The 288358-nt window shown below is 41.1% G+C and overlaps 6 protein-coding genes and 1 long non-coding RNA gene across 11 annotated transcripts in view; 5 read left to right on the forward strand and 2 right to left on the reverse strand.

Moving 5' to 3' along the window:
- Window positions 1–457: 457 nt before the first annotated feature.
- rttn (rotatin) lies at window positions 458–31636 on the reverse strand. Its single transcript, XM_058059403.2, has 48 exons — window positions 31449–31636; window positions 31055–31242; window positions 30710–30983; window positions 30550–30640; window positions 30370–30484; window positions 29936–30098; window positions 29129–29291; window positions 28832–29022; window positions 28616–28731; window positions 27644–27799; window positions 27362–27574; window positions 26416–26528; window positions 26221–26347; window positions 25940–26065; window positions 25106–25222; window positions 24448–24587; window positions 22676–22847; window positions 21686–21785; window positions 20555–20640; window positions 20062–20179; window positions 18780–18876; window positions 18629–18694; window positions 18358–18543; window positions 17372–17614; window positions 16120–16276; window positions 14275–14441; window positions 13968–14187; window positions 12931–13059; window positions 12404–12514; window positions 12152–12310; window positions 11313–11390; window positions 10750–10951; window positions 9744–9850; window positions 9582–9669; window positions 9304–9505; window positions 9142–9232; window positions 8914–9064; window positions 8694–8831; window positions 7756–7937; window positions 7574–7679; window positions 7379–7476; window positions 6532–6609; window positions 5270–5396; window positions 2844–3037; window positions 2489–2762; window positions 1329–1432; window positions 1034–1103; window positions 458–956 (listed from the first exon to the last, which is right to left on the reverse strand). Exons 1-48 carry the CDS (start codon window positions 31477–31479, stop codon window positions 877–879), a joined length of 6705 nt encoding a protein of 2234 aa, XP_057915386.2. The 5' UTR covers window positions 31480–31636; the 3' UTR covers window positions 458–876.
- A 2994-nt stretch (window positions 31637–34630) lies between these two features.
- On the forward strand, window positions 34631–41911 carry socs6a (suppressor of cytokine signaling 6a). The gene is made up of 3 exons (XM_058060681.2): window positions 34631–34827; window positions 35452–35526; window positions 36406–41911. Exon 3 carries the CDS (start codon window positions 36533–36535, stop codon window positions 38132–38134), a length of 1602 nt encoding a protein of 533 aa, XP_057916664.1. The 5' UTR covers window positions 34631–34827; window positions 35452–35526; window positions 36406–36532; the 3' UTR covers window positions 38135–41911.
- A 55883-nt stretch (window positions 41912–97794) lies between these two features.
- On the forward strand, window positions 97795–177442 carry LOC144894412 (uncharacterized). Of its 2 annotated transcripts, XR_013627371.1 has the most exons (7): window positions 97795–97989; window positions 98274–98341; window positions 118053–118137; window positions 118254–118352; window positions 118627–118752; window positions 174661–174737; window positions 176696–177442. It is a non-coding gene; the product is annotated as an uncharacterized LOC144894412 (long non-coding RNA). The 2 variants fall into 2 exon arrangements; XR_013627370.1 differs by lacking the exon at window positions 176696–177442 and having other exon boundaries at window positions 174661–175136.
- Window positions 172970–177684, reverse strand: cbln2b (cerebellin 2b precursor). The gene is made up of 4 exons (XM_058060688.2): window positions 177366–177684; window positions 176683–177187; window positions 175792–175911; window positions 172970–175719 (listed from the first exon to the last, which is right to left on the reverse strand). The coding sequence occupies exons 2-4, from the start codon at window positions 176971–176973 to the stop codon at window positions 175522–175524; spliced, it is 609 nt and encodes a 202-aa protein (XP_057916671.2). The 5' UTR covers window positions 176974–177187; window positions 177366–177684; the 3' UTR covers window positions 172970–175521.
- Window positions 177685–181219: 3535 nt separating this feature from the next.
- Window positions 181220–199273, forward strand: fbxo15 (F-box protein 15). 2 transcript variants are annotated; one of them, XR_009120641.2, is made up of 11 exons: window positions 181220–181485; window positions 181827–181931; window positions 182745–182975; window positions 185398–185592; window positions 185662–185791; window positions 186842–186924; window positions 187337–187482; window positions 188003–188127; window positions 188424–188594; window positions 198052–198160; window positions 199097–199273. XR_009120641.2 is itself a non-coding variant. In XM_058060684.2 (9 exons), exons 1-9 carry the CDS (start codon window positions 181424–181426, stop codon window positions 188688–188690), a joined length of 1344 nt encoding a protein of 447 aa, XP_057916667.2. In that variant the 5' UTR covers window positions 181220–181423; the 3' UTR covers window positions 188691–189495. The 2 variants fall into 2 exon arrangements, 1 of the variants encoding a protein (XP_057916667.2); XM_058060684.2 differs by lacking the exons at window positions 198052–198160; window positions 199097–199273 and having other exon boundaries at window positions 188424–189495.
- An 18-nt stretch (window positions 199274–199291) lies between these two features.
- Window positions 199292–202670, forward strand: LOC131108792 (uncharacterized). Its single transcript, XM_058060115.2, has 3 exons — window positions 199292–199357; window positions 200591–200812; window positions 201609–202670. Exons 2-3 carry the CDS (start codon window positions 200756–200758, stop codon window positions 202296–202298), a joined length of 747 nt encoding a protein of 248 aa, XP_057916098.2. The 5' UTR covers window positions 199292–199357; window positions 200591–200755; the 3' UTR covers window positions 202299–202670.
- A 30400-nt stretch (window positions 202671–233070) lies between these two features.
- The window catches only part of neto1l (neuropilin (NRP) and tolloid (TLL)-like 1, like), a 66419-nt gene continuing 11131 nt past the window's right edge, over window positions 233071–288358 (forward strand). For all 3 annotated transcript variants that reach the window (XM_078790581.1, XM_058060790.2, XM_058060791.2), the window contains exons 1-9: window positions 233071–233517; window positions 233588–233673; window positions 234054–234110; window positions 235893–236027; window positions 236103–236351; window positions 278188–278229; window positions 278316–278443; window positions 284869–284951; window positions 285763–285908. In XM_078790581.1, coding sequence (XP_078646707.1) covers window positions 233646–233673; window positions 234054–234110; window positions 235893–236027; window positions 236103–236351; window positions 278188–278229; window positions 278316–278443; window positions 284869–284951; window positions 285763–285908 — 868 coding nt within the window. In that variant the 5' untranslated portion in view covers window positions 233071–233517; window positions 233588–233645. The remainder of the gene's footprint in view (window positions 233518–233587; window positions 233674–234053; window positions 234111–235892; window positions 236028–236102; window positions 236352–278187; window positions 278230–278315; window positions 278444–284868; window positions 284952–285762; window positions 285909–288358) is intronic.

The raw sequence follows: 288358 nt of genomic DNA on the forward strand, positions 1-288358 counted from the left end.
TACTGGAATTTGGACCATATGTGCGATCGCCATGACAACCACACATACGTACTGTACTGTACCGGATAGAATGTTTTGTTAATTCTGGCAAAACATAAGGGAAAAAAGTGTGACTTAATAGTCGGGAAAATATGCTAATATCGTCATTTATTTTCATATTATTTTTTTATATTATTTTTTATTTTCATATTATTTTTATACCTGACTGATGTGACCCGCTTTTACTCTGTTTATTGCTTTTATTCAACTAAATTTTTCTGTAAAGTGTCTGAGTATTTTGAAAAGTGCTATACAAATAAAGTGTATTATTATATATTTTTATATTATATATATTTTTTTATATTATATATTTTTTTAATATATATTTTTGTGTATTTTTTTTAATTTTATTTGATTATATTTTAATTTAGTTTTCCTTTCCTTTCTAAAATGAAACTAAAACTTAAATGGCACGTTGAGGCCACACCAAAAGCCAGGGTCGATCCTTTTTCGTGCCCTGCCTACGTCTATCCACAAAAACCCAGAACTGTAAACCCAAATCCACATCTAGCCGTCATCCTCTCCAGCTAAATAAACAGCAAATGTGCGGTGAAAACATTGAAAATTATGAAAAACCACTTCTAAAAATGGGCATCAAGATTATTTCCATACAAGTCGGGTTCCTCCAAATACAGATTTTACCTTTTTATGGCCGTGTGAGTAAATACAAGACGAACCGAGGCAAAGCAAATGACGAAAAAACGGCTTTGCAATAAACTCTCCTTGTGACTCCTTTTTGTTGTGGCAAAAAATAATAATTTGAATTTAATAAGAAAATATTTAGCCAAAAATTGCTCCAACAGGCATATAAATATAGAAAAGTGTCTAAAATGACAATCATGTGTTTATCAGCAGGCAGAGGCTTTCAAGGCACTTCAACAAGTAGGAGCTTTTGGGATCCTGCTTGTTCTCGGCATCTGTGGCGTACAAATAAAATGATGAATATATATTTACATTTAAAAAAAAAACGCAAATGAATTTGCGATTAACCTACCCTTCTTAGACATGCGGTGCGCTTCTTCGATTCGCAGTCGAAGAGAAGGACACTTCAAGGATGTCTTGGCCTTGGAGGGCCAAATAAGAAAGTTAAGAAAGGCCAGGAGAGTTTTTATAATGAGGATTTGAGAATCCGGAGATAAAAGACGCTGGTCAGCGGCATAATAAAGCTTTCTCAAAGATTTGTTTTGGCTTACAGGGGAGAGGGAGATGCACCTCCTGCTTTTATTTGCGCATGGAGATAAACCCCATCCTGTGTGTGTGTGTGTGTGTGTGTGTGTGTGTGTGTGTACCCGTTGATTGTTATGGAGCAACGCCCAAAGTGCAGATGCTCCCATGCAGCGCATCTCCATCTCTTTACTTTCCAGACAGCAGAACAAGACGGTCAGAGCTTTGTCTGAAAGAAAAGACCAAAGACATGAATAAATACATCCACGTACGTGCGGCGGAGGGGAAATCTTACAAAGCGTACCGTAGCATGTCTCTCTTTTTGCAACGCACTAACAGGAGCTTCATTAAGGAGCTTGTAAAATGCAACTCCAAAATAACCCACCATGGGGCCAAAGACAGTTGCATGACTAGGAATTTGATAACGAAGGTGAGAAACACGATTGAATTCCATCTAGCATGTGTTTGTTATTCATATTTATATTAAGTTGTTTGCCCCGTGTACTACTATAATTATTCTCTATAAAATGTATTATGGATTAGCTGGATTTATATCATTGCCTACGGGAAAAATCAGCTTGGTTTTCATTCGTTTCGGTTTTTGTCAGTTAAATGTACTTTGTAAAAAACAAAATGATTTTTAATTTAATTTAATTTAATTTAATTTAATTTAATTTAATTTAATTTAATTTAATTTAATTTATTTTATCTTAATTTATTTTATCTTAATTTATTTTATCTTATTGTATTGTATTGTATTGTATTGTATTGTATTGTATTGTATTGTATTGTATTGTATTGTATTGTATTGTATTGTATTGTATTGTATTGTATTGTATTTTAATTTAATTTAATTTAATTTAATTTAATTTAATTTAATTTAATGTTTTTCATTTGTTTCGGATTTTGTCAGTTATATGTACTTTTTAAAAAAACAAAGATTTTTTAATTTAATTTAATTTATTTTAATGTATTTTATTTTAATGTATTTTAATGTATTTTATTTTAATGTATTTTAATGTAATGTAATGTAATGTTTTTCATTTGTTTCGGATTTTGTCAGTTAAATGCACTTTTTTAAAAAACTATGATTTTTTAATTTAATTTAATGTATTTTAATGTATTTTATTTTAATGTAATGTATTTTATTTTAATGTAATGTATTTTATTTTAATGTAATGTAATGTAATGTAATGTAATGTAATGTAATGTAATGTAATGTAATGTAATGTAATGTAATTTAATTTAATTTAATTTAATTTAATTTAATTTTCAGTGCTGGTACCGTTGGCGATGATGTGAGTCTTGTTGCCGGGGCAGAAGCAGAGGTTGTGCAGGACGAGGAGGGCGTGGCGTCGATGCGGCGCCAGAACGGCCAGCACCTCCAGCGCTCCGCTGGTCCTGAGGATACTCTGCTGGCCGTCCTCTGAAAAGGACAGACTGACCAGAAGCCGGAGCCACAGACCCATGAGGCCGCCCGGACCGCCGCCCACGGCTGCTGCCTTGGCACCGCCCACCTTGGGCACCGGCACTGACGTGAAGGTTTGGAGAAAGTTGTTCTGGGGGAGGAAATCAACGACAATGGTGGCACCAATGACGTACAAACCGTACAACGAGATGGAGTCATTTATCGAATTTACCTTCTGCAAGACGCCCCTGCAGTCCCGGGACATGACCAAGTTGGCCAGCAGGGAGAAGGACAGCTTATGGATGGCACCACCGTCAGCAGCGACCACCGAGGCCAACCTCATGATGGACTGCATCAGCGATCCGCCGGACATACCTTTCGGTCCTGGGGCGACACCTGGCCCGCCACCACAAACAGAACTGCATGCTGGGACAGCAGAAAAAAACAGAACCGTCATAAGAGCAGCCTGGAGGAGCGGTGAATCAACAAGTGAGTAAACAGCGCCTCCGCTGGTAGCAGCCAAGTAGCGCACTCCACTTCAGGGAAGGTTCTCGTTTCTTTCAGGTTTCTCCGTTTATCTTAACGCTAACTAAAAGCACCACAAATGCTGAATAATCAGAAAAACACGGGCGTCGGGCTGCACGGCTGTCTGCCCGTCACACCAAAACACCTCCGCATGGCCGCACGCCGTCTGGAGGTGTGTCGTAAATAAAGAACAAGCGGACACGACCGCACGAAGACAAAACATTGACTGAGCGATGGTTAAACATTCTAACAGAACTTTTGAATAACGTAAAAGGTCTTTCATGTTAACTACATTAGTTTAGGCCGGAGGTGCCCAAACTGTGGCCCTGGGTCTATTTGGGACACAGAGCCTTTCTGTCCAAAACATTTTTTCTTTTTAGTTTTTTAGAATTTTTTTTTTAGCATTATATATTGAACTCTAATAGTATTAATATTTAATAATATTAAATCTAAAAAAAACGTTTAAGTCATAAGTCATCTAGGTCACATAAAAATATAATTATAAATAAATATTTAAAAACAATGTTAAGAGAATAAAGTCAAAATATGATGGCAATAAAATGATTAAAATAAAGTAAAAGTAAGTTCACGATTGAAAAATTATTAACAACAGCAGAAATGGATAAAACAACAGCTGTAATTTTACCGAAATAAAGTCAAAATATAAAGAGAAAAAAAGTCATTATCCAATGAGAAAAAAATGTCAGATTAACTCGCAATATTGAGTAAATTTTAGTAGCACAGACTGTAAATATTAAAGAAAATATATAATATATTTATAAAATATATGTATTAAATTGTAACACGAGAAAGTTACATTATTATGGGAATAAAGTCATCAGAAAATTTAGATTATTGAAAAGATTATTGAATATTTTTTTTTACCTATATCACAAAGCTGAGATATAGTTATTTTGTTGAATTATATAAAACATCTAAAATATCTCTATGTGCTTTAAAAAGTTTGGGCGCCCCTGGTTTAGGCTATGGCTAACATGATTGTAATAAAGGTCCATTTGGAAAAGTAACACCAAAAAAAACAAAGCGATTTTACTTTACTTACTTAACTTAACTGATGCTGAGTGGTCCAGGTCCAGTCAACATATATGTATGCTAATGTTAGCCTGCGGCCATCTTAATACCAGTCAAGGAAGATCTGCTTATTTAGAAGGTTTCAAACTGTATTGGGAGGAAAATCGCCCAAAATGAGATGACAGAGACGATAGAGTCTCTAAAAAGTCATCATGCCTACTAGTATTTTTTCCATCAGTCATATGTAGGTGTTGTGCAACTCTGTGCTCTGTGAGTGAGTATCGGGTACGGCATTAAGCATGGATTATTATCTTCTTCACCTAAAAACAATACGTGCCAAAGTATCCTCAACGTGACTTCAACAAAGCCTCAGATGAAAGACTTGAGATAAAACGTTCACGGTAGTCTCTGGAGACAAAATGGTAGCCGGGGGGAGGATGGTGTAACATTAAGCCTAACTGCACGCAGCCGCGACACAAAGTGCCTGTTGGGTTAACCTTTAGGGAGACGGCAGCGCCTGACTTCACCGCTTCTGCTGCCTCAGAGCTCCATCCTTGTAGGGTGGGGGGGTGGGGTTGGGGGGTCTACGATGCCAGCCTCCGCTGAGGAAGCAGTGCCAATCAAATAGAAAAAGAGACCAAAAACGGGGGCTCACGAGTCTTTGCAAATAAAAGTTCCTTCCCCTCACAGACAAAAGCGATTTCCATCGCAGGAGTTCAGCCCTCGCGAACACATCAAAGGAACCGCGAGCTGTTTATCAAAGTAACATTTCCCAGTTTCCTCCCCGTGAATCTCGCCTTTTCTTCTCCTCAAAAACTCCTTTTTTCGTACAAGCCTCTCGGCATTCTGACTCCCAATTAAACCAGAATACTAATTACTGAAGCAGAACAGAGACTTAAAAAAAAAAAAGTGTGTGAAAACTGCTGCTGCACATGCAGCTAACACGGCCTCGCTAAGACGCTCGTCACACTGCCGCCATTGTGGCCTCGCACTGTAACACACAATGCCCGCCGCTCACCAGGCTGGACAATGGGCGCATTGGATTGGACAAGCATGGCGAGGCACAGACGACGCTCACAACAGAAGGAAACACATAAAAACCTGCGGGGCAGTCGGCCGTGTAGACGCAGAGGAGCTCCAGCACCGCCTCCATGACGGGGTCGTCCAAAAGGAGCCACGGCCAAAGCGAGTGAATCACCAGTGTGAGGCGCGCATCTCTGGCCGCCGACTACACAAACACACAAAGGATTAATACATTCCATCTTAAGGCTGGTTCTTCTCCTCGGCGTCGCTATCAGGGACACGTCAATAAACTCACGACTTAAAATTTTTTCAATTTGATACATTTGGTGACGGCCTATAAAGCGGCTGCCCCGCCCCTCTAGACAGTATTCCCGTAAGTCATACGTAAATGTTGCGCAACTCTGATTGTGCTATGTGAGTGTACGAATCAAGAAGGATTTCAATGTGATGAAAAACGTGAAAAAATCTGCTCCCACAAAAGGGACAGGGATAAGTAGGCGGTGTAGTGTAGTGGTCTCATCCCGAAAAACGTTCTCCTCCCAGTCTCTCCCTCTTTTGCAACGCCCCAACCACATGGAATTGTCTTTTTTTTAATTACTATTTTAGTTTCATGATTTCATCTTGTTATTAGTGACCTCACAGCTAGGAGACCAGGGTTCAATTCCCACCCTCGGCCATCTCTGTGTGGAGTGTGCATGTTCTCCCCGTGGATGCGTGGGTTTTCTCCGGGTACTCCGGTTTCCTCCCACATTCCAAAAACATGCTAGTTAATTAGCGACTCCAAATAGTCCATAGGTATGAATGTGAGTGTGAATGGTTGTTTGTCTATATGTGCCCTGTAATTGGCTGGCGACCAGTCAGTGTATTTTACGTGTACTGCCTACAGCGAAGAAACGAAGGTGTTGGTTTTCGGCATTGCGATGATCCAAAAATATCGTAAAGCCATTCAACCAATGGGGTGCTGCCTTGGGGGGGAGGGTTTCCGGGTCATGTGCTTGTTGTAAGACAGTTGATTCCACTTATCGTCCTGTCTCGTTCTGAATCACATCTTCGTATCATGTCGGGGTCACCAAATGCGGATCACAAATAACGATTTTTTTCTCACAGAAGCTATTTACGTCGGGTGTCCTAATACTTTTCCTCCACAGATGAATCATAGGGACTAAGGCACTATATTGCATGAGAACCACTATTTAGTCTAAACTAAGTAACCACCGCCGCTATTAAGTTGGGGGGGGGGGCCTCATTGACAAGCATTCCAGCGCGTTGGTACTCGGAGGGCTCATTTGACACCAATTAGCAGCTGGGAATTAAAAGGCAAAACAGACGCAGAGGCTTACTTTGCATTCGCCGTTGCGGTAGAAAGCACTTCGCAGGATCTCCACGGTCAGCTTGAGTTCCTTTAAGTGGCTCTCGTCCTGATGATGCGGAAAAACAAGACAAAGTTAAATGAAGCACTCGTGTGGGCACACACACACCACATTTGCTAATTAAATGGATGCCTCGCTGGAAGGCAGTAAAAGTATTTGCTTTCTCCCAGCAAGTTCCAATGTACAAACTATAGCGCCCTCAATATAACATGATCTTGGTCTCTCAAATGCAGTCTTGCCAGAGCTTTTCTTTCTGGCACTCACACACATCTGTCTACATGAAAAAAAGCATATCAAAAGGTCAGACAAGTTAGATAAATAATGGTAATTAATTGAGTAGCTAAGAAAGATGATAGGGGCCGCATGGCTCAGATGGTTGAGTGGTCGTCTCCCAACCTGAAGGTCGCGGGTTCGATGCTCCAACCTCCGGTGATCATGCCGAAGTAAGAAACTGAACTGAAATGTGCTAACAATGCCCTTTAACTAAGTATTTTTAAAAGAGAGGGGTTGTCATATATTCAGAGTTGTCTTATATTTGTGTCAATACAGTACAGTGACATTTAAGTGTATTATTAATGCATTAATGTATTATCAGATGCAGACATCTTCTTATGAATGCCAATAAATTTGCAAGATGTTTAAGTTAAATCCACAATTTTGTATTCATTTATTAATGTATTACTTTTTAATTCATTCATTTTAATTGATTAATAGATTTTGCAAACTTTCTGGATGCCTAAAACAATCAAAATCAACAAAACACTTGCAAATACTAAATATAGCTGTTCCATACGACAACAAGAAAAGAACTGAAAACCTTTTTGCGTTGCGAAGGCTTTCCAGGTCGCAGGGATTCCAGCTGCAGCTGAGTGTGAATCTGCTTCATTTGCTCCACGCAGCTGTCAATCAGACCAGCTGGAGTGCACACGTACAAAAAAAGGCACAGTGTAATATATGCTGTTAGGTAGTACTATACGATGTACACAGTACGGTACAGGTCAAGACATGCTACCTTCAGCAGCGTGGTTCTGCGCTGCGGAGCTGCTGGCGAGTAGAGTCATCAGAGCTCTGGCTGTCAGCTTTTTCAGCGGGTCCTGAACGCACCTGCTTTCAAAACTCTGATATTAAAAATAGAAGAGAATTAACATGACAGGTGTTGTTTTGGATGCTGCGTTAAATGACCTTGAACGTCACCTGCGTCAACACTTCACAGAGCTGGCTGGCTGACGGACCACTCAGCACGTCCGAGTTGAAGGTCGTGACCTCTCCCTCCCGCCTTTTCGTCTCCTCGGCGAAAATGATGGCGAGGAAGTGTAAAGCCACTTTGTGCAGAAGAGGATCTCCTAGCTTTTCATTCAGACACAACGAAAGTGTTTCTGCACACAAGAGAACAAGGAGGATGCTTTTTAATAAATGACACAGTCGATAAATGACAAATCCAGTGGTGAAATACTTTCTCTAACTTGGTACTGCGTTCAACAAAGTAGCATATTTTTTACTGGATTTGTTGGAAATCCCTGCTATCAGGAGTGTGGGGGCGGTTTAAAGACACCATGTGAGGCAAACATGGGAGAGAAGATAGACTAGGATCTGTATCAGGACCGTGTCTAGACACCAAGCCTATTATTGCTGTTTCATGGTTGAATATGGCCCGTTATTAGTCAAAACATATGCAGATTTATGCAAATGTGACATATTTTCTACACAAAGTATGCATTTTCATGCATAAAAATGGCTAAATGGAGTAAAATACAAAAGGCTTCCAAAAGACGCATTCAAAGACACAATAATTATAATTAGTCAGGAGACACACAAGCACCAGACTGCACCTAAACAATCAAATTTATTGCAGGTTTGAATGACCTCACAACAAGCCCTGATGGCACTTCCTGTCCACCCCCCGCTTAGAGCCGTAATGGATAATGAATGAAGGGTAATGGAATTGTTAAGGTGACTATAGGGGTGTTATTTCATGTCAAGAGGGCTCTAATAATATTCTAAATGGTATTCAAAACATTGTAAACAGATAGAAGGGCGGATGGAATCCTTCTAACCTCCATGCCAGATAATGAGGTATGATTCCAACATTGGTATTTCCGTAATATTTAACCACAATGTTGTGAAAACAATACCTGTGAACATCCGCCAGCGTCTTCCCAGTGCAGCAGAGACAGATGGGTACACCGAGGAACTGTCCCGACTCACCAAAGTAGCCAGGAGCGTAAACACGTCCACCCAGCACGCAGTGATAGCATCGCGTGTACCTCCATCTGGGGAGGGAGAGCATCTGATCATCAAAACCAAGACCGGATGGATATAATATAAAGTGTTAGCTATAAGGGATTATCGCACCTAATCCTGCGACGTCCAGTGTGAGCGCTGCCACCGGGGTGGACAGGAATTGTTTCAGGAAGTCCAACTGGCCAATCAGGTCTGGGCTCAGCGAGACGCACAAGCGCAGCAGCTTGGAGAAGCCGGACTGGAACTGAAGGAGCGTGACAAGCTAGGCGAACACGAGATGGAGAAAAGAGTTGAACGTGCGAATTAGGAGCAATCTACCAGAATCCGCCGCTGTGTCACCTGACTTTTGATGTCTTCTCTCTCTCCGGGAAGGACGTAGGGTGCCTTCAGTTCACGGAGATATTTCTCAACGGGCCCAATTGCCACCAAGCTGCAGGAAGAAGACATTTGAATGCAACATGAACCGTTGCATTGAACTCATCGTGGGCTTTTTTATGGGACCTCGCCAGCGCTGGCAGAAGCTGGTTCTGTCGGATGGCCGTCAGGGTGAAATCTGGCAGGATGGAGAGCAGGTTCATCAGCAGTCCGCAGTGGGCCACCAGCAGGTCAGGGGTAACCATGACGACAGGCTGCGTGGACGAGGGCTGGCCTTGTTGGGAGTTGTGCGTGGCTATGGAGCCGATGGTGTCCGTGTCGCTCTGACCTAAAAGGCATCACCGAACATAAAATACTCATAAAATACTTTGTTACATATTTCAATTTCATAGATGTTGTGGTACCTTGTGCTGTTAGCCTGTTAGCAGGAGAATCTTCTGCAAAGCTCATAGGGGACGCAGCTCTGGACGTCTGAGACGCCGAATCTCTTATCTGCCATAAACAACATGGATTTTACTTCAAGGTGCTTCTTTTGTGTGCGGGCCCGTGTGGAAAGCCAAGCTAACCACAGTGCTTGACGTGGACATGGAGCTGGATGGTCGGCTGGAGCTGGCAGTCGGCGCGGCGGCAGCTGCTGCGGCGCTTCTCCAAAACTGCAGAGAATTGTCTGAAACTGGACGTAAAGATGACACAAACGTTGACTTGTAAATGTGAAACATTTGACATGTTAAGCAGGTTTTCACCTCACATTTAAATTTTTAACATTATTAGAGCCCTCTAGACCTGAATAACACCCCTACAATCACATTTAAATCAATATTACCCAATATAGTAGACATAGTCAGTGAAAATAAGACATATAAAACATAAATAAGACTCGTCCTGCTATGTCTTGCTCGAAATGGTGCGAGGGGAGCTGAGAAGGGACCACACAGGAAGTGATGTCAGGGGTTGAGTTTTGCCAATTTGTGCTTCAAATTTCAGGCCTTCACTCTAATTTTTTCTAAAATCTATTAATTAATAAATCATGCTGTTTCATAATGAATACAGCCTATTATTAGTCCAGATGTTATGATTTTTTTTTAAACCTAGATTAAGCAAGTAAAAGTACATAAAATACATTCAGAAGATGCAGTCAAATATGTTGTGTTATGTAGTATTCTACACCGGTCACTAGGTGTCAGTAACGTTACTGTAATGTTCAATGAGACACACAAGCACCAGACTTGCTGGTTTGAATGATCTCACAATAGGCACAATTACAACATGACATCACTTCCTGTCCCATAGCACTGGAACACACATGAAAACGAGTCATACGTATTTATGTCTTCCAATTCATTGGGAAATAGGAGTGTAAAGGTGACTATAGGGGTGTTATGTCGTGTCTAGAGGGCTCTAATCATGTTATTAGCCATATTTAGGAGATCACAAGCAGGTTTTCTATACCATAACTACAAAATATTTATATAACATTTATAAATAAGGAAACCTACATTGCGGGAATTGGAAGCAATGACTTTTATGAAGTAATAAAAAGCATTAGAATGTCAAAGAGATATGTGCACCTACCAGCAGAAGTACTCTCCCGAGGCCCAACCTGCCCGGCGTCACCAGTACCAGGTCTCTGCAGGTGAAAGGCGTACCTGCCTCTGTAACAAGTGGAGGCAGACACGGCCAAGTGCTGGAAATACTGGCAGTGGTAAAGAAGAGCCTGGAGAGCAGGAAGGCCCACCAGCGACACGCCAGACACCTCATCATGGACACGAGGGTGCTGGAAAAGACATGAGCACAATATTCTATTTAAAAATTGTCTAACATGTAAGAAACATTCATTTATTTCATTTATTTTTGTACCCCAGATAAACACCCCCTGTAAGGGGAATATTTATTCAGAAGCTCTAATTTTACTGGGAGTGCTGGGGGGCCTGAGAACCCAGTTGAGTTTCAATTTCAGCTTATTCCCAAAGCTCTGAACCCTGCGGGGCTCAACAAGAGTGTGAATGGAGGCTAGTAATAAAAGGTTTGAGCAGAGAAAAAAGGAAAGGGGGTAAAAAAAAAAAATCAGAGGCACCAGGAGAGTAAACAGTTCATGGTCCATAAAATCTTTTTAACTAGCTGGCAGAGCTACTGACCTGCCAGTGGGAGTCCTCGGCCTCCTCTGCATTGGCAGGCATGGGCATCACCAGCAGGTTCTGCAGGATAAACGCAGCCTGGACACACAAATACACGCAGAAGAGGGGGGATTTTAGCATGTAGGACTGAATCAGCAACAGCGCCCTCTGCCTGCTTTTTTCAGCTAATACACCACTCTTCTACCACACCCACCCACAATACTTCCGGATTTGCAGTGAAATATAATTTCTAAAAATAGAATTTAACAAAAAAAATATATATATACGTATATACACACATTTACCTGAATAAAGTCAAATTATTTTTGCAAAACTTTACTAAATAATGTAAATAAAAATAACATCATTTTGGTAGCTTTAAGTAGAAATATTTAAGTCAGAATATTATGAGAAACAAACAAAACAATAATAATGTATAGAAAATAAGGCTGGAGAGATTATGGGAATAAAGTCAAACTATTAAAGGAATTAACATTGTCATATTCTGAGAAGAAAATTTAAATTGTGATTTAAAAAATACAACAGCAGAAATGGACAAAGAATGGCTGTCATTTTAAGAGAAAAGTCACAATTTTATGTCATATTTTTACAAAAATTTATGTAGCATGGAGCTCAAATATATTTATATATAAATTGTTTTTTAATTAAACTTGTATTATTATTATTATTGTTGTTAGAAACAAACAAAAAACAAAATAAAGTAAAAGTAAATTAGGTGATAAAATTATAAAAGTATCATGAAATACTTGGTTCATACTAATAATAGGCCTGTCATGTAATGGTCCAAATGATTGACATACAGTAGTTGGCTCATATGTGTAAAAGTTAAAGCAGCGCACCTCCCTCCGGACCATGCTGCTCTCGTGTTGATCGAGCAGGATGTTGAGCAAGGTGCCCCACAGGCCTCCGCTGATGTTCTGGCAGCTGGCGCACAGAGCCTGGCACCCGCTCGCCACCGAGGACAGAGCGGCGCCTAAACCCAAGCTGGCAAACCTCACCTGGGTGGGACGACAAGGAATTACAAACCGTATTCAATGCGGCCATCCAAAGTAATGATGGTTGTGTGAGGATCTGTCATGCGCTTTCCATACCTCTTGATCCCTGTCCACCCAGAGCGGGATAAGCCAGGCCAAGCTCAGCTGAGAGGCGTTGGTTTCCTCCACGTTGCCCTCGTTCCCCAAAGACCACATGGAAACGATGTCCTAGTCCAGACAAAAGAGAAACATTGGCTTGCCTTGTGTAAATGTTTTAATCATGTGCAGTCTTGTTCCCTGTTGAATATCAATAACTGAGCTCGTGTTGCTCCTGCAGCTTAACCAAGGTCAAATAACAAGCACTGTCAAGATCAGCGTAAAGCTTAAATATTTATACATTTAACAGCACCGTGCAGAAGTCTTGCCTCAGTTTTTATACATTTCTGACCTACTGGAAGAAGTTAATAAAAAAAATTAATCTATGCAATCATTGAGTACATGACACTTGGGCTTAAAGTTCGTCTATGATGCAAAATGTTTCATAACAGTCATAGGTTTTCTATCTATTATCTTCCCGCTGACTCCTTTACTTATTTACTCGCTCACGATGCCTCACTTGTTTAAATTGTCGCACCACCCCTTACCTTCTCCTTGCTCTCAGCCATCATCTCATGCGACAAGTGAAGCAAGCATATGAGGGCATTCTTGGTCACGCCTTTCCCCATGAAGGACATGGAGTTGCCCCCCCATTGCACATAAAACGAGGAGATCACCTGTGCGGTAGACAGCATTTTGTAAGTCAGATGCACATTGCACGCGTCTGTGTTTGAACATTTCAAGACCAAAAAGAACACATGATGCTCAGATGGAGGTTAGCGTATGCACGTCACCGATCCAAAAGCCGAGACTACTCTGCTGCTCTGATGTGCCATCAGAACGTGGGACTGCGCGGAAGAGCAAGATGAAGAGCGAACAGCTTGAGGGGGGGTCCGTGCACGCTTTAGGGCCCTTCAGAGCCAGGAGGAACGTGCAGAAAGGTGTGTCCAACAATGGAGGGAGCGAGGAGGAGAGGTTTGCGATGGCGGGGGAGACCACCTCCACTCTTGTGTGATCTTAATTCAAGTTTAAGCACGAAAAAAAGCCGCCGTGTTAACATGATAGTTAATTCCGCAGGGGGGCGGGGGGGGATGTTATTCTGAAAGACAAAAGGCTCAGACGCATCGCTGCTGTGCAAGCGGGTCCGCTCCATGTTATCATTTAAATGGGCTGTGGAACAACTGAACAGATGGAGCGGGCAGGCTTGATTAATCTCATCAGTATCTCTGCAATGTGCCATATCTAATCATTGAGATTTTTTTTTTAACTATTTCAAATCCCATGAATATCTTGGTTTTAATGAGCTCCTCTGAAAGCACAGTTTCTTACTCATTCAGCTCTGTAAATGTTCTAATCTCTGATGCGGGAGACAAGCTGGTCATGCAGCACGCAAACACACACTGCAGAGACCTTCCATTTACGCTGCAGTCACAACATTAGGTACGGCTGCACGATGCTTATCACAAAAAGCAGATCCCTGCTTATCGCTTTGGTTCTCTTGCAACACAATACCGGTTTAAGCCCTGTAAAGTATATGCCTCCCACGCAGTATCCTCGGAAAGGAAGGATTGTCGTTCCCACACACCTCCAAAAGGCCGCTGAGGTACTTGGCACAAAGGGAGGCGGGCGACAGCTCAGGGCAGTGCGAGCTCCAGCCAGGCTGGGCTGTCAGACTGACCATGCCCCGCAGAGTCCTCTCCAGGCTGGGAAGGCCATAGAAACGCGGGGCATCAGACACCCGCAGGCTCTCCAGCAAGCGCAGTGCCAGCTGGCTCTTGAAGGGCCCCGCTAATGCCAAACATAGCCTGGAAAGACAAGACGGGAGAAGAGCAGCGTGAGCAAGAAAGCGGGAGATATGATGCAAGGGAGAATGTTTTTGTGGCCGTCTTTACCTGTCAGAGGTGTGTGTCAGGTAATGGAGCATGTTTTTAAAGAGGCAGGACAGCTCCCTCTGCAGTTTCTGGCTGACGTGGTTCTTCACTTCCTCAGGCTCCTCCTGGTGCTGCCCTGCGTTTGTGCTCTCCACACCAGGAAGCAAATTAAGCAGGAACATGGTTTCCTAAAAGGAATAATGAGAAAATAAATGCACAGGTAGAATATTTGGTCCATCTCTTGACCTGCTGGTAGAACCACAGGCAAAGTCCATCTTCAAAATGTCAACTATGAACGTAAAAGGGTGAAGATGTTAAGGAATTATTCTAAAATGCACCATGCATCCTGACTAAAATAGTGACAAAGTGTGTCTGCATTGAGCTTTGTCGCCTCCACAGCCTCCACGCACGTTCCTGTTTCAGCACCACCCTGAAAATTTGTGGATATTTGTTCAAAAAAGTAAAATAGCCACATCTCATTCCCCCCCAAGTCTGTGATAATTTAGAAACCTAGTTTCTGTTGCTCATATTTATGGGCGTCTGGAACAGATTAAGTGGATTTCTATTCTTTCCAATGTGATTACGAGATCAGATCAAATGGACCCGGCATTTTTTTCTGCGTGCAGATTGGACACCGTTGGTTGGCTCGCTTATTGTTTATTGTGAAAGTTAGCTTAGCAGGTGTGAAAAATAAAAATGTATTTTCTTTCTTTTTGTTAAGCTGCTGACATTATCTGGCACACATCCCAGCTCATTTCCGCTACAGCTACTGTATATCAAAAATAAAAAATGTGTAATCGTCATTGACACTGTTAGAGCTGTATGTAGTACATGTAATGGAACAATAAAAATACCGAAAATACTTCAAGATTGATGCAAGAAGAAAGAAACCATAATATTTTTGAACAGATCTGTAAGAATTTTTTTTCATATTTTTTTTTGTTTGTTACAAAAATGTATAAAGTGATCTAAATACACAGGGTTTGCAAGGAACAAATAAAAAACGTTTTAAAAAAAGGATTTATTTCTAGTTCCTTGCGTGTTGCATAATAATGCATTATTAGTGCTAGTATTTTACATTTTTCAATAAATAATGAATGCTAACAACACCGTTTGGTTGGTGCAGGAGAACTATGAAGGTGCACAATTTGGTGTTGAGCCAAATCAGGATCGCTCAGCCTTGGCAGAGCGCTAATTGCACTTTGCAGCGGTGTAGAACAGCACTGCATGGTAATTAGAGATGTTTTGAATATTCACTCCTTCTCATGCGGCTAAATACGCTACCCGTGATTACAAATGTGCGCATTCCTGCACCACTCCAATGAAGAAAATGAAATAGTTCCATGAAAAATGTGTATTATTATTATTATTATTATCACGGCCAAGGCTGGAGATCACGGATGAAAGTGTCAAGCGAGTGTACATTGGACCGAGCCTCCTATCGAGAAAGTGATGATGAGTAGTACGGTCTCGTAGGTTGCTAACATACGTGTGAGGAGCACCAGATGTTGTTGTGTAATTACAGAAAAGTCAGAGTGGCGCATCTCGCCACAACATTCAATCTGAGTCTGCGGTGGGTGCCAAGAGGGGAGGGGCTTATTGTTTACAGACAAACACAAAAATGAGAAGACTTGCAATGCCTCCATGCCCGCATCCCCTCCAGGCACAAATATGAATCCAACTTGGAAGCTGTGCTGTTATTGTGATTTTACGAGGGAGTAATATGTTTAGAGTTGGATTTATTTTTGCTGTGATTACAACTATATCGCCATCTGTGTTGGCGAGAAGAGTCCTAACCGGATTATCATAACAGAGATGCACACGCGTTAATAAGACACATATTGCTGCTTGGCTCTGGTGTTCTACCTCGTTGAGAAGCAGCTCCAGCATCCAGCGTAGGTCCTTGTCCTCCGGGTCAGACGCAGAGTGCTCGCGCGTGTGTTTGAAGTAGGCGTTCAGAAATGCAACGACGTACGCCAGCAGCCGCTCGTCCTCCACAGAGGCTGGATGCACCTGGAGAAACCTGGTCACCATCAGAGAGAGCAGTGAGAAGTATGCCGTTTCATCTTCAAGGAAACAAAGAATATATTTATTTGTTTCATTACGACCAATTAAAAACAAACACACAATAAAACCAGGAATGAGAATTAGCTCTCCTTGAAATTGTGTCAAAGTTGCGTGCTAATTTGTCGCATTTCCCCTCCTTGGAGTGCTTTATTAGCCGTATCGGAGTGCCGGGAAGCGATGGAGGGAAAAAAAAGAAATTACCCCGCTGCACCCGGTGAGCCGTGAAAACATTTAATTTACAGCAAGCGCTGTCCCACACAGTTCTGCAGAGTTGCAGAAGCGGGTGGAGATAATGGCAGCTATAAAAGCCGCCCGTTAATTAGCTTAATTCATTCACCTAAACAAGACATACTGAACACTAGGTGGATAAAAGTGTGAAAACACACCGATTCATCAACTCATTAACTAATCAAGGGTTGCACTAAACTTCTTAGTTCCTCCTGAATTCACATTCTTACTTGCCTAAAAGCTCCCGCTTCCAAAAAAACAAAAACAAAGGCCATTTCCTGTGGATGAACATAGACTACATCGTCATCCCTGTGAACGCAAACCATCAAGGTATGAACTGTACCAATGTTATTGATGACTTTAGACTTCCCCAGGGACACAAGGGACATTTTTGTCTGTTTGGGGGTTTTGGGACCCCCTCAAGTTGGAGGAGATATTTCTGTGAATTCCAACTCAGTTTAACTCTGAGGTTGTTAGTTGCTCATTAATAGCATGTTTTGCTCAATTCCTTAAGTGTGAAGTGCCACAGTATTTGTTATGATTTAAAACTATTTTGAACTTTTTTTATTCAATGTGTCAGAGTGCTTTTTCAATACTACATGACAATGATCCAAGGGTGACACCCATGAAGTCATTAATTTAATTGAATGCCTATGGTCTATATGTGCCCTGTGATTGGCTGCCGACCAGTCCGGGGTGTCCCCGCCCCTCGCCCGAAGACAGCTGGGATAGGCTCAAGCACCCCCGCGACCCTCGTGAGGAAAAAGCGGTAGAAAATGAATGAATGAATGAATGCCTATGAAGTCTCTATTTGCGTTTGTACCTGCTCACAGCAGCCTGCCAGCCGAGCGAGTGCAGCGTTTCTCTGCATCCGTACGTCGGCGAGTGAGGGAGAGCGAGTGTGTCAACCATCATGTAGAGGTTGAGCCTGGAGAGGGCGGAGATCACCGAACTGTGCCCCGCTGCCATCACCACAGCCTGGACGCAATCGTGAAGGGCGCTGGGAAGGTGGGTCGCTCGCAGCGATGCAACCTGGGCCTCTGGCAGCTTCAGGTCAGGGTGGAATCTGTGCGAGTGTTGCAGAGTGTCAATGTTTAATAAACACATGCTTTGACTTTGGAGCACAGAGCGTTTCACAGTGCAGGGCAAGACTCCACACTGGGGAATTTAGTGGCGAACACAGCAGCTTGAGAACAATAAAGAAACATGTCATAAAACATCTATTAACTGTACATTTAATGTAATTAAGTTTATTTTCTCATACTGTACTTTATAGCAGCCAAAGCATTTCTTGTGTCCACTCTTGTTCCATATGTGGTTCTATGGTTATCGCTACACTTTTGCTCATAAACGGTCACTGCATGATTGAACAGTAATTTCTAATGGTTTTTGATGTTTATAGTGTATAATGTGTAACTACTCAGGTAACCTGCGGCCTGCAACTGGCAAGGCAGAAGAACTCCAAGCATACCTGATGCCACTTTTTTTTTTTTTAAATAGTATGAATAGTATACAATAAACCTGTTTAGGCACCAGTTGCAGATTTTTCTCATGTTAAATATGCGCCTCGGCTAACTAACTGTTGCCCTAAATGTTGGGTGATGGTATGAAATTTAGCAATCAGGCTACTTTAGAGCGTGTTAGAGACATGCTCATCTGTTTCAATTAGGTCCCATTACTTGGGAATGAAGACAAATGAAACCCAAGACAGCAGTCTTTTCCTAAGCATATGTTTCTGTGGCTTGAGAGGACTTATTGTGTACAACGGAATACAAACATTGTATTTCTTAACCGATGAAGAGTGTTTACTCAGGGTTGATGTCCGAGTTGAGCTCCTCAAGCAGGTTGTCGATGCCACAGTGCCACGCGACGTTCCAAGCCACTTGAAGAGCTTGGCGAGCGGGGGCCAGGGTCAGTAGATCAGACGAGGGGGCCAGGACGCAGCAGTACGGGCTGACTGCGTGGTGGCTCGCCGCCTGGAACGGGATGTTGTACCTGGAGGAGAAGTTAAAATAAAAACTGTGAGCAAAGCAGATAAAACCAAGAGAATAATGGCGGCGATCTGAACGTTAAAGTTTACCTGCGCACGACTAATAACGGGAGGGAGAAGGTTGGAAGGCTGCCATCGCTCTGGGATTTATCCGACCTGATATGCCGATATAAATCAAAAAAATTTGACGCAAAGGATCTGAGTGGGTGCACACGATGGATAGATGTTCATTATCACTCACCATATTTCCATGCTGCTTATTTCATCAAAGAGCAACAAACTCATCAAGACGGCAGCCTCGTTCACGCTGTTACTGTTCGCCTTCAGGATCAGGGATGCTGTCATGGTGGAAAAAAGATTTGAAAAATCAAATCTAAAAATGTTAATCTTTTCAAGCAATGTATCATGTCATTAGGGAAATATTTTAAAATGCAATCCATCGCTCAAGGAGCACAATATTAGATACATGTGTCCACCATAATGACATTTATGACAGTATTCACCTCAATATACTTTGCCCTAAACCCAAACATTCTGGGTGGGTCATGGACAATAAATAAAAAAATGACAGTAAAATCTTAAAATCAAATTGTCTGACAGTCTGACGTCTATTTTTTTTAATTAAAAAAATACAGATATCTTCATATTATTACTGACATGTATTTACTATTATAGTATTGGTGGTGATCTGAAATGCACATGTATTTTTGCTATGAAAAGATGACATGTATGTACTGTGATTTGTGGACTATTTTTGAATCCGAATAAAACTCCCGAAATCCCAAAATTGGAGTTACGAGCTTTTCTTCCTGTCACTCACACAGAAAAGAGAAATATGAATAGAAATTGAATCTTAGCGACATTGAAAATATGACTTCTCTTTTTTGGCTTTGATGTTTTTGTCTTTAAAAATAGTTTTCCAAAATGGATGTGGGGGGGGGGGGGAATAGGAGGGTCCCTTATTTTCAGGGTGTACCAATTCATGTATTCCAGCAGGGTCCGGAGCTGCCCACGGCGTGTTTATTACTAGCCCGTGGCAATTTGTAGAAATAAACTTAAACACTGAAAAAACAGCAAAAAGGCAAAATGCAAAGACAAAAGCTGACCTGTTGATATTAATAATTAATAACACAGCTTTTTATAAAGTTAGAAAAATATATAAAGCAGCCCCCCTGTATCTTCTGTGGAAATATTTTGGACCACCCTGATATGTGCTAAACAGGTGGCACCAAACGACCTCTCCAAAGATAAGGTACAAGAGCTTTTCTTCCTGTCACTCACACAAAAATGACAATCATTGTCAAGGCAGATTTTTTTTATGTACAGTACCTCTTCTGTTGGCTCTCACGTGACGCACAGCCGTCTAATAAAGTGTTGTGCGAGTGTTGTCACAACACGGCTGAAAGCTACGCATCAGTAAACGGCTTTGTATATCTTATGCAAATGTGCCCCCGAGCTCCACCGCACACGTGCAGAAATGTGCAAGCTCATTGCTTAATGAGCCGTCTCGCAAAATAGTGCACCTCGAAGCAGAGTGACGAGCAGGACGCCGCGCTGCGCCAGGCTGCTCCTCAGAGACGGATCGGCGTACACCAGCTTCCTCAGGATACACACACACGGCTCCAGCATGCAATCCCAGCTCTGGAATAAAACGCACATGGAGCTCAATTTGCAAGAGTTGCCTCACATACACTGGGACAAATAGCACCTGCAGACAGGTCATTCTACGTCTGCTTCAATATGGCCGAAAAATGGCCCGGGTGCAGCGTCTGATTCAAAAGGGATGACCGCCAGGCGCCGGAGGGCAAAAATCACAGCCGAGCGGAGGCCTGTCTGACACTGTTAACACAGGCCATTTCATTCTTCTATCATCCACGCCTCAGTGGGTCTCCTCCACATCCACTGGCAACATATGAACTCATGTGTGCGCATCGACGGGGTCGTGTTGAGGCAATTATTATTGACGGCACGCACCGGCGTGGAATTCCTTCCGCTTGGCTTCGGGTAGCTTTTTACCTTGTTGCCGTTGACGCTGCCGATCAGGAAAGAAATGGCTTGGTCCGTTATGCCGAGATTCTTCAGCACCGGATGCAATGTTGTGTCTGCAGAGAAGGAAGCAAATTGGTTTTAATTAGGAGTGAACGATAATTGTACGATATAAGGGAATTATGGCGTCATCAATCTCCTAACATAATAACAATATCTCAGATGCGGCGAGGTTACCCGTACCTGCCCGTTAACTTATCGGCCTGTCCTAACTTGAAAACGAACATTCACTTTCCAATTGTACCAAATGCTTCGCGACACGGCGTTTGAAAAGTGCAGAAACCTCCGTGGCGTCACACCAGCTGCTCGGAACATGTGTCCGAATACAGTGCACTTTGCTGGGCCATAGTCGGTGGCTCCTTCCAGTCTGGAGTCTGGTTCTCCTGATCGTAGTGATAATGTAGTAGTAATGTCGTTTATCGATGTCATATCAGTCTTGAGAAGCAGAAATTTATCGGTATCAGTTTGAAAAAAAAAAAAAAGGTTATCATGCCCCGGCACCCAAAGCACTTTGAGTACATTGAGGGTAGAAAAACCCAACATAAATGACAATCCAACTACCGTCTTAACACACTACCAGTTATTTAGCTACAGCACAGCTTTAAAAACATACCTAGCGGGCAGGATAAGCTAAACTAATAATACAAGCTAGCAAAAGCCCAGCAAGTAAGTTACAGTTAATCAGGTTCACCGAGCTCCCGATCTCTGACAACTATATTATTTTGATAGTTACTTTTACACGGTATGATTCTACCGTTTTCATACAATACCTTTAGAAATCTCCGTTCAAGCTTGCAGTTATAGTCGGATCCCCTCATAACTGTTGCCAACTGCACTCTGCTGCATTGTTTTTCACTTCAACGCGGTGATGAGAGCGCGAGAGAGTGTGTCGTGAAACCAATTTAAGAAGAAGTAAGCAAGGGAAAAGCAAGCAGTCAGCACTTTTTCTGGAGAAACATAAAATGCTTTCTCTGGTCTGACAGCGCTCGGTAGCATTAGGTAGGAAATGCAGATGTAAAGTCAAAGATATACTGAAGCGTACGGAGGGGTTTTTTGTTTTGGCTTTTTTTGTTGTTTTTTTTTAAACTCGAGACTGCCAACCTTGCAGAACCACAGACAGCTGCTCAGCAGAGGATCTTCTCAGCGCCATGTCCACGGTGTCCGAGGACAGCATCCTGAAGAGTTTCTCCACCGATTCCACCTTATTAACGGGAAACACAGACGACACACGTTGTAAGGGTGTGGGATGCATTTGATTATCGTTCAATATCACCTGCTTTGTTTCAACAAAGCTACACTGGAGTGAGGGACTACTTCAATAATGAAAAGGTAAGTACTATGAGAGTAATTAATGCTTCATGAGAGTCACTACATTGGTTTAATTATGAAACCTGAATGTACGCCTCATAATCATTCATTCATTCATTCATTCATTTTCTACCGCTTATCCTCACAAAGGTCGCAGGGGTGCTGGAGCCTATCCCAGCTGTCTTCGGGTGAAAGGCGGTGTACACCCTGGACTGGTGGCCAGCCAATCACAGGGCACATATAGACAAACAACCATTCACACTAACATTCATACCTATGGGCAATTTGGAGTCACTAATTAACCTAGCGGGGCGGCACGTGGTTAGCATGCTGGCCTCGAGGGTTCAATTCCACCCTTGGCCATCACCTGGAATTTGCATGTTCTCCCCGTGCATGCGTGGGTTTTCTCCCACATTCCTAAAACATGCTAGGTTAATTTAGCGACTCCAAATTGTCCATAGGTATGAATGTGAGTGTGAATGGTTGTTTGTCTATATGTGCCCTATGATTGGCTGACCACCAGTCCAGGGTGTACCTCGCCTCTCGCCCGAAGACAGTACCCCCCGTGACCCTTGTGAGGAAAAAGCAGCAGAAAATGAATGAATGAATAATTAACCTAGCATGTTTTTGGAATGTGGGAGGAAAACGGAGTACCGGAGAAAACCCACGCATGCACATTCAAACTCCACACAGGGATGGCCGACGGTGGAATCAAACTCAGGTCTCCTAGCTGTGTGGCCTGCGCGCTAACCACTCGGTTATTCGTGTTGTTTGTAATTATACCTTGAGTACAGACTTTCTGCTGGTGTCCAGCGCCACCTCCACCGGGTGCCTGATGCAGTAGAGACCGGGAAGAGAGGAGGTCACCTCCGGCCCCAGCTGTGGTCTGATCCCGTCGGCGTCGTAATCTCCGCTTAAGTGAGGCAGGATGTGTTGCACTGCTGCTATTCTCACCCTGTTTTTACAATGAGCACAAGACCTAATTAAAAACCCACTCAGGAAAAAAAAAAACATCTTCTCTCTGCAAAAGCACATAAATCAACTTTAGTGGCGGTGGAAAAAAAGCCCTTTATCTTCATTATGACCGTACACAAGACGCCTCAGAAGCAAAATATTCCAAACATAATCGCTAACAAAAGCGTCAAGCGGAGCAGACAAATCTGTTATGTGTTCAAAATTCAGCGGAGCTCATCGACTGGCCGGCTGTGAATTTCCATTTCCATCAATATTCATAGACTGGGACTGAGTAGCTGTTTTACACGGACCTCGCAGAGCATTTAAATGACTTGATGAGTCGATGGGCAGACAGCAACAGACAGTAATCATGTGTCCATCACAAACGTCTCAAGAGCTTGTCTGCTTGATCAACTTGCAGTCGCGCCTCCAAAGTTGAACACAACCGTTCCGCGAAGCCGCTTAATGTCTAAATTGGTCTAATTTCAAACGTCTCCCACGGGAAATCATGGAAAGTGATTTCATTTGTTCCAGGCGCCAACTGTCGCCCTCGTAAAACCTCCATTAACTACACGATTTAGCTAACATTTTAACATTACTAAATTACTACACAAGCATAAAAAGAAGTTAACCACTGACCAGTGGAACTTCGGTTAGCACGGTTTTTGATTTATGACAAAATTTGGCGCACATTTTTTGGTTAGCGTACATATGGTGCTCATCTTGTTGTGTTATTAATATACTTTTTTTTTTAAATAACAAAACATCCTTGTTTGCTTGCGAATACAACAGGAAGCAGAGGTCATTTGCTAACTAAAAGTTACACCACCAGACTTTTTTGCAGTTTACATGCATATGCATAATCTGTTTTTATTCATGTTTTAACTGTGTATTAACAAATGAATGTTGTATTTTAATGTATCTTTTACTCTGTTTACTTGCTTTTATTCAACTCCATTCTTCTGTAAAGTGTCTTTGAGTATTTTGAAAAGCGGTATACAAATAAAATGTATTATTATCATTACTATAAAACAATTGCAAATAGATGAATATTGAGGAATGAAAGAGATACTTGAACCTTGAAGGTTGCTTTTACCTTGATTAATATCACACTCACATTCATACCTATGGACAATTTGGAGTCATCAATTAACCTAGCATGTTTTTTGGAATGTGGGAGGAAACCGGAGTACCCGGAGAAAACCCACGTGTGCACGGGGAGAACATGCAAACTCCACACAGAGATGGCCGAGGGTGGGAATTGAACCCTAGTCTCCTAGCTGTGAGGTCTGCGTGCTAACCACTAGACCGCCGTGCCGCCAAAGCATTTATATATTTATTAATTTCTTTTCCTCCCAAACTCGGGGAAAACACATCTCCTGGGTAATCATGAAAACAACTACAAAAACCGTAATTCTGTGGTTATCGTCACATTTTCCTTTGTGGAAGTTTGAACTTTTCAGTCAAATTATTCTGTAAATGTTGACGAAACTCAAAATTTGAGGCGTTATAGGTTCCACTGTGAATGGCTTAGCAGAAGAAACACATCATTAGACGACACACACAAGTGCAGGGAGGCATCATTAGAAAAGTTGACTCACGCGGGCTGTCTCGTGAAAAGAAGCCTGAGCGCGGCTTTTAACTTGGCCGTGCATGGAAAGGTGTCGTCTCTCGCAACCTCCGACATGTCACTTAGCAGCAGGACACAGCTTCCCAGTGACTCCTCCATGCTCGCATAAACCTGTCACACACACACACACACACACACGCGTGTTTAAGCATCCTTGGCAGACTATGACGTGAACAACAGGGAATTCCAGGGTAAGAGAAATGTGCATTACGGCGCCTATTGTTTGCTTCTTCTTGCATATTTCTGAATGGCCTTCAATTAAATCACACTTGACAACCTCGTCACGAGCTCATGCATATTTATGAAGAATTTTCTGGCTTTCTGCTGCCTGAAACGGAACAATTAATAACAGCATGTTTCCTCCTACCTGCCAACCTGAAAAGGAAACAATAAAACAGGACTATGTAAATGAGACAATAAGTAAATATTGCTCTCTGGCAGCTCAATAAACAGCCTTTGTTGGTCCACCAGAGCTTCATTTGCACTTTTGATCACAGTAATTTGGATTACAGGGTAAACATCCAGCACCACTCCCTTCCTACGCCTCGCCCCCACCAGCCCCGTTAATATCAGCTAATAAATTCAGACCGCGATAGCGATTTGCGAGCAGTACGGCAGCACAACACCACCTGTAATACGGCGATGACCCGGGAAAGTGCAGCGCTGAATCTGTCCCAGGTTGACGCTGTCATCATCAATCGTCCCTTGAGCAGGAATAGCAGGATATCCTTGGCGGCGGCATTCACCTGTAGATCACAGGTTAAGTGCTGAATTGACATTTAGCGCAGTGGATAAAGACAGCAGGTAATGCAAGTGACAGACTCTGAAACGTCCTACGCTACGCCGTGCTGGCACTTTAACAGCCTTAATATAATATTAGAGAGCTTTACAAGCCCTGCGGTGGTCGTAACTGCTAGGCGGGCCTTTTGTTTAATTACTATTATTCCTCACAACCCGGACCTAAACTAACATCTCTAAAAGCGACGGCTGGCGAGAGTCAATTTGCATGAATGACCTTGCCCCGGGATCCTTCAAGTGGCTGCAATTTACGCTTTTCTTTATTTAATAAAAGCATCACTGGGGGATATTGCTAAAAAGAAATGAATTAACACCATTTCGCTGTAACGTCTACACTCAGCTAGCTTTGGTTGTCATCAAAACAACAGCACCCATCATTTGGGACTGGTCACTCGGCATCGGTAACGTTATGAGATGTGACCTCAGATTACATGACCTTTCACATTGCATGGAGACCGGCTGATGATGCGGAAAAAAACTTTTTCCTCTCATTTTGTGTGGAAGTGGTAGATTTTGGCTTCTTGTTCCTTCTTCTTTAGTCCATTTGAAACTTTGTAACATTTAGAATAAATATATAAACATGTTTTCTGTGCTGTAACTACAAAAATATTCTGTATATTGGATCTGGAACCAATTCCGTACATTGCATTGAAAAGTTCCCCCACCTTCTCTGCAGAATCCTGGAGGCCAAAGGCGCTTATTTCATACAGCACCCAGTGGTGTAGGAGGAAGTTAACGCTGCTACAGGCTCCTGATTGTTGTTGCGTCACATTCTGAATGCCGAGGCACTCCTGAGGGGGGGGGGGGTGTATAATCACATTAAATAAAAGCATTTATTATTTATTATCACACATGTTCTGTGCATGGAAGAGTGCCCCCCTTTTGTTATTGTTCCAGCCGTGAACTCGCGCTCTCATTTAAACACTGGCAGCTGTCACGCTCTGACCTTGACCGCATTCAGCACGCATGTGTAGGTTTCCATCTTGACGGGCAGCAAAGGATGCGACAGCAGCTTGAGGAGGAGCTTCTGGCTCTCCGTCCGGAGGACAGGACTGGGCTCGTCAAACTTCCACCTGACGACGTCAGTTCAAACCGTTGTTAACGGGATGCGGAAGAATCGGTGATCGTTTTTTTGACTCACAAGTAAGAGCAGACACGAACGCATTCCTTGACGATGGGTAGGTGTTGGTGGAATGGAAGGCCGTTTATTGCCTTCTCTGCCAGCTCCAGCAGCTCCGGCCAATTCTTCTCCCCCTAAATGAACGAATACACGACATGAGGATGAGTCCGCTTGGATCAGGGTCACTTTTTGACAGGACACCTCGAAACTGATTCATTAACTAATCAGGGACGAGACTGGAGTCCATAAAGGCTCCATTAAGAATAGGGCCTGTTGTTTGTAAAAAAAATATTTATTTTTATGTATATATTATTATTGATATTATTATTTTATTTATTTGTATTTATTTATTTATAAATAAAAAATATGTATTTTTATTTAAGCAAATTGGCATATAATTTAATGCCTAAATTCAGCATTTTCTCATATTAAGTGGCTAAATTGAGTAAAATACAAACATATTTCTTATTTTCTCCTATTATGTCAAGTGTAAAAGTGACTATAGGGGTGTTATTTCATATCTAGAAGGCTCTAATGTCAAAACTGTACTTAGATGGTCACAAATAAGTTTTGTATGCTCTACAAAAAGATGCCATTTATTATTAATAAATCCAAAATCCAAAATCCTACTTGGCAGAAATTAGTCGGGTCTGGCGCCAACTGAGTGCTAGAGTGTAGAGACGAGTGAAAAATGTCATATGGCTCAAAAATAGACACCATTTTGGACTTGCTGTTGCTAGTTTGTCCCTGAGGGTGTATGAAGTGTAACTAATCAACTGGAAGATGGAAAATGCTAATTTGATCGTCTGGACACGCTGAGAAGTGTTTTGTGTTGTTGTTGCCCATCGTGTAAACCATGTGTATTCACACGGTGGGTGGGTGGGAGGGGGTAAATAATGTTCCAGGACCTCTTGACAAATGGAGGTTGTCTTATACTTTTAAGGTAAATATGACCTGCAACTCGTACCTCAGCCTGGGCCTCCTTGAGGAAGCCGCACGTGGATTCCATCCAGAGAGCGGCGCAGGTCACCCTCTTGTAGATCTCGTGATGGTCGGAGTTCACCTGCTCCAAGTAGGCCACTGCGGCCTCCTGCATGCTGGGCACCGCCATCGCCAGCGTCTTGTCCAGGCATAGGTGAAAAATAGCCATTGCTGCATTCTCAGGGAGATTGCTACTGGCCTGTGTGATGACTTTTGTTAGTATTAACAAGTAACAAAGTGTGCGAAGCTGTCCAGTTGTCTTGCACACCTTTTCCAGAGGGAGTATGGTCTGGAGGAGTTTCATGGTCAGTATGGCCGAGCTTGTGTAAGCGACTCTGTGGTGAGCTTGAGAAGCGTTGATCTCATCCTGGTGGTAGCGCAGCACATCCGCTAGGAGGCTCATGCATGTTTGCAGCTTCTCCTTCTGAAACACACAAATGCTGTTCCATCACATGAACGCTCCACACACACACACACAACAGTGCACAGATAGTTAGTGTGTGTGTGTGAGAGGGGGGGTGAGATCCAAGGAAAATATTTGCTTGATTCCGGCGTAAGAAATTGAATCTAAAGGCGGATTTGAGGGCTATTTTTGGACGAGATACAGATCCACCTTATATCACAATGAATAAAACTGGAGCAATCTACTCTCAGTATTCTCAGCCACTTTATACTGTGAAGCAGTGGTTCGTTAATACCAGCAGGGGGCAGTAAGTGCCCTGTTTATTGTTTGCAAGGCAGCTCAGATGGGAGCGCTCTCAGAGGACCCACCCCCCCCTTCCAAAAAAACCTGCTCTCCACATAAATATGACAAAACAAGCCACAAGATGTGGTTTGGCGTGTATTAAACAGCAGGGGCCCCTCAGGGGCCACCGTGCTTGACAACTTTACAGTGTGAGCCCACCTACAGAGGAACATTTCAAATAAATTAATAACAAAAGTATATGCACACAATATCTACAACCAGCAGGCAGGGCTGGAAATCTTGCAGAAATGATATTTAATGTCTCCTTCAGCCTGGAAGTCAGGGCTCATTGTAACAAAATTGCGTTTTTTTTTTTTGTAACCTTCTAAAATTCATTCTGCATAATCAAATGCATCTTGCCTGCCGAGCACCGTATGCCGTGTGACTGTGGCAAATCGCCATGAGGCGAAACCAAGTACCCCCGCCCCCACCCCCCCAATGAAGTGTATCCATTCATCTGCATAAGAGGCTGTCACGAGCAGTGGTTTGACTTGCCAGCTCCATCCCCACCAGGCTGCAGTCGTCCCACACCAGTTCACAAACGCTGTCCCCGAGCAGGAGGACGGTGTCGAACAGCAGCTCCACAACGCGACAGAACACGTGCGAACCCTCTGAGAAATATGAGAGGGAAAAGAGAGAGAGAAAGAGAGAATTCTCAACAAAGCCACTCATGGAATATACACACACACACACACACACACACTCTCTTACCTGTCTTAAGCAGCGGGGTGGCGTGCTCCATGGTGGCAACTGTGAACTGAGCCAAAGTGAGCTGCTGCACCCGCATCTCCGCGGCGTCCTCCGCATCCAGGTCGGGTAGCACCAAGTGGGCCGTGTCTGCGGGAGACTGAGGTGTTTGCCTGGCTGCTTGGACTGCTGCTGCGCTTCTGTGTGAACTGCCGCTGGATGAGAAGGAAAAGGCAAGTATAAGGATGAGACCTATGAGATGTGAGTGGGTGATAAAAGCCGACACGGCATCAGTAGAATTTTTATGGCCAACACACGTACCTGTTGGAAGCTGCATCTCCATCTTGGCCGTCCCCCCTGAGTCTCTGGCCTGTTCCGCCAACTACAGATGGTCGAGGAGAACACGCTGCGGCTGGAGAAGAAGCCTGAGAGCGCTGGGTTCTCCGCACTTCTTGGGAGTAGGAAGAGTTCTGGGACACTGGATCTAAATAGCCAAAGCCAAAACAAAACCACATTGACTGTACACATTACTGACACCCAGCGACCAGTGTAGAATACCAAATCATCACATCTTTGAATATGTCTTCCGAATGCCTTATATTTGTATTTAAATTAAAAAATAATGATGAGAAAGACCATCTGGCACACCTGGTACTCTCTGCAGTTGAGTGTATAAATGCTCCTGGTTACTATATTAGTAAAAAAAAATATTTTTAAAAATTAATTATAAAGAAGAAAATTCAAATTATATAAAATTAAATAAAATTAGATCAAATTAAATAAAATTAAATAAATTAAATAAAATTAAATAAAATTAAAAAAATTATATGATTACTTATAATAATTATGATTTGAATTACAAATTAGAATAACAAATATGTTATTGCTACATTTAATAACAAAAATTTTACCCATTCCAGCCATTTTCTAGCATCGCTTACAGTAGAAAGTTTGAGACAAGTTAGCCAATTATTTTTCCTCATCATCGTTGTTCAAAAATATTCTACTTTTCCCACACAGGGCTAATAATTAGCATTCACACCCAATCTCTGAAAGAAGATTTCTTTCACTTGAACATTAGAAACGTACGCCTGCAAAAGAAAGCAAACTGCCGTGACGGTAACTCACAAGCAGCACCGCCTTGCTTTGCCGAGTGGAAGCTGGGATCTCGATGAAAGCGCAGCCTCTGCTTCAGCCCCACGCAAAGCTGCCTCAGGCAGGAGAGCGCCTGCATGTGGAGGGAACTCGCCTCACCTTCGCCCGACCCCAGCCTCAGCAGGGACAGAAGCGTCTGAAGACAGGAGAAGACGCCCTCAGAGAAGGCATAAATAATGACTGATTTAGGATATGCGCGGGATACATTAGTTGGATGTATGGTATTGCGTGTTGTCAGAGTGTTTAAGCGGCGGTGCACTATTGCACTTTAGAAAGAAGGCCAAAGTTCTGACATGGGCAGCTATTCATTTAAAACGCGCTTGGTATTGTACTTGTGGTGGTGGTGCTACTTGGGAATGGGCCAGTGTTTTTTTGTTCGACTCCGAGCAAGCGTTTAGAGCGCGCACCTTTGCAATATTGGGCCTCTGCAGGAAGATCTCAGCAGGGAAGTCCTGCATAATGACATCACACAGTATCTCGCACGTGCTCCGTACCAGGTTGGGGTTGCTGCTCCTTAGAGAACTTTTGCAAAAGAATTCAATAAAACAAGAGTCATTAAAAGGTGCGCTTCCAGAACATTCTCTCACCTCTCATTGGAGGTCAGGATGTGTCTGTCGGTGTTTGTCAAGGTCAGCCACGGAAACACGGAAAACTTCAAGCACTGCACAGCCGTGTGCACTGTATGCGGAACAAATGGATGAGTAACAAGGTGGGTATTTTCATGAAAACTATCAAGTATATCAGTGCCTGCTATCTTCAGAGGAGGTGTGTCGCCACGGCTGTGCTGGTTCTTCTGGAAATACCCTCGATGAGGAAGATGACCATCGCATGGTAAATCTGTCGGCGGCGTAACACGCGCCACATTGAGCGTAGCGCGGCTGGGGATGAGCTCGGGAAGCTGGAACAGTTGATCCAGAGTTGCATCGATGACACCTCGTAGTCTCGGCTCCACATTCGGAGATAGTTGCGTGAGGAAATCCTCCGCTCTGACATCTCTCAGCATCTGTGCTGCACTTGGATGCTACGATAAAATAACACAACAAATGAAACCGTATCGACATTAAAATATCAGCTTTGATATTTGTCCTCTACCTTGGATAAGGTCAAAAGCAGCTCCAGGACTTCTTCCTGCATGGGCACCTCTGGGAAATTGAACCATTCCAGGAGATGCACAAACAGCATCCGCTCTTGGACAATGTCAGAGATGGAAATCAGGGAGTGCTTCAACTTGCAAATGATGCTCTTCAATGCGCGAACTCTTATCTCCACTATGGAGTGGCCTGTTGGTCAGAGAAAAAAATATTCAGCTGAAAAGAAATATTATGCTTGTGCATAATATTTTTAGACCAGAGAAGAACACCACTCCACAAGGATACTCAAAGTTAATTTAGACTGTATACAAGAACCATAATAAAGACACTTTTAAATAATTATCGGTTAAGTCAACCCACCATGCAACGCTATGGAGCTAACACTTTAGCCTTACCTATCTTCTTGATAATGCCAGATAATTCCATATCCCATGGATGCTGCGTCCCTAGTTGCTAAAAGCCAAGAGTTATCCGGACACAGAAAAGACCGAGCTAAGTTTTGTTTTCCGGTCCGTTGCCTGTGCCACATTAACGGCGTCTCTCCCGGGTTTGTTTTCAACAGCCGCGCCAGCGTCACTCCACTTCCGGGATATGAGCTGGTTGCGTTCAGGGGCATGTAAAAGTGTCGGAGAAAAAACTTAAACACGTCACTTTTATAATAATTTAAACATCGCTTGAAATATGAACACGTTCTCCGTTGTTTGAGTGGTTCTTTTGTATACCTTTGAAGAATAATTCACGCTTTTAAGCAAAATGCAATTATTTATTGAACACTTATTCATTTTGGTGTGGAATGTGGTTGTTCACATGTTCTTGTATCACAAGATACTAAAATGGTGAGGTGTCTTGTAGTTTCCATGTCTGAAAACGTAAGTCCCGTGTTTTGAAGGCTTTTTTTCTTGATTAAAAAAAATCCTGTCTCATTAAATAACTTTTACAAACTGTGCAGGCAATGCTTTAAGTATGTTTTTAGTATATTTAACTGTTATTCACTTGTAAATATAAAACAGACCATGTATAATTAAACTAAATCCGTATTTATAAATGAAATATTTTCATAGTTAGAGCAAGGAAAATCCGTTTACGGCCTTTTAAGATTTTTAACATTATTAGAGCCCTGTAGACATAACATAGCACCCCTATAGTCAACCTTGTACTTATATTACCCAATAAAGTAGACATCATAACAGAAAATAAGACATTCATTCATTCATTCATCCAGGGATACCCTGTAGTTTGCCTACCCTTTAAGGCAAAATTTATTTATGTTATTGTTCATTCATTCATTCATTTTCTACCGCTTATCCTCACAAGGTTTGCATGGGTGCTGGAGCCTATCCCAGCTGTCTTCGGGCAAGAGGCGGGGTACACCCTGGACTGGTGGCCAGCCAATCACAGGGCACGGCCTACACGTCTGACTTATGGTGTCATCTTACAAACAACATTTACCTCATCACACAGCAACTTAACACCCAAAAGGTACCATCAATTCATTAATTTTTGCTAGGGGTCGATTATATGCTTCACATACATTTTTGTTATGTAGAGCAGCATAATAAAAACATTCATTCATTCATTTTCTACCGCTTATCCTCACGAGGGTCGTGAGGGGTGCTGGAGCCTATCCCAGCTGTCTTTAAGCGAGAGGCGGGGTACACCCTGGACTGGTGGCCAGCCAATCACAGAGCACATATAGACAAACAACCATTCACACTCACATTCATACCTATGGACAATTTGGAGTCGCTAATTAACCTAGCATGTTTTTGGAATGTGGGAGGAGAAAACCCATGCATGTACGGGGAGAACATGGCAGAGGGTGGAATTGAACTCGCGTCTCCTAACTGTGTGGCCTGCTCGCTATCATCACACTTTTCCTCTTTGCCGTTACTGGTACCCTCTTTGTGTTAAAAACCCCATCCATGGTTGTGCCTGCAGACAGCTGCATGTTTTAGCGCGCGGCACCCAATACCTAGCAGAGTAAACTTTGTTTGTCAGGTGTAATTTGCCTTGTAGAAACACGGCGTCGTGGTGTTATGGCATCCTCGGTGCATCATCTCCGAGCTGCCACCCCTCCTCATCCTTCCCCACGACCACTTTCCCCTGGTGTGCCAGCAGCGCATCAAGACAAGGCAGCCTGATCAACCCTAATAAGGCCCAGTAATTAGAGTCCTTGCAGAGAGCCTGTCTGCCCATATATCTGCCCCGAGCAGGTTGGGGGAAAAGCCTGCCATACGCTTGACAGTGTGGAAAAAAAACAATGTGATGCTCAGCGGGAACCAAATTAGCCTGGCAGTGGTAAACACCATCCCCTTTAAAAACAATATTGACACTAATTAGGTAACCGAGTTCTTCCTTTGCTCGATCAACTTGAGAGTGATCTTTTTCCCAATACAAACCCCGGCGATTGGGATACAACGTCCTCATAAACCACAAATAAGAAAAGTTTACTCGTTAGAGTGAATGTTTTAGAGTAATTAACAAAGTCAAAACCACCATGGTCAGCTCTGTTTTCTTCACAAAGAAGCAACATGTTGGACATTTAGGCCTTGCGTCACAATTAAAATGAAAAGTAAAGTTATTAAAAAGTCGGAATTATATTGTTTGTGCAAGCTCTTTCAAACAAAACATAATTATAATTATGTTTTGTTTGAAAGGTAATCTTTCTCCACGAGGACCACATACAAAAACATACAAAGATGGCGGGCACCAACTTGATATATTGTTTTTTTTAAAAAATATTTTGTAAACAAGCTACAAAACAAACAGTTCCATATATTTAAAGCGGGGTTGTCCAAAGTGTGGCCCGGGGCCACTTGCACCCCATAGCGTTTTTTTTTCATTGGCCCATATCAAGTTCAAAAAAGGTAACAAGGAACACACAAAAAAAGTAAACAAAAATGTAAACACTTGCAGATTTCTGCAGAAGCCAATTTTACAAGAATAAAGCCAAAATATCATCATTTTATTAGCATAAATTGAAACATTGTACCTGTTTTAATATTATGAGAAACAAACAAAACAATGAATAACGTTGACATAATTTGGAAAATGAGGCAGCGAAAACAGTTATAATGTTATGAGAATAAATTTATGGGAATAAAGTCTTAATTGTGAGTAAAGAATTGACACAAAGACATTTAAAATAGGAAGAACGTTTTCAAAGAATGGAAACAAAAGTAGGAATTTCACAAGAATGTGTTTTATTGAGAAAAATGTGGTTTTTAATTCATTTATATCAGTACATTGGTTACCACAAAACGTCTGAGAACATTAAGTTGTAAATACTGTAGCAATCGTTCATATATATGTGTGATTTGTTATTTTGCTGATTATTTTGGTGTTTTTTCCCCCAAAATGGGCCTTAAAAACAGTATGGTCGTCTTATATGCGGCTCAATATGTAATTAATCACATGAACATTTTTTTCATTTTACGTTGAGTGTTATTAATTTTGACAACCATATTTTTTCACATAATCTGCGCAAAACATATACTTTATTGTTAATTTTTTGTGAAATTGTTTCCAAATGTAATGGAGCGTCTGTGTGATGCGTTCACTGCCAGCCACAACTCAACAGGCAACAAAGGAAGAGGCCGTGAGCTACTCAAGTGTGCTAACCTCGTCAGTCACAAAGGTGTCACCTTATTGTGTCATTGTATTTGGGCATATATCGCACCGGCGTCTTTCTTCTTTTTTTTAAACAAAGTACCACCCCGGAGATGGTAAATGCGGACGCTTTTCCCGGTCACTCGGAGGCAGAATAACGGCAAGGTAACGTTACATATTGGCGACATTAGGAAAACTAGCTCATTGCCTTAGGTATCACTAGCAGCGCGCTAACGTTAGCCAAGCTAGGTGTAGTTAGCCGACAAATATGGAAAAGAGAGCATTTTGCGAAGCTTTATTAAGACAAACTCCGGTTTATTCATCATTAACGGGAGGTCAGGGTAAATAACTTGTGCTTATTCAAGGCGGAGTTATTTAAAAATGTACGCCGACAGTGGGAGCAAACATGCTAGCTCTGTAGCTGTCATGCTAGTTAGTGTCGTATGATGTGTTGTATTGACAGGTTATCTTCAACATTGTTTTCCCTTTATGTTTTGTTACGTTGCTATATAAAACTGTGACTATTTTTACAACTACGCCACTCACACAGATGTAACTAAGCTTAGGGTATGCCTCTTAAATGCGTAGGCCAGGCTAGGCTAGGCTAGGCTATCTTCGGACAAAACCTTATGGCTACTTCAATAATAAGCACAGTCAAGGGGTTTGGTTGTACAAACTATGCTCTACTGTGTTGCGTTATTAACCTGTTGTGGTAATAAAATGCTCTAAGAAACATGAAGTGTTTCAACAATGATAACAATATCTCCTTTGTTTTTGTTTTTTTTATAGCATCAAATGAAAGGTGGCCGAAGTGGAACTTGACCCATCCAGGCAAGCCAAGGAAACATTTTCCTGCTCATAATGGTGAGTAATCAATCAGGTGATACGTAGGAAGCTCTTATTTTGCATAGTATAGACTTTAGTTAGCTGTGGCATTTAATAGCTATAAAGTTAATCTTGTATATAGATATATGGATCTGGGTGCATGTATGTTTAAAGTATAAGTGGGGGATATTTAATACCCTTATTAAAAGGACCGCCGTGCACTCCACAACCACCTCATAATAGAATAAAGACAATGTATTTCATCTAAACCACTCTCGACCCACACGCTTGCGTGCAACAATGCGGCGTTCACATTGTAACAGACATGGATTGTTCTGTGTGTTTCGCAACATGCTGTCTGTGAGGAAACAACGCTAATGTTATCACTTCCCGACACATCACTAATATGTTGCGTGCACAAACGAGTCGCAACCTATGCACTAAAAATATCGAGTGTAATTCTCACTGTTGCCGTAATTGTCTCAAATGAATATAAGTCTGTTTCCACATGTTGGAAGCTTTGTGTATTATGTGCAAAGCATATGGCCACTGGATTATTATTCCTGAAGTATCCATCTGTGTGCAATATGTATCTGTGTCTCATCAGATTACATTAGATTCAGGCTATTTCCATACAAAACGCAGATATTTTCCAAAATGCACATTTCCCCCACTCTGTTGTTGGAAAAAATAAAAATTAAACTTCCAAAACACATTCACCTGTCATGGCCATATTGGTCAATCAGAAGTCTGTACAAACCAAGCACAAAAGTGTGTAGTATTTGGGTGGGGCCTAACTATTGATGTTGAGCGAATGCTGGATGGTATCAGAATGCATGGAAAAAAATGTAACCGCCCGGCCATTCATTTTTACTGTAAGAAACTTTCATTGTGTGCATTTCTTTTTCCACTTTGAAGGGTTTGGGGGCTCCAGTGTATGCATGACTTGTGTGCGACCTGATGAGAGGATACTGCGGATAGTACTTTCATCAGGAAAAAAGGAGATACATCTCAGGCCCCCCACTTTGGAGGAGGGCCCGCCAGAATGAAGAAGATAAGCCTTAAGACCATTCGGAAGTCCCTGAGCATAAAGGGCAAAGAGGAGGGCGACTTTGTCATGCTCCAGCAGCCCCCGGTCGCCACGGAGTTCTCGAAGGACGAGTCACTGTTTGGTGGCTGCTACACCAAAGACCTCTCTGTGTGTGACCTGGGTGGCGAGGAGGACAAAGGTGGCCAGAATAAAAGCCGCTCAAAGAGCGAGAGCCTTATGGGGTCGCTGAAGAGGAGGCTGTCCGCCAAGCAGAAGACCAAGGGCAAAGCCGGCTCCTCCGCCATCGGCTCGGCGGACGACGAGGACTCCTTCTCCTCCTCTTCTGTGCCCATTAGCTTCAATGAGGTGAAAGCCCAGAGGCCGCTGAGATCTGGGTCGCTACGGAGTCACCACTACAGCCCCTCGCCGTGGCCTCTGCGGCCAGTCAACTCTGACGACGGCTGCATTAAGATGGAGGTCAAAGTTAAAGCCATGGTTCACTCCCCTAGCCCCAGCCCCAACTTAAATGGCGTCCGAAAGGAATTTAGCGATTTTCAGATGGATGGACTCTTTCAGGACCAAGCAGAATCCTTAAAACAGTCCCAAAATGGCGAGCTGCATCTAAATATTGATGATAATGATGTGCCTGTGGTGCTGGGGTTGACGCCCCAGGACTACATCCAATACACAATGCCTTTAGATGAGGGAATGTACCCAGAAGGGTCCCACTCCTTCTGTTTGGACAGCTCGTCTCCCATGGAGGTGGTGGCTGAGGCTGACAACGGGTCCCCCCTGATGGACCAGGGACACGAGGAACACGAGATGGTTGGCGCTTTGCCTCCAGATATTTTTATGGAAACCTCAGTTAATAGTCTTCTCATCGGTTCTGCTGGCGTCATGCTCCAAAGCTCGAGAGGAGAGGTCCCGCCTCCTCTCTCGCCCCTCCTGCCTCCGATGACCAGTAACGGACACATCCCCAGGACTTTTTCAGGCTTCAGCTCTTCAGACAGCCAGGTCGCTGAGAGAGTTCGACACCACCTCAACTTTGACCCCAATTCGGCCCCAGGTGTCAGCCGAGTGTACGACTCGGTCCAAAGCAGCGGGCCGATGGTGGTGACCAGCCTGACCGAGGAGCTGAAGAAGCTGGCGAGGCAGGGCTGGTACTGGGGCCCCATCACGCGCTGGGAGGCTGAGGAAAAGCTGATCAATTTAGCCGACGGCTCGTTTTTGGTCAGAGACAGCTCGGACGACAGGTACCTGCTCAGCCTGAGTTTCAGGTCACAGGGCAAAACACTTCACACCCGCATCGAACACTCAAATGGACGCTTCAGCTTTTACGAGCAGCCGGACGTGGAGGGACACACGTCCATCGTGGACCTGATTGAACATTCTATTAAAGACTCTGAGAACGGTGCTTTTTGTTACTCCAGGTCTCGCTTACCAGGGTCCGCAACCTACCCCGTCAGACTAACTAACCCCGTCTCCCGGTTTATGCAAGTGCGCTCCCTTCAGTACCTTTGTCGCTTTGTCATTCGACAGTACACCAGGATAGACCTGATCCAGAAACTGCCCTTACCCAACAAGATGAAAGATTACCTGCAGGAGAAGCACTACTGAGGACACGCAACAGTGGTGGCAATTTTGCACTTTTGTGTTTTATTGAGTGTACACCAGGTTTACACACTAGGAGCGCCCAGAGGTGATTGGTTCTGTGCGGAGGGTCCGGTCCAGAGGTCAACACAACACAACACACAAACCCTCACAATGAAGTGCTGACATGAGTTATACATGACAGGTGGTCCTCTGGTTAGTGCTTCTGTTCTTAGACTGTCACGTAAGTCGCATCTTGTACCTAAATTACATCACTCCCATTGTACACACAACACATAGTCATATAAAATATCCTATAGAAAGATTAAATACAAGAATGAAATGAAACCATCATTAAAAGAAAACAATTCAGGGAGGCTAGTTCATATAGTTGACACTGCATACTAATTCTGGTCTTCCAGACAACAACAGACCTCTGCACTACATAGTCATCACTGTCACTTCCCAAGTAGCAGATGCTATAACCTGCTCAAGGATACGATTAGACCTGCAACCAAGTCGATTTAATCGAGTAATCGGTCAGGCCTTTGACAGACCAAATCAATATGAACCAAACACAAACAGTTGGTGGTTTGGTCTGTACTAGCTCATCAAATAGGCAAACCTGTGTTTTAATGAATAAGGAATTTAAAAAAAAAACTGATATTTAAGATATTTAACGATGAAGTGAATATCTAAATAGTTGATTAATTGAATAATCAATTAATCATCCATTAGTTGCTGCATCTTGAATCGCCGCATGTCCTGTAACTAGTTCTCGAGTCGAGTGTTTACGGACCGTGTTTTTAATGAATTTATAACAGTAACAGCAAAACTCCGTAACCTGAGGACCACCTGTACATTGAATTTCCAGGATGGAGAAACAAAAAAAATTCCCTTTCTACATTATAGATTGATATATTGTGAAATTAAGATCCGGTTATTGCTTTCAGATGGAGCAGTTGTGAGCATCTTTTGTTAAAAAGAGAAGAGAGTTTGACATCGGCCTGCATTGGTTGTGTTCAACAGATGATTGGCAAATGCCATGTATTTGCTGTAGGTATTTCCCATCATGAACTAATCTGCTACCGGTGACATGTGACACGGACCAGAGAAAGCACAAAGCTGTACAAGAATAGACTTGAAGATGTGAAGAGTCCTCACAAAAACAAAACATTCATTGTCTGTTAGGAGTGTGACATGTCCGAGTAGCCACGGTGGTCCAGAATGTAAGCTCTTCTTTCAACAAGAAGCTTTAAATATTACAGTATATGCAAGTCAAACGGTACTGATGATGCTGGACTTTCTTTTATTTTTTTAATGTCGTGCTGTTTTTGGAAACGGCAATGTTTTTCACAGTGTGAGCTACAATTCATTATTTGGGATTCACTTTGAAAATAAAGTCTCAGACCACACGGATGCAAGCGTAAGCCCGAGTAGGTCTAATTCTGATGTCGAAATTTGGTCTTTTAGACCAGTGCTTCTCAACTGGTTGCCCTTCAGTTACCAACTTCACTTGAACTACTCGCATATCTTATTTTATTTTTTTATATTTCTCATCAAATCATCACAAAATTCATTTTTTTCAAATGAAATTAATTTCCCTTCATAGTCAGTTCCCCCTCCATTTTTTTCATGTTCTTGTTCTTGTCTGTTCTGACTTTACTGCCATAATATATTCACTGTATTATCATTTTTTCAACCTAAATTTCCCCAAATTTTCTCATCATTTGACAACTTTAGAAAATAATTTTTTTCTTTAATATTTCAACTTCAACCGTTTCATAATATTACTTTCTTCCCACAAATATTTTTTTTCCTCACAATATTTTTGTGATTTTTTGCTGCCGTGGGCCCCACTTTGGACACCCCCGATTCAAAGGTGACGCAACACTGCCTCTCTCTTTACGTCCGCTCTTCTCCAACAGATCTGCAACCCACCAGTTGAGAATCACTGCTCTTTACTAAAGACCTTTAGATATTAGCTTTTAATTGGTACAAATGAGCATAACACGCTGATTTAAAAAAAAAAAGGACTATTATATCATAAAAGCTTCACAACAGCCAGAGTGAAGACCTTTTGCGTACGTCGTGTTTTGAAGGCTACAACGGTCGACCTCATTGAGTGTAGATTTCACAGAAGGTGAAAAGTTTTGTTACGTGAACCTGAATCTGTTTGTTGCGACGGCAGTATTTTTTTACCCTTCACCCTGTGGACCCTGATCCAATGAATGCCTTGTAAAGGATTTGGGGAAGCCAGCGATTTGGGCGCCACGTCAAGGTCTCGGCTTATGACGACTCCATTCCAGCTGCTCGGCGTCGTTAGCAACCAGAAAGGAACGAGGGTTTCGTGTCATCCTGTAGTTTCTCTAGAGGAAAAGGGAAAAGCACATACTTCACTACACAAGTGCTTTATACGGATACCTTGACAGGGAATTGTTGTTTTCACATTAGGTATGCGCATCTCTTTTGACACTAGCGTCCTTAAAAGTATTTGGAGACAGACTTTGGTGGACTGTGAGCGCGGAGTTGTAGTTAGCAGGAAATGTTGGTGTCTGAGGAAGTTAACCAGGAGTTGAATAGTGTTGCATGTTAAAAGCCTTTTTGAAAGCTCGGAGTTGCGTGGGATTGAAGGATCTAGGCTATGCTAAACTGTGTACCGGGGTGCTTTTTTTCCGCCAACACCGTTTTTTGGGGGGGGAATCTATGACTTTCAGCGTCATTTTGGAATGTGCTTGTTTGAATTAGAATATTGGAAGAATTTTTCTTGGTTTTGCACTCAGATACTCTGGTTTTACACCCGGCCAAGAACCGTCCCGTTGCATGGTGGTCGTTTTTGTTGTTCTGTATTTTGTTTGTGTGCGACAAAGAGGGCGAGACACCAGCATCCTGTCCACTTGGGGGGCACATGAATGTGAACGAAAGACTTTTTTTTAAAAATTGAAGCAGAAACCCTTATTCATAAAGTGTCGATGCTGTGATTTTTTTTTTTTTTTTTTGTCCATGACTTCCATGTGTGATTGGCCGTTCCGCACTTAATAAGCGTCACCACTTTTCCGTGCGTCTCCATGAATGAAGGCGATTGTTTCCGACGTTTCTTTTGGAAATGCCCTCCCCTTTCCTTGTTCTGTTGACCTCTCTCATGTGAATATATTGGTACAAGACGTTCTTTGTCGTGTGTTCTACACATTTGTGCTGCTTACAGAAATGATTGCCTTTCTCGCGTTAAACACCGGGGAACTAGAATGTCGCCAATTTCCATGTACACACACACACACACACACACACACACATTGACTTGTGTTGTCATCTTGGGAGTCTCAGAGCAACACCTTTTGTTAACCGTAGTTCAGTGGAAAAGAGCATTAGTAGTGATTAGTCAACATTCTAGAATTACTAGTTGAAAGCAGTTTACATTGGTTGTCCACTTTCCAAAGTAGACGGCCTTTTGTAATGTTTTTTTTTTGTTGTTTTTTGTTAATCAGCAGTGATTTATTGCACATTTTGGATACAGTTTAAGAGTTTTTGTATCTGCCTACTATAAATTATAAATAAACTATATTCTAAAAAGTATTTCTTTGTTTGCCAGTACTTCATTTTCATTGTCCTACATTGACTTCTTTAAAAAAAACAAACAAACTGTCACTAACAACTGGTTAGTTAAGCCCAAGTTAATCATATTAGGTCCTAAAGCTGTGGTGCAGCCTGCGGCACATTCTAAAAATACTAATTTAACAAGAACAGCAAAGTCAAAATACAGAAACATTCTGTATAAATCCTAACATTAGGGTAAAATATTATTTTAGTCGCATAAAGTTGAAATATGAAGACTTTTCTATGTAATTGTTTTGGAAAATTAAGTTATTTTTGTATCATTTTCTGCATGTAACAATCTTATTGTCTATAAAATTTTGTATTGACATTTGTGTGTCTGGAATGGATGAATTGGATTTACATTACTTTCTAAGGGAAAGTTTGCTTTGGTTAGAGTCCGTTTTGGTTTAAGGTAAAATTAAGTTATTTTTGCATCATTTTCTGCATGTAAAAATATCATTATTGTCTATAAAATTTTGTGTTTACATTTGTGTATCAGGAATGGATGAATTGGATTTACATTACTTTCTAAGGGAAAGTTTGCTTTGGTTAGAGTCCGTTTTGGTTTAAGTCGGGCCTTCTGGAAACGATGAATGACATAACCAAGGCAGCTTTATATTGCTTTTGTACAACTTTTTTGGCTATTTTTTTTCCTCAACTTGTCAAAAAGTAAACTTGGTTCCCAGGCAAGATTAGGTGGGGCGGCGGGGATTTCGGCTTTGTTGTGAAAACAGACGTTAGCTTGTCGTACTGCTTTTCCTGATCGTGAGACATTAGTCGCCGCCGACAATGTTTGTTTTCTTTCCTTGACAAAATTACTGACTTGTGAGAAAATTCCTTCCCCGAGGGTGCTCCTCGGTTTTGAAAGAGTTTACTCAGGAGAATCCATCCATCGCACGTCTGCCGCCTCAGATTAATGATCCGTCCCTGCCATCTGGTGCGCCGCGTGGCGCGTCCATTTTTCACCTCCAAACTGGGGATGATGTTGACAGCTTGAATTACCCGGGAAACATATATATCGCTTTAAATGGTCATGCCAGGAAAACATGGGTGGGCCTGGGCGGTAATGATGAAGGCAGTGTTACCTGCTGGCAACAGATGTCTTTGACTGAAATGTTTGAGATGCTCAACACACACACACAGAGCTCAGACACACTTCCTCTCTATTTATCATGCATTAGGAGTCTCTAAAGCCCAATTAGCCTTGTTAGACAAGGGACCGCCTTCTTCAGCATCAGGTCCCTACTGAAACAGCCACCCATCCTGGTGATTATTGGGTTCCTACGGGGGTATGTTGGATTTATGGTATGTTGCTGAGGGTTTCTATGGGGCGCTATCACAGTCTTTCCATTACTTTCTTATTGTCTCTAAATATATTTCCATCTTCCCATGTTAAAAATGTGTATTTTCTGTCAAAGAGCTGATGAAATCGTGATTTATTCGTATTTTAATCGTATTTAGCTGATGTTTACGAACTCTACTGAATGATGTAGAAATATATTCACTAACTGAGGATCGAACCAACAACCAGCAGGCTGGGAGATGACCGCTTCTCCACCTGAGTCGTGCCGCCTTGTGCAGAACAAGCAGACAGTTGTAGTATTTACTGGAATGTTAAGTGTGAAATGAATTTTCACCACTAGGGGGCGACAATGGACCCAGGCTCTTTGTTTTTCAATGGGAAAAAATGCAGCACAAAATACTGAAATATGGAAAATGTGGGGCAAGTCCTGATATATAGCATATGAGCACTAAGAACTAGTATCGATAATAGCTCTTATTTACCATGAATTGATCGTCCGCATTGTAATATTAATAATATTTATTTATTAACGCGCCCGTCTTCACCAAGTCAAAGAATCCCTCAAACAAAATGGATCCCATAGTGAAGACTAAGAGGTTCTGTAGGAGCCACATGCCTAATTACCTCAAAATGGCGATTCCAGATGGCCTCAACCGCGGGTTGTCAGGGCGATTTGGCGGCGGGGGGAGAAAAAAAAAAAAAAAAACACACGCTGGCAAGTTTGAGGTGTGATTGAAAATCTGTCAAGGCGCTTCTTGAGTCTCTGAAGGACATCACATGGACGGCCATGTTTCAATACGTTGTTAACTTCTTCTCATTAAGACCCGCCCACCAATAAGAGAAACGCCTGAGGAGCAAACCTACCTAAAGAGTACTCATCAGTTCTTTAGTAACTACGGTATTTTTGTCTACCTATTGTATTGGGATGTATATGCTTCCTTGATTATTCCGATTATTCCGTTACCTGCTAGTGGTGATGGCGGGAGCGGTGGCTCTAAGAATAATCTGAGAGTGACAGTGCAGCATCTCGTCTCCGTCGTGCGTCCATCCATCACACCAGCAGCGAGCGCGGCAGGGCTTGGCGGTCAAAGGGCGCAGGGACGGGCTCGGGGAACAGGTGGCCGGCATCGGAAAATGGACATGGGATCATTCGGAATTGGAAACCTGCCTCATATTTCTCCATCAAGTACCCGGGTAATCAGGAGGGATGTTTCTTTTCTTAGTGATTCATGTTTTATATTTAATACAGAGTAGTGTTTCAACCTGAGGCTGTTGTCATTCTTGCTGCTTATTGTTGTCTTTGCTGTTAGAAAGCATGAAATCCTCGTCATGCAAGTGAAGTGGCCACGCGTCTTGTTCACGCCACGTGACAAGTGAGGCTCAAAGATCTCATCTCCTTAGTCGCAGCTTGAGGGGAAAGGCTGCATTTGATCCAGTCGCTCAGATGTACGCTAATTATTGCTGCTTCACATCACTGACTGATAGTCATCAAAAGCCAAATAAATATTTACAGCCCTGTTGCTTGCTGGGAATAAATCAGGAATCAACGCCAGTGCCAGAGTTTGCGGTGTGGAAGGTGGTTAGAATGACCAGACACGTACACACACTGACACAAATTAATGGGAATCAGGGGTGGCCAAAGTGTGGCACAGGGGCCGCAGGTTTTTTTTAATCTTTAGAATGACAGCAAAAATGTAAAAAAATATATAAAATTTTTGCAGCATTATGTTGAAATATTAAAGTTTTTTTTATAAGTTGAAATCTTTGGAAAATACTAATAATAGGCATTTTGTTTACCTATATCATAAAGCTAAGATGCACTATTTTATTGAAATATCTATATTTACATTTATTCATTCACTCATTTTCTACCGCTTATCCTCAAGATGGTTGCGGAGGGTGCTGGAGCCTATCCCAGCTGTCTTCAGGCAAAAGTCGGGGTACACACTGGACTGGTCACCAGCCAGCCAATCACAGGGCACATATAGACAAACAACCATTCACACTCACATTCATACCTATGGACAATTTGGATTCGTTAATTAACCTAGCATGTTTTTGGAATCCCGGAGAAAACCCACGCATGCACGGGGAGAACATACAAACTCCACATAGAGATGCCCGAGGGTGGAATCGAACTCGAGTTTTCTAGCTGTGAGGCCTGTGCGCTAACCACTTAAATATCCAAATAGTATCCTTTCATTCCCATTATGTGTCCGAGTGCCTTAACAGAGCATTCCATTGTGTTTGGGCGAGCTTGTTAGCGGATGCTGATTCGGGGCCCAAGCGGAGCACCTCACCGCTCCCATCAGCTAATCCGACTGACATGGTCTCCAGCCAGCCGTCCCGACGTCAGTCTGTCCCTTCTCCTTTGAGCCAAAGGCTCTTGCGGAGGGAGGTCCTTCAGTCCCATTAGTCCCATTTGTCCCGAATCTGTCCCATCAATGGAATTCTCCACTTAGTGGTGCTTACAGTAGCACAACACAGCAGATTCATAATTCAGCATTTAATGGATGACTCGTTCTCCTGTAATGCCGGGCTCCCCAATTGTTTCCAGTTGGTGAATAATGTAGAATGGATGTGTAAGAGTGGTCGTAGAATAGTAATGACGACAGGGACCGCCAACAAGCGCAAGTGAAATAATTCTGTTTGATTTCCGCACAATCATTAGAAATTTATGGCGGGATTTGTTCAGATGAAATTATTTATTCCTACAAAGTGTCAGGTCCTATGATGACATCATTGTTTGTTTAATACGGAAATTATTGACTCATGTGGCATTTTTATGTATGCCGTTATTGCTTTCTAGTAACGCCTCGTCAAATATTAATTATTAATTCAAATGTGGAGCCCCGCCTAGCCAAACACTTTTTCCTCTGATTTCCTCAACATTTGTAATAAAAACGGGCGTAACACATACTTTTAATTACCGCGACAAAGCAGGCTAACAAGCTAAATAGTCTATGAGGTATACATGCAGGGGGGGGCATTTGAGGGGCCACGCCACATTGTAGAAAATAAAAATAATCAAAATTGGACATTCAAAAAAAAATATAAAAAAAACTACAAAATATTAATATTGCTTTAACTTTTTTTTCAAAAATAAAAATATTAAAATAAATATGAAAAGTACAATAAATTATACAAATATTTTTAGAAATACACATGTTTAAAAAATTAAATACACAGAATAAACAATATTGGCAAAAAAAAACTAAAAAAATTAAAAAAATTGGGAAAAACTAAGCAAAAGACATAATGTAAAATGGAAAATCTAAAATGTGGATATTCTTAATAACATAAAACTATATGCAATGTTTTTACAAAATTTTTAAATTTAAAATGAATAAAAAAAATTACAAATCAATTATAAAATAAGTTTTTTTCACAAAGTGTTGACAAAACAGTTGAAAAGAATAAAGGTGGCGTTAGTGGTGGAAGGTGACCAAATTGCGGCTCAAGGGCCATTTGCCATTATTGACATTATTATTATTGTTGTACAAATCAAATTAGACAGTAAAAAAAGCAAAAATTGGCAAAAATATAAAGAGCAAAAGGGCAGAATAACAAGAAAAAATGCTAATAATTGATAACACAAAGTATAAATGTGGACACCGCCGGCATAGTGACAACAGAGAAGCAGTGGGTGGGGTGGGGGGGTTTACACATACTGTAAAGGTCTTCAAGGTCGCTGTTTTGCTCGGGTTGTCTGCTTTTAAAATAACAAATGAACTTAGGCGCCATCTTGAAGCCCGCTGTGTTTCTTTAGCGAGGCTCCAAAGGTCAAAGCAATCTTTTCCTGAATCAAACCCAAAGCACTCGTGATGGCGAGCATGATGAGCAAATTGAGTGCTTCTGAAAAGGGCGACGCCGCGTTTCCCGGTCACGCCGGAGCCCAACTGAGAGGTCCGAGGTGTCTTTGCGGTGCGGGATGTAATCTGTCAACAGAGAAGTGGAAAAAAAAAAACATTTTTATTTACAACCGATTTTAGTGCTTTTGGTTACTTTACATATATTTTTTTTAATTCTAAACATCTAGTAAGGCTGTGTTTTCCTACATGACCCATAGATGTCCTTGTTGAGCAAGTTTCAACCTCACACTGACATACTAGTGTATCCTTTTCCCTCCAATGGAAACACAACCTGAGCACAGGAGAGTTTTAATGCAATTTTCCCCAGTAATCCCCACTCATGTGTCACTCTAACAAACAAACGTCTCACCGCAATCTCCACCTTTTAAAGAATCAAAACGATTCACGTAACTCGCCAAGGTACCATCATCTGGCATCATTATCTCATCCCCAGGTTGCTTTGTTGAATTTCAATTCCTGGACAGGTTTAAAGCCATGGCTGCTGTATCGTCCGTTGCATCCGATGCTGCAAAACGCCAGCACATCACGATGCACATTTCATTTGACGCGTCTAAACCCGCTTTAAGGAGAAATTTGCAAAAAAAAGACAAAAAAGGCGCTGCTGCAGTGCCTAGATGTGGAAGGAGCGAGGAGACGAGCAATGTGGAGCAGACGTGGGAGGGATTCAAAAGTACATAGTGAAGAAATAAAAGGTGTAAAATAAAGAATGAAATCATTCCTATACCTGCATCACAGGGCTCTTCCTTTGCTTGCTTGTAGCCTTGGAACTGTTTGCCCCCCCCCCCCCCCCCAGCTCCTCAGCGCTTATGTACTTTCTTACAAACATGCTTATGTGATTTTTTTGCACAGCTTGTCATGTATTTGTGCTCATAATTAATTTTTTTTAAATGTGGAGTTTAATGAGTTTTTATCAGGGTCTGCTATGTAGTGTTAAAACAAGAATTATTCTCATAATTCTGACTTTATTCCCATAATATTTTGACTTTATTTTTGTAATATTATAACATATTATGACTTTTTAAAAAATAATTTCAACTTAATTATGATAGTTATAGAATGGTGGCACTTTGGACCCCTTATTTTTAAATTTATAGATTTTTAAACCTAATTCATACATGTAATATTTACATAGTTAGCGCATAGACAACCTGTTTACGACCTTCTAAAAATGAGTTTTAACATTAGAGGCCCCTGGAGATGCAATAACACCCCTATATCGCCTGTGCATTCATATTAGTCAATATAGTCGACAAAATAAGACTCACACCATACTCTGCATTGATTTACTTACTTAATTAGTTTCCATATAGTACTTAGTATAGTACTACTTAGTGCACGCTAGTTCCGTGTGTCCTGAGGTGTTTTTTTTATTGTTTAACAGGTCTTTATTTGGTTGTTGGTGCCATACCGACCCCTTAAGCAAGTGTTTAACTATGGATGTTGATCTTGTTGCATTCCTAGCTTGGCTCTTGCGCCATTATTTACACTCGGGAGCAGCTGCGTTGAGCAACCCCTTGGCGACGCGGAGCGATCGGAGACCCCTGCGGAGATACGGAGGAGAGGCGGCGGAAAAGACGGTATAAAGGTTTCTGTATGCAGAGAGATGAGCACTGAAGATTGAATTTTTCTATATTTATTTGAATATCATATACTATTTAATTTCAGCAGCTATTCTTTAAGATTATTTACATTTGAATACAACTTTGCATTCATATTTGGCTTTGACTTTGTGGAACAAAATATTAAGGTATGTATTGCATATCAATATTCAACGTTTCTGCCCACTATTAACCCTATCATTAGTGATTATCTATTAAATATCATTTATTTGTAGTTAGTCTAGACTTTGGCTGTCCCCGCCCTCTATTGTCATATGCTTTATTATCGCTTTCCTATGGCAAATGATAACCATAACAATAACCATAACATAGGCCTTCTTGTCCAATTTAGACGATGACAAAGCTGCCCGGTAAGATACACTGTGGCCATCTACCGCCACGCATATAGAGATATCATTTCCCACGTTTGATCCAGCTCTTGTCTGTGCATCATCTTGTAGCTGCTGATTTGATACACTTCTCCCCTCACAATAGCGCATTCAAACCTGCAGCTCATTATTTAAATCCAGCTGTCGCTTTACGGAAAAAAAAAACCCCATAAAAACCCGCCTAAACTCCAGCTACTCCTCCAAGACGTGCAAAGAGCCTTTTCATTGTTCATTGTGCACCGCTCACAGCCCCCCCGCTCCACCCACCCCACCCGATGTGAATAACGTAATGTAGCAGAAAGTGCGGCGCTGAAAGGTGGTAGTTACGGAAACTGATAAAAAGAAGAATGACGTCCTCGTCTGCAGCCAGGAAAGGAATATGCTGCCGCAGGTTTGAAATGGAGGTGTATTAGCACGATGCAAGGCGCCTATAAATATCATCTTAATCCTTTCAGGGCTGACTGCGTCTCAGCGGGAATGTGCAACTGGTGCGACTGAAGCACGGAGCTTATGGTGGCTAAATATGCTAAAGATGCGTCAGGTGTTGTCTTCTCCACAAAGATGATGTTTTTGCCTGTACTGACTGGGGTGTCCCGACCTTTGACCTTGAGAAATGGAAGGGTGCAAGGGCCAATTTGATATTTTGTAAGTCTACACCTTAGATTTGTGATATACTTAAGTGAAAAGTAGTAGTATTAATAACAACTTATCAGCATAATATTTTATTATTTACTACATTACAACTTTTTTGTCTTATTTGATTTCATTTTTATGACATTAACGCAGATTTTTGGTATTATTTTTCTTGTGAAATTATATTTTTAGAATGTGCCGCAGGCTGTAAATGGCCCTTTGGACCCTTTATTTCTTAATTTATTGATTTTTTTAGAGCAATATACGGCTGCACGGTGGTTGAGTGGTTAGCCAGCAGGCCTCACAGCTAGGCAACCCCCGTGAGGAAGTGGTAGAATGGTAGAAAATGAATGAATGAATGAAGCGCAGTAGACCTGCTAAATATGATTAGAGCCCCCCGGACTTGATATAACACCCCTATAGTCACCTTTGCTCTCATATTATTCAATATAGAAGTATATAATAAGAAAAAATAAGACCATTTCTGGATCTGCACGGCGGAAAAGTGGTTAGCATGCAGACCTCGAGTTCAATCCCACCCTCGGCCATCTCTGTGTGGAGTTTGCATGTTCTCCCCGTGCATGCTTGGGTTTTCTCCCACATTCCAAAAACATGCTAGGTTAATTTAGCGACTCCAAATTATCCATTGGCATGAATGTGAGTGTGAATGGTTGTTTGTCAATATATGTGCCCTGTGATTGGCTGGCCGCCAGTCCAGGGTGTACCCCGCCTCTCGCCCAAAGACAGCTGGGATAGGCTCCAGCATCCCCCGTGACCCTCATGAGGAAAAAGCGGTAGAAAATGAATGAATGAATATCTACTTTATTGGGTAATATAAGTATAAGGTTGACTATAGGGGTGCTATTTTATGTCTACAGCGCTCTAATAATGTTAAAAATCATCGCGGGTAGAAAATGGATGAATGAATGAACATCTTATTTTCTGTTATGATGTCTACTTTATTGGGCAATATAAGTATAAGGTTGACTATAGGGGTGCTATTTTATGTCTACAGTGCTCTAATAATGTTAAAAATCATAGCGGGTAGAAAATGGATGAATGAATGAACATCTTATTTTCTGTTATGATGTCTACTTTATTGGGTAACATAAGTATGAGGTTCACTATAGGGGTGCTATTTTGTCTACAACGCTCTAATAATGTTGAAAATCATAGCGGGTAGAAAACGGATGAATCAATCAACATCTTATTTTCTGTTATGATGTCTACTTTATTGGGTAATATAAGTATAAGGTTGACTATAGGGGTGCTATTTTATGTCTACAACACTCTAATAATGTTAAAAATCATAGCGGGTAGAAAATGGATGAATGAATGAACATCTTATTTTCTGTTATGATGTCTACTTTATTGGGTAATATAAGTACAAGGTTGACTATAGGGGTGCTATTGTATGTCTGCAGCGCTCTAATAATGTTAAAAATCATAGCGGGTAGAAAATGGATGAATGAACGAACATCTTATTTTCTGTTATGATGTCTACTTTAGTGGGTAATATAAGTATAAGGTTGACTATAGGGGTGCTATTTTATGTCTACAGCGCTCTAATAATGTTAAAAATCATAGCGGGTAGAAAATGGATGAATGAATTAACATCTTTTCTGTTATGATGTCTACTTTATTGGGTAATATAAGTATAAGGTTGACTATAGGGGTGCTATTTTATGTCTACAAGGCTCTAATAATGTTAAAAATCATAGCGGGTAGAAAATGGATGAATGAATGAACATCTTATTTTCTGTTATGATGTCTACTTTATTGGGTAATATAAGTATGAGGTTCACTATAGGGGTGCTATTTTATGTCTACAACGCTCTAATAATGTTAAAAATCACGAACAAATGAATGCTAATCTCCAGCACCCCTCACAGTAGAAAATGAATGAATGAATGAAGTCGATGAATGTATTTTAAAAAGCCGCGATTGAGCGAAGCGTCATAATTTGAAGCGTGACGCGGCGAGGGATTACCGTAAAGATCCCCAACAAGATGGCGGAAACATGCAGTATTTCATCCCTAAGTCCAACATAGGCATCGTAAAGACGGATAATAGCTTGATGATTGTGAACGGCAAACATTTGGACATGTTTGCGTCTGACCCGTGAAGCGGCGTACATCAGTGGCGAGCGAGTGGCGCACACATCCAAAGTATTCTCCGCGGCGCCAGCTGGTGCAGCACTTGCGCCTGCTTGATCCTTTGGCAGACTCCCCGGTTCTGTTGAAAGATTATTTTTAGGATATTAGAACACGGGGATGTGACGTTGCCCACAGTAATGCCGGGTGGATGTGTCATCTCGCTTCTGCAAGTTGTCGCTTCTCATCAGTTTTGCCTAAAATGTTTGCAGTGTCGCACACGGGCTTTGTTGCTTGTGTGTCTCCCTCTGTGTGTGTGTGTTGTGGATTCATTAGGACTCCTGAGGCAAGCAGGTAGGTGGCCAATATAAACAAGTTCATGATGAAACTTCTCTGCAAGACAACCCGGCTTTTTGTTTCATTTCTTTGGTGTCAACATTGGAAATTTTTATTATTATTTTTTGCATATCATGCATCATCAGCACAAATCAAGGTGGCATGCCTCTCTGAAAGGTGTCACATGACAACGTATTTGAATGCTCCCTCGTTGAGCCAAAAGACTACTAATAAACCAGGTAGAGTGAAGTACAAGGGCAAGTACAATGAGTCATTTTTGATTGGTAACATACCTGTATGCTGCACGGTGGTCGAGTGGTTATCCCGCAGACCTCACAGCTAGGAAACCCGAGTTTAATTCCACGCTCGGCCATCTCTGTGTGGAGTTTGCATGTTCTCCCGGTGCATGCGTGGATTCCAAAAACATTCCAAAAACATGCTAGGTTAATTTAGCGACTCCAAATTGTCCATAGGTATGAATGTGAGTGTGAATGGTTGTTTGTCTATATGTGTCCTGTGATTGGTTGGCCGCCATGAATGAATGAACATCTTATTTTCTGTTATGATGTCTACTTTATTGGGTAATGTAAGTATAAGGTGGACTATAGGGGTGCTAGTTTATGTCTGCAGCGCTCTAATAATGTTAAAAATCATAGCGGGTAGAAAACGGATGAATGAATGAACATCTTTTCTGTTATGATGTCTACTTTATTGGGTAATATAAGTAAAAGGTTGACTATAGGGGTGCTATTTTATGTCCACAGCGCTCTAATAATGTTAAAAATCATAGCGGGTGGAAAATGGATGAATGAATGAACATCTTTTCTGTTATGATGTCTACTTTATTGGGTAATATAAGTAAAAGGTTGACTATAGGGGTGCTATTGTATGTCTACAGCGCTCTAATAATGTTAAAAATCATAGCGGGTAGAAAACGGATGAATGAACGAACATCTTATTTTCTGTTATGATGTCTACTTTATTGGGTAATATAAGTACAAGGTTGACTATAGGGGTGCTATTTTATGTCCGCAGCGCTCTAATAATGTTAAAAATCATAGCGGGTGGAAAATGGATGAATGAATGAACATCTTTTCTGTTATGATGTCTACTTTATTGGGTAATATAAGTAAAAGGTTGACTATAGGGGTGCTATTGTATGTCTACAGCGCTCTAATAATGTTAAAAATCATAGCGGGTAGAAAACGGATGAATGAACGAACATCTTATTTTCTGTTATGATGTCTACTTTAGTGGGTAATATAAGTATAAGGTTGACTATAGGGGTGCTATTTTATGTCTACAGCGCTCTAATAATGTTAAAAATCATAGCGGGTAGAAAATGGATGAATGAATGAACATCTTTTCTGTTATGATGTCTACTTTATTGGGTAATATAAGTATAAGGTTGACTATAGGGGTGCTATTTTATGTCCACAGCGCTCTAATAATGTTAAAAATCATAGCGGGTAGAAAATGGATGAATGAATGAACATCTTATTTTCTGTTATGATGTCTACTTTATTGGGTAATATAAGTATAAGGTTGACTATAGGGGTGCTATTTTATGTTTACAGCGCTCTAATAATGTTAAAAATCATAGCGGGTAGAAAATGGATGAATGAATGAACATCTTATTTTCTGTTATGATGTCTACTTTATTGGGTAATATAAGTATAAGATTGACTATAGGGGTGCTATTTTATGTCTACAGCGCTCTAATAATGTTAAAAATCATAGCGGGTAGAGAATGGATGAATGAATGAACAAATGAATACTAATCAGTGGAGGTTTTTTGTCATTCATTTAGACGAACAAAGATGGCGTAATTTTGCGAGAAACCACAATTCCTTCCTAAAATAGACAAAGATGGATGAGCCGAATGCTCGTTTTTTTGAATTTTCGCCTGGTTTTAACCGCCGTCGGGAAAGTAAGGGCGTGTTAGAGACGCCATCATAGCTCATAACGCGACTCCACGTGTTTCTCTTTTCATCCAAATGTTCTCTTGTGAATGCCGGGTGTCGGCGAAGCACGTGGCAGTGTGTCTTTTTAGCATGCACGCGTTTCGAGAAAGCGTTCAGCGATGAAGACAGTCTATTGTCTCCGTCCGTCTTTCCCTCACATGCGCGTCTGTTGTTTGCCTCCTCCGTGCGTTCCTCTTTCCCTTTTATACTTTTTTGCTTTGGAATTCTTTCCCCCGCCGCGGTATTATTGTGGCACCTCCTTCACGTTACTCAGTGTCACCGTCTTGACTTGCCTTCCCTTTGTTAATCGGCGGTAAACAACATGGCTGTCTGGGGAGCCGCGCGTGGTGCCGGGACATATATTTAAATATAACAGCAGCGGCGCCGCCTGATTAAGGATGATACCGCTCACACGACGACGACGCATGCTGATAAAAGGTGCGCCGGTACGGCGGTGACATGTGACAGCGTCGCACGCGGCTAATTGATGCTGCGTGTGACGATCACGGCGACGCCATTGTTTGCATGCGTGTTGCGTCGGTGTTAATCTGTTGGAGTGTCGTTGAAGGCGGCGGACGTGCGGTCGCCAAACTCATCGACTGAGACGTTTTTTTTGTCAACAGGTTGAATTTGCAACAATTAATCCATGATTATCCAGTTAATCACACAAACTATATCAGCTTTGACTTTGGAAAACACAATCAACGTTTTTTTTCTTTTATAAGACATAAATAAGTACCGATTTTTCTGAATGGCGTACTTCCTTCTTATCAAAGTAACATCACTGCCACCTAGTGGCCAGTGTACGATACAACATATTACGTCTTTGAATGCATCTTCTGAATGCCTTCCATTTGTATTTAGCTTCATTTACTCATCATTTAGGCCACTAATTTGTAAAATTTGCTCATATATGCATATTTTATTTTATTAATATTTGATTAAATTAAATATTTGACATTTTTTCCTTGTAATGTTATGACTTTAGTCCCATAATATGTTGACTTTATGATCATATTATAATTTTTTAATTTTAGTTATTTTTAGTTTGGTTTATTTTTATAGTTTTACTTAGTTTTTCTACAATTGCAACATTATCTTTTTGATATTTGGGGTTTCTTACAATGTCTTCAGAAAATAATATCTTTATTCTTTAATATTATTGAATTATATTTTACATGTAATTGATTTATTATGATTTTTAAATTTAAATAATTATGTTTTTTTCCTCATAATAGTATGTTATTATTCTCTTTTTTTAAAATATTTGACCTTTTATACTCCTAATGATGTTATTTTTCCTCATCATATTATTCTCGTAAGATGAAGACTTTTTTTCCTAATATTTTGTTGTAAGATTAAAATTTTTCCTCGTTTAATTGTGTTTCCAGAATGTGCCGTGAACCAATAAACAAACAGCCACGGACTTGGGACACCCCTGGCCTGGGGCCTAATCGATGACTTGATTAATCGAAACTAGCTTGAGATTAATCGACTCAGAAAAGAGTTAGTTAGTTCATCCCGATGTCCTGATGTTTTGGTTTGGTCTGGTGTTGAAATTGAACCCAAGCATGTGTGCTTTGTGGTCCCAACGTTTTAACCCATAAAATACGGGAATATTTAAATACGGGAATATTTAAATACAGGAATATTTAATGGCCGCAATTCTCAGCACAGCTGCAGACCGTCGTCGGGTCCGTTCCTCGGGGAACCGCCAAGCTGTTCCTCCGACTCTCTTGGAGAGACACGCCGTGCCGTTTTGCCGAATCCGGCTTCCTCCCGCCCATAAATACCCGGCACTCGACATGTTCCGTGCACAAAAGGGACCCTCCTGGGGGCCGCTGGAGTGTTTGGCTTTCAATTAGCTTCTTTGCCCTGCATCTCCTGCAGCTTTGCTGTTTGCTTCTGCTCCATTGTTGCCTTCACGGTGAAAAGCTATTGTTTTGGTTGTCATCACAAACTATTATTCCTTCATAAATTGTTCTGTTTCAACGTTTAAAACGGCTTGTTAGCAGTCAACAATATGCATATTTAAGCACATTTTACTTTTTTTGGCTTAAATTATGCATTTTCTAGTATAAAAAATGGTTAAATTACATAAAACACACATATTAAGCATTCATAAGATGCATTCAAAGACATGATATGTAGTATTCCACACTGGTCACTAGGTGGCAGTAATGTTCCTGTAATGTTCAGTAAGACACACTAGCACCAGACTTGAATGATCTCACGGTAATACACTGGCTACTATACCCACGTCCACTCACTTCCTGTTCATCGCCCACTTAGCTCCACTAGCATCGGAACACATTTACAACAACACACACAATCCCAAATCTTATTTATATCTATTATTTTGCGTAATAGGAGCGTAAAGGCGACTATAGGGGTGTTATTTCATTTCTGGAGGGCTCTAATAATGTTAAAAAAAATTATTTAGAAGGTGGTAAACATGTTTTCTATGCTCTAACTATGAGAATAGTGCATTTATAAATAAGAAATCCTATTTGGCGGAACACAATTAACCTTGATAAACGAGGGACGAGTCTATAGGAGGGAGTCCAGGTTCTGTTTCGGTTCTAAGCTGTGATTGGTTGACTTTTCCGATGCGTCATTTGACAAAATTTAAGCATCACAGATTCAGTTGTTGACTGTGCTTCATGCACGTGAGCGACCGGTAGAAAAGCTCAAACTCATGTTTGCATATATATATATATATATATATATTTACATATATATATACTAATTGGTCATGTACAGTGGGGAAAAAAAGGCAAAATGTGAAGTAGAAAGTCCTTCTTCCCAGCTTTCGCCTCGTGTCAAACCTTGACCCACCAAAGCTCCGTTATTTTCCAGCATGTAAAAGCCTTTTGCTGTTTATTTACTTGCAAGTACGAGGCATCGTGCCAACCTCGGCTCTGCTGTCCTCTACAATTACGAGTAGGAAAGATGCGGCTCTGGCCCCAAGGATTTTCTTTGGATCTCTGAAGAAAGAAAACGGACAGATGTCATTTGTATTACAGGAAATCCACCCTGGATGTTTTGCTCTTAGAGAAGGGCTAACTAACCATGTCAGAGCAGACATTTTTCCACTACATCATACAACCTGATCTTGACCCCAAATGTACTGTAACACCCCCTTTCGTGTTTCTCAGGATTTGGGTGTGTTTGGATGGGAAAGGTACAGAGTTAGTATTACTCCTGTACTGTAACACTATACTCATAGTGTACTTCCATGGGTGTGACGATAATGTTAATGTTAATGTTAATAGCCACCATGGAGTTCATGGATTTTATGAATCAACTTGTTCAAAACATTTGTGGATTTTTAGTCTTGTTTTTACGATTTTATTTTTCTGGATACAGTACAAATTTGGGAATTTTTGGTAAAAATTTAAGATTTTTGCTTTCGGCATGGAAATTAATTCATAAATAAATTGTGTATAATACAAATTCATGGTCCAAATTTATTTTTATTTTTTTTACTTCATAAATAAATTGCACAAAATTCTGGATTTTTGGTTAAAAACGTGATTTTTAACATTATTAGAGCGCCGTAGACATAAAATAGCACCCCTATACGCAACCTTATACTTATATTACCCAATAAAGTAGACATCATAACAGAACATTTTCATTTTTTTCCCTCCACAAATAGGCAGTTTTTTTTCTGCAGAAAAATAATATAAAAATAAATGAGATATTGTATACACTACAAATTCATGTACTGGTATTTTTGGTGGGAAAAAAAATAAAAGTCCTTACCAAAATAAGCTGTTTTTTCAGCAGAAATAAATGTATAAATAAATCACAAAAAAATTAATACCGGCATATTTGTGGATTTTTTTTTATGTTTTTTTTTTTTTTTAATAGGCTGGGTTTTTTCCCCACAGAAAACAAATTCATAAATAGGTACAAATTAGAACAAATTCATGGATTTTTGCTAAAAAACAAACAAACAAACAAACAAAAATTTTTTTTTGCAGAAAAGTAATTCATGAATTGCACAGCAGCCGCTTTTATTGCAAATGTTGATCTGAAATCGAAGGAGAACATCAACACCAAGCTAGCCTGAAGGTTCTGAGGGGTAGGAATGAGGAATGTGTTAAAAATACACATTTTTACGGACACTTCAATGACACGCCGATAGGCTCGACCGTATTCCATAATTCCGTGCAGGCGAGTTCTCCCCCATCACCTGCTCCCCCCCGGCCCCCGGCCCCCGGCCCCCGTGCCCTTTGAGCACTGCTCAGTCAGTAAGTAGGCCTCCTACCTTTGAGGAGTCGGCTCTGTGGGCCCTCCTGCTGAGCCCATCTGTGAGCCGAGCCCCCTTCATCGACCCCTCCGCTCACATTAGGCGTGCCCTGGAATCACGCCGCTCCCTCTCTACTCCTTCTTTGTATGTCAGAGATCCTCCAGAGCCTCCAGTGTCTGTCACACACGCAGAAGAGCCTTGTCACACAAAGAACCTGTGTGGGTTCTTTCCACTGCACTTAATTACCTCCAGTATATTTCAGCTGGGGCTGCTGGTGTTTGCAGAGGCGCTTTACTATATGCTCTTTATAAACTCCTTTTTTCCACTTTTGGCTCAGCGTCTTTTCCTTGACAACCATTCATTTTTCATCTTTACGTCTTTTCATGTGCTTCTACCACTCTCCTATCCTTGCCACCTCCAATATCTTGACACCTAGTCTGACACACACTCAAGCAGCGAGTTCACTGAAGAAATATGAAAAAGAAACTGCATAATATATAAGAGACAACTTCTATTTCAAATACTCCTCCACTTTACCGACTTTGCCGCGCACACGCGCCGCCGGGACGCCGCCTCGCCGTCAATGAAGTAATCAGCCAGGGGGGTTTTCGGGAGCGGACCCCTTAGTCGCACACTTGAATATTAATTTGTCATCTTAGCCAGACATTTCGGACATTTGTATGCGCGTGATTTTGGAGAAATTGGATTTCATCAAGCTTTGGAACATTTCAAAGCCAGTCGGGGGGGGGGGGGGGTGTTAAAACTGCGCCTCAACGAGCTAAAGTGACCAAACTGTGGTCAGCGATCTCTCCTAGCGTCACTGTATCACGTAAAAAATGTCTAAATGAAGTATAATACAAATATAAGACACATTCAAATACACTACAATCATATGTAGTACTCTACACTGGTCACCAGGTATCAGTAACGTGACTGTAATGACACACAAGCACCAGATTTGATCGCAGGAACAGACATTTATTGCAGGTTTAAATGTCTCTTATGCTAGCTTATATGACTGTAAAAGCGACAATGGAGTGTTATTTCATCTCCAGATGGTGCTAATTATGCTAATTATGTAAAAAATACTCATTTAGAAGCTAGTAAACAGGTTTTCTATGCTAAAAAAAAAAAATCCACTTTGATAATTAACCGCGATAAGCATTGGCGTCCCTCAGGGCTCCATACTAGAGCCACTGCTGTTTCCGTATCATGTTGAGAACAATCTTTTCCATATAAATTGGACATTTTCCATTCTAATTTACCCGCCAAAAAATGATATTTTTGTTATGAATTATTGGACAACAGCAATCAGATGTGAACATAATTGAAGTCGCTCCATCTCTTCTTCTTAATATGCTATTCTGTGATAAATCGCGGCGAGGCATCTTCTTGCTCATGAATTCTCATCTATTTGACAGCTGCACGGTAACATATTGACACGGCGCCGCATATTTGTATTCCGAATAAAAAAGTGTTGTTGAGGCGCAGGACAACTATTTTTTATTGCAAAGGTGGAATTCCTGAAGAAAGATCTTAGCATGGCTACGTTCCCCCATCCGTTCTTCTCCACCTTTGCACATCATTCTCCCTTCCACAGGCTTCCCTCACTTCAGCAAGGTGCAAAGTTCACCTAATTAGCGTCAAACCCAGCTGAGATCCCCCCCCACACACACAGTATTGCTTTCACTATAATCTGCTACAGGGATAAAAAAAGCCACTATAACACATTCCATGGCTGACAGAGCCAGCACCCATTGGCTCCCACCCTGTTCCCCTTTTTTTCCCCCTGTCCTCCTCCCTGTGGATGTCACGGTGACTGTCACTTTTCCACGCACCTTTCTCTCCGCCGAGCTTGGCTCGCCGCTTTATTTGCTCGCTCTCCTCTCGCCTTTGCCTTTGCGATGCACATAGCAACGGCAAGATAACACCCAGACATTCAAGACACCCAATTTATGGGGGCTCCCACTCTCGTAATTCACTTCACGTTCATAGAAAAGAGAAATTAGATTTGATCTGTTGCACAAAGTCATTGCAGGTGTCCATCGCCGTTGCCTTGAATTTGCGCCTTCACTCTATCATGGTCAAATTTCGGTGAAAAATATGTAAAAGTTTTGAACTAATAATTGGTTGTATTCAACCGGGTTGATTTATTAGTTTATATATTTTTATCATAAAAATGGTGATTGAAGCTGTGGAAATCATAGCACAAAGTGGAGACGGATTAGTAAGGTGCACAAATGAGGACTTCTTGTTGTTGGAGAATAGAACTTCAGGCGGACAAGAAGTCCAAATTCATCTCCGCGGGTTCGAAATACATTTTTGTGGGTTAAAAAGATATTTCATTCATTCATTCATTCATTTTCTACCGCTTATCCTCACAAGGGTCGTGGGGGTGCTGGAGATTAGCATTCATTCATTCATCCGTTTTGTACCCGCTATGATTTTTTACATTATTAGAGCGCTGTAGACATAAAATAGCACCCCTATAGTCAACCTTATGCTTATATTACCCAATAAACTAGACATTATAACAGAAAATAAGATGTTCATTCATTCATCCGTTTTGTACCCGCTATGATTTTTAACATTATTAGAGTGTTGTAGACATAAAATAGCACCCCTATAGTCAACCTTATACTTATATTACCCAATAAACTAGACATCATAACAGAAAATAAGATGTTCATTCATTCATCCGTTTTGTACCCGCTATGATTTTTAACATTATTAGAGCGTTGTAGACATAAAATAGCACCCCTATAGTCAACCTTATACTTATATTACCCAATAAACTAGACATCATAACAAAAATAAGATGTTCATTCATTCATCCGTTTTCTACCCGCTATGATTTTTAGCATTATTAGAGCGCTGTAGACATAAAATAGCACCCCTATAGTCAACCTGATACTTATATTACCCAATAAAGCAGACATCATAACAGAAAATAAGATGTTCATTCATTCATCTGTTTTGTACCCGCTATGATTTTTAGCATTATTAGAGCGCTGTAGACATAAAATAGCACCCCTATAGTCAACCTTATACTTATATTACCCAATAAAGTAAACATCATAACAGAAAATAAGATGTTCATTCATTCATCCGTTTTCTACCCGCTATGATTTTTAGCATTATTAGAGCGCTGTAGACATAAAATAGCACCCCTATAGTCAACCTTATACTTATATTACCCAATAAACTAGACATTATAACAGAAAATAAGATGTTCATTCATTCATCCGTTTTGTACCCGCTATGATTTTTAACATTATTAGAGCGTTGTAGACATAAAATAGCACCCCTATAGTCAACCTTATACTTATATTACCCAATAAAGCAGACATCAATGTTCATTCATTCATTAATTTTCTACCGCTTATCCTCACGAGGGTCGCTGGGGTTGCTGGAGCCTATCCCAGCTGTCTTCTTGGGGCGAGAGGCGGGGTACATCCTGGACTGGTGGCCAGCCAATCACAGGGCACATATAGACAAACAACCATTCACACTCACATTCATACTTATGGACAATTTGGAGTCGCTAATTAACCTAGCATGTTTTTGGAATGTGGGAGGAAACCGGAATACCCGGAGATGCACGGGAAGAACATGCAAACTCCACACAAAGATGGCCGAGGGTGGAATATTTGTTCCATATTTCTAATAAATGTGCTTTTGAAGGACAGCAGCACCTTGGTGACTCTTCTCAATCAGTCAGTCTGCGTTCATATAAATCTGCTTTTTGCCATCTGCATGCCTTCTTATGATGCATTATTTATTCCCAAATCCATGTTGCTTGGCGCTCAAGGACGTATGGTAGCTTCCGCATCTCTGTGCTCGCCTCCGAGGTGACTTCTCGGGTGAGTTTGGTCCCCCCCTTCCCCCCCATCCATCCATCCACGCATCCGTCGGATTGACAGCTTCTGAGGCAACCCCGGCATAAATGACTCTGACACGCCAGAGTTCCACCCCAGCTGGATTCAATCAATCTCACTTTAACAATTCTCCATCGCTGGCTAATACGGACACAGAGGGGAGGGCAGGGCCGCCATAATGTTATCAGATCTCTTCCGAGGGGTCGGCTGATCCGTCTGCTGCTGAATAGAACGGGAAGCGGAATTCCATGTTGAGGGGGTTGAAGGCGCTTTTTGTGAAGACCACAACCAATGTGTCTGTTCACAGGCTGATAAAGAACTAACGTGTCCGAAAGCACGTCGTGTGATCCCGATATGGGGGGAGTCACAAGTCAATTCCTCCACAAGCCCCCTCCGTGGAGTGCAAGTGAACTTTCATTATTGCAGATTCAGCCCCCCCCATCCACCCCACAATAACTTCACACATGAGACAGAATGATTGATACTCTTCATCATACCCGCCTCCCTCCCCTACCTGGATAATTCGATTCCCAACAACTGAAGCTGGGTCACCACATCCCAGCAAACATCCGACACGCTATCCGCCCGCAATGAAAGCAAATGAAGGGTTAAAAAAAGTTATTATTATTTTTTTCATAGCAAACACAATGACTTGTTTATCACTGTTAATTAGCTCCAATTGAACTTCCACAAACTAGAATTCCTAAATGGAATACTTCTGGAGAAAACCTGTTTACAACCTTCCAAATACAGCTTTAAACATTGTTAGAGCCCTCTCTACATGAAATAACACCCCTATAGTCACCTTTACACTATTGTTCCCCAATATAGGAGTAAATATATGGTACATCTGGTGCTTGTGTGTCTCACCCAACATTACCGTAACATTACTGCCACTTAGTGACCAGTGTAGAGTACTACACATCATCTCAATGTCTTTGAATGTGTCTTTTTATGCTTGATACTGCTTAATTTGGGGTAAAATAATACAAGGAAATTACTATACTGTTGTAGTTACAGCATAGAAAACCTTATAAATACAGTTTATTTTTATATTAGAGCCCTCTGGATATGAAATAACACCCCTATAGTCACTTTTACGATACTATTCCCCAATATAGGAGTAAATATATGGTACATCTGGTGCTTGTGCGTCTCACCCAACATTACGGTAACATTACTGCCACTTAGTGACCAGTGTAGAATACTACACATCATCTCAATGTCTTTGAATGTGTCTTTTTATGCTTGATAATGCTTAATTTGAGGTAAAAAAAAACATGGAAATTACTGTACTGTTGTAGTTACAGCATAGAAAACCTTATAAATACAGTTTTTTTTACATTAGAGCCCTCTGTATATGAAGTAACACCCCTATAGTCACCTTTACACTATTATTTCCCAATATAGGAGTAAATATATGGTACATCTGGTGCTTGTGTGTCTCACCCAACATTACGGTAACATTACTGCCACTTAGTGACCAGTGTAGAGTACTACACATCATCTCAATGTCTTTGAATGTGTCTTTTTATGCTTGATAATGCTTAATTTGAGGTAAAAAAAAATACATGGAAATTACTGTACTGTTGTAGTTACAGCATAGAAAACCTTATAAATACAGTTTATTTTTATATTAGAGCCCTCTGTATATGAAATAACACCCCTATAGTCACTTTTACGATACTATTCCCCAATATAGGAGTAAATATATGGTACATCTGGTGCTTGTGTGTCTCACCCAACATTACGGTAACATTACTGCCACTTAGTGACCAGTGTAGAATACTACACATCATCTCAATGTCTTTGAATGTGTCTTTTTATGCTTGATAATGCTTAATTTGAGGTAAAATAATACAAGGAAATTACTATACTGTTGTAGTTACAGCATAGAAAACCTTATAAATACAGGTTTTTTAACATTAGAGCCCTCTGGATATGAAATAACACCCCTATAGTCACTTTTACGATACTATTCCCCAATATAGGAGTAAATATATGGTACATCTGGTGCTTGTGTGTCTCACCCAACATTACAGTAACATTACTGCCACTTAGTGACCAGTGTAGAATACTACACATCATCTCAATGTCTTTGAATGTGTCTTTTTATGCTTGATAATGCTTAATTTGAGGTAAAATAATACAAGGAAATTACTATACTGTTGTAGTTACAGCATAGAAAACCTTATAAATACAGGTTTTTTAACATTAGAGCCCTCTGGATATGAAATAACACCCCTATAGTCACTTTTACGATACTATTCCCCAATATAGGAGTAAATATATGGTACATCTGGTGCTTGTGTGTCTCACCCAACATTACAGTAACATTACTGCCACTTAGTGACCAGTGTAGAATACTACACATCATCTCAATGTCTTTGAATGTGTCTTTTTATGCTTGATAATGCTTAATTTGGGGTAAAACAAAACATGGAAATTACTGTACTGTTGTAGTTACAGCATACAACATGCGTGGGTTTTCTCCCCCCCCCCCCCCCCCCCCGTCTCAATCAGGAAAAATGCAGATCAGCCCATCAGCTATGGAAGGTCTGATGGTCGGAGGTGGAGCAAAACAAGCGCTCCACGCCGGTGTTGACGGGTTGCTAGCAGACCCTGAAGAGTGTGTGCACTTGAACACGGCCTGTAGATTTATCACATCAAAGCTGCAGCCAATTGCTCCATAATTCAGCGGAGAAATAGCGCCAAGGCTGCACAAAAAGGTGAGCGCTGGGAAAAAGCGCTGTCTTCATTTGTAGGAGAAGATGTAGCGTTTATTGCACAGGATTATTACGTCCGCCAAGGTTACGTCTTGGTCTCCATGGGCGTCTCTTAGTTTGTTAGCAAGGTTACGCAAAACCTGCAACGCAGAGGAAATGACAGCTGGAATCACCTTGTAGGCGGTATAAGGCGGTGTTGGCATCGTAATGACGTGATGGTGGATCACGCGTGGATCCGCACTCGCACTCAACCTGTTTTGCTCTCTTTTGGAGATTTGTTTTTCCTCCGAAAGTAAAGTTGCTTTGGCGTAGCATCCTTTTGGTCAGTGGTCTTGCTAACCAACAAGATGGCAACACTGCAAGCGACTGGACTGTGATTGGTTGGCGACCAGTTCAGGGTGGGATAGGCTGGGATGGCTGGGATAGGTCACGGACCGAACCACTGACTGTTTGTGTTTGCTTCTTGGTGATTGGTTGGTCCAGCGCTATGTCGTTATGCTAAGAAGCATTTGTACATTACTTTGGTGAATAATAATAATGCAAAATGTACTTCACAAATAATCTTTCTTATTGTAACATTAGGACTTTATTCTCAGAATTTTTGGACTTTCCAACCTAATTAAAATAAAAAAAATATTCTTGTAATTCTGATTTTATTCCCATAATAACCTGACTTCTCAACCTAATTTGAAACATAAAACATTTTTTCCGTAATGACTTTCTGTAATTTATTTTTCAATTTCTGTGATTTTTTTTTTGCTCCTAAAATGATGTAATGTTTCCTCATAATTAATTTTTGTTTATATTTATTTTAATTTTCGGAAAATTGCCACTTTTTGTTGTTAGAAAAAAATACAAACTTACTGAACTGACCTCATATTATTACAACTATAAAAAAGTATTTTTTTGTCTTTCATATTTCAAATTTACACTACAAAAATTATGTTCTTTTTCCTGATAATATTCCAAATTTACACTACAAAAATGATGTTATTTTTCCTGATAATATTCCAAATTTACACTACTAAAATACAGTTATTTTTTCTGATATTCCAACATTTCGGCCTGTAAAATTTGGCCTTTTCTTTTTAAATTACATTTTTCTCTTAACATTTTTGTATAATAACAGATCATTGTTGGAGTAGTTTTTCTTGCTCAATGATATTTTATAATGGAAACAACAACAATGCCGTAGACAACAACGACAATGCCATAGACAACAACAATGCCGTAGACAACAACAACAATGCCTTAGACAACAACAACAATGCCATAGACAACAACAACAATGCCTTAGACAACAACAACAATGCCTTAGACAACAACAACGCCATAGACAACAACAACAATGCCATAGACAACAACAATGCCATAGACAACAACTACAATGCCGTAGACAACAACAACAGTGCCATAGACAACAACAATGCCATAGACAACAACTACAATGCCGTAGACAACAAGAACAATGCCGTAGACAACAACAATGCCGTAGACAACAACTACAATGCCGTAGACAACAACAACAATGCCTTAGACAACAACAACAATGCCTTAGACAACAACAACAATGCCTTAGACAACAACAACAATGCCGTAGACAACAACAACAATGCCGTAGACAACAACAACAATGCCGTAGACAACAACAACAATGCCATAGACAACAACTACAATGTCGTAGACAACAACTACAATGCCGTAGACAACAAGAACAATGCCGTAGACAACAACAATGCCGTAGACAACAACTACAATGCCGTAGACAACAACAACAATGCCTTAGACAACAACAACAATGCCTTAGACAACAACAACAATGCCTTAGACAACAACAACAATGCCGTAGACAACAACAACAATGCCATAGACAACAACAATGCCTTAGACAACAACAACAATGCCTTAGACAACAACAACAATGCCGTAGACAACAACAACAATGCCGTAGACAACAACTACAATGCCGTAGACAACAACTACAATGCCGTAGACAACAACTACAATGCCGTAGACAACAACAACAATGCCGTAGACAACAACAACAATGCCGTAGACAACAACAACAATGCCTTAGACAACAACAACAATGCCGTAGACAACAACAACAATGCCATAGACAACAACAATGCCTTAGACAACAACAACAATGCCTTAGACAACAACAACAATGCCGTAGACAACAACTACAATGCCGTAGACAACAACAACAATGCCGTAGACAACAACAACAATGCCATAGACAACAACAATGCCTTAGACAACAACAATGCCTTAGACAACAACAACAATGCCGTAGACAACAACTACAATGCCGTAGACAACAACTACAATGCCGTAGACAACAACAACAATGCCGTAGACAACAACAACAATGCCGTAGACAACAACAACAATGCCGTAGACAACAACAACAATGCCTTAGACAACAACAACACTGCCGTAGACAACAACAACAATGCCATAGACAACAACAATGCCGTAGACAACAACAACAATGCCTTAGACAACAACAACAATGCTGTAGACAACAAGGAGCATACGTGAAAGTCTAGACTTTCTGTCTCTGCATTGGCACGGCCTTTTCTATTTGGGAAAAGTTTTCTGTCTGCCGCCAAGACGATTCCCAGGTTGCATTGCACGAAGGGCTTCGCTCGGCAAGCTGGGAAAACTCCAAAGACCAGCCTGAGAATCCAACATCTGGCTTAGCGTCCTTATCTCCCCGTCTGTATTCATCCTGCGAGGAGACTTTTTTCCCCCGGCGCTTCCTCGCTTCCCGCCTCTCCCCTCACTCGGTGACACGACCCGACGTGATTGATTGTTGGGCGAGCGAGGGTAACTATCATCTGATGGAGTCGCTCATAAACGCCAATCAGTGCACGGCAGGGAGGCTGGAGTGTGAGAAGACATGACGTCAGAAGAGATGACCTGATTAGAGCAATTTAGGATGGGAGGGATGGTCTCCGCCTACCTCGCCGGTAGAATGTTTGTTTTTTATTTCAATTCATGAAGACGGGACGAGCGCAGGAAGGGCGGAGGCAGCGGAATCACCTCAGTCTGACACCGTGAGGTTGAACAAAAATGAAAAATACATCATTCATTTTCCCACATTTAGGAATGCAGGCTGTGCTTTGGATCGATTTTGCTCCTTTTTTGTGTGCTCCCCACAATAATAACTTTTTTTTTTTTTAAGTGATGTTGCAGCAAGTCAGCAAACGCCCACCTGGTGTTTTCCTACCTCGCCTTTCAAAGGATGCACTTGAATAACAATAGGAGAGCAAGGGTCCACATTAAATGGATGGAAACCCCTCCCTTCCTAATATGATTTATGACTCCACGGGAAAATGGCGGGTAATGATTCAGCAAGTTGATCAAGTGTTGGGACGATGGCGTGTGATCCAGACATATTGCGGCGGGATGGAGAAGAGACAGCAAAGCGGATCAATGGCCGCACGTTGGGCTTTGTGGCATTTTAGCGTCCGTACGTTCACTACATCACCGCCACAGCGGACTCAGTCGAACCTGGGGGGCTGTTGAGGGCGTCTCCATCTCACATTGGGGGGGAGTAATTTCTGTTCATTCTTCTTCTTCTTCTTCTTATTATTATTATTAATAGTAGTAATAGTAATATGATTAAAATGCCATTCATTTGTGCTTTCGGTAATGGTTGTATTAGTTATACTTTGTATAGTAGTTATATATTTACTTATTAATTTTAAAAAAATTATGAATGAATTAGTTTTATTTAGCACCAACTTTTTCCAAAATGTGTTTATTTTTCATAATTTTTTTTGTCTGTCTACATGTCTGCTAATCTTTTCATCTTGTTACAAGCTGTAAAAAAGTGTAAAAATAAGTTAACCAGTGCTATTCAGGATTTATATGAAACCTATCTACAAATCATTATCATTCATAATAAATCATGTAATAATAAAATGAGAGAAAATATAATAATCATCAATATTTTGGTCTTAAAAAAAGACTATAAAGTTGCATTTCAATGTTCATTATGTATATACTTATATAAATAATATATAAAATAAAATAATATTTATATAAAATAATATAACAAATACAATTATATGATATGACATGTAATACAAATCATCATTATTCAGTACCCAAAAAGCAACACAAAACTTTTTAGTATTATTTACAATTTTTGTACTATATATATATATCTACATCTATCAAAATATAAAGTCATATACAATAAAATAATCATAAAATAATATATTTAAAATGCAAACATACACTTGATGATATACAACACAGAAATAACCATCAATATTGAGTCTTTTATTATTTTTAAAATTTATTACAGTTTAAAATGTTACATATACATATATGGCAATAATAATAATAATATTAATATAAAATAAGCATAAAATAATATAAAAAAATTCAACAAAATACACATAATAATGATATATAATTTCAACATTACAGTCATCAATATTCAGTCTTTGAGTACATCCAGTGCAATACCATTTTGTAACCTGAGGGGGCGCCCAACCTGGGTCACATTTCAATATGGCTGACAATTCACCAGGCTTGGCCAGCAGGAAGAAGTGTAAATAATTAAGCAGCGACTCGGTCGCGAGGCGTTGTAGCTACAAAATGAGCAATTACTTCCTTCCTCCTGGGACGGGGGTGGGTGGGGGGGGAATTAAGGTAGGGGGTCAAAGGGGAAGACTAGCATCAAATCCCCCCCATTACTGATTTATCATACCCGACTTGAGATGATATGAGCCGTGTGTTGCCATTGCCCACGGCGGCCATGGGCGGCCATGGGCGGCAATGGGCGGCCATGGGCGGCCATGGGCGGCAATGGGCGTCCATCATACAACTAACGTTCTCCATCATGCGGCCGTGTGTTCTTTGCTGATTATGACCTCGGCTGTCTTTCATTTTTCATTCTCTCGGGGGATGAACTCCTTTAAGAGGCTCCTTTAAGTGAGCTCTCCTCACAAGGTAAACAAGCACCCGTGTTGCTACACGCAGGAGGCATCCATCTTCATCCCAGGGTGAATGCGGGGCCTCTGGGTGTGGGGGGCTGGTGAACGCCCACGCTGACCTGGCACTGACCTGGCACTGACCTGGCTTTCTCCGAGCTTAAAGGTCAGAAGATGGCAGAGTAGTGAACATAAGACAATACAACATGCTATTATTAAAGCATCACTGAAGGCTTTTTACTTGATGGAAAGGAAAAACTAGGAATAAATGAAATCCTTGAACATGCAAAAGGATCTGTTCTTATGGTAAGATTTTTTTTACTGTTTAATATTTTAAGTATAACATTTTTTTGAGAAACCATTTTTATTAACAAAACCTTTTAACTCGACACATAGCTGCCATGTTGCTAAAGTATCCTTGAACATGGTAAAGGATCTGCTCCTGTAAAAATATTAGATTTTTTCTGTTTAAATTTTTTCATTGCAAATTTTCAAAATATGTAGAAAAAATATATTGTTATCATAGCACAAAGCAACCAGGTTTCTGCAGTATCCTTGAAAAAGTTCAAGTATCTGCTCTTGTAGTTTTTAAATATATTTTTATTGCTTAAAATTTTTTATTTAACATAAAAAATATTTTTAGTAACAAAATTTTACATGTCGCATACTGTAGCTACCAGGTTGCTACAGTATCCTTGAGCATGTTAAAGGATCTGCATTTATGAAAATATTTTTACTGTTTTAAAATGTTAAATGCCCTAAATTTTGAGAAACCATTTTTAGGAACAAAACTTTTTAACAGTACACTTAGCTACCACATTGCTACCATATCCTTGAGCATGTTAAAGGATCTGCATTTATTAAAATATTTTTTACCATTTTAAAATGTTAAATGCCCTAAATTTTGACAAACCATTTTTAGTAACAAAACTTTTTAACAGTACACTTAGCTACCACATTGCTACCATATCCTTGAGCATGTTAAAGGATCTGCATTTATGAAAATATTTTTTACTGTTTTAAAATGTTAAATGCCCTAAATTTTGACAAACCCTTTTTAGTAACAAAACTTTTTAACAGTACACTTAGCTACCACATTGCTACCATATCCTTGAGCATGTTAAAGGATCTGGATTTATAAAAATATTTTTTACTGTTTTAAAATGTTAAATGCCCTAAATTTTGACAAACCATTTTTAGTAACAAAACTTTTTAAAAGTACACTTAGCTACCATGTTGCTACCATATCCTTGGGCATGTTAAAGGATCGGCATTTATGAAAATATTTTTTACTGTTTTGAAATGTTAAATGCCCTAAATTTTGACAAAACATTTTTAGTAACAAAACTTTTTAACAGTACACTTAGCTACCACATTGCTACCATATCCTTGGGCATGTTAAAGGATCTGGATTCATAAAAATATTTTTTACTGTTTTAAAATGTTAAATGCCCTAAATTTTGACAAACCATTTTTAGTAACAAAACTTTTTAACAGTACACTTAGCTACCACATTGCTACCATATCCTTGAGCATGTTAAAGGATCAGCATTTATGAAAATATTTTTTACCGTTTTAAAATGTTAAATGCCCTAAATTTTGACAAACCATTTTTAGTAACAAAAGTTTTTAACAGTACACTTAGCTACCACATTGCTACCATATCCTTGGGCATGTTAAAGGATCTGGATTCATAAAAATATTTTTTACTGTTTTAAAATGTTAAATGCCCTAAATTTTGACAAACCATTTTTAGTAACAAAACTTTTTAACAGTACACTTAGCTACCATGTTGCTACCATATCCTTGAGCATGTTAAAGGGTCTGGATTTATAAAAATATTTTTTACTGTTTTAAAATGTTAAATGCCCTAAATTTTGACAAACCATTTTTAGTAACAAAACTTTTTAACAGTACACTTAGCTACCACATTGCTACCATATCCTTGGGCATGTTAAAGGATCTGGATTCATAAAAATATTTTTTACTGTTTTGAAATGTTAAATGCCCTAAATTTTGACAAACCATTTTTAGTAACAAAACTTTTTAACAGTACACTTAGCTACCACATTGCTACCATATCCTTGAGCATGTTAAAGGATCGGCATTTATGAAAATATTTTTTACCGTTTTAAAATGTTAAATGCCCTAAATTTTGAGAAACCATTTTTAGTAACAAAACTTTTTAACAGTACACTTAGCTACCAAATTGCTACCATATCCTTGGGCATGTTAAAGGATCGGCATTTATAAAAATATTTTTTACTGTTTTAAAATGTTAAATGCCCTAAATTTTGACAAACCCTTTTTAGTAACAAAACTTTTTAACAGTACACTTAGCTACCAAATTGCTACCATATCCTTGAGCATGTTAAAGGATCTGGATTTATAAAAATATTTTTTACTGTTTTAAAATGTTAAATGCCCTAAATTTTGACAAACCATTTTTAGTAACAAAACTTTTTAACAGTACACTTAGCTACCGCGTTGCTACCATATCCTTGAGCATGTTAAAGGATCGGCATTTATGAAAATATTTTTTACCATTTTAAAATGTTAAATGCCCTAAATTTTGACAAACCATTTTTAGTAACAAAACTTTTTAACAGTACACTTAGCTACCACATTGCTACCATATCCTTGAGCATGTTAAAGGATCGGCATTTATGAAAATATTTTTTACCGTTTTAAAATGTTAAATGCCCTAAATTTTGAGAAACCATTTTTAGTAACAAAACTTTTTAACAGTACACTTAGCTACCATGTTGCTACCATATCCTTGGGCATGTTAAAGGATCTGGATTTATAAAAATATTTTTTACTGTTTTAAAATGTTAAATGCCCTAAATTTTGACAAACCATTTTTAGTAACAAAACTTTTTAACAGTACACTTAGCTACCACATTGCTACCATATCCTTGAGCATGTTAAAGGATCGGCATTTATGAAAATATTTTTTACCGTTTTAAAATGTTAAATGCCCTAAATTTTGACAACCCATTTTTAGTAACAAAACTTTTTAACAGTACACTTAGCTACCACATTGCTACCATATCCTTGGGCATGTTAAAGGATCTGGATTTATAAAAATATTTTTTACCGTTTTAAAATGTTAAATGCCCTAAATTTTGACAAACCATTTTTAGTAACAAAACTTTTTAACAGTACACTTAGCTACCAAATTGCTACCATATCCTTGAGCATGTTAAAGGATCTGCATTTATTAAAATATTTTTTACTGTTTTAAAATGTTAAATGCCCTAAATTTTGACAAACCATTTTTAGTAACAAAACTTTTTAACAGTACACTTAGCTACCAAATTGCTACCATATCCTTGAGCATGTTAAAGGATCTGCATTTATTAAAATATTTTTTACTGTTTTAAAATGTTAAATGCCCTAAATTTTGACAAACCATTTTTAGTAACAAAACTTTTTAACAGTACACTTAGCTACCATGTTGCTACCATATCCTTGGGCATGTTAAAGGATCTGGATTTATAAAAATATTTTTTACTGTTTTAAAATGTTAAATGCCCTAAATTTTGACAAACCATTTTTAGTAACAAAACTTTTTAACAGTACACTTAGCTACCATGTTGCTACCATATCCTTGGGCATGTTAAAGGATCTGGATTTATAAAAATATTTTTTACTGTTTTAAAATGTTAAATGCCCTAAATTTTGACAAACCATTTTTAGTAACAAAACTTTTTAACAGTACACTTAGCTACCAAATTGCTACCATATCCTTGAGCATGTTAAAGGATCTGGATTTATAAAAATATTTTTTACTGTTTTAAAATGTTAAATGCCCTAAATTTTGACAAACCATTTTTAGTAACAAAACTTTTTAACAGTACACTTAGCTACCAAATTGCTACCATATCCTTGAGCATGTTAAAGGATCTGCATTTATAAAAATATTTTTTACTGTTTTAAAATGTTAAATGCCCTAAATTTTGAGAAACCATTTTTAGTAACAAAACTTTTTAACAGTACACTTAGCTACCAAATTGCTACCATATCCTTGAGCATGTTAAAGGATCTGCATTTATAAAAATATTTTTTACTGTTTTAAAATGTTAAATGCCCTAAATTTTGAGAAACCATTTTTAGTAACAAAACTTTTTAACAGTAAACTTAGCTACCAAATTGCTACCATATCCTTGAGCATGTTAAAGGATCTGGATTTATAAAAATATTTTTTACTGTTTTAAAATGTTAAATGCCCTAAATTTTGACAAACCATTTTTAGTAACAAAACTTTTTAACAGTAAACTTAGCTACCAAATTGCTACCATATCCTTGAGCATGTTAAAGGATCTGGATTTATAAAAATATTTTTTACTGTTTTAAAATGTTAAATGCCCTAAATTTTGACAAACCATTTTTAGTAACAAAACTTTTTAAAAGTACACTTAGCTACCACATTGCTACCATATCCTTGGGCATGTTAAAGGATCTGGATTCATAAAAATATTTTTTACTGTTTTGAAATGTTAAATGCCCTAAATTTTGACAAACCATTTTTAGTAACAAAACTTTTTTACAGTACACTTAGCTACCACATTGCTACCATATCCTTGAGCATGTTAAAGGATTAGCATTTATGAAAATATTTTTTACCGTTTTAAAATGTTAAATGCCCTAAATTTTGAGAAACCATTTTTAGTAACAAAACATTTTAACAGTACACTTAGCTACCATGTTGCTACCATATCCTTGAGCATGTTAAAGGATCTGCTCCTTTTGTTTGCTCATTAAAAAAAAAAATCAGTAAAGCCATTTTTGCGATGCCCACACAGCCAAAACGCTTCATTAATGTTCCCATGAATAGATGGGAAAAGGTTATGCTGACATCTAGCGCCATTTAATCCTTGTTAGTCTGGCAAATCTTGTCAAATCTTGCATATTTCTTTAATAGGCTTAAGAAAAAGTGAGTCCTCGCTCTCCAAATTCCATCCTCCCTTCAATTCACCTCAGGTGTTTTGCTTGAGGAAGCGACAACAATCTGCTCCCTTAATCGGGAGCAAATCTCGTTTTCGATAATTAGCTGACAAAAGGAGAGAAAGCTCATTTTCCTACGAGGCCTGCTGTAAAAAAAAAAAAAAAATCAATATCGCAGACGTGTAATAGCGTTTGGCGCTATCAAGGGGGACGTTAACGCCGTATTAAAAACATGTCAGGTCCATCTCATATTCCTTGAATCCATATCGTCTGTTAGGATGCCGGCTAACTTAGCGTATACTTTTGCCTCCTTGCTAATATTTACTTAACCTCATACAACATGTGGCTCCGCAACTGCCACTCGCTCGCTCCACTCGTCTTGTTCCGGTCCCTCCGCAGCACGAGGACGCGTCTTGTAAAGATGACAGTGCTGAGAGCAGATAAGACTCTCGTGATGACAGAAACCCCGCGGATTTGCTGCGTGACACGTACTGATTAACGCCGTCGTCGGCCTTGCCGTACACATCCGTCGGCGGTGATAAAGAACTCATTAAAAATGGTAAAACCGGTCAGTAATCGGACATATAAGAGATATACTGTACCTGGCGGGGTGCTGGAGTGAGGGCGGCCATACCCTGGGACACCCTATATCAGGGGTCTCAAACTCAATTTACCTGAATAAAGACAATAAATCAATCAATCAGTAATAAATAAGTAAAATAATAATAAAACAGCAAATAAGAAAAACGTAAGAAACCACATACAGTTGGTAGAGAAATTATTTTTTTCAGATTCAAATGTACAGTATTAACAGTTATTTAACCTTTAATATGAACATTAATGAAACTTAATAATTTCACCCAATTAGCATGTTAGCATTGTACTCAGTTGCATCTGGGATCAGCGTCGTAACTTTAACAACATGTTTGATAAGATGCTTTATCCTGACGTGTATTTTATTTTTTTATTATTTATTATTATTTATTTGTACCCAGCGTCATAAGCCTTTAGCTTCATTGCTAATCGAAAGCAAAACAGGGCGGGGTAACAGTATGGGCGGGGCAAAATCATGTTAATTGTGTCCGGTGTGCACGCAGCTTTAAGCTGTCATTTCAACAATTAAACTTTGGTATCAAGGTGGGGGCCTCAAACTAGCGTTTCGCGGGCCAAATGCGGCCCGCGGGCCGCGAGTTTGAGACCCTTGCCCTATATGGTCCACGGTTGGGATCGGTACACGCTAAATTATAGTTTGGTAGCGATAGAGTCAGTCTCCATGTCTCCATAACAAGTCCTCCACATGCTTATCACCTCATTGAAATAGCCTTGGGTGTCTAGGCATGTGAGTCTGACCATCATTATCTCCATCCGCAATATTGATCATATCAATAATCCCCATATATTGTTTATATGACTGAGCGGTTGATACGGTTGAGTCCGATCACCGGGTCTCACAAGCTTGGGAATAATGAGCATCCAAACGAGGGGAGGAGACAGCAGATAAACTGCTCTCATTAATTCCATTTGTTTGTGTAAAAAGGTGAGCCGGCGCGACCTTTCCGCCGCACGCAGCGCGGCTCCGTCGCTCGCACTCATTATGCAACAGCCGATACCATCCAGGCCGACACCTGTCTCCTCGGGGAGCAATTAAACAATAAATTAATCCTCCTAAACTTTGTAAACTTCTGTGAGGAGTAAAAATACACTAAAAGGTTGAGGAGGGAAAAGTAGCACTTAAAAAAAAAAGGTAATAAGACTAGAGGACGTTTGAAGAAGCCATAAAAGAAGCACATAAAAGCTGCAATTAGCCGTAATCGTCTGAACTTCAATTAAGGAAAAAGAAGCACCGTATTTAGAATTTATCCGCCATTCATTTAGGAAAAATGTCCGGAATATAACAATAGATTCTCAATACAAGAAAGATCCTTTTTTTACTCCTTGGACCAATCCAGGTTGCTGCATTTTGGCCCTTTTAGATTTATTTTTTTTTTATTTTATAAATATTAAAAAATATTGACCGAGACGATGAGTGAACTTTATATGAGAAACTAGATTTTAATAATCTGCTACTGCTTTTTTTCATAATAACCATCATGTGCATGCATCCTGACTGCAAAATACATTGATGGCGCCCCCTACAGGTGGTGCGCTGTATACTCTGGAAGTTACGCTCACATGCTTAAACAGTAGTCCCTCGTCAGTACGCGTTTTCACTCATTATACATTCACTCCTCAGTCATACACTAGTGGTGGTTATCTACATCTGTAGACACAGCTGCCCTGGGGGTAGTCTGATGCAAAACGTGACCGCCAATTTTCGTCTACGGCCTCGTCGACCACCAGTATTCCATCCTGGTCACTAGGTGTCACTAATGTTACCTTGATGAAGCAAACAGGAAGTTCTGTACAGGAAATGATGTAAAAAAACAACCAAAGCTATCCTGTGTGAGTCTACGCTATGTCTTATTTTCTCTTATTATGTTACAATATTAGGTAATAAGTATAAAAGTGACTATAGGGGTGCTATTTCATGTTTGGAGGTCTCTAACAATGTTAAAAACGGTGTTTAAAAGGATACAATATTGGATACACACACGAGTGGTGGTTAACTACATGTGTAGACACAGCTGCACTGGGGTAGTCTGATGGAAACATGGCCGCCAATTCACGCCTACGACCTCGTCGATAACCACTAAACTCTGACCACCAGTATTCCATCCTGGTCACTCGGTGTCACTAATGTTACCTTGATGAGGCAAATGCTACAACAGGAAGTAATAAGTATAAAAGTGACTATAGGGGTGCTATGTCATGTTTGGAGGGCTCTAATAATAACTAATAATAATAACTAAATAAAAACTACATCTGTAGACACAGCTGCCCTGGAGTAGCCTTGTCGAGCACCACCAAACACTGACCACCACTGGGTGGACAGAGCAAGAATCGAACCTCCAACCTTTTGGTTTCCTGCTCTACCTCCTGATCCAAAATATATGCAAATTTAAGCAGGTTTTAAATATTTTTTTCACTAAATTAAGTATTTCAAGCATAAAATGCTTGTCTAAATGCAGTAAAATACAAATACTGTACTGTATAAGGCATTAAGAAGACATGTTCAAAGACATTGTGATACATGTAGTATTCTACCCTGGTCACTAGGGGTCACTAAATGCTACAACTGGAAGTTCTGTATTGAAAATGAAGTAAAAAAACAACCAATGCTATTCTGTATGAGTCTATACTATGTCTTATTTTCTCTTATTATGTTAGAATATTGGGTAATAAGTGTAAAAGTGACTATAGGGGTGCTATTTCATGTCTAGAGGGCTCTAATAATGTTAAAAATGGTGTTTAAAAGGCCGTAAACAACACGCTAGCTATGAAAGTATCCTATTTATGAATCCCGCGGTAAACGAGGGATGTTTGTGGATGTTTGTTGGTGTTGGTCGTAAGGAAGTAGTATCGTGACGTGGCTGTCAAAAAGAGAACGACTTCATCTGACTGAAGTGTTGATAAAAGACACGTGAAAAAGACAAGAAGAATAGAGAAGGCTTCTAAAGAGGAGAATCATCATGTCGATATTCTGGGATTTCACCTGGGGGTTCCACCGCTGTTGTGTTGTTCACTATCGACTCCTTGTGTGTGTGTGTGTGTGTGTGTGTGTGTGTGTGTGTCTGAGTTTAGACTTGTATGTTTACCCCACAAACACATCCAGCTCATAATTGGGAAATGCAAGGGATGAAATATTGTTTGTGTGCCCTAAATGTATTGAGTGTGTATTCATGTGTGTGTTTCATCAACATTTCCACCTTCCGTGTTGTTCCAAATGTCTCTGTGCTCCAAATTACAAAAAAAGTATGAAGAGTATGAAGCCTTTTTTTTTGTTTTTATTTACTGCAAAATGTCTAATTAACTACTTCCAAACACTGCATGCTTTTATTATTAATATATGTCAATGCAACAGAAAGTAAACAAAATAATTATCCAAAATAGATAATAAACCAAAGGACTTCTTCCGCTTATCCTCACAAGGGTCACAGGGGGTGCTGGAGCCTATCCCAGTTGTCTTCAGGCGAGAGGCCAGCCAGCCAATCACAGGGCACATATAGACAAACAACCATTCACACTCACATTCATACCTATGGACAATTTGGAGTCGCTAATTAACCTAGCATGTTTTTGGAATGTGGGAGGAAACCGGAGTACCCGGAGAACATGCACACTCCACATGGAGATGGCCGAGGGTGGAATTGAACGCGGGTCTCCTTGCTGTGAGGACTGTACGCTAACCACTCGGTTATATTTGTAAATAAATTATTTTGATGCAAAAAAAAAAACAAATGCGGCAAAATCCAGCACCATGGATAGCGACAGTGACACACATATTATTCATTCATTCATTTTCTACCGCTTATCCTCATGAGGATCGCGGGGGTGGAGCCTATCCCAGCTGTCTTTGGGCGAGAGGCGGGGTACACCCTGGACTGGTGGCCAGCCAATCACAGGGCACATATAGACAAACAACCATTCACACTCACATTCATACCTATGGACAATTTGGAGTCGCTAATTAACCTAGCATGTTTTTGGAATGTGGGAGGAAACCGGAGTACCCGGAGAACATGCACACTCCACATGGAGATGGCCGAGGGTGGGATTGAACTCGAGGTCTGCATGCTAACCACTTGACCACCATGCAGCCTCAGAAATTGTCTAATTTTCGATTGTTATGTCTTCTATATTGAGTAATAGGAGTGCAAAGGTGAATATAGGGGTGTTATTTCAAGTCCGGGGGGCTCACACAGAGATGGCCGAGGGTGGAATTGAACTCGGGTCTCCTAGCTGTGAGGTCTGCGCGACAACGGTAATAAAATAAGGAAAACATCCATCCATCCATCCATCCGCTTATCAGGCCACCTCCTCCAGTTCTACCGGGGGGAGGGGGGAGGGGCATCGAGGTGTCCCTCCTGAAAAATAATAGACTAATAATTCTGACCTATAAACATTGTCAGAATGTCGTATTCTCATGTTTATAGGTGCAGATTCTGGAAGATCTAGAAAGCTTTTAGTGCAGGTTATTGCGTGTAGCTGCTCTACAGGAGTCCACAACCCAATGAGCATAGTAGTAGGTCCATTTTAGTGAATGAATTGATGAAAAATTGTGATATAGCGAGGGAGCGATGATGGAATTATAATGTTGAGAGGGACGACCGAATCGTCAAATCATCAGTGACTCGGGACTTGAGCCTGATGACGTGAAAATACGCGATATTTTCGGTGAATGTGGATTACATTTGGATTTGGAATGTGATGTTTTTCTTTTTGTCACTTATGAAAAAAAACGCATTAATTGAATTGTCAAATGTAATATTATGTTACATTGTTAAAATGGCATTTTATCCGGGAGACACTAAACAGTACTTATGACTTGTCAGCACTCAAATATTTCAAACGTATGACTCGACTCCGAGGCTCGACTCGACTCGTCTTGTCTTGACTTGAGACTAAAGACTTAAGACTTGCAAAACACAGATCGCTATCAAGCTGCGGTGTCATAATTAAAAGCGACTCCTTTCTTTTGGCTGCTTAAAACGAGCCTCTTATGTCCTGGTTTCAGTTTTATTTTTAGCCAGTTTCAAGAAAAGTCACGCGGAAAAGAAAGAGTACATAGCAGTCACATTGCAAATGAGGCCCGATTGGCTCCTATGTAATCATAAAAAGGTGAAGCAGAGTGCATATCACCACAGGGGGTATTCCCGTGTTTGAATTGGGTTTCCACACCTGAAAAGTGTCCTGGTCTCGGTCTAATGAGGGATCACATTGAAGCATGCCTGCAAGTGTGAATATCAAACGTATTTCTTTGAGATCTTCATTGTGGACCGTGCTTTCGGTAAAAGGATCCTTGCTGTATTTTCAGCCATGATAATGATTCCAGGGTACTGGTTTTTTATCTGGTTCCCAAACATAAACTGACTGGGTGCCGGTTTTGGATCGCGATGGGCGGTTCTCATGTGTTATGTTGGCGTTTTCACCGGAAAACCACTGGTTTAACGCCTTTGGCCTCGTAAACCACCACCAAACTATGACCACCAGTATTCCATCCTGGTCACTACATCTCACTAATGTTACCTTGATGAGGCAAATGCTACAACAGGAAGTTCTGTACAGGAAATGACGGAAAAAAACAACCAATGCTATCCTGTGTGAGTCTATACTACGCCTTATTTTCTCTTATTATGTTACAATATTAGGTAATAAGTGTAAAAGTGACTATAGGGTTGCTATTTCATGTTTGGAGGGCTCTAATAATGTTATAAACTGTGTTTAAACGGATACAATATTGGATACACACTAGTGGTGGTTAACTACATGTGTAGACACAGCTGCCTGTGCCTACGGCCTCCTCGACCACCACCACATACTGACCACCAGTATTCCATCCTGGTCACTAGGTGTCACTAATGTTACCTTGATGAGGCAAATGCTACAACGGGAAGTTCTGTACAGGAAATGACGTAAAAAATGCTATCTTGTGTGAGTCTATACTATGTCTTATTTTCTCTTATTATGTTACAATATTAGGTAATAAGTGTAAAAGTGACTATGGGGTTGCTATTTCATGTTTGGAGGGCTCTAATAATGTTATAAACGGTGTTTAAACGGATACAATATTGGATACACACTAGTGGTGGTTAACTACATGTGTAGACACAGCTGCCTGTGCCTACGGCCTCGTCGACCACCACCACATACTGACCACCAGTATTCCATCCTGGTCACTAGGTGTCACTAATGTTACCTTGATGAGGCAAATGCTACAACGGGAAGTTCTGTACAGGAAATGACGTAAAAAATGCTATCTTGTGTGAGTCTATACTATGTCTTATTTTCTCTTATTATGTTACAATATTAGGTAATAAGTGTAAAAGTGACTATAGGGGTGCTATTTCATGTTTGGAGGACTCTAATAAGGTTAAAAACTGTGTTTAAAAGGATACAATATTGGATACACACACTAGTGGTGGTTAACTATATGTGTAGACACAGCTGCCTGTGCCTACCGCCTCGCCGACCACCACCAAACAGTGACCACCACTGTTGTGCATGTTTGGGTGTTAAGTTGCTGTGTGATGAGGTAAATATTGTTTGTAAGACGACACCATGAGTCAGACGTGCAGGCCTCACGGCTAGGAGACCCCAGTTCGATTCCACCCGCTGCCATTTCTGTGTGGAGTTTGCATGTTCTCCCCTGTGCACATGTGGGTTTTCTCCGGGTACTCCGGTTTCCTCCCATATTCCAAAAACATGCTAGGTTAATTAGCGACTCCAAATTGTCCATAGGTATGAATGTGAGTGTGAATGGTTGTTTGTCTATATGTGCCTTGTGATTGGCTGGCCACCAGTCTAGCGTGTACCCAGTACTCTCGCCCAAAGACAGCTGGGATAGGCTCCAGCACCCCCGAGAATGAATGAATGAATGAAAAACTCCAGTTTAAGTTTGAGATGAAGGTTAGTGATCGTATTTAAGCCAAGAGTGAAGGCTTTGCTGGCCGTGACCGGACACCACTGGTAGAACCCCTCGGGATGTCCAGACCGGACTTTTCCAGGAAACATATCCAACAGATCTCTGGGTTCAAACCGGTAGACTCTTTGATGTGTGCCTTTAAATCAATGCCAGGACATCAAACCCAGCTTTTCTGTACTCACTGTTAAAAAACGTAGTGACACTGTTCGAACGTTTAATGAGTGAGTACAAACGACATTTGTTTGAGGCCGGGAAGATATTACACGGTAAAAGGCCAGGCTATGTAGGGGAGAGATAAAGATGGCATTTGGAATTGTGCCTGGGGGGTCCTTATCCAGCAATGGCGGGACCCTGAGGGCTTGCAGGGCCTGAAACATCCTCCCATGGATGATGTGCTCCCAGGTGGGAGAAAGCGAATGGGGTTGTTTTTAAAGCAGCAGATATTCCTACCTGCACCTGAGGAACACACCGCAGCATACAGTACTACAAAGACTCAAGTACTACAATATTGGATGGGCTCCTACTTCAGACAGCTAAAAGTATTACCTGGAGACCTCAGGGTAACTGTGTCTTCTGACCTGCCACCATCATAGGCTCAAGACCTTTAAAGACTTTTTTCATTTGGAAGGACAACAGTCCAATGTGGCTTTTGCAATTTTATATATATATATATATATATTTTTTTTTTTTACAGATTTTATTCATATTGCATTTTTAAAATTATTATGTCAATTAATCATATTCATTTGTTTATTTCTATTTATAGATTTTATCATGTCAATTACTGGAATTTTACTGACATTTTAGTCATCTATTACAGATGATATTTAATCCAATTAGTTCATTAGGAAATAAAAAGTGTGAGTTACTGTTCCTAGGTTGCACCGTGAGTGAGCGTTGCGTGTGACAGCAATCACCATCCTGTAATTGCTAGTTGCAGTTCTTAGGTAGCACCGTGAGTGAGAGGTGCGTGTGACAGCAATCATCATCTTTTTAAGTGTTACGTTACAGTTCTTAGGTTGCACCGTGAGTGAGAGGTGCGTGTGACAGCAATCACCATCCTGTAATTGCTAGTTGCAGTTCTTAGGTAGCACTGTGAGTGAGAGGTGCGTGTGACAGCAATCATCATCTTTTTAAGTGTTACGTTACAGTTCTTAGGTTGCACCGTGAGTGAGAGGTGCGTGTGACAGCAATCATCATCTTTTTAAGTGTTAACTTACAGTTCTTAGGTTGCACCGTGAGTGAGAGGTCTTGACAGCAATCACCATCCTGTAATTGCTAGTTACAGTTCTTAGGTTGCACCGTGAGTGAGAAGTGCGTTGACAGCAATCACCATCCTGTAATTGCTAGTTGCAGTTCTTCGGTAGCACCGTGAGTGAGAGGTGCGTGTGACAGCAATCATCATCTTTTTAAGTGTTACGTTACTGTTCTTAGGTTGCACCGTGAGTGAGAGTTGTGTGTGACAGCAATCACCATCCTTTAAGTGTTAAGTTACACTTCTTAGGTTGCACCTTGAGTGAGAGGTCTTGACAACAATCACCCTGTAAATGCGAGTTACTGTTCCTATGTTGCACCGTGAGTGAGAGGTGCGTGTGACAGCAATCACCATCCTTTAAGTGTTAAGTTACAGTTCTTAGGTTGCACCATGAGTGAGACGTGCATTGACAGCAATCACCATCCTGTAAGTGCTAATTACTGTTTGTTGACTGCACCGTGAGTGAGAGGTGCGTGTGACAGCAATCACCATCCTTTAAGTGTTAAGTTACAGTACTTGGGTTGCACCGTGAGTAAGAGCTATATCGACAGCAGTCACCATCCTTTTGCTTTTATGTTAGAGCTCTTCAGTTGCACCGTGAGTAAGAGCTATATCGACAGCAATCACCATCCTGTAATTGCTAGTTACAGTTCTTAGGTTGCACCGTGAGTGAGAGGTGCATTGACAGCAATCACCATCCTGTAAGTGCTAATTACTGTTCGTTGGTTGCACCGTGAGTGAGAGGTGCGTGTGACAGCAATCACCATCCTTTAAGTGCTAAGTTACAGTACTTAGGTTGCACCGTGAGTAAGAGCTATATTGACAGCAGTCACCATCCTTTTGCTTTTATGTTAGAGCTCTTTAGTTGCACCGTGAGCAAGAGCGATATTGACAGCAATCACCATCCTGTCTCTGTTGTGTTGTGGTAGAGTTACCGTGTTGTGCTGTCGGTGAGAGCCGTACCATCCTGACGCTGCAAAGTTACACTTGTGTGGTTGCACCGTGAGTGAGATATCATAGTGAATGCAACCTGTGGCTGCAATTTGCAAATGTAGTTGTATTGCTTGTGAAAACAAACGTGTGTTTACTCAGGTATGTTTGCACGCATGTTTGAAGGATTACATAAACATATTCACCAAAACAATGTAAAGGAATTCCCCTCTAATATGAAGCATTCCGCAGACTAGCTAAGAAGTGTTCCGGAAGGTTGGGAAGGGAGTGAGTGTGGGAGGGACGGTTCCTGAGCTGGCTCCTGGCATTTTTCCTGCAATCTGTTCTAAGAGTGAGTTTACATTTTGATTTAATAAGGCCCAAAGGCATGGCCCCAAACAAGAATCAATCATGGTGGGCTCTGGCCAGCGGAAAAATCCCGATGGAACGTGATGACTTGCTGGGATTGGTGCTACTCCGAGTAACTCGGTAACACACTCCCTTCCACACACACACACACAGTCGTGGTACAGTTGTGTCAGGCCATATCTGTCGTAAAAGAGACACTTTTCATATATCCAAGAATCAAAGACGTTGTCTCGCCGTGTTATTGTTCGCCGCCACGGCGCCGAAGCCGGAGCTGTCTCGCTTAAATAAAATATAGCCCTTCTTGCCATGTGAATGAATGCAAATGTATTTAAAGCGTCGCCTGGAGACATCACAGCCTGCAGGGCCGTACTTTCTTTCTCTGTGTTCCACTTCTCATTACCTGGCTCCCTTGATATGGCCCCAAAGCCTCCTGATGGAACATTCATAATTGATTCCGATTCCAGTCCCTCATTACCAACAAGTGACTCTATCTCTCTGTGTGTGTGTGTGTGCGTGTGCACGCGCTCAGTTCCACGGGGCAAAGTCCTTTGGAGTGTGAGTTTTAGCTTCTCTTCTTTCACCCCCGTCTGACTCCCTCCGTGGGTGTGTGAGTGCCTCGTGGACACGCGCTCACGAAACCAAACGTCGGCATCCTTTGTTGTGCACCGGAACAGGAGCAGCGAGAGGATGCCAAACGGTAATGATATTAATACTGACGTAGATGGCAATTGAACTTGAACAAAAACTGATTCAAAAAAAAAAAATCGGCCGTAAATCGTCCAATTAACAGCTCCATTCAATTAACCAAGTGTGTGTGTGTGTGGGGGGCTACACATGCAAATAGCAATCAGTGTCTCTAATGAGCGTTGTGTTAAAAAACATTGGAATTAACAGCTGTGGTTGTCAGTAGCTACACTGAACACATCATGAGCTTTGTTTACCTCTGCATGCGCTTTAACATGTTTGTTGTGTTCTTCCTTCTAAGTAAAAGTCAATAACAATTAGTGTCTCTAATGAGGGTTGTGTTAAAATAACATTGGAATTAACAGCTGTAGTTGTCAGTAGCTACACTGAACGCATCATGAGCTTTGTCTACCTCTGCATGCGCTTTAACATTTTTGTTGTGTTCTTCCTTCAAAGTAAAAGTCAATAACAATCAGTGTCTCTAATGAGGGTTGTGTTAAAAAACATTGGGATTAACAGCTGTGGTTGTCAGTAGCTACACTGAACGCATCATGAGCTTTGTTTACCTCTGCATGCGCTTTAACATTTTTGTTGTGTGCTTCCTTCAAAGTAAAGGTCAATAACAATCAGTGTCTCTAATGAGGTTTGTGTTATAAAAACATTGGAATTAACAGTTGTGGTTGTCAGTAGCTACACTGAACGCATCATGAGCTTTGTCTACCTCTGCATGCGCTTTAACATTTTTGTTGTGTTCTTCTTTCAAAGTAAAAGTCAATAACAATCAGTGTCTCTAATGAGGGTTGTGTTAAAAAACATTGGAATTAACAGCTGTGGTTGTCAGTAGCTACACTGAACGCATCATGAGCTTTGTCTACCTCTGCATGCGCTTTAACATTTTTGTTGTGTGCTTCCTTCAAAGTAAAAGTCAATAACAATCAGTGTCTCTAATGAGGGTTGTCTTAAAAACATTGGAATTAACAGCTGTGGTTGTCAGGAGCTACACTGAACGCATCATGAGCTATGTTTACCTCTGCATGCGCTTCAACGTGTTTGTTGTGTGCTTCCTTCAAAGTAAAAGTCAATAACAATCAGTGTCTCTAATGAGCGTTATGTTGAAAAACATTGGGATTAACAGCTGTGGTTGTCAGTAGCTCCACTGAACGCATCATGAGCTTTGTCTACCTCTGCATGCACTTTAACGTGTTTGTTGTGTTCTTTCTTCAAAGTAAAAGTCATGTTAAATGCTTAATTATCAATTTCATTCATCATTTAAATGTATTTTACATGGTTTTATGCGTGTAAAAGTATGATTAGTCCCTAAAAAAGATGATTTGTGTTAATATTTTGGGTGCCGGGAACAAAAAAATTGGATTTATAGTCCTTCATTTATCCCAGTTTAACTAAACTTGTGTGTTGAATTGTAATATTTTCATAGTTAGAGAAACCACTCATATTACCCAATATAGAAGACACAATGAAAAATATATGACATATTAAGCATAAATAATATAGATTCATACATACAGTAGTGCCTGCTGTGGCTGTTGGCTCATTGATGTAAGATTACTGACACCTAGTGACCAGTGTAGAGTATTACACATCATCACAATGGCTTTGAATCCATTCTCTGGATGCTTAATATTTGTATTTTCGTTCATTTAGCCATTTTTATGCTTAAAATGCTTCATTTTTCTATTTTCTCCCGCCTCGGTGAAGGCAGGGACTTTTTTTTTAGCAAGCCTTGCGTCCCTGACCTTGTCATATTTACCAAATGGTATTTGTGACTATCCCCATGGTTGCTAAAGAGATGGATAGATTGACAAGGAAGCAATCACAACCATGAGTGCTCGTAACACAGGGCAGACATGCTTGGTCCTCCATGGCGGGGGGGGCAAGGTCGAAATCACCACTTTTGCAGGTACAAAGATATATTTTTAATAAAATCTGCACCCGCTCCTTTTTTTGCATCCGTGTGAATGTCAATGAGGTGTTTGGTGTGTCTATTCCTTCGACGCTGGGAGGGCCGCAACAGGATGGGGGTGAGGAGGACGGCTGTGGCGGTGGCGGTAATGGCTCCCGGTCTTGTCAGCCTTGGTACAACAAAGCAAGCCACTCCGGGGATAAATACCTGCGTGACAAATAAATGTGTCGGCGAAGGGGCATTCATCGCGGGCCGAGTGTGACGTGTGTCCTTATGACAAAGGAGAGAGACATTTGTCAGTCTGTTCCGCAGATGGTCCCACAGAGCTGCCGATTTATGGCCTCTTGGAAGTGACTGCTGGATAAAAAAAAAAAAAAACACATATCGTCTGATGAAAACACAGCTTTTTCATTGACTATTTTGTGATGTCACTGTGGGAAAAATGTGACGATGACCATAGAGCTGTAAACGATGCACACCTCTCAGTCATGGATGCGTCGTTACGAGTACGCGAGTCATTATTTCATAATAATGTACATAAAATTCTAAAAATTTGACCTTGAAACAGAGTACCATAAATGAGTACATGTTGGCAGGCCTCTCACGCAACCCCCGACAGTTCACCGAGCCCCACTATTTGAAAAGCACTGATTTAGACCAAAAAAGCACGTAAAATTCCACCTATATTTTTACAAATAGGCCGTATTTGACCTTGAAACAGAGTACCATAAATTAGTACATGTTGGCAGGCCTCTCACACAACCCCCCCCCCCGACAGTTCACTGAGCCCCACTATTTGAAAAGCACTGATTTAGACCAAAAAAAGCACGTAAAATTCCACCTGTCTTTTTACGAATAGGCCGTATTTGACCTTGAAACAGAGTACCATAAATTAGTACATGTTGGCAGGCCGCTCACACAACCCCTGACAGTTCACTGAGCCCCACTATTTGAGAAGCACTGATTTAGACCAAAAAAGCACATACAATTGTGCATATTTTTTTATGAATAGACCATATTTGACCTTGAAACAGAGTACCATAAATTAGTACATGTTGGCAGGCCTCTCACGCCCCCCCCCCCGACAGTTCACAGAGTCCCACTATTTGAGAAGTACTAATTTAGACCAAAAAAGCCCGTAAAATTGTGCATATTGTTTTTTTACGAATAGGCCATATTTGACCTTGAAACAGAGTACCATAAATTAGTACATGTTGGCAGGCCTCTAACAGTTCACGGAGCCCCACTATTTGAGGAGCACCGATTTAGATCAAAAAAGCATGTACAATTCTGCATATTTTTTTTACAAATAGCCCGTATTTGACCTTGAAACAGAGTACCATAAATTAGTACATGTTGGCAGGCCGCTTACGCAACCCCCGACAGTTCACCAAGCCCCACTATTTGAGAAGCACTGATTTTGACCAAAAAAAGCACGTAAAATTGTGCATATTTTTTTACGAATAGGCCGTATTTGACCTTGAAACAGAGTACCATAAATGAGTACATGTTGGCAGGCCTCTCACGCAACCCCTGACAGTTCACCAAGCCCCACTCTTTGAGAAGCACTGATTTAGACCAAAAAAGTACGTAAAATTCCGCCCATCATTTTACAAATAGGCCGTATTTGACCTTGAAACAGAGTACCATAAATGAGTACATGTTGGCAGGCCGCTTACGCAACCCTCGACAGTTCACCGAGCCCCACTATTTGTGAAGCACTGATTTAGACCAAAAAAGTACGTAAAATTCCGCCCATCATTTTACAAATAGGCCGTATTTGACCTTGAAACAGAGTACCATAAATGAGTACATGTTGGCAGGCCGATCATGCAACCCCCGACAGTTCACCGAGGCCCACTATTTGAGAAGCACTGATTTAGACCAAAAAAGCACATACAATTGTGCATATTTTTTTATGAATAGACCATATTTGACCTTGAAACAGAGTACCATAAATTAGTACATGTTGGCAGGCCTCTAACAGTTCACGGAGCCCCACTATTTGAGGAGCACCGATTTAGATCAAAAAAGCATGTAAAATTCTGCATATTTTTTTTTACAAATAGGCCGTATTTGACCTTGAAACAGAGTACCATAAATGAGTACATGTTGGCAGGCCGCTTACACAACCCCCGACAGTTCACCGAGCCCCACTATTTGAGAAGCACTGATTTTGACCAAAAAAGCACGTAAAATTCCACCTATCTTTTTACAAATAGGCCGTATTTGACCTTGAAACAGAGTACCATAAATTAGTACATGTTGGCAGGCCTCTTAACAGTTCACCAAGCCCCACTATTTGAGAAGCACTGATTTAGATCAAAAAAGCATGTAAAATTCTGCATACTTTTTTTACAAATAGGCCGTATTTGACCTTGAAACAGAGTACCATAAATGAGTACATGTTGGCAGGCCGCTTACGCAACCCTTGACAGTTCACCGAGCCCCACTATTTGAGAAGCACTGATTTTGACCAAAAAAAGCACGTAAAATTCTGCATATCTTTTTACAAATAGGCCGTATTTGACCTTGAAACAGAGTACCATAAATTAGTACATGTTGGCAGGCCTCTAACAGTTCACCAAGCCCCACTATTTGAGAAGCACTGATTTAGACCAAAAAAGCATGTAAAATTCTGCATATCTTTTTACAAATAGGCCGCATTTGACCTTGAAACAGAGTACCATAAATTAGTACATGTTGGCAGGCCTCTCACGCCCCCCTGACCGATTCCTAACATCTTTACCTTTCTGTTACCTTTCACCCATCCTTCTATGTTCAGTCTGTTGCCAAACCCCGTCAATCGAAGCAGACGGTCGCCCCCAAGGTGTCTTGTTTTTTTTTCCCACGACGGTTACGAAACATGATTTGGAACCACTCTAAGCCTCCCGGTCCTGGGATTTTGGTTTCTGTACCGTTTCAAGCCATTGCACGCAGATTAGGTCATGGCGTCCGACACAAACTCAATTTATGATGGAGCTGACCCGTAGTCGCTAAGCAGAAAGACCCGGTCTCCCTTAATTGGCCGTGCAGTTCACCGTGAATGTGATTAATCGCCGCTCAATTAGCCACTAACTCCTCTGCCGATGTATACCGGAGACGCTGAGAGCTCAAGTCCCCCCAAGTCCCCCAAGTCCCCCAAGTCCCCCACGACTGCTTTAATGACTTTCCCCAACACTTCATGTTTTATTTTTACGTCTCCAGTGCTCAGCGCAAACTGCAAAGGACACCCTGCTAGCTAAAAGGATCAATTATGCATGCCATGAAATATGGATATCTTTTGTTTATTCCATCGGACTGCTCTGATATCTTTTTTTTTTTTGCTCCCCACCCAGTGATTCATGGAGAAAGATATACAGGCGGCATTTGTTTGACTGCGACCAGACGATGTTGATCTTGGACGGCTCCGACGAGCATGACCGACCGATGACTTCCTGAGTGACATCACCGGGAGTCCAAGCGATGTTTCTTTTGGCACCTCCAAACAATCCAGTAAATCCTTTCACAGTTTCAAGATTTTAGCGCATCCGGGATTCGGAGAGCAAAGTCTAAACGGCGGTTTGGGGTGTTCCTGTTTTAAAGGCATTTGATGCCGATGGAGCTGCAGGTTGCAGGGATTAAAGAGCAAAGGGAGGACCCGTGTAGTCCAATTCAAACAGCGCCTGGGGCCTGTGTGCTACTCCTCCCAACAGGTTATGGGAGAACTAGTGATGGATTTTTTATTTGATTGTCGGGAGCCTCTAATAGCCTCTTAAAAAGCCTGACTTGACTTCTGGCATTCTCTTTCAATATACTGTAGTTCCGAAAATACTCCAATAACGAAGGGATTCTCAACTGGTGGGTCGTGGGTGCACAAAAACAAGGGGATTTTATTCATCCGAAAATAGTCAAAAGTCTCCTATTAAATCAACAAATCTCAATTCAGGGTTGGGAACGAGCATTTTTAGTAGGTCCTGGGAAAAATACTTTCACTTTATTCTGAATGGGGATTTTTAAAATGCAAAAACCGTCCAAACTTTTATGATTTGTTCACTTTTCTTAAATATTGTTGTAGTGTATTATCGTGTTACACAATTTCACATTTGGAAGTTTTGTGATGGCTCTGAACGCTCAGTTTCAGAGTTTTCTTCTAACACTAGCTCACTGTGATGTCACAGGGGGCCAGACTTCCTTATATGGTCGTGCCTGGCTGTTAGCTGTACAAGCTGACTGGGACCAATCACAGCGGAAGGGGCATACCCGGAGACGGCCCGTGGGTGGAAAAAAAAAAATCATGAATAATAAATAAATAAATCCAAGAAAATGCTGCAAAATCTGGAAGATCTAGAAAGCTTTCTGTATGTGTTATTGTGTGTGGCTGCTCTATCGGAGTCCACAACTCGAATAACTAAATGTATAAATGCAAAAAAAGTTACAGAACAATTTTCAGTGTGTTATATCTTTACCTGGACCACAAAAAGTTGGGCTTTTATTGTGAAGTAGATATTTCATAATGCAAAAAAGTCCAAATATTTTATGAAAACCGGTAATTTTCAACTTGGGTGCTTTTATTCTGAAGGGTATTTTTTATGTGAGCTATTCATAGTCCTTCAGGTCCAACACAAGCGAACGCAAATGGAACACATGAACTTATATGTAAAGGTATACAACCCGCAAGGCATGCTGGGTAACCTCAAGGTAGCCAAATGGAGTCTTTTTATGAAAGAAGAGAGAAAGTTGTCTTGACAGCGGTCATGATGTAAACCAAAGCCAAAAGCTCCAAGGTGGCTGAGCCTCCTTGTTGTTTATCTGCGTGCCGACTAATTCCATCCGAGCCCACGGACTCGGGGCCTGGCCACTGACCCGAAACACGGCGAAGCCACATGGAGACAGATAGGGCTATTAAAGCGGCGTAATGGAGGCAGAGAAGTGACACCAATTAGATTAAATGTGCTAGATATGCACCAGGCCTTCTCATTTTTCTCCTGGCCCGAGAAGCACTCAGACCAGGATAACATACGTTAATGATCTCATTAGGCTACACAATTCCTTTAGTCCACGTAGGGAAGGTGTCATCAGTTGTGACATGTACACAAACACAACCACACGCTCGTCAAAGTGTGCACTTAGCGGCCTAATCCGCAGCCTGCATGATATTTCAATGAATATTTCATCCCGGGCCACACAGACGGTGCAGGAGAAACGCGGAACATGCTCACGCTTGCGCCCTTTGAATTATTAAGCGTTTAAAAATTGTCTTCACTCCCCGGCGTGCTGGTTGCATTAATTAATATACCGTAGTGTCGTTCCAGAAGCTGCAGAACCCCGATGGAGTTAGACTCGGTAAAGCTATTTCCATGCACTCTGGAGAGCATTTAGGCGGCCATGTTGAACAAAAATGTAAAAAAAAAACCCTAATAAGGCAGGAAGTAACATTAAAAGTCATAATAATAATAATAATACACCAGGCACACTTTGATAAGTAAATATTGATTTATTTGGTGTCGTTGTTTGTTTGACCCCATTATCTGCAATCAGCAGCACATGCTCTGACGATAATGAAGCTGTCGATGGCCGTGTGTCGCAATCAATAGCGTTTATTGCGTAATGAATACAAACAAGTCAATTCCATAATATCAACAATAACACGCAAGATTAAAAGACACAAGACCATAAAAATGAATACGGTTGTCCCTCGCCACTTCACCACAGTTTTTCAAAATAAATTCATAAATCAAAGGTCGAACTCTAAATGTATTTTTCATCACAAAACGACCTTGTTAGCTTATTAGCTTGCTAATACATGAAAACAGGAAACGGAAGTCAGCGCCATCACCTGTCTATGATGTCATCAGCAGTTGAGGCTGTAGTTCTTTGCCAACTAACACAGTTACGCCACAAAAGGCAGGATGTTGCAGCCAGATCAACACCTTCTTGTTTTGCCATGAGTTATTTCTTGAATTTCTTGTATTTTTTTCTTACTTGTTTGTCAGGTAAGAAACTCCATTCTGGTTTATTTTGCAGCGGTGATCAAAAGAAAAGCGGCAAACAGTATTGAGTTCAAGAAGCAACTCATGGCAAAACAAGAAGGTGGAACCGCTTGTGGGCACGTCTTTGGCAAGTATTTAATGAAGGTAAAAGTTCATTTATCATTTGTAAGTTTGGATGCATTTTTAGATGTTTTCTTTAAAACTGATTTGGTTAGAGTACGTTTTGGTTAGAGTCGGACCTCCTGACGCTAACCAAGGTTCCACTGTGTGATGAATCGGAAACAGGTAAAACACAAAAGAACAGGTTGCTGTGAAAAATACCGTGAACATTTCAGATGATTTGATTCGGAATGTGTGAATAATAAGCGTCCACACGTCTTTTGTCATTTCAAAGTGATGATTTTTTGTCTTTTTGTCAGGTCATAGCCAAAGCGCATCACAAAGACTTTGACACTAAAGTGCACACAGCGACCGCTATTCATCTCGCGATCACGTTTCATTCCTCCCTTCAATCATATCGAGTGCTACGACCATTAGCCAGTCATTCTTTTATTCATTCGCTCCCGCTAACAATTACACTGTTTTTTGGCTTTTTTTTTCTTTCTCTTTCTTGATGATTTTTCTAGCTCGACCTTCAGATGGAGAGGAGAGATAAGCCGAGCTCGGAGCGTCAGCACCATGCTAATAAAGCGAGGCTCACACAAAGAAAATATGTTTCCAAGCTATTTTAGTGACTTGCAGAGGCAGCTTTACCTGCCGGTTATTGTGCCCCCAGGGTGGATTTGACTTGCAGCTCTTAAGACGCTCCTTCATCTTCATCACTGTCTGGGATGAGAGTGTGTGTGGTCGTCGGTATACCGTGCGGTGCATACTATGTGGCCACAACATTAGGTACACTCCACTTAAAATGCCTGGAGAAAGATGATCATGCGGACTTTTTGTGACTTATAGTACATAAGCGGTGTATGATATTGGTGTAGCAAGCCGGAAGGTAAACCTCGGTTTTCATGCGCCCCACTTCTGGTATGATTTGGTTTTCATGAAAAATGTTGGAATGGGATTTGCTTTTTTTCCCGGCTTCTGATTGGCTGAAACAGCCATGACAGCTTTAGAATGTGTTTTTATGTGGACGGACATTTTTTATTTGATTCCTCCGGATGGGATCTATTCTGCTTTTTTCCATTTTTCTGACCTATAAATGTTTTCTGAATGTTGTATTGAGCTCTGAAATGGCATGGCTCTGAACGCTCCATATGGGCATGCCCAGGTACTAGCTGAATTGGACCAATCCCCATGGAAATCTAAGGAAATACAGCTGGAATAGGTGCAGTTTGTGGAAGATCTTGAGAGATTATTGTGTGTAGCTGCTCTATAGGAGTCCACAGCCCAGTACAAAGGGCCCAAAATAAGCGTAATAGGTCCCTTTAATTCCTGGTGGAAATTGTCCCTTATCCTTCTGGATTTGTCCTTAATTTTCCAGGAAATGTCATTTTATTTTGAAAGGTAAATGTATGATTCAGGTCAAATATAACCTAGAGTTATAATAATCATAATATTATGATATTAATAATTAATAATTCTCATCTCTCATGTCTTGCCTTGCTTGTTTTCTTTTGTGATTAAGTTCATTATGCTGCTGGAAAAGTGAATTTCTCTTGCAGATTAATAAAGTATCTATCTTTCCCAAGGTTATTCAAATCAGACTGAACAAAAAAAAACGGTGGTTCCATCCCAGGATGAAACCTACTCAAATATGCATTACACAAGCAAAAGTATTGGGCCATGCAATCACTTCTGCATCCAGGAAGTCCAAATGGAAGAAATCCCATACTTTGAGAAAAGTATGATTTGATGATGAACGCTTTGTTACCTCAAGATCAGACTGAAATATATTTGAAATGATGGATTCCAGATAATCAGACATTTTATCTCGTGCTGTCCTTGCCGGTGGGAATGGAGGCAAAATAAAGTTGCCACAAATAACAGAGGCTGAAGGGACACAAAGACAGAACATCATTTCCTGGCCACAATCAAAGCAGACGATGCTTAATGAGACGGTGTCATCATCGGGAGGGCCGGTTGGCACCAAGAATTTAGTAATGACCCCCCCCACATTTCGTACCCCGTCATAACATCACCCGCCCTAAGAGGGAACACCCCCAAATTTTTAAAACCACTGTATTAGATGCACATATATGCGCCTCACAGCAGCTATGGTGCGTTCAAGGACTGCCGTACCAAATCATGCTTCACTGAAAAACAGTAGCAGTGATGCATAAAAATTGTGTGCCATGTATGCTGTTCATTTGACCTGTATTATCACGTATTTATGAATTATGCCTGATGATGAATGGGATGTCTTTTCTGCTCATTTTTAAAAATTTGATTAAAAAATTTAGAGTAAAAACATAAAACATAAAAATTACATATATAATATTTTAGATTTACATTTTTTACTAATAATATTTTAATATATGTATATATATTAAATTAAATTTTTTTTTTTTTTAATTTTTTTTAACCATAAATTGCAGTGCTGTGAATGTTGAATGACATATTTCCATATATATCACATAAACAGTTAAAAAGCGCTTTTGAGGAAAACAAAGCCTGCATCTGCAGTCCATCTCAGTGATGTGAATGGCGTTGCCATGGACACGCGTGTGCGAATATGCACTGACCAGTTCATCAATGCGTGCACGCAGTCAGGCTCTTATCAATGCACTCCAGAGCATTTGATGGCTTTGGGATCCCGCCCCTCTTATTATAGCCGTGGTCACATTAGTGGGAGGACGGCGTGGGAGGAGGGGAGTGAATCTGCTCCCAGCATCATTCAGAAATTTTGCCAAGAGGACGTCGACGGGGAAATGAGATGGCTGGAGCTCTTTTGACTTTTTTTTTTTTTTTTTTTTTTTTAATCCAGCAATAGAACTCCTCACAGTGATATGCGTTCACTCTATTTTACCTTCCCTTGATATTTTGGCTCCATCTCTGTGACGAAGGCCCTCCGTTTTCCATTTGGAGAAGCTGGCGTCTGGAGATAAGCGCACTGAAAACAAACGCACACACAAACACACAAAGAAGATGGGACACTGAGAATGACTGTGATTAGAAATGACTTTGACGTGACCGGGTGACCTTTAGCTGGGAGTCCGCTATAAAAAAGCGGTTAAAGCTAAATTAGTAGCGACTTTGTGTTGGGGCAGGGGAGGGAGTGCCCCACCTGAACCAGCAGATGGTGCTGTTTGCTTCTTTTCATGTCAAATTACTCACACCGTGTAAATATATATAACCGTACATACATATTCATACAGTAAAAATTAATTTAATTACTAAATAACCACATAAAGCCTTTGTTTATTCATCATAATAGATTAGCTGAATTTTAATGATTATATTATTAAAAATACCAATTACGATTACAGTCGATTACAGTCAGGCTAAATCCCAGCTAGTACTGATCGGCTAGTACTGCCTTTTACTCACATTTTTGCGAGGCCAAAGTCTACCTTTCCGCATTTGTGACTCATTCCCTACAAAAAAAAAAAGTGCAGGGACATTTTGACAGCTAAAAAAAAGGAATGTCTGACTCTCATTCTTAATCAATAAATCTCCAGCAGATGCTGCATGAAGCCTTTTTCTTCACTCTTGCATGAGTCCGGAAAATTGCATTGTGGATGTAAAACGTGCAACAAACAACAAACACCGGAAAGAAAAAGATGCTGAGTGCAGCTATTCCACAGTAGCAAAACACAATTGCAGCTCATTTCACAATTTTTTTCATTTTTTTTTTTTTAACTTTGTGACACATTAAGGGCTTTGTTCATCTCTCAAGCTCAGTCATCATCTGTCATCATTTGAAAAGTACAATTATCACTGCTTGCAACGCACACGACAGTGTCGCCTGGAGTGTCAGTGACATTATGACAGTAATAAATGCTAAAATGAAGATGAGAAGTGACTTTGCTTATGCCAGGGGCAACAATCACAGTGAATATTAGCTTAATATTGGATTTTTATACCGGAAATCAGCCACTTGAAGGAAAACCGCACTTTTTGATTTTGCCCATCATTTTTGATATGTAAAAAATACTTTTAACATGACTTAAATGCATATTATGTGTTCGGAAATGCACTTTGCACACGTAATGTTGTGTATCTAAAAAAAAAAAACACGGAAGGAAGTAGTTGACAACCCCTGCACGAGAGGGTGCTCGTGAGCCGGTTTGATTTTAAATGATTTTTTATTTTTTAATTATTAATAAATTATTTTTTATTTTTTAATTATTAAATTTTTCGCTTGTTTTTGATAGTTTCGTTCATGCTCACGAAAAAAAAAATCATTCAAATAAACGTGTGTAACATTGCGCTGTCATTTTGTTCTTCCGGTTTTATTTGACAGTCTTCTTCCGGTCCCACACGTGTTCGTAATTAGTCCCGTCCCTTCAGCACCTGGTGAGTATACCGCACAGCGTTCCTCTTCTTCTTTTTGGAAGTTTTTTTTAAAATGTCCACGCTCTTTTGAGCATTTAACCACACTCAACTTTCTTTGTCAGGGTCCTCGGAGTCGAGTTGTGTCCCGGAGTGGCGCTTGAATGTGTGTTGTCTCCAAAACGGCCTCGTTATTGGCTTGTTTTACGCCCATACAGATGCGCCATCAAACTTAATGACAACCTGAAGGTGAATACCATTATGGATTCATGTCTATGTTTAACAGCGGGCTGCGTGGGAATGGCTCCATGTAAAATGCCAAAGATATAAAAAGTACAACATAAAAGTTAAGATGCTAATCTAAATACAACAGAATGCATTAGTTTAATGAGGTTGTCGGTCCTTAAGCAGCATAATATATGATATTTACCTTCAGGAATGGCTTTCTAATGATTTTGAGGATGTAGCATTAGATGTGTTTGGCTAGCTTCCTGACACAAGTGGTTTAAACTGTTTTTTTGTTTTGTTTGCAGTCATTCAGGTCCATGGGGATCGAACCAAAGGCGAGTGGACGACTTCATGGTGAAAGATTTTTCCTCAGGTAAGCCTCCGTTTGCCTTGTCGGCCATTTTGTTCAATAAATGGTAGCTGCGTATCAAATTGAATACCTTGCTTCCAAAATATATCAACCATGCTGTTTACATATAGAAACCAATTCTATGTACTATATGTTGTCTAAATGTGGTAAAATACAAATAAAGTATTCAGAAGACTCAAATACTACATGGTGGTGATATGTAGGAGTCAATAATGTAACTGTTTGAGACACACAAGCACCAGATTTGATATTTGGAACAACAGGGTTTTATTGCAGGTTTGAATGATCTCACAACAGGGACGATAATCCCTAACTCGTACTACTGTAACTAAAACTCAACCTTGATGTCACTTTCTATCTGCCCCCCATTTCCCCAACCTTACCTGAAGACTTTTACAGCAAAAGCACAAGTTTTATGTAAGTCTTAAGTTGCCTATAGGGGTGTTATTTCATGTCTAGAGGGCTCTAATAATGTATAGAAATAAGGAATCCTACTTTGTGGCAATCCTGGATTCCTCCCTGGTGAGGAGTACTGCACATGCCCAGTTCGTAGGAGGTCAAGGGTCAGACCTATGACACCATGGAGGTGTCACCACAAGCCTGGGAACGCCTTGCTGTCCTTCCAGTGTGGAGACCGGGAAGTCTGGGCTTCCCCGAGACGTCTGGGTTGCATGGAACAGGTACTGTTGTTTCGGATTATGTCGCTTTGAATGTTTTTTTTTCGTCACACATCAATTTTTTGCACTTGTTCGGTGGTCCATGAACGCATCGTAGTGGCTGAGAGACGCAAAAGTGACCCCCCCTCCCAGACTGATATGGAGCTGCGGTGACAATAGTTGCATTAATTAACTTACACTTACAAAGCCTCAATGTCATGTCTAAACACGTTTGGAAGTCAGGCCCACTTTACGGGTCAGTTAATCCCCCCCCCCCCCCCCCGTCCCTCAGCGCGCCTCCCTCGGTGCCCAAGCGCTTGCAAAAGAGCAGACTTCATCTGCAGCAGGTGCGGCTCTAATGATGCTTTGATGCCATCTGTCAAATCCCATCACTTGCTGTGGCGCCTGACATTTCCGCTGATGGCTCCTAGCAACGACTTCGCCTCGGAGATAGGCGCTACATGCTAACAATAAGGGAGGGAAAAACAACAACAAAACAACAGCTGCGAATTTGCGACACGCCCTCCGGCAGATTTGACGACGTAAAGAAATGACGTTTAATTAGCGGCTTGGCAAGTTTTGATTTTTCTCCAGTGACACTTCCGTGTCGTCACGGCATTAGTTGATGACTTCTGATTGGTCTGTCGCGACGCCACATGTCCAGAAGGCGCCCACTCTTCCTCCCAACCGGGCTAAATTTGTACTTTTTAGTTTTCTGAAGTCAACACTTGGTTAGTCTGGCGGACTAACTTGTAATCATCGTACTTGTGTGTGATGTGCGGGGCGCTGCTTTGTCCCGGGCGGTCCCATCAGAGTCAAGTGGTGCAGAGTGATTGCCTTCATCGTGTCAGTGATGGAGATAGAACACAACACACTGTCCTTGTGCAGTGTGTATCAAAGGCACAACAATAGCCATAGAAAAAAAAAAAAGACGGCATGTGTGTTTGTCTTAAGTATCCAAGGCCTTCTGTGTCCTCAGTGGGGATTTGGGCCTTAAAAGGCGTAGCCAATTAGTGTTTTTGTTTTTCTTTGGGCATCAAATTACAAAAAAAACGTGGAAGTCAAACACTTTTTTCATCATTTATTTTGGGTTACTAAATAATTTATCCTATAAGATCAATCCGTTTAAAGTGTCAAACATAAAACTTTGAAACACTGCATTGCAAAGTACTTTTGGGTCATATTTATTGAATTTAAAGAATAATATAATGGTTTAATTTCATTTCAACGTGCATCAGATTACAATTGAAGAAGCAAAGCTGATTAAATCCTACCCCTCCATCTGGTACTTTTACAAGCAGTAACTGTTACATTTGTTCACTTCCTGCTTTCCTAATATAGATTTTTTTTTTTTTAATTTTTTTTGTCACGTACCGAAGTACAAGGTGATATGACCATACAATGACATAATGGGTACCATAGTAACCGTCAATATAGTGATATGTATGTATATGTGTATATATAATATAGCACATCATGACTGGTTCAAGACTCTTCATCCTAGTATTTACATTAGAAGGCAAAATGTCAGGCAGGGCTTGATGTTCTCTTTCGATTTTGGGTCAACATTTCCAATAAAAGTGACCCACAATGGAAGCTAACAAGGTCAAATATTTTTGATTTGTGACTATTTGGGCATTGTCATTGATTAATTGATCAGTTATGTAGACATGGCCGCTGATTGATGCAATTAAGTCAAAATCAAGCATGCTATTTGCTGACTCGGTCACCCCCCCATGATGAATACTGCAGTTAAGGATAAACTGTAACAATAAGTTAGCACTTTTCCCGGGCCTGCTAACGATATTTCCCAGGCTGCAGCTGCTGAATGCTAATAGTAAACGGCGATGTGGGTGTCAGACAGCTGACATGTGTACTAATAATGAACGTCAATGTTGTTGAAGGTGTATTCTGTCCCCTGATGGCCCCTAATCAGCTCCGCTCGGTCGAGCTCGTCCCACCTGGAGCAGCGGCCTACTGATTTCCTGTCAGAGGGTCGAGCGTGCCGTAATTACGCTCTCCATTTGAAATTCCATCACTCTGCTTTTGGCACCCAAAAAAAATGAGATGCGCCTCATTGAGATGTAGGTGGGGACGCCGCTGTGGGATGTAGTCGACGGTAAATTTTCAATTAAACACACGGTGGCCTTGCTGGATTGTTTGCGACCCGTGGGAACGATCCGGGGCACTTTAAAGGGGCCTCGCTGAGATGCGTGAAAATGCCTTTGCGTGCTTGGAGAAGGTGAAAAACACGACTCGACTGGAGGGATGGGCTTTTGACGAAAGAGATGATGGGGGAAATTCACAAGAAATTACTACATAAATTTCTGTTGTTGCTATTATTGTATTTATCATGTTTAGTGGGATGGGGCGAGGACCTCAGGACACCTGTTATAGCATCCCTAAAAGGTCAATAGGGGATTGGTCATCAATACATTTCGCACAATCCGTAACTGTGTGAAAGCTGAGAAGCAATATTCCCATTGGAAATGAATGGGCCGATTATTTGGCTCCCCCTAATGGTCAAAAGCGACATTGACATTGTTCATTACTGTAATATTCTTATTCTACAGGGTGGCATGGATCAGGAGGGAGTGGTTTCTTTAAATGACTGTTGCTGGTTCGATTCTTGATCCCGCTATAATCATTCACCTTATTTATGCAGTTTAATATTCAGTCATATTTTTGCTTTTCACTATTAAAATGTTGTCATTTTTAATCTGCTAAAAACGAGTATACAAATTAAAAAAAAAAACATTCACAGGAGTGAATGTTGGCGTGATAGACGCAGCAGTCATTTAAAAAAAAAAACCTTAAACTGTATTATGGAAAGCAGGAAGTGAACAAATGTAACAGTTACTGATTTACTTCTTCCTACTCCTTTTGGACATTTGGAACCGTGAGCTGATTATGTGATGCATTCAATTGAGTGCAATCAATCAATTACCATTACCATTAAATTGTGCCCACTCCTGGTGAAAAATATTTTACAACCTGGTTGCTGGTTCAACCCTTGTCAGCGAATAGATTTCTAGGGTGTCATTTAGTATTTCAACAATTTTTACTGAAAATGCTTCATTTACTTATATTGTAACAATTTGGATTGTTGTATACTTCCAACAATAGTACGCAATTGGGTAAAAATCCCTTTGCAAAGACCTTGTCGTTTCCCCCTAGTCAAAATGCCAATAGAGCAGTTTGGTCAAGTGAACAATGAGACAAACGGAACGAGGGAGGCGGGAAAAAAAGAAAATAGAATAATCCCGATGGGATGCAGACATGTGAATTTCCCAGCAATATTCGCCAGAGATATTTCTGGCTGGATGGGAATGGCAAGTCGCCATCGCTGAGGGAGGCGATTCACTCCTTAATTCACTTTGAGAGGACGTGTAAGCATCTTCACGGGGCTTTTCATGTACAGTATGTGTATGTTTGTCGTTTGCCAGAGGCTTGGCAAGAGGAAGAGGAGAGGGGGGGGGGGTGCTGAAGGCTTTCTGAGTCAGCCACACACACACACACACACACACACACACACACACACACACGTTTTGCTTGACTTCCCCTCACCTGCCCCGTGGCCTCCTACCTAGAGACAGACGTGTTGGCCCACCTTAGCCTCCTCCCTCCTTCCACTCTGTCCTCGGTAGGACAACATATTCTCACTGCTACCCTCTGACAACACTCCTTATGGACGTTGTCCCCTACACACACACACACACACACACACACTCTGACTCAACAGACGAGAGCTTGAGGTAACCTTGACCAGCTCCTGGGATTCATCATCAACATCGAAACAGCTGTAACTCCAGCGGCACCCAGTAGACCCCCGTCAAGGCCGAGGAATAGGACCAGATGAAAGATTTTCAAAAGTTACTTTTTGGTTTGTTTTGTATAGTTTATATATATTTTTTTAGATATCTTTAATGAATTACATGAAGGACCACTGTGGTAACATGTAGTATTGGGTTTTTTTCCATTATTAGTAGTTGCTCTCATCTTATTGTTTTACCTTTTGGATCTGCATAATCGACCTTTGCGTTCACTTTAAAATGGTAGTTTTGCTACTTTGCTAACCATAGTGTTTCCAGCAGTAATGGGCAGTTTGCTTCCGAACAGCATTACAACATTGGTTCTGTTTTTTCTGTGTTGTGCAATATATTTAAAATGGTGTGACCTTTGATGTCCTACCAGATTGGCGCATCATTATTAACTAGGCGGGATACGCCGCCCTCTCCGCGCCGTCAACCGTCGTGCGTGTTTTCATTCCCTCGCCATGTTTGGGTGATCCCGCGCTCATCGTGTTCCCCCTGTCTTGTTTCATAAATAAATGCAGCGTGCCCCCAGTCTCCCCTCCCCCCCCCCATCCTGTCCGCATTGTTTTTCGCCAGCAGTGCTGCGCCAATACGGCTCGTCTCGGGGAAATGTGCATCTGCATCACCTGTCACTCTCGGGGAGGCGCAGCGGGCGGCGCTTGATTGACGTCTGGATCGGCTCGCCATGAAGGGGAGACGTCTCGCACGGTTCAGCGGACCAAAAAACGTGCAAAGAGAAATGAGAACATTTGTGGGCAAAAGTGTGAAGACAAAGGGGGGGGGGGGAGCAATGACTGAATTACTGTAGTTTCCGGTTTATAAGAAGCGCCGACGTTTAAGATGCACCCACTAAATTTAGAGAGAAACGATTTGTACATATGTAACCGGCAAAGGACTATACAGCGCACAAGTCCACGTCAAAGTCGCTTTTTGTGGTGCGCACAAGTCTGAGGACTAAACAGCTCTTTATTTGACAGGAACGTACCATGGGCTATGGAAAAAGAAAATCAGAAAGCCTGACTCGGAGTTATCTTCAATCATCACACAGCAACTTAACACCAAAAGGTACCTAAGAAATAAAATACCAAGATGAGTTTAAAACAAAAAGTCCCAGCAATGCTACATATGTCCACTAGAGGGAGCCAGATGAGCCTGGAGGGAGGCTGACGTCATTGCAGCATCGTAACCAATGCAATGCTTTGTTGGGAAGCTTTTAAAATGTATATAATTTATTTTAAACTCATATTGGTACTTGTATGTCTCAGCAAATATTCCTTGTATATTCCTTTGCTATATCGAGTAATGACCTCCTGCGAGTTGAAAAGCTTGTCGTAGAGCTCGTAATTGGCTCCTGCCAAAGACCGACCTACCATTTCCTACCTTAGTTGCGAGTGGCCCAGTATTTAAACGATTAGTAGTAGTTCCGAAGTAAAGGAGATGTCACAAGATTCGAACATAGCCATAAATTAGCTGCAGGGATGTATAAAATGGAGGATTAGCGTAAGGTAAATGGCCGTGTGAATTCTATGCTACTTAATCCTTTTCATTGCATACTCAGGCCTTCCATGTCCGAGTGAGGAGCATCCGTCATATTTTTCCAATCTGTCAGCCTCCTCTTTGGTGACATTCGACAACCTTTTTTCGAGCGTGTGCTCTCGTGTGATTCCGCCATGTCGCGCAAAGGTTGGTGCCCGCAATCTCGCTTTTGAAAAATCAACTTTTCTTGCAAGTCAAAGGTGGGCGAGATCTTGGAAAGGATGTGATTTTTTTTTTATGACTGAATGGAAAGCAGAGGCACACGCGGGCACAAGTCAGCTAAAATATTTCAATGCCTCCGCCGAGAATGCTACCCATGCAAGTGCTCCCTGCCTTAAAAACGACACTCTTTATGTTATCTCCTACAAAGGGAATCATTTAACAGTCGCATTCTGCTGTGTGGGCTTTCAGTTGAAAGTCAACCACAAAGTTAACAAGTCTCACTTTGCAGTTTATTTGTTATTATTTATTCATCGGATGACGCGTCGGCGCTCTCGACAAAGCGAGGTCGTCGTGCTTGTGTGATGACAGAAGGCATAAAATGGCTGAAGTCACTGGAAAAAAAAACGATTCACCTCGGAGAGAAACATTACGGCGGTTTGAAAATGTGTCACACAGGGACATGACTTTTTTTTTTTCCAAAAGAGTGGAAACTTGACAGCTTTGTGACAGTCTCCATGGCAACGGGGAGAGGGCCTCATTAGAGTGGTATAGCAGAAGAAATGTTTTTAGGTGGAGGGGAATGAGACCTGCCAGCACTTACGCATTTTACGTGCTCGACATGCTTTGTACGCATTTTTATGTCACATCGCCTGGCTCCTCCCCCTGCAAACCCGCTTGCTAGCGTGACGTAGACATCTGAAAAAAAAATCCAACCTTGCCACCCTGAAAGACTGCGATTGGTCGGCTTGTAGAACATTATTTACCTGTTAACGACCTACTAAAAACATGTTTTAAAATATTAGAGCCCCCAAGACATGAAATAACACCCCTATAGTCACCTTTCCACTCAATTTACCCAATATAGTAGACAGGAAGTGATTTCGGGGTTTCAGTTTTTAGCTCGACGTGGGTTTTTCTGTGCCTGTTAGATCATGCAACCCCCGCAATAAAAGCACGTCGTTGCGGCGATCAGGTCTGGTGCTTGTGTATCTCAGCAAACATTACTGATACCCAGTAACCGGTGTCAAAAGCGTCTTGTGAATACTTAATATTTGTACTTTTACTTCATTTAGCTGCAGTGATAGACATCAACACGGGATTGTGCGCTTTGCTCCAGAATCATCCAATCGAATAGCCGAGGGCTGCGATTATGAAACATATTTGCTTCAAAATGACACGTTTTCTCAAGCGGATCTGGTGGGCTTGTCACTCACTCCAACAGCGTTGCAGTATTATGGCCCACCCCCCCTCAGCTTTTGCAATATATTCCCTCACACTTACAGTTTTACACCTTGTAATATTTTCACGCCTACATACTAATCCTTTATGGCGAGCCATATTTTCCCCAGTGGGAAACTTCCACGGTGGCACGGAGACACAATCTGATGAAATAAGTAAGAGCGAAAGCGATGCGGTGTAATAATTAGTTTCATATGATACTTGTGTTTGGAATGTAATCTTATGCAAATCCATTTTTATTATCATATTTGTGTAAATATCACAGTAGAAGGCATTTTAATTCGGGGGGTGAATGCGACCAAATCATGAACTAATATTCAACTTGCATTGCATATTTCTTTGTTAACTCCATGAAGTGCCCCCAAGTCGCGGCATAATTGAGAATAATGACAAAGCAACGCCAGAGGCAAAGATCTGTGGGGGCTTCAAGTTGCATCCTAAACAAATCATTAGCCGGGAACATTTCCACTTAATTCATGGAGGAAAGTCGGGGGGGTAAAAAGTAAGATGCTCTACTGAGGGCTCACCTTTTGGATGCAAATGCGTGCACTTTGACTTGCTAATGCCGATATAAACAGTGTTAACATTTACAAGCGTTTATCACATGTCATAAAAACTCCGATTATCAATACGCAGGAAGGCTCTTTTTCTGCAAATATTCTTTTAATGATCACACAAAGGCCATTTTTAAGAGCACTCATTAAAGTCGTCCTCGCGCCGCATCTTTCATCTTCGTGCCGCCGTCCCGGGCAACATCATTAATATGAGTGGAAGTGCATCCGGCGCAGGAAGCTCGCCACGACGAACGTGCAAAGCAGGGAATTAAGATGTGCTACGACAGGAAGAGAGGACTTTATTTATGGGAGCATCCGGGATGAGCAGGAGGAAATATGACGGCGATACCCGGGGACAGCGCCCACATCGGGGGAGAGCATTCCCAGCTGCCCGCGACTAATGAGCAGAGCATTAATGCTACGGCTTTAAGAAATGAAACCTCATGTTGTACTAAGTGTCTTGTCTGGGGCTGCATGAGTGCTACCGTAATTGGGGAGCTGCGGTTCATTGAACGAAACAGGAATCTTGACAGGTATTGTGAAATATTGAAGCGGAGAGTAGTAGTTTTCCAACATAAACACATCTGCTGAAGGTGGAGTGGGCAAGTAGGTCTCCTCTGGACCTGAACCCCCCCCCCCACCCCAATCCCCGTTTAGGACCTTTTAGCGCAGGACCGAGCGCAAGGTGTCTAACCAGCTTTGTGATGTCATCTTGGAGGAGTGGAAGAGGATTCCAGTGCAGTCCTGGTGAACTCCATAAATACATTTTTTAACATTAGAGCTCTCTAGCCATGAAACAGCACCCCTATAGTCACCTTTATACCTGTAGTGCACATTATAAAAGGGAATAAGACTTTTCCGTTGCTGTAAATGTATTCTGGTGCAGACAGGAAGTGATGTTGCGGGTTGGTCCGGGAATAATGTAGATAATGTACGTTCCCAAGTGGTTGAGTCCGGCTGGTTTGTTGTTTGAATCGTTCAAAAAAAAAAAAAAGTTCAACCTTGGCGCGACTCTAGGCCCACTCTAGTTTGTGGTGTGTTGTCGTTGCAAACACTGGGATTTGCTAACGGCCCACTTTGCCCCAGAACGAAACGTGACATGGATTCTCCAAGTTTTTAGGACCACACCCACCCAGACTGTCAAGCTCCTAAAACCAACCTGGCCCCCCTGTGGCGTCTGGTCTCGCCACAGACTAATATTTACTAATTGTTGAAGCCCAAGTGTGTGTGTGGCAGCATATTGGTTGAGCCGCCATGACACTATGTTATTATTTTTATTTATTATCACTCTACTTGAATTATTCAGTGGCATTCATTAGTACAAGAGCGTCTATTTTATATTAAACTTCCCCCATTCTATGCATCCACACTAAGCCAGGAGAAATCATGTATTTTTACTTTGTTTATCTTGGAAAAAAAAAGCACAATAAGCTGATGATTGTGATGAGCGTGTCGGATTCTAATGGCATTTAGCTGCCACACGCACGCTCCCGTGCCCATCAGCCGCTCTCATTTGTCACTATTAGCTGTAATATGAAAGATTCCTCATCTCATCCTGCAGGGCTAATTTGTTGGAGCGGGCCGAGTGGAGCTTCAGTGACTGAGTGTGAAATGAGAACCTTTTGCATGGCGGCAAATGAGTCCACAGTGACAGCCTTCGCATATTTAAATGAACATCTCTTCATTTCGCCATGTGATATATAGACACATGTAGCTATAACTGGCTTTTGTGACTGACATGGAGTTGTTTCTCCAGGCTTTCTCTGTTGTGTGCCGCCCCCCCCCTTCCCCTCACCCAAGCACCCGAAACCCCCAGCTGTACACTTTGACCTCCCACTCATCTTTGATCGAGCGTCAAAAGAGCTCCCTCTCCGTCGTCGCTCAGCTTCACTCGGCAAACTCTCGCATCTCGCTCAAAATTCGGGCCCCCGAGTCGCTCGATGTGAGCTTCTGACAGTCTGTTTGAGGCGGCTCCCTGGTTAAGTCCTCTGAAGAGAGAGGATTTGTTTGGAATTCGCTCAAACCAGATAGAAACCAGCTTGCGCGGCCAAGGACTGGCAGCGAGGTTGAGTTTGTTCATGTAATTAAACTGCAGAATGTGATGGGATCAGCGCATTTCAATGAATTACACGAGGCGGCTTGTAGTGTTTGGGTGTCAAACTATAGTCCTGGTCACTTGTTGCTAGGCGGAATTCATTGAGTGGAGATGCTTGATGTTTGCTTTCTTATTAAAAAAAAAAATAGAAAAATAAAAAATACAAAAAATAATAAAATAAAATAAATATAAAAAATGATACAATATTGAAAAAAATATAAATACATATTTAGTAACACAATTTTAAGGAAAATTTATATTGTAGTCCACTACAATAACATGTTCTTTTACTTTGTTGCTAGGCGGAATTCATTGGGCCACATCAAGTGGAGATGCTTGTTTGCTTTCTTTAAAAAAAAATCTAAATATAAAAATAGATAAAAAAAATAGAAATACATATTTAGTAACACAATTTTAAGGAAAATTGATATTGTAGTCTACTACAATAACATGTTCTTTTACTATGTTGCTAGGCGGAATTCATTGGGCCACATCAAGAGGAGATGCTTGATGTTTGCTTTCTTATTTAAAAAAAAAAAAAAAAATCAAAATATAAAAAAATAAAAAATAGGAATACATATTTAGTAACACAATTTTAAGGAAAATTTATATTGTCGTCCACTACAATAACATGTTCTTTTACTTCGTTGCTAGGCGGAATTCATTTGGCCACATCAAGTGGAGATGCTTGATGTTTGCTTTCTTTAAAAAAAAAAATCAAAATATAAAAATAGATAAAAAAATAAAAAAAATGGAAATACATATTTAGTAACACAATTTTAAGGAAAATTGATATTGTAGTCTACTACAATAACATGTTCTTTTACTACGTTGCTAGGTGGAATTCATTGGGCCACATCAAGAGGAGATGCTTGATGTTTGCTTTCTTACAAAAATAAAAGAAAAATTAATTTAAAAAATACATAAAAATAAAATAATAAATTAATAAAAAAAAATAGAAATACATATTTAGTAACACAATTTTAAGGAATTGATAACATGTTCTTTTACTACATATGACAGCTCAGTCTTGATACCCTGATGAAACGCTGGACTATACAGTTTCTAAGCTGGACTCAATGGGCACCTCATGGTTGGAGTTTTAAAGCAGGGGGTCCAATACACGCAGTCATAGTCAAATATATCCAAGTAAAAAGGTTCCTGAATCCAGTCAGGAAACAAAATATGGGAATCATCACAGGATGCTGCAAATAAACTGCGAATCTTCCATGTGATGTTGAGCAGGTATGAGTGGGTGGAAGAGATGTCACTGTTTTCTTAAATATTCCTCCTCACAGTGCACAATGTTGTTTACAAGCCCCGACCTGCTCCTGTTTAACATCCAACACAATCACATGTGACACTTCTCAACACCTTAAACCCATTTAGCAATAAAAAATGTAAAAAAAAAAGCGCGGTGAGGTTAGCGAGGGCAGGAGTAGAGCGGTGAATGTCACATCAATGTGCACATTTGGATCACGCCGATATCCGCTGATCTCCCGCTGATCCCCCTTGGTTAGTGGGAAAATATATTTTTCTATCTTTGAACTCTGTACGATTGATTCCCAGCGCAGGTTCACTCCCATCTTTGCTTTGTGTATTATCCTAAGTGTTGCATATGAATTCACAGTCACACACGCCCTGCATTGCAAAAAAGCAAACACCTTCAACTTTTAATGCTGCATCACACTGTTAGTGGAATATCCGTTTTTTTTTTTTTTCATTCCAATTTCTCCAAACTGGATGCAGCTCACACATTCCGGTGCCTAAAAAGAACACGAAGCTCAGTATTGACAGTCACAACTTGAATGTGGCCTGATGAGAGCTCAGCGGTAGGAGCAGGAGCCGGGGGTGCATGTCACCGCTCCTGCGCCTGTGACATCTTGTTGGGGCCCAGAAAAGCCTCACCGCCATCCACCCGCCCTCCCGCTCCCCTCCACCTTTTTGCATTAACTCCCAGCTTGGAACAAGAACATGCTACTTGTGTGCGCTCGGCAGCCTCCTTGTTCTCTGGCCTCGCTGTAACGCTGCAATGCTTCCGCATACCAATGACTGGAACTGGTGGGAGATCCTCCTCTTCCTCCTCTTCCTCTGTGCTGCCAGCCACCCAGGTGTGACTACATGACGGGGAACAGGAACTCTTTCCGGCCTGACTTTGACATGCAAGCCCTTATTATTATTATTATTATTATTAACCCCGGCTTCCCATAAGCTGTTCCTGTTTATATTTATTTTATTCCCAATCAGTCGTTTTTATGCAACTCATGCAAACAATGTGTCAGTTTGTCGCATAAGGCCAACAGTGCCAGCTCTCCCCGTCCTTTATGCGCCGTTTGAGGCAGTGGAATTCAAAGGAAAAAGCCTAGCGAGTATACAGTGTTTTTATTTTTGGTGGAAACGTGACCCATTTTCGACCCGGCAACGTTCCGCGTTTTGAGCCATCCCAAACTTTTCAGGGCTTACTTCGAAATTCCTAAACCTCCATGATCTGAAACTTTGGCATGGCTTTAATTTAACTCGAGAATACAACCTTCTAGCTACATTTCTAGATCGGAGAAGTAATCAGCCATGCCATGCCCGACATGTTCTCCTCCCATTAATTGTGGAAGTGGTAATTTTTTTTTAGCTTATTTTGTACTTCTTCCCCACTCCATTTTAAACACCAAGTTTAGAACAAATAAATACGAGGCTAACTAGTTAGCTTGCTAGTGTGCTTTGTGTTCTGAGCGGCAGGAGTCTCTTATGTACCTGCAGTGTGACGCTACGGGCAGTACAGCAGAGCAAGGTGTTGTAAGCAAAGAATATAGGGTTGTTATTTAATGTCAACAGGGCTCTAACCCCGGTACAAAAACCATATTTAGAAAGTCATAAACAGTCGATGATGTTCATGTAATTAAAAGTTTGGCATGTGTTGGCCGACCTCATACGTGTTATAAGCGTGATGCTGTTATTTTATCCTCCTAATAAGAGTGGTGATTCTCACTACAGTTTATGTGAGAAGGGGGGGGGGGGGGGGGGGTGGTGGGTGTTGCGTCCTGAGGCTTGACAAATCTGCACAGTGTTTTCTTTTTAAAGCACTTTGACACGGCTCCCATGTCACAGCAGCAAGGTCCGCATATGGGAGCACCTGCTGTGGCCCTCCGCTCTCCTCTCGGAAATTACTCCTGGAGTCTTAATTAGACGGCGGATTCTGCTTATCGCAGCTTTTTGCAACGCTCGACAGGTCCAGCTAGGCTTTTTTTTTTTTTTTTTTTAATAGTTTGCAGTATATCGCCCAAGCAGGGGTGAAAACAACAACAAATTGTGTACTGAACCGGACAGCACATAATGTTAATGTTTGACGTCTGCGTCATCGTTTGACACGAGATCAGCTTGATTGACTGCGACACACTCATCTCGGAGAGTTTTTGGGCTAATTTGAAGTCAACTCGGCACAAGTGGCTGAGTCGTTGTTTTGTGACCCTGTTTGTGTTGGATGAGCGCACCGTTCCTCTCTTGGGAGCAGCCTACAGGCATCCCACAGATCTGACACGCAGCTCCGCACGCTCACACTCAACCAGCGAGCGAGGGAAGCGGGAATAAAAACAACACACACAAGAAAAAAAAAAAAAAAAAATCACTTCCCTGAGAATCTTGGCTGAATACATTAGTGATGAATAAACTCTATTCTCCCCCGCCCCACCTGCCTCCTAAGCGTGGGTCAAAATAGGTAAGGATGACGCGTACGATGAACTCCCTCGGGATGGAGGAACATCCTGTGTGGATGGCTGAGATTCACACTTTTTATTCAGTGTAATTATGCATTCAATGTAAATATCCAACAATATGTGACAACATAGGAACTGTTATGATGGAGTGCACCACCATCATAAACATCTGAAAAACATCTGGTCATATTTCTAACGTTCTTCACCAGGAACCAGGAAAAACCTGCCAACCGCCGAACACAAACATGGCTGCATGTTTTTTTACTTTTCTCTAATTGTCCTAAACGTTGCTCCCAAGCCTCAGAATCAAATGGTATGGTCCCGCAGTCTTATGATGTCACCTTCCGTGTACCAGGAAGTGGCCTGTTGGCTGCTCACTGCTTCATCTTTCTTGGATCCCATCTTCTTTTTGGCGTTGTTCATGTTGGAAGCGTGACCCCCCGCCCCCAAAACCCAAGAGTCAAAAACGGTACAGTCCTATCGTCACCCAAAGTAAACCATTTAGCTGCTAACCGCTAATTGCTGTTGTTAGTGGTTCAACTTTCTGGGATCGTTGCACTCCAGAGCACCCAGTCTTCGTCTTTTTGCCGTTGTTCATGTTGGAAACATGCCCCCCCCCTCCCCCCAACCCAAGAGTCAAAAATGGTACAGTCCTGTTGTCATCACCCAAAGTGACAATTTAGCTGCTAACCGCTAATTGCTGCTGTTAGTGGTTCAACTCTCTGGGATCGTTGCACTCCTGAGCACACAGTGGTCTTCTTTTTGCCGTTGTTCATGTTAGAAACATGCCCCCCCCCCAACCCAAGAGTAAAAAATGGTAGTCTTGAATTTAAATGTGGCCTTTTAGCTGCTCACCGCTAATTGCTTTTCTTTGCGTTCAACGTCAACATGATTAGAACCAATTAGACTGCTTAGCCGGTTCCGATGCACGTATAGATCCTTTAAGAAGTCGCTGCCTATAGGCTTATGGTCCCCCCCCACAACGACCCCCCCTCGTGACACCGAAGCACCTCAACACTCAGTGGGACGTCTTAGATGACGGAAGGCGCTGAAATGTCAAGGGAAGGCTAGAAGATGAGAGGTGATGGCAAAGAGAGGAGGGTGGGTGGGTGCGTGGGTGACCCCCCCCCAGGGATCCCAAAGTGTGGTGTTGTGTGCCGGGAGAGGCCAGAATTAGTAAGCTACTCCTTTTTTTTTTTTTCTCTTTTTAATCTGATTGGAGTTCATTCATGCAGAGGAGCTGCAGCACCTTGCAGAGCGATGCACAAATAACACAACGGCATGAGGAGAAAAGAAATAAATATATATATATATATATATATATATATACGGACGTGTGACGGGAATGTAGATGGCGTCACGGGGCGCTCAGAAAACAAGACGGCTGGAGCGAAAGTAATTGAACAAGGTAGACGGTGTCTTAACAAACCCTCCCTCTATGTTTTGGTTTGCAGCATCCTGAAAAGGCCAGGAAAAAAAAGGCACGGGGGTCCATACTTCCGCCTCCATCCAACAGCGAGGGTCACCCCTGCTTCTCTCTTCCGCTCCGCTGCAGCCGCTCAACACGCGCTGTAATTAAAACCACAGGTGGGACCCATAACACTGGCTGGCTGCTCCCAGCACGCAACAGGTACCATCTGGTACGGCGTTTCCATCCTCCCCAAAACGCGAGGGGTTAAAGCATCAAAGTCCCGCCTCTTTTTGATCGCAGCACCTTCGGGGGAATGATATCCATTGTCTCCCCCCCCCCCGGAAAAAGGGTGCGGCGGGCGGGCGAGAGCCACCTGTTCGTCCAGTGACCGCGTAACCCCGCCGCGTATCCTGTTTCCTGGTAGCATTTCTTCAAACGCCTGCCCGCTCACCAGTTTGTGGGGAGATCCTGCAGTGCTGGTTTGCCGCGCTCCGGTGCGCCGCTCGCTTAAGCGAACATGCTCAGTACACCTTGAAACATGGACGACGTCTGGAGAGAGGGCGAGCGCAGTCTGGGTCACGGCACACAGCGAGGCGTTGGAGATGATGGACCGTGCGGGGCGCCTTTGTTTATGTACTGTATAGTACTGTACGCTATAGTATGCTATTTGTGTAATGGACATAGAACAGTAAATTGGAGGACAGGAGTTTGAACACAATAATTATAAAGATGGTAATAATTGGCTTTTCCATATTAAAACTAAATAGTAATAACTAGTTTCATATCATTTTTGAAGGTGAAGGCCATTTGCCAGCCGGCGTAGTGAGCAACGCTCCTGTTATAGACCATCTTTGATGATTGGCCCATCTGTTACATAAATGATCTACGTTCACCCCCTCCCGAATAGTTTATTTGACGAGCCCTACACTCTGACGGTAATGGTAAAAAATTAAATACAATAAAAACATTCTGGATATGTTTTTTCTATTTTTTTTCACAGTTTGACTTTCAAAATAAAAGTAATAAAACAAATGTATGTTAATGTAAATATATAGACATGTAAATATATATGTATAAATAAAACTAAACACAGTCATTCAATAGCGTGAAATAGTGTGTATATATAATTTAGAAGTGTATATATACTGTTTCAAAACAAAACTTTATTAGTGACAACATTTCAGTTGTTCTTGTCTTTCCCTTTTTCTGTATTTTTCCACATTTTTTCCTCTTTTTTTGCTGACTTTCATTTCTACAATGCGCTGCAGGGTGATAAAAACGACGAGCTTCGTGCCGCAAACAATCCCCGGGCCGCACTTTGGACACCCCCCTGCCGCAGCCAGTGTTCTAAATTCATTAGCTGTGTTAGCGCTCGGCTAGAAACGGCTCATTGGGGACGGGGGGGGCGCGGAGAAGGACAGACTTTAACCCGGGGCGTTGGCAGATTGCAGATGTCTGCCTCTACTCGCCGCCGTCATGGAGCAGCCCCCCCTCCTGGCGGCGGTGCGAGGAGCCACAAAAGACCCCGGTGGGTGTGCCTACGTTTGTGTCGACACTACGGCTGTTTGCGTGTCAGTTTAATGAGCTTTGTGCGCGCCGGTTTAGACAACGTGTCCGCAGCATCTGTTGGAAAAATGGCGGACTGAGGCGAGGCGAGGGGTGGTGCGGTTGCGGGGGGGACTCTGAATGAATCGATGCTCGGCTGTGGTGCAAATTATTTAGGAATATGCAACATGACAGCCACTATTACCTTGCATGTGACCTTGATCCTCATCCTTCCCGTTCCCTCCCTTCTATTTGAGGGGCGGGGCTAGAGTGACACACCAGTCAGTCAGGCCCGTCTCTGCAGGGACATTTTTAAAAAATCCAAGTCCAACATTTATTGATGGATTGAGATTCGCTGTGCGACCGTGACGTCCCGTGTCGCTTTGGCCTTCATTTCCTATTTCCCACTCGCTTCCTTCTCCCGTCTTTCCGCCGCACTTTCCCCTCGCTCTCCATCATCGCCCCCATCTGTTCTTTACCCCCGCGCGTCATATCTCTCTGCCCCCTGCCAGCCGTCTCTCCACCATCCACCGTCTTCCTCCGTCACCTCTCCTTGCGCGCCCAGCGAGGACCTCTCGGAAGTAGCAGCCCCGGAATTCTGATCAGCCACTTTGTGGTCAAAGAAGGCTCGCCAAACTGCCTTTCCAGTGAATCAATAGTTCTTTTGGCCACGGTTAACACCTGTAACCTCTGCATTACATGGAGGGAAATGGAGCGGAATAGCAAACACCTGACTTATACTGCAACTCATTGTTAAACATTTCCCTTTCTTCTCGTCTGTTCAGTCAATAACGGGACCAAAAGCGCCATAGTCGCCATACGGATGCGTCATGAAGTGATAAAGTGAGCCAGATTCTCTTGGATGCAGCCATAGAGATAAATAAAATTGCTATCTAGGTCATTTTTACGGCCCAAAGCAACTTCTCCTTCCCTGCCTGCCTGCCTTTTTCCGTGTGTTGCTGCATGGCGTCTGTGGAACATCAAGGAGATGAAAACGCTCCACATCCTGTATATGCAACACTCGCGCGGAGAAGTTCACTGCAGTGGGGGGGCCCCCTCGGAGCGTGCATAGCCAGCCCCGCATTGTTGCACCGACACACATTACACATGTAAATCCACACGTCATGCTGGCTTTATATACTCGGTTGTTGCAAGAGCAAGGAACCGTGTTTGCTAACTTAGCTTACATGGAGTTAAGTATGTAAGGATTACATTTTGAAAATTCATTTTCATTTAAATATTATTATATTGTTAGCCGTCTAACGCATATGATACTGGTGCTACATTTGAAGCTAACAAAGTTAAACAGGAAGCTTATTCCAGCCGTTTATTGACTTGTGTTGGTTTTCACTTTAAACAGCCCACCTAAGAACATTTCAGTCACAGTAAAACGCAGTTTAACGAGGCAAGTATATTTAAGAATCCTTACCATCCAACGGTATTGATCCAAGCTGAAATAAAAAATAAAAAAAAACACTCCACACATTAGAATTCATCTGACACGTCTATTATAGGAGGAAAGGACTTGTTTTTATGGAGCATTTAAATGCAACAGCCGATTTGTAAGCTACTTTTTGGTTTCAAGCAGCAAAAGAATAATAATCGTATTTTATGAATGGATTCCTGCGTTGTTTACAACTCTCACAAGGCGCTAGTTCACAGCTACGCTGACAGCAGTCAAGAAAAATACTACAAGTGTACACAATGAGATTATTATCAATATGTGCAGACCTTCCCCACAGGGTACATTTAGCAGTATTTTCCTCTCCGCTGCGAAAGTCATCGTGGGATGGTATTAAGCAGTTTGTTTGATGACAGGCTGAATTATGGCACACACGGTATGCGGAGCGGTGCGGAATTTGAGGGAAAGGTTCATCTACGCATCCCCCGCAAACACAACCTTCACCCGGTCCTTCCCTCACAGGCCCTGACCCTCGCTTCCTCACCGCCATTCAAATACCGCCGCAAACATGCCCCGCATGACACACACACACACACAACGGAGACCGTAGAGTTCAGCAAGATGGTTTAGTCCTTGAATGATGGCGGTGCCCAATAAGACCACTGCCTTTACAAACATAATAATCCATTTTCATTGGCTGTAGGATTTGATGATGTATTGAGTGATACCACTGAATTACGCAATACATTTAAATCCCAAGCCGGGGTGTCCTGCTTCCATATCATCACCACTTTTGGATTATATCGGCCTGCATCTAAAACAGTCGTGTCCTGCGGGCCACATTTAGCCCGTGGGCCACGTGTTTGAGGCCCCCACCTTGATATGAAAGTTTAATGTTAGTGCGGCCCGCGCAAGTTTGATATGGATGCTGTATGGTATCATGTACCCAGAAAAAAATATTGCATTTCATTAATGTTCATGTTAAAGGTTAAATAAAGTTATCCTCCCTATCCATGTGGAAGTGGTAAGTTTTTGGCTATTTAAGTTTAAAGGAAAGAACTTGAAGGCTACCGTCGCTCGCTCTCTAGTTTGCGAGTTAGCACGTGTCTCAAGATCCTGCAGTTGCGCAATATGTTGTAAATAAAAAGAGTATAAATGTGACTATAGTCGTGTTTTGTCATGTCCAGCCTGCATGATCACAACATTGAATAGTAGTGAGGTTGGTGGTCTGTAAAAAAACATGCATTTGAAGCAGTGTTTCATGGGAAATTCCCACGTCACGACAAGAAGTCATAAAGGTATGCATAATTTTTCGCTGATTAGCGGATTGACCTGTAATTATCATCATTATGTTATTATTATTATTATTATTATTGTGCCTGTTTTGAGATAATTTAAACTTGCAATAAAAGCCTGTTGTTCAATTCTGGTGCTTGTCTCACCGTACAAATACTGACCCCTAGAGATCAATGTCGAATACTACATTCACAAGTTGAATGGTGGCCTTAAAGGGTCACGATTTATTTACTTTGCTTCAATATGTTTTTTTTGTCTTTGAAAGCTAACAGTAAATTCTCAAATTATATTTACAGTTGATGACGTCACTCCAGTTCAGCCTCATTCCGGACGTGACATCATCGGGGTGACGCGCTAAAGCAGAGTCAACAAACACTCGAGGTAGATGTTAACTTGGTTCAGTATATTTTCCATCACAATAGTAGCCAAAATGTTGTGTTGCTGCTGGATGTTCATTTTTTCCAAGTAATACTATACTTGTTTTTTTTCCAAAACAGAAAGCCAAGTGCAGAGAATGAGACAAATGGACGCCCCACCTCCATTTCTGTCCTTTGCAGTGATCATTCCGCTGATGACAAGAACCCTTTGGCTCGAAGGTACGCTACCACTTCCAGAAATTAGACTGAACAGCAAAATGTAGAAGGTAATTACAAACAATAGAAAGCATACTGAGTCATGTCAGGGACCCTTGTAGTCTCCACCGAGGTCCCCGCGGTCCAGACTTTGGTCATTTATGTTTCCATTTCCATTCTGCGTGAACGAACAGAGCAATGTGACCGACTGTGCAGCAGTCAGTTATTTGGTATAACTCCCCGTGTCGTAGACCGCTTCTTCACTTTGGGGTCACAAATCCTGCCTTGCCCCAGGCAGGTCCAGCTTGGCCACTGTGCTGCGCTGCGATGGCAGGCCTTGTTTTGATCTATTTTGCTTGACTCGCTCTATTCACCGGAGATCTTCCCCATCAACTGTCATCACCTGCAGCGGACCTTGAACCAGGTACAAGATGAGGGATTTCATTGTGTGTGTTTGTGTGTGTGGAAGAGTCTTTGGAGACCCCCCCGGTAGCCAGTGCACCGTATCTTTTAAATCCAGCACCCCCCCACCAATGTCACGGGCCTATTTTAACAGCCTCTTCGAGACGCACACAATCTGGCAGCTTCCGAAAGTGTGGATGGAAAAGTTGTGATTGTGACGCATGCGTGTGTCGTATGTGGGCTTTAAAACGAGCTGTTAAAATCGACTCTTAACGGTCACGTATAAGTTCCAAGAATGCAGATGAAGCCCAAAGCGCCCACATGGTTCTGCAACCAGCTGCTTCTCACCTCTTTAATACACAATCTACGCACACGCGCACAAACAATGAGACGGTACCGCAAGTTGGAGATGCGTTCGGGAGCGTCTGTATTTTCTGGCGCGTCCACAGCCGGTGAGCCCAGTCAACCCAGCTGTGGGTGTGGACGCTAACGAGTTAGCTCATTAGCACCGCGCCCCGTCTGTCTGAGGATGGCGAGGCTTGTTGAGTCTGGAGTCGCTCTTCCACGGCCGCCCCCGGGACTCGCGTGGACACACTTGGGACTGGGATTGTAGTCTCTCCTGATGAGTCCATATCCATATTCCTCTTATGTCTGCTAAATTGAGGAACTAGAGCAGGGGTGGGCAAACTACGGCCCGGGGGCCACATCCGGCCCGCCAAGTGCTTGAATACGGCCCACCTGTTCTTTCCAAAGTATTTCATTTAAACTCAACATACAACCTGGCATCATGGCTTGAGCCAACCTTTTGATGGTTGAAGTAGCTGGTTTATCAATTTCGTTATTTGATGTGGTCTGTTGTTTACAAAATGCTCCTAAAAAAAGGGACACAAGCACATAATAATAACAAATATGAAAAATATATATTTTCCAATATTAAATAATAATTATATTAATAATACAATCAATATAATTAATTATATAATAATTAATAATTAATTATTACCATTAATAATATTAATTAATAATATTAAATAAAAATAATTATTAATGTTTATAATATTAATAAATAATAGTACTAAATAAAAATAATTATTAAATAACAATAATTATTATTATAATACATTTAATGTATAACACACTTCATATCAAATAAATAATCTCAAAGTGCACATATAGCAGATTGCATGACACTTTTACATGTAAAACGTGTGTGAAATATACATGTAAAAATTGACCGTTTCATGTAAAATATTATATAGTCTGGCCCCCCCGTCAATGTTGTTAAATCAATGCGGCCCACAAGTCAAAAAGTTTGCCCACCCCTGAACTAGAGTGTAAAGGTCTACTATAGGGGTGTTATTTCATATCTAGAGGGCTCTAATGTAAAATGTATTTAGGTTGGAAACAGGTTTTCTGTGCTCTATGTTCATTTTTTTTACTCTTTTGTATTGAGTTGTGGTCTCCTATAGAGGAGCTACACACAATAACCCGCACAGAAAAGTTTTTAGATTTTCCAGAATCTGCACCTATTCCAGCTGTATTTCCTTCCATGTGCGCTTCCTGCTTCCTTTCCGGTCTGTTTTAATTTATTCTGTGCATGCCCGCTCTGCTGTAATTGGTCACACACCCAAAGTGCTTCCTAACTATGAACCCCATATAAGGAAGTCCGCCCCCTGTGACATCACAAAGGGGCAGTGTTACCACGCCTTTTCAAACCGAGGGTTTTGAGCCATGCCAAACTTCTTTTAGGGCTCACTTCCGAATAAGCAAACCTAATTATCTGAAACTTTGGCTTGATTTAACACGACAATACAACATTCAAGTTACATTTATAGGTCAGAAAAGTGGAAAAAGCATAATTATAAAGTTAGGGATTGCCAACAAAAGCTGTATTTTTGTTGATAGGCCTTGCACTCCATCACAGCATTGACGTGACCACAACACTCTTAATTCTAGTCCATGATTTCAACCCCAAAATGAAGGCACACGGACCATGATGCTCCGACGGTCAGTGAACACGCGACTGACCTTGCAGGGGTGTGGGGGCGGGGCAGTCGCCTGGTGTTAATTGTAACATTAGCCGCATCCCCAGCGAACCATTAGCCTCCTCGACCTTGAGGGACACGCCGTCACACCACAAGCGCACGAGCGACCACCGAGGGCGACTTCTATTTCTCCGGAGGGCGTCTCGACCTCCCCCACAAAACGATTCTTTGTCATAACCCGACACCTCCCGACGACACACACTGCTTGACCCTCCGCTCCGAGCTATGCGGCCATACTGTTGGAACAGATGGAGGTGAACGCGGCGCGTACACGCTCACTGGATTACCATACTGAGTAACCGCTGATGTTTTAATGTCTCGGTCACACTGCTTCCACTCAGGACAATATATTTCCTGTTTTTTTGTCTTTGGTATCTTTTCTCGATATATTAACAATCCAGGCATAAGTCACCAAAATCACTAATTTACTTCCTGGATTACGTGAAATTCACATTTAAACCCCATGATTGTAGTCAAAGTTATTTTTTCATCTTTAGATGTCAAAATCTGTACATTAATCATCTTTGGGTGTTTACAAAATTGTTGGGTACATTTGATTTATCATTTTTTTAAATTGATTATATCTGCACACGTCCCCTCTTATGTTGAAGTGTAGCTGTTTTGTAATATTTAAATATTTATTTTGTGTCAGCATGGTCCTATTACATTGAATTATAATTTATTTAAATATTCCTATGTCATATCAAGTTAGATTCAATTTTTTATGAATTTTATAATATAGTTATAATGTAGTATTTAAATACTTAATTTTATTGCTGCCTATTTTCTATTAGGTTGAACTTACGTTACCAATTCAGTTGAGTACACTTGCTGGGTTAGAAGCCGTCACGTCGTTTACGTGTATTATCACGGAGATTCCCATTCCACATGTTGACCTCTCCTAACGAGGTTATTAGGACCCTCATTAGATTGTTAAAACGAGCCTAAGCCTGAGGGTCCTGTGGCGTCTGTACGCCTCCATCTCCACACGCTGCTCCCTTCTAGTTTACACTGGCTGACAGTCAAATATAAACAACGGCGACCCGAGAGCATAATCTCCGAGGAGGAGGTCACCGACTCCAGGTGACTGGATTTAGCGCGTGGCGGCGGCGGCGGCGGCGGCGGCGGCGGCGGTGGCGGCGGCTATCTTTACAAGCGGTATCAGCGTGAACTATCGCTGTAATATTGTCAAATATGCCCGCCCTCCATCATGACACTTATATTGCTGCTCTTCCCGGAGCTCCGTGCACGAGGAAGTCCTATAGCTTGACCTTCTTTTCCCCTCACATAAATTGCTTTATTTTCTCCTCTGTGAACTGGACCCTTCTTTCCCGGGTCGGTCCTTGGGTTGCACCTTTTATTGCCGTTAAAGACTCGCTGCTACAAGACACCGGTGACTCTCAGCATGGTGCCAATCCATTTTTAATCACCTGAATCAATAGCGGCTAGCTTATTTTTGAGGAAGAAAAACAGAGAGGAGGGAGACGGGAGGCAAATATGGGATCTTTAATTGAATTTGGGTCGGCGACCTCTTCCTGCAGCTCAATCCAAACAAGCAGATTTAATGTCCGCGTGGTGTCAAACATTAAAATATTCACTCGTATGTTCTGGTTTTGTGTGTGCGGCAGCAATAAAGCCAAATTAAAAGGCCAATTTGAGAGTTTCTTCTCTTCTGTTTGATGGATTTGGGAACTTTTTTTACGACCTAAGCTTTGGCCCCTTTGCAATAATCGCGAGGCTGCCTACACTTTTTTTTTTTATTGGCTGGTTCATAAAAATCCTTCCAAGAGCAAAGCCTGAAAAACCCAAATATTACAGCGAAAACACTACTTATGACACAGTACTACTACAGTGCTTCACATTACACTCCCTTTATGCCATGCATGCAAATAGCGTACATAAATCCCATAGCCGCTGATGCCAGTGGGCTAAATGAGTGGCATATGGTTCCAGCCCTGTCTTTGTTGGCACTTTGTGTACACAAGGTGATATAATGCCAGATGAACTGCAGAGGCAGCAGAAATTTTTTTTTTTTTTTTTTTACTGGCGCCTTATGCTGCCTCGCTGTAATGACTGAATGCACTTTTTAATTTTGTTTTGGACATAAAAAAAACAAAGAAAAAAAAAAAGATTTACTTTCCTATATGCACTCCACCAAGACGGTGCATGAAAGGATTTATGTTCCGAGTGTAAACATGAAAAAGCGAGTAATTGATACGCTCGTAAAAATGACATCTGAATTTTCAATTTCTTACCGGCATTTGCGATAAAACTGACTTTCCTAATTACAGTAGTCCCTCGTTTATCGCATGAATTGGTTCCAGACAGAACCGTATTAAGTGAATTTACATTAAGTGTTTTTGTCGTTACACCACAGAAAACCTGATTAGAGCCCTCTAAACATGAAATAACACCCCTATAGTCGTCTTTACACTTGTATTTACTAATATAGTGCACATAATAACAGAGAATAAAACATAAATAAGACTCCGGCTTGTGTGTGTTACTGTAAATGTATTTCCGTAGTAGGGGAGCCGAGTGGTTAGGACAGACAGGAAGTGACGTTTGGTTTTATTTTGGGATTATTAGTGATTATTGTGACCTTTGTGAGAACTCAAACTTCTGTTGTTGTTGCCGCGAACAAGTCTGGTACTTGTGTGTCTCACCCAATGTTACTGACACCAAGTGGCCAGTGTAGATTACTACATATAATCACCTTTGAATGTGTTTTATGAATGCCTTATATTTGTATTTGAACTTGAGTTAGCCATTTTAATGCTTGAAGATGCTGCGGTCAAGACTGGTACTTCCTGGTCCAACCAGGAAGTAGCCTGCTACCACACTGAAGTCTTGGCGTGGCTACAAAATTATCATCACGTGGTTGCCTGCGACTTTTGCTCTACACAGATTATTATTCTAAAAAAACAACACGCTTTTGAATGATGCAGTACATCGTGTACAGCTCCCCAAGTGCAAATTAACACTATTCTTACTTTGTTTCTCCATTCAAGGGTAATAAAAATGTGTTATTGCCGCACCTCCATCATCACCTGAGAGGCTGCGGCCCCGCAGAGTGCTGAGATACGAAAGGCTGTCCGACCAGTTTCAAGCGATATGCAAAAAGCTCCCCCGTTAATAATTCATGCCAGAGTTTACAAATGGCAATGTTGTGCTGAGACGAATCAGCCGAGTTGTTGGAATGCTATTTTTGAGCAGATGAAAGTTTAATTCCTGTCCTAGATTACTGGTCCTCGTCTATAAAGCAGGCCCATTATTTTGCCGACGACCCGTCATAATGGGAGATGAAGGGAAGGTTATGTACTCGCCGGGGATGCTCCCTGCTGACGGGCGGCATCTGGGCCACCTAGCAAGTATGCGCATCGGGCTGCCGGGGCGTTTGCGTGCCTCCAGACGTTTAAGGCAACCGATGAAGAATATAGAAGTCAAACACACAGATGAACGTGTTGGATTATCATCAGATATAGCATGTCCGTCACTTCATTAGTACATGGTTCGTGATTGCACTTACAGTTAATTAGACTAATAATTAGTACACGTTAATGTCACACTGACAGAGACCTCTTGTCTCCAAAACAAGTCCTCCACATGCTTATCACCTGATTCCAAAAGCTTTACTTGTATAGTATGTGTAGTGTTCAGGGATACATATTATGTTGGAATATTACATTTTGTACAACATCCCCTGTTGTACAAAATGTAATTATTTAATATTTTATATTTTAATTTTTGTAAATTATTTTTTATTTTTTTAATAATAAATATGAATTTAATATTTAGTTATATACTTTAAAGTTAAACTTAAGTTTTCCATCTAGGAGTACTTGTCCGATAATATCAGCCGACAGATATTCAGCCAAATATTATCTAAATGTTCCTACTAAATTAAAAAAAAAAATTACATGTTGATGCCCAGGGGCGTCACTCGGTTCTGAGGATGGGGGGGGGCTTTGGCCCATGGAGATAAATAACGGGAAATGGACGGATTTATAATTATAAATGTGTAAAAAAAAAAAAGTTTTTTTTGTGTAAATGTTTTAATTATCTATTAATAATAATAATAAAATAATAGTATAATTATAAGATATTATAAAATAATATTACATAATTATCAAATTATTTAATTTTTAATTTAATTATATATATGTATATATTTTTTAAAATTTAATTATTTAGGGAGGCCAAAAGACGCCACTGTTGATGCTTATAAATGAACTGAAATGCGTTTTCAGAGTAGGCATCTCCCAATACGTTCTTTTTCCAGTCAAGACATCGGACTGGTGTACTGTAATTGCTTATGGAGACTTTAGGTCCTCCTGGCTATGAAAGATGAAAGCGTCGACTCCTCCATCGCTGGCGAATATCTAAACACGCAGAGATAGCGTACTTACGTACACATCAGAGTGAAACTCCAAACGTACCTTCTCTAATTATCGCACGTCTGAACTTCTTTCGCCGTGGATGAGTTGATAATGAGCAGCAAAAGTGTGAAAGCGAATCTGAAACGCGGCTTCTTCGCACGTCGCGTTCACGTAAACACTGGCACCTTTAAATCGCTGGCTTTAGTGTATTGGATAACACCAGAAAAGTGGCACATTGTTAGCACATGGGTTTATTCTTAGCCGCTCGCCGTATGATATGATTACACAGATGACTTCCCTATCCTTGTTTATTCTCCTTCCCATCCCTCCGAGGGACCGAGGGAGACTCGCACAGAACGGCCATATCTGATGCTGTGTCGTGTTAACTGTGTTGTTACAGGCGTCACATCCGCATTATTCATGAGAGATAAGCTATCTCGCTCGTCCTTTTCCCGCCGCCGCCACCGCCACCGCCGCCGCCCTTCGTCCAGCTAGCTATGTGTGTAAAAACATTAACCTCGGGACACCATCAATTAGCGGCGACTCACACTGGCAAATTAGCATTTATAGCCATCTGGCAACTCCGGTGATGAGAACACAACAACGGGCTCTCTAATTGATTCACATGCAAGCTCACGTCGTTCTCGTAACGGCCTTGGCATCGCTTTTTTTTAATTGCATTTCAAGCTTTATGTCACAGAACAAAGCCAGGGCTTTGGAACGGGGAAGCTGTTCTTATTACCGCTGATCAGTGGTGTTTTTATTTAGGAATAAACGGTGCGGCACCCGTCATTTACTTTTACTGTGTAAGGCGCCGCTTCTAAAATCAGGGGGGCGACAGGTGTATACTCATAAACAGTCTTAAAGTCTGCTGGTGTTTTTTTTTATATAGCCTATATTTATTTATGTGCTAGAACCAGAGAAATAAATCACAACATGTTTTCCATAGTATAATTTTGCATTCAACGACAAAAATATTTGGTAAAAATGTGGTAACCGCTTGTTGCTAGGCAGAATTTGGTATAGGCCAGCCACCTCCTCTCGCAGAGAAAGGACAAGGAAAGTCGGCATAGACAAACTAATGGAATAGTCCAAATTGGTAATGGTTTTATTTCATGCATCAGATTACAATTGAGTGCATCACATAATCAGTTCAGTTCATGGAAATTAAATAAAACTAAAATAAATGAAAAAAATATGTATATAGTTTATGAAATGATTTGATTGACTTTTTCACCATAGCACCATCGACTGGATGTGGTGCGGCACTGCAGCACAAATCCAAGCAATACAAAAGTGTTTTCTTGCTTCTGCTATATTTAAAGCATTGCACCACGCAACTAATTGGAGCGCTGCGGGGCTGTTTTATTTAGTATATGGATTGATTATTTTAACCAATCAGATCATGCGGCATCGTGGCTGCATTTGAATTGAATGAAAAGTTGTTGCTCTGATCATAAACAACAGCAAGATTTGGAGCTTAACGAGCCCCCCCCCCCCCTGCAAGATAGCGTGCCCTCCGCGTGAACGAGGAAGAGACTCTTCTGTCTCGGCGTGGTAAACTTTTATGTTTTGAAGTATAAAAATAAGAGCTCTGCTCGGGGATAAATGTGATCCGAGTTGGTCGAGGCGCAAAGTGGGAGGGATTGTTTTACAGTGTTTTAAGGATTCTTGGTTGACTCCCTGAGGAGGGTTAGGGTAGATCCTCTGTATTTGCAGGGGGGGGGTTACGATCCGAGACCACCTCCAATGGCAGTCTGTATCACTCTACTTTTGTTTAATGTCTGGCAGATGAATATGAATGACGGTACATGTCGTTAAAATGATTGGCTCCAATTGGAGTGTGCATGTTGTGTTGGGTAAAGACGGGAAATAGTTAAACACATACAGTTTTATGATAAGTCACCCTCCTGTCTCCTGGTTTGGACGCTCAGCTGCCCGGCCGGGACTTCATTAAACCAGATCAGATTTTTGGTACCGCCCCCACAGATGGCTTATGAGGAAGAGGAACTCGGTTTCACTTTAGACCACCGCTTGGACCGCGGCAGACCTTGGCTGGGCGGCTGACCGTTCTCTCCAGTGCTGGCATTGCAATTGCTGGTATTGACTCTAAATGGAATACATTGTTAACTGATTGATTTGTCGATTTGACCCAAAACGCTCGAATTTGGAGGGTCTCCTGCGTCATGAATCCTTTTTATCATTCTCGACTGCTTTTCCTGCATAATCAAAAGACCCCTGATGATGCATGCAGAGATTTCCCAAAGAAGGACCAACTTTGTGACAACAATCCACCATTAACGGTCCGGCTACGAGCAGCCAGCAAGCACTTTTGTGATTGATAACAACCAAAATTACCCAACCCCCACCACATCTTCACATGCCGTGGCTTTTCCAATAAAGTGCAGCAACGAGCACGTTCTTACGAGAAGTAATTCCATAGGTTGCGGTGCACGGGGGGGGGAAATTGATGTAGTCATACTACATGTGGATTGGAAACGTCGTCAAACAAAGTGTACATGACAAAGGTGAAATTAGAAAGGCTGGGAGATTGATCGTGGAGAGGAGAAATGAAAAGAAATATTTTATTTTTTCATACAAGTTTGTTGTTGAGACAAACGTTAGAAGTTTGGGATCGTTCCGTCATTTCTGATTGGAATTAAATGTTCCCGGTAAGCTTGGGGCCTGATTATGCCTTAATTATTGTTGCGTTATTTGTCATGTAGATTGATGCCTCTGCCATATCCGGATGTTATGGATGCGGAATCCACGAAAACGCTTCACCGGCTTTATGGAGGCATAGCCTGGCGAATGTTCTATAGTCCTCTCATCATATATGAAAGTTTTTTCTTTTGTGCAAGTTTCTGTTGCCTACTAAAAAAAATGAACTATCTGTAATGTTGATTAACACTAGAAAAACAAAGAATTTGCCAAGTCCCGACTTTGCTGTGATTGACAGGAGTGAGGTAGCCGTACTTAGCAGCACCTCCAAGTAGCTCCTGCAGATGTTCTAGCAGTCTGTTGCTGCCAGTGTGCTCCTCTACATGCAACCCCCAAGAAGAACTCCTCCAGGCAACTAACACACTAATAAGGAGGTCCAGTTCTGAGTTTGGCACAGAGCTGACGGTTGCAGAGAGAAGGACTCTGGACAAACCGCTAGCAGTCGTAGATGATGCCAGTCCGTCTGGGAGCAAAACCAGCAGACTTAAAAACCCTTTTTGTTCCCCGTGCCATCAAGCTGTGGAACTCCTCACTCGGAGAGAGGAAGGTGGGACCTGGGAAGGGGCACCGGGACAATAATTAGCTTAACATCTTCTCTGGCTTGCTCAAAGCCGGCTGGGATAGGCTCCAATAAGTAAATTAGTCACACAAAAACGAAATGCATCATTTTATCGACCTCAATATATTGTGTCCGGAAGATTGTTTGTTTGGTCTGTATATTGGTTTTAGCACCTTCCGTAGAACAATGGTATTTACAAAACACAGTGGGTGGAGGCGGGGCTCCTAGCATACACACAGCGCACAGCAGTGTCAGGTAGTAGACATCAAATTAGAGCTTTGCAATACATTAAGATTGTTTCATTGTAAAGTAACGTTAAAATTGGTTTCAGTAGGATTCCTTATTTAATAAATATTTTTTCATAAATATGAAAAAATAAATGTAAAAAAATATATATTTTTTCTTTTTTCAAGTGTGAAATAGTCACCTTTACACTCCTATTACCCAATATAGTAGACATAATGACAGACAGAATACGACTTATTGTATGCTTTTGTGCATCACATTAAATATTTTCCTGTCTAGCCAAAGAGAAAGCCAAAGAAAAAGCAAAACAAACACTGACTGAGCAGAGCATTCATAACATGACACGTACTTGCCGTGCTTTTTAAAATGCAACCTTGGCGGTCCCCAGTGCAGGATATATCCAGCAAGTCATCCCAAACGGATGTAAAATAGCGACTGTGATGCATAACTTGACACTCCGCCCCCCCCGCCCCCCCGCCCTCCCCCACCCTACCTCATACGTATTGTTTGAAATGAGGGCTGCTTTCACGCAATTCAATTATCCCGTCAATATTGCAGCGCTTTGCTTCCTCGCGCAAAAAATATTTGACGGTATATGAAAACCTTGTGTGACCCATTTATTTTGATTTGGGAAAGGGGGGGGGCAATTGTAACTCGTCCCTAATGTGAGGCATGGGCCGGGGTTCATAAATCACAGCTGTAAATAAAGACATAAGAGTCGCACGTAGCGTTATGCTTTACTTTGCACGTTGGCGTTTTTTTGTGCAAATGCATTGTCACGGGTGTGATGGGGTGGGGGGGTGCAGGTGGGGATGGGGGGGGGTATGAGCTGTGCCGCTGCTAATAGATCAAACCATGCGCTGCCTGCTACTTTCTCAGCCTATTGTGTTGCTTAGCATGAAAGAGAATGATTAAAAAGACCTCCGCCGCCACTGCAAGAGAGCAAGACAGGAAGTGAGAGTACACAGGAGGAAGGTGTGTGTGTGTGTGTGTGTGTGGGGTGGGGGGGGTAGAAATAGCGTTTATTGCTTGTGGGAGGTAGAGTGATGGCGCAGCATAAAACCCCACCAAAGTGAGCAGATGGAGCCTGTGTGACAGTAAAAACCCCCAAACGTCCGCTGAAGGCTTTTTTTTGTTTTTTTTTTGCACCGGGTGACTTATGAAAGCTATCTGTCAAAACAAAAGCAAGAGTTAGCGGGATGATATGCTAATGAAGCATTTGTGCCGGTGACAAATTATGTTCAAAACGTAAATAGTGTCTCATAAGAAGAGGATGACGAAAAGCGGCGGGATTATCGGCGCGGGGAGGTAACGTGAGACAAGTGGTTCCGCGCAAAATGGAAACCATAAATTCATCTTTTTTTTTTTTTTTTTTTTTTTAAGAGTGTCTGTAAAAATAGTTTCATAAATAAGTGATAAATGTGCGCTGCCATACTGCTAAATGATGGCTTCCTCACTCCATCCAGGAACTTTACAATATTAACTTTGTGTTTTACTGCAGGAACAGAAGTTACTAAGAGTTTTTGGGCCCGCATTTAAAGTAAACCCCAGCGGGATGCGGCGACCACGCGGTCATTGTGTCCGCCGCCAAAGCGCGCAAAGGTAAGAAAGGGCAAAAGCGGCGGGAGGCGTTCGGTGACGGAGCTAGCGTCAATGTGGACGTGCCAGGTGTCAGCGGTGTCACAGATTGGCGCCTTCGTGTTCCCAGCAAGGCTTCAAAAGTGGCTGCAGATGGCCAACGAAAAGACAAACACGCCATTACCTGCTCTACCTAATGACACCCGGTACCAGGTTTTGGAATCATATCCTGCATTTCAGTACAAGACGCACAACGAGGGCGATTCCTGTCAAAGAAAATACTTTTTATTGCACGTAATACACAAAAGTGTATTGATTATAAAACAAATTCACCATTTGTTCTACCATTAGTCCCTCCTTTATCACGACTAATGTGTTCCAGAGCCTGTTCATAACCTGACATTATTAGAGCCCTGTAGGCATGAAATAACACCCCTATAGTCATGTTTACCCTCCTATTACCAAATATAAGACTTAATATAGATTCACACGTTGATGTACGTTCACACATGTACACAAGTACTTCCTGTAACGTTACTGACACCTCGCAATTTGTATGGTCAATTTAGCCTCATGCTTCATTGAGACCAATTTTACATTAAATTTGACCATTTTTGACCAATAATGTGCCATAGTCTACCATAGGCAACAGTGATAATTATTCATATATTTTGCTAAAATGCCCATGCAAAAAAAAAACAAAAAAAAAACGCCCATATATTCCTGCCGCAAGGCATGCTGTGTAGCTTGTAGTACTCCTCTCCCACACTAAATATGTTGAACAAGGAGTTGGCATCTTCTTCATCTGCAAAGTTTTATTGTTCATGCTTCATGTTGTTGTTGCAGCCGGACTACCCAGCATGCCTTTGGGGTATTTGGAAATAACAGTTTGAGGTAACGTGTTAGTTGTTGATTTGTTAATTTGCTGCGGATGTGTTGTTTTTGTTTTGTTGCACCGTGAGCAAGTATGTGTGGGTCTGTTTAATGACGGCCTACAAATAGACAACCCCATATGTTAAAATGTTTAACCCAACGCGGCCCAAAAGGTTGACCCCAGGTCATATTCTGATGTTTTTTTTTTAAGTATGAAAATACTGATAGGATATTTGGGAGTCTAAAAGTGAATCTCTCCCGCCAAAAAAACAGCAGATGATGTATTTGAGGAACAAAAACAGCATCGTTTCATGAGCAGGCTTCCCTCAGAGGGACGGAGGGGGGGGGTGATGTGCAGTTCTGCATGCACTCCTTAATTAGGATGAACTTGTCAAATATTCCATTATTAGCACGAGTGGCTCATAAAGGGGGAAAACAAAGACAGACTTTATTTGCTTCCACACTTTGAATTTCCACGCTATTTTATAACAACGTGCTAATAACGCGAGTAGTACAAGGGAAAATAAGGCGCTATTTCATGTCATTGCAACAGTGTTTTAATTATTAATGGCCTCAAATGACTTGTGATCAGGGTGGCGGGCATGGAATGCAATATGGGACAATTGGTGTTCCCGTTGTATGCCATGTTTTATGAATCTGATAGCTTCTGGTCAAATACTTTCCATAAAGGATCCTCTTGTATATGTGGGAAATTTGGAGGAAAAAGCTCGATATCTTAAAGGGAGAGTAAAAAAAAAAAAAAAAAAAATCTCATGTGTTATGCAGCAGGCAGGATGGATGCGCCTTGAGATACGCGTTTTGCTGAGCCACAGTGGAGTGTTTGATTTCAAACCATTTTTTTTAGCTGATCATTATGTTTTATTAAAAGCATCACAGCTCATTAAATGGAAAAAAAAAAAAAAAAGACGGTGGGAGGGCAGGCGTGTATTAAAAGCGGAACCGTGGAGAATAAGCCTTTAGTGGAAATTCCGAGCAAATAAATGCGACTTGAAGAGCTGCCAGACTTCAATGTCTTATTGTCTCACATGACTCGGTTCCACTTGAAGCTTGCGGTCCGATGGCGCTGTGTGGTTTTGTGTCGTCCTGCGGACCGCAGGGGGACACCATCATGCACATATCATTAATATTTAATTAGGATAACACCGCCTCAAATCACATCAGAGGCGACGCATGCCGGATCATATTGTCTGATCCAATCGTGCGATCTTGCACCGCTATCAATTACAACTTGGGCACCCGACTCATTTTGTTTGAGGCTCGGATTGGTAATTTGATTTCTGGCTCGCTCACTTGATTTCCCTTACCCATTAATTTCATTTGCACTTGCCCATCAGTGCACGCCGCACATGTTGAGTCACCCGCGTCCCACAGCTCATCTTAGCCCGCTTTTATTAATACCACCAGATGTGGCAAGTGGCGGGCCTGACACTCATCCGGCCTGCAGCTGCCACTCTCGCTCATCGCCGCCGCCGCCGCCGTTGCCCGCACGTCTTCTTCAGCGGCTCGGAAACCTCTCGAGCCGGCCACTCGTCACCCCTTGCCAGCAGGCTCCTGGATTTGGAGTCGCGAGCGTCTTCTGAGCCGCCGTTTTGCACACTTCCTGCCAAATACGATGGAACCGCTCGAATTTATGCCCTAAAAAAACAAACAAAAAGAAACTGAAATAATCCCTCATTTATTGCGGTTAATTGGTTCCAGACACGACACTGAAGTGAATTTTAGATAAATACTTCTAAATACGTTTAACATTACTAGACATGAAATAACACCTCTATAATCACGCAACATATTAGACATAACAGAAAATAATGGCTCCATTTTGCTGTAAATGTGTTCCAGTACTACGGGAGCTAAGTCGGGGTGGGGCAGGAAGTGATGTCACGGGTTCAGAGTTGAGTTTTAGCTTCATTTAGCGAGGGTTACGGCCCCAACCGTAGCCCGTGTTATCCATTATTCATTCATTCATTCATTCATTTTCTACCGCTTTTCCTCACGAGGGTCGCGGGGGTGCTGGAGCCTATCCCAGCTGTCTTCGGGCGAGAGGCGGTGTACACCCTGGACTGGTGGCCAGCCAATCACAGGGCACATATAGACAAACAACCATTCACACTCTCATTCATACCTGTGGCTAATTAACCTAGCATGTTTTTGGAATGTGGGAGGAAACCGGAGTACTCGGAGAACATGTACACTCCACATGGAGATGGCCGAGGGTGGAATTGAACGTGGGTCTCCTTGCTGTGAGGCCTGTGCGCTAACCACTCGGTTATATTTGTAAATAAATTATTTTGATGCAAAAAACCCCGAATGCGGCAAAATCCAGCACCATGGATAGCGACAGTGACACACGGCTCATATTAATTAATTCATTCATTTTTTACCGCTTATCCTCACGAAGGTCGCGGTGGTGCTGGAGCCTATCCCAGCTGCCTTCGAGCAAGAGGCGGTGTACACCCTGGGCTGGTGGCCAGCCAATCACAGGGCACATATAGACAAACAACCATTCACACTCACATTCATGCCTATGGACAATTTGGAGTCGCTAATTAACCTAGCATGTTTTTGGGGAATGTGGGAGGAAACCGGAGTACCCGGACAAAAACCCACACATGCACGGGGAGAACATGCAAACTCCACACAGACATGGCCGAGGGTGGAATTGAACCCTGGTCTCTTAGCTGTGAGGTCTGCGCGCTAACCACTCGACCGCCGTGCCGCCCGTTATCCATTATAAGATAATTTAAACCCTTTTAACAAAAGCCTCCAGTCTGGTGCTTGTGTGTCTCGGCCAACATTACAGTATCATTACTGACACTTAGTGACCAATGTGGAATACTACATATGGTCACAATGAATGCGTCTTCTGAATGCCCCATGTATTGTACAGTATATGCCTGCAAAAAAGGCTTCGCTACACATCTCAAAATAAGTCTAGGATCTCCACTAAATGATCACTTTGCTACAAATGATTAGAAAGATGTTGAAGTTTAAAAATAGCCGTATCTAATAATGTGATGCTGTCGTCCAAACCGGTCCAGCGTTATTTAGAAGTTCTATCAGGAAGTGACATGATGCAGACAAATGAGGGGTTAACCGAGCATGTGTTTTTGATATTAAGCAGATTGTGCGGCGACGGCGTCGCTAATATAACGAGCCTTTACCAAACATCCATTTAGAGGATAAACACCAAACCGCGCAGCCAATTAACCTTTTATCGCGCTGCCATCAGTGCAATCCCAAACTGTCTTTATTCCTCCACACCAACCAGGAAATTGAATTCATTTGCTGGAAGTTTAGCGGGAACGTTGGGGCTTAAAATGAAATAATAGATTTCCCCCATGAAGAAAAACACCTCTTGAGCAGCCAAATGAAGCAAAATCCCTTTTGTATTGACGAGCTAATTGAAGAGCGCCACATGGAAGTGACTTGTGTTATTGCAATTTTAAGCAGGATAAATGGAGGCGACACAGCCCCCCCCCCCACCCCCCCTGCCCCGCCTCAGGCGTGCGTTCCCAGCATGCTACAACGCTTAAACCAAACCAAGCCAAGCCGCTCCCATATTTCATATGAAACGTCTCAAGAGCGAGCGTCATGTCTTGACTCGGGAGTGAATTAGAAAGGAAAGCCCAAACAATTATGAGGATTTAGTCCCGCCTCAGTGGCGGCGCTAATGCCGCTTGTCTTTGAGGGGGGGAGCGCTCTGTCTTGGTTAGCGGCACTGACACCTCCAGCCTTTAAATATAGATCACTTGCGATGTTCATTTTTAATGACAAAATGGAAAACTTTGACTTTTATGAATCATTGAATTGATTGGAATTATCCAATTTTCCTGATTAGAGTCTAAAAAGCCTCATGAAGAGCAAAATAACTTATTTCGAAGATAAACTCAGAGGAAGGAGGTGATGTTTACACAAACTAAATCTACACAAGCTGAAACATAAATGTCTGAATGTCCTCAAAGGCAACACTTATTACGTGTGACGTATTTCTACGCCACAACTTCATTTTTGTTTTCAGAAATGACCTAAAATTAACTGAAATTTACTTTAGTTGGGGCTCCAATCTCCAAGCCAGACATGCAATTTTATAAAAAAACAAAAACACAGGCATCATATAGTTGCACGTTACTTACAGACACATACCGTAAATGACTCCCATGATGCACAGAGTCAGGAAGTAGTGCATTCCTGAATTCGACATTGTTTTGATCTGACAAATCTTAAGTAGGTTTGATCAGAATGACTACAGCTAAGTTTCAGATATTTTGTCATGAAGTTGTATGACACCCCCACAAGTCACGCCCCACTTTGTGTCCTGAGCCGAGTTTTGGCATCTCTAAACAATATGCGTTCAAAAGCGCAATATATTTGTGTTACAAAAATGCCTAAAACTGCATCATAAGGTCGACTCAATGAATTATTAGTGGCCACTAGGTGTCGCCAAATAAAACACCACAACCACACTTTTATTTCAAGGTAGCACATGATCATATCTGTATATTTTATGACATATGAGGCACAGGAACAATATTTTGCCTCCATTCTAAGGAATTGCGTTTATACATTACTCATAATGGATCTCAATAGAGTTTGCAAGTGCACCTAATGTTTTGGAAAATGCATACTAAACTTCTTTCTGGGTCGCCAAGTGACCTAGTTGCCAATTTACCTCACTTTCCAGCCCCCCCCCCCCCCCCCCCCCCGCCAGGCGAAACGGTCGCCATCACCCCCGTGGAATCATCCGTTTCCTAAACAACGCCGAACGAAAAGACATTTGCGGCGTATAATAAGTTGGCGTAATTAATGTCATCGATTCACATCTGTGAGGAGAAATGCGATTTACTTCTTATCGCATTTGAAAAGTCCAAGTAAGTTCCGGAGGCCCCGTAACTCGGTTAGCGCGCCAGTGTGGCGAGATGGAGTGGGCCGCTCTTCCTCGGTGATTGATGAGTGCGTGACGGCTAGGCTATTAAAGCAAAAAAAAAAAAAAAAGAAGGAAAGCTGCAGTGTATTCAGCACCCAACGGTAACGGGCAAGATGTCTTCTTCTTTGGTATTATTTCTTCCATAAGTGTAAACACTATTGGACGTTTAAGTTGAATTTGTTTCTGTGGTAAAATATTTCAAAGTAATGAGGACAGTGAATGCAACAGAGCTGCTGCGGTAATTTTCTTATTTGTCTGCAATGTCAATAAGGCTTTTGTATGCACAAATCTTTCTTGGGTAAAAATCAACCCCAAGTCATCTAATGGCTATATTTTTTTTAGTTGCTGCAGTAGAATCCAGATTGGTGGTTTGAAGCTGACTTTGCACTGAACAGGAAGTCATCGTGTAGACAGTCGCTATGTTGCTCCGTCATTTCACGCCCCTTAATCAAGTCAAGAACACATCAACAAACTGACCGTTTTTTCATAGAAATGACAAAAAACAGTGAAAGACTGAAACAGGAAGTGAAAGAGAGGAAGTGAAGGAAATATAGTAAATAAGGTAAGTAAAAATATGTACTTTTTGCACACAAATTTATTTTGTATCATGTGAGAAAGTTGCAGTGTAGAATAAACGTTAAAGAAAATAAATGTTTGGATGGGCCTGTACCAGGAAGTGAATGACAGAAACAGGAAGTGAAAGACAAAAACAGGAAGCGGAGAAGGAAATGAACATGCCACATGTGTTAGCAGCACGAAAATTGTCAAACACTGTAAAATACATCAAATATTTCCTGAAATATTTCCAAATAATTTCCTAAAAGATATACAGTATATGATTTTAACATTATTTATTTTCCATCATGTAAAAAAACATTGCGGTGTAGAATAAAGGTTTAAAACTAAATGAGAATTTATTGTCAAGATGTGAAAGACAAAACAGGAAGTGGATAATGAAATGAACACACCTGTAGATAACCCTACATTTTTCATAGTCATATTTTATTAAGTAAATTATTTTTAATTCATTTATTTTGTAAAAAAAAAAAAAAAAGTTCAGTGTAGAAAAAAAGAACAACACCTCTGTGTTAGCTCAAACTTTGACAAAGTGTAAGAACGCATTAAAAAGAGGCAAAGAAAGTGTGAAGTAGTACTTTTTGGATATTATTGATGACCAAGGATGGCTAATGTCTGGAGAATATTTGCTAGAAAATCGATGTTTCTTTCCTCAGGCCTGCTTGGAAGCTGTTACCTGGCTGGCTTGAAATCTTCCAACGCCAAGGGAAAGTGCATGATTAAATGTATCGTGTCCACATGGTTCTCATCCACGCATAAAAACCTTGCCATTGTAAGTGCTAGCCCAAGAATACTGACAATAGAATTCAACCTCAACGTGACCATGACTGATGATACTCATTGAGATGCGATATGCTGTAAAATCAGTTTTATCTAATTATTACCTCCTATCTACTTTAAACACTCTGTTGTGGTAGTTGTTGTAGATCTGTTTATGTTCCTCAACTCTTAAGTCTTCGGGCGAGAGACGGGGTACACCCTGGACTGGTGGCCAGCCAATCACAGGGCACATATAGACAAACAACCATTCACACTCACATTCATACCTATGGACAATTTGGAGTCGCTAATTAACCTAGCATGTTTTTGGAATGCGGGAGAAAACCGGAGTACCCGGAGAAAAACCCACGCGTGCACGGGGAGAACATGCAAACTCCACACAGAGATGGCCGAGGGTGGGGGAAAGACAAAATAAGAAGCCAAAAAGTTACCACTTCCACACAAAATAGGAGAACTCATTCATTCATTTTCTACCGCTTATCCTCACGAGGGTCGCGGGGGGTGCTGGAGCCTATCCCAGCTGTCTTCGAGCGAGAGGCGGGGTACACCCTGGACTGGTGGCCAGCCAATCACAGGGCACATATAGACAAACAACCATTCACATTCACATTCATACCTATGGACAATTTGGAGTCGCTAATTAACCTAGCATGCAAACTCCACACAGAGATGGCCGAGGGTGGGGAAAAGACAAAATAAGAAGCCAAAAAGTTACCACTTCCACACAAAATAGGAGAACTCATTCATTCATTTTCTACCGCTTATCCTCACGAGGGTCGCGGGGGGTGCTGGAGCCTATCCAAGCTGTCTTCGAGCGAGAGGCGGGGTACACCCTGGACTGGTGGCCAGCCAATCACAGGGCACATATAGACAAACAACCATTCACACTCTCATTCATACCTATGGACAATTTGGAGTCGCTAATTAACCTAGCATGTTTTTGGAACGTGGGAGGAAACCGGAGTACCCATGCATGCACGGTACTCCAGATGACCGAGGGTGGGATTGAACTCGGGTCTCCTAGCTGTGAGGTCTGCGCGCTAATCACTCGACATTAAAAACATTTTTATGGCACATTGAGATCAATATGAGTGTACTTTTTTAGCAGATTTAACGATTTGCGAAGCTGCAAGGGAATTAGCATTTGTACGTTATGGATAAACATGGTGTCGAACTGCATGCAAATCAGGCAAAACTGGTTTGGATGAGTGCATTTTTGTTAAAAAAAAAATTAAAAAAATATATATATACAAATTTGCAACGCTTCAACACCATATTCTTTGACAGAAATGATTTGGCAGCTTGCTCAGACATCGCAACCAATGTGGGAGTCTGAAAAGGTTATCATTAAAATAGTGATCAAAAGAAATATCTTTTGGAGGCATTGCAGGTGATTTGGAGCCATGCAGATGCTTTTTTTTTTTTTTTTCCCCCGACACACAAGGGAGCTGTAGTGGCGGCGCAGGGAGGGAAAACTCACATACTGTAGCTGGGAATAGATAATTCATAAACGTGCTGAATCCCCCAAGACGCCAGAGCACATATATACATCTGCAAATTGTGGCTTGATGAGAGTTTAATCGCAAACTAATGAGCGTGTCAGCGCCCCCTTTTTAAATATGCAGCTCAAATACGCTCACAATACTCGGATAAGCACGCCTTTTCAACGTTTGTTTGGCCTTTTTCCAGCGTACGTTGTCGAGACGGAACCACAACAGATGCACATGCATGCAATGAAGAGCGCATGCAGATGCCGAACGCGCTCTGATCGCCGGGTACAGGTGCTCCATTATTCAAAGTATCTCCTAGGGCTTTAAAGCGCTGACAGAGAACTTGACAAGGTTTCTTCCTCTCCTCGGCACCCAACCCGTGCCGGCAAAAAAATATTGCCAGAGCGTCCCCGGGGAAACGCAAAGGGGGGGAACGTGATCTGGAAGAGACGGGCAGATCCAGCACAACAACAGCTGTTTTTAAATCACAACAACCTGGGGAAGGGTTGTGGGTTATATTTTATGGGCGGAGAGGGACCTCCGTGTTCATTTATTCATCTCCAACCATCAATGTGTGTGTGTGTGTGAGGTTACTTGCCAAGCTACAGCGTATGACGCCATGCATGTACAACAGTCAATATGTAAAAAAAATCAGCAATTCAGTCTGGGTTCACTCTGCTGCTGGCCTCTAATTTCAAGTATGCAAATATCAATACTGTATAGCCTGCTACGGTATCGTCCATACATGCAAAACACATGAGATGTGGTGCAGTAAGTCCTTCAGAAGACAGAAGGCACACTGACTTTGCAACACCATCAAATCCAAATAAGCTAGCAAATATTCACACAACACAAATGCACATGTAGGATTTGGTCCAGCGATGCTAAAAACACCATGTTTTGAGTCCCGGGACACCCGAAAATTGGGACCAAATTGGGATCCACTTACTTCCGATTAACTAACATCAGGTCACGGGGGCGGCAGCCTAAGCAGGGACTAAGCCCAGACTTCCCTTTCCTTTATCCCTGCAACCATGTGATGCAGCCATCTTGTTTACACTAAAGTTTGGGATCACTTGCAAATGTCTTTGTTTTGCAAAGAAAAACACATTTTCATGCATTTCACAAACATTTTTTTTCCATTTCACAAACAATTAAAATGAATTAGTTGATTTTTAGAGTCCTATTACCAACAACTGTCTACTACCATCAATCTCCTGGTATGGCTGCTAATCCAAGTTCATCATTTTATAAGGCTAATAGATTATTAGAAAAGCCATCTAAAAATCTAAACTCAAATCTCTTACCATGCTGTTAACTATTCCCTTCAGAGAGCAGCACAAACTGGGTCTAACAAGGACAGAAAAACGATACAGACAAATATCTAGTGTAGTTTAAGACAAAGACACCTCACAGGTCGTCACCTGGCAGCTGTACTTAGAGGTTATCACATGGTTTGTCTGGTATCAGGCCAGGTATCATGCCCCCAAGTGTCAAAGGTCAAGGTCAAGGGTGATGATACTGGGCCTGATACCAGACAAACCATGTGATGATCTTATTATCACATACTATTTAATATTTACTATTATACTATTTATTCTACTATTTACTATTTAACTGCTGACATGTTGACAGAGCACAGATGGCAGCAAAACAAACGCTGTGTGTTCACACGCTCGTGCGCTGTTCTCTGATTGGACAGCTACGGGTGCTGATACTGGACATGGTTAAACTCTATATTTTTTATCAGTATCACTGCCCTGGGCTTTGACACAGTATCATTTCGGCCTTTTCCCGTATCATTCATGGGCGGTTTCTAGGGTACAGGGCCAATTAATACTGTAGTATGTGATAATAATATAATTATAATACCCATCAACACCAGTGTCCGTATCAACAGTGAATCGGCGACTTCATAGCAGGACTGCCAAAAAAAAAGCCAAAAAACATTTCCATTTGATCCCAAACTTTTGAGCGGTTGCGTACGTATGAGTTCAACAGCGAATGACGCCATCTTTATCACTTCACAACAACGGACAGTCGATCAAGGAGGCATTTTTGTTTTGTTAAGCCAAATTTTTGACTTAAGTATCACCGATAACTAAGCAATCACAGTAGATGGACTCCACTGGTAACTTCAGAATATACAAATACTATTATTAGTCGTCGAAGCAGCAACAATGGTGTCCACGCTACCCGTGAATAATTATCCATGACGTTATCACACCCTTTTGTGGGTAAAATTTAAATATAGCACTATTCCTGAGATATTTGAAGACGGCTTGTGAGATTGTGAGCTTTGCTGCACTGCAACTTTTCACCAGGGGGATTCTGTGCCATTCTTCTCCTCTGATGTGCTTGTGTTACCTTTCTTTGCTATTTTCTTTGTGGTGCGTCTCCATCTGTCATGTGCTTGTTAAGCCTTTTGCCTCTGCCTCGACTTCACCCCTGGCACTCTGAACTCCACCCTTTCCCGAGTTCTTGGATGCCAACCAACACCGGAGCAACAAATCTCCCCGATATCCTTGGCATTGTTAGGGGAAGACTCCAGACAAAGACAGACACGCGGCGAATATCCCATCAATCTCCAGGATATTAGCTTCAAGGCAGCACTTCCTCCTGCCGATGATGCAAGCCTATTGGTGCCAGCGTGAGCAAGTGCCAAAATAAATGACTGCTTTTATCTGATGACGGCGTGCTGTGTGTGGGTTGTGTGATTGCGAGATGAAGATCGCCGTCTTCGCCGTTGCTGGATTTGCTTGGTGTTTAGTGGGTGGCGACGGTCCGAAAACAGAACTTATCACTTATGCTTAAGATAACACTAAATCCTACAACTTTTGAAGGCTCTTTTCAAGTATGCCTTATCTTGTCTAGACTTGTATTATTTAAGCAGCAAAGTGAGATTGACGGGGAATTTCATTTTTATTTTTTTACTAAACTAGTCAGAAGTCAGACAATGAAGTTTGTCAACAGAAACCAACTAACAAAGCAGGTTAGCAAGTTAGCAGGCCCATTCTAGGGGTTATTGGACCCCCCTAAAGGGGGTACGTTTTTTTTTTTTAACTTGTCACATCTGTTAACGTTTGAATACTTGTACCTGTTCTCCAGGTACATGTTTTGTTGCATTGCGCCGGTTCCAGTTTGGTGATCAGTCTCTGATACTTGTGTTGATACTACATCTTGTGTGGTCCAAAACATTGTTTTGACTGTCATTGGTTGGCTTGTAGAATACTTCCTGTGTGTATCTAGACACCTCCCCTTCCACAAACGCCTTATTTTCTTCCCTGTCCACTTGACTGTGGGTCAACATTAGTACGGTTTGTAATGCATTGATTAGTTCCAGCCATTAATAACACATGTCTTTGCTTTTTAATTACCATTGTTTGCTCACAAGGAAGGAAGTTCTATAGTAGCTCAACCCTGACAAAAATCTACGACAGAAGGGATGTCCAAAGTGGACCCGAGGGCCATTTGTGTGCCTGTGGTTAATATTTTATTGGCACATTGCAGAAATACAGTTGAACAAAAAGACACAGATGATGCAAAAAAATTTTGCCAACTAATAATTTACTGTAATTCTATTGAAGCGTTGAAAACAAAATGAAGTGCACTATTAATGTGCAACCAGCAGAGGCGTTGTTCTTTTGTCCTAAATGGTTTGTGGCCCATTAAGAACGATACACAAGCTATTAGGGGTTGAAAAAATTGAGTTTGAATTGTACTGTTTGCTATTTTTATAACAATTTACCCGAAAAGAGTGTGCATATAAACCAGTCAGAATTATGCCACAACATTTTTGATGACTACAAAAATGGAGGTATATGTATATGCACTTGTTTTCAGTCACCATGCTCATGATGCTCGAGCATAAAGCGATGCAAACAAGAAAAATAAGAAGAAAAAATGCAAACTAAACCAGCAGCTGGTGTTATATTTTTCATTTTGATATTGCTTCTACTACCAATATTCAGTACTTTCAACTTAAATGGCAACAACCTTCCAAACAGACGTGCACTTCAATTTGTTTTCTCCTCCCGACTGCTTCATCTGCACCAAACACCATGTTTACTGACCTGGCAACATGTCATATTGTGTCACGTCCTAAGTCCTAAGAAGACTCGCTGAACAGAAAGGTCAGAAAAGCGTGCTCATAAAGACATGTGGACAGCTTTTAGCCCGTGGCTTTGCTTTAATCAGAGCCAAACGCACTCGCAGTCAGAAAACACTTCTGATTTACTCATTCAACAGTGAACGTTGGCTCTGAGTAAGACCTGTAGGACTTGTGGCATTGAGGGCATTGACTAAGAAACGGCAACATTGTGTGTATGTGTGTGCGCAGGTTGTCCTTGTGGCCAATCTGAGCCCTGGGCTGTCCCCCCCCCCCCCCCCCCCCCCATATTTTAGATGTCATCAGCATGTGAGATGAAGCAAAGCACCTGTAAGTCATGGTGTTAAGTCACTGCTGCTGTGCACTTCACAGTCCTTGGGCCAGTCCAAGGTTATTTATTTCCCAACTCGCAAAGGGCAGCCTTCCAACAACAAATGCACTTTCAGCCCCTCACCGCCAAAAAAGTGCAAAACTAAAAATTCATTCATTCATTCATTTTCTCACAGGGCACATATAGGCAAACAACCATTCACACTCACATTCATACCTATGGAGATTTTGGAGTCGCTAATTAACCTAGCATGTTTTTGGAATGTGGGAGGAAACCTGGAGAAAACCCACCCATGCACGGGTAGAACATGCATACTCCACACAGAGATGGCAGAGGGTGGAATTGAACCCTGGTCTCCTAGCTGTGAGGCCTGCACGTCTGACTCATGGTGTCATCTTACAAACAACATTTACCTCATCACACAGCAACTTAACACCCAAAAGGTACCATTAATTCATTAATTTTCTACCGCGTATCCTCACGAGGGTCGCGTGGGGTGCTGGAGCCTATCCCAGCTGTCTTCGGGCGAGAGGCGGGGTATACCCTGGACTGGTGGCCAGCCAGCCAATCACAAGGCACATATAGACAAACAACCATTCACACTCACATTCATACCTATGGACAATTTGGAGTCGCTAATTAACCTAGCATGTGTTAGGAATGTGGGACCTTTCTAAACATTATTAGAGACCTCTAGACATGAAATAACACCCCTACAATCACGGCTAGCCGTGAGGCCTGCACGTCTGACTCATGGTGTCATCTTACAAACAACATTTACCTCATCACACAGCAACTTAACACCCAAAAGGTACCATTAATTCATTAATTTTCTACTGCTTATCCTCACGAGGGTCGGGGGGGTGCTGGAGCCTATCCCAGCTGTCTTCTTGGGGCGAGAGGCGGGGTACACCCTGGACTGGCGGCCAGCCAATCACAGGGCACATATAGACAAACAACCATTCACACTCACATTCATACCTATGGACAGTTTGGAGTCGCCGATTAACCTGGTCCACTATACAATCATTCATTCATTTTCTACACAAAATAATTTTTAGACAAAATAAGAAGCCAAAAAGTTACCACTTCCACACAAAATAGGAGGAGAACTCATTCATTCATTTTTTACCACATTTCCTCACAAGGGTTACAGGGGGTGCTGGAGCCTATCCCAGCTGTCTTCAGGCGAGACAGGCGGGGTACACCCTGGACTGGTGGCCAGCCAATCACAGGGCACATATAGACAAACAACCATTCACACTCACATTCATACCTATGGACAATTTGGAGTCGCTAATTAACCTAGCATGTTTTTGGAATGTGGGAGGAAACCGGAGTACCCGGAGAAAACCCACGCATGCACGGGGAGAACATGCAAACTCCACACAGAGATGGCCGACGGTGGAATTGAACCCTGGTCTCTGAGCTGTGAGGTCTGCGCGCTAACCACTAGACCGCCGTGCCGCCAAAACTAAAAATAAATTTTGGTATTTTTCTTTAACTAATTTTACAGATGCTGACATCAATGCTTCTATGGCAACATGGTGTTTGTTTACAAGCGAGTGTGAAGCATCCATTTGCGAAGGCTCCTCCATCACGATGAGCGACAGCCCACACCGCTCCAAATTGCTGATGAGCTTATTTTTAGACCAGGGTCTGCCTCGGTGTCTGGTTTCCACGCGGGACTGACAGAAAATGTAGAGCACATTTCCGGGCTAATTCTTTGTAGCGCAAGCCTTGCTGCTCTGTAATTAACCAATTAACAAGCAACACGGCCCGGCAACACCACTCCTGATTCAGTTTGCAATCACGGTTTGTGCGTCTGCAAAGTTTTAATTGTGCCCGAGGCAATAACTTACTGTTTGTAATCACATTCTCCCTCTCCTCGATATTGCACCGCGGTGCGTTTGGGAGGTAGAAACTTACTAGCGCAAGCTATATCTGCAGACCTCCACGTTGGAGGTGAGCGCAGTGCACATTATCTGCAATACTTAGGCTTTTGCTGAACAACACAATGCCAGTTAATAAGCTCGCCAAATTGTTTTATATCCTCGGATGAGAGGCGAGATGCGGGCTGGGACCACTCGCTCAACTTGTCCCCCTCAGAGTGAGGCTGGCCTGGAGACGAGCGATATTAGACCGAAGACGGTAAAGGGTTGGACTTAAGATTAGCAACGTCGGAGGTAAACTTGGGCTGGTCTGAGGCTGTTTTAGGGTACGGTGTTGGGGTTGGTACTAAAGAAGAATAATGTAAGCCGGAATAGAAGTTAAGTTAAGCCTGAAGAAGGTTTGACTGCAGGTTGACTGTGCAACCTGAGGCAAGTCCAGGTTGGGCCAAACGTGAGTAAGGCTACGCTTAAGGCGAGTGAGATTGGGCGGGCAAAGGTTACGCTGAAGAAGAGTTGGCCTAAGGTGATATTAGTCTTAGGAAGAGTAAGGTGGCTGATTCTGGACCTGCTTGGACCAAACATGAGTAAGGCTACTCTTAAGGCGAGTGAACTTGTGCGGACAAGTGTTAAGTAAAGTTAGTCTGAGGACTAGTAAAGTGAAAGGCCAGTATAGTTGGTCTAAGGGGGGTAAAGTTAGTCTGAGGAAGAATAAGGTGACTGAGGCTGGGTTTAAGGCAGGTTTAGACTGGGCCAAACACAATCGGTAAGTTTCGACTGAAGGCGCGTAAGCTTAGGCTGAGGATTAGTAATCTTCAGGTGGCAGAAGTCTGATCTGAGGGCATTCAATGTTAGTCTGAGGAAGAGTAAGGTGACTCAGGCTGGGTTTAGGGCAAGTTCAGACTGGGCCAAACACAATCAGTAAGTTTCGACTGAAGGCGCGTAAACCTTAGGCCGAGGATTAATAATGTTGAGTTTGCAGAAGTCTGGTCTGAGGGCATTCAATGTTAGTCTGAGGAAGAGTAAGGTGACTGAGGCTGGGTTTAGGGCAAGTTTAGACTGGGCCAAAAAGAATCAGTAAGTTTCGACTGAAGGCACGTAAACGTAGGCCGAGGATTAGTAATGTTCAGGTTGCAGAAGTCTGGTCTGAGGAAGAATAAGGTGACTGAGGCTGGGTTTAGGGCAAGTTCAGACTGGGCCAAACACAATCAGTAAGTTTCGACTGAAGACACGTAAGCTTAGGCCGAGGATTAGTAATGTTCAGGTGGCAGAAGTCTGGTCTGAGGGCATGCAATGTTAATCTGAGGAGGAGTTAGGTAAGGTGACTGAGGCTGGGTTTAAGGCAAGTTCAGACTGGGCCAAACACAATCGGTCAGTTTCGACTGAAGGCGCGTAAGTTTAGACCAAGGATTAGTAATGTTCAGGCTGCAGAAGTCTGGTCTGAGGAAGAGTTCAGTAAGGTGACTGAGGCTGGGCTTAGGTTAGGTAAGAAGAGTTAGGTAAGGCTGTGTTTCAGACAAATACGGTTAGAAACAGACTGAAGTTGAGTAAGCTTAGGCTTCAGTCTAGTGAGATTTGGGTGGAGACTAGTAAGCATCGGCTAAGGTCAAGGAAGTCTGGACTAAAGGTGTGTAAAGTTCAGCAATGCTCGATGAATAACATTTGTTGGGAGACGAGGGATGGCGATTTAGACCTGACCGGGTTAGGCCGACACTGCGGACTACTTATAAATGTTTCCCTCCCTGATTCTTCACCACCTTAAAACCTCGTTAGCATAAAGAAGACAACATCCCAGGTCTTGACTATGCACTTGCTTAGGGTAGCGGCGGCCTGTGCCAGAACCAATCATCACTCAGGAGGCCGACTGGCTGCTCGGACTCCATGAATCACTCAGCTGCCATGTGTCTCTTTCGCATTCAGACCGTCGGAAAGCAAATTATAGGTGACTCAATGTTCTGCCTTTTTTTCCCTCTCGAGTTCTGGTGCCCTGCCAGGCCATACACAGAGCTGAGAGGCAGAAATATGGTCTGTCAGATGGAAGCGCTTGCTAATTGTCCGACTCAAATCCTCCCTTGTACATCCCGTAACCACAGCCCCCCCCCCCCCCACTCCATTAAAAACACACACAACACAGATGACACCATTGACTACTACAGCAATTCCAAGTGTGCAATCTAATATGATAGACACAGGGCAGACTGGGATTAGCTTTGCCAATTGATGCTACAAACACGGACCCAAATAATCTAGGCCAGCTCCTCCAAATCCAATTGTTGTGAACATGTAGCCAGATAGTTTCAGGCGGTGGGCAGACTTTGGCCCACACATACCAATTAGGCGCCTTTCCAAAGCAATACTGCACAATGTTGCCCAGAGGACTGCAGCACAACTAGACTTTGATTTCCCGCAATGTGATCGTAATTTCATATTCTTCTGAAAATGACATGGCGACTGTGTCTCGAGAAGATCGTCCGGGCAACATGTGTGGTCATCTGCATAAAGTTTCTTACATAAGTATGCTGAATGTGGTCACTAGTCAGCCATAAATCTGCCGAAAGTCTCACTATTTTGTGCAAAGGAGCAGCAACCTCACAGCAAACGGAAAAGCCTCTTCGACGGCTCGCATCTGACCACTTATTGTCTAGGTTCCCGCACATGTCGGAGTTTTGCATGCAAGAAAAAAGCAAGGCGAACACAGTGTGGGGTCTTTACATTGACTAAACGATGTTGAGATTGGCTGACTTCTGTAGTTCAAGAAGAGACTGCATCTTAAATTTATTATATCGGTGTAAAATTACAATTATTAGTATCAACTTTGGTATTTCTTTTTTTTCCTCACAATTTTTGCTGTTTTTCTTATTTTTCTTTTCTTTTTGTAATATAATGACTATTTCTATGTCTTTTATATCTGTCCCCCAACTTAATTTTATTCATTCATTCATTATTTTGTTGGTCATAATATCACAACTTAAACAAAAATTGTAATTTGTTACTAAAATTACATTATTTTTCTACTAATATTATGACTCTAAATATTTTTACTTTATTCTTGTTTTTTGTTTCATTTTTTCTCTCATAATTATGACTTTATCCCCATATTTTGACTTTATTCCCATAATATCATGACTTTTTTCTACTACCTAATTTTCCTAAAATTACTTTTTTGTTTTTACATTTAGCAACTTTTTAAAATATTTTTTTCATTTTAATTTTTTTACTCTTCTTGCTAGAATGTATTTCTTTCTTTTAATATTTTGACCTTTTTTTGTAAAATTATTGCAGATTTTTCAATTTTTTTTTTTTGCCAGGTTTTAAAAACAAAAATGCTGTGTTAATACATAGACAGCCATGGTCCCAAATTTGGACTTTGGACACCCGTGGTCTAACGACTCACTGGTTGGACAGCGGGACATGTTGCGTAATTCTGCACTTCCAACATTGTGGAAGGCGTTTGGGAAAGCCCTTTTTGTGTGGACCAAAGCAACCAATGCATGGTTGATCAGCTGATTGGGAGCACCTGACTAACTAGACCCAAACAGAGCCCCGATCCCATGATCCCTGTATCCTTGGGATGGAGTCCAGGGTGACTCGCAGTCTCCACTGTGCACTCATCTGGAGATTAAACTTCCTGTCGAAATGCTCCTCTAAAAAAACGTTTAGCTTGAGTAAGAAGTCACCCCAGCGACTCCGATGCTGTTATCAATACAGTACATTTTTCCATTGACTCCTCCAGTTTTCATCATTGATCGGAATGTACTTGGGGGCACTTTTTATGATCTATCTTCAAATGTCCTCATTCGCTCCGGCTTGCATCCTGACATGAAATGCAGCCATTTTTCCACCAAAGTCTTGGGAGTCACCGAGACAAGACAATCATCTCTATGGAGTAATACTTCCATATGAGATGATAGGAGGATAGACTATTGTGGGGATAAATCTTACCCCCTTTCCGATGGATGCTTGGGAATTCTGGCTCATTTGTCACTGGGGGGGGGGCGGCGGGAGGAGAAATAGCAAAGCGGCCCAAAGAGAGCAGAGGTGTTACTGTACGGGGGCGGCCGTATTAGCGGAGGTATTCTTCAGGATTAGCTTGGCCCCCCTCTTCAAGCCGAGGCGGGAATTTGTCAGCAAAAGTGCAGATATGGCTCTATCAATAATCCATGGCATTGTATTTCCCAGCTGATGCCATTATACGACTGGGGGATGACAGCACTCGCCAGCTCCATCATCTTATCCACGGGGACCAGGATCTCATAAAGCGCTCTCAACATAGACGTCTCATATAACGGGTAATAACTCCAGCCAGTTAATACAGGGGAATTATCAGGCAGAGGAGCAATGAACCTGGCAAAGCGGGGCGTCCGCATGGAGGGAACACGGAGCACGGAGGTGGAGTCGAAGGAGGCTGCTGCTCAGTAGGAAATAGAGAAGAGCAATGAGCATGGCAGATAAGAAGGGAGACGGTTTGCTGAAGATAAGAGGAAGAGGGAAAGGAGGAGCGAGACGTGGCTTCTGTAAGACGAGCGGATGTACGGGGGAAAAAACGTCGGGGTCAGAAGACACGGATGAGGGCACGACGCGCCTTTAAAGACTTAATCATGAACAACTCAAACTCCTAATCTCTTTAATCCAAATCAAAGCAGCCTTTCCATTTATGACACTATTGTTACCTGTATTGACAATGTAGAAATGCTGCTGTGTGTGCGTGTTTAGCTCACAATTGATGTCGTCTGATTCCTCCCTGACTTATTAGCCGAGGCAAGACTTTGCTCAAAAGCTGTTTGTTTGCTGACCGCTTGACTGCGCCAACTTTCTCCCACAGGAGGAACAATGCAGGTTAGCTTAAATAGACATTTAACGTTATCGGTCCGTGTGTGTGTGTTCCTGGAATGTGCTGGTGAAGAATCGGATGGATGAATAAAGTAATAGGTCCCTCGGATAAATGTTTGTCCCTCACTTAAGACAATGGAACCCCTCCCGCAGTCTTCTGGATAGTCACTGTGCCGTAATTCAGTTATGCATCGGAATCGAACATTTCTTGTGCAAATCTCCCCCAAAGTTCTAGGTGTTTTCTGGTGGGTCCAATAGGTGAGCAACCATAATGCGGTTCAATTATTTCACTTCTTAGCTTCCTTTGTCGCTCATGAACAATGGCAACCGAAGCAACCAGGACCAGAACTACATGACTTTTATTGCAAATGTTGATCCAAAGTCAGTGAAGAAGGCTTAAGAAACCTGCGTGCAAGAGCTTGGTAATTTGACGTCCCCACTTTTAGGAGACTTCCACTTGGCAGTTAACTCAATGCTTTTGTTTTGCTTTTTCTTTGGCTTTTTGGCAAAAATGTAATTAATTCAAAAAGCAGCACAGCAGAGTGCCATCTTGAAAAAGTGCCAAAAATTAACCCTTCATGCTGGAATGTAGGTATTAATTTGAAAGTATTTTTAGTAAGCCCTACTATGAACGTGCTGTTTTGTGCATTTGTAGCTTTAAATGAGAACTGCAGTTTTTTTTTTTGGGGGGGGGGGGTAAAAAAAACGAGCTAATATAGCTAGCTAGCTAAAAAAAATTATTTTCATAACTGACTTGTATATTAATTTTCGTTTTAAGATGTGTCGCAAAGCCTTGTTGAAACTGTAAATCAGGGGTCACAAACATGCGGGCCAAATATGGCCCGCAGGACACTAGTTTGAGGCCCCCGCCTTGATATGAAAGTTTAATGTCAGTGCGGTCCGCGCAAGTTTGATATGGATGCTGTATGTTATCATGTACCCAGAAAAAATATTACATTTGATTAATGTTCATATTAAAGGTTAAATAACTGTTAATAGTTATCCTCCCTGTCCGTGTGGAAGTGGTAAGTTTTTGGCTATTTTTTTTTTTTTTTTTTTGGAAAACCTGATGCGGCCTCGCCTCGTCCAGACCCTAGCTCCAGTGGCGCCCAAGTAAATTGAGTTTGAGACCCCTGCTGTAAATAGTTGTCACTTCCTACAGCGCCCCCTCTAGCGTCCCATTCTCCTTGCTTGAAGACACGAGTAATCCAAACTACAAGAGTCAAAATGTTATTGTTGTACTATGACAACGCCACCGTAGCTTGGGACGAGAAGGGATTGGGGGGGGGAATTGAGAGGCATCCAGGCGGTCGTAACCTTCCCAATGGTCCCCTTTTAAAGGTGGGCATGTGCCAAGCGCGGGCGCCATTAGCAGGGAAAGGCACAGGAGGGAGAAAATAAATATATAAGCCACCAAGCAAAGATATCCAGTGTTTGCATTTGGGCAGACAATAAAGAGGGCCATCTGTTCCTGTCATTCCTGCTTTATTGTTTTCCTTGGCGGGGCCACTCGCTTTGAAATGCCACATCAACCCCGCCGCAACACCACCTCGCGCTCTCTGCCCTCCAGACCCCCCCCCCCATGACAAAAACGACAAATTGCGGGAGCGTACACAAGCAAGGAGAGAACGTTGTACGTTGGCTTCACCCTTGGCCTCCTCCAGCTGCAAGACGAGGATGGAGGGCTCAGAGGACTCGTACGTTTTGGCGCTTTGGAAGGAAATGATGGCAGAAAAATAACATGACAACATGCCCGAAATGTGTGTGGGGGGGGGCATGACTTTGATTACATTTTCTGTCCTTGTCCCTCACGTTGGCGCCAACAGTCGCGTGGCAAACATTGCCAAATGTTTTTTCTTTCATTCCTGTGGCAAGACCATTTGGAGAGGAGGGTTTATTTTTAACATTCGCATGCGCTCATTCAGAATGAAGCAGCCCTGCAGTTCACTTCATTTTAGAATCTGCATTTCTACCGTAAAACCTGGTTTTGGCACCGTTCCCTGGGTTTGTGGGCACGGGAAGACCGAAACACCGGAGTCGCTTGATAGGTCATTTTTATTAAAATAGCAACATCTGGTATCTGGGTAGTTAGGGGGGTGTTTAGACGTCATTGCTCAGATCGTCCCTCACCACTTAGCGTGTCCAATTTCATGGTTTCCTGCTGTTTTGAGTGTGACTACAACCTATTAGTAAAATTATTATTAGTATTATTTTCAAACACATAAATGTCTACACAAAGTCAAATACAGATGTAAGGTTGTTGAGAAGATGTGATGATATGTGGTATTTTGCACTCACCACTAGGTGTCAGTATATTGCTGTCATATTCGGTGAGACACACAAGCACCAGACTTGACCGCTGGAACAACAGGCTTTTATTGCAGGTTTGAATGATTTAACAATTCTGTAATATGACTTTATTCCCGTAATATTATGACTTTATTCTCATAATATCATTACTTTATTGCCGTAATATTTTGACTTTATTCCCGTAATATTATGACTTTATTCTCATAATTTCATGACTTTATTGCCGTAATATCATGACTTTATTGCCGTAATATTCTGACTTTATTCCCGTAATATCATGACTTTATTGCCGGAATGTCATGACTTTATTCCAGTAATGTCATGACTTTATTGCCGGAATATCATGACTTTATTGACGGAATGTCATGACTTTATTCCCGTAAAATCTGATGATCTAACAATCCTGCAATATTCTGACTTCATTGCCATAATATCATGACTTTATTGCCGGAATATCATGACTCTATTCCCGTAATATCATGACTTTATTCCCGTAATATCATGACTTTATTGCCGGAATATCATGACTTTATTCCCGTAATATCATGACTTTATTCCCGTAATATCATGACTTTATTGCCGGAATGTCATGACTTTATTCCAGTAATGTCATGACTTTATTCCCGTAAAATCTGATGATCTAACAATCCTGCAATATTCTGACTTTATTGCCGTAATATCATGACTTTATTCTTGTAATATCATGACTTTATTCCTGTAATATCATGACTTTATTCCCGTAATATCATGACTTTATTGCCGGAATATCATGACTTTATTCCTGTAATGTCATGACTTTATTCCTGTAATGTCATGACTTTATTCCCAGTAAAATCTGATGATCTAACAATCCTGTAATATTATGACTTTATTGCCGTAATATCATGACTTTATTGCCGGAATATCATGACTTTATTCCAGTAATGTCATGACTTTATTCCCGTAAAATCTGATGATCTAACAATCCTGCAAAATTCTGACTTTATTGCCGTAATATCATGACTTTATTGCCGTAATATCATGACTTTATTCTTGTAATATCATGACTGTATTCCTGTAATATCATTACTTTATTCCCGTAATACCATGACTTTATTCCCGTAATACCATGACTTTATTCTCATAATATCATGACTTTATTGCCGTAATATCATGACTTTATTGCCGGAATGTCATGACTTTATTCTGTAAAATCTGATGATCTAACAATCCTGCAATATTCTGACTTTATTGCCGTAATATCATGACTTTATTCTTGTAATATCATGACTTTATTCCTGTAATATCATGACTTTATTGCCGTAATATCATTACTTTATTCCTGTAATATCATGACTTTATTCCTGTAATACCATGACTTTATTCCTGTAAAATCTGATGATCTAACAATCCTGTAATATAATGACTTTATTCTTGTAATATTCTGGTTTTATTCCTGTTATGTCATGTCATGACTTTATTCCTGTTATGTCATGATTGCTCCATTCCTGCTGTTTTCCAGCTACTTCATCTTCCTTCTTGTAGATTGTCTTCCCGTAACAATGGCTTTATTTCTATAATATTTTGACTTTATTCTTGTCACATTATACATTTTTCCACAAACTAAAATTTGGGGACCCCCCCCCCCCGGGCCAAATTTTGGACGCTCCTTGTTTAAAGCCTAGCTGATTACACGATTAATCAAAACCACAACCTGCAGATGAATCGCTAGTTGCAACCCTACTTTGTATTTTTCCGGCAAAGTAGAGTCCAATTGTAGAACCTTAGATAATAAAATGAAATATTGTTGCCATGATGCGTTTCAATGCAAAATCTGCATTTTCATTGCCCGTCATGGACACGGCCCTTCAAGCTAAAGGCCTTGAATTGCGTGTACATGGGATTGGTTTGATCGATCTGTGCGACATCAAATAATAACGGCGCCCTTTCTCCTACCTAACATCAAATGAATACATTTTCTACTCATTTCTTGTAACATCTCAGCCCGTCTCCTCCATTTTATTAATTGCGATACAAAGCCGCCGTGATTTAAGCATCGTATCCCACGGAAAACTGCGCACAGGCGGTGTTTTCTCGTCACCGGCGATCTGACAGCTTGCAGGATTTGCAGGTGCTTTTCCATCACAGTCAGCAAGGTTAAACTCCAGAGAAATTAAACAAATTGCTCCTCTAATGCCAAATAAAACAAATGGAGAACTTTAGTGCACACGTGGAACCCTCTTGGGTTCTAATTATGTAAAACTATAGACATCAGAAGGCACTGAATTCTTTAATGAGCACTTGAGAGAACAAAGGGAATGTAAGTGCATGTTGATATGAGAGGCGAGACAATAGGAGGCGGCACCGTGCCACGGAAACGGCCGCCGCCGCTTACCATCATGGAATGAATCTTCATCTCCGTGTCGCTTTTGGCAGCTATATGAGCGCTCCTAATAGGTGCTCCATACGTACGACATCACATCATAAATTACCATTAAGAGCCCCCCCCCCCCCCCCCCCCCCCCACACCCCCAACCCGCGGCTAATGAATGAACTCCCGCCGCCGCCGCCGCCGCCGTGCAAAGTGCAAGAAGCACCTTTCTTGCAACTTGGACGGCTCCAAAAAGAAAAGCGGCGCTCTGCTTTCCGGAAAAGCGGCGTTCCACGTTGGCTAATTAGCATCGACAAAGACCCCCGTGGGTACAACGCGGGCACAACACCACCCAGGTAGCACTTTTTTTTTTCTGTTGTGGAGCCAAAATGGATGGCACGGGGGAGGTCCTTTTTAATCCCGACGACTGCACTGAATCATGTTTTCAAATATGAAAATAGCGTAGCCGAGCCATATGTCTGCATACCGCCGCGTGTCATGCTAAATTACCATGCGGCCCGCTACCACGCGCAACACCTGGATTCAAACACATTCAAGGAGGGAGGATTTATTTCCAAAGCGTAGAGCTGCGCCAGGTTTTATTCAGGTGTGTCGAATACATTAGCAAGCAAATGTTACTGTATATGCAATCTATACGTCCTTCTTAAACTATTCATACCAACGGGGATGCTAATTTGTGCTTACTTTGGCGAGGATACTGTACTGTACGTGTACGCCCCGGGGCTCAACATCGGCCCGGGTTTGACTCCCAACTGCTTGCTGACACGAGGGATGACGAAATGGACTTGCAATGATAACTTGTATAACGACCTCACCTTGTCCTTCATGTCGTCCGCCATGTTTAGAAGTGCCAGTATCTCCACTGATGGGCGACCACGGCACGTTCTAAAAATAGAATTGAACAAAAAAAAAAACAAAACAGCAAAAATGGACATTGCAGTAATTTTACAAGAATAAAGTCAAAATATTAATAGTTGGAATCTGGCGATAAAAAGTCGTTTAACAGGAATAATGCTGTCATTTTATGAGGGGAAAATAACATTTTAGTTGCATATTTTAATATTAATAAATATTATAAAATTCCTAATATAGTTAGAAACAAAACCAGGAATAAAGTGATAATTTTGGAATTATCGGTTGTGGAAAAATAAAATTGAAAACAAATAAATGAAATAAAGTCATACTACAAAACACAAAGTTGAAATATTTGGAAAATACAAAAAAGACATCTATAAAAACGACTTTCATTTAATAGTAAAGTTTAAAAGTTTTATCCTCATAAGAAAAATAGTTGCAATTTTACGATCTGTAATATTGTGTGTCAAAAAAACATTTTAAATAGCATAGTTGAAATATTTTCTTTTTGGGGGGAAATTTGGGGGAAAAGTTGCAATATAAAAGTTAACAGCTGTCATTTTTTGAAAATATGAAGAGAAAAAGATTGTTTTGAGGAACAATGCTAACACTGTGTAGTAGCATAAAGTGGAAATATATTTTAAAAGTCATCTCATTATGAGAAAAAAACATTAGTTTGTGGGGAAGTTCTAAAGTTATGAGAATAAAGTCCAAATGTTCTAGCAATGACATCACAATACAAAAAGAAAATGCCCCCCCCTCCCGTTCCCCCCGCTTCAGCACCATGACCAAAGCCCTTCCCAGCTTCTCTCTAATCATTTCCACCTGAAAATGCTTTGAAGAACAATATTTCACCCAATTCTATTCAAATTTCCTCGCAGCGGCTTTTGATATGGAAAAGTCCAAAGGAAGTGAAGCCTTCGGGCTGTGATGGACTGTCAGCCCTCCCCCGGGGGCAGGAACCACACTCCTCAGCTCCCCTAATGATGCGCCTGTCTTTGGAAGAGAGAACCCCGTGCCACGGCCTATCACTTAGAGAGATTAAGCCAACGGGGTGGGGGGGCAGGAAGAGGTGGGACGGTGTCGGCTTGGCTCCCGTCAAACCAAAGCTGTCCCTTTTTTTTTTTGGGAATTTCAAGCGAAAAGGAAAGAGGAAGAGGGCAGGTTTAAAGCCTGATTCTCCTGACGTATGCCGTAATGAACCGTGGCCGTTGGGGCTGACGGGCCAAGATGGCTGCCGTTCAGTCCTCTGTTTGGGTTTGAATTCTCATCAAATGGTGCTTTAATTTTACAACAAGATAGACAAAAACTTTTTATGAAAATAGCTTCATAATATAACATATTAAATTCATTTTTTAAGTTCTTAATATAAGAAACAAAAAACTGCACCAAACATGCTCGCTTCTATTGTGAAATTGCATCATCACCTTGTGCCTCTCGTGCAAAAAAAACATTTTATGTAGCGAAAAAATGTGTGCGCCATTTTAGGAGAATAATAATAAAAATGTAATTTTAGGAGCATAAAGTTGAAATATTAAAGAAAAAAAAAGTTGGAATATGTATTATGACAAACCAAAATTTTTTTTAATTTTTGGTGTCAAAATATCTTGGAAATATACATAATTAGAACATTTAATTAGCAAAATTACAAGAGGAAATTAGAAATAAAAACAACAAACAAAAGCAGACAAAACAGCTGGAAATTTGCAAGATTTAAGTCAAAATATTATAGAAAAAAGTAATTCTAACGAGAAAACAAAATTCACCATTTAGGAAAATAAACGAAATAAATAAATAGAATAAAAAATAGCTATTTTAGGTTGTAATATTATGCAAAATTAATAAAACAAACTAAAATTGCAATTTTAGAAAAAAAAATTTGGGGGGGGGAAAATGATCAAAATATGGAAAAAAAAAGCCTTAATCACGAGAATAAAGTAAAAACGATCTAATCTCTCCGATGCGTACCTGGAACCATCCCACTGCTTAGTTGAAGTTCTGATGTCCCGTAAGCCAATCGGCTGTAATCTGGCGTTGATTCAGCAGGAAGGGATTGTTGTACATACGAGAAGCATGAATGGAAATACACGCATTGTGGAGCCAAGAGGATCAGGAACAACCGGGGGCGGTGGACAAGGGGGGGGGTTCTTCTTCGTTGGTACTTTATAGAAATGACTTAAAGACTTGAAGGAGGGACAGGGGGGGCAGGGCGGGTCCACCCCTCTTTATATGAACATGGGGCTATTTTGGCTCTTATCTGGATGTAAGAGGATGCTTGTATCGTCTGTGGCAAGGATTAACTGCAGCCCACGCTGTCGAGGATGGATCAAGCACTCTTTTTATTCATTTTTTTTTTTTCTCTCTCCCTCCCCCTGCCCACTGCTAACCGAGCAGATTTTCTCAGCTCGAAGAATCTGAGGGATTCGCCGCAGACCAAGCGGGTTGTTTGATGTAGGACATGTTTTTTAAGGTTGATCATCCCTCTGTTCTCTTGCATATGCGGCTTTAAAGGAGTCCACCAGTCACTGAAGGGGCCGGGGGCGTGTGCTTTTATAGCCCGGTCCCTACTACACAAGTCAGCTGTGAGACGGTACTCCCTTAAAACCTTGGGAGAAGTCTAATATTTGTGTAAGCCGAGGTGTTATGGAAGGGGGGGCGGGGGGGCTGGGCGTCAACTGGGAGATGCAAAACAGAAGACGTGATTTGGGATGGGGAAAAGCACTTGGGGAGTAGAATAAGCACACTATGTCTTGCTTTTGAAAACAACCTAAAAAAACTTTGCGGTATAAAAGGCAGGGAGTAAGGAGACGGGACACAAAAGAAGAATCCCAACGCCTGAGCAGGAGGAAAAAGACGACATTTCCTCCTCGGCTTCCTGCCTCGCCTCGCCTGCCGAGCTCGGGTAGAGTCGCACCGCGTTGACGACAGGTTAGCATGTGAAGATGAATTGGCAGGTGTTGACACAAACAGAGTTTCTGATGCTCATCGCAGCGAGATGTGCGGAGAAGTGGGGGGGTGGCACCCCCCCCCCTCCCCTTCCTCGCCGCCACTCCCTCTCGTGGGCTCCTCGCCGACTCTCTTAACTGTGTTTACGCTTTCAACGCTGACACCCAGAGATGTGGAGAAAAGTCGGCTGCCAGCTCCGTTTTAACAACTCACCTTCTCTTCCCTCCCCCCCCCCCTTTTTGTAGTTCACCACGTTTTCCACAAACATATGAGCCTGTAAGTCACTTACAGTGGGACCACCGTGTAGTAAGCGTATGCAATGACACATATGTCTATATTGTGCCTTATTTCCTATTTGGGGTAATTAATGTGAGTGTAAAGGTGACTATAGGGGTGTTATTTCATGTCTAGAGGGCTCTAATAATGTAAAATAATATTTCTATGCTCAAACTACAAAGACATAATATAAATGTGTCAAGATGGAGTCATTTGTTTTAAAGACATGACGCAATTGTTTTGGTTTTCCATTCCGATAATCCTGAGTCCTGTTTTAGTTGCGTTCAAGGCTCGGTATTGCACCAACTCCCCCGGGTGGGCGATGGCTGTGATGCCCTGGTAGCCATGTTGGAGAGGCTGTGATCATACCCAAGTATGTCTGAGCCGCTGTAGCAGACATGACTTCAAGCAACAAAAAAAAACCCCACAAGGGCACAGAGCCTGGATGAGACTGTGGAAAAAAAAACAAAACAACTGATTTCCCTCAAAACAGATTGTCAAACCAGATGGGGGCTGTGCCAGAACCGGGGGCAGGCCGGATGGGGAGCGGGACTGTGATTGGGCAAATTTCAACATGCGTACCGGCAACACCGTGGCGTCACGAATAAACGGTCGTTCAAAGCGTCATGGTGCCGATGTGCCATGTCGTCGGAAATGGCGCCTAAAAAATTCTATCGCAAGTTTATATTTGGCGTATGAATGCCTTGGAAATAATAATAATACTCAGTTCTGGTAATAACAAAAGTCTATGATGTTATGCTTTATGTGGTTCAACACAACATTACTTTGCATAACCTAGCATGATATAATGTAACATAACATATATAGCAGCATAACATATGACATGGGCGGCATGGCGGTCGAGTGGTTAGCGCGCAGACCTCACAGCTAGGAGACCAGGGTTCAATTCCTCCTCAGGGTTCAAAACATGCTAGGTTAATTAGCGACTCCAAATTGTCCATAGGTATGAATGTGAGTGTGAATGGTTGTTTGTCTATATGTGCCCTGTGATTGGCTGGCCACCAGTCCAGGGTGTACCCCGCCTCTCGCCTGAAGACAACTGGGATAGGCTCCAGCACCCCCGCGACCCTCGTGAGGATAAGCGGTAGAAAATGAATGAATGAATGAATGAATAATATGAGCCGTTTGTCACTGTCGCTATCCATGGTGCTGGATTTTGCCGCATTCGGGTTTTTTTTTTACATCAAAATAATTTATTTACAAATATAGCGCAGAGGCCTCACAGCAAGGAGACCCATGTTCAATTCCACCCTCGGCCATCTCCATGTGGAGTGTGCGTTTCCTCCCACATTCCAAAAACATGCTAGGTTAATTAGCGACTCCAAATTGTCCATAGGTATGAATGTGAGTGTGAATGGTTGTTTGTCTATATGTGCCCTGTGATTGGCTAGCCACCAGTCCAGGTTGTACCTGGGTGTGCCTCTCTCCCGAAGACAGCTGGGATAGGCTCCAGCACCCCCCCACCCCCCGCGACCCTCGTGAGAATAAGCGGTAGAAAATGAATGAATGAATAATATGAGCCGTGTGTCACTGTCGCTATCCATGGTGCTGGATTTTGCTGCATTTTTACATCAAAATAATTTATTTACAAATATAGCGCAGAGGCCTCACAGCAAGGAGACCCGCGTTCAATTCCACCCTCGGCCATCTCCATGTGGAGTGTGCGTGTTCTCCGGGTACTCCGGTTTCCTCCCACATTCCAAAAACATGCTAGGTTAATTAGCCACTCCAAATTGTCCATAGGTATGAATGTGAGTGTGAATGGTTGTTTGTCTATATGTGTTAACATATAACATACTGTATGTATAATATAAGACGTCACATGGCAAAGAATAATCAAGTTCCATTTTAGAGGCAATTTCTGTCATTTCACAGAGTCTCTGACCTTCCCGACGTTCCTGTGTAATTGGGTTCTTATCCAAATGAGGATTTTTCGGCCTTAGTGGAAGTCCTCAGTGGTTGAGTTCCATTCCATGCAGCCGAAACGACCTTCCTTACTGTATCTTCCCTCCCCAGTCAGCCAGCCGGAGGGAGGGGTGGATGAAGGTGATTATCGACGGTGAAATGAATACTGTATCTGGTCTCACTCTGGCGATGCGTAGGCAGAAGCCTCGCCCACTGAAAAGGCTACTACTCCCCTCGCCCTCCAAACATGCCCGTGGCGTTCCTCAAGGTTCCGTGTGATGCCTGAGGCGCCGAGGTGCTCATCGAGCCGTTCCGCCCAGATGTTTATGATGAGATGAGCTTGACATATGCTCGGGCTTTTAGCGCCTTTTCCGTAGATACATTGATTTAACCTGCAGCGACGTGCGTTTCATCCATATTGGCATTTTTAATTGTGGGAGAAGGTGAGGAAATAATGACATGAAGTCCATGTGCAATAAAAAAAGAATACTGTATATATGGTACAACCCTTTTGAAATATCCATGTTTTTGCTGTAAGGTCCCGTTATTAAAGCCGTCCCGGTTTGAGCTCCTCGGGGCGCAATGAAGCTGAAGCACCGTACGTGGCGCTCTCCAACGTGCTGATAAATGGAACTTGAATGTGTTAACGAGATCTGGAACCTTTTATGCCTCGTTGCCTGTTGTCTAAAATATACAGTGTGTGAGACAATGTGTCCAAAGCAAGGTGTGGGGGAATATTAAACACCAAGGTGTCTTTATTAGCATGCAGTGTTGGATGAGGAGGCGTTTTAGAGCCCATTTTGCCGCCATGGATTTTGGAGCTAATAACCCAACTTTGCATGTAGGAGTAGATGTCAACTTGCCTGACAGGACCCCCGTTCTGCCGGAAATCAAATCATGAACCGGAGAGCACCACCGCCACTGGTGAACGTGTACCGTACGTTACCAACAGTAGTTTCAAAAGATAACGCATCAATCATTTCCATCCCTCGTTTATTGCGCTTCACTGGATCAAGATCTGACCGTGATAAGTGAATTTCCACTAAGTAGGATTCCTTATTTGTCAATGGAATCGTTTTGTACTTGGAGTATAGAAAACCTGTTTACAACTTTCTGAATATGTATTTTTTAAACATTTTAGAGCCCTCTAGACATGAAATAGCACCCCTATAGTCACTTTTACACTCCTAAAACCCAATATAACGGATATAATAAGTACATTGGAGACATGGGGTGTTGCTGTAAGGATGTTTCGGTGTTAGGCTAGGTGAGTGGGGGTGCAATTCCCGATACCGATATCAGCCGATACCGAAACCGATATGTGTTACATGACATAGGTCCTGTGGTGGAACGAACACATGTGTTGTATATAGCATATTATTTAAAAAATATGTACGGATATGAGCCAATATTACATATTTATGCTAATATCATCCCTAGTTATGTTATTTTTTATGCTTAGTTGTTGATTTGTTTTTGTTTCTTTGCCCCCTGACCAAGTGTGTAGTTCTGTTTGATGCCACCTATACGTATTGTAGACCCCCCCCCCGCAGCTGAAGGTTTTCACGAGTCAAAACGTTTGTATATGTATATTATATACATATATGTATAATGTATATATATTTTAGATTAATTATTATCTGTGATTTCTGATGTGTAGCTAAAGGTGATCACCCCCCCAACCTCCGTTTGGTCCCAAAATAATACATTCTGTGTATTATTGAAAAGGATTCCAAAATACAACATAGATTTATGTAGTTTTTAATGTTGTAACGTTATTGTTTGTATCATAACATTTGATTGATCCATTTACACAACTCCACATTGTCTTCCTCCCATATCGAGTTGCGTTCAATAGATAGCGTTGTTGTTTCCTTCCCCCACGCTCCGGCTGCTGATGTTGTGTTTCCCGTCACACAGAGGCAGGGCTGAAATAACGGCGGCGTTCAATTCCCTCCAAATGATAGATCCGCATAACCATAAACAGATGCTGCATGATGTTTGCACCGTGCTGGCGTTGGTCACGCGTTCCCGATCCTAATGAATGTGGTTAAAGTCAGCTGGCCGTAAGCCGCCGCGTCCACGCTCGTGTCTCTCCCGGGCCTCCAGTGGCTGAATCCGATTGCACATGATGTTCTGGGTCCATCACATCAAGGCGTTGTGCATATGAACCTCTGTTGCCTTGCATCGTCTCCGCGCTGGTGGTAGTGGTGGTGAGAGGGGGGGGGCTTGGAAGGAGTTGCATTTCCTTGAGGGAATTGTGTGCTTCTGTATGGATATTGCAAGCTGTGGCAGGGAGAATAAACAGACTTTGTCTAACACAGGGGATGGGCCTGTTCACAGAAGCGGTTCGGTGACTGATGTTTGTCTGCGTCTATTTATTTGTTTGGCAAACAAATGTATTATTAACAAACCGCTGCCACATGCTGTCCTTGCTGGGCTCTCTCTTTGTTTGCGTCTTTTTCCGTGCCGGAGTGAATGAGCAGGTCGCCGGACCACCTCGGGAATGTCAATAATGGCAGAATCAAATCCTGTCTCATTAGATTTGGCTAAAGATAAGCTAAATCAAGGGTGTCCAAAGTGCAGCCCCGGGGGCTATCTGCATCCCTCAGGTGTTTTTTTTGTTATTGGCCCGCAGCATATTGAAAAATAAACAAAAAACAGCAAAAATTCAACAGTAATAGAACAATAATAAAGACAAATAACATTGTGATATTCTGAAACTAAAATGCAAAATAAGAAACTAACAAAACAAAGGCCCTTTAAAAAAAATCCAACCCATTATTATTATTATTATTGTAAAGGTTTAGGTCTGTCATGTGGAGAATAGCAGCTCAGTTGTTACCATGGCGACATAGAATCATCTACGGCAGGGGTGTCCAAAGTGCAGCCCCGGGGGCTATCTGCATCCCTCAGGTATTTTTTTTTTTATTGGCCCACAGCACATTCTACTAATTTAGTATGAAAAATAAACAAAAAACAGCAAAAATTCAACAGTAATTGAACAATAATAATGACAAATAACATTGTGATATTCAATAATAGCAGAATCAAATCGTGTCACATTAGATTTGGCTAAAGATAAGCTAAATCAAGGGTGTCCAAAGTGCAGCCCCGGGGGCTATCTGCATCCCTCAGGTGTATTTTTTATTGGCCCGCAGCATATTCTACTAATTTAGTATGAAAAATAAACAAAAAACAGCAAAAATTCAACAGTAATTGAACAATAATAATGACAAATAACATTGTGATATTCAATAATAGCAGAATCAAATCGTGTCACATTAGATTTGGCTAAAGATAAGCTAAATCAAGGGTGTCCAAAGTGTAGCCCCGGGGGCTATCTGCATCCCTCAGGTGTATTTTTTATTGGCCCGCAGCATATTCTACTAATTTAGTATGAAAAATAAACAAAAAACAGCAAAAATTCAACAGTAATTGAACAATAATAATGACAAATAACATTGTGATATTCAATAATAGCAGAATCAAATCGTGTCACATTAGATTTGGCTAAAGATAAGCTAAATCAAGGGTGTCCAAAGTGTAGCCCCGGGGGCTATCTGCATCCCTCAGGTGTATTTTTTATTGGCCCGCAGCATATTCTACTAATTTAGTATGAAAAATAAACAAAAAACAGCAGAAATTCAACAGTAATTGAACAATAATAAAGACAAATAACATTGTAATATTCTGAAACTAAAATGCAAAATAAGAAACTAACAAAACAAAGGCGCTTTAAAAAAAACAACCCATTATTATTATTATTATTGTAAAGGTTTAGGTCTGTCATGTGGAGAATAGCAGCTCAGTTGTTACCATGGCGACATAGAATCATCTACGGCAGGGGTGTCCAAAGTCTGGCCTTGGGGCAATTTGCAGCCTGCAGCTCGTTTTTTTTTTATTGGCCTGCGGCCATACCTGTCGGCATTTGCCTTGGGGAATTATGGAATGCTAATCGACCCGCGACAGAATGCGTATTACTTTAATATTTTATTTTTTTACGATTACACTTTTACGCTGAACTTGCACTTTCTAGAGGGGTGGAGCAAATGTTAATGTTACTTATGTTAAGATTTTCTATTTTGCGTACTAAATAGAGTAATTTGAGTGTAAAGGTGACTATAGGGGTGTTATTTTATGTCTCGAGGGCTCTAATAATGTTAAAAAAACCTATTTGGAAGTTGGTAAACAGTTTTTTTTTACACTCTAATGATGAGAATATTCTATTTATAAACAAAGAATCCTATTTTGTGGAAATTCACTTTTCACAGTTGGGTCTGGAATCGAATACTATACTATACTATACTATACTATATAATACTATGATGACACATTAATTTGCTTGACTTCAATCTTCAGTACCAAAAAAAAAAAAGCCCGTCACAAAAATTGAATTCCCCTTTCATAACAGCACAGGAGCAATAAATGACCCCCGTGCAGATTTGATGTCTCCTGCAGGTTCTGCCTCCTTACTCCCCAGACAAAATGCCTCCATTATTGCGGCCCATGAAATTAGCAGAGCTCATTTGGAAGGAAACACCCCCGAAAATGGCTTTTAAACATGATAGAAGCGGGCCGATAAATCACCACATTCACTTGTGCCTCTTCCTTTTAACTTGCCGCCACATTAAATATTCGGCTGAGCGCCCCCCCCCCACCCCCCCCCACCCCCCCCTCCCTCAGCATCATTCTCGCCCCAAAAGGAAGTGCCTGTAGCTTTGCCTGGGAGTATCTGGAATAAAAATAATGCTGTGAAAGCCTTATTCTTCTGCACAATCGCACTTGAGGCAATTCAGCCACTGCATAGACTGGAGAAATGAGTCTTTTCTAAAGCGTTTTTTTTTTTTTTTTTTTAACAATATATTAGACGGCTCATCTGCAATCAGCAGGGAATACCGCCATTTGTATAAAGTGCTCACTGAAATATATACATGCTTTTTATCCATCCGACTAACCAATGAGATGAGCATTTGGAAGCGATTATGCAATCAAGGTTGAATCTGGGATGTATATGTATCAAGTGTTTTTCACACAAAGCAACGAGAGGGCAAAGCATAGTGCTTAACATCACCCCCCCCCCCACTAAACCACAGGTTGGCATTCAATATGTGTCAGCCACGTGTCTCTTAAAAGGGCTTAGTGTGTGTCAACAGCTTTGGCATCTTTGCCTGACCTTTGCTTCCTGGATGCTGGCTGTGAAGGGTGCAGCTCGTCACTGGTGAGCAGGAGAAATGTCTTTTTACACCCAACTGGCTACCGTTCATTAAGAAAAAAAAAAAAAAAGGCCTGACTGGATGTGGAATGGCAAGGTCGGCTTAGCGGAGGGGTCGTTTTGATGGGAATTTCACCAAAATATGGCCAGGCTGGTGAAAATGAACATTCATTTTGTTAATTGTGAATTTATACCAGGGGTCACAAACACGGCCAAATGTGGCCCGCAGGACACTAGTTTGAGGCCCCCGCCTTGACATGAAAGTTTAATGTTGATATGGATGCTGTATGGTATCATGTACCCAGAAAAAAATATTACATTTGATTAATGTTCATGTTAAAGGTTAAATAACTGTTAATAGTTATCCTCCCTATCCGTGTGGAAGTGGTAAGTTTTGGGCTATTTAATGCTGGAATGTAGGTGATTTAAAAGTATTTTTAGTAAGCCCTACTGTGAACGTGCTGTTTAGTGTGTCTGTAGCTTTAAATGGGAACTGCAGTTTTTTGGGGGAGTAAAAAAAACGAGCTAATATAGCTAGCTCGCTATAAAAAACTCAATTTACATAACTGACTTGTATATTAATTTTCGTTTTAAGATGTGTCGCAAAGTGTTGTTGAAACTGTAAGTCAGGGGTCACAAACACGCGGCCCGCGGGCCAAATGTGGCCCACAGGACACTAGTTTGAGGCCCCCGCCTTGATATGAAAGTTTAATGTTGGTGCGGCCCGCGCAAGTTTGATATGGATGCTGTATGGTATCATGTACCCAGAAAAAACTATTACGTTTGATTAATGTTCATGTTAAAGGTTAAATAACTGTTAATAGTTATCCTCCCTATCTGTGTGGAAGTGGTAAGTTTTTGGCTATTTAATGCTGGAATTTAGGTGATTTAAAAGTATTTTTAGTAAGCCCTACTGCAATCGGATACTGTTTTGTGTGTCTGTAGCTTTAAATGGGAACTGCAGTTTTTTGGGGGAGTAAAAAAAAACGAGCTAATATAGCTAGCTTGCTATAAAAAACTCAATTTACATAACTGACTTGTGTATTAATTTTCGTTTTAAGATGTGTCGCAAAGCCTTGTTGAAACTGTAAATCAGGGGTCACAAACACGCGGCCCGTGGGCCATATGTGGCCCGCAGGACACTAGTTTGAGGCCCCCGCCTTGATATGAAAGTTTAATGTTGGTGCGGCCCGCGCAAGTTTGATATGGATGTTGTATGGTATCATGTACCCAGAAAAAAATATTACATTTGATTAATGTTCATGTTAAAGGTTAAATAACTGTTAATAGTTATCCTCCCTATCCGTGTGGAAGTGGTAAGTTTTTGGCTATTTAATGCTGGAATTTAGGTGATTTAAAAGTATTTTTTGGTAAGCCCTACTGTGAACGTGCTGATTTGTGTGTCTGTAGCTTTAAATGGGAACTGCAGTTTTTTGGGGGCGTAAAAAAACGAGCTAATATAGCTAGCTCGCTATAAAAAACTCAATTTACATAACTGACTTGTATATTAATTTTCGTTTTAAGATGTGTCGCAAAGCCTTGTTGAAACTGTAAATCAGGGGTCACAAACACGTGGCCCGCGGGCCATATGTGGCCCGCAGGACACTAGTTTGAGGCCCCCGCCTTGATATGAAAGTTTAATGTTGGTGCGGCCCGCGCAAGTCTGATATGGATGTTGTATGGTATCATGTACCCAGAAAAAATTATTACATTTGATTAATGTTCATGTTAAAGGTTAAATAACTGTTAATAGTTATCCTCCCTATCCGTGTGGAAGTGGTAAGTTTTTGGCTATTTAATGCTGGAATTTAGGTGATTTAAAAGTATTTTTTGGTAAGCCCTACTCTGAACGTGCTGATTTGTGTGTCTGTAGCTTTAAATGGGAACTGCAGTTTTTTGGGGGAGTAAAAAAAACGAGCTAATATAGCTAGCTTGCTATAAAAAACTCAATTTACATAACTGACTTGTATATTAATTTTCGTTTTAAGATGTGTCGCAAAGCCTTGTTGAAACTGTAAATCAGGGGTCACAAACACGCGGCCCGTGGGCCATATGTGGCCCGCAGGACACTAGTTTGAGGCCCCCGCCTTGATATGAAAGTTTAATGTTGGTGCGGCCCGCGCAAGTTTGATATGGATGCTGTATGGTATCATGTACCCAGAAAAAATTATTACATTTGATTAATGTTCATGTTAAAGGTTAAATAACTGTTAATAGTTATCCTCCCTATCCGTGTGGAAGTGGTAAGTTTTGGGCTATTTAATGCTGGAATTTAGGTGATTTTAAAGTATTTTTTGGTAAGCCCTACTGTGAACGTGCTGATTTGTGTGTCTGTAGCTTTAAATGGGAACTGCAGTTTTTTGGGGGAGTAAAAAAAACGAGCTAATATAGCTAGCTTGCTATAAAAAACTCAATTTACATAACTGACTTGTATATTAATTTTCGTTTTAAGATGTGTCGCAAAGCCTTGTTGAAACTGTAAATCAGGGGTCACACACCTGCGGCCCGCGGGCCAAATGTGGACATTGGTTTGAGGCCCCCGCCTTGATATGAAAGTTTAATGTTAGTGCGGCCCGCGCAAGTTTGATATGGATGCTGTATGGTATCATGTACCCAGAAAAAATTATTATGTTTGATTAATGTTCATGTTAAAGGTTAAATAACTGTTAATAGTTATCCTCCCTGTCCGTGCGGAAGTGGTACGTTTTTGGCTATTTAAGTTTAAAGGAAATAACTTGAAGGCTACCGTTTAGGTTGCTAGCTCTCTAGTTAGTGAGTTAGCACCGCTTGACTTTTTTGTTCGATAACCCTCAGTATCTTTTGAAGACGTTTCAAAGGACAGTCTTACCGCATCCATAGGAAATACAGTGGAACCTCAGTTAGTGTCCGCCCCGGTTAGCATGTTTTTTCAGTTAACGTAAAAAATTTCTGCCAAAATTTAGCCACTGGAAATGTTGCTTCCTGGAACTGATTAATTTTAATTTAATTAATTGGTTTTATGTTATGTTATTAAAAAATATTTTTTGGAGTCTGTAATGAATTAGTGATGCTAACCAAGGTTGAACTCTAATATAAGTCTTATCACTTCATTCCAGACACCAGAAAATATCTAGTTTTACTTGTGGAAAGCGACATGAAATTGTTCTAAATGATTATCGTACAAAAACTGGAGCGTATGAAAACCAAGGTTTAACTGTAGTATTGTCATGCTATCATCTAGCTCTGAATGTTCTGAACTCCTGCTATTTTCCAGCCGGTCACTAGGTGTCGGTAATGTTACTGTAATGTGAAGTGAGACACACAAGCACCAGGCTTGATCAAGAGGCTTTAATTACAGGTTGGAGTGGCACGATAATCTCTCACATGGTTGCTACTGTTGCGGCCGTAATCTAACCCCCCCAATGTCACTTCCTGTTGGCCCCCCCACTGGACTCCCTGAGCCACAGAACATTTACATGTCTCATTTTGTCTTATTATGTCTACTATATGAGGTAATATGAGTGTAAAGATAACTATAGGGGTGTTATTTCATATCTAGAGGGCTCTAATAATGTATTTAGAAAGTTGTGGTCTATGAAAATATCCCATTAAAAATAAGGATCTGATCTGGAACTAATGAACTGAGAGAACACATTTTTTTTTTTTGCGTCAGTAGTTTCGGCACAATCCTGCTAAGCAGCTCCAAACGAATGTTGCTCAACACGTACAGCATAACCCCGCTAAATCATCTCGCCATTGACACACAAAGAAGAAAGTTTTGTCGTGTGGAAAAAGCCTCCTCTTCCTGTGAAACATTTTCCCAAACAGATGACACTTTTACCTGCCAACTATCCTTCCTCTGGTGAGGCGGCGTCCTTAATGAAATGTTTAGTGTTTCAAGACGGCTAAGAGGAGCAGCGGCGCGTGTCAATTAAAGCCGTCTTGATGTTCACACGACGCAACTCTTCGCTTCTCAAGCACTTCCAGTGTTGTTTTGTTTTCAGATGTGCTAATAGACGTGTGCGCCAGCCGCGATGAGCGTGCCGTGCGTGCACCCACTCGTACGCACGCACAAACCAACGGGGGGGGGGCTGGGGGGCACACACTTGCAGACTGCGTGGGTGTTTACACACTAAAAACAAGCTCACTAATGACTAAGTGGCATCCTGCTGGAGAGATGACATTCGTCTGATGAGTCCATTACGTCATTTCCATTCAAACGCATGAAGCACCGCAGCTTTGCTTTACTCTCATCTTCTTCTTCCATCGTGTCCTACAGCCACACGCCGCTTTAAAGCACCAGCCCTCAAGGGGGGGGTTCATGAGGTCTTTTGAAGAGACATGCATGGACACCCTTTAAAAATAGTTAAAAAAAAAAAAAAAAGGCCATGTTTTATTTTTTTAACAGCATTCTACAATTTTATAATTATCTTGGCACAGCCTGCAAAGAATGAAAGGCCATCTGTGCTCCAGTGAAAAGTCACCCCATACTTAAAGAATGAGCGTATCTCGCGGACAATGCAGATGACTCTGCATTTATTGCAAATGAAAATATAAAGTACAATTTAGCCTGCCTATTATAAATCTTAATCACGGCACTCGGGTGTAATTGCGAACCAACGTTACCGCATCTTGGCCCTTTCTCTACTGTTGGATATTATTATTATTATTATTATTATTGTTATTATTATTATGCCGGGAGATTCAGTATAATACAGGGCTGTCCAGAGTGTGGCCCAGGAGCCATTTGCTGTCCATGGCTATGTTACAAGCAACAAGCAAGCAGCAAAAATTGAAAAATTTATAGTTGTAGCTATAAGAATAAAGTCAAAATATTAACAGTAAAAGGTCATTTTGAGGGGAATACTTGTAATATTATCATGGAAAAAAATATATAATTTTAGTGAATAAAGTTGAACTACCGATTTAATAAATTATTATGAAGGGAAAAAAAACAAGAAATAAAGTTGTAATTTTTTGATTGCAGAAAAAGTCATAATAAGAATAAAATGTACAAAATAAAATGGTTGGAAATTTAAAAAAAAACAAGAGAAATTGGAAGAAAACAGCTGAGATTTTTGAGAATAAAGTCAAAATATTAACAGAAAAAAAATCACATTTTAACAAGAAGTTGCAATTTTACAAGACAAAAATTTAGTAGCATAGAGTTGGAATTATTAAAGAAAACATTTTTGGAGAAGTCTTAATATTTTGAGAAATAGAATCAGGTTGGGGGAAAAAGTGATATGTTGCAAATAAAGTGAAAATATTATGGGAAGAGTCATAACAAAAATAATTTTTACAAAGATTATTGAAAAAAAGCAACAGCCAAAATTCACACTAATACACTTTTCCATCTATATTACAATGTGGAGATGTTTTTTTTTTCTGGAAAGATGCTTTTACAAAAGATCCAAGTGGCCTTTGCATCCTTCCATTCTACACGATGGGGGCCCTTTAACCCCCCCGGTTTAATAGCTTCTCAAAGTAGGCCTTCTTGGCGCACACTCACATAGCACAATCAGAGCTGCCAGTGTATCCCTTTTTTCCAGTATTGTTGCAGTTAACAATGGAAAAGGACAATTTAGTCAAGTCTGTTTCCTGCTTTTGTCATCAGACGTTTTGTTGTCTCTTCTTTCTTCACTTGCTACCATTTTTATAAGGTGTTGAAGCAAAGGATTAAAAAATATCCATAAAAATCCTTCTAAATGAAAAGAAGGTGGCAACAGATGTTGTTTTTTTACGTCCCTCTAAGCTGTCATTCTTCACCTAAACGTCCGAAACCTTTTGAATTGGAGTCACACCCGTATGGATGCTGGCATTTTAAGCTTTTTCTAAAAGCCCAAGTGACATCGTCAAGCATGGTAATAGTGTTAAGGTGGCTCTGTGGGATAAGTGTCAAAGGTAGCAGATTAGCAATGCCTTAAAGCCTAATACAAGCTCAAAGATGACATTTGGTGACGTTGCATACGGTACAATAGGTAAAGAAAGTCAACCTGTGACCTACAGATCTCTTTCCTCGTCTCTTCCATACAGACGGGTGCGAAAAAGGCTGGATTTAGGTCTGGGTTCTTGCTAGGCCTTTCTTTTGTTCATTAATAGTGGAATTTTGGAAGATATGGGGTCAAGCAGAGTCGGATTTTTGTTCACTCCCACCCCAATGGTGTCACCATGCAAGTTCTGTAACTGTACATACTACACAGAAATCCCTCGCCACTTCACTGTTACATGTTACATAATACACAATATGTATTATTAATAAATCAATGCTGTTTTGTGGTTGAATACGGCTGATTAGTATAAGTAAAAATGTATTTATTTTGCTCAAAGAAGGCATTTTCCAGCCTAAATGTGTCTAAATAAACATGAATGCAAACACAAGGCATTCAGAAGATGCATTCAAAGACGTGGTGATGGTAGTATTTCACACTGATCACTTGGTGTCAGGAATTTTACATTGAACAGGAAGTTAGAACACACAAAACCTGTTTACAACCATAGAAATATTTGTTTACATTAGTAGAGCCCTCTAGACATGGAATAACACCCCTATATTCACATTTACAGTCATATTACCCAATATAGTAAACATAATCAGCCATTTTAAGACATGTGTGTGTTGCTTTACACATGTTCCGGGGGGGCAGGAAGTGATGTCATAGTTTAGTTATAGCTCGGCGTGGGTTACGGCCGCAACGCTAGCCTGTGTTAGCGATCACTGTGCCTGTTGTGAGATCATTCTTAATCCTGCAATAACGTTATCGTTACTCTGCCAATCAAGTCTGGTGCTTGTGTGTCTCACGCAGCATTGCAGTAACGTGACTGACACCTAGTGACCGGTGTAGAATACTACATATCGTCACAATGTCTTTGAATGCATCTTCTGAATGCCTGTATTTTAGTTCATTTAGCCGTTTTTATGCTGGAAAATGCTTCATTTGGGCATAAAATACATTAATATTTAATGTTATTTCATATGCATCATTTATATATTTTGAAAAACTAAGAATGAAACCACAAATTCCAAGCGCAGAGTGGCGAGGGATCTTTACGTATTAAGTCATTTAATGTCTGTGGCATGGGAGGCTTTCATTTGAATGCAGACCTACCAACATGTACACATTTCTAGTACTCAACATGCACTCCATTTTGTGGCACTTTCAGTGTCAAGTCCAGTCTGAACAGTAAAATATTACCAGTTTCTCCAGTATTTCAAATCAGGGGGGTTGTGAAAACATTTCTGTCCCATGTGGGGGGGGCATGATAATTAAGAAGTGCTGCTGTACGCCGTTATCTTTGTCAGTGATAATATTACACCCATGAGGTACGTCTCAGACCAGAGCCATCTGTGTTTATTCTCGGACTAAATCCCGGCCATGAAAATGGCTTTAAGTGTAATCACAAGACTAAAAAGGTCAGAGACTAATTAGATTAGTCCTCCATAAGATGAATGATGGCGGCCCTTTTGACCCACGGGGCTCACATTAAGGAGAGATTAACAGATCAATGGCCAACAACATTGCAACTTCTCGTTTGTGTTCACATCCTCTCAAAGTCGGGAGGGGGGGGGGGGTTCACCTGGAGTCCCTCAGAGCAAGGACACAGACGCTATACATTTTTTTTTGTATGTATTTAACCTTTCGACTAAAATGGCATCCTGTTCATTCGGGCTGCAATTAATGGCACATTTTAGTCGATTAATCTGAAGCTTCTTGTTTTGATTAACTGAGGCGTCAGTTGGGCCCTAAATCTAGGGTGTCCAAACTTTTTCCATCCTGTATATTCTAATAATCTTCTGATAATATTATGACATTATTCCCATAATATTTTGACTTTATTCCAGTATTGTATTACAACTTTTAACGCAACCCGATTTTGTTTTGTTTGTCATAATATTGCGACTTTTTCTTCACATTCAAAGTTTTTTCTCGTGAAATTGTGACTTTTTTTTCCCCTTTTGAATCACTTTTTTTCTTTTCATGTAAAATCACTGCAAGCATTTCTATTTTTTTTTTGTTTCTTGTCGAATTATATTTTTAGAATGTGCCGCAAATGGCCCTCCGCCTGCACTTTGGAAACCCCTGCCTTGCATGGAACAAGTCATTTCTTAATATTTTGACTGAATTCAAAACAGACAACTTTTTCTGCAACCGAATTTTCCAAAACTTGAAAAAAAATTATTTAATATTTAAACTTTATTTGACTAAAATTGTGTTATTTTGTCATATTACGGCATTATACTTGTAAAATTCAAACCTTTTAACGTTTCTGTTAATATTTTCGCAATATTTCTGAAATTGCTGCTGATTTTTTCTTTTTTTTTAGTTTTTTTTAAGTTTTGAATTTTTTTGAATATTTTTATATTGGCAGTGGGCCAATAAAAAGCATCCGAGGGCCACAAATGGCCCCCAGGACACACTTTGGACACCCCTGCCCTAAATGCACCAATCAATAGGAACCAAACACAAGCAACATACTGCATCAGAAAAGAGTTAAAGATGTCTCTTGGAAAGGTTGAAATCGGAGGATGTCAAACCAAAAAAAAACGATTAATCAAATACAAAAATAGTCAAAGTGAATAATCGATTAATCGGTAGCTTTATGAATGTATGAATGAACTGTATGAATGATTACATTTACATCCGACTACCCTTTCATCGTTTTCTACAACAGGATTCTTATTTGAACCTTTCTGGTTTCAGCACCACAGACAGCGACCAGCAGGCCTCATTGACATGACACGAGCCCTGCCAAGTTTCCAGCTCATTTCCAATAAAAAGTAAGCGCTTAGTCTATACAATACAATATATTTTATTAAGCGGGACATATATAGGGATTCTTCTATTGTTTCCACATTGTACATTTGGTGAGCAACGTCACTGAACAGTAAAATCAATCAAAAGCTATAAGCAGATTCCGCAATGTCGAACACACACTAAATGTGAATATGTACTTCATAAATGATAGATTCATTCATCTTTTTTTTCGGTAAAAGGGCTCTCTAAGTCACGTCCTTTTTGGCGGCTTCTTCTTCTTTTCATAAATGACTCTTCTGGCGGCCCTGATTTGGCTTATTTTCAGCATCCAAACGTAAAACGATTGACGGCACAAAAACATCCATTCGAGCAAAAAAAAAAAAAAAAAAAAAAAATCACTTCTTTCTGTGGTTGTCCAATAATTCCATATACTTCACATGGACGGAAACCATATATTCTTTAAGGCTATACAAAACTTAAAATAGAGCATAACACACTGGTCGCTTCTTCCACTTTATGTCCTTTCCTTTGTTGCTTTTGTCCCGTTTGGTTTTCCAGGCCAGAAAAAAAAATTCCCAACACCACCACGACATCCTGCTTGCGTAAAGTTGATGAATTTGTGAATCTCCAAGGTTCATATTAGACTAGATAGACGAATGTGAGGAGGAGAAGGAGGAAGAGGGAGGTTGGGTGGGTGGGAGAGGTTTTGTGGATCGTCAGGATATTCGTCGTCTTCCTTGGCTGTTCTTGTTGAAAATAAATTGCATGTTGTTGGTGATCCAAGCAGAGTCCCATCCCGGGGTCAGATTATAGAGGAAAGACCAGAAAGCCTGAGAAGGTGGAGTATTTCCATCCGCCCATGAGGGTGCCTCGCTCCAACTTCAGGTAAACGCGGTCCTCCCGCTCCACCATCAGCAGTACTCCGTTACTCGCCGCCTCCCGCGTGACGTCCTGGTCCCCGGCAAAGGCTGATATCACCGGGTAGTCGTTCTGCATCAGGTTTACCTGCCGGATGTGAGAATTTTTTTTTTTAGTATTTTCCAAGTGAGATTCCACGGATGGATAAGAGATGCTCACCTGAATGGTTTGTCTGTTGTAGACCTTCACTACATGGAAGCTGAAACTATAAATCCCCCTCCTCGGAGCCTGGAAAACACTCGCTTTCAAGTCGAAATGGTTGCCGATGTTGACTAAAACCTGCAAATGAAGCATTTTATTCCCATTTTTTATACAGTCATGGAATATACTATGAAGGCTGTCTTTGGTGCCTGTGCCAAATGCTTCAGGCGGTGCGTCAGAGTCTGGTTTGGTTCCAAATTGGTTACGTGGTAGAAGCACCCAATAGCAAGCAGCAAAAAACAGAAAAAAAACACTCACAATTAAAAGAAAACCAGTTTCATCTTCTTAAGGTGGCTTTTTCTCGATGTTAATATAAAGTCACCTTAAATAATTCCCACTCTGCCTTAAAATGGTGGATTTTTAGCTCGTGCAGGATACCAAAACAGCTATTCCGCACTTCACTAACTGCTGAATGCTGACAGTTAATCGATGGAGCATCATTTTTAAACATGCCTAACTAAAATTGTTGATTTTCTGAGACTGGGTGTGGAAAAAATGGTGAAAAAAACCCCACTCGTTACGCACAACTTGAAATAAACGAACGTCTTGTCACGGGTGCTGCTTAGGTTCGAGTTAAATCCAACATTTAATCAGTGGAGCAGCACCGTGAGAGCTTATTTTAAGCGTAAAAGGGTTGATTGGCAGTTGCGCACGCATCCATACTAATAAAAACGCCATTTACGCACAGTATTAGCAGTTAGCCTCTTAAAGAGGCTGCGTGTGATTCGGATTAATTAAAAAAAAGCGTTAATCAGGGCTCGTTTCGATGTGAAATTACGCAGTGAGAGTTGCTTTTACGCACAGCACCTTAAGAATGAAATGGTTCCCCTGTGCATTTTTCCCGCCCACCTGGTCAAAGTAGATGGTCATGGAGGTGTTGCTCATCTCCGACGGCTCATGGTTGGTGCCACGCACGGCGGAAAAAGCCACCTTCGCCCCGGCGGAGCGCACCGAGATGCCGAGAGAGGAAGTGACCGCTCCGTCCGAGGAAGGGTTCGAGTCACACACGACCAGACACTTCCCCTCCAGCACGATTGGCTCCGTGTCGTTCTGGCCGAGGCACACGACCACGGCGCACCCCAGGAGGAGGAAGAGGAGGAGGAGCAGGAGGGCCAGTCCCGGGCAGCGCGCTGGCACCATGGTCGCTGATCCTGTGTTCGAACCCACAGCAGCCCCCTTGGAGGTTTGTTAGCACTCAATCACCTGGTCCAGACTTGCCTACCCTTCTCCCCTCCCTCTCTCCTTGTATCTCACTCTTAAACGACCCTGTGACTCCCCCGGCTTCCCTCCTTCCTGCGCGCCTTTACTTGGCTTTTTTTTGGGGGGGGGATTCACACAAAGGATGCTGCACTCCCTGAAAAGTCAAAACAAATGCTTTATATTAGAGAAAAGTCATTTTGGAATCATCAATTCAGGCGCGTAATCCGCGAGTAAAATTACGCAAAGTGCCACTTCCACGAAATGTAATAATTTTCACATCAACGCGAGTTAAATCCGTACTTTGAGCTCGGAAAATGGAGTTTGTGACCTACCTGCGCACTCCATGCTGCTGGTTCCTCTTCTGCCGCTCACCGACTGAGCTGAGCGCTCAGATGCTCATCCAAAAAAAAAAAAAAACAGCCAAGGTCTCTGGGCTCTCTTTCGATGGATAATCCACGCCCATTCTTTGTGTAACTCCTCGCAATTAGGAACACACTCACACTTCGACCGATGGAGTTTGTGTTTGTTTTTGGTAAACAAGAGAGACTTGACTCACTGTGTGAATGTGTGTGTGTGTGTGTGTGTGTCATTTATACACCGCTACTGCTGCTTCTGCTTTCTCATGTCTGCTTCTGATTCATCCAACAGCCAAGTGTGGTTGCACGGAATAACCTTGCAGATGTACGCCACATCCAGCACTCATGTACGCGTATATGTTAACAATTTGACACCCCGAGCACTTCCAAGGGGCCGAATAGAGATGCTTTAGCGCCACCCAGTGGAATCTTTTACCATTCCACATGTTGGGTCTCCTTTGCAGAGAAAATCATGCTCAATTTTGATCAAGTTAATATGTTTACTGTTATTGTCGTTTAATGTTGAAATGCTCTGTACCTTCTCTAGAGTCAGTTTATGGTAATGGTTTAATTTCATTTGAACATGCATCAGATTACAATTGAATGCATCACATAATCAGTTCACAGTTCCACATGTCCAAAAGGAGTAGGAAGAAGCAAAGCTTATTAAATCCTCCATCTGATACTTTTACAATTTGTTCACTTCCTGCTTTCCTGCTTAGGTGTTTACCTCACAATACCGTATGTTTAATGTTGTGTTTGTTAGCGCTGCTTTGCTCAATAATACACCTATTTGATTAAATCCTAAACGCATTTGCCTAAATGCAGCATTTCCAAGCAAAAAGAACTAGAAAAAAAATATAAGGCATTCAGAAGATGCATTCAAAGACGTGGTGGCATGTGGTATTTTACATCGCTCACTAGGTGTATGAAATGTTGGGTGAGACGTACAAACACCGGATTTGATCACCGTAACCGGCTTCTATTGCAGGTTTGAATAATCCCTAACACGAATGACTGTTGCGGCTGGAACCCACACCAAACTAAAACTCAACTGACGTCACTTTTTGTCCGTCCCCCCGCAGGGCCCACTAGAACCGGAATAATTTACAGCAACACACATTATTTATGTCATAAATGTCTTATTTTTTTCTAATTAAGTCTCCTAATTTGGGTAATAGGAGTGTAGATGTGACTATAGGGGTGTTACTTCAGGTCTGTAGGGCTCTAATAATGTTAAAAACCCATATTTAGAGGGTTTTAAACATCTCTAAGCACTATAAACGTTATAAATAAGGAACTTGACTTTGTTTGGATGTGGAACCAATCAACTGTGATATAAGAGGGATAATATTATATAATATAAAATTAGCACATACAGCATAATCACCCCTGCTTCTTCAAACACTGCATGTCCAAATGGTCGATGCCCTATGAAAAATGATGTGCCAAGTCCAACATATTTTGCTTCATGGCCGCCATGTTTTTCAACCGATCTTTCCTAAATTTTACACACAATTGCGCGCCAGTCCCTAATTAGGGTGTACTAAATATTATGTCAACACAGCGGAACATCTTAAATTTAGTGTGGGTGTTGTGTAGAGACTGCATTGAGGAGTGATTCCCATTTATGGAGTTGAAACGCTGTGGTGCCACCAACAATAATAGCACAGGATTTTCACCAATTTTCAGTTTCTTGCGTGTAATGTTGCACAACGATTAGCCAATTCAAGAAACAATACAAGCAGTTGATGTTTGCTAAATACAAGGATGAAGAGTCTTGAACCAGTCACAATGTGCTATATATATCACTATATTGACACTTACTATGGTACCCATTATGGCATTGGATGCTCATATCACCTTGTACTTTGGTACATGACAAAAATTAAAAAAAAACTATATTAGGAAAGCAGGAAGTGAACAAATGTAACAGTTACTGATTGTAAAAGTACCAGATGGAGGGGTAGGATTTAATAAACTTTGCTTCTTCTTACTCCTTTTGGACATGTGGAACTGCGAACTGATTATGGTGATGCATTCAATTGTAGTCTGATGCATGTTCCAATGAAATTAAACCATTGTTTCAGGAGTAGTTACAATGTAAAAAAAAACATCTTTGCAAGGGTAATAATATAGGAATAGCCAGAATAGCTGTACAAATGTAAAGAGACTGAGATGGGAACGTAAATAAGGCAAAGACACCGCGTCTTTTCTGTCTGTTTTCAGTCGTCATCGGGTTCCGTGTACGCCTCGACTCAAAGGGGCTCAGGTAAGCGCGGAGCAGCAGAGTGGCGAGAACTGTACTTGAATATTTATAGAACAGCACATAGCGGATGAGGGCCGATATGGAGTAACGTCTGAGCCATTTTCAGGCACGGAGCTAATCTTAATGTGTCATGACAATGGGAAGAGATGGCGCTTCAATCAATGGGTTCGGTTCCTCGGTGCTCGCAAATGGAGACGGGGGAAGGACAGAGCTACTCTTTGCACTCAGAGGTTTTTAGGGGGCGTCTTGATACAGGTAAACATTGTACACAATGTCCCTGTTTAAGCTCGGCATAAAAGAAAAGCAAATATTCCCAGGCTTAATCACGCTGATCCTTCCTCCTTTCTCAAGCCGATTTGACAAACATTGCACTGTCAGAGTCGGCTGCCAAACCATGCGGAAGAGTGACATCAGGTATCCGAGAGCCACAACTGACCCCGGGAAGGACACGTAGCGACGGGGGAAACATCAAATGTCAAGTACGGGGGGACATGCAAGCAAGCGGGATGTGGCCTACATGGCATTAACATACCAGGGGCGGCCATTGCCCTAAAAGAGGCCGCACGTCCTTCAGGAAAGCTGATTGGCCAGACCCAAGACGGCGTTATGCTTATTTTCCCTGACAGCCAGCAGTGCCTGCTGGCTTCCAGGAACGGGGAGGTCGATGATGTGACGGGTCTTAATGTGAGCCATCTGCTTTTTTGTGTGGGGGAATGACTCAGCTTCAACCTGATTGGCTTTTGCCGTGTTTCTCTGCAAATTATTTTTCATAGCTCAAATCCCCGTGAGTCCGCACAGAGGTCAAACGTGATCGATGACTCATTACTCCCTCCGGTTTACCCGGGACACATTGTCTGGTGCGTGTTAAATACATGCAATCAAAACATCATGCATAAACAGGCTGCATTAATTCTCGACGGCGCGTTGGCTTCAACGCCGGCACGCCCATCTCCATCCATCTGTCCTCCTCGTCCATCTGTCCGTCTGAGTGCGGATATATGAATGGCTCCATATTCACATTCTCAATTAGCCCCGGATTGCTAGCCTGCCCTGGGAGAAACCTTTGAGTGACACCGGGGGCGCTTGTGTCATGTGTCTTACATCGCTAAGACGTGTGAGCTTCTTAATGACATCAGTGGGACCGCTTCCTTCGAGGCCGGGTCTTCTAAATTCTAATTGTGTCTCGTTGGCCATGTCATGCAGGCATTCACACTCAGCAAAATATCAATATCGTGTGTAGTGTCATGTGTTACATGAATAAAGTCCAAATATTATCCAAATATTAGGAGAAAAGGGTTGGAATGTTTGGGAAATTACTTTTTGGAAATGTTATAATATAGAAATATTCCAAAAATAAAATTAAGTAGATTATTTTCGGGGAAAAAACGGTACAAAGACCTAAGTTCATATTAATAATACGTTTTTCCACTTATAACACAGTTTTTTCCTTGAAATGCGTATGTTTTGCAACTTTTACAGTTTGCTAGTCGTATTTTATTTTGAAAGCGGAAGTGAACACTCCTGTGGCAGGAAACGTATTAAGCTAGTGCTACATAAAAATTGACCACTGTGGTTGCTACGGCGACCGGACGCCGGTAATATCAACCCAAACGTTAGTCATGGAAGTTTATGGCATCTCTAAGTATGTCACAGACGCTAACCGACATTTTTAATGGCGGCCCCGGACATAAATGAGGTTTGAAAGTCGATATCGTGGTCCTTGCTAGCATAAAATGCTAGCGAACTGTGTCAAAGCGAACTGACGATGCTAGCAGTAAAAGGAAGTAACAAACTCTATCGATTATCACCGCAGAATTTTATGGAAAGGTAACATATTTGCTTATTTTCACCTTTATTTTCCTCTTTCAGTCTACTTTTTGCCACAGCTTCATATAACAAGTACATATGCATTTTTGTAGTATCATGTATTAGTGGTTGTTCAGTACACAACACCTCATTACTACACGTCTGAAAAGGAGCAGGAAGAAGTAAAGCTTATTAAATCCTACCCCTTCTCCACACCAGAGCAGTTACCAATTGAATAAGTATTTTTTTTCCGCACAGAATCTTACGTAAGACAAAACAACAACAAAAAAAAAGAGTTGGAACATCGGAATTTAACCAGTGGAATGTAACAAATAATTTTTTCCCAATTATCTTTTGTGTAGACTTCCATCAGAGATCCTGGATAAGATCCTGTCCTACCTGGATCCCGGCACACTTGTCTGCATTGGTCACGTCAGTAAGACCTTCTATCAACTTGCCAATGATGAGTGGGTATTATTCCACATTCACACACGGTGCATTAAAGACAGCGATATTGCAAATCTACTCTGAAAAGGATTTACGGATTCAAATGCAATCGTACACGCCTGCCAAGCGAAAAAGCCCCGGTCAGAAGAAGATAATTAGAATTCAAGACTGCGGCTTCCCTCAAATCATCATTTCATTGCTGGTTGCCGCCGCTTTAGAAATTCTGATGCACTGAAGCCAGCTGTTTTCTTGGCATCAACAATGAACATTTAGAAGCTCAAGGCGGAAACCGAAACAAAAAGACAGTAAATATGTCTCTCGTAAAGCACATACCGAGTGGGAATTAACAGTTGGTTGTTTGATTAGACCCAAAAGAAAAGAATAGATGCTGGTCATGGTCTGATTTGTTCCAATTCGGCAACAATTTATTTCCCGTATAAAACAAACAATGGCAACATAATTTGTTCCAGTTTATGATTATAGGTACTTTGACATGATGGATGCTTGCTTATAGATCGGGGTTCTCAAACCTACCTGGAGGCCACTCAAGATTGGAGTCCGGGCTGCATGAAATATTCCACAAAAAAACGCTTTCAAGTGATGCAATCATGTTATTATTTAACAACAACAATTATTGCTGCCACACATCTGGCAGTGCTTCCTGCTTCCCAGCATACCTTGCGGCAATAGTTTTGTAAAAAGTTGCAAACACAAACAGAACACAGACGCGCCACCGAAATAACATGCCGTACAAGCTGTACACTGACTACTCTGAAGATGTCAAATGGTTGCTGGTTCTATTATTTCTCCCACTACCTTTGAATCCAATGCAGAGCTCTGTGGAGGAATATATACAAGAGGCTGTTGAAGAAGAAGTGTATCAGCATGAGGGGGAAGATGCCGGAGCCCACCACGTTGGAGGCTCAGGCTCGGCCCGATGGCTGCTGCTGGAAGTTGCATTACTTCAAGACTCGAGACGCGTGGGCCAGGAGGAAGTGGAAGACACACCTCGGCGTCATCAGCCCCCACACGGGATTGCCTAGTCGCACAGTTCAGATGCTGCGGTAAGATCAGATACACAATTTGTGCAGATGACAATTGAGTGCATCCCAGTTCCACATGTCCAAAAGGAGTAGGAAGAAGCAAAGCTTATTAAATCCTACCCCTCCATCTGGTACTTTTACAATCAGTAACTGTTACATTTGTTCACTTCCTGCTTTCCTAATATAATTTAAGGTATTTTTTAAATATTTTTTATTTTTATTTTTATTTTTTTTTACAATCAGTAACTGTTACATTTGTTTACTTCCTGCTTTCCGAATATAGTTTAAGGTATTTTTTTAATATTTTTTTTTTTATTTTTATTTTTTTTTTACAATCAGTAACTGTTTCATTTGTTCACTTCCTGCTTTCCTAATTTTGTTTAAGGTATATATATATATATATATATATATATATATATATATATTTTTTACAATCAGTAACTGTTACATTTGTTCACTTCCTGCTTTCCTAATATAGTTTAAGGTATATATATATATATTTTTTTTATTTTTTACAATCAGTAACTGTTTCATTTGTTCACTTCCTGCTTTCCTAATTTTGTTTAAGGTATTTATATATATATATATATATATATATATATATATATATATATATATATTTTACAATCAGTAACTGTTACATTTGTTCACTTCCTGCTTTCCTAATATAGTTTAAGGTATATATATATATTTTTTTTATTTTTTACAATCAGTAACTGTTACATTTGTTCACTTCCTGATTTCCTAATATAGTTTAAGGTATTTTTATGTATATATATATATTTTTTTTTACAATCAGTAACTGTTACATTTGTTCACTTCCTGCTTTCCTAATATAGTTTAATGTATTTATATATATATATATATTTTTTTTTTTTTTACAATCAGTAACAGTTACATTTGTTCACTTCCTGCTTTCCTAATATAGTTTACGTTTTTTAATTTTTATTTATTTTTTAATTGTATTTTTGTCACATACCAAAGTACGAGGTGATATATAATATATTGCAGCTATGTAATAATTGCAGCTTTTTACTTGACAAGTGCCGCAAAGCATGCTGGGAAGCCGGAATCACTCCCAGTAAGGAGTGATGCCATCTATCCCCTTTGGGAAAATTATTATTTCCTTAATTTTTATAAATTATATTATATATATTATTTTAAATTAATTACTATATTAAATATAATATTTATTTTGTCATTTTTTCTCAGTCTATGATTGCTGCAATGTTGTGCGTTTTTTTTTTTTTTTTTTAACCTTATTCTGTATGTGCTGTTTGACCAAAGCACCATGGGAACTCTTATGTACTTACTGTGTACACAGTAGAACTTCCGGACTCTAACCTTGCTAACAAGTGAGGGCCACAGGCCAGTTAAAGCTGCCGGCAAGCAAACACAAAGCTGTTTTTTCTTCATATCTATCACATTTAATGACACAGTCTCATTAAAGGTGAAAAAGGAGGTCTCGCGACGTCTGCTCGGGGGGGGGGGATGCCGGCGTCCAAGATGGGAGGTGGGGCTCCCCCGTTGCTTGCCTGGTACTTTCTGCTGCTTTTTATAACCTTTGATTAGACACGACTCGGTTTTGAGGTTCCTGGCCATTCCCGGCTTTGGTGAAGAAGAGGAAGTAGAAATAATTGTTTCTTGCAGAGGTTGTGTGAATTGTGGAAATAATTGACTTACCCGCGCCCCACCCCGTTCGACCTCTCATCTCCAACACACTTTCTCCTCCTTCCCCACCAAGCAGACTCGACCTTGTGGGGGTTTGTCTGCTGGGGACACTCAGGCGCGTGCGATTTACCTTGCTAATAATCATTCCACCAGACATCACACACACAGACAATGGCGGACCAAATCCCCCAGGTTGTCTCCGTCCTCTTGAGCTGCTCCAGTTTTCTCTTTTGTTCCTCCTTTTTAATTCATACTGGATGGCGCCTCACGCGGAATCACAATAGCGACAGTCCTGAATCCCGGTTTGGACTGAATCACATCAAGAAATCCATCAGAGCAGCTGCAGATTTATGTCATTATTGCGTTTTAAATCCATTAGCAGCGTCACTCAAGTCCCCCGCCAGCTGATAAAGCAAACGGAATAGCCGTTAAAGTCTAGTTGGGGGGGGTTACGATTTAATAAAGCAAACAAAATAACTTACAATTCACATTAACCTGCTTTTATTGCAAAATTACTAAGAATTATTGGACTGAACTGTAAAATATAAATATAATAATTCATGAATTTCTCAGCCTAAATGTGCTAATTAGTTTTGTCACGTCAATCTTGCTGAGAAATAACGAGACGTACTGAAATCACCACCTTTGTTGTCTTTGTGTGGGAGATGGGACATTGAATATTAATATTTCAACTACAACTTTATTTTCAAAAATAATAATACACTTTGCACAAGATTATTTATTGACTCAAATTATTTTTTTTGCACCTCAGAAGCATTACCTGGGAACTGACGGTCATCGACAAGTCCAGGAACGAAGCCGCATACGATCTCAGCTGGTTCCAGTTCTTTGAGACCTCCGTGGTGCTGTGCTGGAACGGAAACCTCTGCCAAGACTACCGTCGCATTTCTACCCTTCAGCTCCACGGCGTCAGGAGAGTCGCCCTGGACTGCCCCGGACTAAAGGCGTAAGACGGTCATCATCCGCCCCCTACCATGTCCAGCTCTGCTCATGTGTTGTTTCTTTGTTGTGTCAGACCCGGCTGGAGGTCCCTCATGGAGGTGATCGACATGGAGGCTGTCACCAAAAGCATGCCAGACTACGGCCAGGACGGTGTGATTGAATTGAAGCTACTGAAGCCTCACGTTGTCATGGGGATTTGGAAGGTACTTATCACACATCCTGCAAACACGTGGTGGAAATTGTTGGTACCTTCACGCCAAAGACGGAAAAATCCACAATGAGCTCTTTCTGGTTTGACGGGTGCCTTCCTTTGGCTACTTCAGAGTACTCCGCTGTTTGGTTCTTATCATTCTTGTGTGTTTTGTAGCTTTGTAGTTTGTCAATATGCATTTTGGCAAGTATATTTTCTTGACATATTTGCTTTTTTGTCCGTTTGTGGGCTTTTTCCTTTCTTCCACTGAAGCGAACCAACAATTTTGTCCATGTCTGTTAAAAAAAAATGTTACAATATGACCTATGACCTCCCATCTGAAAAATGAAAGGATGCAAGGTTAGATATATTTGTGGTGTAGGTGAAAAAACCTATTATAAATATGAATGAGTTTTTTTTTAAATAGAAAAATTAAAAATTTCAACTTTTAAAAATAATCTTCTTAATCTTCATAATTTTCTTTTCATAATATTTTGACTTTATTCCCAAAATACTATGACTTTTTCCCCAACTTAATTTTCCACAAATGTATTCGTTGTTATGTGTTTTTCATAATATTATGACTTAAAAAAGTTTTATTTTTTTATTTTTGAATATTATATTACAAGTTTACAATGTTGACATTTCTTGTTTTTTTTCTTCTATTTTTGGTGGGTTTTTTTTATTCAACTATTTAAAGTTTTTACATTTTCTTCCTGTAATCCGGACTTTGTTTCGAGAATATTTCTGACTTTCTTTCCTTTCTTTTGTGTATATATATGTGTGTGTGTGTTCTGCAAAATAATAACAATAATAATAATTTTATTAATTTTTTATTATTATATAATATTACAAAAAATATTGTAAGATTACGGCTGATTTTTGCTTTTTTGAAAGGGTTTTAAAAGGGTTAAATTATATTTTTTCAATGTGCCACAGACCAATAAAAAAAAACATCCGCCGCCCACTAAAGGCACCCGACCCGCCCTTTGCACATCCCTGCTTTAAGTCGACCTTCTGAATAATTCCTGTTGAGAAAGTGACTGCATGTCTTTGTTGTCAGGACCAGCGTAGCGTCGCCTTTGTCATATTCACCCTCCACTTCCATCGTCTGCTGGAGAGAAGCTCCCAGGGGTCCTCTGTTGGGTAGGATGTACCTCCTATTCACGCGTTTAAGCGCCATAAAGTGTGTCAGCGGCAGATTGAAGTGACAGCACTCATTCCCGAGGTGACCTATCTCTGATGCGCTGCTTGCTGATGTGTCACAAGCACTTCCGCTACGCCGCCGCTTGTTATATTGTCAACATTCTGACAACAGTTTTTCCTCTTTAGACGCCAGCGTCAGCTACAGCTCGACTTTGGAGGGAATACATTTCAATCTGTAACTTAAAAGCGCGGGTCAGAATGGATTATGTATTGAGATGTAAGGAGAAAAGAAAAGTGAGGCCCCATGATGTACTGTACCTGGCAGCATGAGTGTTCCCATAGCCCCCTCTAGTGGTCACATGCAAGATCACGTCTTTTTCCTTATTTTTTTCCCCTCATTGCCTTTCAATAGCACCTACGTGGAGCCAGCGACCAGAGCCCCATTTGATGACATTGACCCTGATTATGGTCTCCATGGTTACCAGCTTCACATAGTCCTCCACAGCAGTCGATGCGAGCTCATGTCGGGAAGTTTCTCCCAGCTATTTTGCCGGCGAGGTACCACACGTATCTGAAAATATGAGCTCATTTTTTAATTTTTCAATTTTTTTTACAATCAGTAACTGTTACATTTGTTCACTTCCTGCTTTCCTAATATAGTTTAAGTTTTATTTATTGATTTATTTTTTAATTGTATTTTTGTCACGTACCAAAGTACGAGGTGATATATAATATATTGCAGCTATGTAATAATTGCAGCTTTTTACTTGACAAGTGCCGCAAAGCATGCTGGGAAGCCGGAAACACTCCCAGTGAGGAGTGATGCCATCTATCCCCTTTGGGAAAATGATTATTTCCTTAATTTTCCCTCATTTGGGAAAATATTTTGGATTTTATATTTCACCCACCACAAGTTGTATATTTATTTTTTCAATAAATATATTTATTATTATGTTAAATTATGATATATTATTTTAAATTAATTATTATATTAAATATAATATTTATTATATTATTATGATATTAATAAATAAATATGAGCTCATATCAAAATCTGATGCAAAACGTCTCCCTCCAGATCAGATCCGCCACGGTCTTGTCAAGCTCACCGCTGTTGATGAGACCTCCTTTTCTCAGCACACGTCTCTGTCGGGCGATGTCACGCTGCCCTGGAGGTGTGAGGCCCTGCAGGGTGAAGTCAAGGTACCACTTAATACCTCCTGGAAGACCTGCATGTCCGCAAGATGACCACAAAGACTTTACTCAATCACGCTGCTATTTAGACTCCTTTGTATTACCTTACAAAGTAAACACATTACCTTCTCACGGCTTTATTGGTAAATAGTTAAAAAAATTGGATTTCTAAATGAGCCCCGCATCCTTGACTTTTCAGTATTGGGTGCTCGGACCCCCCTGAGTTAGGACCTACTGAGGACCACTGGTGTAGACTCATACCTGAGGTTTTCTTGTTGATTCCAACTATTTCTACTTTCCTTCAGGGCCGCTGTTTCATGACGCTCACGCTTCTTGACGAGTTCAACCAACCCTTTTGGTGCGTCAGCTCTGCGGTCTCCATGAAGCACCAGGAGACGCCGTGCTCGCTTTTCTACGCCGCCGAGCAGTTCCTCATCCGCTACCAGGACTCCGACGGTCAAGTCGCGATGAACATTGTACGGGTAGAACAACAAAAGAAGTTACTCATTGTCAACCTGACCGTGTATCTGACCACTGGAAAAGTCAATCAGTACTTCGGGAAAGAATACTAACTTAGCAGAAACCATTTGATGAGGTTTTTACGGGAGTGTACTATAAAATCTAACTTTAGAGAGAATACCGCGGGAGTACAAATGCCGCCTGGGGGTACTCTAAAATCTGATTTAACAAGGAAATTAAAAAAAGGAAAACTCAGCAGGAATAAGTTAAAATAGTTGGAAGTTGTTTCCTCGCTCATTCCAAAAAAGCCCCCAAATTGTCCACAAGTATGAATGTGAGTGTGAATGGTCGTTTGTCTATATGTGCCCTGTGATTGGCTGGCCACCAGTCCAGGGTTTACCCCGCCTCTCCCCCAAAGTCAGCTAGGATAGGCTCCAGCATTTTATATCTATTCTGCTGTACAAGCTGCACACTGACTAGTCAAATAGGGTTCATTTGCATAATATTGTCTTTTATTTTATTTACTTTTTTAGAGAAACAACACCCGTCCCGCATCCGAATATTCATCTGTACCGCCATATAAAAATGATACAGCCAGTTCATCTCCTTTCCATAACACTACCGTCCATATTTTACCTTCCCCGTCACATCAATCCCGCACACCGCCGCTCTTCATCCTCATTTTCGTAGAAAAGCACGCGACCAAGGACGTTGCGGGATAGCGACGCATGTGCCGAGAAACCAAACACCAAATATGTGCAAGCCTTTGCTTCATAGTCATAAATAAACAGCTGTGCGTCCCCCCCCCCCAAAAAAAAAAAATCAATAGCCGTGTATTAACTATTCAAAAACCTTGAAAGCACCGCATGTGCTGCACTGCTGGCGGCTGCATTTCATGTATTCATCCTTCCATTCCATCCCTCCATACTCATGCTTGCACTCTTTATTTAGTAGCTCTTCATTATTTTATTTAGAGCGTGTATAATAGTGTCTCTATTTGCAGTCTTGCTGGATATCATTAAAAAAAAAACTTGTATTTCCACCCAATCAGTCATTTCTGCTATTAGTGCGACAAATAATCCTTGTCCTTCCTTGAGAAATTGTTATGAAAGCTGTCTCAGGAAGAAATAGGAAATCAAATAAAAGCCAAGCGTGAATAATAAAGACTAATAGTGATTGCTGCAAACGCTAAGGATGATTTGTCACCCCTGTAGAACCAACATTATCACTCATTGAGAAAACAAGCTTGATCGTCCCATCAATTCATGAATTGCAGACGCATTATTTATATTGCTGATGTTTTCAGACTTTTGTAGCGGTAGAGGCGAGAAACGGCCACCAGGGGGCAGTGAAGCACCTTGTTATGAGCAATCACTTTGAAGAGCTTCAAGCAGATTTGATTTAGTGTTTCACTCTGATCTCATCAATAGTTTATTTATTTAAAAAAAAAACATACATGCTCAATTTGAGCTTTTTTTGTGGATTTTATTTGTTTTATTTTCTGTGTTTGCCTGGTTGCAATACAATAACAGTCTTTGTTATTTGTAAAGCTTCCAATGGTCGTTACATCAACCTTGTGAAATGGAAGGCGTACTGCGTCTCATCAGATCATTTTAGCTAACATGTAGAGGACAGCATTCATCAACGTCACGTCGTTTTTGCCGGTGGTGCATTATTTTTTTTTTTCTTTAGATGGGCGCCGTATAGCCGCTCTACCCTGCGTGACCTTTGACACCTCAGCAGTGCCTGCTATGCTCGGTCAGGGGTCTTACAGGGAACATGCGTGAAAGACGTTATTTTCTATTACATGAAATGTCCTTGTTAGCTTTGACTTTGTAAAGCCAGCAAATCTTACGGGACCGTTTTCAGCTTTTGCCCGTCGTAGCTGGACCGGTGCGAGTCTTCCCTGAAAGCGATAAGGGACTAAATGTGCTGTTTGTTCAACCTAAAGCAATCCATTTGCAGAAGCCGCCTGTTTAGTTTGCTCACAGAGAAAGAAAGAAGTGCTTTCATAGAGCTCTGTAAAGTCAAGTGTTTGGAGAGAACGCTGCCGTGTTTAATGCCGCTATTGATTTTTTTACGCAGCTCTTTAAGTTTGCTACAACGGCTGCTGTCGTTTACATTTACACCGTAAACAACCACACCAACACTCGTATCCATTTGGGAGATAGAGACAAAGATAAACACATTCTGGCCCAACTTTGGAAACACTTTTTTCAAGATGGTGTGTGTGACAGGAAGAAAAGCTCTGACTCATTTTAAAGATCTAATAACACTTTAGAATAAGGGACACAAAATTAGAGTAGTAGTTAATGAGTAGTTATCGAACCTACCCAACCCTACCCACTACTAAGTAGTTCCTCATTAGTTCTTTATTAGTTCCTCAGTAACTACTCTAAATGTATGTGCATTAGTTCCTCAGTAACTACTGTACTCGTTAGTCTTCATTAGTGCTTCAGTAACTACTCTAAATCTATGTGCTTTAGTTCCTCAGTAACTACTGTACTCATTAGTTACTACTGTACTCATAATTCCTCAGTAACTACTCTAAATGCATGTGCCATAGTCATTATTGTCTCATTCGTTCCTCAGCAACTACTCTAAATGTGTGCCTAGTTTCCTTAGTAACTACTCGGTAGTTCATCAGTAACTACTCTAAATGCACATGCCTTAGTTTCTCAGTAACTACTCAAAGTGTTTGCCTTAGTCATTGTTTTATCATTTGTTTCGTAGTAACTACTCTAAATAGATGTGCCACAGTCAGCATTTTCTAATCAGTTCTTATCAGTGCCTAATTTCCTTAGTAACTACTCAGTAGTTCATCAGCAACTACTCTAAATGTGTACCTCATTTCCCAAGTAACTAGTCGGTACTTCATCAGTAACAACTCTAAATCTATGTGCCTTAGTTCCTCAGTAACATTGTATTCGTAAGTTCTTCATCAGTTTCTTAGTAACTACTCTAAATGTACACACATTAGTCATTATTTGCTCATTAATTCTTCAGTAACTACTCTAAATGTATGTGCATTAGTTCCTCAGTAACTACTGTACTCGTTAGTCTTCATTAGTGCTTCAGTAACTACTCTAAATCTATGTGCTTTAGTTCCTCAGTAACTACTGTACTCATTAGTTACTACTGTACTCATAATTCCTCAGTAACTACTCTAAATGCATGTGCCATAGTCATTATTGTCTCATTCGTTCCTCAGCAACTACTCTAAATGTGTGCCTAGTTTCCTTAGTAACCACTCGGTAGTTCATCAGTAACTACTCTAAATGCACATGCCTTAGTTCCTCAGTAACTACTCAAAGTGTTTGCCTTAGTCATTGTTTTATCATTTGTTTCTTAGTAACTACTCTAAATAGATGTGCCACAGTCAGCATTTTTTAATCAGTTCTTATCAGTGCCTAATTTCCTTAGCAACTACTCAGTAGTTCATCAGCAACTACTCTAAATGTGTACCTCATTTCCCAAGTAACTAGTTGGTACTTCATCAGTAACAACTCTAAATTTATGTGGCTTAGTTCCTCAGTAACATTGTATTTGTCAGTTCCTTAGTAACTACTCTAAATGCACACACATTAGTCATTATTTGCTCATTAATTCTTCAGTAACTGCTCTAAATCGATGTACCATAGTCATTATTTCAACATTAGTTCTTTGTAACTATAAATTTGCTCCAAAGTAACTACTCTAAATGCATGTGCCTTAGTTCCTCAGTAACTACTTAGTAGTTCCTCAGTAACCACTCTAAATGTATGTGCCTTAGTTCCTCAGTAACTACTGCATTCATCAGTGCTTCATTAGCTCTTCAGTAACTACTCTAAATTGCTAGTCATGTGTTTTTTGACTGTGGGTGTTGCGTGCCTGCATGCGCATACATAGTGAAAATATTTCCATATCAAGGATGATAAACATAAGCCAGGCTTCCTGTCTTTAACTTAAATGTTAAATGCATCATTTTCCTGAGCGCTTTAATAGACAAGTTGTTATTTGGAGGGAAAGCAAATAAATCTCCAAGCGAGCGTTCCGAAGCACAAACACGTACGTCCTACCAAAAAAGATGTCAGCCATATGCAAATGATGTCATCTCACTCGTTGTCTAAAACATGAATTGGGAGCTCCGTCCTTGACCAACGTGATCCGTCGTTGTAAATCCCGTGTTGGCGTGTGACATCACTCCTTGCTCCCTCTCACGACTCCCACCTGCAGACCACGTTGTTCCGTACGAAGCACCGTGACCAAGTTTGTTGTTTTATTTTTCCGCCAGCGCTCATCATCTCCTTGTGTCCGTCCTTTACGTCTTGTCGCCCTTGTTTGCGGCGTGCACTCAGCACAAATGTCAGCACGGACCTTTTGTGTACACACTGGCAGTCTGAAACCAATTTCAGATGTGTCAGTGGAAGTGATGCCCGCTCGCCTCTTGTGACAGTCGGAGTGGAGCGGCATCATTCCCAAATCACCTTTTCCTCACCGAGCGGAGCCCCTCGTAGCATTAGCGTCATATTCTTATTATGATATTATAGTTATGATGGCGCTAACATTGCAAATACCCCCAAATGATTCTCACTCCAGATACAGTCGGCATGTTTCAATATCACTGGGATGACCGTATCCCACCTGCAGTGGAATATTCTCCCAACATGAAAGAATAAAGTTAGAAGAGCAAAAAGCTTGAGCTCCTTTTTAATGTATGCAGGCCCTCTGTTCTGTAGCGTTAAAAGCCAACCCTCAGTGCCCATCACCAACGCGTCGAGTGGAAGATTTCTCTAACAGAATGTTCCCGCAGAGCGCGGATGGGATGGCGGGGGAGCTGCGGTCTTAACGACAGAAAGCGTTCCACCCCACAGGAGCTCGTTCAGCGTATTCCTGCATAATTACCTCAAAGTGATTAAAGAAATCAATGGCGTGCAGTCGCTCCCGGGGGCACTTAGCAAAGCCTCGGATAGTCACAGTGTACCAACCTGTCCGGGCCCCCTTCAGGAAGATTTAGTCGACACTTCATAGCTAGCTTAACGTGCGGCACTTGGAAAAATACTAAAAATTAGCACGAGGTGCTTCATAGACAAATTTAATCTACAGTTATTTACAGTCGATGAATTAATCGCTGACATTAGAGCACAGTTACTTCATTAGTTAATTGTTTGCTCGTCGACAGTAAAAGTTTAGACGCACTTTTCAGTCCTGTCTTCAGAGAAATTGCATCCAGACTTTTATTCGAATTAATAATTACAGTCGATGAATTAATCGCTGACATTAGAGCAAGGTTACTTCATTAGTTACTAGTTTGCTCGTCGACAGTAAAAGTTTCGACGCACTTTTCAGTCCTGTCTCAGGAGAAATTGCATCCAGACTTTTGACTGGTACAGTATGAAGCGCTCACTATTTAATACAGGAGTTCAGAACATGCAGTTTGTTTTACAGTCATCGATTAATTCAGTGTTTTAGATAGAAAAGTCTATCTAAAACACTGAATTAATCAATGACTTTCTCTGTTGTGGAAAACACACAATTAATCGTTAAAACAAACTGCACGTTCTGAACTCCTGTATTAATAGTGAGCACTTCATACTGTACCAGTCCAGGAGTTCAGAACATGCAGTTTGTTTTCCCGTCATCGATTAATGGAGTGTTTTAGATAGACTTTCTACAATAAAGAAAGTCTATCTAAAACACTGAATTAATCGATGACTGTAAAACAAACTGCACGTTCTGAACTCCTGTATTAATAGTGAGCGCTTCATACTGTACCAGTACAGGAGTTCAGAACATGCAGTTTGTTTTACAGTCAGCTATTCAGTGTTTTAGATAGACTTTCTTTATTGTAGAAAGTCTAAAACACTCAATTAATCTGAATTAACTGAATTAATAGATGACTGTAAAACAAACTGCACGTTCTGAACTCCTGTATTAAATAGTGAGCGCTTCATACCGTACCAGTCAAAAGTCTGGAAGCAATTTCTCCTGAGACAGAACTGAAAAGCGCGTCAAAACTTTTACTGTTGACGAGCAAACGAGTAACTAATGAAGTAACTGTGCTCTCAGAGATTAATTAATCGACTGTAATTATTAATTCAGTGTTTTTCCCCCCCACTAGTTGCTTAAAAAGGCGGTACAGTACTTGTTTAATTTCTACCACGTTACACTGTTATGTACACTCTGTGTGTATGCAAGCGGCCCCGTCTCCCCCCATCAAGACTGGCTGACTGGATGGAACACATGTGCATACTGTTTGAAGGCGGGACATGAGGGAAACATGCCGATTTATTGAGACCTAGATTCATTTGTTAGTTTATTATCATTTATGATTATGAACTAATGTTTATTATTCCCCACTTTTGACATGTTGTGATGTCATGACATAGCGATTGTCGACCCCCCCTCGCCGTTTATTACGTCGTGTGAGTTTTAGAGGCCTGTTTTAAAGCATTTCCTTGGTTGGCATCCTGGCAGCATTTATTCTCCTACCGTCAGCACCTTGGTTCCCAGTCGCGCGCAGGAAGAAAAAAAAAAAAAAAAAGAAAGGATGACACAGACTTGACAAAGCCTCTTCTATCCCCAACGCGCACTTTGTCATTTTACACGACATCTTACAAATGCGGCGTTATCTCCCGCCCTTACGACGCCTCTTCGTTGCCACTCGTTAATTGAATGCTTTAAAGTTTCTCACTTTGAATTGTGGAGCTGATTGGGACTCGCCATTTTCCTCCATCGCTGAATTATTAATACGCTTTATTCAAGGTATTTTTTTTAGCTGTTGTTGACTGGAGGCGCTTCCTCCATCTTCTATCGCAACTCGGTCATTCGCCGTACGGTAATGCAAGAACCTTGTTGTGTTTGAATGCAACATAATACAAAATGTACCTGTGCACACCCCCCTCATTCAAAGATGTGATATGTAGTATTCTACACCGGTCGCTAGGCGTCAGTAATTGTTACTGTAATATACAGTGAGACACACAAGCACCAGACTTGGTCAAAACTTTTTTTTTTTTCCAGTTTTGAATGATCCCTAACAAGGACTACTGTTGTGGCCGTAATCCCCAGCGACCTAAACCTCAACTCTGAACCCATGATGTCACTTCCTGTGCACCCCCCACTCAGCTCACTTATCACCGGGACCCATTTAAAGCAGGCACAAGTCTTATTTGTGTCTTATTATGTCCATTATGTCAGGTAATGTGAGTCTAAAGGTGACTATAGGGGTGTTATTTTATGTCTAAAGGGCTCTAATTAATAGACAGGCTTTTTATGCTGATTTGATTTACATTTTGTAAAGGAAGCTTTGTGATGTTGCCTTCAGTGCTAATCAGTGATTGGTTGATCCTGGAGGTAACATCAAAAAAAAAAAAAAAAAAAACATGGCGCACCAGCCGAGGTTTTTACATGAAATGATTAACGGCAGCTCCAACATGTCTCATGGGATTTGTTTGGAAGTCTCACATCTGATCTCATAAGTCTTAACAAGGGATGGAAGCCAGCGAGGATCATGGGATCTCATCAGAGATTTACACTGGATCGCCACAAAACCGCAGGCGCCTCTTTAAAAAAAACACACACACACACAGAGGAGGACGAGACATGACATGAATATGAAAATGAAAATGAAGCGCACGAGTGAAGGTGGTAGAGTAAAGGAGAGACAGTTGCGGCGTTGGCTTGTTCCTGGCAGGATGACAAGCAGCTGTTCAAGTGTTCCTCCACAGCTTTAGCAAGCGTCCTACACTTGAACCTTTAGTTAATCTCCCTGAGGAAGTCAAGAAAAAAAAAAAAAAAAACGCTACGTTGGTAAATAAATGTCTTTTTAAAAAGTAGTGTACCGCCATTCCATCAAGACACAGAGGACACGCAGGTCATTCTCGCCGTTCCATCTCTTTTACTTCTTTCTTGTTCTTTATGTGACCTTCAGGTTTGACCTGCATCTGACTTCTCATCAGGAGTGTGCCTCACAATATCTTGCTGGTGATTAGAAATGAAATATCGTACCGAGGAGTCATTTTTACTGCGTGTTTTGTACTGTTCCTCAAACACAAGGAGGAACCAAAGCACCCAAAAAGGTGTTTGATGGGGCTGTCAAGTCCAATTGTTCCACATCAGACTCATCCAAGCGTGCGTCAGGTCACGTCACAACACACAAAACTCATGCGTCCGAAGGCTCGGGTAGAACGAGCGGTTGAATGAAGGTGTGCGTCCATTAAAATATTTATCATTATGCTTTATTGCAACCATTTTTTAATAACAGTATCCCACCAAAGTGAGTACGGGTCCGACTTCTTAAAAAATGGAATATTTTCATGATTAGAGCATAGAAATCCTGTTCACAACCTTCTAGATACATTATTAGAGCCCTCTAGAGATTAAATAGCACCCCTATAGTGACCTTTGCACTCCAATTATCCAATATGGTAGACATTCATTCATTCATTTATCCTTATCGAGGGTCGCAGGGGGGTGCTGGAGCCTATCCCAGCTGTCTTTGAGCGAGGACTGGTGGCCAGCCAATCACAGGGCACATAGACAAACAACCATTCACACTCACATTCATACCTATGGACAATTAGGAGTCGCTAATTAACCTAGCATGTTTTTGGAAACATGCTAGAAAACCCACGCATGCAAACTCCACACAGATGGCCGAGGGCGGGATTGAACTCGGGTCTCCAAGCTGTGAGGCCTGCGCACTCACCACTCGGACCAACGTGCAGCCTTATGACATAATTAAGACTCGTGTGTGTTGTTGTTTTGTGTAGCTTTTGCACCATTTTGAGCCATCAGACAACAAAGTTATGTTGGAAAACTGTTCATTTCCCCCCAATGAACCGCAGCTCCCCAGTACTGGCACCAGTCGTGCGGCCCCAGATCCCAATGCTACAACAACCGTGCGTGTAGGCAAGATGGCGTAATCTTATTTCTCACTGGCGTTGCCATCTGTTTAGACAGTAAAGTGTGATGGATAGCACCGATAGGGCCGTACAAGCTGTACACTGACTTCTCTAAAGTGTAGCCCGGTTCCTTGACAAGATTTACTGCAATAAAAAATGGTTCCTGAAACAACAATGCGACTCTGTATGTCTGCAGACATCTTTTATCGTGACTGGTAAACATGTAAAAATTACTGTCAGCCCCCAACTCCCACCCCCCCCCACCCCCCACCCCCAAGGCCTTACAGTGTGCAGATGTGCGGAAGAGTCCCGCTCTATCTCAGGAGGCGTAGAAGATTTGACAGATGTTTAATGCAGTGTCGTCCTGCACGTCAGGAATTCTGATAACAACACAAACATTCTGACAAATCTGCCACTAAGCCACAATCTTGCAGACCTGGGGGGTTGGAGGGGGGGGTGCTTTTTAAAACATTAGCACCCTTTGTAGGATTTCCATCATCACTGATTAGCAATTATATTAGAAGACTTTAAACCTTGCCTTGCCCAAATATTATACCTAATGATGATTCCTGTCAATGATATTCATCAGGATGTCAGGATTTGATTCGGATGTGGATGGGAAGTCTGCGTGAGGGCGCTGTGGGCAGCCGTGCAGCGTTTCCTTGGAAACCAATGTGAGGCAGAGGTTGGACGTGAAGGTAAGTAGATAACATTTCAAGAAAAGCGCTTGCGTACTCGGGGACAAATCGCTGGGCGCCGCCTGCGTTGGTTGGTTTGCATCTCCAGATTGCCGAATATAAGACGCCACGTCGTTAATAAGTGAACTATGATTCCTTATTAGGTTAGCTTAACCATGCTACGGTAATTGGCGTCTGTAAATTGTCCACAGGTGTATGAATGTGAGTGTGATCCAGCCATGTGTACCTGAAGTCAGCTGGGATAGGCTTCAGCATACCCCTGTGACCCTAATGGCGATAAGCGGCATAGAAAATAAAAGAATTCTGTATTTATGAATGGAATATTTTGGTAGTTTGAGCACAGAAAGCCTGTTTGCAACCTTCGAAATACACTTGTTAACATTATTAGAGCCCTCTAGACATGAAATAACACCCCTACAATCACCTTTACGCTTGTATTGCCCAATTTAGTAGCCAAAAGAGAAAATAAGACAACATATAGATTTAATTTAGACAAAAAAGTTGCGTAAAGATGCATATTTTGGAGTAACATGTCACAATGTAACTTTTAAGAAATGCAAGCGATTTGACAAGCATCTCCTCCGCATGCAGGATGAATACATTAAAGTGACCCTAATGGCGATAAGCGGCATAGAAAATAAAAAAATTCTGTATTTATGAATGGAATATTTTGGTAGTTTGAGCACAGAAAGCCTGTTTGCAACCTTCTAAATACACTTGTTAACATTATTAGAGCCCTCTAGACATGAAATAACACCCCTACAATCACCTTTACGCTTGTATTGCCCAATTTAGTAGCCAAAAGAGAAAATAAGACAACATATAGATTTAATTTAGACAAAAAAGTTGCGTAAAGATGCATATTTTGGAGTAACGTGTCACAATGTGACTTTTAAGGGATGCAAGCCATCTGACAAGCATCTCCTCCGCATGCAGGGTGAAGACATTAAAGTGAGTTAATCCTCTCTCAAATCCCGCCGCTGTCACTCACACAGGCCGTGTCACACCGTGAAATGACACCGCTCGGCACCGTTGAAGCGGCGAGTCATGATGAGTCTGATAGGATGAGGAAAACTTGGCGATGGAAGTTGAAAGACTAAATTGTGCTGTGTGCTTCCAGGAAGGAGAGGAAAGGTCGGGGCGGGGGGGTCATCTACATCCTTGGACATCCGGTTTGGAATCTTCACGAGGAGGAAGGTGAGTATCTGTTCTTTATGAACATAACATTTCAGGAATGAATTGTATCCCTATTCTCATGGGATAATAGAAGGAAATGCATATTTTACCAAAATATGACATTTTGAAGCATATTCTAGTATAAAAATGGCTAAATTAAGTAAAACAAACCCCAATTATTTCGAAGATAAATTGAAAGTGCTCACGAGATCGCCCGAACATATTTACAGCAACACAAGTTTTAGTTAAAGTACATCATAAATGTCCCATTTTCTTTTATTATGTCTCCTATATTGGATAATAGTCATGGAAAAGTGACTATAGGGGTGTTATTTCATGTTGAGAGGGCTCTAATAATGTTAAAAAACGGTATTTAGAAGGTCATTAACAGGTTTTCCATGCTGCAATCATGAAAATATTCCATTAGTAAATCAGGAATACATTCATCACAGTGATAAACGAGGGATTGTAGTTCTGGATCTTTAGCCCAAGCTAAGCTAAAACTCTGTCCGCCACCCAATCTGCTCCCAAAACACCATAGCACATTTACACATGAGCATGAGTCTTATTTATGCCTTATATGTCTTATTTTTGCTTATTATGTCTACTACATTGGGTAATGGAAGTGTAAATGTAAATATAGGGGTGTTATTTCATATTCACAGGGCTCTAGTAATGTTAAAAACTTTATTTAGAAGGTCATTAACAGGTTGTCTATGCTGCAGCTAGGAAAATATTCTTTTAGTAAATCAGGAATCCTACTTTGCAGAAATACACTCATCACAGTGATAAACGAGGGATTGTAGTACTGGATTTTTAGTCTGCTCCCAAAACACCATAGCGTATTTACACATGAGCATGAGTTTTATTAATGCCTTATGTCTAATTTTTGCTTATTATGACTACTACATAGGGTAATGTAAGTGTAAATGTAAATATAGGGGTGTTATTTCATGTTTAGAGGGCTCTAATAAGGGTAAAAACTGATTTAAACAGGTTTTTCAATGCTCTATCCAACAAGATTTCCGGAAATTGATAGCCACAATCGGGTCTGGAATCATTTATTGACAGTACAAGAGGAAGTACTGTAGTACAAATACAGAGGTACAAGGTAAGAACGCTTGGTTGGGATTTGCTGAGTCATCGAAGTGTCAGCCGGGGATGTAGAAATATTTGGAACGTGCCATCACCCCCTTTCATCTTGTTCAGTCTTTCGTCCTTTGTGACTGCGACTTTGCGCCTTTATGACTTCAGCGTCTTCCATCGGCGGCTTTACTTGAAATTTCCATGACTTCCATGCCAGGAAGAGGAGGAGGAGGAGGAGGTTTCCCAGGGAAGCATGCCATCCATCACCATTCGCTAGAAAAAGTGCGTCAACTTGCCAGACTTTTGTGCAGCAATAAAGGACGCTAAACGGCGATGGAGGAAATAATAAGGCCAGCAAACCAAGAGAACTCTGAGAATGCGGCGCTATTGGTGAGTTCCTTTTTGCTGACTCATCATTCTGAGTAATGGAGGACTTATAGTCTTTGAGTTGAATTTGTTAGAATGACAGAATTACAGAAAAGCAAACAAAACAACAAATATAATTGTTATAATGGAGGGAAAATTATGTTAAGTTATAATGTTACCAGAATAAAGTCAAAATATTATGGGAATAAAGTCATAATTACTAATAATTAGTCATAACAACTGAAATGAACTTTTATAAGAATAAAGTCAAAATTTCTAATAATTAGTCATAACAACTGAAATGAACTTTTATAAGAATAAAGTCAAAATTTCTAATAATTAGTCATAACAACTGAAATGAACTTTTATAAGAATAAAGTCAAAATATTATGGGAAAAAAGTCATAATTACTAATAATTAGTCATAACAACTGAAATGAACTTTTATAAGAATAAAGTCAATATATTTCAATAAAAAATATACTCTTAAAAGAAAAAAAGTCAATTTTATTTTTGAATTATTTTATTTATTATTATTAAATTTATTTTAGTAGCATAAAGATGAAAAACTAAAGCAAAAAATAAGTTGTGGTCTTTTTATTTTTGTGTTATGAGAAAACGAAAAAATTCTGGGACAATTATACTTGAGAAATGTTCTAATATTATATAAATAATATATATAAACAATAAATAAAATATATACATATAAAATAAATATATATAAATAAAAAAGCTATTCATGTTGAAATATAACATATTAAATATCAAAAATTTTATGATGTGAAAATATAAAAATGGCGACCTTTAACCTTGCCTTCCAGACTCAACAACGTCACCAGCAACAGGAACCAGCGGAAGTTTGTCACGCTCCTCAACCAAGCGGCCTTAAAGGGGCCCCGGCTAACGGGTGTGACGACGCCCCCCCCAAAGCTGCGTCAGATTCCCCAGCCGGGGAGAGTGTCCCAGAGATGGAGAAAAAGCTGAAAGAAAAAGAGGAGGAAGTGACCTTCCTCGTCAGCGCTCTCGCCGACGCCGAGATGGTCACGGCGTTGGTCAACAAGTCGTGGAAGGAAGCGTACCAGCAGCTGAAAAAGTCCTGGGAGGACGACTCAAACGACTTGGTGGCAGCCGTCAACGCCGAGTGGCAGCAGTGGTGGGCCTTCAGGGAGCAGGAGACCGCCGACCAGTTTCAGACCCAGCGGGAGAACATGCAGTGGCGCATGGACGACATGGCCGCCCAGTTCCAAATGGAGATGGAGGGCATGCAGAGGCACAATTTGGACATCATCGCCTACTTCAGAATTACCATGGATCGTCTCCATCAGCGCATGCGGCGGCTCGTTCAGGAAAAGAACCGCCTCATCGCAAAACTGCAGAATGAGAACTGCTGTCGAGTGGCAGAGAACGGCGAGACGTCCCATAACCTGAACGCACCACAAGATTCGGGGATGGCTTTTGTTGAGGTGGTCCGAGGAGCAGAGGAGGATCTCAACCATCGTCCCGCATCATAAGCATATGCATATGCAGCCCAAGACCAGGAACCGAGACCTCCCTCTCTTTACCTTGTTCCCTATGAGCTGGACTTCAAATCAAATCAACTTTATTTGTATTGCACTTTTCCTGCAAAGACATGCAACACAAAGTGCTTGACAGAGTAAAAAAAAAAACAATTACTACAATTAAAAGGAAAACAAATACTAAGAAAGCCCTTTCAACACCTCATGGCGGTAGCCATTTTCTCACGGTGCACCATCAAGCTAGCTGCTATTTATTGCTGCGTGGAACACATCGTTCACACCGCGTAAAATGAATCACTCCACTCTCCATTTTGTCGTCATTTTCATCACGAAACCCAAGAAAAAATTGTCAAAAACTGCTGCTTCACGCTCTAATCAAAAAATGAACTACAAAACGTCCCGTTCATGTCTTATTATTAAAAATAATAGCAATAAATGAATATCGTCCATGTTTTATTTGGACCTTTTTTTTTTTTTATATACATTTTTTTTACTTTCATAGCTGTCATGTTCCACATGACAGGTTCGAGTCCACAGGTGTCAAACTCGTGTCATGGACGGCCGAGACACCGCAGGTTTTCTCCGCCACCAGCAGCTGATTTAATGAATGAAACCTCCTTCAAATTAAAGGTCATTAAAGATCATCAAAGATCACTAAAATCACCTGCTTTCCGAATGAAAACCTGCTGTGTCTCGGACCTGCGTGACGCAGGTTTGACACCCCCGGTGTGCTTTTTCCTTTGTTTGCCGCCGTTTCCTTTTAATTGTGCTCTTATTTTGGTATTTCCAGCTCCTGTTTAGCACAGTTGTCAGGTCTCTTGACCTGGTCCTGAGACTGCTTGTGGCCTCAGCTGGTCCTCGTTAGCAATCAGTAGGCTTAAGCACAAGACTGGGACTGGGACTGTGTGGGATTACAGGAAGTGATCTAAATGGTGAGTTTATGGCACTCTGGATTTTTGCGTTGCTGTGGACTTTTGTGTTTTGTTGTGTCAGTGAACCATGCCACTCTTTGGGAGCTCAGGTTTGGACTCCTAAGACCTTTTTTTGATGACATCAGCTGATGTTTCTGCATCCTGGGGTGGCGCTACAACAAATAATAGCAAAATATAACATATATTTTAGTTTAATTTAGCTTCATTTACATTATTGGAGTTAATTTAGCCATTTTTATGATTTTTTTACTTTGATAGCCAAGATATATAATGGAGGCACAAAACTTGTTCCATGTGTTACTTGACATTGCAGGAAGGTTTAAAAGTTGTGGATAAAAAATAATAATTTTTTTTTTTAATGGGAAATTTTAAATTATGTTAGCTAGTTAATTTTTTCTGTACCCGCTTTTTTTTTTCAAGGCCACCGAAATGTCTTGAAATATAAAACTAATGACTCAAAAGTGTCCTTGGGATGGAGGGCCACAGTTTGAAAAGGCGAACACGCTTAAAAAAACAAAAAACGGAAATATCCATCCAGAAAAAAAAAAAAAAAAAAACAAGTATAGAAAGATTGAGGGCAAATAAGATGGACATGGTGCACAAATCCTCCGATGACTCCTTGGGCCAAGAATTGATTAGAGTGGCGTCCTCCGATCGATAACCGCGCAACATCCATCTGGCATTTGCATGTGCTTACTCAGCACGAGCGACATCAGCAGCACTCGTGTAGCGATGCTCCGCTTCCCCTTGTTTGCATTTGCAAAAGCCGCTTCACTTCCCGTGTTTTTCCCCCGTGTCAGCCATCACTTTCTGTTCCAGGAGCATCGCCCCCCCCCCCCCCTGTCGGCACCTGATCACCAAAGTTGGCGGTCCGAGCTTGGCCTTGTCTTCTCCCAGCATCCCTCAAACCGTGTCCATGATCGATGCCGCCTGCACTCTACCTGTCACAGGTAATAACCACTTTGTGACCCCTTTTCAAAGACGATGCCTTCTTTGTCTCACCCTACCCACACACACACACACACACACACACGCGGTCCACTGTCACAAACACACACACGTCTCCTGTGGGCAAATCAGGGCTGTGAGTCAGCTATTGGAAATGTGGCAACGAAGGCGAAGCACTTGATATGCAGGCATCTGCTTTGTGGCTTATCTCCACTGCTCAACTGTGCACAGCAATTGCTGCTTGGCTGGCCCACTGAAAAGACCCCCCCCCCCAAACCACCACCACCCCACCCACACCCCCTTTTCTTGTTCTTCTACTCATCATTTTCTCTCTGCTTTGCTTTGCTGCCTGCTTGGAAGCACATTATTGGAATCGTTTCCAATCATGTCTACCGCAATTAAACGCATGATTTAAGCCTAATGTGAAAGCTCGCACGGATCGAGGCGCCGCCGCCGCCACGGGAAGATCTCCTGCAGCAATAACAGAAAGAAAGCACCCCCCCCCGCATGCTCTCCGTGGAATCGATGCTTATTAGATGGCTCCTCGTCATCATGCCTGACGTTCCATGCAAGCAACTCATCAGCAGCTTTCACGGCGGCCGTGTGGGCCCTTTTTGATTTTGCACAAAATGAATGAGTTCAACCGGGAACAGCGTCGCGGCGCTGACCTTTTTAACACCACTTTAGCGTCGAGTACGGGCGCCATCAACTGACCTTATCCACTTCTTGGGAATCTGACTTGCGACTATTTTGAGATGCTACAATTTATATAGGGCTATAACATAAACACCAGATAGTGTTTGTATTTTATGTGTACTATAAAGAAGTAAATATAGGGCATTAAGTATAGATACTATACAGTATATTTTCTATTAATAAGGACAAAGCAGGAGAGCAAATATTTATTTTCCTTGTAATATTTTGACTATATTCTTGTAAAATTACTGCTTTTGTTGTTCAACGACAATATATACGAATTGATTTTCCACTACGTTGCACTCTGTGTGTACGCTTCCAGCCCCGCCTCCACCCACCGACACAGAGACTGCATGACTGACTGAAGAGGGCTCACTATGGACTCAAAGGTGCTGAAACCAACGCAGAGTGAACCCTCTTTCTGCCTGCTAGGAGGCTTGGGACGAGGAATTCAAACCGGCATGCACATGGTAATATATGGTATTTATACACATTTTCATGTATTGTGTGATTATTAAGTTGTGTTGGTGTAGTCATCTGATGTGCGTCATATCTAACTCTTGATTGTGCTAGGTGAGTGGGAGTCATGAAATGGAAACTCAACAGACAATAAAAGATAGAGCCCTCAGTGGTGAAATAGCACCCCTATATTCACCTTTACACTCCTATTAGCCAATATAGTAGACAGATTACATCGAAAGTAAACAGAAAATAAGACATAGAGCTCCCAGTTGTGAAATAGCACCCCTATAGTCACCTTTGCACTCCTAATAGCCAATTTAGTAAACAGAGGAAATGGGAACTAAACAGAAAACATGGTAATATATGGTATTTATACACATTTTCATGTATTGTGTGATTATTAAGTTGTGTTGGTGTAGTCATCTGATGTGAGTCATATCTAACTCTTGATTGTGCTATGTGAGTGGGAGTCATGAAGGTCATAGCAAAGTATTAAGCTTGACTCGAAACAAATTAGCTTAAGAGATCCGATGCATTTTCCGTTTTTTTTTTGTTGTTGTAGGACATATCTATTTTTAAAACAATTTACAAATGTCATCTCTATTCCTTCAATCAGCCCAAAATGGCAAAGTCACGTAAAAACTGGCACAATTGTTAATGTTAATGAGGAAAAATGACCTGCAGGATGCCTTTTATCCGCCATTTATCTTAACATCAACTAAAGCAATGCTTTGTTTTCTTTTTATTTGGACTACTCAATTCTTCCCAAGTTAAAGCATGCAGCACACCTTTTATTCTTTCTGCTAGCGTGCCTTGCTCATGAACTAAATATGTTTTTTTAACATTATTAGAGCCCCCAGTGGTGAAATAGCACCCCTATAGTCACCTTTAGACTCAAATTAGCCAATATAGTAGACAGATTAAATGGAAACTAAACACAAAATAAGACATAGAGCCCCGAGTGGCGAAATAGCACCCCTATAGTCACCTTTACGCTCTTATTAGCCAATATAGTAGACAGATTACATGGAAACTAAACAGAAAATAAGACATAGAGCTCCCAGTAGTGAAATAGCACCCCTATAGTCACCTTTACACGCCTACTAGCCAATATAGTAGTAGACAGAGGAAATGGAAACTAAACAGAAAATAAGACATAGAGCTCCCAGTGGTGAAATAGCACCCCTATATCCACCTTTACACTCCTATTAGCCAGTATAGTAGTAGACAGAGGAAATGGAAACTAAACAGAAAATAAGACATAGAGCCCCCAGTGGCGAAATAGCACCCCTATAGTCCCCTTTACACTCCTATTAGCCAACATAGTGGACCGAGGAAATGAAAACTAAACAGACAATAAAAGATAGAGCCCTCAGTGGTGAAATAGCACCCCTATATTCACCTTTACACTCCTATTAGCCAATATAGTAGGAGACAGAGGAAATGGAAACTAAACAGAAAATAAGACATAGAGCCCCCAGTGGTGAAATAGCACCCCTATAGTCCCCTTTACACTCCTATTAGCCAACATAGTGGACAGAGGAAATGGAAACTAAACAGACCATAAGACATAGAGCCCCCAGTGGTGAAATAGCACCCCTATATTCACCTTTACACGCCTACTAGCCAATATAGTAAACAGAGGAAATGGAAACTAAACACAAAATAAGACATAGAGCCCCAAGTGGCGAAATAGCACCCCTATAGTCACCTTTACACTCCTATTAGCCAATATAGTAGACAGAGGAAATGGAAACTAAACAGACCATAAGACATAGAGCCCCCAGTGGTGAAATAGCACCCCTATATTCACCTTTGCACTCCTATTAGCCAATATAGTAAACAGAGGAAATGGAAACTAAACACAAAATAAGACATAGAGCCCCAAGTGGCGAAATAGCACCCCTATAGTCACCTTTACACTCCTATTAGCCAATGTAGTGGACAGAGGAAATGGAAACTAAACAGAAAATAAGACTTAGAGCTCCCAGTAGTGAAATAGCACCCCTATAGTCACCTTTACACGCCTACTAGCCAATATAGTAGTAGACAGAGGAAAAGGAAACTAAACAGAAAATAAGAAATAGAGCCCCCAGTGGTGAAATAGCACCCCTATAGTCCCCTTTACACTCCTATTAGCCAATATAGTAGACAGAGGAAATGGAAACTAAACAGACAATAAAAGATAGAGCCCTCAGTGGTGAAATAGCACCCCTATAGTCACCTTTACACTCCTATTGTATATATTATATAGATATTATAAAATATTTTTATCGGGATTCTTAAATATTTAAATGAATGGGTACCATTTTTAAAAAGTACTCAAAGTAGAAAAATATTATAGTATATGTTATAATATATTCTATATATTATATAGATGTTATAAATATTATAAAATATTTTTATCAGGATTTTTAAATATTTAAATGGATGGGTACCATTTAAAAAAAAAAAAAAAAAAAAAAAAAAAAGTACTCAAATTAGAAAAATATTATATATTTTATAATATATTCTATATATTATATAGATATTATAAATATTATAAAATATTTATTTTTATCAGGATTTTAAAATATTTAAATGGATGGGTACCATACTTTTTTTTTTTTATTAGCGTCACTAAAGTTTTACCTGCGGTGCTTTTTATTGATTGCCGTTTTACGATCCGGGTGCACGGGTCGTATTTGCGCTGACACTTTTATTTGCGATGACGCTTGACTTTCCCAAACCCCTTTCAGCCAGCGTCAAGGAGCTTCCCACTAATTTGCTACATGACGTTCTCCCCCGGAGGTGGTCCTCCGTTGGCATCATGAATGCTTAATGAGCCGCATCAAAAGTTGAGGCGGTGCTTCATCATTTGTAGAAACACGTTTGATAGTAATGGCGCACAAGAGCTGCTCCTTTCATCCTTCTGTGTGCGCTGGAAGATCCCCAACGTCAGCACAAGTGTTGAGGGGCGGGAAGCGGCTCAGACGGCGGCTGGAGTGGGAATGGAGGAATATTCCAAGTGGAGACTTCCCACAGAGCGAAGGAGAATAACAGAAGCTTTAATCAGCTTGTGAATAGGTTGACCTCCGAGGTCGCTGCGGGGCGGCTGTCCTCGTGTCTATCAAGTCACCTGACAGGAAATGAAATAAGGTACCTTTTAATCGGGGACGGGACTAAAAAAAAAAAAAAAAATCCTGTAATTGTGATTACATTTGACAGAATGAAAGGAGCCGTGCCATTCTCTGTCAACCCCTGGCGCTCGTTACAAGCCGTAATTAACGTCATTTAGCCGCCGCGTGGAAAGTGAAATTACTGTCAAATTTGTGACAGGACTTTTTATTAGGAACATCCGTTTAATGAAATCCTGTAGAGGAGCTATCATTGTTTCAGTGCTGCTGACTCACTCTCCGTGCGACTGCTAAATAACCCTCCACGGGGCCAAAGAGAGCTACATAGGCTAGCACTGAAAAAGCAGGAAGAAGCAGAGCTTAGATTCGTATGAAAACTGAGGCAAAAGTTTGCCTAAACCAAATCACACCCAAAACGGGGCTAACAAAAACAAAGTACAGGATATATGGCCAAAAACGCTCCATATGATGTTGGTTTAACGAAGGGGTCGGCAACCTTTCATTCATTCATTTTCTACCGCTTATCCTCACAAGGGTTGCAGGAGTGCTGGAGCCTATCCCAGCTGTTTTCGGGCAAGAGGCGGGGTACACCCTGGACTGGTGGCCAGCCAATCACAGGGCACATATAGACAAACAACCATTCACACTCACATTTATACCTATGGACGATTTGGAGTCGCTAATTAACCTAGCATGTTTTTGGAATGTGGGAGGAAACCGGAGTACCCGGAGAAAACCCACACATGCGCGGGGAGAACATGCAAACTCCACACAGAGATGGTAGAGGGTGGGGAAAGACAAAAGAAGAAGCCAAAAAGTTACCACTTCCACACAAAATAGGAGGAGAACTCATTCATTCATTTTCTACCACTTTTCCTCACAAGGGTTGCAGGAGTGCTGGAGCCTATCCCAGCTGTTTTCGGGCGAGAGGCGGGGTACACCCTGGACTGGTGGCCAGCCAATCACAGGGCACATATAGACAAACAACCATTCACACTCACATTCATACCTATGGACAATTTGGAGTCGCTAATTAACCTAGCATGTTTTTGGAATGTGGGATATATATATATATATATATATATATATATATATATGTGTAAAGTCCGTTTACATTTGTTGACAAACATGTTGACTCTGGCCCCAACAAGGTCGGGTGTTAAACACATGCGGCTCTGGAGCCATGGGTTGCTGACCCCTGGTCTAACGGTACAAAGGGGAGTCTAAGTGGGTTCTTTTTTTGCACTTAACAGTAATGACAGGAAAAATGGCGACCTCCATGTTGACGCCATTCGGTATCTTCGGTTCTCCAACAACGGTTTTGAAATTTGAAAGTCACGCCAGCGTTATCATCCGCTAACCAGCTTGTTGGATCCTCGAAAAAAAACAGTTTGAGGTTTAAACCCCGAGGTGGTTCACCCGTCCCGCCGCATGTACAAGTCAAGACCCCGATCCTGAAAGAGATGGGGGGTCAAAGGGGCGCCCGTACTGGGTTTGCTGTTTCCAACTGAGCGGCCCCTTCATTAACCTTAAGTCCCGACTATCTGATATCCAAAAGCGCACCATGAAGCGCGAACTCATTTACTTAATAACAGACGCTATCTGGGAATCCAGGATGGAAGGAAGCAGTTCCTGTCAGAGTGAGCGTATCCTGCCCTCATTAAGCCGAGCAATGGGGTGTTTCGACAGGAAGTGGAAGGTTACCGCCACAGGAAGAAGGAGCTCGTAGTTAACATAAACGTATTAGCTAACTTTGTTAAGGCGATTTGGCGGCAAATTAAAGGCGATGTTGGTCAGCGGCGTATTCGGATCCGAGTCATCTGCTTGTGATATGTGATGGCTTGGCGCGGTGCAGCAATTAGCAGTCATCTGGCACGCCAGCATGTCAACTCAACCGCCACAGATCAATTCCGTTTTTTGTCGTTGAAATACAACTTTTTTAACTTTTATTAATTGATTTCGCAAAATTTCTACTATTTCAAGTGCAGAGGTGACACACTCACAGGACATAGCATTAGGTACACCAGTAGTATTTCTGGGTCTTATATCAAAAATGTCTTATTGCAAAAAATAGACATTTTTTCCAGCGTCTTTATCGCGCCAATGATAAAAGCTACAAAGGGAACACGGCGTTTATCAGCATCTATCCATAACGCTGACACGGCGTTCTATACTCGCTCGTCCTCCTGACATTGAACTAAACATAGGCTGTGGGATCCAGCAACCTGATCGCTGCACTCAGGGGGGGGGGGGGGGGGGGGCGCTGGTGCATGATGGATGTGGGCGTCACGGTTGCCACGTAGCTACGTGTCGGAGTTAGCCAAAGTTATCTGCATGATGCTTCAACTCTGTACTATACTTTGTACTGTATTTATTACTTCATGTTATTCAGTCATTCATTTTCTACCGCTTATCCTCACAGGGTCGCGTGGGCGGGTGCTGGAGCCTATCCCAGCTGTCGGGGTTATGCCCTGGACTGGTCTCCTAGCTGTGAGGTCTGAATGCTAACCACTCGACCGCCGTGCCGCCCGTGCAAAGACATCATGTCAGATATTCCAAACTATACTTGGAACTTTTTACAGCGGACTACTGCACCTTAGGCAGGGCTTATGGACTCAATTCAAATCCAAGCTGCTAATCTCGGCACCAAATCATCAACCTTTTGTTACTTCCTGCCCTCTCGTTCAACAAAATGGCTTCACATCATCACAGCTCCGTGATGGAGTTGTCGAGTCAAGGACGTTCATCGCTAAGCCTTGGTGAAGCCACCACCGCCACAAGCGTACTTTAGCGTTCTTTATCCAAAACGGGACTAAAGTACACATTTCTAATTCAAATAGGACTCGGTTAAGACAAGAAAAACTCGGCTCACAACCCTCGGCTCAAACTCCGCCCCCCCGCGGAGAGGCTAAAGCCGCCGCAAATGAAAGAATCTTCTCATGGAAGCAGGCAGCCAGCCAAGCACAATGTCTGCTGGCGCCGCCTCGCTCTAAGGATTCTGGGATGGTTTATTTGCCCTCCTGTCATATTTGGCACGCCGGAGACAAAGACCGGCTTCAGTCAAGAGCGACTAAAGAGATCCTCAAAGCGCCAATCGACCTTGGACAAAAGACTGTTTGGATTTGGATCCAGAGAGACGGATGGCGGGGTGGGCGGCTGAAACCGTGGGGTTCAACTGTGACACCTCCATGGCAAGGTTTACGTACTTCTAACACGCCCAAAACTGGAGTACTGTAGTACTTCATGGTTACACCAGCTCGATTCAGAAAAGGACTAGGAAGAAGCCAACTCTTCAGCAGGTACTTCCTGTTTGTAGTACAACTTCTCGGACCCAAGTACTTTGGGTTGCCAGTACTGTCGCGCCCCTAATACATCACTACATTAAATAAATGACATAATGTGAAGTAGGGCTGCACGGTGAGTGCATGAGTGGTTAGCATGCAGACCTCACAGCTAGGAGACCAGGGTTCAATTCCACTCTCGGCCATCTCTGTGTGGAGTTTGCATGTTCTCCCCGTGCATGCGTGGGTTTTCTCCGGGTACTCCGGTTTCCTCCCACATTCCAAAAACATGCTAGGTTAATTAGCGACTCCAAATTGTCCACAGGTATGAATGAGAGTGTGAATGGTTGTTTGTCTATATGTGCCCTGTGATTGGCTGGCCACCAGTCCAGGGTGTACACCGCCTCTTGCCTGAAAACAGCTGGGATAGGCTCCAGCACTCCTGCAACCCTTGTGAGGAAAAGTGGTAGAAAATGAATGAATGAGTTCTCCTATTTTGTGTGGAAGTGGTAACTTTTTGGCTTCTTCTTTTGTCTTTCCCCACCCTCTACCATCTCTGTGTGGAGTTTGCATGTTCTCCCCGCGCATGTGTGGGTTTTCTCCGGGTACTCCGGTTTCCTCCCGCATTCCAAAAACATGCTAGGTTAATTAGCCACTCCAAATTGTCCATAGGTATGAATGTGAGTGTGAATGGTTGTTTGTCTATATGTGCCCTGTGATTGGCTGGCCACCAGTCCAGGGTGTTCCCCGCCTCTCGCTTGAAGACAGCTGGGATAGGCTCCAGCACCCCCCATGCAACCCTCGTGAGGATAAGCGGTAGAAAATTAACAAATTAATGGCACCTTTTGGGTGTTAAGTTGCTGTGTGATGAGGTAAATGTTATTTGTAAGATGACACCATGAGTCAGACGTGCAGGCCGTGCCCTGTGATTGGCTGGCCACCAGTCCAGAGTGTACCCCGCCTCTCGCTCGAAGACAGCTGGGATAGGCTCCAGCACCCCCCGCGACCCTCGTGAGGATAAGCGGTAGAAAATAAATGAATGAATGTTTTTATTATGCTGCTCTACATAACAAAAATGTATGTGAAGCATATAATCGACCCCTAGCAGGTGCCGGTACCCAAGGTCATGGGTGTCTGGGCTCACCTTGAATGATGGGTGAGGAGCTGGGCGGTCTTGGAGGACCTTGGGGGACCTCCAAGTGGAGCTGCCATGCTTCAGTAGGAGGCAGTGGAGGTGGGTGGGGGCATCTATTTTGGATGCGGTCTTGACATGGAGGGAACCTGGGTCCTTCTTTTCACTTGGTGGATTATTTCCAAGTGATGGTGACTGATATTCCGAATACAAATTAGGATTAAAACCATGTAAATTACATAATCTTATGAGTGAGGTGGTGGTTATCGCCGATAACCGGTGGGAGGAGCGATTTGGCCGACTATGATATGACACAACTGACATTGCTTCACCTCGCACTGATTATCATTCACGCCAGCAACCTCCTGTGACCACATCAATAGTCTTTAGCTCTACTTCCTGTAGCTCCTTTGTGCTGGAAGGCCATCACTGTCCGGGGGTGGAAAAAGATAAATAACGTGGGAATGGTCGCGCTGCTCCCACTAATGCACCACACGATGGCTTGAAAGAGGTCACCATGAATCTTCTCCTCCTTTTTAGCCTTGCGCCGCCATCAGCCAATAACCATCATGGCCGTTCAAAGCTTTTGTGCCTTGCAGGAGAGGAAAAAGGAGGAATAAGACGGAAACCTTGAGGGGGAATGAGCGGAGAAGAAGCATATTGATTGCCAGATGTCAGTCACTCCTTGCTATATCGCTTGTGCTTGCTAAGTTGCTGTTCTATCTGCATGCTGATTACTTGCATATAATTTCCGTTATTGCTGATATTAGTGTTGTGGTCACTTTAAGAAAGTCAATTCCTATAGTAATTTATTTTTATTTACTTTTTTAATGTCCAAACAGCCTTCTCTTTTCATCTGTTTTCCCATCTTTGACCATTTTGGGAGATGAAATGTCACCAGCGGCGCTTCAATACTTTTTGGATGAGAAGCGCAAACATTTCATCTCCCAAGCGAGCAAGATGAGAAAGCAATTGGACCTGCCGCGGGACGCCCCAAATAGCAGGCGGGGTTCACAACAAGGTCAAGAGTTAAATACGCTCTTATTATGTAGAATCCGAACACAGTCAACAGCTTTAGATGGCATTCTCAAGTCGTAATTGTGACTTCCTCAAATTGCTGCAAAATGCTGATGCTAAGCTAGGATGATAAAAACTGTAATTGACCATAATATCATGCAAACCGTACAATCTTAACTTGTATGACCCAATAATTCACTTTAACCTTTTTGAAGGCTACCAGCCACCGCAGGAAGTACTGTGCAGAACAGGAAGCTAAAAACCAACAACAATAAGGAACACTCCCAATGCTAGTATGCTATTCCACCTCGTCTTATTTTCACTTATGGCCAACCAAGTTGGGTAATATGAGTGTAAAAGGGACTATAGGGGTGTTATTTCATGTCTGGAGGGCTCTAATGTTAAAAAGAACTTGGAAGGTTGGAAACTGGTTTTCACTGCAGTAAGTTTGAACAACGAACCAAGGATTACTGTGCTGTCTGTACGAGCCCCCCCCCCCCCCAACCCTCGTTCAAGGTAAAACCATATGGTGATACAATAATCCACCTCAAAGACCTCCCACCCACCCAGACTCCCCACATGGAAGAGGCCAGGTGATAGGCAGACGAAAGCGAAGGTCATGCGTACGCCGTGTGCGAGTGACAGTTGTATGTGTGTGTGCGCTCAATGACCATGTCCCCCCCTGGGGGCGGATATAACATCAGGGGGGGTCACAGCGGAGCAAAAGAAGTCTTATCAGCAGGGCTAGTGAGCACCACACAGGAAGATTTAAACCACACTTTGTGGTTTTTCTTCTGTGGGTTGTGTTTTTAATACCGTATTGACCCCGATATATCAGACAGGTGTGTGTGTGTGTGGGGGGGGGGGGGGGGGAGATATGAAATTATAACAGACAAAAAAAGATTGCAATAAAATGTGAGCTCATATTTCTTAGCCGCCCGATACTTCTTTAATGACCGCTTCATTCATCACTATTATCTCGGTGTCGCCACTGCAGCTCTCTCGGAAGTCTCTGTCCCACTTGGCCTTTCCATGATTCCATCGGAGAAACTCAGGGATAGGTTTTTGGACTTCTTTATTGTTTATTTTCAGCAGACAGCTTTGGAGCTTTGGATTTGTTTACCTTTTGAAATGAAATGCTGGAAATGCTTGACTTGGAATCTTGATAACCTGTTTACAACCTTCTAAATACAGGTTTTTAACTTGAGAGCCCTACAGACATGAAATAACACCCCTATAGTCCCCTTTATATGACTTCATATGACTTGATTGTAGCATTTTTACCTCATCTGAACAAATTATTGAACCATCTGTACCTGATTTGTCCTAACTAAATACCGGAGTATACAATGGGAGGAGCCAGTGAGGTGTTCTGTATTCAAGCACAAACCCCGAGCAGCCGTAGCGGTGCCACAGGGGTCTTTGGCAAACCTTTTGCACTTTTTAAATGCTGATAAAATGTGATTTTTGAATATATTTTTGAAAAAAAAAAACTGTAATGAAGCCGTGGTAGCTAGCATCGCTTAGCAGAGGTGCTACATCCTAGCTGGACCATTTCTATTATTCCGCCATGAACTAATTCATCAATTCCAAGCATGGAAGCACGCCCAGGCTGTGTTTTATGGATTAGAACAGTGAGCTTAAAATGGACACGCCCAGTCATACCAGTAAACCCTCTTCTAATGTCTTTTATTTTGAAATAATCCTGTCTTTCAATAATACAACTGGCATGTTGCAGGGGTTATTTGCTGCTGCTTAGAGTGCATTTGTGTGTGTGTGTTTGTGTTTGTGTGTGGGCATCAGTTAAGTGTGCCAGTGCATGCGTTCATAAATCCCAACTCGGCCATCGCCCCCCCCCCGCACACCCGAGATCTTTTGCCCCCAATAACTTTGCTTTGATTATGACTTCCACTCAGCGCACACGCTTGGAGAAGCAATAAATAAGGGTTGGACTCGTCAACAGTCTGACATGAATATCTGTAAAAGAAAGGTCAAGATCCTCATTTTCTGCTTTATTTACCCCCCCACCCCCTCCCAGCTCATTCGCACCCCCCCCCCAGTCACGAATGACAAGATAATTATTGAAGTTGTATTAGTGTTAAACTGCTCTGCGTTGAACTAAAGGCTTCCTCTTATTGTATAATAGCTCGTATAGATTCATATAGGAAACATATGCAAGGGGGGAGGGGCGATGCCCTGAGATAATGGAGCACAGACTCACATGCCCAGACACCTAAGAGCATGTGGACCACTTTTTTAAGGCATGTCTACTTCTCCGAGAAGGAGTAGGAAGAATCAGATGTTACTTAATCCAACCCCTTTATACTTGTCCATCATTCATTTTATTTTCCTAACTTCTTGTGTGTGTGTGTGTGTGGAGGGGAGGTGGTGGTGGGGGGGGGGGGGGGTAAAATAATGACTTTGTAGCTTAAGGGATAAAAATTAGGAAAATAAGACTGAATGAAAGTGATAACATAGAAATAAATAGAAACGGAGATACAGCTAATATAACGCAGGTGACTCTGTCCATGGTCCTGAAACACCACTCTTAGTAGCCTGTAAATGTACCACAGTTGACTCTATCCATGGTCCTGAAACACCACTCTCAGTTGCTTGTAAATGTAGTAGCCTGTAAATGTACCACATGTGACTCTCTCCATGGTCCTGAAACAGCATTCTTAGCAGCCTATAATGTAAATGTACAGGCTGCGTCATATCTGCTATTTTTGGTCAAAGATGCTTTTTAATGTCAACTATCAAAGCACTTTTTTTTTTTTTTAAAGGTGTGATTACTTGCCCCTCGTATAGCTAGCTAGCCCGCAAGGCGCCATCAAAAAGATAAAGGCCCAAGTGATTCCCTGACTTTTGGTTTTGGTCGCTAATCACCCTTATGGAAGCTTCTGGACATTAGCGGCAGATTATTGGCTGCAAGTGACAGCAGAGTGCTGCTTTTCAAAGCTTCTGTGGGGGGGGGGGTGCTGTTTAATATGCATGGACTCGCTAATTACAGCCCTCTTACTCTAATGATGCGGCCTTGAGACTCGTGCATGCCGAGGAACAGCCCCACATACGCAGTCTGACGCCGCGGTGCACGTCACCTTATGGGAAGGAGGTTGCTGGTTCGATCCTCCACCCTGTTGTTAACCTTGATGTTTTCAATAACCTTAAAAAATAATTTTCATTACCGTAACATTCTGCCCTTTTCCCAAGCCAATGATTGCTGGTTCAATCCTTAGTCCTCATACAACCATCCCCGCCGCCATTTTTGTCTTAACTCCACCCCTTTTGCTCAACTGCTTCAAACCATTCCAACATTGAGGACAATATTTCTAGTCAATTACTGTAATATTCGGTCCATTTCCCAAGATAATGATTGCTGGTTCGATCCCTAGTCCTCTTCTTATACAGTATGTATACATTTCAACCATCCTAGAGGCCGCCATTTTTGTTTAACTCCACCCTCTTTTGCTCAACTGCTTCAAACCATTCCAACATTGAGGACAATATTTCTAGTCCATTACTGTAATATTCGGTCCATTTCCCAAGCTAATGATTGCTGGTTCAATCCTTAGTCCTCTTCTCATACAGTATGTATACATTTTAACCATCCAAATAGCCGCCATTTTTGTTTAACTCCACCCTCTTTGCTCAACTGCTTCAAACCATTCCAACATTGAGAACAATATTTGTAGTCCATTACTGTAATATTCTGTCCATTTCCCAAGCTAATGATTGCTGGTTCAATCCTTAGTCCTCTTCTCATACAGTATGTATACATTTTAACCATCCTTATAGCCGCCATTTTTGTTTAACTCCACCCTCTTTGCTCAACTGCTTCAAACCATTCCAACATTGAGAACAATATTTGTAGTCCATTACTGTAATATTCTGTCAATTTCCCAAGCCAATGATTGCTGGTTCGATCCTTAGTCCTCTTCTCATTCAGTAGTCAAATGTTTTTTTTCCATCATTCCATATTTTGACATTTTTTTCCCATTTCAAAATGAATGTACAATTGACATGTAAGATTCTGTGCATGATAGGATGGCTGGTTCGATTCTCAGTCGGTGAACAGCATTCAAGGATATTTCAACATTCATTCTTCTTCATTTGGCTTCAGCGTTCACACGCAATTTCTACTGACATTGCTCCATCCGGGTGTCTATGGGATGTATTTTTAATATTTTGGAGTGTCTGGAACCGATTAATCGAATTTGGATGGGGGGGGGGGGCAACGTTGACTTTTTTTTTTTAAACCAGCCCATTTCTACTGAAACTGCTTCATCTGGTTAAGTTGACATGAAATTGAATTCCATGTGCTTGAAGTTTTGGTTTACAGTACAGAACCTGCGACTATCCTTGTATTACTGCGTTTTGATGACTAAGATACTAATGTTACTATCACTACTTCTTTGCTTTTGCATTATTTAGGTGTCAAATATCCCCTTCAAACAACCCGGACGTCCACGTCGTTCCTCGGCAGCATGACAGCATCCCATGTGGCTTGCGGTGTTTATTCCTGCACGGGGGTGTTGTGGATATTCCCTGAAGCCGTATGTATCTTTTCCCTCTGCATTTTCTATTTTATAACACCCACAAAATGGATCAATTATCACACGGCTACAGCCTGCTAACTCAGTGGGACACATTGCTGAACAGGGAACAACTTCCTCAGTCGGAACGCATCTTTCTCCGAGAAACCGGGAAAGTGTATGCCGCCATTGTTTCCAACTGGAACTGCTCCGTTACCTCAAAGGCACATAATATTGGATTTAATTAGACACAAGTAAGACTGAGAGGCATTGACCCAGTTGTTTGGAGCTGCTGTTGTTGTAAATATAAAGCATAGTTTTGTTTGAAAACGCGTAGGAAATAATGATGTCAAGTGAGTTCATTTGTTCCAGTCATAAATAATAATTAGCATTAGCTTAGCTGGCACCCAGCTGTTTTACTGGCCCTTGGCACATTCGAAAAATACGATCAAACAAGGAAATATGAAAAAGGAGACCGCAGTCATTTTAAAAGAATAAAAATGAAATACAAAAGTAGAAACATTATTGGGGGAAAAGTTGTACAAATATGAGGAAGAAACTTTTTTTTCTTTATTTTGGTTGGGGTGGATTATAACATTGTGAAACTCAAAATATTTTAAGAAAAAAATTGTAATCTTACATGAAAAATATTTAGTAAAACAGCTAAACTGAAATGTGGAAATATCCTGTAAATGTGTTGGAATTGATTCGGCAACTGAGGATGGAACCAGCAATTATAAAGGTTGGGAGAGGACAACAACGTGGGGCTTTTGGGAAAAAAAAAAGTCCTGAAAGATCCGACACCACGTCCAAACACGTTGATGTTGGAATGGTTTGAAAATGTGTTGAACAAAAAAACGTGGATTGAACCAGCAACCCTCAGGCTAAGAGACAATGACTCTACCATCAGAGCCTAAATAATGAATAAATGGACATTTATTTCCAGTTGAACCCTTCCTTGGCGGAGGTAACACCCCAAGGCCAATCGGAATGCGGTAAGAAGACGGAGCAACGGCAACGTTAATGTATCTGAAAAATGCAATTTAGCCAGCAGCCAGTGGAGAATGGGATTGGGAACGCGGGACATCGATACAAGAGCGTTACCTTGGCAACACAAGCTTTGAATGTCCACCAGCCACCAAGTAGTGTAGACATCAATACGGCACGGGGGGGGGACACACAGAGAACCTTCCCAGCATTCATTATCTGGAATAAGTCGTCATGGCATGTGGGCTTCTCTTCTCGCAAACGGCTCCTGACACTTGTTGCCTCCATGTTCATACACACGTGGGTTTATGGACACATCACCCATGGAAATACAGGAAGTAAGGTTGCCGACGCCATGATTGATTGTCATCACCCCCCCCCCATGTATTTGCGTGAAATGAACTGAAGAGAAAGAGATTATATATTGTTATTCAATTTAAAAAAAATACATGAATACAATTTTAAAGTGATTTTTTTTGCAAGTGATTTTAACTCACTAATTGTATTTTAATATAGTATAATAATATTTATTAGTAAAATAAAATTGTTTCAAAGTAAATGTAAAACTAAAAATATAATATAATATATATATATTATTATATATGTAATATATATATATATAATATAAAAATATACTAAAATAAATTTTTAAATTTTCTTTTTGTTTTATATATATGTGTAATATATAATATAAAAATATACTAAAAATAAAATAATTAAAAAAAGAAAAATTTTCTTTTATATATATATACGTATATGTATGTAATCTATAATAATAGTACTAATATATTACTATTATAGTAATAATAGTAATAATAACTATATATGTGTATATATATATACGTATATATGTGTGTAATATATAATAGTACTAATAGTAATACTAATTACTATTATCGTAATAATAGCTATATGTATATATGTATATATGTATATGTGTGTGTGTATATATATATATGTGGATACATACTATATATATGTAATATATAATAATAGTACTAATACTAATTACTATTACTATTATAGTAATAATAGCAATATATAATATATATGTAATAGATAATAATATAATTTAAAAAAATACATTAAAAATATTTAAAAAATATCAATTTTTATTAGTTGTAATTGAAATATTTAATAAAAAATAAAATGATTTAATTGGTGCGTGAAGCAACCTTAGACGTCTGTGAGCTGATTTGACAAAGAGTTCGGATCCTCGAGAGCGTTTAGAAAACAACTCCATCCTCTAAATTAACAAAAGACGTCGTCACACACTCCCAATTATTCGGGGGCCCAACTCCCCCCCCACCCCCCCGCCCGAGCAGCTCGCGGGGCCATTAGCATATGTTGGCTCAGACATTTTATTGCCTCCCCGAATTTGTTTCATTGCCCCAGCAGATGTTCCAGTGGCTATCATCAAAGAGATTTATGCAAGCTGATTACAGCCCAAGAGTCTGGAGAATGGAATCAACATATTCAAGCCCAAAATCCACCCGACTCCTTCTGGAGCAAACATTCTCTCTGCAGTGCTTCCTCCTGAAGACGCAGCGTACGGTGACTCCTCGTTTCCTGTCTGAAAACGATACAAATTCCCACGCTCTTATGGGAGCACGTGAAGGGAACACGGACACGTTAGCAAACAACACCGACCACCAGAAGAGCATATTTTCTCTCTCGCCAACAGCCGCCGCCGCCAACACTCGCCGTAGCCTGGCAGCTGACGGCGTGCAACACTTCCAACGTGTTCCCGCCAATGAATTGGGCAGCAGAGAGGCTATTCTGCTACATAAGGTAGTGTCGCTTGAATTAGACGCCCTTTTGGCGGGGGCCATTGACCTGTTTATCACACATCGACCGCCTACGTTAATCCGGAACCAAAACTCATTGTACTTGGGGGAACCCGGGGGGGTCACGGTTGGCTGCCATTAATAGAACAGACCGTTTTGAATGAAATACACAAAAATAAATGTCCAGTATTCCGTTTAATACGCTTATCACCTGATTGAAATAGCTTTGGGTGTCTGGGCATGCGAGTCTGCCCTTCTTAGGCTCTTCTTCTTTTGCACACTTTTGTTTGTCCCTTCCAATTTGGAGATTCGTCCAATTGATTTGATGATGTATATGACTGCCGCCATGTCCATTTATTATCATTTCATGAGATTATTTACGGATAGGGCTGCATGGTGGATGAGTGGTTAGTGCGCAGGCCCCACAGCTAGGAGACCCGAGTTCAGAACCGGGGACTCCGGTTTCCTCCCACATTCCAAAAACATGCTAGGTTAATTAGCCACTCCAAATTGTCCATAGATATGAATGTGAGTGTGAATGGTTGTTTGTCTATATGTGCCCTGTGATTGGCTGGCCTGCCTCTCGCCCCAAGACAGCTGGGGTAGGCTCCAGCACCCTCGTGAGGATAAGCGCTAGAATATTTATGAATATATTTTCTCTTATATCTACTATATAGGCTAATAAAAGTGACTATAGGGGTGCTAGTTCATGTCTAGAGGGCTCTAATAATAAACTTAATTAGAAGGTTGTAACCAGGTTTTCTAACTGCAAAAAATATTCCATATACATATAAATAAAAAAATATTTGGTAGAAATTCTGGAACCAATTAACCGTGTTAGAATTGTATTGAATGCTTAAAAAAATTATTTTTTTCCTTCCAACTTTCCTTTAAACGACTTGTACTTTTTCCCAGAGGTAGGGAAGAAATATGACATTTAGAAAATGATTTTTTTTTGTACTATTCCAACTTATCTTTTGATTTTTGTTTTGTAGTAGCACAACGGCATTTTATTTTTTATTTTATTATTACCATTTTATGTACTTTTCTTGTAAAAACAGGATTTTAATGAAAGTCTGCCGCTGACAGCTCTTTGACAATAATGACGGGTACAATTTAATAAAACTAGCATTCAAGGAGAACCATAAATGCAACCCAAACTGACAGTTTTTACAGAAAATGTCTTGACTATTCATGTGAAAATGTTTCATATGCGCGGGCAGGGGTGATTGACAGAGTGATGAAGAGCAGACTCACATGCCCGGACACCCAATTCTATTTGAACCAGGTGATGAAGGTGGTGGACACAAGATAAGTCCATATGGCATAATGTTATTTTAGCATAAATACATATATTTATTACTAGTATTAGTCAAATACTTAAAAAAAATAAGTACTGATGAAAAGACAGCTTTAAAAAATGGACACACAAACACACACCGAGTTAAAAATGAGTTAGTACGGGGCGGTGAAAAGCCTTCTACTCCCTGCGGCCCACTGCTGGCTAAGCCTCCGTTAATTCCACTAACCACCTTGGCCATCTTCTCTACAGTCATCATTAATCATCTCTCCGCTCTCCTCCACCCTTCCCCCCTCCATCCTCTCCCTCATTTTCTCCCCTCGTCAGTACATTCCCTTTCCCACTGCAGCCGCGCTAGCCCAGCATTCCTGGCAGATCCTGCAGCGAGGAGATAACGCCAACATGCCTGATGGCCATGAAGTTGACAAAGAAGGCGGCGTGTAAGAATGATTCTGAAAAAAATCAGCATGGAGGTTGGTGTTCACCCCAGTCGCCTACCGGTGCGTTTGGCAACGTAACTCAAATGACATTTAATACAACAACCGTGAAAAGCGGCGTTGTCCAGAACTTCCTTCCTTTCTACTGCAAATCCATTGGCTCGAATGTTCACTCGGATGGGCCCGTTTGCGGCACGTGACCGTTCATTTCACACCCATTGAAGCTTTTTTTTTTTTTTTTTATCAAGCACGGAACAAAACAAAACAAAAAAAATCCAAACATGGCAAGCGGCGTTGGCGGTACAAGTGCAAGGAAGGCAATATGTCAGCCGCCGCCTGGGAGATGAATTATTGAATGGAACGCCATATTGCAACATTTGGCGTCTATTCCTGCCATGAATCCGTATGTCGTATGTGTCATCATGGAAGCTACGTTATTTCCGCACGTCTTTGCTTTTCCTTCATAGAATGATTCCCGGAATTTCCATAAGCTGGTAAAATTGGCAGTTGGAACCTCACTTCCTGTTTGTCAGCGCTTTACCTCCAAAATCTTAACGCCGAAAGCGACTCAGTGCCCCAGAAAATTGGATCAGTGACACACAAAAGGGACTCGGAACCCCACATTGGCGGGGGGCCAGGGGGGGCAACATACTGCAGCCTACTTATATACACATTCCTGGGAAGATTACTTGGAAAAAAATACATTAGTTATAAATTTCCCAAAAAAGTAATTGAATTAATGAGGGAATTACTCCTTCAGAAATGTAATTGGTTATCAGGGAAAGTACTTTGGGGCGGCACGGCGGTCGAGTGGTTAGCATGCAGACCTCACAGCTCGGTGACCAGGGTTCAATTCCAACCTCGGCCATCTCTGGTGTGGAGTATGCATGTTCTCCTAAAAACATGCTAGGTTAATTAGCGACTCCAAATTGTCCATAGGTATGAATGTGAGTGTGAATGGTTGTTTGTCTATATGTGCCCTGTGATTGGCTGGCCACCGGTCCAAGGTGTACCCCGCCTCTCGCCCGAAGACAGCTGGGATAGGCTCCAGCAGCCCGAGTATAAAATAAGATAATTTAGCTTTGCGTTGGTGTGCCAAGGAATTATGTTTCATGAGAAGGCATTGACTAGCTGTTTAGTTTCCTGTGTAGTAATACAGTAATCCCTTGTCATTTTGTACTTCAAATTTCAAATTCACTGCTATTAAAAATACATATTCATAAATAAATCACGCTGTAGCATAAGCATATTTCAGCACATTTTGCATATTTTGGACTTAACTAGCATAAAATGGCTAAATGAACTTACATACAAATGTAAGGCATTCGGAAGAGTCATTCAAAGATGCAATGAATATATGTAGTATTCTACACTGGCCACTGGGTGTCGGGAATGTTATTGTAATACTTGGTGAGACACACAAGCACCAGAGTTTTATTGTTAGATGAACTTAAGTACAAATGTAAGGCATTCGGAAGACTCATTCAAAGATGCAATGAATATATGTAGTATTCTACACTGGCCACTAGGTGTCGGGAATGTTATTGTAATACTTGGCGAGACACACAAGCACCAGAGTTTTATTGTTAGATGAACTTAAGTACAAATGTAAGGCATTCGGAAGACTCATTCAAAGATGCAATGAATATATGTAGTATTCTACACTGGCCACTAGGTGTCGGGAATGTTATTGTAATACTTGGCGAGACACACAAGCACCAGAGTTTTATTGTTAGATGAACTTAAGTACAAATGTAAGGCATTCGGAAGACTCATTCAAAGATGCAATGAATATATGTAGTATTCTACACTGGCCACTAGGTGTCGGGAATGTTATTGTAATACTCGGTGAGACACACAAGCACCAGAGTTTTATTGTTAGATGAACTTAAGTACAAATGTAAGGCATTCGGAAGACTCATTCAAAGATGCAATGATTATAGTATGTAGTATTCGACACTGGCCACTGGGTGTCGGGAATGTTACTGTAATACTTGGTGAGACACACAAGCACCAGAGTTTTATTGTTAGATGAACTTAAGTACAAATGTAAGGCATTCGGAAGACTCATTCAAAGATGCAATGAATATATGTAGTATTCTACACTGGCCACTAGGTGTCGGGAATGTTATTGTAATACTTGGCGAGACACACAAGCACCAGAGTTTTATTGTTAGATGAACTTAAGTACAAATGTAAGGCATTCGGAAGACTCATTCAAAGATGCAATGAATATATGTAGTATTCTACACTGGCCACTAGGTGTCGGGAATGTTACTGTAATACTTGGCGAGACACACAAGCACCAGAGTTTTATTGTTAGATGAACTTAAGTACAAATGTAAGGCATTCGGAAGACTCATTCAAAGATGCAATGAATATATGTAGTATTCTACACTGGCCACTGGGTGTCGGGAATGTTATTGTAATACTTGGCGAGACACACAAGCACCGGAGTTTTATTGTTAGATGAACTTAAGTACAAATGTAAGGCATTCGGAAGACTCATTCAAAGATGCAATGAATATATGTAGTATTCTACACTGGCCACTAGGTGTCGGGAATGTTACTGTAATACTTGGCGAGACACACAAGCACCAGAGTTTTATTGTTAGATGAACTTAAGTACAAATGTAAGGCATTCGGAAGACTCATTCAAAGATGCAATGAATATATGTAGTATTCTACACTGGCCACTAGGTGTCGGGAATGTTACTGTAATACTTGGCGAGACACACAAGCACCAGAGTTTTATTGTTAGATGAACTTAAGTACAAATGTAAGGCATTCGGAAGACTCATTCAAAGATGCAATGAATATATGTAGTATTCTACACTGGCCACTAGGTGTCGGGAATGTTATTGTAATACTTGGTGAGACACACAAGCACCAGAGTTTTATTGTTAGATGAACTTAAGTACAAATGTAAGGCATTCGGAAGACTCATTCAAAGATGCAATGAATATATGTAGTATTCTACACTGGCCACTGGGTGTCGGGAATGTTATTGTAATACTTGGCGAGACACACAAGCACCAGAGTTTTATTGTTAGATGAACTTAAGTACAAATGTAAGGCATTCGGAAGACTCATTCAAAGATGCAATGAATATATGTAGTATTCTACACTGGCCACTGGGTGTCGGGAATGTTATTGTAATACTCGGTGAGACACACAAGCACCAGAGTTTTATTGTTAGATGAACTTAAGTACAAATGTAAGGCATTCGGAAGACTCATTCAAAGATGCAATGAATATATGTAGTATTCTACACTGGCCACTAGGTGTCGGGAATGTTATTGTAATACTTGGCGAGACACACAAGCACCAGAGTTTTATTGTTAGATGAACTTAAGTACAAATGTAAGGCATTCGGAAGACTCATTCAAAGATGCAATGAATATATGTAGTATTCTACACTGGCCACTAGGTGTCGGGAATGTTATTGTAATACTTGGCGAGACACACAAGCACCAGAGTTTTATTGTTAGATGAACTTAAGTACAAATGTAAGGCATTCGGAAGACTCATTCAAAGATGCAATGAATATATGTAGTATTCTACACTGGCCACTAGGTGTCGGGAATGTTATTGTAATACTTGGTGAGACACACAAGCACCAGAGTTTTATTGTCGTTGTTTGAATAATCTCACAATAATCGCACAATAATCCCTAATATGGGCTAAAGTTGCCGGAATTTGACACTTCCTGTCCACCATTCCCCCCTTTTATGTCTACTATATTGGGTAATAGGAGGGCCAAGGTGACTATAGGGGTGTTATTTCATGTCTAGAGAGCTCTAATGTAAATGTAAAAAAAACAACCACAAACTCAAATGCATAGTGGATTAACTCGAGATTCCAAAGTGTCAGGAATTAATTAAACTTTGATGAACTTTAGTTGTTGACATGATTCCCTATTGTCTGGAAATGACTTCCTTCAAGGTTTCTTATTGGCTAAGAGTCGTCGACCACATGATGTCTTTTTATAAGCAGCAGGCACTCGTTCCTACAAACGTGTTCTTCAAAACTTGGTATTTACTGGTGACATTTTCCCAAACAACATCCTTGCAGGAGGTGAGGAATCCCAGTCTTCAAACATGGCGGCCTCTGTAAAAAGGTCACCGGGGCTACAAAGCCCACTTGGCATTTTTTGCACAAGTGATCCCACTCTGCCCACTTTTGCTCCGGTTTTGCTCCAACACAGTCTATTAAAAGGCGCTTGTTGAAAGGCTTCCATGGAGGAACGCTCAGCCCCGGTCCAAACAAAACTGGGTCTCAGCGGCCACTCCCGAGTCCCCCACCATCCCACAGTGTGCGCACTATCACTGTACCCCCTACCGAGCGGCTAATGGGGTCAAATGGCCAATTACACAGTCAGTTTAACCCGGCGGGGCGTGACACATGATCACATCACAGTGGGCGACGAAGCCGCCCAAAACCTGTCATGTGACGCATCCTAACTTGTGTCCATTCAGAGGGAGCACGTGTGGAGAAGCGGGGTCGTACTTAGTGCAAGTCGCCCCTCCTGGGCTCAGATTAATTGCTGGATGGAGCTGACGGATGATGTGGAAGCCAACACGACACCACGGAATTGAATATGCAGGCATCCCACGGATCAAACCCACTTTAGCCACTGAGAGGTGCAATTGGTTCATTGTGTGGAGTCCAGCTATACTTCCTGTTAGCGGCACACTTAGTCAGAATCTGCTGCTAACAAGCGAGTCTGAGTGGGGTTGGGAGGGGGGGGGGGCACTGAGGGGTGGGGGGATTTGGTCCACTGGCTCAACGCAGCCAATGTAGCATATCAAAACGCTCGTACTCCAAACCAGATCGTGGTCAGAGTGACCTCTTGTTGCGTCACAAATGGATGGAGGGGGGGGGGGGGGCGTTTCAGATGCATTGTGGGAGCCACCTGTTGATCTGGAGCTGGCAGTGTCGGAAAACTAGGAAAAAAAAAAGAGATCATCCTTTGTGCTGTTGTCCGTGTGAGGTGACGTTCATGAGCTTAAATGTGTTTTGGTTTTATTTAATTTAGCTGTGAATTGAATTTTGAATTTAGGGCTGCATGGTGGTCGAGTGGTTAGTGTGCTAGGAGACCCGAGTTCAATCCCACTCTCTGTGTGGAGTTTGCATGTGTAGGTTTTCTCCACGGACTCTGGTTTCCTCCCACATTCCAAAAACATGCTAGGTTAACTTAGCAACTCCCGGTTGCACAGCGGTCGGGTGGTTAGCATGCTTGGAGACCCGAGTTCAATCCCACCCTCGGCCATCTCTGTGTGGAGTTTGCATGTTCTCCCCCGTGCATGCGTGGGTTTTTTTCCGCGGACTCCGGTTTCCTCCCACATTCCAAAAACATGCTAGGTTAATTAGCGACTCCAAATTGTCCATAGGTATGAATGTGAGTGTGAATGGTTGTTTGTCTATATGTGCCCTGTGATTGGCTGGCGCTCGAAGACAGCTGGGATAGGCTCCAGCACCCCCCGCAACCCTCATGAGGATAAGCGGTAGAAAATTAATGAATTAATGGTACCTTTTGGGTGTTAAGTTGCTGTGTGATGAGGTAAATGTTCTTTGTAAGATGACACCATGAGTGAATTAATGAATTTAGCCGTGCATTGAATGTTTTTGCTAGTTTAGCACTCATGTAGGGCTGCACGGTGTTCAAGTGGTTAGTGTGCTAGGAGACCCGAGTTCGATCCCACCCTCGGCCATCTCTGTGTGGAGTTTGCATGCGTGGGTTTTCTCCGTGGACTCCGGTTTCCTCCCACATTCCAAAAAACATGCTAGGTTAATTAGCGACTCCAAATTGTCCATAGGTATGAATGTGAGTGTGAATGGTTGTTTGTCTATATGTGCCCTGTGATTGGCTGGCCACCAGTCCAGAGTGTACCCCGCCTCTCTCACAAAGGCAGCTGGGATAGGCTCCAGCACCCCTGCGACCCTTGTGAGGATGAGCGGTAGAAAATGAATGAATTAATGGTTACCTTTTGGGTGTTAAGTTGCTGTATGATGAGGAAAACATTTGCAATCACCTAGTGACCCAATACTTTTGACCACATAGTCTTAGGAAAATGTGCGGTGTTTTCTGCGGACGGGAACATCCTGTATTATTGTCTCGGCTATCATCTTTTCAGCTGTGCCTTTGTGCCATGTTGAGTGAAGAAGCGTCATGGAAGTTAATTGCACAATCGCGATAAATTGAGTGCCTTTAGTTCCCATCCTGGCGTGGGGGGGGGGGACTAAATCCCAGGTCCATTAAATCAGTCAATGCAACAGATTAGCCGGTGCCGAATAATATTAGCGGAAAATAGTTCCGAGATTTCCCACTCCCTCATGTGTTCACAAAGGGAGCGCGACACCTGCGCACTGCGGAAGGAAGGGATGGTGTTGTGACAAAACATGACGACAAAGGGCAACCATGTTGAACTGACACAGGGACATAAACAAGGGCGAGTTTTGTTCGTTTTGGGGGTTTTGCGACCCCCTTTATTTTATTGTAGAATGAATCTTTTTTTTGTCAACTCTAATTGCAACTGCTGGTAATGTAATATCTGTTATTGTTTACAAATCACTTGAAGTGTTGTGTTCCCACCAATGAATTAGACGCCCTTTTAGCGGGGGCCCTTGACCTGTTTATCACACAGCGACCGCCCAAATCAATCCGGAACCAAAAGTCATTGTACTTTGGGGAGCTGCCGTCAATAGAACAGACCGTTTTGAATGAAATGCACCAAAATAAAAATAAAATGTCCAGTATTCCGTTTAATACGCTTATCACCTGATTTCAAATAGCTTTGGGTGTCCGGGCATGCGAGTCTGCCCTTCTTAGGCTCTTCTTTTTTTGCACAGGAGGAGTAAGTAAGCTAAGTAAATAGCAGCAGCGGGAAGGCTGTATTCATCATTTCAAAATGCTTGATTGAGTCCAACCAAACATGTTTTATCATGGCCCCCTTATCATGAAAAGTAGTCAGATATCCATATAACCCAGCGGTTCATGTTGAACTGACACAGGGACAGAAACCAGGGCGAGTTTTGTTCGTTTTGGGGGTTTTGGTTTGGTTTGGGGTTTGTTCACTTCCTGCTTTCCTAATATAGTTTAAGGTATTTTTTTCATTTTTTTAATTTTTATTTTAATTTTTTTTATAATCAGTAACTGTTACATTTGTTCACTTCCTGCTTTCCTAATATGGTTTAAGGTATTTTTTATGAATATATATATTTTTTTTTTTTACAATCAGTAACTGTTACATTTGTTCACTTCCTGCTTTCCATAATACAGTTTAAGGTTTTTTTTTTTGTTTTTTTTTTAAATAATGTACCGAAGTACGAGGTGGGTGGGTTATAGCGCCACCTGGTTGCTCTGCGGCTTAAAAATTTCCCAGGGACAAGCTCTCTTAGTGCGGACAGATTGTTTTTTGTTTTTTTCCAAGCCGTAGAGGAGAAAACATTTGTTTTTAAAAAGTACCCGTGGTGGTTGCCCGAGGCTGCTTGATTCAACGGCGTTATTTTAAGCAGATACAAAGAGTCCTGTGAATGCTAACCAGTAACATTAGCATACGGAGAGCGTTAGATAGCGATAGGGAGCAAGAGTCTCTCTCTGCAGCAAGAATATATCTGAAGATGGATATTGTCTGCCGGGTGCCAAGACTATTTTTGGAGCCCCTCCTGACTCCCCCGGCCCCCTTTGATCAGCTTTGTCATCAGGTGTGAGAGCCACGACACGCCGGGTGGATGGTGGGGGGGGATACTTCCACAGTGGATGCAGCGTTTGTGCTTGCTTGTTTGACGGTGGCCCTGGTGGGTTCGCGTGTTGGCCACGCAGTCGCTTGTTTTAACGCTCGACTTCTTTTGTTTACGTGCTCGCTCACGCAGCTACAAACAGATTTATGTGCTGAATAACGCTACAGAATTCACAGTAAGTGACCAAAGTCATCACGGAAAACCTACCTACACTTTTATTGACGTCACCTCCACTTGGGAAGTTGTGTGCTGCAGCGAAATGAGTCCGAGTGGAAACAGCGGTTGGGTTGAAGTAATGTTCCGCACCACAGAGCCGCGTTTGTCAAAATTGTTCCCCACTCCCCTGGGATGGCCACTGGAGTGCAGGCTGCACGGTGTTCGAGTGGTTAGCGCGCAGACCTCACAGCCAGGAGACCTGGGTTCAATTCCACCCTCGGCTAAAAATTTTAAATTTATGAATTAATGGTACCTTTTGGGTGTTAAGTTGCTGTGTGATGAGGTAAATGTTGTTTGTAAGATGACACCATGAGTCAGACGTGCAGGCCTCACGGCTAGGAGACCAGGGTTCAATTCCACCCTCGGCTAAAAATTAAAAAAATTATGAATTAATGGTACCTTTTGGGTGTTAAGTTGCTGTGTGATGAGGTAAATATTGTTTGTAAGATGACACCATGAGTCAGACGTGCAGGCCTCACGGCTAGGAGACCAGGGTTCAATTCCACCCTCGGCTAAAAATTAAAAAATTAATGAATTAATGGTACCTTTTGGGTGTTAAGTTGCTGTGTGATGAGGTAAATGTTGTTTGTAAGATGACACCATGAGTCAGACGTGCAGGCCTCACGGCTAGGAGACCAGGGTTCAATTCCACCCTCGGCTAAAAATTAAAAAATTAATGAATTAATGGTACCTTTTGGGTGTTAAGTTGCTGTGTGATTAGGTAAATGTTGTTTGTAAGATGACACCATGAGTCAGACGTGCAGGCCTCACGGCTAGGAGACCAGGGTTCAATTCCACCCTCGGCTAAAAATTAAAAAATTAATGAATTAATGGTACCTTTTGGGTGTTAAGTTGCTGTGTGATGAGGTAAATGTTGTTTGTAAGATGACACCATGAGTCTGACGTGCAGGCCTCACGGCTAGGAGACCAGGGTTCAATTCCACCCTCGGCTAAAAATTAAAAAATTAATGAATTAATGGTACCTTTTGGGTGTTAAGTTGCTGTGTGATGAGGTAAATGTTGTTTGTAAGATGACACCATGAGTCAGACGTGCAGGCCTCACGGCTAGGAGACCAGGGTTCAATTCCACCCTCGGCTAAAAATTAAAAAATTAATGAATTAATGGTACCTTTTGGGTGTTAAGTTGCTGTGTGATGAGTTAAATGTTGTTTGTAAGATGACACCATGAGTCAGACGTGCAGGCCTCACGGGTAGGAGACCAGGGTTCAATTCCACCCTCGGCTAAAAATTAAAAAATTAATGAATTAATGGTACCTTTTGGGTGTTAAGTTGCTGTGTGATGAGTTAAATGTTGTTTGTAAGATGACACCATGAGTCAGACGTGTAGGCCTCACGGCTAGGAGACCTGGGTTCAATTCCACCCTCGGCTATCTCTCTGTGTGGAGTTTGCATGTTCTCTCCGTGCATGTGTGGGTTTTTTCCGAGTACTCCGGTTTCCTCCCACATTCCAAAAAACATGCTAGGTTAATTAGCGACTCCAAATTGTCCATAGGTATGAATGTGAGTGTGAATGGTTGTTTGTCTATATGTGCCCTGTGATTGGCTGGCCACCAGTCCAGGGTGTACCCCGCCTCTTGTTCAAAGACAGCTGGGATAGGCTCCAGTGACCCTCGTGGGGATAATGAATTTACAAAATGGCCGTCTGGCGTGAAAATTTGTGGGTTCTTGTTACGGGTAGCGTTCATTTTTACTGATTGGTCGTCAAGTTCCATTGTTGTCATAATGCGAGTAAATTCATTAACATGTAAGATTTGAAGGTTTAGACATACATAACTTGATTTAGTGGTGGGTGGGAGGGGGGAGCGTGGGGGGGGGGGTGATAGCTTGTTTTCTTTTGCTTGTTTATCCAATTTTTTCACCTCATTGCCTCCTTTTTTTTCCCTCCTTACCTCCTTCATTCCATGCACACTGGCTGTGGGTGCCTTCCGCAGTTTCACGCACACGCACGCGTGCACATCCTGAGCCTCAACTCCACTTCCTGGTTGCCGAGCGTGCAAGTTTTTTTTGTGTGTTTTTTTTTTTTTTGCAATGCATGCGTTGAGGATTGTGGCGCATTGGTCCGCTGTTGTGTTGAATGAGGAGCATTGGGAAGAGGAGGAGGAGGAGTGGAGTGGGGAGGAGGAGGAGTGGGGGGTACAAGAACTCCGCTTCGGCTGCAGAGTCTCTCCACTTGATCCAGCTCCCCGATGCGCACACACGCAACATCATTGGATTCTTTTGCAGGGACACAACTTGGTTCCTTCCTGGATGATCTTTACGCACGGCGCTTGCGGGGAAGATGAAGATGCGGATGAGATGAGGCTTACGCGTTTTTTTCCATCTCGCCTCTCCTCCTCGTTTCCCGATGAGGGGACCAAAGAGGACATCAACGAGGCTGCCTGATGTTCGATTCTTTGCCTGAAGCTCGCAAAGGTGGAGCGATCGGAGCTGGGCTCATGACGGGACCATTAATCCTTTCAGTGCACCGCAGCGCTTTGGAGACGTTTGGATGGACATCAACACCAAGCGTGTGTCTTCTCCTGGAACTGTTTCTGGTCTTGTATGAAAGCGGAGATTAGTTGGTCTTCCTTCAGGACTGCATTGAGGAGATTTTTTTTTCAAAAAAGGTACGAGTGCCTTCCGGTGAATCCTGACCCCCTTCAAAAACAACTCACCTCTTTTTCTTCTCTCCTTAAGTACTCCCACATCTAAATGGAATTAGTTGAGTCTGCAGCCGTTTGCGAAAGGAACAGACATGGTACATGGACACAGCTTCCATTACGGTAAGCTATTTACATCTGGCTTAAACTGGTTTCAATTCACATTAAAATAGAAGCAGGAAATGTGAGTTGTTTTTTTTTTAATTTCTGGACCACAAATTATCTTAATACAGCATTTACTGGAAATCATGTAAACAGCAGTCATCTATAAATGAGTACTATGAAATATAAGTTGTAGATGAGTATGAATTTAGCAATCAAAAGTTTGGATCCACTTTCTCATTAAACAGCATCAACAATTGTCTCCAAACTTTTGACTGGCACTGTATGGATATTTAAAATATCAATATTTAAAGGTATATTACACACAATCCTTCCATTATGGAGCTAACAAAGGCTGTTGTTTATTATTATTATTATTATTATTATTGTTATTATTCCAGTTGTTGCAGGTCTTCTCCTACTTGGCTTGTCTGGTGCAACAAAGAAAGAGACAGCAGGTAAGAAACCCACACCGGCATTGCTGGACCAGCCAGGACACACTGTTGTGTTAGCTTTAGCTTTGGTGGAACCTTGAGTTTTGTTCAGTGGAACAGAAGACGCACACAAAGGGAAACTGCAGTTATAACCATAGAAGAAGCAATGGCATGTACACTTGGCGAATTTCCACAAAGATTAATTATTATTATGAATGAGGTTTTTTCATAGTACGGTTTGTAACATTAGTAGAGCCCTCTAGACGTGAAATTACACCCCTATAGTCACTTTACTTACTTACATAAACTTCCTATTCTGTGCAGTACTTCCTGCCATGGCGATTGTCTCATTAATAGGACATTACTGACACCTAGTGGCCATTGTAGAACACTACATATCAACACCTTGTTATTCAATGCGACTTCATATGCCTTATATTTGTATTTTAGTTCATTTAGCCATTCTTATGCGTCAACATATTTACTTTAGGCAATAAATATATTAGAATTATCAATATAGTATTTTCGCAGAGCACTGAAAACCTCTTAATATTTTTATTAGAGCCCTCTATGCATAACACCCCTGTAATCCCATTATGTCCACATTACTGACACCTAGTGGCCATTGTGGAACACTACATGTCAACGCCTTGTTATTCAATGCGACTTCATACGCCTTATATTTATATTTTAGTTCATTTAGCCATTCTTATGCGTAAACATATTTACTTTAGGCAATAAATATATTAGAATTATCAATATATCAATACTTAAAAACCTCTTAATAATTTATTTAGAGCCTTCTATACATAACACCCCTGTAATCCCATTATGTCCACATTATTGACACCTAGTGGCCATTGTGGAGCACTACATGTCAACACCTTGTTATTCAATGCGACTTCATACGCCTTATATTTATATTTTAGTTCATTTAGCCATTCTTATGCGTAAACATATTTACTTTAGGCAATAAATATATTAGAATTATCAATATATCAATACTTAAAAACCTCTTAATAATTTATTTAGAGCCTTCTATACATAACACCCCTGTAATCCCATTACTTCCACTTTACTGACACCTAGTGGCCATTGTGGAACACTACATGTCAACACCTTGTTATTCAATGCGACTTCATATGCCTTATATTTGTATTTTAGTTCATTTATCCATTCTTATGCGTAAACATATTTACTTTAGGCAATAAATATATTAGAATTATCAATATAGTATTTTCGCAGAGCACTGAAAACCTCTTAATATTTTTATTAGAGCCCTCTATGCATAACACCCCTGTAATCCCATTATGTCCACATTACTGACACCTAGTGGCCATTGTGGAACACTACATGTCAACACCTTGTTATTCAATGCGACTTAATATGCCCTATATTTGTATTTTAGTTAATTTAGTCATTCTTATGCGTCAACATATTTACTTTAGGCAAGAAATATATTAGAATTATCAATATATCAATACTGAAAACCTCTTAATATTTTATTTGGAGCCCTCTATACATAACACCCCTGTAATCCCATTACTTCCACATTACTGACACCTAGTGGCCAGTGCAGACTACTACATGGAGTATCACGTCTTTCAAATGAGTCTTGCAAATACCTTATAAATGCATTTTACTTCATTATGCCTGAAAATGCATAATTTCAGCAAAAATACATAGAATTAGCTGAATTATGCTTATTTTTTTGGCTATGATTTTAACTACGATTTATTCTATTTTTGAGGGAAAAAAATCAACAACTTGAGAACATAAAAAAAAAGCCAAATGTTTGTGTTTCAGTGAAAAACAATTCCGGGGTGAAGCCAGCCGGGCAATGTGGAACATGGGTGAAAGAACCAGAAGGCGGCCTTTTTACGTCTCCCAATTACCCCAACAAATACCCCCCCGATACAGAGTGTGTTTACATCCTTGAAGGTAAGGACGTCCGAAGTCGTGTTTTCATTTTAATTGCTGTTGCACGTTTACGATGTCATCAACCGTGTCTTCCAGCGCCCCCCAGGCAGTGCATCGAGCTCCACTTTGAGGAGCAGTACTCCATCGAGTCCTCTTGGGAATGTAAATTTGACAACATCGAGGTTCGGGATGGACCTTTCGGCTTCTCTCCGATGCTGGGACGCTACTGCGGTCAGCAAAGCCCGCCGGATATCAGAAGTAGCGGGCGGTACTTGTGGATAAAATTTGTAACGGACGGCGAACTGGAGGCGGTGGGATTTTCGGCGAGCTACAACTTCACCGCAGGTGAGTCTGCTTTGTTTTTTGCGGTGCGGCGCCGGTCAATCGGCTTGTTCCTCCGTGAGAAGCTGTTACTGGCGGCCTCACGCTGAATAACAAGTATCATCCAGGGACTCTGCCTGGTGTAGTGATATCGATTGCCTGTCTCTTTCCATTGGACGTATACTATCATTGGCTCGGCGCTCCGAGGACTGGCCAAGCTGCTCTGTGTTTTTGCGGCTGGAGTCGAGTGGAGTTGTGTCACTTCACAGACACGGAAAAAGCTGAAACGACATTCCAGCTATTTGGAAAACCACCTTCTACTTGCTGCAATTTTAGAACAGGAAGGGGAAAATTCCGAGTACTCTTTCTATACATTCCACGCCAGTGTTGCATTAGTGGAGTTATGCAATCATGCTTAACTTCCCATGGATTGTTCACTCATTCATTCATTTTCTACCGCTTTTCCTCACAAGGGTCGCGGGGGTGCTGGAGCCTATCCCAGCTGTCTTTGGGCGAGAGGCGCGGTACACCCTGGACACATATAGACAAACAACCATTCACACTCACATTCATACCTATGGACAATTTAGAGTCACTAATTAATCTAGCATGTTTTTTGAATGTGGGAGGAAACCGCTAAACAACATTTACCTCATCACACAGCAACTTAACACCCCATTAATTAATTAATTTTCTACCGGTTATCCTCACGAGGGTCGCGGGGTAGAGGCGGGGCACACCCTGGACTGGTGGCCAGCCAATCACAGGGCACATATAGACAAACAACCATTCACACTCACATTCATACCAATGGACAATTTGGAGTGGCTAATTAACCTAGCATGTTTTTGGTAATGTGGGAGGAAACCGGAGTACCCGGAGAAAACCCACGCATGCACAGGGAGAACATAATAAACTCCACACAGAGATGGCCGAGGGTGGAATTGAACCCTGGTCTCCTAGCCGTGAGGCCTGCACGTCTGACTCATGGTGTCATCTTATAAACAACATTTACCTCATCACACAGCAACTTAACACCCAAAAGGTACCATTAATTCATTAATTTTCTACCGCTTATCCTCGCGAGGGGTGCTGGAGCCTATCCCAGCTGTCTTCGGGCGAGAGGCGGGGTACACCCTGGACTGGTGGCCAGCCAATCACAGGGCACATATAGACAAACAACCATTCACACTCACATTCATACCTATGGACAATTTGGAGTGGCTAATTAACCTAGCATGTTTTTGGTAATGTGGGAGGAAACCGGAGTACCCGGAAAAAACCCACGCATGCACGGGGAGAACATAATAAACTCCACACAGAGATGGCCGAGGGTGGAATTGAACCCTGGTCTCCTAGCTGTGAGGCCTGCACGTCTGACTCATGGTGTCATCTTATAAACAACATTTACCTCATCACACAGCAACTTAACACCCAAAAGGTACCATTAATTCATTAATGTTCTACTGCTTATCCTCACGAGGGTCGGGGGTGCTGGAGCATATCCCAGCTGTCTTCTTGGGGCGAGAGGCGGGGTACACCCTGGACTAGTGGCCAGCCAATCACAGGGCACATATAGACAAACAACCATTCACACTCACATTCATACCTATGGACAATTTGGAGTCGCTAATTAACCTAGCATGTTTTTGGAATGTGGGAGGAAACCGGACTACCCGGAGAAAACCCACGCATGCACGGGGAGAACATGCAAACTCCACACAGAGATGGCCGAGGGTGGAATTGAACTCAGGTCTCCTAGCTGTGAGGCCACTACGTTAACCACTCGAGCCACCGTGCAGCCTAGAATTAGAAGAATAAATAATAAATAAACCACAGGATGTAAAAAATTAATTATAAGTCTTATTCTGTGTAAAGTTGAATATAGGGGTGCTAGTTCCTTTCTGGAGGGCTCTAATAATGTTAAATACATTTATAAGGTTGGAAACTCATTCATTCATTTTCTACCGCATTTTTCTCATGAGGGTCACAGGGGTGCTGGAGCCTATCCCAGCTGTATTTGGGGCGAGAGGCGGGGTACACCCTGGACTGGTGGCCAGCCAATCACAGGGCACATATAGACAAACAACCATTCACACTCACATTCATACCTATGGACAATTTGGAGTTGCTAATTAACCTAGCATGTTTTTGGAATGTGGGAGGAAACCGGAGTACCGAATGTCGCTACACCTGTGTGCGGGATTGATAACAAGGGTACAACCCCGGGAGGAGCTCTCTGTGAATGTTCTGAACTCCTATTTCCACGCCAGCGCTGCATTAATGCTATCTGCTGGAGTCCTGATAGTCAACTGATTGTAAACACAACGCCAGCTTGTCCTGATAAGTAAATATGAAGTATTCAATTCATGGGTGGTGTGGAAAACATCCGGAAACATCCGAGCGGTGGAAGGAAACCGCATTCGGATGTGAAATGGTTTGTCGAGAACCTGCAGTGATTCTTCTCCTTAATGGTGACATGCAGCCAGTGGGTATGAATGATGAATGTCTCGGTATGCGTTCCTCTTTAAGCTATACGAGCGTGGAATTGTCTTCTAACTGCGTAGTCGTTTCGCCAAAGGATGTTGAAGTTCCGCAGCCCGGCGGCGGCCAAAGTCATATCATCAGCAGGGGATGCATGAATCCTGTTTTGATGATAATGACGTGCTAAGTCAAAAGGATGATTCTGAAGTCTTAAAGACACTTTTGGCAAGCGTGTCCTCCATATTGTTGCTGAATACCAGCAGCGTTTAGGCCTGGATGAGTCCCGCTTTTCCCACGTGAACAGCGGTCCAAGCTATGGAGTCGGCTTCATAACTTCCAAGTCCAATCAGCTGGTAGCTGTTTTGTTTATGAAAAGCAGCCACAATATATTTAACTTAACTTAACTTTTCAGCAATTTCCATGCAGAAAAGATTGTTAAATGTTGTTTGAGCGGCGTTCAAATTACAGTAATCCTTCGCCACTTCAAATTTGATGACTTCACTCAATCATGTTTTTTTTCAGAATCATACAAAGTAATAAATCCTACTGTTTTGTGCTTAAATACAGCCTATTATTAGTTTAAAAAAAGACCTTTTCGTTCAGTACATTTTATATAAAAAAAAACATTGTTCGTGAAAGCATGACATGCTAAATGCTAAAATGGCCCATCTTTTAATAACAACAACAAGGAACGTTCCCAAACATGCAGGTCTCGGTCTTATGTTTTGTTTTTGCCATAATATGAGTGTACATGTGACTATAGGGGTGTTATTTTCATGTTGAGAGGGCTCTAATGTTAAACATATTGCAGTAGTTGTTAACTTAAATAAGTGAATTAATCCTACTTGTAGGAAATATACTTATTATGGCCTGATCTGGAACCAATGAATCGCTATAAATGTATATAATACTTTTTCATGCCCGATAATATGTCACCAGCCTTCTTGTTATATGTTTTGTTTATATATTTTATAAAAATGCTTGGCTTGGTATAGACACGAAGTACACCATGTTGCACCAAAATGCAACAAATATGATGCTGGTGGAAATGGCTTTCAATGGATTGTGGTATGAGATCGGGATCTCGGTGAACTTGTTTGTTGAGCTTGTTGGCTTATTGTGAAGTTCAATAACTTCCCTCTCCAGTTCCCTGTTCTTGCATGAAATCTCAAAATAAATATGACTTATGCTCCATTATGGGGGGAAAAAAACATCAGAATTTCAGTGTGCAATGAGATACTTAACACTACATACTTACCCACAACATGGATAAGTATAACGTAATATACACAAATAACGGCATATCCACTTGAAAGTGTCCAATGGAAGCCTCCATCTGCTCCTCCTTTCACGGATAATAATGGCAGCTGTACTGAAGAGCGCTTACAACAAGTGTTGAGGGGACAGTAGAGGTTAGTTGGGATTGAATAGAGAGCAGTGGATAACGTCGACGGCATAAATTGAGCATTTGGGTTTTCTGGAGCTTTCACTTGTATTCAGTTGATATTGTATCATAGTGATTATTCCTGGTGTGATATAGTTCATCTTCAAACAGATAAAATAATGCTAAATTAAATTAAATTAAATTAAATTAAATTAAATTAAATTAAATTAAATTAAATTAAATTAAATTAAATTAAATTAAATTAAATTAAATTAAATTAAATTAAATTGAACTATATTAGGAAAGCAGGAAGTGAACAAATGTAACAGTTACTGATTGTAAAAGTACCAGATAGAGGGGTAGTATTTAATAAACTTTGCTTCTTCCTACTTTGAGAACTGATTATGTGATGCATTCAATGGTAATCTGATGCATGTTCAAATGAAATTAAACCATTACCATTACCATATTTTCTGGCTTCCAGCGACGCGGTTATTTGATTCGCTTACTGACGGGTCTCAGATTCAACTTTTATACTCATTTTTATGTTGTTTTCACCTCTAAATGTAGCCTAGACAGGAAACAGAGCATGGATATTCAGTGCTGTTTATGAATGGAATAAGCAATGCAATCGAACCCAACTGGGAAACACTTCTCCAATACTTTAGTACAGCAACTGGCCTCACTGTTCAATTACTTTTGGAGGACACGAAGTAAAAAATACAACTGTTATCTCAGGAGTGCGCTTGGCGTAATTATACAAAGTATTCACTTGAAGTCCAATCGTGTTTCGCATCTGCAGCTGCTCTAACCGTGTTAATTCACACGCTCTGCTGAATGAATGAGAAGGAGGGGGGGTGTATGGGGGGGGGGCAGGAGCAATAAAGTTGCCATGAATCAGCTACTTTTACTCCCCTTCAGTCAAAAAAAAAAAAACTTCTTTGCATTCTGCCAGCATGCTTCCACAGCCGTGTTGCGTTCATGCTCCATGATATCTTCAAGCTTCATGTTAAGATCCCGCCTGGGAATTCTCACCCATCCCAAATGCAGCATTGTCCGTTGTTTGATGACACAAAAGAATGAGTCATCTCCGAGTCGGGAACATCTTCCTCCTGCTGCCAAGGTCAATAATCCCAACAGGGATCCTGTCTTGGAAGTCTTGGAAGTCTTAAATGCAAGCTTTTTATGAGCGTATTTGTGGGATTTTTTTTTTTATTCCGCTCCTCAGGTCGTCTGGCGAAGCGGAGCGGAGCTTTGAAATTCACCAGATTGGAAGATCAAGCAGCGTTTCGCCCTCTCGGTGCAAAGCCTGAGCAAATACGGAGTTCTACCCCCCCCCATTTGGATCTTTTGTGAGGCCAAGACCTGCTGTTGAAAAAGTGACTTGTGGCGATATTTACACTTTGTGGCGATATTTACACTTTGTGGCGATATTTACACTTGACGGTTCAAGTGGCGATTCACTTCGATATGAACATCGGTGGCTGGTAGATGGTTGTACAAATGTTACATTAATAGTATCTTTATATTAGCTTATCTATATTAGCTTTACCGACTGTTTGAGACTTGCCCAACTTGGTCAGTCCCCAGGTCACTCGTATGTGTGAGTGACGGGAAGAAAATCTTTGTGTTGATTTGAATCTGTCGATGGCATTATGTCGTAACGTCTCCCCGAACGTTTCAGGGAGGTGGTCCATCGGCGATGTTTTGATTGCAAAACAAGCTAAGAGGCCTGGGTTTCTGGTTTTTGCAGATGTGGTCCGGGGTGGACTGCCATCTCCAGGTCGGGTCGAGATGCTGCCCCCACTGGTGGAGTTCATGTACCCTTGGGTTTTGTTTAAGAGTGAGAGGTGGATCGGTGATGGCTGCCTCAGGGATCTGGTAGGGATGTTCTGGGCACGTCTGACTGGGAAGAAGCCTCGGAAGACCCAGGACACGTTGGAGGGGCTCCAGAATGTTTCTTAACCGGTCTGGGAACGCCTCAGGTTCTGCCGAGTGGAGGGAAGTCTGGGGTTCTTGTCCTTGGCTGTTGCCCCTGTGACCTGACCTCGGATGAAATTGTACGTAACCCGAGGACCACCAGGACTAGAGACCCGGTGTACTATGATCTGGTCTATGATTTAAAATTGGGGTCATGTGTAGCAAAGCTCCAGTCCAAAAGATACTGATGGATGTTGAATTCCAGAATGTTTCTCAACCCGTCTAGGAACGCCTCGGGTTCTGCCAGGTGGAGGGAAGTCTCTGCTTCTTGTCTTGGGCTGTTGCCCCTGTGACCTGACCTCGGATGAAATTGTACGTAACCCGAGGACCACCAGTACTAGAGACCCGGTGTACTATGATCTGGTCTATGATTTAAAATTTGGGTCATGTGTAGCAAAGCTCCAGTCCAAAATATCCTGATGGATGTTGAATTCCAGAATGTCTCTCAACCGGTCTAGGAACGCCTCAAGTTCTGCCGGGTGGAGGGAAGTCTGGGCTTCTTGTCTTGGGCTGTTGCCCCTGTGACCTGACCTCAGATGGAAAACGGGCGACCAAACCATCAGCAAACAATGGTCAGCACGGAACGGAAATTGTACGTAACCCGAGGACCACCAGGACTAGAGACCCGGTGTACTATGATCTGGTCTATGATTTAAAATTGGGGTCATGTGTAGCAAAGCTCCAGTCCAAAATATCCTGATGGATGTTGAATTCCAGAATGTCTCTCAACCGGTCTAGGAACGCCTCGGGTTCTGCCAGGTGGATCGAAGTCTCTGCTTCTTGTCTTGGGCTGTTGGCCCTGCGACCTGACCTCGGATGAAATTGTACGTAACCCGAGGACCACCAGTACTAGAGACCCGGTGTATTATGATCTGGTCTATGATTTAAAATTGGGGTCATGTGTAGCAAAGCTCCAGTCCAAAAGATCCTGATGGATGTAAGACTAGCCAAGCCCCACCTGGATTGAGAGTCGTTCCGGAATAAAGGGAATGGGATTATGGTCAGGATTACAGATGGATGAGACAATCACGAAGAGGCTTGGACTTTAAGATTGGGAAAATTGAAAATTCCGTGGAGTTACGGACCATGGCGGCAAGCTACCCCCCCCCCCCCCCATAACATTTGTATTTAGAATATTGTGGATTTCTATTCCAGCAGATATTCCATTAATCACAGGTTGCCCCAAGTTTTCCGATCTTTGTCTTTGCGAGGCGGATGTTCCACCGACCGCACGATTCCTTAACACTGTCCTACATTGCTAACGCGTATGTGAGCCGGAGAAGAGAGTGGAATTCTATTCCTGCCTTCCCCAAGGCGGCGTGAAGTTTAAATTCACAGAAAAGAGTTAGATTAAATTTGAGTAGAAACAGACAGAAGCCCCCCCCCCCATCCCCCCCACCCGTGGTGCATTTATTTCGCACTTTTGGGCCTGTGATTCTAAGATCTCGCTGACGTTTGGCTCAATGAAGCACTTACTATGCACAGTGGTGTTTTATCGTGGGGGGGGGGGTACGGTACTCTCAGAGCCTGGTGTTTTTCTACATTAGCATTGTAGTTTATTTTTCCTGCCCTACCACGCAATCCTTAAAATATACAATTTTTGTCATCTTCTGAACACATCACTGCTCTGTATTATGTATAAAATACACCCTCAGTGATGGATATTTAATTTGTAAACATATTAATAGATTACTTGTCTGACATAAGGATGGTGGATATTGGGCAAATCCCTCAATATAAGCCAAAAGATTACCACTTCCACACGAAAAGGGAGAACCTGAGTTGCTGAGTTCCTGCACGGTACTCTCAGAGCCTGGTGTTTTTCTACATTAGCATTGTAGTTTATTTTTCCTGCTCTACCACGCAATCCTAAAAATATACCATTTTTGTCGTCGTTCTGAACACATCACTGCTCTGTATTATGTATAAAATACACCCTCAGTGATGGATATTTAATTTGTAAACATGATAATAGCATACTTGTCTGACATAAGGATGGTGGATATTGGGCAAATCCCTCAATATAAGCCAAAAGATTACCACTTCCACACGAAAAGGGAGAACCTCAGTTGCTGAATTCCTGCAGTGTTCAGGTAATGTAAGTGATGTAGTGACCAGAATACTACATATCACTTTTGTATTGCAGTATGTGTTGATTAATAGACCAAACGGCCATTTATGAATTGGTTGCGGTCAAGTAATGCGCTCCGTTTTGCCTCGCTTGCGTCGTCGCACAAGAAACCTCCCGCTCCGTTCAATTCCAGTCACACTCTCGGCAAGTTGTTTTCCCAGATTGTTCCGAGCGGCGCTGCTTGTTTGTCTGATTGTCTTCCCTCTACGGGGAAAATGTGTAGTTCTTCATTATGACCACTTTATGCATGCTTCTTGTGTGTAATGCAATTCCCCCCCCCCCAAGTAATACTGCCAGCCTGAATGGTTTGGCAAAGAGGAAATAACACTTTTATTTTGCAGTCTGCCCATTTGGAAGTAAAAAGCTGCAGACTCGGAGGAAGAAAGAAAGAAAGACTCTTGGCTGGCACACAAAACATCGCAAATGAGCTTTTTGTGGACAACGTTTGCTCAAAAGTGCTGCAAATGGAGACGGGCTGGAGGAGTTAGCATTGCAGGCACACTTAAACTGTATTGGGAAAGCAGGAAGTGAACAAATGTAACAGTTACTGATTGTATAAAAGTAGCAGATGGAGGGGTAGGATTTAATAAGCTTTGCTTCTTCCTACTCTACTCTCAATTTAGGCCTTTTATTAAATTTAATTTAATTTAATTTAATTTAATTTAATTTAATTTAATTTAATTTAATTTAATTTAATTTAATTTAATTTAATTTAAACCAATAAAATACATTAAATTCAATTAAAACCAATAAAATACATTAAATTCAATTGAAACCAATAAAATACATTAAATTAAAACTAAAAAAAAACCATATTAGGAAAGCAGGAAGTGAACAAATAGACATATAAACAGTTACTGATTGTAAAAGTACCAGATGGAGGGGTAGGATTTAATCAGCTTTGCTTCTTCCTACTCCTTTTCTACATGTGGAAGTGATTATGGGATGTTCAAATGAAATTAAACCATTACCATTACCACATCTTACAGCTGTGGAAGTGGTGGGCGGTGGGGGGGGTGCACCCCTCACCCCACCCACACCCAGTAAAAGCAGTGAACGCATCTCTTTTCTTGTCATCATGATTCCAAAAGAGTCAATTAATCCAAAAAAAAAAAAAAATCTGATTGTAAAGGTAGCTATAGGGGTGTTATTTTATGTCTAGAGGGCTCTAATGTTGAAATTTGTATTAAGAGAATTGTCAAATGGTTTTCTATGCGATGAAAGTATGCCATTCCTAAATAAGGAATGTTATGATTCCATAAGTCATAAATGGGAGTTGTCGGTGTGCAGCTTATCTGTGTCGCAGCATGCACTTCCAGGCTTGCCTCCGCAGATGATGCATGGCTTCTCGACACTTATGAGACAGGAGCCCACAACCGTGAGTCACCTTTTCCTCTTTTTTTTTTTTTTTTCTTCAATTCAGCCCCACTTCCACTTTGGCCGACTCCTTTCCCATCACGTTCCCCTATCGCACCCCGCTCCCTCGCTCGCGGCCGTTAAAGCGCCACCTCCAATGTTCGCCGCCTTATCAGACGCCGAGCCTTCACTCCGGGGACAAGCAGTCAGAGTTTATCGCCCCCGCGGAACTTAACCCAGAATCCAGCAGCATGCCTCATATTTATTTCCTTTGGCTGTTTGGGTAGCTCCCCGCCAATTACCCTGCAGATCAATCAGAGGCTCGGCCTGCCTTCCTCCTGCTGCCGCTCCTCTGTGGCCGTTTGTTAGCCAGGCCTGCTGTTCAGCCGCAGATGTTGTGTTGTGCTTTTGTTTTTTTTTTGTTTTTTTTGTGGCCGGTTATGGCTGCAGGTTAATGTAAACCAACCTGACTGCTGGGGGTTATTAGAAAACCGTGTATCTACACCACGGCTATCGTGTGTGTGTGTGTTATACTCCGGTAATGGTAATGGTTTCATGACCATTACCATCTGAACATGAATCAGATTACAATTGAATGCATCACATAATCAGTTCACAGTTCCACATGTCCAAAAGGAGTAGGAAGAAGCAAAGCTTATTAAATCCTACCCCTCCATCTGGTATGTTTACAACCAGTAACTGTTACATTTGTTTACTTCCTGCTTTCCTAATTTAATTTAATTTAATTTAATTTAATTTAATTTAATTTAATTTAATTTAATTTAATTTAATTTAATTTAATTTAATTTAATTTTTTAAAAAGGCCTGAAGTGGTAATGGTCATGGTTTCATTTCATTTGAACATGCATCAGATTACAATTGAATGCATCCCATAATCAGTTCCCAGTTCCACGTGTCCAAAAGGAGTAGGAAGAAGCAAAGCTTATTAAATCCTACCCCTCCATCTGGTTACTTTTACTTTTTCAGTAACTGTTATATTTGTTCACTTCCTGCTTTCCTAATATAGTTGAAGTTTTTTTTAATTTAATTTAATTTAAAAAAAAGGCCAAAATTGGTAATGGTAATGGTTTCACTTCATTCATACTTTTACAATCAGTAACTGTTACATTTGTTCACTTCCTGCTTTCCTAATATAGTTCAAGTTTTTTTTTTTATTAATTTTATTTAATTTTATTTTAAAAAAGGCCTAAATTGGTAATGGTTTCATTTCATTTGAACATGCATCAGATTAGTAATTAGTACAATCAGTAACTGTTACATTTGTTCACTTCCTGCTTTCCATAATACAGTTAAAGGTTTTTTTTTTTTTTTTTTTTTTAAATAATGTACCTCGTACCGAAGTACGGTGACTTGTTCAAAACCCTCGATTCTTGTATTTAGCAAACATCAACTGCTTGTATTGTTTCTTGAATTGGCTCATCGTTTGTTTACATCGTTTGAGTTCCTTACTCAATCCATTCCATACTACGACTAGAGCCGCCCGCTACGTATTCATGTAGCATTTACGACCCGCCACGCGTCATGCTCTGGTGACTGCGTTGTTGGAAAGTTGTTTTGTTTTTTTTGTGTGTTTGTTTTGCAGCAAGCGTAGCGGCTCCCAGCCCGGCGTGTGTCCCTGTGTGTTTTCATTAGCCTGTCAGCACAGCGGATCTTTGCACTCTCATGCTTGGATGCCTCGCTCGCTTTTCTTTCGCTTTGGAAGCTTATTAGTCAGCAGTCAGGACAGAAAAAAAAAATACACAAATGGGACTTGGATTGAGAAAAGTCCACGCTTTTGATCGGCGGATAGATTCTCATTGCTGAGTCAGTGGCGCAATTCCCTCCAGGAATTTCAAATAAGTTCCCTGAAAAGTCGCAGTGATGACGAATGCTTGGGTTTCATTATCCGCACTTTGCACCGCCATTTTCCTCCCTCCATCCCTGTTTTGGCAGCTGCGTGGACTGCGCATTGCCAGCTTATTATCTAAGAGCAAATGTCCAATTCCGGAGGGACCTTAATCACATTTGGCATGCGGCTAATCTCGTAGGTAATGGACAGCTTTTGTCTTGCAGCAGGCAGAATAATGCCAGTGTTTGTGCTGACGCCATGATGGGATTATTATTATTATTATTATTATTATTATTATTAAATCTGACTCATTTCAGATGGATAATGACTGAGGTTGGGAGTCCACGCACCGCCGAGTGCCGCCCTGTCAAGTCGACATCGTTTTATATTCATTGTGGATGTTTTTGTTTGCTCACAGTACACGTCCTCCTCTGTTTACGCCGTTTTCATCATCACAAAGGCGCACCCATAAATGATTAAAAATGTCATTTTGGTCCGTCAACACGAGCCTCGCATGAGAAACTGGTTTTTTGGTATTTGATTTGATTTTTGGAATTTAAAAATGTAAATATACGCTGGGATTTTGCTAATGAATAGCAAGTAACACGACATAGTACTCGATATACTGCATGTAGTACCTTCAATTTAGTCTTCAGATGGGCTTCCTTTGGTGCACTGGCGTTTTTTTTTATACGAGTCTATGGCCTAACTGATGCTGCGATTAATCAAATCGGCAACTAAATAAAACTAAATAAAATAATTATTCATGGAAGCCGAAAAGCTATTTTGTGGTGCATTTTTAGGACAATTTTACATATTTTTTGCCCAAATTAAACATTTTCAAGTATATCAAGGGCTTACTGTACCAAAATAAAAAAGGCATTCAGAAGATGTGTTCAAAGATGTAATATTCTACACTGGTTAAATAGCAGCTGCTCCATTTTCAGTGCAAGACGGTATTACAGTACAAAATATAAAGTTTTCACTGACTCATGGCGTCATCTTACAAACAACATTTACCTCATCACACAGCAACTTAACACCCAAAAGGTACCATTCATTCATTAATTTTCTACCGCTTTTTCCTCACGAGGGTCACGGGGGTGCTGGAGCCTATCCCAGCTGTCTTCGGGCGAGAGGCGGGGTACACCCTGGACTGGTGGCCAGCCAATCACAAGGCACATATAGACAAACAACCATTCACACTCACATTCATACCTATGGGCAATTTGGAGTGGCTAATTAACCTAGCATGTTTTTGGAATGTGGGAGGAAACCGGAGTACCCGGAGAAAACCCACGCATGCACGGGGAGAACATGCAAACTCCACACAGGATGGAATTGAACTCGGGTCTCCTAGCTGTGAGGCCTGTGCGCTAACCACTCATACACTGTGCAGCCTAGAATTAGAAGAATAAATAATAAATAAACCACAGGATGTAAAAAGTGAATTATAAGTCTTATTCTGTGTATTCTGTGACTATAGGGGTGCTAGTTCCTTTCTGGAGGGCTCTACATACATTTATAAGGTTGGAAAGGATGAAAATATTAATTTCTAAATGGGAATTCACTCATTGCAGCCGAGTTGTGATTGCAGTAATCATATGGAACATCCATGTTGGCCTTGGGGTTGGACTTTGGGAATGATTCCCAGTTCTGTCATACAAGATGTCAGCTGTCGGGAAGAGCGCTCGTTCTCCTTAAAATGCAGATTGAGCGATGATTGTCGTCTTTTGTTTTTTCTTTCCAGCCATTTTCAGCTGGCAAGTGTCGCACGTTGGCTCAGCGGTGAGAGACCTCGAGCCCCAGTCGGTCGTCCTCGCCGTCAAAGCTCATCCATCTGTGATTATCGAGGCATGGAGGAACGCGTTTGTGTTCCCACCGCAGCCCCGATGAGCGTACGCTGGTGGAATCCAGCAAGTCAATTAAGAGCGTCTCTTTCTGAAGTCTTTCTGGCAGATCGCCGAGAGCGCGGAAAGTCGATCACGTGCGTCTTTTATTTTTCCTCCCCACCTCGTTCCCGAGCGAACGGGCAACAGCACGGCCGAGTAGTGCGGCCTTGCCGGCTTTTCATTTTCCATTTGGCAAGCTCGATTAATCACAGCTCCACGACGGAAGGCACGTGGCCACACACCAACCTGCTGCTGCCTCTTATTACCCCCCCCCCCCCCCCCACTGGAAAAGGAGCATCCAGAAGGAGCATGCGGCTACAATGCTGCAATGTACGCTGCAGGGAATCTGCTTGGGAAAAGTGAAGGAAAACAAAGGAATATCTTATAAAATGTTGTCTCCTATGAGGCTTCCATTGACTGTGAGGAACATCAGCACACGCACGGCGATTCCGCACTAACGGCATCAAACCTTTCATCAAAGGCGCATCCCTCGAAAGCATCGTCTTCCCCTTGAAGTGGAGAATTTATCTTCTTCCGCGCTTTGATTGTTTATTCAGTCCGTATAATGAAATATCTGATCTTCTGCAGGAGATTTGATAAAGTGGATTACTTCAATCATTCCCTGCTGTGCCGTCAGTCGTCACCACCGGGATCACCGGGATGGAGGTGTATGGTTTTAAAAAAAAAACACAAAAGCACCGGTGGCTGATTCTGTTGGAATCTTTGATGCCAGAATGGGCGGCGATGAGCCTCCATGCTGAGATGCATCAGCTGGAGACTTTCCTCCTCATTAGGACCAATAACTGCTCTGCCGCACTGCAAACGTTGGAGAGCTGAAATCTAAGCAAAATGAAAAATCGATATTTTTGACTTTCATGTGTCGCACCGATTGGCCTTTCTTTACTTTTTGCGGCCGAGCAAATGACACTGATGTACTGATGCTGGTTGTCAAACATCAGCATGCTATGCACGTCATTTATCAGAAATCTCCAAATCTTGAACAAGGTCTGGAATTACTCAACTTATGAAGAAAGTAAGAAACCACAAAGCCTAACAAGATAAAAACAAATATTTAAAAAAAGTTATGAATCTAAAATATATTTTAAAAATATAAAAATATCATAAAATATATATATAAATATATAAAATTAAAAAAATTTTAAATTAAAAAATATTTAAATTAAAAAATATTTAAAATATATTAAAAATATTTAAATTAAAAAATATTTAAAATATATTAAAAATATTTGTTGTAAAAACAACAAAATAATCTTAAGTAATGTGTACAAATATGAAATAAGTACCATATTTTCCTTATTATAAGTTGCATTTTTTTCATAGGTTGGCTGTTCCTGTGACTTATACTCCAGAGTGACTTATACATGAAAAAAAAAAATATATATATATATATATGTATATATATACATATAATTTCACAGACAGCCAGAAGAGGGCACTCTTCTCACCGATATCTCCTACTCCTTAACAATTCAATATTTAAACAGTCGACGTTAGCTTACAACGACAACTGAGAACGACAGAACACAAATGCCCCCCCCCCCCCCCCCAAAAAAAAATCATATTCTGCAGACAACAAGCTGCAAGTAGTGACATTTGCGAGCATCAGAGAGAATGTTTAGACTGGCGTAAAGTGGAGTCGTGGACTTCCTGATGGTTGCTGGTTCGATCCTACAGTCTATTTTTGCCTGAAATTATCATAGGCCACAATATCTCATGCCGGTTTCTACCCAATTGCATGTAACATTCTGCTTATTCTTAAGTCGTGGACTTCCTGATGGTTGCTGGTTCGATCCTCTTTTATTGTCTGTTAATGTCTGTTTTGGTCAAGTAGTTTGTAAAATAATTGACCTGCAAAAAATGTATTTTTATTTTTATGCATTTTTGGCCTTGTGCGACTTATACTCCAGAAAATACGGAAATCGTACATATATGACATGTATAATATGTTTTTTTATATTTTGTTTAATTCCAGTGCATACTTATATACCGGTATATATTTATACTTATTTCAAATGATTTTATTGGAATATTTATCAGTGTCCATAATGGGATATTTGGGCTGCGCCCCCCCCGATAGGGACCTTGTTGCGTCAGTGGGGCTCTGTGCTTGTTCCCAATCGCAATGCCACTTATTATGCCAGTCTAGTTTGGATGCAATATCGTGCTGAGCATTGAAATGACCGTCTTTGTGCAAACTCAAGATCACTCCATATTCCGAGACCTTCCGACTTGGGCGGCTTTAGCGTGTTGTCTGACACGGACAAACATATTGTAGTAAAACACAACAGCCTTCTATAAATGGCTTTAAAATCCCTCATAAAGCACATGTGCATAAAAAAGGCCCGTCAGTGAATTAATCTCCTCCGCCGTGGAAGTGACTCAGTGGGTCATCGTTCACTGAAATAAAGACCGAATAAATGAAGCGGGGGGGCAAGGGCAGATTAATTGGAACCGTCCGTAAAAAAAAAAAAAAAAAAAAACCCTCATTGTCCGTTCGCGGCTTAGACGGGACGTCCTCCGTGACGTGCAAACGGGTTTCAAGTCCTCGATTTCTATCGTAAAGAGGAGGCGGGAGGCTTTGTGGAAACTTGCTCACGGAGAAAATGCTTTAGAATTTAGAAGTGCGGAGGCGGGGAGCTTAGGTCCGGCTTAAATATTAATTTGCTGAGGTTTAAGGCGCCGAGCTTGTCCCCACGCACTATTTGTCAAACATACGTACGTACCGTCTATGGACGTTTGCCGGGATTTAGAATGGTGAAAACGAGTCATCTTGCCCGAAGACAGCTGGGATAGGCTCCAGCATGCCTGTGACCCGTGTGAGGATAAGCGGTATAGAAAATGAATGAACGAATGGAGCATAAAAAACCTGTTTCCGACCTTCTAAACATGAAGTTTAGCATGATTAGAGCCCTCTAGGCATGAAATAGCACCCCTATGCACTTCTATTCCCCAATATAGTCGACATAATAAGACATAAATAAGACTCATTTTGCTGTAAATAGCTTAGGTCCGGCTTAAATATTAATTTGCTGAGGTTTAAGGCGCCTAGCTTGTCCCCATGAGTTCTGTTTATGGGGGCCTCTTGCCCGAAGACAGCTGGGATAGGCTCCAGCATGCCTGTGACCCTTGTGAGGATAAGCGTATAGAAAATGAATGAACGAATGGAGCATAAAAACTTGTTTTCAACCTTCTAAACATGAAGTTTAGCATGATTAGAGCCCTCTAAGCATGAAATAGCACCCCTATGCGCTTCTATTCCCCAATATAGTCGACATAAGACATAAATAAGACTCATTTTGCTGTAAATAGCTTAGGTCCGGCTTAAATATTAATTTGCTGAGGTTTAAGGCGCCAAGCTTGTACCCATGAGTTCTGTTTATGGGGGCCTCTTGCCCGAAGACAGCTGGGATAGGCTCCAGCATGCCCGTGACCCGTGTGAGGATAAGCGTATAGAAAATGAATGAACAAATGGAGCATAAAAACCTGTTTTCAACCTTCTAAACATGAAGTTTAGCATGATTAGAGCCCTCTAAGCATGAAAGAGCACCCCTATGCACTTCTATTCCCCAATATAGTCGACATAATAAGACATAAATAAGACTCATGTTGCTGTAAATAGCTTAGGTCCCGCTTAAATATTAATTTGCTGAGGTTTAAGGCGCCTAGCTTGTCCCCACGAGTTCTGTTTATGGGGGCCTCTTGCCCGAAGACAGCTGGGATAGGCTCCTGCATGCCCGTGACCCTTGTGAGGATAAGCGTATAGAAAATGAATGAACAAATGGAGCATAAAAACCTGTTTTCAACCTTCTAAACAGGAAGTTTAGCATGATTAGAGCCCTCTAGGCATGAAATAGCACCCCTATGCACTTCTTTTCCCCAATATAGTCGACATAATAAGACATAAAGAAGACTCATGTTGCTGGAAATATGTTCCCGGAACGAGGGTGTGTGGACAGGAAGTGATATCAAGGGTCTTAGAGTTGAGTTGTCACTTGACATTGGGTCGTAATAGTAGGCCGTGTTTGGTGAGATCACTCAAACCCGCAACAAAAGTCTGTTGTTCCGATGGTCAAGTCTGGTGCTTGTGTGTCTTTTGGTATTGATAGTTAATCTACAAGTCATCCCTCATTTTTATATGTAGTTACTTGTGTATAAGTACTTTTATCAAGCTTTTGGGTATATAGATATTTATTATTTATTATTTATTTTTTATTTTTTATTTTTTATTTTTTATTTTTTATTTTTTATTTTTTATTTTTTATTTTTTTATTTTTTTTCATTCATTTTCTACCACTTTTTCCTCACAAGGGTGGCGGGATGCTGGAGCCTATCCCAGCAGTCTTTGGGCGAGATGCGGGGTACACCCTGGACTGGTGGCCAGCCAATCACAGGGCACATAGTATAGACAAACAACCATTCACACTCACATTCATACCTATGGACAATTTGGAGTGGCTAATTAATCTTTAATCTTTAATAATTAATCAAATTAATTATTTATTGTTTTTCTTCACTTATTGACTTTTGTGTTAAGGGTATTTACGTGTATTGCATTTGAAGCCTAATCTTAAAAGTTAAACTTATGTGCCTCCATTTTTGTTTATCCTGTTCTGGGTCACAGGGATGCTGGAGCCTACCCCAGCTGACTTTGGTACCCCGCCCACGTCTGGCAGGCACACATGGAACCAAACAAACATTCATTCTCCCATTTTGAGCTTTTTACGTACAAAGTGAACCCCTCCACAATTTCTCCACTTCCTTTCCGCATTTGGAGCTGTTTTGTGCCCCCCCCCCTTTTTTTCTCCATTATCAAGCGTCGTTTCATTACCTCCGACTGAATCGACCTCTTTTCCCGCTAATACCCCGTCTGATATCTGATTAAAACTCTCACAGCAAAGTAGCGGCGGCACAGTCGCAGCAGTCGATCACACTCGGAATGCCAATTTGAGGAAATTAAAAATCTCTTTAAAGGATGTGCTTATCTCCCTCCTCTTGCAGCAGACATCTTTATGTAACCCAGCTGATGCATGACTGCTTCCATTAAGGGAACTTGGTATAAATACTCTTTTCAATTTAGATAGTGGCCGGGGCCTGAATGGGGCCCTCGTGCTGGAGTGGCGACCTCCGTAAGACATCTTGTCTCGGTGATGTCATTCCCGATTTGATGAAGAAGACGGCCGCTCGCCGCCGCTATGACTACACTTTTTAAGGAGTCACCTGTTCCCGTGAAGGCTGAGATACGCATCGGACATTTTTAAGCGTGGCTAAAATGTCCAAAGGCACAAAATCTTGTTTTGTTTTATCTTCTCCATCCAATTATCCGCTTGGTTCCTACCCAAGGCGGGGTCAGGGTGCCTTGTCGTTTTGGATTCACATATAATGTGAGAAATGGGGCGTGTCGTTCAACCTTTTGAAAAAGTTTTATTGAAATTTGGTCAAATTTTTGGGAGTTGCCTTCAGAACGTGTAAACTTGTAAAATGTTTTGTGTACGTTATTTTGCACACATTATTGTACTAAAGGTTATCAATATCTTGTGCCGGTTTCTACCTAATTGCATGTAACATTCTGCTTATTAAGTTATGGAGTGGCTGGTGGTTGCTGGTTCGATCCTACAGTCGGTGAATAGGAGATATTTTTGCCTGAGGTTATCATAGGCCACAATATCTCATGCCGGTTTCTTCTTAATTGCTTGTAACATTCTGCTTATTAAGTCATGGAGTGGCTGGTGGTTGCTGGTTCGATCCTACAGTCGGTGAACAGGAGATATTTTTTCCTGAGGTTATCATAGGCCACAATATTTCATGTCGGTTTCTTCTTAATTGTATCTAACATTCTGCTTATTCTCAAGTTGTGGACTTCCTGATGGTTGCTGGTTCGATCCTACAGTCGGTGAACAGGAGATATTTTTTCCTGAGGTTATCATAGGCCACAATATTTCATGCCGGTTTCTGCCTAATTGCTTGTAACATTCTGCTTATTAAGTCATGGAGTGCCTGATGGTTGCTGGTTCGATCCTCCAGTCTGTGAACATGAGATATTTTCACCTGAGATTATCATCAGCCAATATCTCATGCCGGTTTCTTCCGAATTGCATGTAACATTCTGCTTATTAAGTCATGGACTTTTTGATGGTTGCTGGTTCGATCCTACAGTCGGTGACTATGAGATATTTTCACCTGAGATTATCATCGGCCAATATCTCATGCCGGTTTCTTCCCAATTGCAATGTAACATTCTGCTTATTAAGTCGTGGACTTCCTGATGGTTGCTGGTTCGATCCTACAGTCGATGAACAGGGGATATTTTTGCCCATGGTTGTCATAGGCCACAATATCTCATGCCGGTTTCTACCTAATTACATGTAACATTCTGCTTGTTCTTAAGTCGTGGACTGCCTGATGGTTGCTGGTTCGATCCTACAGTCGATGAACAGGGGATATTTTTGCCCGAGGTTGTCATAGGCCACAATATCTCATGCCGGTTTCTACCTAATTACATGTAACATTCTGCTTGTTCTTAAGTCGTGGACTGCCTGATGGTTGCTGGTTCGATCCTACAGTCGATGAACAGGGGATATTTTTGCCCATGGTTGTCATAGGCCACAATATTTCATGCCGGTTTCTGCCTAATTGCTTGTAACATTCTGCTTATTAAGTCATGGAGTGCCTGATGGTTGCTGGTTCGATCCTCCAGTCTGTGAACATGAGATATTTTCACCTGAGATTATCATTGGCCAATATCTCATGCCAGTTTCTTCCGAATTGCATGTAACATTCTGCTTATTAAGTCATGGACTTTTTGATGGTTGCTGGTTCGATCCTACAGTCGGTGAATATGAGATATTTTCACCTGAGATTATCATCGGCCAATATCTCATGCCGGTTTCTTCCCAATTGCATGTAACATTCTGCTTATTAAGTCGTGGACTTCCTGATGGTTGCTGGTTCGATCCTACAGTCGATGAACAGGGGATATTTTTGCCCAAGGTTGTCATAGGCCACAATATCTAATGCCGGTTTCTACCTAATTACATGTAACATTCTGCTTGTTCTTAAGTCGTGGACTGCCTGATGGTTGCTGGTTCGATCCTACAGTCGATGAACAGGGGATATTTTTGCCCGAGGTTGTCATAGGCCACAATATCTCATGCCGGTTTCTACCTAATTACATGTAACATTCTGCTTGTTCTTAAGTCGTGGTCTTCCTGATGGTTGCTGGTTCGATCCTACAGTCTGTGAACATGGGATATTTTTGCCTGAAATTATCATAGGCCACAATATCTCATGCCGGTTTCTTCTTAATTGCAATTTCTACTGAAAGAGATGTCTTTATCTGGTAGAAAAGTAAAAGTGCATCATAAGCAGTACTACACATACATATACACGCTGACTATGTGGTACTGTAGCAGATGGTCCCGAGCAACATTTTCCTCAAAATATGATCAATTTAAGCTTCTGGTAGGAAGAGTTGTCATTTTCCCATCTGGCAACACTTAGTGTTGTGAAGAAGAATGAAAATGAGCTATTCTGTCCCGTATTCCCGAGCCGACTATCTTTTACTGGACCTTTTGGAACAAATGAAGTAAAATGTATGGCTGTACTATTATACTACAATGTATTAGGATGACTTAGTTTTCCCCATTTCTATTATATTTATGATGTCTCGCACATAAACCATGTATATATTCATACTTTTGAAAGGTGTGGGTGTACTTACTGTATGTATTTGCCCATTTGGATGCAGTGTTGCGTTTATGGGCCAACCGTGAATGAAACTATCTTTCCATTGACTCAATTTCAGCCTTAAAGTCATGCAAAAAAATAAAAAAAACTCCATTATATGGTTTGCACTTTACATTTCCAGAGGTTCACCGGGAAGACTTAATTTGCATAAAGCTGATCCCGCCTCACTGTGATTGACACTGTGAGAGATCACCCTCTCGGCCTGACTTGGTATTGGTATTAGTGTTAATATTAGTGTTAGTGTGTGCAGGGACCTCACCGTCTCATGTTTTCTAATATGCAATACATATTCCATAATACACCCTGATCATGTTGGATCATGTTGACACACACACCTTGACATCATGTCCATCACTGTTAAAACTTCTTTTTTTGGCCTCCATTTCAGATAAGTGATCTATTACTACTTCAGTCCGTCATCAGCCCAGTACGTTTGGTACCCTGTCTCTTTGTATCTAATCACCACTTTGGCCATCTCACCGCATTAGCCACAAGAAAGACGAGGCAGCAAGCACTCACGACGTGCATCCCGTACGACAATGTGCACTGAATCAACTTTTTTATTTATTTTTTTGCATCTGACAGTTTAATACGCGGAGTTTATGATGGCATAAAAAGGTGAAGAACAGCTAATGTAGTAAAAGTACACATGCAGCCCACAATTTGGTGATATTTACTGACGCAGTATAACATGTCATGTTGCTTTACAGCAGCCTCTTTTGGAGGAAAATGCAAAACACTCAGCATCCTTAGCATCCTTAGCATCCTTAGCATCTTTAGCATCCTTAGCATCCTTACCTTTTTCGACCGAATTTCCTTAAATTAGCAATCAATAAATTGATTATTTACACAGAATATTTTTAGATTCATACTTTTGTTTTTACACTCAAACATTAAGTGCTTTGTTAGACAGCAAACTAGTAGTTTAGACTAGAGCTGCAATAATTAATCTGAATCAATGATTAATCTATTATCTAATTGACAACAATTTTAGTCGTTATTAAAAATGCTAATCCTTTGATTAGCCATGTTGCGGCGAGGGACTAACCCATTACTCGATTAATTGAAACAATAAACGTCAGATTAATCGACTAAGGATCATTAGTTACAGCTTTAACTATGTACCCATTTTGCTTTTTCCTTGGCTTTTCTTTGTTGATGAGGATTTGACAAAATGTCCTTGAAAATTATTTTAAAATGTTTTTAGATTAATCTATGAGAAGTGATTTTAAATTTTTTAACTGCTTGGTTGATATTTATTTGGTGGACCAACCGATTAATCGATTAATCAAAAAAAGAACCTTCAGATTAATGAATTGACTAAGAAAATAATCTTCAGTTGGAGCCATAATCACACGATTAACTGTGGTACCATTTTCCGTTTAGATTAATTTTAGATTAATGTATGAAGTGTGCATGTTTATATGATTTTTTTTTGCAATCGGGGAAACTGCAAACTACGTAGTTAAATCTGAAGCCTTAATTTGTTCATAACACGATTAATCAACAATTAATTCTACATGATTTCTTAATAAATTAATCAATTATCATGACGTATGACCTGCATATGTGATACAAAGTAGCAATTCATGGAACTTAAACATCCTGGCTGCAGGTTTTCTTGCTAGCTCAACCAACACCTTATTTTGTTCTGTGTGGGGGGCGGAGCCAAAATGGGCTTTATTTCACTCACTTTCCACAGCGCTGTGATATTTAACCTGTGAAATAACACATGCAGTATCCATGACCACTAGAGTGAGAGTTGGTGTTGGTCTCTTGAGTGGGCTTTGTGGTAATATTGGTCAGCTCTTGTACTTTTTATTTATTCACGCTGAACTCTGGCAGGAAAAAACAAAACATGTTTGCGGCGTCCCTGCAGCGTTTGGCGAGGGGCTTTGTGTGTGTGTGTGTGTGTTTGTGTGCTGGTGGCAAGCGAATGCTCCTGCCAAGTGGGTCTGATCCACGCTTAAAGCTGCAAAGGCGAAAAGGCCTCCAATTGCTTTGAGATAAATGAGGACGCTTTAACGCTTTCACTCTCATGGAGGAGCTTGTATGCATGTAAAGCGTTTATTATAATAAAGGTTAACTTCAAAGCGACGTTCCAGCGTTTGACCGCCTCGATATTGTTCAGATTATTCCTTATTGTTCGCATGCCCACAGCGTGGATTTTAGCGAGATGACAGGACAGATGAGATCCTACTGTCGAGTGGATTTGGCAGCACCGACTTTCTTTCTATTGTTTTTGGGAGGATTTAAGCAAGCAAATCTTTGTTGCAATCATCCGGATTAGAAATCAATTTTGTGTTGTTAGAGCGGCGTATTTATCTCATACTACTTCCTAAATACAAAGGCGGGGGCACTTTGATTTTCCACTGTGCTTTGTCACGTTATGTTTAACGTGATTTTGGTTTTATTGCATGCCATGTCGTGGCCTGTCTGTTTTTTTTAATCCCTTCTGGATTTAATTTTTAATCGTTTTTTCAAAAATTACAATGAAAAAATATTGGGCATAGTTACATACATTTTAATATAGTAAAATAACTAAATTTGAATAAATGAAATTATAATATAATAAAAAAATATTTAGTAAATAATAAAATAAAATAGAATTATTATAATAATAAAATAAAATAAATTATTTAGAATTATATATATATTAAAATAAAAATGACAGTTGTAATTGTAATAATTTATAAAAATATATAATAAAGATTTATAATTGTAATAAAAATATTTATATTAATATTATTCTATTGTTTTATTATTCTATTGTATTCTATTCTATTCTATTCTATTGAGCATAGTAAAAAAAATCCCACAAAATTGAATTGAAGGTTCACATTAATATAATAATAATAATAATAATAATAACAATAAATTATTACAATATTTTAAATATTATGCAAATCCATTTGTATGCAGCGTACAACGTTAAACCACCTTCAATGTGGATCTGATCCAGATTGCGTGACAATGTAAATTCAATATGCCAAATCCAATTAAACACGTCCAAATGCTACTCGCCTCAAATTGATCAAATGTATTGGAAGCTTTTATAACGAAACATTATTTTTTTTTGTCAATAATGCCTTCCAAAAAGTCAGATGAAAAGTAAAACTTGCAAAACCAGAAGTAGTTAATCCCGTAGGAAATAATGTAAACCCAATGTCAATCATTCTGGACACTCAAGGCTCCTTTTTTTTTTTTAACTTCCTGTTCTGTGCAGTACTTCCTGCTGTGGCTATTGTCTATTTATTCATGAATATATTCATTTTAAAAAGCAGTGATCGTCCAAATATTACTGTCCACTGTAGACGAAATAAAGATGGCAGAAGAGAAGTAAATGGGGGGCGGGACCCCGATTTGGCGACATCCTCAGTACAAGGTACACATATAGATTAGCCCTCAAGGGCGCCCTTTGCCTCAGACTGATTATGGATTCCTACTACGTCAGGATATGAGCAGAAGGGGGACAAAGGTACTTAATTCCTGCCTTTTACGAGGGGAGTCATGGTGACGAAATGGAACATCTGGACACATAATTGAATGTGAGCGTAATATAGGCAGGCACACAACATGCGGGGCTGGGGCTACTATGAGCATATCTCGGTAACGTGTTTGCCGACGCTGTGCCACAGAGGACTTCATCAAGCGTCAGTAGCAGAGTGGAGGTGTGTTTATCTGTCTGGGTCTATTAGGTCTGCCCGGCAAGCCCTTAGATCTCACATCTTGTTTGATTGGAGTCCAGCGATTGTAAATTGGCTTTTGGCTTAAAGCGATAGTTCATAATCGATTCATAGATGGAGTCGTTGTTAAGAACGGTGGCGTTTGTGTCTATTATTCCATCGTGAAGCAGTTGAGGCACATCGGTTGATGTTGCCTAAAATCTGTCACACGTAGTTTTTCGTCCCAAAGAGTAGACACTCGGAGATTCATTCCTTCCATTCAGGCAGTGAAAAGCATATGTGACCACCATTTTGATCATTGGTTTATTTTTTTTCCCCCCAACTTTATTGTATTTGTTTTTCTTTTCATATTATGTCTTTATCTTCTGAATATTTTGACTTTATTTGTGTACTAATAGAACTTTTACCCTAATTAATATTCCTGAAATCGCTACTTTTTTGTTTTCTCATATGTCTTTTTTAACCATATGCTATTTGTTTTCTTAAAATTATGACGTTATTATTTTTTTCAGCAAAATTTCTGCTCTTTTACATTTTTTTTGCTGCTTTTTTATGATTTTTTTTTTTTAGATTTTCTTGTTTGCAAAGACAAATTATAAAGGCACAAAAATGGAAAAAGAGCAGGAATTTTACAAAATAAAATTGAGAATAAAGTCATAATTTTACAAAAAAAGAGCATATAGTTAAAATAGACAATAATATTCCTGACATTGCTACTTTTTTGTTTTCTCATATGTCTATTTTGCTGTTTTTTTCAGCAAAATTCCTGCTCTTTTTTATGATTTTTTTTTTTTTAGATTTTCTTGTTTTATTGTAATTTTAAAAAAATGCCGGGGGTTGATTTTTAAAATTTTTTTAAAAGGCACAAAAATGGTAAAGAGTGGGAATTTTATGAAAAAAAATTGAGAATAAAGTTATAATTTTACAAAAATAGCAAATGGTTAAAATAGACAATAGTGTGACTTTATTGTGTCTTTATCTTCTGAATATTTTGACTTTATTTGTGTACTAATAGAACTTTTACCCTAATTAATATTCCTGAAATTGCTACTTTTTTGTTTTCTCATATGTCTTTTTTAACCATATGCTATTTTTTTTCTTAAAATTATGACTTTATTATTTTTTTCAGCAAAATTCCTGCTCTTTTACATTTTTTTTGCTGCTTTTTTATGATTTTTTTTAGATTTTCTTGTTTGATTGTAATTTTAGAAAATGCTGGGGGTTGATTTAAAAAAAAAAACAAATTAAAAAGGCACAAAAATGGAAAAAGAGCAGGAATTTTACAAAATAAAATTGAGAATAAAGTCATAATTTTACGAAAAAAAGAGCATATAGTTAAAATAGACAATAATATTCCTGACATTGCTACTTTTTTGTTTTCTCATATATCTATTTTAACCATATGCTATTTTTTTCTTAAAATTATGACTTGTTTTTTTCAGCAAAATTCCTGCTTTTTTTATGATTTTTTTTTTTTAGATTTTCTTGTTTAATTGTAATTTTAAAAAATGCCGGGGGTTGATTTTTTTAATTTTTTTAAAAGGCACAAAAATGGAAAAGAGTGGGAATTTTACGAAAAAAAATTGAGAATAAAGTTATAATTTTACAAAAATAGCAAATGGTTAAAATAGACAATAGTGTGACTGCTTGTCACTTGTGAGTGACCACAAGAAAAGCTCCGACATACAAACACATATTTATTTCATTATTTATGATTATTATTTATTTCATAGGTATTAATTTAACGCTAGTTCTGCTCTGGATGTCGTCGGATTTTACAGCGAATGCAATACTGGCTTCCAAATAATAGCTGACGGCGACCAAGCTATTGATTTTTCTCCTCAGTTAAGTGACATATCAATCCGAGTCCGATGAAAGCCGAGTCCTGATTGGTCGGTTAGCGCTCCCATTTATGACACGGCGCACTCAATGATGTGTTAAAAAAACAAAAAACACCAGAGTTGATAAGTCCATCTTAATGTCCAAATGCGTGTTTGTTGTTCCAATTTGGGTTGCTATGGAAACAGTGCATGCCGAAGCTTCTGCCCATGTCGAGAATAAAGCGTTTCTCGGCCAATTACTATTAATGCAGATGATGGCAGCCGTCCAGGACGTCGACTTGGGTTGATACGGCGCCATAATGGGAACCAGTTGGCCACTAGAAAGCCGTGTCAGATAACTTGCTTATGGAACGAAATCCAATATGCTGCTTGGTTATTGTTGTGGTTTGCCTGAGTGAATTCATGCAGATGAGTTGCGGGTCTTTCAGAGTTGATTACATTCCAGCTTATTTTCCATGTGGCGTGGACATCATCCCCTTGGGAAAATAATCACTTTACATCATTACGCTTTAACTCTGTGATTACCCAGCAGGCAATTTCTCCCAACGTCAGTCTTTCCTGTTTACACAATCTTTTCTTGATGAAATGGCTTCTCTGGTGGGCTTGGCAGTGCGTCCCGTGTCACTCGCTCGCTTGCTCGCTCGCTCTCCAAAAAAATTGCTGAGTCGTGCACAATTCCTCCATTGGCGAGTCGGTATCGTTTGGCTAAATTTAGCAGACTAAGTGCTGGGAACTATGAGATTAGTAATTAGACTAAATGAATATGCAAGTGTCCTATCTGTGCCGTTTCCACTATTAATTCCGCAAAGCTTTCCCATGATGCAATTCAGTGGCTCTGCTTTGAAAGAGTGTTTATCAATCAAAGGTGTAGGGAGGGATGTCTCGCACAGCAACCGAGTATTCTTCCATAGTATGCTTTCAATGCTGTGGAACCTCGGTTAGCATGTTTTTTGGTTAGCGTACTTTTGACTTGGTTTGCGTACATTCTCTAGTTGGCGGACAATATGGAGCGTCTTATCGCATTATTGAGTCCAACTGTATCATCACAAAATGTCTTTGTTAGCATCCTATTAGCTTACTGTGACAGTGGCCCTGGTTAGCATGTTTTTTGGTTAGCGTACTTTTGACTTGGTTTGCGTACATTTTCTAGCTGGCGGACAATATGGAGCGTCTTATCGCATTATTGAGTCCAACTGTATCATCACAAAATGTCTTTGTTAGCATCCTATTAGCTTACTGTGACAGTGGCCCTGGTTAGCATGTTTTTTGGTTAGCGTACTTTTGACTTGGTTTGCGTACATTTTCTAGTTGGCGGACAATATGGAGCGTCTTATCGCATTATTGAGTCCAACTGTATCATCACAAAATGTCTTTGTTAGCATCCTATTAGCTTACTGTGACAGTGGCCCTGGTTAGCATGTTTTTTGGTTAGCGTACTTTTGACTTGGTTTGCGTACATTTTGTAGTTGGCGGACAATATGGAGCGTCTTATCACATTATTGAGTCCAACTGTATCATCACAAAATGTCTTTGTTAGCATCCTATTAGCTTACTGTGACAGTGGCCCTGGTTAGCATGTTTTTTGGTTTGCGTACTTTTTACTTGGTTTGTGTACATTTTGTAGTTGGCGGACAATATGGAGCGTCTTATCGCATTATTGAGTCCAACTGTATCATCACAAAATGTCTTTGTTAGCATCCTATTAGCTTACTGTGACAGTGGCCCTGGTTAGCATGTTTTTTGGATAGCGTACTTTTGACTTGGTTTGCGTACATTTTCTAGTTGGCGGACAATATGGAGCGTCTTATCACATTATTGAGTCCAACTGTATTATCACAAAATGTCTTTGTCAGCATCCTATTAGCTTACTGTGACAGTGGCCCTGGTTAGCATGTTTTTTGGTTTGCGTACTTTTTACTTGGTTTGTGTACATTTTGTAGTTGGCGGACAATATGGAGCGTCTTATCGCATTATTGAGTCCAACTGTATCATCACAAAATGTCTTTGTTAGCATCCTATTAGCTTACTGTGACAGTGGCCCTGGTTAGCATGTTGTTTGGATAGCGTACTTTTGACTTGGTTTGCGTACATTTTCTAGTTGGCGGACAATATGGAGCATCTTATCACATTATTGAGTCCAACTGTATTATCACAAAATGTCTTTGTCAGCATCCTATTAGCTTACTGCGACAGTGGCCCTGGTTAGCATGTTTTTTGGTTAGCGTACTTTTGACTTGGTTTGCGTACATTTTCTAGTTGGCGGACAATATGGAGCGTCTTGTCACTTTATAGGGTCCAACTGTATCATCACAAAATGTCTTTGTTAGCATCCTATTAGCTTACTGCGACAGTGGCCCTGGTTAGCATGTTTTTTGGTTTGCGTACTTTTTACTTGGTTTGTGTACATTTTGTAGTTGGCGGACAATATGGAGCGTCTTATCGCATTATTGAGTCCAACTGTATCATCACAAAATGTCTTTGTTAGCATCCTATTAGCTTACTGTGACAGTGGCCCTGGTTAGCATGTTTTTTTGGTTAGCGTACTTTTGACTTGGTTTGCGTACATTTTCTAGTTGGCGGACAATATGGAGCGTCTTATCGCATTATTGAGTACAACTGTATCATCACAAAATGTCTTTGTTAGCATCCTATTAGCTTACTGTGACAGTGGCCCTGGTTAGCATGTTGTTTGGATAGCGTACTTTTGACTTGGTTTGCGTACATTTTCTAGTTGGCGGACAATATGGAGCATCTTATCACATTATTGAGTCCAACTGTATTATCACAAAATGTCTTTGTCAGCATCCTATTAGCTTACTGCGACAGTGGCCCTGGTTAGCATGTTTTTTGGTTTGCGTACTTTTTACTTGGTTTGTGTACATTTTGTAGTTGGCGGACAATATGGAGCGTCTTATCACATTATTGAGTCCAACTGTATCATCACAAAATGTCTTTGTTAGCATCCTATTAGCTTACTGTGACAGTGGCCCTGGTTAGCATGTTTTTTGGTTTGCGTACTTTTTACTTGGTTTGTGTACATTTTGTAGTTGGCGGACAATATGGAGCGTCTTATCGCATTATTGAGTCCAACTGTATCATCACAAAATGTCTTTGTTAGCATCCTATTAGCTTACTGTGACAGTGGCCCTGGTTAGCATGTTTTTTGGATAGCGTACTTTTGACTTGGTTTGCGTACATTTTCTAGTTGGCGGACAATATGGAGCGTCTTATCACATTATTGAGTCCAACTGTATTATCACAAAATGTCTTTGTCAGCATCCTATTAGCTTACTGTGACAGTGGCCCTGGTTAGCATGTTTTTTGGTTTGCGTACTTTTTACTTGGTTTGTGTACATTTTGTAGTTGGCGGACAATATGGAGCATCTGATTACATTATTGGGTCCAACTGTATCATCACAAAACGTCCTTGTTAGCATCTTATTAGCTTACTGTGACAGTGGCCCTGGTTAGCATGTTTTTTGGTTAGCATTGAAAATTTACTCCAGACTTTTGACTTGGTTTGTGTACGTTTTCTAGTTGACAGACAATATGGAGCCTCTTGTCACTTTATTGGGTCCAACTGTATCATCACAAAACGTCCTTGTTAGCATCCTATTAGCTTACTGCGACAGTGGCCCTGGTTAGCATGTTTTTTGGTTAGCGTTGAAATTTTACACCAGACTTTTGACTTGGTTTGCGTACATTTTCTAGTTGGCGGACAATATGGAGCGTCTGATCACATTATTGAGTCCAACTGTATAACAAAACGTCATTAGCTTACTGCTACATTGGCCCTGGTTAGCATGTTTTTTTGGTTAATGTCAACCATTTCTGATAAAATTTTGCATCAGTCTGAACACATTTTTCCAGTTAGCGTAAAATTTTGCGTATGTTGTCCTAACACATACATGAGTCCATTTGTGTTCCGACTGTATTTTTATCACAAAATATCCTTAAAAGCATCATATTAGCTTGCTACTACAGTGGGACCTTGGTTAGAGTACGCCCCAGTTTTTTTTTCTTTTGGTTAACATTTTTTTTTTTTATTGTTGTGGCATGACTGTTAGCAAAGAACTACAGCGTCAACTGCTGATGACGTCATCAATGAGTGACGGAGTTGGCTTCTGCTTCCTGTTTGGTTTATTAGCAAGCTAATAGGCTGCTAACTATGTATTTTTATGATAAAAAATACATGAACACATTCAAACTTTTGCAGTGTATAACAAGACAATGTGTTTGATGTTGTTCGCTACCAGGAAAATGTACGAAATTTGAACCAGGGCATTTGTTTTGAATAGATTTTTTGGTTAGCATTCAATATGGCTATCTTTTTGTGTTATTAAGTCATGATGTATTTTGATAACCAAACGTGATTTGTTTGGCGTTTGGGTTAAACAGCAGCCGCTTTGAGACGGAATCAACCAGGCGCCAAGTGAACACAGTCGTTTTTGTTGTTTCCACTTGAAAAAAAAAACAGGATTTGTACTTGAAAGCAACATAAGTGTCGTTTTGCCACAGCGGTAACATGTTTATTTCCTCCCTTAAACCCGTTAGCGCTTCCATCGGCCGCTTCCTAAAGTGGCTTTGGCAGCAGTTTGTCATTCCAGCGGGTCAAATTGAAGCAGATTGTTGGCATAGACGCGTTTGAGCCTCCGACTAGCCCCCGGGTCCCGGAAAATTGAAAAGCGGAGTCTGTTTCTCCTCCACCTCTCCTCACTGGATGACAGCGAGAGATGAAACGCAATCTCAAGAAAGCAATCAAGAGTCTCAGACATTGTTTGCGGGAAATGTCCCCTTCGTGTCGCTTTGTCTCCCCTTCGGTTGCGCCGCGACGCTCGCCTGCGCGGTAATGAGTGGCTCAGCGCCCGTGTTGTTGATTTATTGCATGGCTGCTCAAATGGGAAGTTGGATGGAATGTGTCTGTCACTTAGACAGAAACACCTGGGATGTCAGGGGAACGCTAAGTGCTCCTTGAGGACTCGGGCCCCCAAAGACATCTCTCCATTTTACCACTGCGGCACCGCAACGTATACATGATCCGCTATCGGCGTAGCGGGTTGGTGGCGGTCTGCTTCCTCTCTTTGGCGATGTTTCCCGGGAGCATTCCAGGATGCGGGAAACATTTAAGGGCTTGATCAATGGACTAGATGGAGGAACACACACACACATGCACAGGCATGACCATAAACGGAGTCCTCAAATGCATCACCGGGAATAAAGAGTGCCAAACCAAGTGAAACCACATTCTGACCCAATTCCCTGATGTCATCTTAAAGCAAAAACCTTCTCACCTGTCACTGTGTACACCGCCATGTTTACACATATGTGTATCAATTATTATATGGGTCAAACTAATATTGTGTGCTGTAGGGGTGTCACAAGATCTGAGTTCCCGTTCATGGTTATTATTATAATTCTGAATATTTTTCTCAAAAATAAGACTATAGGGTTGTTATTTTCTTGTCCAGGGGGCTCTAATAAAGGTCAAAATCATATTTAGTTCACGTTCATGGTTACTTACGAGTCTTGCGGCGACAAATGATTTAATTACACAATCGCCAGCCTCAATATATTTTTGATCAGAATTTTGACTTTATGGCATGGCTTTTCTGTGTCAAAATTATGAATTATTATTCCTAATCTCATAATTGACTTAATTGTGACTTTTTACCTCATAATTTCTACTTTCTATCATAATTTACATTATAATTTGGAATATTTTTCTTGTAAATAGGACTATAGGGTTGTTATTTTCTTGTCCAGAGGGCTCTAATAAAGGTCAAAATCATATTTAGTTCACGTTCATGGTTATTTACGAGTCTTGCGGCGACAAATGATTTAATCACACAATCGCCGGCCTCAATATATTTTTGATCAGAATTTTGACTTTTTATGGCATGGCTTTTCTGTGTCAAAATTATGAATTATTATTCCTAATCTCATAATTGACTTAATTGCGACTTTTTAATCTCATAATTTCTACTTTTTATCATAATTTACATTATAATTCTGAATATTTTTCTTGTAAATAGGACTATAGGGTTGTTATTTTCTTGTCCAGAGAGCTCTAATAATGGTCAAAATCATATTTAGTTCACGTTCATGGTTATTTACGAGTCTTGCGGCGACAAATGATTTAATTACACAATCGCCAGCCTCAATATATTTTTGATCAGAATTTTGACTTTATGGCATGGCTTTTCTGTGTCAAAATTATGAATTATTATTCCTAATCTCATAATTGACTTAATTGCGACTTTTGACCTCATAATTTCTACTTTCTATCATAATTTACATTATAATTCTGAATATTTTTCTTGTAAATAGGACTATAGGGTTGTTATTTTCTTGTCCAGAGAGCTCTAATAATGGTCAAAATCATATTTAGTTCACGTTCATGGTTACTTACTAGTTCTGCGGCGCAGGCCTCACAGCTAGGAGACCCGAGTTCAATTCCACCCTCGGCCATCTCTGTGTGGAGTTTTCTCCGGGTACTCCGGTTCCCTCCCACATTCCAAAAAAAATCCAAAAACATGCTAGGTTAATTAGCGACTCCAAATTGTCCATAGGTATGAATGTGAGTGTGAATGGTTGTTTGTCTATATGTGCCCTGTGATTGGCTGGCCACCAGACAGCTGGGATAGGCTCCAGCAACCCCCGCGGCCCTCGTGAGGATAAGCGGTACAAAATGAATGAATGAATGAAAGATTGCAATAGCTAACAGGCGTGTTTTTAAAATTTCACATTTGCTATAAATTCTGATTTTCTGTGACAATTTTCGCAATGGGCAATTTATTTTGTGCCCCTAATAATGGGAAATAATTTTCCACTTCTCAATACTGTACCATTCTGCTTATTGTACACTGTGACATAGCTCTGGAGGTAAGAGTGGTTGCTGGTTCGATTCTTAATCCTGCTGTAATTTTACTTATTTGTTAAATTTTAACTTTGTGAGCATTTTTACTCTGCGGCATTTCAAATTAAACTCAAAACAAAGGTGGTTTTGCAGTTTCCATTCGTGCAACCTTCCACTTTTGTTGTTGGTTCGATCCTCAGCTGATGACTACATTTCAATATTTCATCATTCATTTGAAATTTCAATTCAGCTTCTAGTTTAAAATACTGCAAACATTAACAGCGTTAAATGAGCACATGCTCTGCCCCCCCCCCCCAACCATGAAGCCACCATGATATAAAAGCCCTTCTCATAGGGATCAATAATGCATCACTGGATGCACTAGTTCACACACAAGGGCAGAGATCACCTTCTGTGACAGGCTGCCCTCCAAGCTGATATTTCTGACTCCTCAGAACCTCCAGTGGTGCGTTTGAGGCCTGCGGGGTTTGTTATTCTCCTGTAAATACAAGTCAAGGTCAAGCTTCACGAGTGTGAAGAACAAATGGCTTTAGTGGCACCAAAATGCAATGAATGGGAACGCCGCAAACCTTTTTCAGTTGCTGGATTATTGGTAGCCATTAGTAGTCCGTGTTGCGTTGGGGTGTACATCACTGCTAATTGGCCCAACACGCTAGCCATGATGATGCTTAGGGTGCAGTTGCTGCTGAATCCTAATGCCAATCAATAGTAGCGCAAAATGAATGAAGACAGAAAATAGCTTCAAGGTCCCCGATTATGCAAAATTGACTTTTTCATGATGCTGTAACGGGATGTTTCCCTAAAGTACGCCAAACGTGAGACAAATCTATCATCACTCTCGTGTATTTCGGCCAGTTTGGAGAAACGAGATGCTCAAAAGTCCTCTTTCAAACTGGGTTTTTATTATATCATGACGGGAAAGAAAACAATATCCCAACGGTAAATCAAAATTATGAGAGCTAAAATTCTGAGATAAAAAGTTGAAATTGAGGTAAAAAGTCATCATTGAAATTGAAAAGTCTCCGGTGAAGGTGGCACATGTGCAGTTTGTCATCATTTATTAATTATGATTTTTTTAGCTCGGAATTTTTATGTGTCACTTCTTAATCTCATAATTGACTTTTTACATCATAATTTCTACTTTGTATCATAACTTATATTATAATTCCGGATATTTTTCTTGTAAAGATGACTATAGGGTTGCTATTTCATGTTCAAAGGGCTCTAATAATGGTCAAAATCATATTTAGCGTTGCTCTCACGACGGAAATATTCAGTTTATGAATATTGAATCCTACTTTGCAGAAATTCACAAATCGCAATCAGGTCTGGACCCAATTAACCGCGATAAACGAGGGATTACTGCGTTGAAATTGTAATTGTCCGAGTAACATTTATGTTTGATCACCGTTTTTTCTTCCTCAAATAGGCTAACCTAGCATTATGTTACTATTAAAATGTGTACTAGTTACGTACTTTTTAGTTATGTATTTATGTATGTATGTAATTAATGTGTGTTATATATAAAAAGTGGATCAAGTGTCCAATACTTGTTGAAAAATAGTATAAGATGGGAGCTTGAAACAGGAGATGAACAAAAGGAGGCTGAGAATAGAGCCTTGGGGAACACCACAATGTCATTGCATGTCCTTACGTTCCAGTGGATGTGTTTCTAATGTAATGTTGGGTGTTGGGCAGTGAACCCCCCCCCCCACTGTGGAACCTGCAGTGATTAATGACAGCGCTTTATTAGTTTGATCAACCGTTTAAGCAGACATTATTAATCAGATGCTTATTATTAATCAGATGCCCCAGTTCTTAGTTATGTATTTATGTACGTATGTATATAATGTGTGTTGTGTATATAAAAAGTGGATCAAGTGTCCAATACTTGTTGAAAAATAGTATAAAATGAGAGCTTGAAACAGGAGATGAACAAAAGGAGGCTGAGAATAGAGCCTTGCGGAACACCACAATGTCATTTCATGTCCGTACGTTCCAGTACATGTGTTTCTAATGTAATGTTGCGTGTTGGGCAGTGACCCCCCGCCCCAACCCTTCCCCCATACTCACCCCCCTCGCCCGCCCCCCCCCCCACTGTGGAACCTGCTGTGATTAATGACAGCGCTTTATTAGCTTGATCAACCGTTTAAGCAGACATTATTAATCAGATGCTTATTTAAATACCAGCCTGAGAGGAAATGGGGCCACTGGGAAATTGAGTTTTGTGTGTGTGTGTGTGAAAGAGAGATTCTCATTCACATTCACAGCCCCCCCCCCCCCATCCCATTCATTGAGTGGAATGTGGAGCTTTCTGTTTAATCCAAATGACAGCGTCCCGTTAATAAAACATGGTGTTTTTGTGATATCACAACACCTCTGGGATGGCGTGTTTGTGAGAAAATGTACTTCTGCTACTCGTTTGAAAATATGGACATTTTGCACTCTACAAAAGAAGGCTAATCAGTGCTTAATAATAATTAGAATGTCTGGCTGCTAACATGAATAAACTCGTTAATTCTGCCGGCGTCGTAAACATGATTTTGAGTTGTTTATTTTTATGCGGCGTCTCCAAATTCTGCTTAATCTCTTTGAATATTTTGAGAAATGTTTTTTTTTTTGCTATATTTTCCAAGACGGCTGCGACATCGGCGTCGCCAGCTTTTCAAGAGAGCATTTCCACTGTTGCAAAAAGGGTAAATACAGTAAGCCGCGGGAAGATTACACTCTTAGCTGAGCTTTATGAAGAGACGAGTGGGTGTGGCCACGTGCGGATGTGCTCTGAATTCCACCGAGCGGCGGGTGTGAGCTGCATGCCGTATGAATACAATGCTACATTAACGCACCCGTCGTCCAGATGTCAGCACATCTCGCTCAGGAAAAAAAAAAAAAAAACGCCATTTATTATTCATTCCCCACACACTTTTAATTTAAACCTGCGTCTCACATCTTGCATGCCGTTTGGCTTAAGTGGATACCGTGGGTGCGGGGGGGGGGTCTTACATAAAGCATCAATCTATAGAATTGATTGAGTCAATTCATCAAAAAGAGGAGTGAGACACAGGAAGTGATTGATAGAGGATAAGATGGCTCCTGATTGGAATTCGGGGACCCTTGTCTTAAAAAGGTCAAGGGTCACATGATAGACATTAAAAAGCAAAGCAGCCTCTGTTGCCGCGTAGGAGAAGCGACATGCGTGTATCCCATCGAGGTGGCTTGGCCTTGTGACGGCGGGGGGGGGGGGTTAAGCGATGCCAAAGCTTGATAATAAATCTGTTGCACAACCAGCACGCGTGACCCCAAGGTCACGGTTTCATTAAGTGTCTTCCTTCTTTGAGTTTCTCATCCTTCATGCACGTCTTCTTTCCTCTCTACCTGCATGCTGCCTGCTGCTCCTGATGCACACGCCCACACTTCCTGGGGGGGGGGGGGTAAATGCCTAATAATTATAAACACAAACACACGGACTTTTCATGCAAGTTTTCTTCTTGTAAACATTCACTGGTCACTTTAGTAGGTACCTTGTTGGGACATTAAAACGTGTGTGAAAATCAAGGGATATTTCCATTTTGAAATTCTAAAATTATTAATCTAACACTGAAATATTTATAGATTAATTGGATGCATTAATCATCAATTATTTTTTGCAGTTTCAGTAAAATATATGCAATATTCAAGCTAAATATTGCCATTTCTACAGTCTTTTTGTTTGTGCAATTTTTTCGCTTAATATTTTTTACTTTTTTCTGATTTGATGCCCACAACTTTTTATTATTCTTGAAAAAAATATTCACTTTTTATTTGTGTCTTATTCTTGGAAGACTATTTTTTTTTATTATCTTACAATATTTTTTATTTTTTCCCTGATAGGGTTCAACTTTTTTTTTTTCAAGTTTTTTTTTGGCCAGTCTTAGTTTTTGTTTTTTTTTGTTTTGTTTTTGTTTTTTTGGCAATAGGTTGCACAGTGGATGAGTGGTTAGGGTGCAGGCCTCACAGCGAGGAGACCCGAGTTCAATTCCACCCTCTGCCATCTTTGCATGTTCTCCCCGTGCATGCGTGGGTCCGGTTTCCTCCCACATTCCAAAAACATGCTAGGTTAATTAGCGACTCCAAATTGTCCATAGGTATGAATGTGAGTGTGAATGGTTGTTTGTCTATATGTGCCCTGTGATTGGCTGGCCACCAGTCCAGAGTGTACCCCGCCTCTTGCCTGAAGACAGCTGGGATAGGCTCCAGCACCCCTCGCCCGCCACCCTTGTGAGGATAAGCGGTAGAAAATTAATGAATTAATGATACCTTTTGGGTGTTAAGTTGCTGTGTGATGAGGGTGTTCAGGGTGTACCCCGCCTCTTGCCCAAAGACAGCTGGCAGCTGGCAGCTGGGATAGGCTCCAGCAACCCCCGCCACCCTCGAGAGGAAAAGCGGTAGAAAATGAATGAATGAATGAAATTGTCTGACACAGCCATTTTTGTTTCAATATCCAGACTTCAATTTTGTACCTTTTATGATTTTCTGCTTTTGAAAAGCATACAGTGCACTCCTTGAAACCTTGAAATAATTGCTTCAATACCAGCATCAATCTATCATAATGTACACTTTGCTAAAGGGCTTTTTGAGCACAATTATTATAAAAAAGAACCAAAAAAAGTCCATTTTGTTGCTTACCCAACCAAGCGGCTGCTGACTTCATACCGAAATGTCAAAAATGTGAACGAGTTTTGAGAAAATGGAAAATGGGTCAACTTCACCATCGGAGGCGAGCTGTTGTTTCAGCGAGTAACATCAGCCTGGTTTCTTGTTTTATGCTTCCCGAGGGTGGGAGGAGGTTTCGGCACCCCATGATGGAACAGAGCTGAAATCAGGCCAGGAATATCTCCTCTTTGATTACAGGTTTTAGTAGTAGGAAGTGGAATCATTAAACGCACCGTCGACATGTACAGTATTTGACTTTCTTCTTCCGTGTCTGTGTCGTTCTACACACACGCACACACACACACGGAGCGTGCACGCCCGACTCTGTGACTCATGTCTAGACGGGAAAAAAAAAGTAGAGCATCCACAGACAAAGCTCATGACATTTAGGCAAGCTTCTCCTGCTGTGCAATCAGCGGGCCCGGTCGGTGGTGATGTCTGACGTTGCAGGGGAACCATTTTCATGTAGCTCGTTAGCTCTCGGCTAAGAATCTGGCGATACGATACGTATCACGATACGATATATCACAATATTTTTTTTTGTTTTTATTGTAGTTAAAGATGATTTCCTGGAAAAACTGAATTAAACCAGCAATATGCACAATATACTAAACATATTTTTATTCAATTAGAACCGTATGTTATGCTGTATCACTAACTTTCCTCTGTAAAAATTTTAATTGTAGAATTTGGATAAATAAAGCTTTGACATCCAGCTTTAAATTTACAAAAAAAATCCATAAAAAACAAATTATTATTTATCATTATTTAATTTAATTTATTATTTATTATTTATTATTTATTATTTATTATTTATTTTTTATTTTTTATTTTTTATTTTTTATTTTTTATTTTTTATTTTTTATTTTTTATTTTTTATTTTTTATTTTTTATTTTTTATTTTTTATTTTTTATTTTTTATTTTTTATTATGTCTCAAGATCCTGCTCAAATGTTCACATTCTATTAGCTGTGAGAAAAATGCAGAGTATACACTCCCTGACTTATCCACCATCAGAACAGTGAGCCTGAAAATATCCATATCATACTTTTTAATATCGATACAGTATCGAGGAAACGAAGTATCGCGATATATCGCCGAAACAATATATTTTTTACACCCCTAGTCACTAGTGCATCAAACTTCCAGAGACAATTGTAATGGTTTTAATGTTTTGTTTTTTACATTTGTTCACTTCCTGCTTTCCTAAAATAGTTGAATTAAAAAAATAATAATAATTTTATTTTACATTTTTTATTTTTGTCACGTACCGAAGTACGAGGTGATTAAAAGGAGACACATTTCTAAAAAAAAAAAAAAAACGTAGAATTTATAAGGGCTTTATTTCATAAAAACACATAATAAAAGCTCACAGTTTTTGCATATTTCCATTGTATTATAATGTATTATGTTTCTCCGAGCGTCCTTGAACGCACCTTAGTTGTGTTCTTCGGGTGAAAATTACACATAACCTTCGTTGGTTGCTAACCGTTGTTTTTTTTTTTCTGTCACCACATCGTTGTTCCCAAATGTTGACTCCGTGGGTGAATTTGTTCACTTCCTGCTTTCCTAAAATAGTTGATTTTTTTTTTGTCACATACCGAAGTACGATTAAAAGAAGACAAAAGAAACTATGATGAATTTAGAATTTCTAAGGGCTTTATTTCATGAAAAACATAATAAAAGCTTATAAATAAATACCATATACAGTCTATGATAAATGCCTAAAAATATCCATATCATACTTTTTAATATCAATACAGTATCGAAGTATCGTGATATATCGCCTCTTGGATCTACTGTAGCATTCATCTTTTATCGTACGTCCGGCGATGATACACAAGCGCATCAAGACATCTATGGACTTCTTGTGGAAGAAGATGGGGTGGTTATGATCCGGCCACTCGCACTTGCCAAGTTTCTTCATTTAATTTATGGAAACACTTTACAAAAAAAAAAAGTTGCTGCAAACCTTCAGCGTCAAGGTGACTTCCAAAACTTTACCTTTTACACGTCTCTTATCAGGTTCCTGATAAAATGTATGGCTTTGGCTCGGATCTGCGTGCCCCCCTCCCATTACCGCTTCCCCCTCGGTGTGAGAAACTTGATCATGGATTAAATGTATCCTCCCTAAATGCCCTCTGCTTTTTATTCTGTAGTACTTCCATAATGAAGTTATTGTTCTATTAATGTTGACTATGTATGACTATGCAATTAGTCAATCGGCAGTAGAACTTCCAAGTCCAACATCAGTGACCTTTGACCTCACAAATGAGGGGGGAAAAAGTGAGCATGTTGGGGAACATCTCAGCAGAAGAGTGGAAGCTATTCATTCATTCATTCATTTTCTACCGCTTTTCCTCACGAGGGTCACGGGGGGTGCTGGAGCCTATCCCAGCTGTCTTCAGGCGAGAGTACTGGGTACACCCTGGACTGGTGGCTAGCCAGCCAATCACAGGTCACATATAGACAAACAACCATTCACACTCACATTCATACCTATGGACAATTTGGAGTGGCTAATTAACCTAGCATGTTTTTGGAATGTGGGAGGAAACCGGAGTACCCGGAAAACATGCACACTCCACATGGAGATGGCCGAGGGTGGAATTGAACTCAGGTCTCCGAGCTGTGAGGCCTGTGCGCTAACCACTCGGTTATATTTGTAAATAAATTATTTTGATGCAAAAAAAAAAACAGAATGCGGCAAAATCCAGCACCATGGATAGCGACAGTGACACACGGCTCATATTAATTATTCATTCATTTTCTACCGCTTATCGTCACGAGGGTCGCGGAGGTGCTGGAACCTATCCCAACTGTCTTCGGGTGAGAGTACTGGGTACACCCTGGACTGGTGGCCAGCCAATCACAGGGCACATATAGACAAACAACCATTCACACTCACATTCGTACCTATGGACAATTTGGAGTCGCTAATTAACCTAGCATGTTTTTGGAATGTGGGAGGAAAACGGAGTACCCGGAGAAAACCCACGCATGCACGGGGAGAACATGCAAACTCCACACAGAGATGGCCGAGGGTGGGATTGAACTCGGGTCTCCTAGCTGTGAGGCCTGCGCCGCAGGATTAGTAAATAACCATGAACGTGAACTAAATATGATTTTGAGCTTTATTAGAGCCCTCTGAGCAAGAAAATAACAACCCTATAGTCCTAGTTACAAGAAAAATATTCCGAATTATAATAAAAATTATGATAGAAAGTAGAAATTATGAGGTCAAAAGTCGCAATTAAGTCAATTATGAGATTAGGAACAATAATTCATAATTTTGACACAGAAAAGCCATGCCATAAAGTCAAAATTCTGATCAAAAATATATTGAGGCAGGCGATTGTGTGATTAAATCATTTGTCGCCGCAGAACTAGTAAGTAACCATGAACGTGAACTGAATATGATTTTGACCTTTATTAGAGCCCTCTGGACAAGAAAATAACAACCCTATAGTCCTAGTTACAAGAAAAATATTCCGAATTATAATGTAAATTATGATAGAAAGTAGAAATTATGAGGTCAAAAGTCGCAATTAAGTCAATTATGAGATTAGGAATAATAATTAATAATTTTGACACAGAAAAGCCATGCCATAAAGTCAAAATTCTGATCAAAAATATATTGAGGCCGGCGATTGTGTGCAGTTGGCACCGGAGTACCCGGAGAAAACCCACGCATGCACGGGGGAGTGGAAGCTATTATAGCCGCCAAAAAGGGGCGGTGCCTACTGTGTTTGCGTCACGCCGTGCATCATTTCCTTGATTTATTATGATAACACAGTTTATGTGTTATCATCATTTGTAGCTGTTGACGCAGGAAGGACGTCCCTCAATGGCGCATGGCGGCGCCTTTCATTACATCTGCTTTTACGGCGTTCCAAATGAATCACTCCTCTGCTCTCTCCTCAGATCCGGACTTTACCGACTTAGGAATACCTCCGCCTCTTCCCTGTAGGTACACTCGCTGTCTCCTCATGCCGCTTTTATCCTTGTCGCATTGGCTTTTTCACGATGTTCTTTTGATGTATTTTACCCAGCGTGTCAGTACGACATGGTCGGTCCAGAAGGTATTGTGGAGTCGCATCAGATCACCAGAGACGGCAAGGCGGGCGCCAACGAGGCCGTGGACTGTAAATGGTACATCCGGGCGCCGCCGCGCTCCAAGGTGAGTCAGCAGCTGCTTTTCTTCCCAAAGCTCGCCCTGGAGTTTTATAAAAACGGAAGCCCGACTGGCGGGAAACTCGTTACAACTTCACTTTATCACGGTTTTTGGAAATATATCGTACATCATCGCCGTTTTGTGGTTGACTGCGGCCTATTCGTTGGAAGTCATTCGTGTAGCCTTTCGAGGTAAAACTTTCAAAATGAAGTAAAATACCAAAGTGTGATACTGTATGTAGTATTCAACACTGTAATGCCACAGGAAGTACTGCCCGAAAGGGCGAGGAACCTTCCCAATGCTAACCCGTGTGAGTCAATCACAGGGGTGGGCAAACTACGGCCCCGGGGGCCACATGCGGCCCACCAAGCGTTTGAATCCGGCCCGCCATTTACTTTCTGAGTATTTCAACTTTTAACATGATGTCTTATTCAGTAAAAAAAAACAAAAAAAAATTTTAATTAAATTTTGTAGTTTGAGGGAAATGAGAACATATAGCTGTTAGTGTGACACTTATATAATATAAATAAATAAATTAGTATAAATAAAATAAATATAAAAAATAAAAGTATAAATAAAATAATATAAAAAATAAAAGTATAAGTAAAACTAAAATTAGACTAATCATTCAAGGCAGACTGTAAAATAGTGTGTGTGTTAAATATGAAGACATTATGAATATGAATATGAATGCAACACACACAATAAGCCTCAGCCTGGGCCACACAAAGCTAAAACTCAACTCTGAACCACCGACGTCACTTCCTGTCCCCTCGCTACTATACCTCGTCTACTATATTGGTAGTGTAAAGATGATATAGGGGTGTTATTTCACGTCTGGAGGGCTCTATATGTTAAAGTGTCTAGAACAGGGGTGGGCAAACTTTTTGACTCGCATTGGCATTGATATGACAAAATTTACGGGGGGGGGGCACAGACTATATATTTTACACGTAACAGTCCACCTGGTATTATTGTATCTGTAAAATTGTCATGCAATCTGCTATTATTATTTATTATTTTATATTTATATTTAAATATTTTAAAAATAATCAAATATTATAATAATTACAATAAAATTAAAATAATAATTATTATATTATTATTATGTAAAATATGCAAATATAACAATAATATTATATATAATTAATATAATAATTAGCATGAATATAATAATTATAATAATCATAATAGTTCTAATAATAATTATAATAATCTAATAATAATAATTATTATTATTGTTCTTATTATTATGTGCTTGTGTCCCTTTTTTCAGGAGCACTTTGTAAACAACAGACCATGTCAAAAAACGAAATTGATAAAACCATCAAAAGGTTGGCTCAGGCCATGATGCCAGGTTGTATGTTGAGTTTAAATGAAATACTTTGGAAAAGATTGGGCAGGCCGTATTCAAACACTTGGCGGGCCGGATGTGGCCCCCGGGCCGTAGTTTGCCCACCCCTGGTCTAGAAGGTCGTACACAGGTTTTTCTGTGCTCTAAACATGAAAATATTCCATTTTATCAATAAGGACTTGATTAACTGTGATGAATAAGGGGTTACTATATATTTGTTAATATATAATATTTGTCAAAAAGTATTATAAAATTATTATAAAAATATTCTAAAATAAATAAATATATATATTTAAGCAAATTCAACATTTTTGGCCTCATTTTCAAGCATACAAATGAAGTAAAATATAAATAATATATGGCATTCAGAAGACGCATTCAAAGATTCTACACTAATGCTAATGCTACACTGATGAGACGAAAAAAAACAAACACTACTGCACTTGTACATATTATTACATACAAGTGTACATTTATGTTGATGTAGATAGTATTTGCATTCCAGTAATCCCAATGTACTGTATGTATTGTGTTGCTCCAATACAAAAACTGCCTTTCCGCTATCTTTGTACTGTAAGGGGCCACCATAGGGATATTGTAAAAAACAACCACGCTACGTTTTCTACTGCGCTGCAGCCTCTCGTTCACAATTTATCACCAGGGTGCCAGTGTGATGTATAGCCACATTCGTTACTTAGCTCTTATCTGACATATTTCCCGGGTCACATTTATCTGCCCTTGTTTCCCCGCGCAAACGTCCTTTATCCTATAGGAATTCTCCTGAGCCTATAGACTCTTTCCAGACCCATTTACAATGCATGCACATTGACTCAGGTAAGGGGGGGGGACCACAATAACGTCCTAAATTACGGTCTCCCTAAACATTATGCAACATGCGGTTGGCAAACACAACTATTGATTGCTGTTACTATTGTTAGGGGGCAATAAAAAGTAATATACGCCATGGAGTACTTAATAGCAACTGTTTGTACCTTTTCTATGCATTAAGTGTTTACTGCTCAAGCGAGCCGTTGTACCCCCTTGCATGTCATTGGTCCCTTCCATGGATGATGCTCGGGGCAACAGCAACAAGCCATTAAAGGGGTCTTCACAACAAGTGTGAAGATATTTTATTTTCCCAGTTAGTGATGGATTCTGCTTCCATAGCGGCCGCAGCGGAATCAATAAGCAGGTCGGCTATTTTCCTGCTGGAACCAATCTCTCCCGTACAAATTAGTGATTGTATCTATTTGATCCATTGCTACCATTTGGGTCTGTGATGTAATCTGCACTTGTTTTTCCTCACACATCCACTGCTTTTTTTGTCATGCATCACATAAATACAACACATTTTCATCCATACGGTTATTCCTCCATAATTAGAATTGTGTGGCTTGACTCTATTGGTCAAAATACATGACATGTACTCCGGACAATATGGTACTGTTTTGACCTTGAATATGAGACTGTATGATTTTTGTTATCACCTGTAGCTGCGAACGTCGGAAAGAAATTTAACCACACAAACCAACTCTTAAATGAGTCGGAGCTTTTCGCCCTGTCACTCACACATATCAGTAACTTAAATAGATCCAACTGTGACGGATCCTCGTGGGTAAATCCAGTAAGCAGTACATACTCAATTTATTTTAACCAGGGGCGTCACTACGTTCTGAGGACGGGGGGTGGAGGGGGGCTAAAATGACATTCAAAAAAATAAAAATGTTTTAATCTAAATAACAAACAAGAACCGGGATATAACTTTCCCACTTTTGGACAGATTTAGTAGAGATACTCAATTGTTTTAAGCCACCATTAAATTTACACAAGTACACACACTACTATACTACACACTAATACTACTACTACGAGTAGTAGTAGGCTAGTATTAGCCTGCTTATTGGCTTGCTTATTAGCCTGTTTTTGCCCAATTATATGAAATTTATCAGAATTTTTTTGGGCAAAAAACTTAAAATCAATTAAATTTTTTTTTAAATCAATAAAAAAATATCAAATTATTTAGGGGGGCTTAAGAAATTTAACCACACAAACCAACTCTTAAGTGAGTCGGAGCTTTTCACCCTGTCACTCACGTATAATAGTAACTTAAATAGATCCAGCTGTGATGGATCCTCGTGGGTAAATCCAGTAAGCAGTACATACTCAATCTATTTTAACCGGGAGTGTCACTAGGTTCTGAGGACGGGGGGGGGGGGGGAGGACGGGGGAGGGGGGGGTGTAAAATGAATGAATGTAGTAGACATTCAAAAAAATAAAAAAAAAATAAATAACAAACAAGAACCGGGATATAACTTTCCCACTTTTGGACAGATTTAGTAGAGATACTCGCCACCATTAAATTTACACAAGTACACACACTACTACTACTACTACTAGTAGTAGTAGGCTAGTATTAGCCTGCTTATTGGCTTGCTTATTAGCCTGTTTTTGCCCAATTATATGAAATTTATCAGAATTTTTTTTGGCAAAAAATTTAAAATCAATTAAAAAAGAATTTTAATCAATAAAAAAATATCAAATTATTTAGAGGGGCTTAAGAAATTTAACCACACAAACCAACTCTTAAGTGAGTCGGAGCTTTTCGCCCTGTCACTCACGTATAATAGTAACTTAAATAGATCCAGCTGTGATGGATCCTCGTGGGTAAATCCAGTAAGCAGTACATACTCAATTTATTTTAACCAGGGGCGTCACTAGGTTCTGAGGACGGGGGGGGGTGTAAAATGAATGAATGTAGTAGACATTCAAAAAAATAAAAAAAATAAAAATAACAAACAAGAACCGGGATATAACTTTCCCACTTTTGGACAGATTTAGTAGAGATACTCGCCACCATTAAATTTACACAAGTACACACACTACTACTACTACTAGCAGTAGTAGGCTAGTATTAGCCTGCTTATTGGCTTGCTTATTAGCCTGTTTTTGCCCAATTATGTGAAATTTATCAGAATTTTTTTTGGCAAAAAATTTAAAATCAATTAAAATTTTTTTTAAATCAATAAAAAAATATCAAATTATTTAGGGGGGCTTAAGAAATTTAACCACACAAACCAACTCTTAAGTGAGTCGGAGCTTTTCGCCCTGTCACTCACGTATAATAGTAACTTAAATAGATCCAGCTGTGATGGATCCTCGTGGGTAAATCCAGTAAGCAGTACATACTCAATTTATTTTAACCAGGGGCGTCACTAGGTTCTGGGGGGGGGGGCGTAGATGCCTGGAGATGCATAGGCATGATGAATGAATGTAGTAGACATTTTTTTTGCCCTATTATATGAGATTTTTTTGGTAAAATTTTTTAAAATTAATTAAAAAAAAAATTTTTATCAATAAAAAATAAATATCAAATTATTTAGGGGGGATTAAGAACAAGCCCCCCCTAAAATAGGCCCAATGATGCCACTGATTTTTACACATTCTCTGGTTTATGGAGGCATTTTCATCTTTCTACTTGTTGCTGTCATACCCATGAGGGGGTCCACCCCCCCTGCTGAGAAACTACATTTATTACTCTTCCATCCCTAAAGATAAGATTTCAGCAACATTAAAATGTGATATCTTGCTGCATCATTCCCTCGGGGTGGGGTGGTGTGGGGGTGGGGGGGGGGTGAGTCCTACTTTCAAAGTGATTTAGTTGCTTCTATTCTGTGCTGCTGTTTGAGTTATGTATCATATTGGCAGGATACATATGGATACATATTTGCTTTACATTGATAATCTTTGTGTATGCTGATTATGGTATTTTATCGTGTGGGACACCAATGTGCAACATCAGGAGGTCGGTTTTGCATGTTTTAGATCCATTCCACCGCAACCGCCATGTTTTGCCAAAGTCATGCTGACATCGCAGGCTCCATTATCCCGCCCCATCTGCAGCCAGCATTGGTCTCGGGGCGTTTAATGTGTCACATTCTCCTGTCACACTCGCTGAGCGGCCCACTCATTAACCCTAATGATGGCGAGCGCGGCGTGGTGCAGCCGAGCGGAGCCGACGCTGGGATCGGGGCGAGCGATAGACATCCCATGTGAGGGGGACGCTTTTATTTAAGTCAAAACCAAGCGAATGTATTATTTTTAATTTCCTCGTTTGTACAATTATATTGTATTCCTTTTTTTTATTTTTATTTTTTTGCCACCCTCTGGCAACTTTAGCATTCACCTTCATTCATTCTGCTGGAGCCTATCCCAGCTGTCTTCAGGCGAGAGAGGCGGGGTACACCCTGGACTGGTGGCCAGCCAATCACAGGACACATATAGGCAAACAACCATTCACACTCACATTCATACCTATGGACAATTTGGAGTCGCTAATTAACCTAGCATGTTTTTGGAATGTGGGAGGAAACCCGAAGAAAACCCACGCATACACGGGGAACATGCAAACTCCACACAGAGATGGCAGAGGGTGTAATTGAACTGGGGTCTCCTCGCCGTGAGGCTTTCACGTCTGACTCATGGTGTCATCTTACAAACAACATTTACTTCATCACACAGCAACTTAACACACAAAAGGTACCATTAATTTTCTACTGCTTATCCTCGCGGGGGTGCTGGAGCCTATCCCAGCTGTCTTCAGGCAAGAGAGGCGGGGTACACCCTGGACTGGTGGCCAGCCAATCACAGGGCACATATAGGCAAACAACCATTCACACTCACATTCATACCTATGGACAATTTGGAGTCGCTAATTAACCTAGCATGTTTTTTTGGAATGTGGGAGGAAGCCGGAGTACCCGGAGAAAACCCACGCGGGAGAGCATGCAAACTCCACACAGAGATGGCCGAGTGTGGAATTGAACCCTGGTGTCCTAGCTGTGAGGTCTGTGCACTAACCACTTGCCTTTAGCATTCACCTATTTTGCATAATAAACCGTCTTGCTCTAATAATGCGTAGATTAAAATATGGTTGTCTTATATTCGGGGTCAACAACAAGTGACACCATGCATCTTCTCCCCAAGCCAGTTCGAGGTTTTCTTCTTGTCACTCACACACCCAGTGGCCTGGAGAAAACACAAAGTTATTTCTAATAAGACATATTTCTGTTTATCCTAGATCTACCTGCGTTTCCTTGACTACGAAATGGCCAACTCCAACGAGTGCAAGCGCAACTTTGTGGCGGTGTATGACGGCGGCAGGTAAGATTTAGACACGGAGGTTCTTTTATCTTCTAATCAGATTAAATCTCTGTATAATCCTCCTTGATATAAACAATGCAATATGATTTGATATCAAGACAACATGATGATATCTGCATACTTTACAATTCTCTGCAGGCGATATTTCAAATAACAAAGCAGATTATTTGGATTTTCATGTATTTATGCAAATTTAGACTTGAGACTAATTTCAGAAAGAAGCATCTTGGTTTGCAAAATTGATAACTGGTCAAGATATTACATATTAAAATCTGATAAGGAGTGATTACAACATGAAGTGCGAAAATGATTTACCTCATATTGTCATCTTTTATCTTGATATCTCTGAAATGATCATCTGTCATCACATGATAAAGTCCAACGGCAACGGGTATTTTTATTATAATTATTATAATTTTTATTATTATTATAATATTTTATTATAATTATTTTATTATTATTATATTATTATTCATTTTATAAATTATTTTTAATTATTATATTTACATTTTGAATTCATTTTTAATTATAAATAAGCAATATTTTTTGTAGTTAGAGCATAGAAAACCTGTTAAATCATTTTTGCATTAGAGCCCTCCAGACATGAAATAACACCCCTATAGTCACCTTTACACTCCTATTACCCAATATAGTCGTCACAAGAGAGCCGTTGAAGACATGAATACAGCTCATGCTTGTGTTTGCCGTTTTCCGGTGCTAGGGTAGCTGAGCGGGTGCTAGACAGGAAGTGATGTCGCCCAAAAAGTCCCCACCTCTTTTTCTCTCTCTCTCTCTCTCGTTTCTGTTACAGTTCGGTGGAGGACCTGAAGAGTAAGTTCTGCTCCACGGTGGCCAATGACCTCATGCTGGTGTCCACGCTGGGTGTCATCCGGATGTGGGCGGACGAAGCCAGTCGGAAAAGTCGCTTCCGCATCCTTTTCACCACCTACCAAGAACGTAAGACGAAGTGTGTTGGCTTCAAATTGTGAACAAATTCCGACTTTGGCCAAGGGTGGAATTGAACGCGGGTCTCCTTGCTGTGAGGCCTGTGTGCTGACCACTCGGTTATATTTGTAAATAAATTATTTTGATGCAAAAAAAATGGGCAAAATCCAGCACCATGGATAGCGACAGTGACACACGGCTCATATTATTCATTCATTCATTCATTTTCTACCGCTTATCCTTATGAGGGTTGCAGGGGTGCTGGAGCCTATCCCAGCGGTCTTCAGGCGAGAGGCGGGGTACACCCTGGACTGGTGGCCAGCCAGCCAATCACAGGGCACATATAGACAAACAACCATTCACACTCACATTCATACCTATGGACAATTTGGAGTCGCTAATTAACCTAGCGTGTTTTTGGAATGTGGGAGGAAAAAAAACACGCATGCACGGGGAGAACATGCAAACTCCACACAGAGATGGCCGAGGGTGGGATTGAACTCGGGTCTCCTAGCTGTGAGGTCTGCGCACTAACCACTCGACCGCCGTGCAGCCACTATGAAAGTATTCCATTTATAAATAAGGAATCTTACGTCTGGAACTCATTAAAAAATGATTTATTAAATATATTAATTACCTGAGGCTGTAATTGATCAAATTGATCGCCAGCCACAAGAATAGGTACATCCATGTTCGCCTTTAAGGTGATAACGGCGTTATCGACATGTTTCCAATTCTTGGGTTAGCATATTGAGCGACATGAGCGGAGAGAAATGCAACATGTCTGACACGAGCATGCTAATGAGCTCATTAAGGTCCAATACAGAAGTTGCTTTGTGAGGTCGGTGGCGTCACCCTTCTTTTTGGCGAGGCCTTTTTCACCGAGCAGAGCCGCCGGGATGCACTGTTGCCAGGGCAACGCCTCTGCCTAAAGACCACAGCCTTTCATGCAAAGGAGCGAGCAGTCAACAGTGGACGCGTGCGCCAACAAGTGCAATAAAACACTAAGGCGATATGCATTGTTCAGTGTCAAATAGCGGCTCTTTAATGTATTCATCAAATGCGGCGTCTGATACGATGCAGACGTGAATATCTTCATACGGATATGATCATGAATAATAAGTAGCCATCTTTAAATGAGTTCTTGTTTTTCCATCATGACACTCAAACTCATAAAATAACCGTCATGTTCGATTTCGGAAGTCCGAAAGTGACTGGAATAGAAGCTCAGACAATATAGTCTACCTATTTATTTCCGAAGAAAAAGCACTTTGCATCCTACGGTGCATCTTTACGCCTTTACGAGTGCTCACAGCTGCTCTTTCCCAAAGGGACCGCTAGCTTTTAGTGAGCCATTCACAAGCGCCGAATCCCAGAGAGATACTTCCGCGGGATGCGGAGTGTTCCCAAATGCAAACATGAAACCATTATCATCTGCGGTGCGTGTTCACACCTGCTAGTACAAATGATGCTAATGATGGCATCGGGACACACACTTTGTCAGGTGGGAAAAAAAGGGAGGAAATGATCAATTAGAGGTCAATTAGTTCCAGATTTCCCTGATTTGGGTATTTTTATTATAATTATTATATTTATTATTATAATAATATTTTTATTATAATTATAAATATTTTTATTATTATATTATTCATTTTATAAATTATTTTAAATTATTATATTTACATTTTGAATTCATTTTAAATTATAAATAAGCAATATTTTTTGTAGTTAGAACATAGAAAACCTAGTTAAATAGTTTTTGCATTAGAGCCCTCCAGACATGAAATAACACCCCTATAGTCACCTTTACACTCCTATTACCCAATATAGTAGTCACAAGAGAGCCGTTGAAGACATGAATACGGTTCATGCTTGTGTTTGCCGAGCATAGAAAACCTGTTAAATAGTTTTTGCATTAGAGCCCTCCAGACATGAAATAACACCCCTATAGTCACCTTTACACTCCTATTACCCAATATAGTAGTCACAAGAGAGCCGTTGAAGACATGAATATGGCTCATGCTTGTGTTTGCCGAGCATAGAAAACCTGTTAAATAGTTTTTGCCTTAGAGCCCTCCAGACATGAAATAACACCCCTATAGTCACCTTTACACTCCTATTACCCAATATAGTAGTCACAAGAGAGCCATTGAAGACATGAATACGGTTCATGCTTGTGTTTGCCGAGCATAGAAAACCTGTTAAATAGTTTTTGCATTAGAGCCCTCCAGACATGAAATAACACCCCTATAGTCACCTTTACACTCCTATTACCCAATATAGTAGTCACAAGAGAGCCATTGAAGACATGAATACGGTTCATGCTTGTGTTTGCCGAGCATAGAAAACCTGTTAAATAGTTTTTGCATTAGAGCCCTTCAGACATGAAATAACACCCCTATAGTCACGTTTACACTCCTATTACCCAATATAGTAGTCACAAGAGAGCCGTTGAAGACATG

Source organism: Doryrhamphus excisus, linkage group LG5, assembly GCF_037039965.1.
Source record: "Doryrhamphus excisus strain RoL-2023G ecotype Guam linkage group LG5, RoL_Dexc_Guam_v1.1, whole genome shotgun sequence".
NCBI classification, from domain to species: Eukaryota; Metazoa; Chordata; class Actinopteri; order Syngnathiformes; family Syngnathidae; genus Doryrhamphus; species Doryrhamphus excisus.

Excerpts from the sequence above, each read along its gene's own strand:
- fbxo15 (XM_058060684.2), top strand. The coding sequence starts at position 181,424 with ATGCTAGCAGTAAAAGGAAGTAACAAACTCTATCGATTATCACCGCAG. Across the intron at positions 185,593-185,661 it reads GACTGCCCCGGACTAAAGGC|ACCCGGCTGGAGGTCCCTCA; the intron begins GTAAGACGGTCA and ends TTGTTGTGTCAG. Across the intron at positions 185,792-186,841 it reads TTGTCATGGGGATTTGGAAG|GACCAGCGTAGCGTCGCCTT; the intron begins GTACTTATCACA and ends CTTTGTTGTCAG.
- LOC131108792 (XM_058060115.2), top strand. The coding sequence starts at position 200,756 with ATGGAGGAAATAATAAGGCCAGCAAACCAAGAGAACTCTGAGAATGCG. Across the intron at positions 200,813-201,608 it reads CTGAGAATGCGGCGCTATTG|ACTCAACAACGTCACCAGCA; the intron begins GTGAGTTCCTTT and ends CTTGCCTTCCAG.
- rttn (XM_058059403.2), bottom strand. The coding sequence starts at position 31,479 with ATGGAATTATCTGGCATTATCAAGAAGATAG. Across the intron at positions 11,391-12,151 it reads GCAGCATGGTCCGGAGGGAG|GCTGCGTTTATCCTGCAGAA; the intron begins GTGCGCTGCTTT and ends TTGTGTGTCCAG. Across the intron at positions 5,397-6,531 it reads ACCGCAACGGCGAATGCAAA|TCGGCGGCCAGAGATGCGCG; the intron begins GTAAGCCTCTGC and ends GTGTTTGTGTAG.
- cbln2b (XM_058060688.2), bottom strand. The coding sequence starts at position 176,973 with ATGGTGCCAGCGCGCTGCCCGGGACTGGCCCTCCTGCTCCTCCTCCTC. Across the intron at positions 175,912-176,682 it reads TGACCATCTACTTTGACCAG|GTTTTAGTCAACATCGGCAA; the intron begins GTGGGCGGGAAA and ends CTTCATTTGCAG. Across the intron at positions 175,720-175,791 it reads ACAACAGACAAACCATTCAG|GTAAACCTGATGCAGAACGA; the intron begins GTGAGCATCTCT and ends CACATCCGGCAG.
- socs6a (XM_058060681.2), top strand. The coding sequence starts at position 36,533 with ATGAAGAAGATAAGCCTTAAGACCATTCGGAAGTCCCTGAGCATAAAG.